This window comes from Saccopteryx bilineata, chromosome 6 (genome assembly GCF_036850765.1).
Source record: "Saccopteryx bilineata isolate mSacBil1 chromosome 6, mSacBil1_pri_phased_curated, whole genome shotgun sequence".
Lineage (NCBI taxonomy): Eukaryota > Metazoa > Chordata > Mammalia > Chiroptera > Emballonuridae > Saccopteryx > Saccopteryx bilineata.
This window is the reverse complement of record NC_089495.1, coordinates 183,200,477-183,488,834: the sequence shown is the minus strand read 5'-3', so window position 1 is coordinate 183,488,834 and position 288,358 is coordinate 183,200,477. Positions and strand designations below refer to the sequence as shown.

Below are 288,358 nucleotides of genomic sequence, written 5' to 3'. Positions count from 1 at the left end.
TGGTATACCAGAGAAATATGTGCCTTTTTTTTTTTTTTTGGTTTTTTTTTTATTTTTATTTTATTTAATTTTATTATTTATTTATTTATTTATTTATTTTACAGAGACAGAGAGAGAGAGTCAGAGTGAGGGATAGACAGGGACAGACAGACAGGAATGGAGAGATGAGAAGCATCAATCATTAGTTTTTCGTTGCGCATTGCGACACCTTAGTTGTTCATTGATTGCTTTCTCATATGTGCCTTGACCGTGGGCCTTCAGCAGACCGAGTAACCCCTTGCTCGAGCCAGCGACCTTGGATCCCAGCTGGCGAGCTTTTTGCTCAAGCCAGATGAGCCCACGCTCAAACTGGCAACCTCGGGGTCTCGAACCTGGGTCTTCCGCATCCCAGTCTGATGCTCTATCCACTGCGCCACCGCCTGGTCAGGCGAAATATGTGCCTTTTGGGGACTAAAAAACCAACAGGTTTTTTGGAGTTTAGATTTTTGGGGGACAGAGGTGTGGGGAATTGGCTATAAGCTGACAATCTGCCCAACCCCCACCTCACTTGCCTGACTAGGTTGCAAAAGGCTGTTAAGCTGTGGTGCTGGATTGTTTACACTACCCCCCATGTTCCCCAGAAAGACTAGAGGCAAGTTTCTTCTATCCTTTGTTTGGTGTAAAGTTGAGATGATATATTTGGTGGGGGTTTTCTGCACTTAACCCAATTAAGAGTAAAAAGAGAGGAATTCTTCAATGTATTGACAAGGAAATGAGAGCTTGCCTTTCAAATTTATGCCCAAACATTGAAGAAATCGCTAGGACACATCAGGCTCATGTTTCTCATAAACACAAGAATGAAAAAACTTAACACATTCACATTGGGACCTGCCGAATTTACTAAATTTTACTAAGAAAATATCTATATGCCCTGGCCGGTTGGCTCAGCGGTAGAGCGGCCTAGCGTGCGGAGGACCCGGGTTTGATTCCCGGCCAGGGCACAGAGGAGAAGCGCCCATTTGCTTCTCCACCCCTCCGCCGCGCTTTCCTCTCTGTCTCTCTCTTCCCCTCCCGCAGCCAAGGCTCCTTTGGAGCAGAGATGGCCCGGGCGCTGGGGATGGCTCTGTGGCCTCTGCCTCAGGCGCTAGAGTGGCTCTGGTAGCAATATGGCGACGCCCAGGATGGGCAGAGCATCGCCCCCTGGTGGGCAGAGCGTCGCCCCTGGTGGGCGTGCCGGGTGGATCCTGGTCGGGCGCATGCGGGAGTCTGTCTGACTGTCTCTCCCCGTTTCCAGCTTCAGAAAAAAAAATGAAAAAATGAAAAAAAAAAAAAAAAAAAAAAGAAAATATCTATATATAAAAAATATAACTTTTTTTCTTTTTTTAACCCCTCTTTTTTACAAATTCTAAAAAGCGTAACTCAAAAAATGTAACAGAAAAATGTTTTTTAATGTCAGAATAAATTTAACTTTGTCATATTTATTTTGTTTAATTACTATAAAAGCATGCTTGGACTTTATATTTTTTCTTTAATATTTGACTTAATTATTATAGCATATTTCTCAAAAATTTGTATACAGTGCGCCTACAATTATTTGTAGGATTTTAAATGCGCCCGGACTTCAAAAAGTTTGAGAACCACTGGTATAATAGATCTTGATTGGGATAATGGAGTGAGTTCAGGAAGAGTAAGGGTGAAATGAATGTAGGTATTGGCAAGCAAGAAGGGCAAGGAGATAAATGTTTACCTTCTATAAAAAGCTGTGAAAAGCCTGACCTGTGGTGGTGCAGTGGATAAAGCGTCGACCTGGAAATGCTGAGGTCGCCGGTTCGAAACCCTGGGCTTGCCTGGTCAAGGCACATATGGGAGTTGATGCTTCCAGCTCCTTCCCCCTTCTCTTTCTCTGTCTCTCTCCTCTCTAAAAATGAATAAATAAAATAAAATTTAAAAAAAATCTGTGAAAAGATACTGTTTATAAGTGAAAGATCAGGGAGTAGCAATGGTAGTGTGTTATTAGAAACAGAGGAATAGATACCAAAAATCATTAACTAAAAGAGAGAAAAGGATTTGCTTCTAGAAAAGAGAATTTGGCAGAGGAAGAAACCAGATAACTTCCTCACAAATTTGGTGACACTGTGTGACTCTGTAAAGTAATATGTATAACTTTGGTAGAAATGGAAAGTTAAATTATAAACAAAATAATTTTTTAAAATTTCAAACCATGGCTAAGAAAAAGGTCGTACTATGCTGGGAGATTCAGAACTTACTGGGAATACAAATTGGTACCACCACTCTGGCTGCATGCTTCAAGAGCTTACTTAAACAATTGTATCCATGCCTTGTGCATGGCCAATACCCCCGGTCACTTATTTCTTATTTAGTTGCTAGGATGTTCTTGCCACATAAATAAAATGCTATGCCATAATGGTGTTGCATAATATATTGTTATATGGGGCAAAGGGGAGGTTACTAGTTCAAATATTATGATTATATTTGGGTAAGTAAAAATATATATGTAAGCCCTGGCCGGTTGGCTCAGCGGTAGAGCGTCGGCCTAGCGTGCGGAGGACCCGGGTTTGATTCCCGGCCAGGGCACACAGGAGAAGCGCCCATTTGCTTCTCCACCCCTCCGCCGCACTTTCCTCTCTTTCTCTTCCCCTCCCACAGCCAAGGCTCCATTGGAGCAAAGATGGCCCCGGGCGCTGGGGATGGCTCTGTGGCCTCTACCTCAGGCGCTAGAGTGGCTCTGATCGCAACATGGCGACGCCCAGGATGGGCAGAGCATCGCCCCCTGGTGGGCAGAGCGTCCCCCCATGGTGGGCGTGCCGGTGGATCCCGGTCGGGCACATGCGGGAGTCTGTCTGACTGTCTCTCCCTGTTTCCAGCTTCAGAAAAAAAAAAAAAAAAAAAAAAAAAAAAAAATATATATATATATATATATATATATATATATGTATACATAAAAATAATCTGAAAGGGGTAGAATTATTAATATTTTTATTTTCTTTATGTTTATCTATATTTTCTATAAAAGTTATATTTTTATGGATATAATATGTATATAGAACATTATTGTTTCTGCAATAAAAATTTCAATTACTAAAAAATATTTTAAAAGTAATGACCATAAAAAATGAAGTGGGAGAAGTAACAGTTCTGAATGTCGCTGCATGAGGTCTGGCTGCCTCCTAGGCGGGTGTTGTCATCTATCGTTTCATTAGAATAAACCACCTTTCACTGGGGCTGGGCAGAGTTGGGTTTCTTTTCCTTATTCTCTAATACTCTGTCTCAACTTTGTATCATCTGGAGGTCCCAGCCAAAGAATAAAACCAAATGTTGGTTTATAGAATTCCAGAACCTCCACCTCCACCACCCAAAGCTTTAAGACTTGTGGGGATAAATTCAAATTTTCAACATCTAGAAACGTGAAGACCATCTTACAGTACTGGTACAGTAGGATTAAATACAGCTTCCTTGCCGTCTCAGACAGACCATTGCCAAGAAAGCAGAAGTTTGGGTTTGGGCTTGGGTGTTAGCCACAGAGATGACAATCCACTCTCATGCACTAGTCTTCACTTACCCCAAGGTATGATTTAAATAGGTCTGGGGACCTGACTGTATTTAACACAAATGAGAGTTTCTGACTTTTTCCTAACCTTTGAGCCTCTGGGTCCCTCCTGTCCCAGGGCTCTCTCCCTGTTTTCAGTCTCAAGGTAGAAAAATCAGAAGCAAAATATGATCAAGTATAAAGCAGAGTTTTCAGAATGATTTTTAAGATTGCTTTCAATTCAGCACTTCCAATCCTGTTCTGTTTCATTTAGTTTATTCAATAGAATAAAGGGCAAACACTACTAAGTGTGAGCTCTGACATGACCTCCAACCATTATTATTACATCCCAATTGTCAATTTCCCACTCAATGTTGCTTCCACTGTAAGCCATTAGCTGGGGTTTTTGTTTTGTTTTGTTTTGTTTTCAGATGTCACTCATTTAAGAATTTTCTGGCATTTTTCCACTGTTGGCCCAGTCAAGGAATTACAACTGACATGAGGCCAGTCTTAGCAGACTCATAGACACAGAGAACAGACTGATGGTTGCTCGGGGGAAGGTGGTTTGGGAGATGGGTGAAAAAGGTGAAGGCATTAGGAAGTACAAACTGGTAGTTACAAAACAGTCACGGGGATGTAAAGTATAGCACAGGGAATAGAGTCAATAATATTGTAATAACTATGTTAGTGCCAGGTGGGCACTGGAAATATCAGGGGGAGCACTTATTAAAGTATATGATGGTCTAACCCCTAAGCTGTACAACTGAAACTATACTGCTCACAAAAGTTAGGGGATATTTTTATCACTTCCTATTAAGCGATTAAATTTTTGGGAGCAGTATAATACAAAATAATAGTGAATATAAATTGTAATTGAAAAATAAAACTTACAGTTCTTTTTTTTAAATGCCATTCCTACTGAAAAACAGAACACCTTTTATCATTGTCCTCATCCCCAGAGAGAGAAGGAAATTCTGCAAATTCCCATAGACTTTCACTTGGTCAGTAAAACTGACTGCCTGACTTTGTCATCTTCCTAAAGTTAGCAAGACCAAGAGTTACAAGTTGGTATAGACCAATTAAAAAGAAGCAATTGAAATAGCACCAGCTACTCCTTGCTATTTTCTTTGGGTCTTTTCTTCTTTTTGAACCTGATTTTATAAACTTTAGAAGATAATGGATTGCATTATTAGTTTTTTTATAATCTTTATAATTCAGTTTTACCTTTCTATTTTTCAGAGTGATGGGAAATTAGCTAAAGTTGTTTATAAGACACACACTTTCAAAATATATTTTAATTACAATCTTCTAATTCAAAATAGCGGTGGTAAAAAAATTAGGAAAGTTTATTGGATGATATGAATAATTGAATTGCTTCAGTTTTAAGATTTTTTAATTATATGTGTTTTAATTCTTGGTAGTTTTCAGTGCAAAATAAAATCTAAACTTAGTAGTCTTCTATAGCATTGTTTGTGTATATTCCCTCTATTAAAAACATTTGCTTTAAATTTGAAGGGGAAATTTTCTATCATTTGTATTGGGATCCTTTTTTTTTTTTACAGGGACAGAGAGAGAGTCAGAGAGAGGGATAGATAGGGACAAACAGACAGGAACAGAGAGATGAGAAGTATCAATCATCAGTTTTTCGTTGCGACACCTTAGTTGTTCATTGATTGCTTTCTCATATGTGCCTTGACCGTGGGCCTTCAGCAGACTGAGTAACCCTTTCTGGAGCCAGCGACCTTGGGTCTAAGCTGGTGAGCTTTGCTCAAACCAGATGAGCCCGTGCTCAAGCTGGCGACCTTGGGGTCTCGAACCTGGGTCCTCCGCATCCCAGTCTGACTCTCTATCCACTGCACCACCGCCTGGTCAGGCAGGATCCATTATTCTTAGTAAAATTCTTACCTTATGTTAGCTGATCAAATTTTTTTTGTAAAAGTTTAAATTAGTAAAAGTTGACTTTTCTTTTTTTTTTTTTATTTTATTTATTCATTTTTAGAGAGGAGAGAGAGAAACAGAGAGAGAGAAAGGGGGAGGAGCTGGAAGCATCAACTCCCATATGTGCCTTCACCAGGCAAGCCCAGGGTTTCGAACCGACAACCTCAGCATTTCCAGGTCAACGCTTTATCCACTGCGCCACCACAGGTCAGGCCAAAAGTTGACTTTTCAATGTGGAGAGGTTTTGATTGTATGATGTATAATTTAAATAAATTTTTAATATCAATGAATTTAATTCAAAATAAGTTAACTTAAAAACAAGGACTTTATTAGTACATAGAAGAAGACATAGGTACTAAAATCATGGACCTGGGTTTTAAAGAACATTTTATGAACTTGACTCCAATGGCAAGAGAAGTGAAGGCAAAGATAAATGAATGGGACTACATCAGAATAAAAAGTTTTTGCTCAGCAAGAGAAACTGATATCAAAATAAACAGACAGCCAACTAAATGGGAAATGATATTTTCAAACAACAGCTCAGATAAAGGCCTAATATCCAAAATTTACAAAGAACTCATAAAACTCAACAACAAACAAACAAACAATCCAATAAAAAAAAATGGGAAGAGGACATGAACAGACACTTCTCCCAGGAAGAGATACAAATGGCCAACAGATATATGAAAAGATGCTCAGCTTCATTAGTTATTAGAGAAATGCAAATCAAAACTACAATGAGATACCACCTCACCCCTGTTAGATTAGCTATTATCAACAAGACAGGTAATAGCAAATGTTGGAGAGGCTGTGGAGAAAAAGGAACCCTCATTCACTGTTGGTGGGACTGTAAAGTAGTACAACCATTATGGAGGAAAGTATGGTGGTTCCTCAAAAAACTGCAAATAGAACTACCTTATGACCCAGCAATCCCTCTACTGGGTATATACTCCAAAACCTCAGAAACATTGATACGTAAAGACACATGTAGCCCCATGTTCATTGCAGCACTGTTCACAGTGGCCAAGACATGGAAACAACCAAAAAGCCCTTCAATAGAAGACTGGATAAAGAAGATGTGGCACATATACACTATGGAATAATACTCAGCCATAAGAAATGATGACATCAGATCATTTACAGCAAAATGGTGGGATCTTGATAACATTATACGGAGTGAAATAAGTAAATCAGAAAAAAAACAAGAACTACATGATTCCATACATTGGTGGAACATAAAAACGAGACTAAGAGACATGGACAAGAGTGTGGTGGTTACCAGGGGTGGGGGGAGGGAGGACATGGGAGGGAGAGAGGGAGAGAATTAGGGGGAGGAGGAGGGGCACAGAGAACTAGATAGAGGGTGGCGGAGGACAATCTGACTTTGGGCGAGGGGTATGCAACATAATTTAATGACAAAATAATCTAGATATGTTTTCTTTGAATATATGTACCCTGATTTATTAATGTCATCCCATTACCATTAATAAAAATTTATTTAAAAAAAAAAAAGAAACAAAACAAAACAAAAAAAAAAAACAAGGACTTTATTAATTTGACTAGTGTCACTAACATTGAAGCAACCCCAATAATTTTAGAAACTGCCCACAACAATTATTTTTTTTTTAGGAATATCCTTTCAAAAAAATAAGGGGCCTGACCAGGCGGTGGCACAGAGGATAGAGCGTTGGACTGGGATGCGGAAGACCCAGGTTCAAGACCCCAAGGTCGCCAGCTTGAGCGTGGGCTCATCTGGTTTGAGCAAAAGCTCACCAGCTTGGACCCAAGGTCGCTAGCTCGAGCAAGGGGTTACTCAGTCTGCTGAAGGCCCACGGTCAAGGCACATATAAGAAAGCAATCAATGAACAACTAAGGTGTCACAACAAAAAAAAAACCTGATGATTGATGCTTCTCATCTCTCTCTCTGTTCCCGTCTGTCTGTCCCTGTCTATCTCTATCTCTGACTTTCTCTGTCTCTGTAAAAAATAAATAAATAAATAAATAAATAAATAAATATAAGGGGAAGTCTTAAATAAACAAAGTACTATAACCAGAATTATTGTTGAAATATGCGTGCATAGTATCACAATATCGTGGAACTTTAATTTTGCAAAAGGGACTCAGCTATTGTTTGAATCAGCAAAGGAACCTAAAGATGCCAGTCCTGTTCTCAGTTTAATCTTAGCATAAAACCACGGTCGATAACAGTTCATCAGAAGGCTAAAACAATTAAAATCTTTATGTGCCTCTCAAGAAAATACCACAGGATGAGTACACAAAATTTCTGAAAACCAGGTAGGGAATAGAAGTTGGGAGAGTTAGAATTTGAATGCGTGACACATCAACAGTAAGTCACACTATGAAGAAAGGAATATTGTGCTCCGAGCAGCAGGCCTGGAAGCTGACCCTGGCTGATAATAATACTTACAGCAAAAAGAAAATTCCAGCCGAGGGGAAGGCAGAGGCGGCTGCCACCGTCCTGGTGAAGCACAGGGTCCAGTGCTGGTCTAGGAGTGACATGAACAGTGACTGAGGAGGTGCCTTGCTCACCCAACCCCTGAGAATATGACCCTGGAAATATATTAAGGAAGGATGTGCCCTGCAAAATGATTGTTTGAAAGGTTAATACCATTCTGCCATATTTTCACACTCTTATTTCAAAAAAATTTTTGAATTACACAATGCAATTTTTCAGAAACCCATCAAAAGCAAGGGCCATTCATAATGTCGTTGAAAAGAACCCCAGCGTGTTGATAGTATAAGCAATCGTGTTTTTGTTTTTTAAATAAAAAATTTTTATATCTATTTTTAGACTTTATTTATTCATTTTAGAGAGAGGGGGGAGAGAGAAGGGGGAGAGGAGCAGGAAGCAGCAACTCCCATATGTGCCTTGACCAAACAAGCCCGGGGTTTCGAACCAGCAACCTCAACATTCCAGGTGGACGTTTTATCCACTGCACCACCATAGGTCAGGCAACAATTGTGTTTTTATTAGCAGAGATGGGGTGGTGGGGGACACAGAAAAAGAAATATGATTCCTTTATAAATACTCCTGTATTTTTATTGTCCCCACTTAGGCAAGTAAAGAGCTGAAGGTTTTGAATGTGAGTTCAAAGTTGGAGCACTAAAGTCAGCTTTGGAAAACATCTGTGTTCCTTGGCTAGTAATGCAGAAAGCACCACTTGCCTGCCCAAGGATTTCAGGAATCCAGGAGGTGAGTGCACATGTATTTGTGGTGATCAAGTTCCTGTTTCAAGCCCCAGGGCTGTGGTAGCCAGGCCTCCTCCACCAGCCACTGCAGTTTCCACTGCTGACGTTCTGGAAGCCACAGGATGCCTGAGGGCCTACCAATCCTACCACCGCACAGAGCCCCAAGCTGTTTCACTACAATTCTGGAGACTTTTAAGTTCCATGTGGTAAAAATACTTGCCCCACCCCCCCACACACCCCCCTACAGAACCAAGACAGACAAGCACAAAGGACAAATTATGCCACTAAGCCACGCTTTTCTGATTGACTTTTCTCCCCCTCAGACAAACCTCCCTGGGGGCCCCTGGCAAGCAGTGGCCACCAGGGTATCAGGGCAGGAAGTAGCTCAGGCCAAGGCTGAGACACACACACACACACACACACACACACACGCCACCTTGCCTTCTCATACGTGCTCTTCCCCAGTAGGACAGCCACACAGAACTTAAAGCCACAGCCATGAGAACCCATACAACTTCCCAGAAGAGGCAAGCCTGGGGTTAGAGGGCCAGCTCCTCAGGCTACAGCTGAGAAGAAAATGCTATTCTCAGAGAAGAGTGACGTCAGCACAGAATATGTCTTAAAAACAAGACAAGGGTGTTTTGGGCAAAGACAAAGAGATTAGAGGCAAAAGGTCAGACTCCCTGTTCTGTTCCATTTCTCAGAACAGCCTCAGGACAACAGAACGACTTTCAAATCCCTCCACGCCCGTGATGGGTTCACCGGCCGCATTCTGACTGCGGAGTGCTTTGCACCTGAACAGCTTTGAGCAGGAGTGTTCAGGAAACCCAAAGGGTCTCTTCCAGGCCAGGCCCCTGCCACCTCCTTACCACACAAGGATTTCTTGCAACTCAAAGGCCATCTTGAAGACCATGCGAACACATCAACGACAACTCTTTCACAACCGCTGGCAGTCTTAGAAATAAGTTCTTCCCACCAATATCCTGGTCACAGATCAGGGGCCACACTCTGGTCCTACTGACCACCACCCCATGTGTCTCCTATCACAAGCATACTCTATCACAGATAGCCACAACATCATTTACTTCCGTAAGTACGTGCCACAGTCCCTTTCTCCCTTGATTACTATTTGAGTATTTTCTGGAGAAGGCTCAGATGACTCTCCCTTCACAGTGCCTGCTTTCACGTTACTCATTTCAGAGTTACAGCCCTCCTTCCTTCCCTCTACAAGTGTCAGGCACATACGAGGCAGAAATAAAACAAAAATACAGAGGGGGAAAGCAGTTCAATATGTTATCATGCTCCTAATTCTGTTTATGCGATGTTTGGAAATTTTTTTGGCAATGTGTTATTTTTACAAATTGATTCTTTTTTTTTAAAAGATTTTATTCATTTATGTATTTTTTACAGAGTCAGAGAGAGGGATAGATAGGAACAGACAGACTGAAACTGAGAGAGATGAGAAGTATCAATCATCAGTTTTTTGTTGCAACACCTTAGTTGTTCATTGATTGCTTTCTCATATGTGCCTTGACCGTGGACTTTCAGCAGACTGAGTAACCCCTTGCTCAAGCCAGCGACCTTGGGTCCAAGCTGGTGAGCTTTTTGCTCAAACCAGATGAGCCCACGCTCAAGCTGGCGGCCTCAGGGTCTCAAACCTGGGTCCTCTGCATCCCAGTCTGACGCTCTATCCACTGCACCACCGCCTGGTCAGGCTACCAATTGATTCTTTACGCAAATTTTAACTGTATCCTTTCCGAGCATGCAATAATGTCTTACCTAGTTCATGGGCTGTCAGTAGCCAAATACCCTCTTGTATATATACTGTTGAAGCCACACAGGCACTCAAAATAGCAACTCTTAATAAGAGAGGACAACTACAGAACTTACCGTCTTCTTTTGGGGTCCACCAAAAGTCAACACTGAGACTCAGGTGGCTCATTTGAGAGGTAATTTCAGGAAGCATAGTGAGGAAGTGGGAAACATGAGGCAGGAAAGGGAGAAAAGCCAGGAAAGCGGGATAATTACCACTGGGGGCTGCTGGGGCTACATCCAAGGGAGGACCTTCTGGGAGATGATGGGAACACAAGCCAGGTCATCCGAACACAAGACGGGGAAGCTAAAGCATTGGTCCCCCAGTTCACATCTTCCAGTAGTGGGGATTGCCCCAGTAGCCCTGCCTCCCCACATCGGGCGGTGCTCCTGTTGAAGGCAAGGCAAGCTGACATGGTGCAGAGGAAGATCTTAGGCAGAGAAGAGGGATGCAGACCATGAGGTGGGAGGGTGTGAGTATTCTGAAAACTTGTACAGGTGAACGCAGGTGAACGCAGGTGAGCCAAGGGGAGGTAGGATGAAGCATCAACAGCATCTGCCTATTGGAAAGGACACAAAACCACCTGAATAAACAGGTTCCTATTTTCCTGATTTGGGACCAATGTATTTTACACAATGTCTTAGTCAGTTCAGGTTGCTATAACAAAACACCGCAGGCTGGGTGGTTTAAACAACAGAAATTTATTTTTCACAGTCATGGAGGCTGGGGGAAGTCCCGGAACCAGGTGCTCGCCAATCTGATTCCTGTAAGAGTTGTCTTTCTGGTTCGCCTTCTTGCTGTGTCCTTACTTGCCTGGGGGAGTGACGTTCAATCTCACATCTCTTCTTATATGGTCACTAATTCCATTTCTCAAGTGTCCAAAGTACCCATTCCAAATACCATCATATTGGGGGTTGAGGCTTGAACATATGAATTTGAAGGGACACACACATTCAGTCCATAGCACATAAAGGTGTTGATCCACACATTTTTTTCATACACACTGTGCAATGCCATTCTAAATTTTTTTAAAAATCCTAGTCATGAGTTTTTTGGAATTCAACAATTATAAAATTAATATGGAAGGAGAAGTGAGTAATGCGGACCAAAAAAGGGGGGCCAAATATTAAACCTGACGAGCTCAGGGGAGGTCTGCATGTTAGGCTTTATAAGCTCAGAGGCTAAAAGTTACCATATAAGATGGTCTGCACATTCACGGTGGGTAGTCACGTCCTAGGCCTTGTAGCTTCCTTGACAAAGGTCAACCTTTCCCTTACATGAGCCTGTCTACTGTCTTCTCAGATCTAAGATAAGGGACCCTTGCAATGTCAGGTTAATCTTTTCCAGATGCTGCAAGGCACAATGCTGGCACCAAAGCACAGACCACAGACTCCATTGTTACCCTGTGCCCCGGATACCATCTGTACGTGCTATGAATGTTAATTAACCATCTTGTGCCCACCAATGTAAAAGAAAGATGTGTTTCTCCATTTTGCCTTTTCATCCAATCCCAGAGAGGTCCCCACTTTGCTTTCTCCAGCATTCTAATCCACCACTAATGGATTTTATGTAGCCTTCCTTACCTTTTCTTACCTTTATTCTAATGCAGCGATTTTCACTGGTACGCTGTAAGAATTTTTCAAATTCTTGCAATACCTGACCATTTAGCCATTTAGCCAGGGGCACTGACCTCTTTTCCCTTAGATTGCCAGATAAAAAATAAAAACAAAGGACAACAGTAATCTGGTGTGAATGAACCAAAATCATACATATTTTTTGGTCAGATTGGCAAAATAAAATTTTTGGTATGCCGCAGAATTTTAGCAATTAGTTTTAGCGTGTCATCAGATGAAAAGGGTTGAAAATTGCCGTTCTGATGTATAAAATAAGCTGCAAATCTGCAGTTCTCCAGAGCATTTTCTCAATCCTTTGAGAGTTTACTTCAGAGCAATTGTCATCAGTTCAGCTCAGATAAACTCATAAAGATTCTCTACAGGTTTGGATGCTTCTTCCATCGACAATAAGATCAGATTCTGAAGCAAAGAGAGGATAACGGATGATATTACTCCTGCCAGGCATTGAAGCATATGATGAAGCTATTACCTGCCTTGTGTATCAGTATTAACTGGGCTGTAGTAGAGCCTGAAAGGGAGAGCCCCACCCAGTAGCACCCCTCCCCGGGCTGTGTCAGTCTGCTCTGATACCCTTATGTGGCTCTACCCACCAAGGGGCGGGGGTGCTGAGGGTGGCAGCCCACTATTCACCAGTGCAGTATTATGATTTATAAAAAATATCTATTTGAAAAAAACATGTATTTGGTCATTCTGATGACTGAAATATACTGCTCACAAAAATCAGGGGATAGGCCCTGGCCGGTTGGCTCAGCGGTAGAGCGTTGGCCTGGCATGTGGGGGACCCGGGTTCGATTCCCGGCCAGGGCACATAGGAGAAGCGCCCATTTGCTTCTCCACCCCCCTCCTCCTTCTTCTCTGTCTCTCTCTTCCCCTCCCACAGCCAAGGCTCCATTGGAGCAAAAGATGGCCCGGGCGCTGGGGATGGCTCCTTGGCCTCTGCCCCAGGAGCTAGAGTGGCTCTGGTCGCGGCAGAGCGACGCCCAGGAGGGGCAGAGCATCACCCCTGGTGGGCAGAGCGTTGCCCCTGGTGGGCCTGCCAGGTGGATCCCGGTCGGGCGCATGCGGGAGTCTGTCTGACTGTCTCTCCCCGTTTCCAGCTTCAGAAAAATACAAAAAAAAAAAAAAAAAAAAAAAAAAAAAAAATATATATATATATATATATATATATATATATCAGGGGATATTTTATCACTTCATATTCATTTTGAAATATCCCCTAATTTGTGAGCAGGATATATTCCTCATATATATTTGGTCTTCATCCACGGCTCCTGGCTCACAGTTCCCAGACCTCTTGGGATTTCCTGTGCAACAGGGCAGTGGGGGCATCTTTCATTATAATATTTGGTCTCTTGACCTGAGTTCCTGAAATTATTTCAGAGCCATAAAGGTGAAGTGGGTGTTGTCACTGTTCATAACAAGCCCCTTCCCACCACAATTGGGTTTATATTAATGAGGTGACTTTTAGAAAGCACCTAAGGATGGGAGGAGGTTGCCAAGGAAACCAACTATGAATAGAGGGTTGGAACTTTCAGTTCCGCCCCCTGATTTCCAGGACGGGGACTGGAGGTTGGTTCGCAGAGCCCCTGGGTTGGTGAACACATGGAGGTCTGGGGAGAGTGGCACGCCTGGAGGGGACACAGAGGCTCCATACCCCTTCCTCACACCTGGCCCTACGCATCTCTTCCATCTGGCTGTTCCGGAGTTATATCCTTTTCCAATAAGCCATTGATCCAGTAAGTAACATGTTTCTGAGTTATGGGAGCCACTCTAACAAATTAATCAAACCTGGGGCAGGGGGAGCGGGGGAAGCAGTCGGTGAAATCTCTGATCTATGGCGGTTGGTCAGAAGCACAAGTAACAACCTGAACTTGCAACTGGCATTGTAGTTGGGGTAAGGGGGGGCAAGGTCTTGTGAGATTGAGCCCTTACCCTATGGGATCTGCTGTCAGAACTGAGTTGAATTATAAGACATACAGTTGGCATTGGAGCGTTGCTTAATGGTGGCGGAAATCACACATACCCATGTTGAAATTGGGTGTTAGGATCATTTTAGTAGATGACAAGAAAGATTACTAATGCTGCAGGAAGTGCCTGTTGACACAGAGGAAAGCTCCAGTTTCCAGAACAATAGAACAAGTCAGAAGCCAAGCCGGGGTGGGAGACAAATGAATGCTGACAAAATTAAACAGTTTGTTCCATAAACTCTGTGACACAGGAGAAAGCAAGGGAAGGGCCGCAGTGTAGCAAAGGTTCTACAGGACACAAAACATTTGAGGGGAGGGAGCCGGGATACCTTCACACATAACGACGGAGAAAAGGAAAAATGCTGGTGGAGCCAAGGGGAGAACAAGAACAAGAGTGAAACGAATGGCTGGGGAAGGTAACCACACTCAGGACATCGCTCAACTGATTTTCCTGGGCACCCACCAGCTGTAAGGCCCTGAGGCTCTCCTTCCGTGGTTTTACAACCTAAAGCCTGACAGATAAATAATGGGGTCAATCGAAACAGGGCTGGCTGGCCGGTTGGCTCAGCGGTAGAGCGTCGGCCTGGCGTGCGGGGGACCCGGGTTCGATTCCCGGCCAGGGCACATAGGAGAAGCGCCCATTTGCTTCTCCATCCCCCTCCTCCTTCCTCTCTGTCTCTCTTCCCCTCCCGCAGCCAAGGCTCCATTGGAGCAAAGATGGCCCGGGCGCTGGGGATGGCTCCTTGGCCTCTGCCCCAGGCGCTAGAGTGGCTCTGGTCGCAGCAGAGCGATGCCCCGGAGAGGCAGAGCATCGCCCCCTGGTGGGCAGAGCGTAGCCCCTGGTGGGCGTGCCGGGTGGATCCCGGTTGGGCGCATGCGGGAGTCTGTCTGACTGTATCTCCCCGTTTCCAGCTTCAGAAAAATACAAAAAAAAAACAACAAAAAAAAACCCACACAAACAAAAAAAACAGGGCTGGATGGCACAAGCCAGTTGCTGCCAGAGCCGGAGTAAGGTGGCTGAGTCTTGGTGGAACAGTACGGATTTCACAGAGGAAGACCCATCTGAGCTAGAACCCACAGAAGAAACCTAGGGCTGAGGAAACAGCTGGCGCAGAGCCCTACCATGACAGGTAATGAAAGCATGAGCATCCTGGCAGGGCAAGCCTAGGAACGTGGCCAGGACCCTTCCACACAACCTTAATCTCCTTAATCCCCGACCCGGTGTCTAGCCATCCAGGGAGCGTTCAAGAGTAGACAGACGAGAGCTACCCGGTACTGCGGTGGCAGCAGATTGGCTCCTCGTTAAAGTCATGAGCACACACCTTTAGAGGAAGTGCTCCTCACTCTAAGAGGAAAGCACACAAGCAGACTGGCTGTCTTCTTCTTCTGCCAGCAGTGGTTTCTGGTGCCGAACCTCAAACTGCTGCGGTCATCAGACTCCGGCCTGGGAGGGAGGGTCAAGAGAGGGGAGGGATAAGGTCTCATTGTTAGAGAGAGTTCAGAATGCCCTCCCTTTTGCCTACACTCTCCTCCAACTACTGCCCAGTACCCTGCTCCCTTCAGGGTAACAGAAGAGCTGTCCATACACCTTCCATTCCTTCCTTAATTTACTTTTGACCCCACCACCCCACTGAAGCTACTCCTATCAAGTGCCCATAACCTCCATGTCACCAAATCCAGTGAGCCCTTTCCTGTCTCTTTTCTGTCTCTGACCAGTTGACTCCTGTCTTCCTGAAATACTCTTCTCTCAACCCTCTCAGCTTCCCTCCTGCCTCACTGGCCGGCACTTCTCAGTCTCTCTTGCTGGCTGCTCTTCCTCCCATTCAAACTGGCTAAGCAGCATCTAGAAACCTGTTAGAACTGGAGATTCTCGAACCCCATCTCAGACCTGCTGAGTCAGACTCTCCGAGCAGGGCTGGGTGGGTGGGGTGGGGACAGCAATCTGTGTTTTAACCAGCCCTTCAGGTGACACACAGTAAAGACTGGGAACTGCTGATCTGAAACTGCTAGTGTTCCTTCTGATTTGTTCTGATTCCAATTCTTTTCTTTTTCCTTTTTTTTTTCTTCTTTTCCATGTGAGAGGAGGGGAGATAGAGACAGACCCCCACATGCACCCTGACCAGAATCCATCTGGCAAACCCCACCTGGGGCCAATGCTCTGCCCATCTAGGGCCATGCTTGCAACTGAGCTATTTTTAGCACCTGAGGCAGAGGCTCAGTGCCAGGCCAATGCACTTGAACAAATCAAGCCATGGCTACAGGAGAGGAAGAGAGAGAGAGAGAAGAGGGAGGGGAAGAAGTAAAGAAGCAGATATTCGCTTCTCCTGTGTGCCCTGACCAGGAATCAAACCCAGGATATCCACATGCTGGGCCGACGCTCTACCACTGAGCTAACTGGCCAGGATGTCTTTTTTCTGACTACACTTTCATCCAAACCCATGACTTTGAAAACCATCTATACTGCTCACAAAAATTAGGGGATATTTCAAAATGAATATGAAGCTATAAAATATCCCCTAATTTTTGTAAGCAGTATATATACCTACAACTTCTAAATGTACATCTTCAACACCAACCTTCCCCCCCCCCCGCCCCCGCCCAAGCCCTCCACATTGAGTTGCAGAATCCCCAGGTTCACCCATCAGGGGTACACAGACATCTCAAACTCAACATATCCAAAATGGAAGGAACTTCTTTAAAACTTGCTCCCTCTAAAACTTGGCCCTCTGCCATTTTTTACTATTTTAGAATCCACTTCCTGACCACCATCCCAGGTCAAGCCACAGTTTTCTCTTCCCTGGACCACTTGCAAAAGCCACCTACCAGGCCCCATACAACAACCAAAGTGGTCCTTTATGAAGGCAAGTCAGGTCATGTTACTCCCTTGCTTAAAGCTTCACGAGTTTCCCATCACATCTAATTAAACTCTAAACACCGTGACCTCATGACCTGGTCACAGTCTATGTGGTTTCCTATATTATATGGTCAATAAATTACTTGTTGAGTGAAATAATTCTCTTTTTGTGAATAAGATAAATTTAGAGTTTGACTGCTTTAGCTTCTTCATATTTGCTGAGGAGAATCAAAGTAATGTTGACAAAGAACTTTGAGGCAGAACACAGGAAACACAAAGGAAGTCTTCCAAAGAATGATTTAATCAGAAGCCCTCAAGGCCACCATATTGGCCCAGAGGACAAACCCTCAACCTTACTCCAGTAGTCCAAAAAATGCCCTTCTTCTTTTGCACTGGGAGATGATGATTGTGGTGACAGGAGAGGCCACTGTAAATGGAGTTGGGATGAGGAGTGATGTGGGGCTGTTTGAAACAGCTTCCTCCGAGGCTGTCCAGCCCGATGCTGTCCACAAGTTCAAGGAAAGCCCTGGGACTCAACAGGCCAGACTACTAACCCTATAATGGCAGGTTTGTTTGTCTTTTTTAATGGCCACAAATTCTCTAGTATTCTTCCCACTGAAAGATGTGATCTATGTCCCTTACCCTTGAATCAAAGTGGGCATATGACTATTTGGTCAATAGCACACAGTGGCAGTGAGGTTATATGATTTCTCAGAATAGGAAGGAAGTGGCCTCGTAGCTTCCATTTTGTCTGCTGAAACTCACAGCTGGGAGTCCTATGAAGCCGTGTAAGAAATCCATCCAACCCGAGACAGCCATGCAGGGAAGAAGCCAGGCCACACGGAGAAGCCATGTGGAAGCATGCTGATCCACACAGCTACTCCTCAAGTCCAGGTGTCAGTCATGCGAGTGACAGAGACTTCAAGTGATTCCAGCCCTCAGCTATCAAGTCACTCTCAGATTCCGGTTCCTCGAACATCCTGGGGCAGAGTCAAGTACCCGCTGCGCCTATCCGACTCCCTGGCCTACACAATTCACGGGCATAATAAAATATTGATTGTTTGGGAGTACTTGCTGCATAGCACTAATAGCCAGGATAGGACATAAGTCAATCCCCTTTAGTTCCTGTAAGGTCGGCCGAAGGACACCTGAGTTCAGGCAAGAAAACTTACTAGGGGGTCATATGCCAGGCTGACTCCTAAGGCGGAGGTTAGCAACCAGTTCTCTAACAGGTAGGGTTAAAAAGGGGATTTGAAGGTGGGGGCTGGTAGTCCTCCGGGGTGCGGGGGAGGGAGGATTAACCATAAGTAAGCTAGGGCAGTGGTCCCCAACCCCTGGGCGTCGGACCGGTACCGGTCCGTGGGCCATTTGGTACTGGTACGCAGAGAAAGAATAAATAACTTACATTATTTCCGTTTTATTTATATTTAAGTCTGAACGATGTTTTATTTATAAGAAATGATCATATTCCCTCTGTTACATCTGTCTTGACGCTTGTCTCAGTCACGTGATACATTTATCTGTCCCACCCTAAAGGCCGGTCCGTGAAAATATTTTCTGACATTAAACTGGTCCGTGGCCCAAAAAAGGTTGGGGACTACTGAGCTAGGGGACCTTCCACACCCAGGTGAGTCAATCCAGATGCCTGGGGAAGGTGATCTGAAATGTCCCATTTTTATATGTCCCTACATCTACTTAAGGGAGGAGGGGATCATGGCCCCCGCCTGCAACCCTATCACTTCCTTCATCCCTGCCTTTTTAAAATCCTCTGTCTTTTGAGCCTTTTCTTGGTGGAGGAAAGGACGGAGAGCATTTAGTCAGAAGACATAGGGGTCTTTTGAGAAAAAGCTGAGTTCAGTATATTCTAACCAAGCTTAATATAGCTCCTCCTGTGAAGAGGAATCCAGCCCCTTACCCAGCCTGATCTGGTCACCCACTCCAGCTCCAGACTCTATACTATCCCCATTTAATCTCCTAATAAGCCAACTGTAAGGAAAGAAGGCTCTAAAAGTACTGTCAACATAATCACTACATAAGCCTGATGGATAGAAAACAGGCTGGCATTGCTACCCAGTGGTCATTTCTAACTGTCCACAAGCCAGCTCTCTGTTACTGAATCATCTCCCTCCGGTGGCGGAGTGTTCCAGACCGCTCATTTGCCCTTCCCAGCAGATCTCTCAGGGTCAAACCCACACTAATATACTGTAAATATCACTCCACTCTGTACAATTCTCCTGGCTTCTCCCCACCCTCACCATTTGTCCCCACCCACCTTAGTGATGGCCTCAGGATACAAGTATTTAATCCAAATCTCATTTCCAACGGGTGTCTCAATATTTTTTTTTTCTTTAAAGAGGTAGTAGAAACGAGCCAGCTGGGCTGCATAGGCTCAGGAAACAAGGTCTTGTTTGGGTCTCTAGAAAATGTCACCAGATAAGGGACCTGGCCCTTAGTGGATCTGCCTATACCCAGCCAGTAGTAGTGTGTGGGTTCTTGACTTCATGCAGGAAAAATTTCATACCACCAGTCCAGGTGATTTGGAGAGTACACTTATTAAAGCTGGACACAGTGAAACAAGGAAGGGATTAGGATAGAAGAAACAACAGGAAAGCCTAGTTGAGGCTGCTGTGTGTGGCTCACTGGAAAGTCAGAGAAAAGAGGGTCTTGGCAACAAGTTCAGGGGTTAGTCCAGGATGAGCCGCCCATTGCTTCCCTGGTTGCAAGTCTGATGGGGACCCGTGGAGTCTAGGGGATGGACACCAATGGGGGAAGGAAACGAGGAAGGGAGTGGTGTGGGTGTGCTCCCAGGAGGGAGAGTGCTCTGTCTTGATATTCTTTTTCTTTTTCTTTTTTTTTTTCTTTTTTTTGTATTTTTCTGAAGCTAGAAACCGGGAGAGACAGTCAGACAGACTCCCGCATGCGTCCGACCAGGATCCACCCCCACCCCCCCACCCCACCCCGGCACGCCCACCAGGGGGCAAGCTCTGCCCACCAGGGGGCGATGCTCTGCCCCTCCGGGGCGGGGCGTAGCTCTGCTGCAACCAGAGTCACTCTAGCGCCTGGGGCAGAGGCCAAGGAGCCATCCCCAGCGCCCAGGCCATCTTTGCTCCAATGGAGCCTCGGCTGCAGGAGGGGAAGAGAGAGACAGAGAGGAAGGAGAGGGGGAGGAAGGAGAGGTGGAGAAGCAAATGGGCGCTTCTCCTATGTGCTCTGGCCAGGAATGAACCAGGGACTTCCACACGCCAGGCCAACGCTCTACCACTGAGCCAACCGGCCAGGGCCTTGATATTCTTAAATACCTTTTTTTACAAGCTTGTTGGAGCCTTTTTGCCCATAACAAGAGGACTAAATGTCCCATTTTTTTCTCAGAACAGTGCTGGTCTATTTACTTTGACCGAACTTAATTTTGATGCTCCTTTACTCTCAAATGCACCCCAGTTTGGATAATAATTTAAATGGTCCCCTTAACTTCACCACCTATCTTATCACTTCATTCCTGGCTAGCCTTTACATGAGACAAAGCCCTAATTTCTTAGCGGGAATAATGAGCAAGAATACACCATTCTGTAATGTCAGAGTGCACTTGTTAAATGGAGTACATTTTTCTCCTTAATGAATATCATAACCTAATTCATCTCTTTAGTTGTTGTTTTTTTCTAATTGATTTTAGGGGGGAGCGAGAGAGAAACATCAAAACATCGATTTGTTGTTCCACGTATCTACGCATTCATTGGCTGATTCCTGTATGCACCCTGAGGAGCTATCCACAACCTTGGCATATCTGAATAATGCTCTAACCAACTGAGCTACCTGGCCAGGGCTAAACCATCTCTTTTGCATATAATGAGCAGAAGTGAGCAAATGAAAGAACCAGTGATGGCAGAGTCCTTCCTGGGCCTCACATTTTAATGATTTATATGGAAATTTAGAAATATTGAGCTCAGTCCAGGGTAGCAAAATTTTTTTCTCTTCAGAAATTTCTGGTGACCAAAGTTCCATAAATTGCTTTCTCATTCCCTAAGGTTCCATTTTCTCGAGTATTCCATTATGTAACAAGGCTTTTGGCCAAATTTCACGGCGGAGACCATTTTTTATAGTCAATGAGAAACGTCAGGGAGTGATGACACCAGGAGGTATCAGCTGACATAAATGTTTAATCGAATCGCAACTCAGTTTTTTCCGGTGACTCAGATCCACCGCCGGGTTTGGAAGAGCTTCACCTTTTCAGTATAGCCGGCGGCCGGCCCCGAGCGCGCCAGGGTGTGCGCGAGGCCGCGCGGTGATTGGTGCGCGCGCCGACCTCCCCGCGAGTGCCGCGGTCTCCTCCCTCGCCCCTGGCACCGCCTCCTTGGCCCCGCGAGTCGCCGGCCCTCGCGCCAGTCGCTGACAGCCGCGGCGCTGTGAGCTCCTTCTACTGAAGCAGGTAAACAGCCTTGTCGCCCTTAGAAGTCCCAGCGGGGGACGCGGGCTGGGGTCTGAAAACTGGAGCGCGCGGGCACGCCCCGGAGTCCGAGAGCGAGGACCCGGCTCCCGGAGGCGGACCCTGACAGTGGGGAGTGGCAGGGGGCTTAACCGCGGGCGCGGGGCGCGGGGCGCGTGGGGCCTGCGGCGTGCTCGTTGTTTTTCGATGACGCAGCAGGGCTGTGCCTTTCTGGTTAGGACAGCTCGTTTTATTCGGAATGGGGAGCGGGAGTGGGGGGCGCGCGGGCCGAGTCTCCTCGGGAGGGATGTAGGTGGCTCCGAGGTGTCTGACCTCTCCCGCTCCACACGCGCGTCCGCGGCGGGAGCGGGATGGGCGAGTCTCGGGGCCAAAGGAGCTCCGGGTCCGGGGAAGTAGGGGCGATCACCCCGCGCTGCGCGGCGGGGGAGCTCGAGGAGGGCTGCAGCGGGCTCCGCCTGGCGCTGGGCTAGGAGAACCCGGGGCCGCGGGGCTAGGAGAACCTCTGCCCTCGGAGCTGGCGGGCAGAGGCCTGGGCCGGGACAGGGACGCCCTCGGTCGGGCTCCGCCTTTCCAGATGCCCGGGGGTGGGGGAAGGGCGGCTGCCCGCGGCCTTGCGTTCCGCGGGGGGAAGTCCGGGGACTCCTGGGGGCGCCCAGCCGCCTCTGAGCTCTTCCCTAGAGGCTGCCCTAACCACCATCTACGGGCCCAGGGCGGTCCCTGGGGAGGCTCTGGCAACCTCCAGACGACCAGCACCCGCCTTGGGCCTCGGCGGGGAGGGGTCTCCGGGCGGCACTGGTCCAGGCCCTCGGGGACAGAGGGTCCCCTGCGCGCCCCCGGTATGGCAGACCCGCAGCCTCGCTTTTCACTTTCTTTCCTGCTCCTTTGGAAAGAGAGAACTCGACCAGCTCGGGGGCTCCGAGGGAATGGATTGGGCCGGGCGGCGGCCCTCGGAGAACCACCTTCCTCCACCTGTGCGGGAGGCTCTTTCCCGTTTAGTTCATTAAACAATGGGGAGAAATTTGTAATTACTGCCCTTTTTTTTGTTTTGTTTTGTTTTGTTTTTCTGTTTACTCTTTTCGGTAGCTATAGCAAACAGATTTTTTAAATCGTAAGCCCACCAGCATCACAGCACCCTAACCATCCCAAAGCCACACTGCGTTCGGGTTTTTTATTCCTCATCTCCAGATACATACACAACAGAATGCAATTCCACTGCCCTGATCATAATTATCCTTGTACGCAGCGTCACGTGTGATCCGTAGTTCTCCACGTGCTGAACGTTTGAGCTGTATCCCTTTCCTTGAGAAAATTTTAGGATTAGAGATTTTTACAAATCAAGTTATCATAAAATGGTGGAAAAGAAAATTGAGTTACAATGCCAGACTTCTGGAAAACTTAACAATTCACTTAGATTTGAAGAAGAAAAAAGAATCCGTGAAAAGGAACACTCTTATCTACCTACGCAGACACAGAGGAGCCCTCACAGTGCAGACTGAGCTGGAAACAGAGCGAAAGCAGAGCTGCCATGTGATTTGTGTGTTATTTGTACCTGACACAAGTTTTTCATACTCGTGAAAGGAAAATGTCAAGATTATAATAGATAAATGGTGAAATGATGAATCATTTACAGGATAAAGTACAAATTAAACAAGTCTGGATTATCATTTTACATGTTAACAGTAGTAACAGCAACCCCTGAACTTTGCATATTCGGGTTATCTGGGAAGGTGGCAGGGCTTTGGGGTTAGAAAGATAGCTCTGCAGCTAACTTCATGACTTGGGACCAGTTACCTAATTCTGTAATCCTCCTATTGTCCATTCATAAAATAGAGGAAATGATACACTTACAGAATTTGTTAAAGATCAACCATCTGTGTAAAACTATACACCTGTGTGAAAGTCTGTATACCTTTATTCTTTTCCTAGTCACACCCCACTGGGGACATTATGAATCAGTACAGACATTTTTTTTTTAATGTATTGATTTGAGAGAGAGGAAGGAGAAAAGTGAAAGAGAAATATCGAGTTGTTTGTTCCACTTATTTATGGATTTACTCATTGTATCTTGTATGTGCCCTGACCGGGTATTGAACCCACAACCTTGACATGTCAGGACAACACCGCAACCAACAAAACTACCTGGTCAGAGACCTGGACAAACTTTGGAAAGCAATCAGGCTATGCATTAAGAAGTTAAAAGCTATGCCTGACCAGGCGGTGGCGCAGTGGATAGAGCGTCAGACTGGAACATGGAGGACCCAGGTTTGAGACCCTGAGCTCACCAGCTTGAGTGCGGGTTCATCTGGTTTGAGCAAGGCTCACTAGTTGAGTCCAAGGTCGCTGGCTCAAGCAAGGGGGTCACTCGGTCTGCTGTAGCTTCCCGGTCAAGGCACATATGAGAAATCAGTCAATGAACAACTAAGGTGCCGCAACAAAGAATTGATTTCTCATCTCTCTCCCTTCCTGTCTGCCTGTCCCTATCTGTCCCTCTCTCTGACTCTCTGTTTCTGCCACACACACACACACAAAAAGAAGTTAAAAGTTATGACCCAGAAATCCCATTCCTGGGAATTTACTTGCAAAGGAACAAACAAGAAAAAAAATGATAAAAAGCCCTATGCGGGCACATATTTGGGGCAGAATGACCTAAAATTAGAACCAACTGAGAAACCACCTAAATGTGTAACAGCAGAGCAGTAGATAAGAAATCATGGCATATTGCCTGACCAGGCCGTGGCACAGTGGATAGAGCGTCGGACTGGGATGCGGAGGACCCAGGTTCGAGACCTCAAGGTCGCCAGCTTGAGTGCGGGCTCATCTGGTTTGAGCAAAAGCTCACCAGCTTGAACCCAAGGTCGCTGGCTTGAGCAAGGGGTTACTCGGTCTGCTGAAGGCCTGCGCTCAAGGCACATATGAGAAAGCAATCAATGAACAACTAAGGTGTTGCAATGAAAAACTGATGATTGATGCTTCTCATCTCTCTCTGTTCCTGTCTGTCTGTCCCTGTCTATCCCTCTCTCTGACTCTCTCTGTCCCTGTAAAAAAAAAGAAAAGAAAAGAAGAAAAATCATGGCATATTAACTGAAAGAAGTGTATGTAATCATCGGAGGTCATGATTTAGATCCTGTAATACATGGGAAAAAACTGACAGGTCCAAGTGCATGTCACTACTTACTCATAATGTATCTACTTATAATAAATACATATGTGAAAAATCTGAAAGGAAAGGCAAAAACAAGGAAGTTTTAATAGAAATTATAGGTGATTATAATTATGTTAATGTACTGATTTTCTAAATAATATAATTTTTTAAATGAAATGGACTGTTTTCTAAGTGTGAGAGCAGGCTCAGTGTCATGTCTGCTGTTTTAGCTGACCTCTTTTCTTTTTTCAAATATTTTCCATTTTTTACTGGAATAGATTGATTAATGGCTTAGAAACATATATTAAACTTCTCTTTTAAGGAATCCTGTCTAAGATTTATTTATCAATTCTCATTTTTCCTTTTTGTTTTTAAGGGCTCCAGAATATATTTGAAAACAATTTCAGCCAAGCCAAAGCGTTGTCTTCCTGGGGGCACAAATCCAATTTAGCCGAGCCTCGACAGAAGTACGTACCCTGTGGAATCTTTTTGGTCTTGTGATGGTTGAAAGTCCCCAGTCATCTCAGATAAGGGTCTGGGCCTGGCTGGTGTTGGGGCAGTGGATAGAGCAAGACCTGAGATGCTGAGGACCCAGATTTGAAACCCTGAGGTCGCTGGCTTGTGCGCAGGCTCACCAGCTTGAGTACAGGGTTGCCGGCTTGAGCGCGGGATCAACGCCATGATCCCATGGTCACTAGCTTGAGCCCAAGGTCACGGGCTTGAGCAAGGAAGGGGTCACTGGCTCAGCTAGAGCCCCCCAGTCAAGGCACACACGAGAAGCAATCAGTGAACAACTAAAGTGACACAACTACGAGTTGATGCTTCTCATCTCTCTTCCTTCCTGTCTCTTTCTCTCGAGCAAAAAGAAAAAAGAAAAAGAGAGAGAGAGAAAGAGGAAGAAGAAGAAGAAGAAAAGGAAAAGAAGGATCTGAAAAGGCTGTGATCATAACCCCCGGCTCTGGAGGCCTGTATATAAGGATATATACCCCACCCCTATTGCATCAGACTTTCTTAAAAATCACCTTGATTTTGCTGAGAAAGAACCACAGTTTTCTGTAGAACCATGATGAATTATATAAGGAAACAACCATTTAAACAATGTTATAAAACAATAATGAACATTTCTGCACCAAATTAACACTGCAGGTGACTGTCAACCTCCTGACAAAAGGTGTTAGGAGGAGAGAGGTTCTCTAAGCTGTAGTTTTAACTTACCTATCCTCCCTCTTCAGATCTTATTTCCTCTTCCAAGGCAACTATATCGACTGTGAGCTGGCACGTATTAAACATTCAGAGCGTGCCTGTATCTAATGGGATGATGGCTACAGCATTATAGAATCATCCTTGAGTGAACAGTGTGTGCTGCAGTTCTTCCAGTTAAAATTTTTTCTGAATTTGTTCATCTTTTTTTCTCCCATGTTCTCCTTATTACCGCCACAGTATTGTGTGATCACATCAAGGGTGGTGTGCCCTTTTATAGAAAGCATTATAATGTCGTTAAGTGTTGGGCTTCTAATACCTAGCTCTGAAATCTGGCTAGGAGTACAATTCCCTGGGAAGTTTTTTTTTTTTTTTTTTTTTTACAGAGGCAGAGATAGACAGGGACAGACAGACAGGAACAGAGAGAGATGAGAAGCATCAATCATCAGTTTCTCGTTGCGCCTTGCGACTTCTTAGTTGTTCATTGATTGCTTTCTCACACATGCCTTGACCGCGGGCCTTCAGCAGACCGAGTAACCCCCTGCTGGAGCCAGCGACCTTGGGTCCAAGCTGGCGAGCTCTTTGCTCAAGCCAGATGAGCCCGCGCACGACCTCTGGGGTCTCGAACCTGGGTACTTCCGCATCCCAGTCCGACGCTCTATCCACTGCGCCACCGCCTGGTCAGGCCCCTGGGAAGTTTTATAGACTCCTGTATTTCATCACCAGATGCTCCCAGGCTGCCGGCCTGGGGGGATAGGCTCCAGCAATGCTGCCTTTTTTTATTATTATTATTAATTTTAGAGAGGAGAGAGAGAGACAGAGAGAGACAGGGGGGAGGAGCTGGAAGCATCAACTCCCATATGTGCCTTGACCAGGCAAGCCCAGGGTTTTGAACCGGCGACCTCAGCATTTCCAGGTTGACGCTTTATCCACTGCGCCACCACAGGTCAAGTGCAATGTTGCTTTTTTAAAAAGCTTCTTCAGATTATTATGAGGATGGATCAGGCTGGGGGGCCCTTTGCCCTGTTCAATCCAGAACCAGTCTCAGAGTAGTAGTGAAAACCCATCAGTTACCCGTGGTCAGCCTCAGTCTGAAAATACTGTATGGCAAATCCCAGAAATAGCAATTCATGAGTTTTAAAGTGAACACCATTCTGAGCACCTCACTTCATCTTACCACATAGGCATTTGTATCGTCTCACATCATGAAGAGTGAGTACGATACAGTAAGGTACTGTGAGAGAAGAGAGTCCACTTTCACATAAATTTTATTACAATATGTGTTAATAATTGTTCTATTATCAGTTGTTATTGTCTCTTACTGTGCCTAGTTTATAGATTAAACTTTACCATAGGTATGAATGTATATATAGGTTTCAGGCATCCACTCGGGGCGTTGAATGTAGCCCCATGGATAAGGAGGGACTGTGGTATGACAGAGGAGTTCTACTTAGCTGGAGAAATTTCCTCAGGGTGGTGGAGAGTGGCAGGGCTGTTTAGTGCCCCTTCCCAATTTAATTAAGTTTCAAGTTGGAACGTGTTATAAGTATCAGAAATTTAGTCCCTGGCATACAACCATCGGGCATGTTTCTACCAGCTCTGACTCAGTACCCGTGTACATGCAGGAATAGGATGATTGGGGACAGCTATGGATCTTTTTTGTACCTTCCGTAAGTTCCATTACTCTACCATTCTGCTCGTGTGACAGAAGAACGTGCTCTATTTACTGGAGCTTTACAATGCGTTCTGACACCTAGCAGGCCACGTGTGCCCTAGATTTTCTTCTGTTAATAGTTTCTGCAGTCTTCTGAATTTTGAGTCTCATTTCCTCATATTCTTTGAAATCCCCTTTGAATTCTGACTAAAATTATATTGACTATGGATTATTTCAAAATGAATTGCTGTCTTTCAGTATTGGTGTACCCAAGTCAAAGACATTGTATGTCCTTCTCTTTTTCTAGTCTTACATTATGTATCTCACTAAAATTTTATTGTGTACCTCATATAAGTACTGTTTATATTTGATTGACTCCTAGATATTTTTAATTTCTTATTGCCAGTATGAATGGAATAGTTTTTTCCATGCTAAATCTTCTAACTAATTCCAATTAATTTGGGGACTGTTTTGTTATATATTGATTACAAAAACTGCCACCCTAATGAGCTCACTTATATATTTTGAGATGTTTTTGGTTGATTTTCCAGGAAGAAAAATCAGACCTGGTTAGAACTTCCATATCTATAATAACAGTGATGGCTTGTCTTCTTGTCTCGTTCACTCTGTTAACGGACTGCCTTTCCTTTGTTAATTAAGATAGGATGTGGGCTATGTGTTTGTGGTAGTGATTCTTGATAATGGAAAGGGAACTACCTCTAGTTCTGTAGAAACAATTAAAACAGCTTCAACTTTTAAAAAAATCAGGAATGGATGTTGATTTTAATTGAAAACGTTTTAATATCTGCAGAGAATCTATTTTTTTTCCCTAACCTATTAATAGATTTCCTGATTTTGAGTCATCCTTGTATTTATTAAATAAGCCTTATTGATCACAGTGTAGTCTACTTTTACTAAAATGTTAAAATGAGTTCGGTGGTATTTTCTCTTGGATTTTGGCCCCTGTATTGCTGGAGGCTGGGTGAGTAAGAGAGAGCCCTGCCCTTGAGATACTGGGGTTTGAATCTTGACCTTTATCAAACCCTTGGCTATTATTAGCATTACTTCTCAGGTGAAGATGCCCAAATGCTTATATCTACTAATTTCCAGATCCTTTTAACAATTGTCTAAAGTGATACTTCCATTTGAGTATCTCATACATAGAGCACAATTAATGTGTCCATGCTGAAATTCTTGATTTTCTCTCCCAAACATGGCCATCCACTGGTTTCCCCTAATTTGGTAGATGGCATTGCCACCCTTGGCCTGGTTACGAAACCACAAATCTGTTTAACTCTCACTCCTCCTCCTACTCTCTCAGCAAGTTTAATTGGTTCTTTCTGGAAAATACGGCTCCTCTGTTCGCAGTCCTCGGGCACCAGCATCATCCCAGGCCACACCCCTGTCTTCCTTCAGTCGTTTCCTGACTGATCTCACCGTTTCCTTTCTTGTCCCCTAGATTGTCTTCTTTACACAACACGCAGGGTGATCTTTTTAAAGCAACCCTATCATGTTACTCTCTTAAGGCCCTTTGGTGGTTCCCACTGCATTCAGAGTGAAATGGAAGCTTTATGGCAGTAAGGCCCTGGGTAGGTTGGCCCTCACCCACCCAGTCTCATCGGGACACTGCCCTGTGTCTCACCAGCCTCCAGACACATCTCCTTTATGGTCCTTGATCCCACTAAGCTAAAAACCTTATGAACCATTCTGTCCTCAGCCCCTAGCACAATGATAGAATCTTAGAAAATACTTAAGACATATATTGAAAGAATAAGTAATCATATATAATTTTTGACATTTTTCCTGTGGTTATTGATCTCTTCAAGTTTTCTATTTCTTTCAAAATTGGCACATACTAGTTGTTCCTTAAATACTTGTTGAATGAGTTCATTGTAAAGCCAATATTTGTAATTTATATTTTAATAAAAAGGCAATCCATCTCACACAGATTTTTAATTCGTAAAACAAAGTTACGTATAGTAGGTTGTTACCCATTTAAAGCCTTCTATTCCTAAGGGAATCAACATGGAGCTGTTGTATTTTCTAGTGGTGTGCGTTTATGTATTACAGTTTTAAATAGTTGATTTTATTTAGAAATTCTGTATTTTTCTGGGTTTTATTAAATTCTACTTTCATCTCTATTATTATTTTGAAATTTTGTTTTTAATTCAATAATCTTTTTTTTTTTTACATTTTCTATTTTTTTTAAATTGTATTATTATTGAGAGGCAGGGAAGTAGACAGACTGACTCCTGCCTGTGCCCTGACCAGGATCCACCCGGCAAGCCCTCTACACGGTGATGCTCTGCCCATCTGGGGCCACTGCTCTGTTCCTTGGGCAACTAAGCTATTTTAGCACCTGAGGAAAGGCCATGAAGCCATCCTCAGCACCCAGGGCCAACTTGCTCAAACCATTTGAACCATGGCTGTGGGAGGCAAGGAGAGAGAGAGAGAGAGAGAAAGAGAGAGAGAGAAGGGGAGGGAAATGGGTGGAGAGGTAGATGGTCACTTCTCCTATGTGCTCTGACCAGGAATCAAACCCAGGACTTCCACATGCCAAGTGGACACTCTACCACTGAGCCAACTGGCCAGGGCCTATTTTTACTCTTTCTGTTTGACCACCCACACTCCTTTGATAGTCACATGGGTTTCTATATTCTCACATCCCTGCCCTCTCTTTCTTCTTTTTTTCTGTTAGCTAACCTGTTAAGTATAAGTGATGTATTATTTTTTGGCTCATTTTATATGAGTCTTAATTTTTTTTAATACCTCGTCATACCCTTTTAGGTTTCTGTCTTCTGTAAATTATCATTTTATATCTTTTGGCCACTTTTCTATAGGAATTACGTTTCTTACTGCTTTGTAGGAATTTGCAGGAACTCCTTGTTGGTTCTAGAAATGAATCCTCTGTTGGTTTTAAATACTACAAATATTTTTTTACCATTGTCTGCCCTTTCTGTTCATTTTGTCCATGGTGTTCTTCATCGCATTGAACAAGAATTCTTAATTTTTATGTAATAAAATTCTGCAATTACTGGCGCTGGCTGGTTGGCTCAGCGGTAGAGCGTCGGCCTGGCGTGCGGGGGACCCGGGTTTGATTCCCGGCCAGGGCACATAGGAGAAGCGCCCATTTGCTTCTCCACCCCCACCCCCTCCTTCCTCTCTGTCTCTCTCTTCCCCTCCTGCAGCCGAGGCTCCATTGGAGCGAGGATGGCCCGGGCGCTGGGGATGGCTCCTTGGCCTCTGCCCCAGGCGCTAGAGTGGCTCTGGTCGCGGCAGAGCGACGCCCCGAGGGGCAGAGCATCGCCCCCTGGTGGGCAGAGCGGTGCCCCTGGTGGGCGTGCTGGGTGGATCCCGGTCGGGTGCATGCGGGAGTCTGTCTGACTGTCTCCCCCCCGTTTCCAGCTTCAGAAAAGTACAAAAAAAAAATTCTGCAATTACTTACCTCACAGTTTGTGCTTTTGTTTAAAAAGTTCTTCCCCTACTCCTCCAGATTGCAAAGACATTCTCCTGTATTTTCTTCTTCTCTAACCTACTTTTACCTTTCACAAGTGAGTCTGTAATCTATTGTAGTCTACTTTTACATGCAGTGCTAGGGATCCAGTTCCCCAGAAGCGGTTACTAAACAAACCTTTCTTTCTTCATTGATTCGTGGTGTTCATTCCTTCTATATCAAGGCCCCACTATAGCATATATCCAGGGGCTTATCTCTGAACTTGCTGGTCTGCTCTTTGTCGTCTGTTGATCTGTTCTTAGACTGTAACCATATAGTCTTTATTACTATGGCTTGTAGTAGAATTTAATGTCTGATAGGGCACATTCCTTCCTCTTTTTTATTTATTTATTTATTTATTTATTTTAATCATATTTTGTTCTTCAGTAACTTCTCTCAGTCTCCTATTCTGTCTTTTTTTTTAATTTTTTTTTATTTTTATTTATTTATTTATTTATTCATTTTAGAGAGGAGAGAGAGAGGGAAAGAGAGAGACAGAGAGGAGAGAGAGACAGGGGGAGGAGCTGGAAGCATCAACTCCCATATGTGCCTTGACCAGGCAAGCCCAGGGTTTTTTGAACCGGTGACCTCAGCATTTCCAGGTCGACGCTTTATCCACTGCGCCACCACAGGTCAGGCCTCTTTTTTATTTTAAAATTGAGTTTGCTATTCATGGACATTTCTTTCTACTTGTGAATTTATTGAACTCAAAAAATCCGATTATAATTTTTATTGGCATTTTATTGAAATTTTAGGTTCATGTTGGAATAATTAACATCTTTATAATACTAAGTTATCTTGACCAAGACTATGGAAGACCCTTTCCATTCTTATAGATCATCGTCTATGTTCTTTATTAGAGTTTAAAATTTTTTCCCCCGGTCTTATTTTCTTCTAGTTAAACCAATATCTAGATTCTTTGCAGTTTGAGTTGTTCTTGTGAATGTCGTATTTCCTAAAAATGTTTTCTGGTCAGTTATTGCTGGTGTAGAGCAGTGGTGTTGATTTTTGTAGGTCGATCATCTATCCCATAACCTTGCTGAGCTCTAGTACTGGGTCTCATGTTACCTCTGTTGAGTCTGGAGGATTTTCTATGCACATGATTAAGTTACTGTATTTTTTGCTCCATAAGACGTACTTTTTTCCCCAAAAAAAGTGGAGGGGGAAATGCCCATGTGTCTTACGAAGTGAAAAATACAGTATTTTCTTAAATATTTTAGCACACCATTTGGTTCAGAATATTATTTTCTTATTTCCCTCCTTAAAACCTGTCTTATGGTCAGGTGCGTCTTATGGGGTGAAAAATACAGTAATAGCAAATAATGAAAGCTGGAGCTGTGTTTTTTTGCAGCTCTTACACTCGTTACTTCCTTGTCTTTGCATATGTCCTGAGATGATGGACATCCTTGTCTTATTCTGATCTTAAAGGGAACATATGCAAAAGTTATTCATTATATTTGCTGTTTTTGTTACACAACCTTTATCAAGTTAAGGGAGTTTCCTCCTATTCCTAGTCTTCTGAGAGTAAATTTTTTTGTGATAAATAAGTATTGACCTTTATCAAATACTTAATGTCTGGAATGTACCAGAGAACTGGGCCACAACCTGACCCTTTATCGAGAGGATCTTAGATGATCAGTGTCATAGCACAGCCACGAACTCAGAAACCCAGTTTCCGTTCCCAGCAATTTCACCACCCAACACCGTAATCAAGGATATGTCACTTGACCTTTCTGAATCTTGGTGGCCTCATTTGTAGAGTAAGAGGTTTGGATTAAATACAGTAAGATCTTCCTTATTGTCTCACAAACAGAAAGATTCTCCAAGCTCTCATGTAAGTTTTGAATCCCTCCTATCCTTAGAAATTATTCTCTATTTCAAAATATCATCATTTTTAATGCTTTTTATAATTAAATGTCACTTTTGTTCTCCACTGATTTTAAAATAGTCTAGTCTTAATATAGTCTATGACTGTATTGTTAGTATGAACATATTAATAATTTATAGAATAGTCTATTCTAGCAAGTTTCAAATTGAATTTGGTATTCAATTCTAAATTACTCATCAGCAACACATGCCATGACTCTGGTCCCCTGTTACCTGTCTCTCCAGTCCATGGTCCTTATTCAACTCTAGACTCACCAGGCTGCCTACTGGTATCTGTTGTCCCACATGTAGCTCGATCACAGCATTGCCAGAGTCACACTCCGCCTTAGTCTCCCTTCAGACCTGCTCCACCCCTGCATTCTGTCCACAGGCTGCCCAGTCGAGAAACCTCAACTCTTCCAGTCTCTCACCTTCCACACCAAACACCAAGCCCTCCAGAAGCTGCCTTCTGAATCAAGCCGTCTATTTACTCTCCATCCCCTGGCCAAGGCCATCGTCTGCCTCTACTTCAATCACCCTTCTAACTAGTTTCTGTACCTCCCTCCTGTAACACACACGCACAGCCCCCAGTCCAGTCTCCACAATGTTCTTTCTAAAAGAAAACCCCAAACTCTTCAGTAGCTCCCCACTGCCTCAGGGACAAGTCCAGACTACTTGACATGCCTTGTAATTAGACTAACGGTATAACCTAGCATCCAAACTGGGACTCTCTTGAGAGTGAGAGCAGCACTATTAATATTAGTGCAGGAACAGCTGGTGTAAACACTCCTAGCCAAGTCAGGATGCTGCTCACCTTGTTTATGAGGCCTTTTGTTTATGAGGCCTGGCCTCTGCCTGCCTCTCCAGTGCACGTTGAAGCTTCACATCCAGGAAACCCCCTGGGAGCCCCAGACGTGCCAGTCTTCTCTCTCACCACCTGTCTTCACTCGGAGTGCTCTGTGGCCTCATCCGCCTTCTGCGTCTGGCTCCCTGATGACCACGTTCCTCTCTGTGCCTCTTTTACTGAGTGGTGTTATCGCCTGCTCACCTGTCTAGTTGAGCTTATAGAGCTCCCCTTCCAGCCTCCTCTGCCTCCCCTGTCAACCATTTCAGGTAACATCTCCAGCCAGCCAGACTCCGCCACGATGCTTGGCATGTGAAGTAAATGTTGGTTTAACTGAGTAAAGATGGTAGCCAGTTGACCATTGCAGGAAAAGGTGTTTTGCAAAATTTATCCTGAACCTGAAGGGGTGGCAGGGTGTGACCTGAGTATGAAAAGCAGTCAAGCCACTGAGTGGAGAAGATACAGTGTGCCCCAGGCAGAAGCAGGAAGGCTTGGCGGAGACTGTTGAAAGACTCCCGTAGAAGAGATGGAGGAGGCTTCAGCTGGGATGGTAGTGTTGGAAAATGGGACAGATTTCAGGATTTGGGATTTGTTTTCAAGATGGACTGGTAAGATCTGCTGATAACGTCAACACATATGAGAAAGAAAATTCAAGACTAGCTCTAGGGTGTTGGCTGGGTTTGGCTTATTGGAGTGAATGAAATAGTTGTTGACACAAACCCCTCCCGATTAGGAGGTACTGACTGGTGGTGATAATGCCCTGGGTTACTTCCCTGCGGTGTCTGAGCAGCAGGACGAGCAGCATGAGGCCAGGAACTGGTCCCCATGAGTAAACATAGCAGATCAGGAGAAGAGGCCTGCAGAGGCTGTGGTACCAGGCGGTGTGGGTACAAGGGTGAGGCCAGTCGACATGTCCCAGGACCCTGCCCCTCTGACCCCTACTCGAAGGGCCTCCAAAAATTCTAAATTGGCATGATCAAAGCAGTTAAACTTGGCTCCTAACATTCAAATGTACTTTTAATTACTTATGACCACGAAGACATTTCTTTTTTATCCTTTTTTTATTATTACTCAGTGAGAGGAGGGGAGGCAGAGATAGACTCCCACATGTACCCCCATCAGGATCCACTGGCAAGCCCACTAGGGGGCGATGCTTTGCCCATCTGGAGTGTTGCTCTGTTGCTCAGCATCTGAGCTCTTCTTAGCATCTGAGGCAGAGGCCATTGAGCCTTCTTCAGCGCCCCAAGCCAACTTGCTCCAATTGAGCCATGGCTGCAGGAGAGGAGTGGGGGGGGGGCGGAGGTAGAGAAGGGGAGAAGCAGATGGGCACTTCTCCTGGGTACCCTGACCGAAAATCAAACCTGGGACATCCACACACTGGGCCGATGCTCTACCACTAAGCCAACTGGCCAGGGCTCACCAAGACATTTCCATGATAGTAAAAAAATAAACAGGATTTTAATTTATTTATTTGTTTCATCCTTCTTTGGAATATTATCCAATTTAGTCTTTAGTTCTAAAGGTTATGAAAAATAATTTTCTAGTACTTGGTATGTACCACTTTTATTTTTATTTTTTTATTTATTTTTATAGGGCCAGAGAGAGAGAGAGATAGGGACAGACAGACAGGAACGGAGAGAGATGAGAAGCATCAATCATCAGCCTTTCACCACAACACCCTAGTTGTTCATTGATTGCTTTCTCATATGCGCCCTGACCACGGGCGTTCAACAGACTGAGTAACCCCTTGCTCGAGCCAGCGACCTTGGGTCCAAGCTGGTGAGCTTTTGTTGTTGTTGTTGAGCCCGCGCTCAGGCTGGCAACCCCGGGGTCTTGAACCTGGGTCCTTCCACATCTGAGTCCGACGCTCTATCCACTGCGCCACCACCTAGTCAGGCGGAATGTACCACTTCTATATGAAGATAAACTGCTGGGGATAAGTTTGACGTCAGCATTAGAGCATATGCCATTTTTGGTTTTATGGAACATAAAGATATTTTAGAGCATGTGGTTTGACGTGGGGTACAATAGGAACTGTTTAATAATCATTCTGCTATGTGCTTTTGAGCTCTGCCCTTGGGCCCGAGCACATAGAATAAATGAGATCTTTAGTCTGGAAGGAGATGTCTTTTAATTGAATGAATAAACATTCTGCAAAGGGGCATAAATGATCATCCAGGATATTTAGGTTATTTGATTTTTTCCTAAGACCTTATATAAAAGACATGTTTTGTTTTGGTTTTTCTGCCAAAAATTAGAGGAAAATCAGACACTCATAGACCATGACATGCTGACCTAAAACTCATTCCGTCAGTGAATGACTGCACATCTTGTGAACACAGCACTCTGACCCCACTTTAAGCAGCTCCACCTGTCTGTCCATCTACAGAGAAAAAGATGAATTTACACGTGGATTTGCAAAATCCAGCATATCTCCTATTTCAAAAAAAAAAAGTATTCCTTTGAGGAAATTGTTGTAGGCATTTATCTATTCAGGGGATATTAATTCCTTCACTTAACAGATATCTATTGTGTTCCTGCCCTGTGCCAGGAACTGCCCTAGTCCCCAAGGAAATAGCAGCAAACAAGAGAATTCTTCCTACTTACATTCTCCCAGGGGAGAAGAGACAGAAACCAACTATTTACAAAGTTATCTCATTTCACAGCAGCCCCTGAGGGTCTTCCTAACTAGACATTAGTAGAGGCCACACCTGGGCCATGACTTCCATAAGGGCCACACCTGGGCCATGGAGTAGTCTACCCAGCAGCCGGGACTTGTCTCCACCCCCCAGGCCCCACAGTGACTACTCAGGTTTAAGGGCGTGAGATCCACATTGGTAGGGAAGAGGTTCCCCTTGGCATAGAAGCCCCTGGCCCCACCCTATGGGCACAGCTTCCAGGGTCCCCACAAGGAGTGTCAGGTGCCAGGATCACTGCTCTAAAGCCCAAGCTGGTGGCAAACCCATCAGGTGTTTATAGGTTTTCCCAGTCCAGTTGCAGTTTATAAATCAGAAGTTATTTTTACCATAAGCAATGTTGCTGGCATTCCATCTTTATCAAATTTCCAGGAAACAGATCCAGAAATTAGCTTAAGGTCAAATTTTCCTTAGAGAAGGAGCAAGCATTATGTTAACCCTTTACTTAAGAGTCACTTTTGTCATGAGTGCTAGAAAGGAGAGGCACAAAGTGAGAGCATTTATACCGCCGAGGTGCCGAGGCCACTGCTCTGCATTCATTAGTTGCGTAGCAAGCGTTAAATGGTTTCAACATAGACATGGTACTCTGACACCCTCTCCATTTTGCAGATAAGTCATCATGGTGAAAAGCCACATCGGCGGCTGGATCCTGGTTCTCTTTGTGGCCACATGGAGTGACATGGTCCTTTGCAAGAAGCGACCGAAGCCTGGAGGAGGAGGCAGCAGTGGGGGGAGCCGATACCCGGGGCAGGGAAGTCCTGGAGGCAACCGCTACCCACCCCAGGGCGGTGGCGGCTGGGGACAGCCCCATGGTGGCGGCTGGGGACAGCCCCATGGTGGCGGCTGGGGACAGCCCCACGGAGGTGGTGGTTGGGGTCAGCCCCATGGCGGTGGCTGGGGTCAGCCCCATGGTGGCGGAGGCTGGGGTCAACCCCATGGTGGCGGAGGCTGGGGTCAAGGTGGTGGCTCCCACAATCAATGGAGCAAGCCCAGTAAGCCGAAAAACAACATGAAGCACGTGGCAGGAGCTGCCGCCGCTGGGGCAGTGGTGGGGGGCCTGGGCGGCTACATGCTGGGGAGTGCCATGAGCAGGCCTGTCATACACTTTGGCAGTGACTATGAGGACCGTTACTATCGTGAAAACATAAACCGTTTCCCCAACCAAGTGTACTACAAGCCTGTGGATCAGTACAACAACCAGAACAGCTTTGTGCGCGACTGCGTCAACACCACGGTCAAGCAGCATACGATCACCACCACCACCAAGGGGGACAACTTCACCGAGACTGACGTCAAGATCATGGAGCGCGTGGTGGAGGAGATGTGCGTCACCCAGTACCAGTACCAGAGAGAAGCTGCTTACCAAAGAGGGGCGAGCATGGTCTTCTTCTCCTCCCCTCCTGTCATCCTCCTCCTCTCCTTCCTTATTTTCCTAATAGTAGGATGAGGGCGGCTTTCTGTTGCCACCATCTTCATCTTCATCTCTTACCAGGTTGGGGGAGGGGGTATCTACCTGCAGCCCTTTAATGGCAGTGTCTCGTTCTTGCTTCTCCCTTTGTCACCTGTAGGCTAATAATACCCTTGGCACTGATGGCACGGGGAAATGTAGAGCCGGCCTGGCATGCTATGTATTCAAGCCCCGTTTGATTGAGCCCTTCCTGGGCCACTGCAAGTACTGACCAGTAAGAGTGTAACAGCAAATAATCATTCCATGATCTAGGCTTATTTTTTGTCTAGTGCAACAGATTGAGGCTAAAATATCCTCCAAACAGTCTCTAAATTACCTTTGCCTACATACCTCCTGCTCCTTGCCCCACTAGAGCACAGCGCACTAATGTCTCATCTTAGTTAGCACTGGTTTTGTAGCAATTTGGACATGTTTTCTCATTTAAGAAAACCTGACTGCATTTGCCTGTTTCAACAGCATTTCTGCCAAATTTGGAAGGATACTCATTCAAAAAAACAAAACTAGAAATCCTGAGCTCTTGGGCACAGGTCAGCCTGCTAGAGAGTGTGTGTGCTGTGTCTGCAGAGAACTGTGACAGTGTTTTTGCATTTTGCAGTACAGGTTACACAGCAGCTATTGCATCCAGAATAAATGTTCATGCAACACTAGACCTCTGGGCAGAGGACATTTTCATAGGGAATGAACGTAACTAACACAATATGAAAGAATTTGGGGACTAAAAATATCCAATATTTGGGAGTGGTGCCCTTGGAGGGTACCTACGTGTGGCATTCCTTTCTTTAGGAACATAAACTGTAGATAATTAAGGCAATTAAAAGTGAAATTACCTTCTGGACACTAAGAAAAAACCTCCTTTGTTCATTAATTTAGATATTAGGTCAAGCCAGGAGATTTTAATACAGAGGAAGCTGCAGCTGTAAAAACATTGTTATCATAGATTAGGAGATAAAAATGATTGGTATATGAAGAATTTTGCATTTCCTCCTTGCTCTCTTATAATTGTTAAAAACCAGAATTAGGTTGTGTCCATCTCTGAATTGAAGAATAAGGCATCAATCCAAAAAAGAAATCTTAGGTTGGAGATGACAGAAATATAATCCAGATCCATTCAGAGTGGAAAAAGAACTTCCGTCTTTGTTATTTAAATTCAAATTATGCCCTGGATCCTTCAATATTGTCACCTAGCAGATCTATATTACTACTCCGCAATGTTATTGGCTTGTACTGTGTGGGTATTCTATGTAAAAAAATATATACATGTATATTGCATATGAGAAACTTAGAAATTTTAGTTAGAGCAGTTAACATCTGAAGTATCTAATGCATTACCTGTTTTTGTAAGGTACTAAATACTTAATATGTGGGAAACCCTTTTGTGTGGTCCTTAGGCTTACAATGTGCACTGAATAGTTTTGTATAAGGATCCAAAGTGGTCTTTGAAATATGCATGTACTTTATATTTTCTATATTTGTAACTTTGCATGTACTTTGTTTTGTTGTATAAAAAATTTATAAATGTTTACTATCTGACTACAATTAAACAAGAGCTGAGCTGAGCGCCTTCTGTGGAGTCTGTAGTTGTAGTCACGAGAGCGTGGCTTACCTGCTGGAGCCCCCAGCCTGGGAGCCACCAGCGTGCCCACCTAACTGTCCTGGCAGATGGCCCTCTTCTCCCTTCCTCCCTCTCTGAAAACTAGCATTAATAAACGCAAAGTCATTATCTTAAATTTTGTATTGGGCAAAGATCAATTTTCAGTTACTCCAACCCTTAGCACCCTTACTTAACCCAGTGACTTCAGAAGAACTTACAGGGCCCCATTTTCATTGCCTTCCTTGCTGACTATACCGTCTCTAATGGCTCGTTAGGGCTGCCACATGAAGTTCCACTGGCTGAGTGGCTTAAACAACAGAAGTTCATTTTCGCACAGTTCCAGAGCGTGGAAGTCCAAGATGAAGACGTTGGCAGGTTGGTTTCTTCGCAGCCTCTCTCCTGGGCTTGTAAATGGCCGTCTTCTCCCTTATATCTCCCCGCAGTCTTCCTAATCTTCACATGTGTTCTAACCTTTTTATGAGGACACCACTCATCATATTGGATGAAGGCCCACCCCATTTTAACTTGAACTCTTTAAAGGCCCTATCTCCAGATAGTCATTTTGGGGTATAGGGGACTAAGACTTCAACATATGAATTTTGTGGGGACACATATCAGTCCATGATACCATTTTCCTAGAAATGTTACAACAGTGTGCCAGTGTCACTCAACACAGTTCAAAGGCATTCCCAGGACTGCCAGTGCCTTGGGGGGCACTATATTCACACACTCTGCCAGGGTTCTAATAAAAATGCTGGATACATTATATCCTCAATGGACTGGACCACTGCCCACCACTCCACTTAGAATTGTCAAAGGTTCCTCCCTCAGTGCCCATTGTAAAGCAAACAAAGCCTTCCATTCCAGGCCCAGTGCCTGAAATCCTGCCCCCACGCCCCATGGCTGGCACAAAGTAGTTTCATGATAACCAAATTTGTTTAGTTTGGCTCATACTTCGGGAGATCTAAAACCCTAAGCCAGATAATGTGCCTCCTACACAAATAACCTGCAACACACAAATAACACACCTAGCTTTGAGTTACACTGAGTTAAAATCAAGCAGTGTCAGCTATAATTCTGTGGGTGTTATAGAAGCCTGGCAAGAGCCTATCCTATCATGCTGCCAAATTCCAAATGCTAGGCGTGCCCATTCCTTGTGCACAGTAGCTGCCCACACATGGAATGTGTCCACTCAGGTTTCTCTATGGCCCCGCTCACCAGCTCCAACATACAGGAGAGCCCCACTTGTCCAGGACCTCCCAGCTGTGTGCCAGGTGGCCTTGCCCATCATCGAGACCCGCACACCAGAGAGCCCATTGAGGAAGGAGGCTGTATTTTCTTTCTAGCCAACACCCTATTTCCCCATTCTTCTGCATGTCTCTGAATTTCCTTTTATTTTGTCCTGTGATGAATGAAGAAGAGAATGAACAAATTATTACATGCTCAGCCATGCCCAGATCCCACCACACCCTGTACCATCAGTCAGAGATCATTCTTAGCTTTGAGAATTTTAGGAGCAAGGTTTTTCACTGCCACCCATGTAAGAGGCCCATTGTGACTCTGCTACACATCTGATATCCACCAGCTTTAGCTGCTACCTTCCCCAGAAAATGCTTGGATATGTACTCAGTGAATAAAGCAGGATAGGCTCTTTGGCTCTGTTCATCCAACTTACGGAAAATGCCTACTGAAAACTGCCATCTTGACTTCTGACAAAATCACCTGAAGAGTAACTTGACAACAGAAACATTGTCTCATTTGTCATCTCCTAGTATGGGAGGGTAAAACCACAACATGACATGGAAGAGCAGGGGTGTCCTCCGGGGAGAAGTAGACCATACAATATTATTCAACCACAAAGAGCTGGATGAGATTCTGATCCATGCTATAACATGGATGAACTTTGGGAACGTGAGGCCAAGTGAAAAAAGTCAGACACAAAAAGGTAAATATTGTATGATTCACTTTAACGGAAATATCCAGATTAGGCAAATCCATACGGACAGAAAGTAGACTCATGATTGCCAGGGGCTAGAGAGAGGTGGGGAAATGAGAAGTGACTGCCGAGGGGGACAGGCTTTCTTTCTGGTGTGATAAAGATAGTCTGAAATTAGACAGTGGTAATCTGAAATTAGACAGTGGTAATCAATGAACAACTTTATGAATCTGCTGAACATCACTGGATTGTATTGCAATGGTGAATCTCATGGTATGTGAATCATATTCCCAATGAAGTTTCTATTTTTAAAGCATAGAATTACCCACCTAATAATAGAAGTGTTGAGAGAGTTGGGAAGAGTTAGGCATTGTTTGAGATGTAATTGGTTGTAAGAACATTTCTATCCACTTGTTTTTCTCACAGGTGTTCCAGGAAAATGTACAGAAACACTAATAACCTCGTGTCCACTGTGTTTATAAACACTTGGCCCAGTGGTCACCGGGTCAAAGCCTAAATTACTGAAAGCTGAGAAATGTAATGTGACACTCTTGGTCTTTAAAAATAGTGAGCAGCCCTGGCCGGTTGGCTCAGCGGTAGAGCGTCGGCCTGGCGTGTGGGGGACCCGGGTTCGATTCCCGGCCAGGGCACATAGGAGAGGCGCCCATCTGCTTCTCCACCCCCCCCCCTTCCTTCCTCTCTGTCTCTCTCTTACCCTCCCGCAGCCAAGGCTCCATTGGAGCAAAGATGGCCCGGGCGCTGGGGATGGCTCCTTGGCCTCTGCCCCAGGCGCTAGAGTGGCTCTGGTCGCGGCAGAGCGATGCCCCGGAGGGGCAGAGCATCGCCTCCTGGTGGGCAGAGCGTTGCCCCTGGTGGGCGTGCCGGGTGGATCCCGGTCGGGCGCATGCGGGAGTCTGACTGTCTCTCCCCGTTTCCAGCTTCAGAAAAATACAAAAATAAAATAAAAATAGTGAGCACAGCCTGACCTGTAGTGGCACAGTGGATAAAGCGTCAACCTGGAACGCTGAGGTTGCTGGTTTGAGGCCCTGGGTTTGACTGGTTAAGGCACATATGGGAGTTAATGCTTCCTGCTCCTCCCCCTTCATTCTCCCCCACCCCCATCTCTCTTCTCTCTAAAATGAATAAAATCTTTAAAAAAATTTTTTTTTTAAATGATGAGCACATCAGTACAGGGGTGGGCCAAAGTAGATTTACAGGTGTGAGTACATGAAACACACAGCTCATTCTTGTTTTATTATTTATTAATTATTGTATTATTGATTTGTATTACAACTATACTCCTACTTTGGCCCACCCCTGTATTAACCACAGACTCAGACTCATTGAGTTTGAAACCTGCTTGCCTGTCCTGCGAGATAATACACTAAGACCAGCAAGTATCAAGAGCTGATGGAATTGTTGCCAGGTGAATAGACCTGTCACCTATATGTGGCAGAAATTCAGACCTGTTTACTCAGCATTAAATACCAAAGGTTTCTCAAAATAAGACATGGATCTTTGATGAATGAATGAATGAATGAATGAATGAATGAATGAGAGTCCTGGGAAATTACTTCATGCACCAGTTTTTTGTGATGAATCTAATGATTATCTTTTTCTACTAGATTGCGAATTACTCATCATGCAGAACTTCAACCACTTCCATCCCTGGTGGAAACTTTACCCCTTGCCCCAAAGAAGGCATTTCTTCCAGTTTCTCACTCTGCCCAGTGGAAGGATGTAGTGCCAGCTCTTCCTTCCCCACCTCACAGCAAAGTTATGCAAACCAGTAAGGGCACACCCTTGCCTGCTATGAGCTAAGTCTGCGGCAAAACTGGGCAGTGTGAATACCATGCCTTAAAAAAATGGAGGCCTTCATTTGAGTGTTAGCTTCCGAACTGCCCATATTACATACTTGTCTTACTCACCTTGACCTGCTTGCCCTGTTCAGAGCCCTTGCTGGATCCTTTAAGGACCAGATGCCCCATCTGCATTACACACGTGATGTTTTTGCTTTCCCTCCATTGGTTCTCCTTCTACCTGGTTTTCCCTTAGGTGTTTATACCTGATCCTTCTTCCCTGTGTTTCATCTCACAGCTACATGGCACTCCGCTTGGGGTCAGGATATCAGAGAAGCTGGGATAGGGACATTGGTTCAAGTCCAGTTGGGAAATACAAGATGTTTCCATATGGCAGCTATAGTGAAGGCGCGAGAGAACCCGGTCAGCCCTTGAAATCAGAAATGTTCATGGTGGAGGTGGAGGTAGTTTGTCAACTGCTACTAGAAACCTATAAATGAATTGTCCCACCTGGGCTGATCAGCATCCAGGGCTAGCAAAGATATTGCGTTGTTCAGTAAGTGTTAGTCCTTCCTCCCAGGCCACAAAGCCAGACACACGGAAAACTCCCGGGGCAGAAACGGTTGTGAAAGGAAACTGAGCACATCAAAGGTGTGAGCTGTCTCCCTCTCTTCCTTCCTCGCAGCCCTCTCGGTAGCAATCCATTCCTCCACTGGCCACCTCTGCCCATCCTCACTTCTCTCCAAGGACTGGCCTCATAGTCTTTCTTCCAGGGAGTCATCTCTGCAGACTGCCACCGCAAAATTGCCACCACCGCCACCCTCTGACGAGCCTTGCCTGGTACACACCATCACCCACTCTGAGCCACGGAACTGTTGCTTGGATCACAAATATCAGCAGTTACGGCTCTCAGCCATTGTTTCCCATGTCTAACTTTAAAAGGTTCCTTCAAACACATCAAGAATCTTTACCTTGGCCCTGGCCGGTTGGCTCAGTGGTAGAGCGTCAGCCTGGCGTGCAGGAGTCCCGGGTTCGATTCCCGGCCAGGGCACACAGGAGAAGTGCCCATCTGTTTCTCCACCCCTCCCCCTCTCCTTCCTCTCTGTCTCTCTCTTCCCTTCTCGCAGCGGAGGCTCCATTGGAGCAAAGATGGTCTGGGCGCTGGGGATGGCTCTGTGGCCTCTGCCCCAGGCGCTAGAATGGCTCTGGATGCAACAGAGTGACGCCCCATAGGGGCAGAACATCGCCCCCTGGTGGGCATGCCGGGTGGATCCCAGTCGGGCGCATGCGGGAGTCTGACTGCCTCCCCGTTTCTAGCTTCGGAAAAATGAAAAAAAATAAAAAATAAAATAAAATAATTTTTAAAAAAAGAATCTTTACCTTATTGTCCCTAGAGGCATCCCTAAGACACTTCCATTCCTTTTCTCATGCTCTTTCCTCTACCTGGAATGTCTTCCTGACCTCTTCTTTATCTGGACAACTCCTATTTATACATCAAGACCCTGCTGAAATGCCTCTCTGTGCCACAGACCTTTGTGAGCCTATGGACCCTGTTCAGAATAATGTTTTGTTTTGTTGTTTCCTTTTTTTTTTTATCCCCAAAGCAGCATTTATTTACCCACTGAATTCCAAAACATTTAATTTAGAAGTCTGGTGTTTCAATAATTACCCATCTGGATTGACATGGGCTGATGCACACAGCACTCTCAGGATACACAAGGACAATAGCCAGAGTAACAAAAAAAAGACAAAAACACAAAAAAACCAAGCAAACTATATATATATATATATATATATATATATCCATGATTCTTAATTGCAACAAAAAACAAAAAAGTTGCAGGTATCAAAACGTTAGCTGCACTGCATTGAAAAGAAGGTTTGCATGCATCATAATTTAGAGAGACACATGACACTGCTGAAATCCCGTGTTAACAGTTTATTCTAAAGCTGATGGAAAGGAGCAAGTGTATCGGGAAGCTCTTTGCATCAGCTTCCCTTAACAGTTTTCCATTAGCAGAAGAAAGGTGGGAGGGGTGAATTCATTTCTGCATGCACAACATGTACTGCTTAACAAAACACTATCGGCTCATTTTAAATAGACCATTTAAATCCCACTGAAGCCTATTTTGGCTACCTCTCCTTTCTAAACTTACTATTGCTTTCACCTGGATTTCACAAAGATCAACAGCTGTAATAAAACGTCTCATTCAGAATGCACTCATCTGCACAATTCGAAAAGGGAGGTCCTGTGGGCTCAGAGCAACCATGAATCCAGCAGTGCCCATGAAGATTTAGCTGAAGCTGCTTTTCAGAGGTAGAGGGGCAAATCTGAGTAGCTGTGCTGCTCGTACAGATAGGTTTATCACTAGATATTCAGTGAGTGGCAAGAAGAATCAGTGATGATGGGGGTGTTCGGTGAAGAAAGAGCCAGGGGCCCTGGCCGGTTGGCTCAGCGGTAGAGCGTCGGCCTGGCATGTGGGGGACCCGGGTTCGATTCCCGGCCAGGGCACATAGGAAAGGCGCCCATTTGCTTCTCCATCCCCCCTCCTTCCTCTCTGTCTCTCTCTTCCCCTCCCGCAGCCAAGGCTCCATCGGAGCAAAGATGGCCCGGGCGCTGGGGATGGCTCCTTGGCCTCTGCCCCAGGCGCTGGAGTGGCTCTGGTCGCGGCAGAGCGATGCCCCGGAGGGGCAGAGCATCGCCTCCTGGTGGGCAGAGCGTCGCCCCTGGTGGGCGTGCCGGGTGGATCCCGGTCGGGCGCATGCGGGAGTCTGTCTGACTGTCTCTCCCTGTTTCCAGCTTCAGAAAAATACAAAAAAAAAAAAAAAAAAAAAAAAAGAAAGAGCCAGGGACTGGGAGGTTTCAGTTGCCTTCTCCTGTTTCTTCATCCTCCTGGTCGCTCACTCGGAGGGTGCGGCTGTCTCACAACTGCATGGTGAGCGAGGAGTCCTTATAGGAATCCTGTGTCCAGCTCAGCGATGGCATCGTCGAAGGCTTGTCTGGCTAAGAGGCTCGGGTGCTTTCTGGATCTGGTAACATGGAGAAGTTGAGGACCAGGCTGAGGGATCAGAATAATGTTTTTAAATACTTAAATAAAATGCAGAGGTTACATGGGAAACAAATGCTAAAATATAGTTATCAAAACAATTTTACACTCATTAAATATTTCAAAATTCAGTAAGATCTGGTGGACCTAGTAACTACTATAATTCAGAATGATAAGTGTAAGGAATGTCATCTGGAATTAGGATGACCAGCTTGTCCTGCTTTGCCCCATACATTCCCATTTTAACACTGAAAAACCCCATGTCCTGGGAGTCCCCTAGATCCTTGGCAAACCAGGACAGTTGACCACTGTAAAGTCAGTAGCCACGGCCACCATCACAGCTGCCTGGCCCGTGCAGATTTGCATTAGATTCAGACAGACGGTAATGAAACAACAGAGCCAAAAACTGGTGGACCATTAGCTTTAATCCTAGCTTGCACCCAGCAGGCAAGAAATACACAAAGTGGGAAAATACTTCCTTTCCATTCAGGGCTCCCAAAGCCACTGACTTATCCGAGTTTTCTTCCTAGGATCAAAGGTTTGTACCTCACCAGCCTTATTCACCTCTGTTCCCCATCTCCTTCTCTCTGCACAAACTGGCTTCTCCTTCAGCACTCCGCCATCTTGGCTGCTTCTCCTCTCCTCCACGTGGCCTTTCTCTGCTCTCCTTTATAGTATAGAAATCAAAACCTTTAATCCAATACACAAACAAGGAAGTCTCTGATACAAAGCCACTTATCTGAGGCATAGTGGGATTCCTCAGGAGAGTGCACCACCCCCCACCATGCAACAGTCAAGGGTGTGGGGAAAAGCTTAGTTTTAAAACTAAGCCTTAAGCTATAAGGATCCTGCCTGCTTACAACCTGTCCCCCACACCCAATGCAAACTATAAGCGAGCAAACATATATATCATATTTCCAAACTTATTTGACCAACAACCACCTACCTGTAATGTGTCCTGAAAACATCTGTGATTCTAGTGGGTCACGAGCACAGGTACAGCTAATGCTACTGTGTCTGCTGCTGCCGGCATTCTTCATGGAGGGGAGGCTTTATTTCAGGGAGAGGTTAGTAGAAATAAAGATACGATGGCTTTTTTCCTATTCAAGCTCATGTATCTCCCCGAGTCTATCCATGGATAGCCCCCTTCCAGGTTAAGAACCCCTGCAACGAAAAGCTAGGCCTATCTCCCCTAACCTTGATCACTTGTTCTTAGCTTTACTACATAAATTAGCAGACTATTGTCAATGTTTACCAGGTGCCTGGGGGGCAGGGGGCTCTCTCACACGGCTGAATCAAAGCTAGTTGAAAACTTTGGGAAACTGTTTAGCCTAACCTGAGGTGGCGCAGTGGATAAAGCGTCAACCTGGAAACACTGAGGTTGCCGGTTCAAAACCCTGGCTTGCCTGGTCAAGGCACACATGGGAGTTGATGCTTCCTGCTCCTCCCCCTTCTCTCTCTCTCTCTCCCACCCCCCCCTTTCCTCTCTAAAATGAATAAATAAAAAAATAAAAATAAATAAAAGTAAAAAAAAAAAAGAGAGAGCTTCTGTACATAAGAATTTTCAGCCCTGGCCAGTTGGCTCAGTGGTAGAGCGTCGGCCTGGCGTGCGGGGGACCCAGGTTCGATTCCTGGCCAGGGCACACAGGAGAAGCGCCCATTTGCTTCTCCACCCCCCCCTTCCTCTCTGTCTCTCTCTTCCCCTCCCGCAGCCGAGGCTCCATTGGAGCAAAGATGGCCCGGGCGCTGGGGATGGCTCCTTGGCCTCTGCTCCAGGCACTAGAGTGGCTCTGGTCGCCGCAGAGCGACACTCCAGAGGGGCAGAGCATCGGCCCCTGGTGGACAGAGCGTCGCCCCTGGTGGGCGTGCCGGGTGGATCCCAGTCGGGCACATGCGGGAGTCTGTCTGACTGTCTCTCCCCGTTTCCAGCTTCAGAAAAATACAAAAAAAAAAAAAAAGAAAGAAAGAAAAAAAAATATTAAAAAAAAAAAAAAAATTTTTTTGCCTGACCTGTGGTGGCGCAGTGGGATAAAGCGTCGACCTGGAACACTGAGGTTGCCGGTTCGAAACCCTGGGCTTGCCTGGTCAAGGCACATATGGGAGTTGATGCTTCCTGCTCCTCCCCCTTCTCTCTCTCTCCCCTCTCTCTAAAAATCAATTAAAAAATCAATAAAAAAAAAATTTTTTTTCACAGCAACTACATTCCTAATAGCCTCAAACTGGAAACAAACCAAATGTTCAGCAAGTAATGGATCGATAAGAAATGTGTGTTTGTACATGAATCAGAACTGAAAAATGACATCTCTAAGCAACAGTATTGATGAAGCGCACAAACATGATGGTGAACTATAGAAGCCAGCCTCAAAAGAGCACATATTGCACGATTCTATTTGTATGAAATACAAGAGCAGGTGAAACGGGCCTGAGCATTGCGAGTCAGGACAGCGGGTCTCCTTTGGGTGGGTGGGGAGCAGACGTGAAGGCTTGAATTACTATTACTTATTACTCAGTTTGTGAAAATGTATTGAATGATGCACTTACAGTGAGTGTACTTTTCTGCATGTTAGTTATATTTCAATAAAAACTTTTCTTTAAAATGTTGGTCCCCCTTTCCCATCTGCTATAAGATCTCATCCCTGAAGCCATCAGTATCAAGAAACAACCTGACCTGCATTTTCCAGTTTAATTTCTCTGGGACTTGATCACTTCTTTCTACGCTGACTGTGACCTGTCTTGATGATGCTCCAATCCTTCTCCTGGCTGAAGCCATCACAGACCTAGCCTCTAGCACCACCCCCTTCAGCCTTTACCAGTTACCATGGCAATGGTAAACCCTTCATTCGTGACTCTGGCAGTCCAGTAATTAACATGTTAACACAGGCCCATGTACTCAAAGTAGCTTTTAGTACATGAAAGCTTAGCTTAGCTTACTTCCCTTTATAATATTTGGGGGAAAGGATTTGTATTGATTGACTAAAGGCAATGTTTGATAAGCCCTGCAAGTGGTGAGGGGCATGGTACCTCCTGTCCAGATGTAAAAACTGATCCTTAATGTGTACGTCTGCCTCCCCCAAAGATGCCCATTAAATAGACCATTTCTTGTCTGAGTCAGAGGGTAGCTACGTGACAGAGAAGGCTAAGCTCTTCTCTAATGAATGAGAACTGAAGTCACTTGAGGTAGAGAATAGCAGGGTGGGGATTAGAACCTGGGTCTCTGGTTGGTGCTCACTCTCTCTACAGCATCCCCGGGCCTGCCCTGGAATGAAAGCCACTAAGGGTAACGACGATGTCACTGTCCTGACACAGTAGCTGCCTCTTCTCGCCTGTTCCAGGTAACCTCACCCTGGGGGAGGCCTTTCTCCTTTTGGACATTTTCCTGCATTTTAGGGAGAGAAGAAACCCACAGAGCAAATGATCAGGTTAATTAGGCTCATTTTAAAAAGTCAGAGCTGATGAGAAAAGTGATGGGAGGCTGAATGGAAAACTTCCACCTGGTGGCCCAGCCTGCCCCTCTGCCCTCCTCAGGGTCTTCAGGGAGGGGTGGCCACCCTTTCCCAGGCCACTGCTTCCTGGACCAACATAAATCACAACAGTCAGCCTGTTTCCCCTGCTCTAAATCTTCAATGGCATTCCATCCTCTCAGTTACAAACATCCCTAGTCCACAAACGCTCAGTGACAACCAAGACGAGTCACTGCCTTCAGCAGTGATAATCCATGAGATGTCTCACCTCCCAAACTTCACTCACCTCCCTCCCACTCTCCCCCTACCCCATCCCACCTCCTTGGCATCAATCAACCCCCACACCCCCGCTCCCAACACAAGCAGGGGCTGAGCAGGGAAGGACAGGGAACGGAAGGAAAATGATCCTGCAGTGAGGGCAGCATTCACTTCTTCGAGCAATGATCGCCCTGTGGGCTCACGTTACACCTCTAGACAGTTCATGCCACACAATTGCAGCCACCACCATGACAGGTTTTCCCTCACCATGCTGCCCTGATTTTATCTTTAACTAATTGTAAAACCGTTGCATTTATCCCTGTTAAATTTCCTCTGCAGAGTTTATACATCCAGACGCGCCGCCACTTGCCGTGCTGAGCCTGCCCTCTGGCACGCAGCCACCTTGGCAGCTTTGATCCAGTTGCAGCTCTGATGACGTTGTCCTCAGCCGGGTCACTGATAAAGAAGGGAGAAAGGGAACCTGGATGAGTCTGGAGTCTAGACACGGGGCTAGGTGGAGGGCAAACAGGTGCAAATGAAACACAGCTTTGCAATTTCTGTGAGCTCAACTGGACGTGTGAAAAAATAGGTGTGTCAAATGCTGTGGGACCCCAGGTAAAGACCTCTGATAGTGCCTGGGAAGAGAAGTGTGGGCATACTGCGGAGGACAGTGGCATTTAAGATTTGCATTAAGCAATAATCAAAATTCTCAGACTATGAAAGCCACAGCCATTAGAGAAGCGATCATACATCCACTGGAAGGCATTCATAGCAGTGCTATTTGTGCCAGAAATCACCCAAATGCCCACCAACAGGGGGACGGAGATGTCAGCTGTATGATAGTTTCACAGCGGAATGAACAATCTACAACTCCACACTATGTGGGGAAATCTCACAGAGGTGATTTGAGCAGGACAGATGTAGAAGATTGTGTTCTGTAAAACTTCATTTAGATGAAGTACAAAACCAGGCAGAACTAACCTATGGTGGAAGGAGTCAGGATGGTATAGGAGAGGGACAATGACCCAATGGGGACATACGGAGCTTTTTAGAGTGCTGTCATGTCCAGTTTCTTAATCTGGGTGCAGGTTACTTGGGTGTGTTCAGTTTGTAAAAATACGTAATGCTGCCTGACCTGTGGTGACACAGCGGATAAAGCGTCAACCTGGAACAATGAGGTCACCAGTTTGCAATCCTGGGCTTGCCTGCTCAAGACACATATGGGAGCTGATGCTTCCTGCTCCTCCCTACCTTCTCTCTCTATCTCTCTCTCTAAAAATGAATAAATAAAATCTAAAAAAATACTTATTGCTGTACACTTAGGATATGTGTAGCTTTCTGTGAGGAAAAAAAAAGTGAGTACAGCTGTTCAGACAGATACATAGCTTTCTAATAAGTATTATTTTCTAAAACACATTTCAATTATTTCTCTACCATTCGGCCAGGAGCTCTGTTAGCTGCCTTATCCATCTCTGTGTTCTGCCTTCCTTGGCACAACATGGTCCCAAGCACATAACAGACTCTTGATAAGTCTTCAAAAGCCACAGTATGGTGGGTGGTCTTCCTACACACTAACCCTGCTGGGTACAGTTTGGCATTGTATCTGAACAACCCTCTAGTTATTTATAAATGCTTTCCAAAGGTCCAAGCTTTGATCGGACTAGGAAATGGTAGTTTCCTACTCAAGCATTATAGAACTCAGCCTTTCCCTGTTTCTTTTTTGGTTAATCCACATAATATCATATTCTTTATACATTTATGTGAAATATATCACCCAGCCCTGTGGAATCAATCTCATGCTTCCTGTTTTCACAAACATGATCAACATGAAATTATATTCCTAACATAATTACTGATTCCATGAAGACACAATTCCCTGGGCTCTGGACCCTGGGCTCATCTAAAGAGACGAATGTTCTCACACTAATTCCTTGGCGGTTTGTTCATCGTTACAGTTCTGCACGCTCGGCATCTGCTTAACGGTTTTCTCACCTCGTTTGCAGCTTCCAGAACTCCTCCCTTCTTCAGAACATGCTCAGTCTTCCACACTCCTCTGTGCCTCTGAGAACAACCTTTTGTTCCCTGACAAGAAGAATCTGCAGCCTCATCAGCTCTAAACCAACCTCCCACCGCACTCCGGGCAAAGTCCTGCTCAGAAAGGAATGGAAGAAAGGGAAGGCAGAGGCCCTGGAGGTGATGGTGCCCGATGGGACAGGCAGGGTGAATGGTACGCATAATTCAGGACAGGGCAATGGGCCCGCAGGGACGGCACTGCCGGCCTGGCTGGGTGACCTTGGCCCTATCTGGGTCCCATGACCTCACAGTGGGAAGGAGCTGGACTAGAGGATTCTGAGTCCTTTCTAGATCTGAACATTGAACATCCCAGACTGTAATCATGACCCTAAGCATCTACACAATGAACAAAAGTGTACTGACACTTGTCTCTGGGTAGTGAAATATTAGGAGATCTTTTTTTTTCTTCTGCATTTTGCAAATAGTTTATGTTTGCACTACTGTGTTTGTGTGTGTGTTCACAAGACCAAAGTCTATGATTCTAGATACAATTGGTAAAGTTTTTTATTTTTTAAGAAGAAAATGAAATAAAATTTGAAAGTAAAGGCAGAAGAAAACGGAAGGTCCAACTGGAGGCCCCAAATCCAACCGGAGCATATAAACTCTGCTAGGGCAGCTTTAGGGGCGGGGTTTCCTACCTCCAGGGTGAAAGTCTTTGGAAGCTCTTCTAGCACCACCTGCTGGTCCACCCAGAAGCAATCGCTTAATTTGGTTTCCAAAAGAGCTTTGAAATGAATCTGATAAATATAGAGCCACATTTAGGAAGAAGATATTTTGTTCACAGGCAAATCTTACTTCATACACACAGAACAGGGACACCTGAAGAAGTCCGTTTTGTATAAGGAGTGGTCACCCAATAACTATGCACAGGTCCTTATACCAGCGGTGACTGGTTTTCTAACTCCCCTCTCTGTTACACTGGGCATCATATAGAGACAGAGGCACTCCCAGCCCCCACCATATTTAAACAGGTTTGGTTCATCTCCATCAGCCTCTGTTCCCTGGGTTGCACAAATCTCCAACTCAATTAGACCTTTGGACTAATTCAGTGGTTCAAGCTTTCCCACAGGACCCCAACACCCCAAAGTGCTGGCAAGTCCTCTGATCTGCCCTTCCATCCACCCTAGCCCTGCTTTTCCCGCTTCCCAGTGGAAGCAGGGCCTCGTGCTCCTTGTGGGTTCAGGCTGCCTGGCATGGCATCCAGCTGGACATTCGCCCTCTTCCTGACCTGACCCTTCCCGACAAAGGCTCCTTCGCTCTCTGAGGCCAATCTTAAGGTGCAGAACAGTTTGCATATCCAGTAAAGCCTGTTTTAAACCACCTTCTGCTGTCGAGATTGATCGGAAAGCACTCTCCTTCTAACACTTATCGTTTCCATTCTAAAGGGCACCTTTAAAAGTACCAGTGTTAAACACAGCCCCATCTGGCCCTGGCCAGGTATTTGGTTAGAGCAGGGGTAGTCAATCTTTTTATACCTACCGCCCGCTTTTGTATCTCTGTTAGTAGTAAAATTTTCTAACCGCCCACCGGTTCCACAGTAATGGTGATTTATAAAGTAGGGAAGTAACTTTACTTTATAAAATTTATAAAGCAGAGTTACAGCAAGTTAAAGTATATAATAATAATTACTTACCAAGTACTTTATGTCAGATTTTCTCTAAATTTGGCAGAATAAATCTTTATAAAACAACTTACTATAGTTAAATCTATCTTTTTATTTATATTTTCGTTGCTCCGCTACTGCCCAACATGAAAGCTGGAATGCTCACTAGTGGGCGGTAGGGACCAGGTTGACTACCACTGGGTTAGAGTGTCATCCAGATATGCCAAGTCATGGGTTCGATCCTTGGTCAGGGCATATATGAGAATCAATCAATGAATGCGTAAGTAAATGAAACAACAAATTAATCTCTCTCTCTTTCCCCTAATCCCTTTCTCTCTAGAATAAATAAATAATTTTTTAAAAAGTAGCCCCAATTAGGCTCTCTTTTTTAAAAAAAAAATACTTTATTTATTGATTTTACAGAGACAGGAAAGAGAGGGGAGCATGGAATGGGAAGTATCAACTCATAGTTGCTTCATGCTAGTTGTTCATTGCTTGCTTGTGTTATGTGCCTTGACCAGGGAAGCCCAGGGTCTCGAACCAGCAACCTTGGCATTCCAGGCCGAAGGTTTATCCACTGTGCCACCACAGGCCAGGCCCAACTAGGCTCTTTGGACAGATGCATCCACTCATCTGTCCAGTTGTGAAGTTGTCTTGTAATAAGAAATACGTTTGAGCTTTGTCCTTAGTTCCTGGCCCAGAGCTTCTAAAACCTTGTAACTTCCTGAGGGATACAGGTGATAGGGGCATCTTTTGTTATAATATTTGGTTTTTGCCCCCAGTTCCTGGCACAGTGGGGTTTGGAGAGCTTCCAGACTGGTGAACTTATCCACATTCCAGGAGGGTGGCACATCTCAAACTCTTTGGGGGCTCCAGCATTTGGAAAGCTTCTAAACCCTGCCCTCTCCACCTCTTTGTCTGGCTGTTTATTTGTATGCTTTATAAGAAACAGGCCACAGTAGGGACATACTTACATAAATACAATAAAAGGCAACTCTCAAGTTTTGCTGAAGTTTATCAGGATCTTCACGTGATGTTTATTAGTAGAAAACGAAGAGAAGCTCCATCCCTCCCAAGACAAAGGAGAGCTGGGGGACTCCTGATTGGTGCTGCCAGAGGGGAGGCTGCCGTATTTGGAGAGAAGCAGGCATGCCCCTCCCTCTGCGGCTCCTACATAGCTGGCAGGCCTGGCTGCCCAGGGGGTGTGCTGGAGGACAGTGCAGCCCCGGCTTCAGAGCACGATCCCAGGAGAGCCTGAGGTAGGTGGGGAGGCAGATGCTGTGCACGGACTCCATTTCTGCGGTTGGGGTGGCTCACTTCTGCAATCCATGCGGTGCTTACTTGACTCCCATCTCTTGGGATGGGACCCAAGTCAGGGGACACTTGTGGGAATGTGCAGTCATCCCAAGTGTTACCTGTCTATGTTTTGGTGCTATAATAAAATGCTATTTTAGGGTTGGTGGGTTGGAATATTCTCTCACTTTTAAGCCCTTGCTTAGAGAGAATAATTTCCTTCTCAAGGTCTCCATGCTTTTATTTAATTTGATGTGCCTATAATTGATATTATTATTCTTATTTAAGATTTCTCTTACCAAGGTGTAAGGACTGATAACATGGGGTGTAGTCCCTATTTAGGAGGTTAATGAATGTTTGCTTGAATGTCTTTGGAGAAAGCTGCTCTGAGCTCACTGCAATTAGGGGGCAGGAAGGGGTGGGGTGCTGAAAACCTGGGGGCACAGGCTGCTGCTGGGCACATTCATGTCTACCCCCGGGCAGTGACCAGGTGATGCCTGCCACCAAGAAAAGTTAGCAGAGGCCTCTTTGCAGGCATCCAGAGGAGACTAGAAATACACTTAGGTTGCATCTTGCCTGGTTTTCTACATAAGAACCAGTGTCTCGCTAGAGTTGAGTGTTTTGACAGAGGCGTGCCAATCACCTTTAGAAAGACTATAAGGGAATGATGAAGGGTGGGTTAGGGGCTGAGCAAGCTAACTTTTCGCCCTCCACCAGCCCTAGCGCTTATGGACTTACAGTAAATCTTACCTAGGAGACAGCTTCAGCATGCTTCGCTATAGTAACTTCCTGCATCCCTGGTCTGCACAGACAAAGGTCCAGGCGCTGGAAGGCCCCCAACAGTTGACCTTGGGAGGGGGATTTCCACAATAACTATTGTAGTTTCAGGAGCCGGATGTCACAAACTACCGGATTGGGGGGCTGGAAGGGAGGGATATTCCCTGCTGTCATTAGCCACTGTCCAGACACCAAAGGGTCCCCTCAGTGCTCCCCCCTGCCCCCTCCTCCTCCCCATCATCTCATTTCCTCTGAAACGCCTACCTACCGAGCCCTGCTCTTTGCTCAGCTTGGGGTCCACCGGCGCTGCCTTCACACCCAGTGAACCGACAGCACAAAATCTGAGCACCGTTCCGCCTGCAGCACAGAAGGGAAGTGGGACGTAGCGGGAACGGTGTTAGAGCCGCATTCGAATCGGCCACCTGCCATTGCGCAGCCTTGGGAACTTACCTAACTTCTCTGATTCCCAGTACGACTTTTCTAAAACAGGGATAATGTTATACTTGTCCCACGTGAGAAGTAAGTTAGGCTATGTCAGTGGCTAGTTGTGGGAGGCGGATGGGTTCACAGTGTCCCAAGAGGTGAAACATGAAAGGATTGTTCCCGGACATGGGGAGAGGCAAGGGGCCCTCCCTACCCTCCCATCTCCCCGCCCCCGCACTCTTCTCCTCTCTTTCCCTCTCTCTCCTTACCTTAAAGGCCTTCAGGACCATCAGCCAGTGACTTTCTTAGAATAGAGGGCAGAATGGGCCCCAAACTGTGCCAGCTCAGAGCAATAAAGAGGGAAAATTAAAGATACAGCCTATGCCTTTTGTAAGGTGTTCTGACTAGCAAAATTTTATAACAGTTTATTTTATGTGTTAACATTGGTTAACAAATTTTCTTTTTTAATACAGCTTATGCCCAGAGGCCTCCAACTCCAACTCTCCCACTGTATTCGCCTCCCCGGAACCCCTCGATCTGAAAGACAGGAGTACCAGAGAACACGTGTATGTATGTATTCAGTTATTACTCATGTAGTTTCCCATGCACATTCAAAGGCTGCATAATTACCAGTTGCAGCTTATCTATCTGAGAAACCAGGGTCACCACCCGGAATGGATATAGTTTCAGGCAAAAGCAAGTCACCTGGTATTTATTGACTTCACCCTGTGCAGCCCAAGCCTGGGAAAACAATTATGCTTTGAGGGGGAAAAAAATGTCATTGGGGCAAGGAGTCCATCCCTCTTTTTTCTTTTTTTTCTTTTCTTTTTTTCTGTATTTTTCTGAAGCAGGAAACGGGGAGAGACAGTCAGACTTCCGCATGCGCCCGACCGGGATCCACCCGGCACGCCCACCAGGGGGCGACGCTCTGCCCCTCCGGGGCATCGCTCTGTTGCAACCAGAGCCACTCTAGCACCTGGGGCAGAGGCAGAGGAGCCATCCCCAGCGCCCGGGCCATCTTTGCTCCAGTAGAGCCTCGGCTGCGGGAGGGGAGGAGAGAGACAGAGAGGAAGGAGAGGGGGAGGGGTGGAGAAGCAGATGGGCGCTTCTCCTGTGTGCCCTGGCCGGGAATCGAACCTGGGACTTCTGCACGCCAGGCCAACGCTCTACCACTGAGCAAACCCACCAGGGCCCCATCCTTGTTTAAAACTGACACACAGGGCCTGACCTGTGGTGGCACAGTGGATAAAGCGTCGACCTGGAAATGCTGAGGTCGCCGGTTCGAAACCCTGGGCTTGCCTGGTCAAGGCACATATGGGAGTTGATGCTTCCAGCTCCTCCCTCTCCTCTCTAAAATGAATAAAAAAATAAAAAAATAAAAACTGAGCCTAACCTGTGGTGGCGCAGTGGATAAAGTGTCGACCTGGAAATGCTGAGGTCGCCGGTTCAAAACCCTGGGATTGCCTGATCAAGGCACATATGGGAGTTGATGCTTCCTGTTCCTTCCCCCTTCTCTCTCTATCTCTCTCCTCTCTCTCTCTCTCCCTCTCTCTCTCCTTTCTAAAATGAATAAATAAAATTTAAAAAATAAAATTAAAAAAAAAAGTTAAAAAAAAAAATCTGACACACAGGAGGGGGCAGGGGAGCCGGGAACCCCATTGGAGGAGTGAACTGCCCCATCCTTTGCTGTTGCAGATTCTGCCACAATGAGGACGCGGCTGGGTGGATGCTGGCTGGCCATCGTCTGCATCCTGCTCTTGAGCCAGCTCACCGCAGTCAAGGCGAGAGGCATAAAGCACAGGTTCAAGTGGAACCGCAAGGCCCCGCTCAGCAAGCCCTCTCGGGTCACCGAGGCCCAGAGGGTGGAGGTCCCCCCGGGGGCCTTCATCAAGCAGGGCCGGAAGCTGGATATCGACTTCGGAGCGGAGGGCAACAGGTACTACGAGGCCAACTATTGGCAGTTCCCCGACGGCATCCACTACAACGGCTGCTTCGAGGCCAACGTGACCAAGGAGAAGTTTGTCACCAGCTGCATCAACGCCACCCAGGCTGCCAACCAGGAGGAGCTGTCCCAAGAGAAACAGGACAAGCTTCACCAGCGGATCCTGTGGCGGCTGATCCGGGAGCTCTGCTCTGTCAAACACTGCGATTTTTGGTTGGAAAAGGATGCAGGGCTTCGGGTCAGCGTGGACCAGTCCACGATGCTCTGCCTGCTGGTTTTCATTTGGTTCACTGTGAAGTAAGCTTACAAGCAGGCAGCAGCCGCGGGGATAAGCGGGCCAGCAAACCACAGAGTTAACCCAGTTCTCTCCCCAGCCGCCAACCCACGCGTGTTCTGAAGGTACCAAAGAGCAGTGATTCTTCAGCGCTTCCAGTAGCACCCCCAAGCATCCGCTAGGGCAGGGGTCCCCAAACTATGGCCCGCGGGCTGCATGCGGCCCCCTGAGGCCATTTATCTGGCCCCCGCCGCACTTCCAGAAGGGGCACCTCTTTCATTGGTGGTCAGTGAGAGGAGCATAGTTCCCATTGAAATACTGGTCAGTTTGTTGATTTAAATTTACTTGTTCTTTATTTTAAATATTGTATTTGTTCCCGTTTTGTTTTTTTTACTTTAAAATAAGATATGTGCAGTGTGCATAGGGATTTGTTCATAGTTTTTTTTATAGTCCAGCCCTCCAACTGTCTGAGGGACAGTGAACTGGCCCCCAGTATAAAAAGTTTGGGGATCCCTGCGCTAGGGTATCTGCTTGAATTTGATGGCTCCGTGTGTCAATCCCCTGCAGGCTTCCCCGAGGGTGCGGGTTCATCGCTGCATCCTCAGCTCCTGTGGAGTGCCTGGCACATCGTATTTCACAGTGAATGTTTGGTGAACAGATAAAGGAACGTACCAGGGACTGTGCCAGGCACTTCACAATGCTTCCCAACAACTCTCAGAGGTAGGTGTTATTCCCATTGTATAGATGAGGAAACTGAGGCTCTGAGAGACAGAAAGAAAATTCAACCCCGGCTTGTCTAACCCCAGATCAGATCGTCCGCTCTGTGCCATCCCAGGGGGCTGCCCTGTGATCCCAGATGTCTCCCAGGGCCAAATCCAAGCACATATCTCTGATGAAACTGTGGAAATTCCATTTTTAGAAATACAAATTAGACCCAAGCTGGTGTTCATGTAGTTTTTGATACCTTTGCTACATGAAGTTTCCATTCCATTCTTCTAATTAAGCTAAAATATAAAAGGGATTAAACTAAAGTAGAAATAAAGCTAGACAAAAGCCTGGAAATAATACTGTGAGGATATTCAGCTAAGCTGATTCCCAAAGCAGACTACATCCACAGCAGGGTGTCTCTATTGCAGGAAGATATTTTTCCCCTGAAAGATGGTTAATTGTGTGCTGTTCTCCTCTCTAAAACAGCCCATGCACTTAAGAAAATATTTTTAAATAGCACACTTACTTCCTAATGTTCTCCTGTTTGGGCATGTTTTTAGGCACATGCCCGTGAGCATCTTTAAACATACTTTCTTTACCCAGGGACCCAACACAGTCTCTCGCAGTATTTTGACCACCCCAATATGGGGACAGGCCATCATTTTTGTGAACTGCTTATCACTAGGAAAAAATAATTCCTCCTAGCCAAAAAGGTTAAAAAGAAACTGGGTCTTTAGGGAGACCTAATAAAGAATTCATCCATACCATACAGCCTAGGGAATCTAGTCAATAATATTGTAATAACTATGTACACTGCCAGGTGGGTACTTGAAATATCAGGGGGCCACTTTATAAAGTATGATTGTTTAACCATTCTGCTGTATACCTGAAACAAATATGGAATAATATTGAATGTAAACTGTAATTGAAAAATAAAATTAAAAAGAAAAATAATTTATCCATGCCATCAGCAAGAATAAGACATACTACTTCTTATCTGTTCATTATTAGTTAAAATATATATTAAAAAATACCATTTGTTAATTTTAGCTAAAAACATATATTACAAAATATGAATGCAGTTTAATTAAAACCAATCTAATGCTCTAAGATGCCCGCACAGGCCCACTGGGGTACTCCCAGAAACCCATGGGAGTTGTTGAATCATATTTGGAGATAATAGCTGCTGAATATTGTCAATTCTCCTATAAAGAGAGTCTGTAAAAGAAAAAGAAAAGGGTGTTGTCAGACAATTTATCTGAAGTATGTAAAAACAGGAATGTTGATAATGGGACCTCTTGTTCTGAGCCTCCGCTGCTATCAATGTTCTTCCCAAGGATACATTTGGAAGATTTTAACATAGAAAGCGGGAGGACTTGGGGGTGGGGCCGCCAGGGCAGCAGCCTGCCCCTGGGTCCACTGGGAGATGCCCACCCTGCCCCGAGACAGCACAGGCACCCCACCCAGAGGGCTTTTAGTTCTCATGCTGCCTGCCAGCACCTCACTCACGGCGCCCACGTCCAATGTCCTGCTGAATTCTTTCACAGAGCAAAATTAAAGTACAGACCACACGGAGGTTATTTCTTACGTGTCAGTTTTTCATCTTTATTTTCTAAATAATAATAATAGCAATACAGAGAGAAAGAACAGGTACTTACAAACTGATGTTGAAATTTCAGGGCCCACCTGACCTGTGGTGGCGCAGTGGATAAAGTACCTGGAACACTGAGGTCGCCAGTTTGAAACCCTGGGCTTGCCTGGTCAAGGCACATATGGGAGTTGATGCTTCTTGCTCCTCCCCTTTCTCTCTCTCTCTTTCTTTCTCTCTGTCTCTCTCCTTTCTAAAATGAATAAATAACATCTGAAAGAAAGGAGGAAAGAGAAAGAAAAAAGGAAGAGAAAGAAAGACAGAGAGAAAGAAAGAAAGAAAGAAAGAAAGAAAGAAAGAAAGAAAGAAAGAAAAAGGAAGGAAGGAAGGAAGGAAGGAAGGAAGGAAAGGAAAGGAAAGGAAAGGAAAGGAAAGGAAAGGAAAGGAAAGGAAAGGAAAGGAAAGGAAAGGAAAGGAAAGGAAAGGAAAGGAAAGGAAAGGAAAGGAAAGGAAAGGAAAGGAAAGGAAAGGAAAGGAAAGGAAAGGAAAGGAAAGGAAAGGAAAGGAAAGGAAAGGAAAGGAAAGGAAAGGAAAGGAAAGGAAAGGAAAGGAAAGGAAAGGAAGAAAAGAAAGAAAGAAAAAGAAAAGTCAGGTCCCTGCTCCTCTCTGGATTTTGATTAGGACACACACAGCCATAAGCAAAATTATAGATATTTCATTTCTGATAGGGAAGCACTTTGTCCAGAAGTAGTACAAGTTCCAGAATTGCTGTCATTTCTCATTTCTTTAATAGTTCCAGAAAACAGATTTAAGTGGGGTGTGAAGTAGATTTGTACATGGTGGTTCAGATGCAAACTTGTATGGAGCTTTTAATTGAAACTGTATGTGCTTGAACATCCTTGCTCGTATATACAAATTACAAGGTCAAGTCAAGGCTATGTGAATCTAGTTTTTTATTTTAGCAAAGGGTTGTTGAGTGCCTGCTACATACGAGACTGTGAGGGACTTCTGAATTATTCTTGATGGAGTCAATTTCAATATGAATCATTTCACCAACCATCGCTTTCATGTTCCTTCTGAGTGCTGACTTTTTTTTAAAAGGTCTATTGTGACATTAAAATTACGACAGAAATCCAAATAAAACATTGCCCACCATCCAAGAATCTGATTAAGTCATTGTTTGTGTATTTTCCTATAACCTCCTAGTCCTTGTCTATTTGCATAAACAAATGTACATATTTGCAATAATAATATAGGTGAGCATTTATATTCTAAGTTTTCCTCAACTTTACTGTATGCTTTTGTATTTTCCTATGATTTTTTTTTGTTCTTGCCTGCCCCTCTGCCTTCCCCACCCACACCTAGATGCAGCCTCCGTCTTCCACTGTGCTCAAATAGAGGAGGGAGAGTTCTTTTATTTGTGTACTCCTTTTAAAAATACTATAATCCTACATATCACATTGATTTATGAGCACTTTGCCTCTGTAACTTAACACGGCATCGTGAACCTGTCTCGAGTTCAACAGCTAGCTAGTTAGCTAACTTGCTTGTCCTTTTACATTGCTACATTATTTTCCATAGAACAGATGGAGCCTGGTTCATGTAATGATTTTCTTGTTGACGGATCTTCAGGTTGTTTCCAGTTTTTCACTGCTGCAAACAATAAACATCCTTGAACATACAACCTTGGAATCTGTTGCTTTTATTTCTATGGAATCGATTGACATGGGCAGAATTTATGGAACAAAACTGTGTGTAATTATAATTCTTCCTGACATGACTAGATTATGTCCAAATGGTGCAGTAATTGCCATTGCTGACTGCAGTGTGTGGCATTGGCTTGTAAGACTTTCTATGTCGTCTGAGTATGAGAACCTGCCTTTCCTACAAACTGCTTGAGCATCATTTCCCCTTTGCAGATGATACACCTAACACTTCCCAAGTCATATCCGACCACAGGACCATTTGAAAATCCTATAACTGTGAGCAATCCCCATTCTAAACCTGGTCCTTGGCCCAAAATATCTGGATGAGAAGTCTGGAAAGAGAGCAGTGTGTGTATACAGGCTCCCTACTCAGAGGATGGAACATTTGCATAACCTCACACTCCCCAATGACCAGGGGAAGCATAGGGGTCTGAAGATTAGATCTCCAGCAAGCCCGGCCTCTGACAATAGCTGTGGGTTTGCTCTCTGTCCCAAGACCATGCCTTCACATATGGCACAGAGCTCAGTTTTCTCCTAGCCTCACTGCTGGCAGAAGATCTGGTCTGAGTTGGGTACCATATTCCCTGGCAGATGAGAAGGGAGTCAAACTCCGATGCCATTGGGCATGACATGCACCTGCAAAATGGAAAAAAATCAGACCTTCTTTGAAAAATGGGAATAAGGCACTGTGTCTCTCAGGCATCTTTACACCCATCCCAGACCATTAGTAGCCCACTCCAGAAAAACAGACTCAGCTGTTTCCCTTGTCAAATGGGAGCTGTGAGGAAGAAATTTTACTCTACCCATATGAGTTCTTCTGGCTGGTCTATAATTAATCTACATGAGGCAGATTAAGCTAACAAGAGAACATAGCCAAATTTAATTACATTTGTATGTATGGGAACCCCACATACATGACAAAGTCAGAGATCCCACATACATGAGAGGTTCAAAGACAGAGAAAATAAGGTATATACTACATCCTGAGCTAAGGGTGAGATGAGGTGCCTTGGGGCTTCAGAAAGGAGGAAGGGCATTTAGAGGATGACAAGAAGACATTCAGTAATTAGATATTTGCCCTACCCTATAGATAGGTGATAAAAAGTTATTTCCAGGGTGCCGGGCAGATAAGATATATTTTGCTCACCCTGTTAAAGATGGCCGCTTCCCATGTGGGGCAGCTGATTGCCTTTCATGCTGGGGGAGGGGCTTTCGCACCAAAGGGTTTTAAAAGGAGGAGCTAAAAGGCTATTTGGAGAGAGTGATCACATTTTTGTAGAGAGGAAGAACCCATGGTGTAGCAGGGCAAGGAAGCCACGTGGAAGAGGCAACCAAAATGGCGGAATGAGGGAAGGAGATGCCAGTCTGTGGAGGAGAAGCAGATGGGGAACAGAGGTGAATAAGATGGGGGAGGTGGAACCCTTAGATTCTAGGAAAACTCAGATGAGTCAGTAGCTTTGTGAGCACTGAAAGAGTGGGTTTTGGAGCCCAGTGTGTTTGTTTTTACTCACTTGCCAAGTGCGAGTCTAGAATAAAGGAAAATGGACCACCAGCTTTTAGCTCAGTTGTTTCTTTACCATTGATCCAAATCAAATCTGAACCTGCATTGGCCAGACAACTATGACGGCAGCCGTGAATACTGGCTTTACACAGGGATAATTCTTACCATGGGTATAAAGTCAGTGACTGGGGCCACCATCACAGCAGCCTGGCCCATGCAGGTTCGCATTGGATTCGGACAGTCGGTAAAGAAACAACGGAGTCAAAAACTGAAGAGCCATCTTCTTTAATTCTAGCTTGCACCCGGCGGGCAAGTAAAAACACACACTGGGCTCCAAAACCCACTCACATTCAGTGCTCACAAAGCCACTGACTTATCCGAGTTTCCTAGAATCAAAGGTTTCTAGCTCACCAGACTTATTCACCTCTGTTCCCCATCTCCTTCCTTCTCCCTGCACAAACTCTGCACAAACTGGCTTCTCACTCAACGCTCCGCCATCTTGGCTGCTTCTCCTGGCCTCCTCCACGTGGCCTCCTTCTGCTCTCTGCTCTGCTCTCTCCTCTAATGATAATCTCGGGAACCAAGAGAGCAAGCTCCCGTTCTGCCCCCATTTTATAGTGTAGAAATCCAGACCTTTAATCTAATATACAAAATAGGGAAGTTTCTAATACAAAGTCACTTATCTGAGGCATGATAGGATTGTACCGCCCCACATCAGAAAGGGTGGGAAAGGCTTAATCCTAAAACCAAGCCCCAGGCTACAAGGATTCTGCCTGCCCACAGCCCACAGAGACACACATTAATATCACCTGGGCAACGGCCTCCACGTGGGCAGCGCCATCTTGAACAAAGTGAGCATAATATATTTTATCTGCCCAACAATGGGCAAGACTCTAGATTTAAAGCCTTTGAGGCAGAGGTAACGGCTTCTCATGAGCCTGCAGGGTCTCAGTGGCCTTCAGCTCAAAATAATCCACATGCCAAAGTGGCACATTTTGGGGAGGCCTGTTCTGAACCACTTCAGAACCTTCAGCTGGGCCCATTGGAGGCCTCATACTGAAATAGGTCCCACACACTGACCACACCACTCTTAAAGGAGCTTTCCTGATGGCTGTGCCCAGCCCAGAGCTTCTCCTCCAATATGCATTACAGCATCCCCAAAGGGCTTCCCTCCACGATGGTCTGAATTTATCTGCGTCCACTCACATGCCCAGACTATCCTTGGAATTCCCAGATCTTACTCTAATGCAGATATTTTTGTGAGAAAGCATTGCCTTCTTAAACAATATGATTGTTTTAACTCCTACAAGCTTGGCCATTAATTGTGAAAAGAAATTGGCAGAGAGCCAGAGGGGAACTCCAGGGAGCTGGAAACAGAGGTCAGGGCCAGAGGACCTAACACAGCTGGTCTACCTGGATGGAGGGAGGTGGGCAATGGGGAGGAGTGTAGTACTCCAGTCCGCTGGGAACTACAGTGTTGCGTGGAAGAAACCTACTCAAGACACAAACTTATGTCAAGAGGAAAAGAGGGAGAGGCCTACAAGGGAGGCAAAGAAGACCTCCTGAATCTCCTTCTCCCTCAGCTTTTATTGATCAGAAGCAGAACAGAGGTAACAGGATTACAAAGGAGAAAGGCCAGGTGATAAGGGGAAAGAATGATTAATGGCCATTTTGCTGACATGGAGAAAGGGCTAATTTGATCACTACACTCTTTCTTTTGCTAATTAACAAGCACAAAGGAAAGGGCAATCTAGAACCTCTAGGCTAATTTTCTAAAGCCCGTTCACATGCATTCCTTTGTGTCTGCACAAAGGTCACCCACTCACACAGCTTCTTGGTGTTTGCATCCAAGAGACATTCACTCAGGACTTTTAACTAAAGTTCCCCAATCCACGTCATAGAGGGTTCAAGGTTAAATGGGTGATTCCCTACAGAGAAGTTGTGGGGAGGGGGTGTAAGAGAAGCTCAATCTCAGATATGAGGCTCATCAGAGGTTATGTCAGTAACCAGCAAGGTGGGTGTTATGCCCCCAGGGTTCTGGGCTCAAAAAACAATACCAAGGGAGAGATTTTCAAGGACTGTGCAGAGGGAAAATCCCAGAGTAGGGTCCCGGCTAGGCAAGATCCATATCAGTTGTGTTGTACTTAAATTTCCAAACCCATAATTAAAGTTTTCATATTTTTTTACACTGACTGTTTTGACAAAGGGCTACTTAGCAATAGTGAATCCCAAGGTTCTCCTCACCACCCCCACGCTGCAAAACTCCAGGGAAAGGCCCCCTAGTTTCATGTCTCCAGGTTAAACAAAACTGGAAGCTCCATCTCCACACATGCCTACAGATGACCCTTCCAGTCTATCTGAATCACCGCCCAGTCACCGCCCAGATACGCCTGCTCCCCCTTAGGGCCCACCAAGGCCAGACTGATTAAAATCCCAGAAGAAGAACAGCCTGAGCCGTAACTATGATTACTCCTTGACAACAGACAGAATGGAGATTCCAGCTTGCTCTGTTCTTTCTTATCTCCTTACCCTTAAAGGCATACTCTGCCCTCATACCCTCCCTCTTAGAATCCTCACATCTAAAAAAAAAAAAAAAAAAAAAAAAAAAAAAAAAAGAATCCTCACATCTAGAAAGCTCTCTTAATCTTATTTAAAATCTCGTAATCAAGACTAACTCCTCCTATGCAGCCACTGCTGGATATGTCTGTCCATGACATCTTCAGCTTACTCAGCTCTCCCTATTCCTCTTAATACTCATCTCCTTCACACCACTCTTTTTTTTTTTTTTTTTTTACAGAGACAGAGAGAGAGTCAGAGAGAGAGATAGACAGGGACAGACAGACAGGAACAGAGAGAGATGAGGAGCATCAATCATCAGTTTTTTGTTGCGACACCTTAGTTGTTCATTGATAGCTTTCTCATATGTGCCTTGACCATGGGCCTTCAGCAGACCAAGTAACCCCTTGCTCAAGCCAGCGACCTTGGGTCCAAGCTGGTGAGCTTTGCTCAAACCAGATGAACTCGTGCTCAAGCTGGCGACCTCGGGGTCTCGAACCTGGGTCCTCTGCATCCCAGTCTGGCACTCTATCCACTGCGCCACTGCCTGGTCAGGCCAAACCACTCTTATGTACAAGATTTATGTTGGTCAAATAAGTTTGTAAATATGATGTATATGTTCGCTCACTTATAGTTTGCATTGGGTGTGGGGGACAGGCTGTAAGCAGGCAGGGTCATTATAGCCTAAGGCTTAGTTTTAAGACTAAGCTTTCCCCCACACCCTTGACTGATTGCATGATGTGGGGTGGTACATTCTCATGAGGAATCTCATTATGCCTCAAATAAGTGACTTTGTATCAGAGACTTCCTTGTTTGTATATTGGGTTAAGATTTTGATTTCTACACTAGAAAATGGGGCAGAAGAGCCCATGCTAGAGGAGAGCAGAGAAAGGCCACATGGAGGAGAGAAGAAGCAGCCAAGATGGCAGAGTACTGAAGGAGAAGCCAGTTTGTGCAGAGTTTGTGCAGAGAGAAGGAGATGAGGAACAGACGTGAATAAGGCTGGTGAGATAGAAACCTTTGATTCTAGGAAACTCAAATAAGTCAGTGGCTTTGGGAGCTCTGAAGGGAAAGGGAAGTGTTTTCCCACTGTGTGTATTTCTTGCCCGCCGGGTGCAAGCTAGGATTAAAGCTAATGGCCCACCAGTTCTTGGCTCCATTGTTTCATTATCATCTGTCTGAATCAAATTTAAAGCTTAGTTTATTTATTTATTCATTTTTATTCATTTTAGAGAGGAGAGGGAGAGACAGAGAGAGAGACAGGAGAGACAGAGAGAAAGGGGGAGGAGCTGGAAGCATCAACTTCCATATGTGCCTTGACCAGGCAAACCCAGGGTTTCGAACCGGCAACCTCAGCATTTCTAGGTCAATGCTTTATCCACTGCGCCACCACAGGTCAGGCTGTCTGAATCAAATTTGAACCTGCATGGGCCAGATGGCTGTTATGGTGGCCACGGCTACTGGCTTTACAATTCAGAAAGGGGCTACCTTCTTTGAGAGAGCCAGCACTCTCATAGGAGGTTATCCCACCTCAGCTGCTAACTGAGCAAACAAGCTATATCAGACCTATTATTCCCAGCTTGAAAAATTAAAACCCCGAACCCCTCCGGCTCAAGGACCAGTCAGTCACTTTAAATACCCCTCTCCTTTCACCTGCTCTCCTATGCTTCAAGGCTCAAAGTGACGTCCCAGTTGGTCACCTCCCTGTGCTAACCTCTGCAACACTACAATAACTATTCAATTTACCAAAGACCATCAGAACCATGGAGTTAACTATCAAGTTTCTCCAGAAGCAAATGGATTATTTTCTAACCCTGTTCAATTCACAGGACCCCCCACTCTTACAGCTTCGCAACATAAATGCTCCTATCCCACCACACGACTCAATCCCTGGCTCACTACCCCTTCCACACGGTTGCAATGCTCAGAGCAGGCCTCTGACCATGTCTCCCCCCTTGTTGGGCTGCACTTTCCTCCACCCTGACCATCTGGAGTTCAGAGATGAACGGACAAAACCGACCCCTTGTCCATCTATTCTCTATTCACCTCTCAGCCTGTCTCACCCAATCAGGGGCTTTCTTTTTTTTTTTTTTTTTTCCTTTTTTTTTTTTTTTTTTTTACAGGGACAGAGAGAGAGAGAGTCAAAGAGAGGGATAGATAGGGACAGACAGACAGGAATGGAGAGAGATGAGAAGCATCAATCGTCAGTTTTTCGTGGTGACACCTTAGTTGTTCATTGATTGCTTTCTCATATGTGCCTTGACCACGGGCCTTCAGCAGACCGAGTAACCTCTTGCTCGAGCCAGCAACCTTGGGTCCAAGCTGGTGAGCTTTTTGCTTAAGCCAGATGAGCACACACTCAAGCTGGTGACCTCGAGGTCTCGAACCTGGGTCCTCCGCATCCCAGTCCAACGCTCTATCCACTGCGCCACTGCCTGGTCAAGCATCAGGGGCTTTCTATATGTGTGGGATCGACACCTATATGTGCCTCACAACTAATTGGACAGGAACCAATTAGTCTATCTCACCCTGAATATCAACATAATTCGAGTCTTGAGATCAGTGGCTCCGCACAAACTGGGTGTCTTGGCTACTACCATTTATTAGTCCACTCACTCTATTTGTCATTTTAGCTTTTGGGCCTTGTCTCCTATACCTATTCTCTAGCTTCTTACAGAACCACATGCAAGCCTTCACCAACCAGAAAATTGGAGAAATCTACCTAGCTCTACACACCAACCCTGAAATCTACACTCACCGGGCAGAAAAATCTGAGCCCCTATGACTACGCCCCTAAACAGCAGGAAGAAGTTACAGAGGAGAGACCACCACCCCTATAACCCTACCATGCCTTCTGCCTTCTCAGCATGAGGTCTGTCTCCTGCGCCTTTTCTCCAATCTCCTCCAGGACCGCCTGAAGGCCTTCACTAGCTGGACTGCCGGTGAACTCCTGTTACTCTAAGCCACCTACCAGAAGGTCCCTACTTCACCACCGCAGCCTAAGGCCAGCCACCCCTTCTCCAGACTCGCCACCCTTTACCAGCAGGAAGTAGCTACAGAAAAATGATCATCGCCCCTCAACCATATAACAAAAGGCTGAAATGATAGGGTTGCAGGTGGGGGCCATGACCCCCTCCTCCCTTAAGTGGATGTTCCAGGTCACTACCCCCTGGGCATCCAGGTGACTAACCTGGGTTTGGGATGATCCCCTAGTTTACTTACAGTTAATCTTACATAAATTGCTGAAAGCAACATTTTTCCTTAATGACTACCAGCCCCCACCCCCAATTCCCCTATTTAACCCTACCTGTTAGAGAACAGCTGCTGCTCTCTCTTACGAGACAGCCTGACAGGTCTTCTCTCAATAAATCCTGTTACACTGGTCTTTCGGACTCTGACTGATTCTATCAGCAATCAAGAGCAAAATAAAGGAGCTTATGGTATCTGTGGTATTGTGATTTTTAAGAAATATATATTTGGTCATTCAGATAAAATATAGTTTTCATCTGTGTTTGGTCTTCATCCATGGTTTCTGGCTCACAGCTCTCAAAACTGTTATAATTTCCTGAAGGATAAGAACAATGGGAGAGTCTTTTGTTATCATATTTGGTCTCCTGTCCCCAGTTCCTGAAATCATTTCAGAGCCATAAAATTGAAATGGATGTTTTGTCATTCATGACAAGTCCCTTTTCAGCACTATAGGGTTTATTTTAATGAGGTGACTTTTGAAATCACCTAAGGATGGCAACTGTTTCCCAGGGGAATCAACCTAGAATAGAGGGCTGGAACTTTCTGTTCCACCCCCTGATTTCCAGGAAGAGTGTTAATCAAATAAATTTGTAAATATGATGTATATCTTTGCTCACTTATAGTTTGCATTGGATGTGGGAGACAGGCTGTGGGGCAGATAAAATGTATTATGCTCACTTTGTTAAAGATAACACGAGGAGGCCTTCGCCCAGGTGATATTAATGTGTGTTGGGGTGGGCTAAAGGCAGGCAGAATCCTTGTAGCCTGGGGCTTGGTTTTGGGATTAAGCCTTTCCTACCCTTTTTGATGTGGGGTGGTACAATCCAATCATGCCTCAGAAACTGACTTTGTATTAGAGACTTCCCTATTTTGTATATTGGATTAAGGGTTTGGATTTCTACACTATAAAATGGGGACGAAGTGGGAGCTTGCACTCTTGATTCCTGAGGTTAGCATGAGAAAGCAGAGAGAGTAAAGCCAGCAGCAGAGAAAGGCCATGTGGCCAGGAAAAGCAGCCAAGATGGCGGAGTGCTGAGTGAGATGCCAGTTTGTACAGAGTTTGTATCTGGGATAAGGAAGGAGATGGGGAACTGAGGAGAATAAGGCTGGTGAGCTAGAAACCTTTGACTCTAGGAAACTCAGATAAGTCAGTGGCTTTGTGAGCACTGAATGTGATTGGGTTTTGGAGCCTGGTGTGTGTTTTTACTTGCCCGCCGGGTGCAAGCTAGGATTAAAGACTATGGCCCACCAGTTTGTGGCTCCGTTGTTTCTTTACCGACTGTCCGAATCCAATGCGAACCTGCATGGGCTGGGCTGCTCTGATGGTGGCCCTGGCCGTGCCTCCTGGCTTTACACAGGCTGTAAGCTGGCAATGTCCTTATAGCCTAAGGCAGTGGTTCTCAAAGTGTGCGCCAGGGCACACTGGTGTGCCCTAGAAGATTTCCAGGTGCGCCCTATGGTAGTCCAGAGAAATATGTGCCTGTTGGGGACCAAAAAACTAACAGTGTTTTTGGAGTTTAGATTTTGGGGGGACAGAGGTGTGGGGAATTGTCTGTAAGCTGACAGTCTGCCCAAGCCCCCACCTCACTTGCCTGATTAGGTTGCAAAAGGCTGTTAAGCTGTGGTGCTGGATTGTTTACACTACCCCCCATGTTCCCGGGAAAGACTGGAGGCAAGTTTCTTCTATCCTTTGTTTGGTGTAAAGTTAAGATGATATTTATAGTGGGGGTTTGGGATTGATTGTGAGGTCGGTTGGCAACGGGGGAAAGTCACATGGAGAAACAAGTCCAGGGACTTTGGCTGGAACCACCCACACCCATGTCCCCCAAAAGAAATGGCCACACCCATGTCCGCCAAAAGAAACAGCCCAGGAGCATTTTGAAAAAGAACAACTGTGTGTCAGCCAATGAAATTTTGCCACCCACCACCACCCTACCAATGCTATAAATTACCCCCCCCCCCCCCCCCCGGCAGGAGAAGCTGCGCGACTTCCCTGGCCCCTGTCTTGCGGACCAGTGAACCTCGCCCAGGATATACTAAGTTCTAAATAAAGCTTTTGCTTGTCCACACTTGGTGGCTACACCCTTCTTTTTTCCTTGGTGGAAAATACCTTACATTGATGATTAAACATAAGGATTTGTCTCTTGAAGCCTTTTGGATTTCTATAAAAGAAGAATATGTGCAATATCTAAAAAATCTTTGAACATCTTACTACAATTTTCAACATCCTATTTATGTGAATTAGGACAGGGGTCCCCAAACTTTTTACACAGGGGGCCAGTTTACTGTCCCTCAGACCATTGGAAGGCTGGACTATAAAAAAAACTATGAACAAATCCCTATGCACACTGCACATATCTTATTTTAAAGTAAAAAAACAAAACGGGAACAAATACAGTAAAGATCAAGTAAATTTAAATCAACAAACTGACCAGTATTTCAATGGGAACTATGCTTCTCTCACTGACCACCAATGAAAGAGGTGCCCCTTCCGGAAGTGGAAGTGCGGTGGGGCCGGATAAATGGCCTCAGGGGGCCGCATTCCGCCAGCCCGTGGTCCATACTTTGGGGGGGGCCCTGAATTAGGATTTTCTACTCTCAACACAATTAAGAGTAAAAAGAGAGGAATTCTTCAATGTATTGATGAGGAAATGAGAGTTTGCCTTTCAAATATATGCCCAAACATTGAAGAAATCGCTAGGATACATCAGGCTCATGTTTCTCATAAACACAACAATGAAAAAACTTAACACATTTGCACCAGGACCTGCCGAATTTACTAAATCTTACTAGGAATGTATCTATATATACATAAAGATAACTTTTTTGTCTTTTTTTATTTTTTAACCCCTCTTTTTTATGAATTCTAAAAAGCATAACTCAAAAAATGTAACATAAAAATGTTTTTAATGTCAGAATAAATTTAATTTTGTTGTATTTATTTCATTTAATTACTATAAAAGCATACTTGGACTTTATATTTTTTCTTTAATATTTGACTTAATTATTATAACATATCTCTCAGAAATTTGTATATAGTGTGCCTACAATTATTTGTAGGATTTTAAATGCGCCTTGACTTCAAAAAGTTTGAGAACCACTGACCTAAAGCTTAGTCTTAATTTTAAGACTAAGCCTTTCCCACCCTTTTAATACTAAGATCTTCTCAAAACTAAACTTTTCCCCACACCCTTGCATGATGTGGGGTGGTGCATTCTTTTTTTTTTTTTTTTTGTATTTTTTCTGAAGCTGGAAACGGGGAGAGACAGTCAGACAGACTCCCGCATGCGCCCGACCAGGATCCACCCGGCACACCCACCAGGGGCGATGCTCTGCCACGACCAGAGCCACTCTAGCGCCTGGGGCAGAGGCCAAGGAGCCATCCCCAGCGCCCGGGCCATCTTTGCTCCAATGGAGCCTTGGCTGCAGGAGGGGAAGAGAGAGACAGAGAGGAAGGGGGGGGGGGGGAGTGGAGAAGCAAATGGGCGCTTCTCCTATGTGCCCTGGCTGGGAATCGAACCCGGGTCCCCCGCGCGCCAGGCTGATGCTCTACCGCTGAGCCACCCGGCCAGGGCGGGTGGTGCATTCTTATAAGGAATCCCATTTATGCCTCAGATAAGTGGCTTTGTATCAGACTTCCTTACTTGTATATTGACTTAAAGGCTTTAATTTCTACACTATAAAATAAGGCAAACCAGGGGCGCTCTCTCTCTCGGTTCCTGCCATTAGTATTGCAGAGGAGAGGCAGCAAAGATGGCGGAGTGCTGAAGGAGAAGCCAGTTTGTGCAGAGAGAAGGAAATGGGGAACAGAGGTGAATAAGGCTGGTGGGCCTTTGATTCTAGGAAACTTGGGTGAGTGAATGACTTTGGGACCCCTGAATGGAAAGGGAGGTGTTTTCCCACTGTGTGTATTTTCTCACTTGCCGGGTGCAAGCTAGGATTAAAGGTAATGGCCCACCAGTTCTTGGCTCCGTTGTTTCATTACCATCTGTCCAAATCAAATGGGAACCTGCACAGGCCAGGCGGCTGTGATAGTGGCTGTGACTACTTTATAGAGAAGAAAGGTGTCATTGGGACAATGAACTACTCAGAGACCAGATGAAATGCTCCGAGGGGTCAAGGGGAGAAGGCAACAGCCCTGGTCTGCAGACCGAAGGACTAAAGTCCTGTCCCCGGCCTTACTTAGATATTTACTAGCCAGTACAAATAACTCAAGGAAGCAGACAGAAGTTTTTAAGGGATGAAGTAAAGTGCAAGGAACTGCTGAGCCCATCTCTGTCCTAAGAGCCTAAACATTTTCTGTTACTGAATCTTATCCTGCTGTTTTTCTGTTCCCAGTACAGGGTCAGAAAGGCCCTGGACTCTGGTCAGCTCAGGGCTTTACCCCTAGGGCGCCTCTCTCTCTCTGATTTGTTATTCTAACTCTAGGTCATAGCGTATTCCTACAGAGGGGGATAGGAGGTTTCATCAATCATCATTGACCAATGATTCAATCCACCATGCCTGTGCAACGTAGTCATCATAAAAACCCGAAAGGATGAAGTTTGGGAGTTTCTGGTCGGTGAACAGGTGAATATTCGGGGAGAGTGGTGCCCTCAGAGAGCATGGAAGCTTTGTGTCTTTTCCCCACACCCTGCCGTAGGCATCTCTCCCATCTGGCTATTCCTGAGTTATAACCTTTTCTTATAAACCTAGTTAGTAAAATGTTTCTCTGAGTTTTGTGAGCTACTCTAGTAGTTGTGCCCAAAGGAGGGGTTGTTGGAAGCTCATACAGCCCACCTTGGATTTGGGGCTGGCGTCTAAGCGAGGTAGGGTGGAAGTCTTTTATTATTATTATTATTATTATTATTATTATTACTATTAAATGAGAGGCAGGGAGACAGAGACAGACTCCTGCATGCTCTCTGACCAGGACCCACCCAACAGGCTTCTTACCAGGGCATGTTCTGCCTATCTGGGCCTCTGCTCTGTTGCTCAGCAACGGAGCTATTTTTTTAGCTCCTGAGGCAAGGCCACAGAGCCATTCTTAGCACCTAGGCCAACTTTGCTTGAACCATTCTAAACCATGGCTGCAAGAGAGGGAGAGAGAGAGAGAGGGCAGGGAAGGATAGAGAAACAGATGGTCACTTCTCCTGTATTCCCTGACCAGGAATCAAACCTGGGACTTCCACATACAAGGGTTGATGCTCTACCACTGAGCCAACTGGCCAGGGCCAAGTGGAAGTCTTGTAAGACTGAGTCCTTAATATGTGGGATGTGATGCTATCTCCAGGTAACTAATGTCAGAATTGAATTGAATTACAGGGCAACCAGCTGGTGTTAGAGAATTACTTGGATCTGTGGGAAAAGTCCCACACACATTAAAATCGGGTCCTTTTAGCATCTCTTAAATGCCATTTATTCTTCCCTGTGCTTAAGACAAATGCCATCACCACTTCTGCTCCCCTGGGGGAAAAATACAGGGGAGCAGTGTTGGGCAGATAAAATGTATTATGCTCACTTTGTTAAAGAGGCCGTTGCCCAGGTGATATTAATGTGTGTTGAGAATCCTTGTAGCTTGGGGCTTGGTTTTGGGATTAAGCCTTTCCCATCCTTTTTGATGTGGGGTGGTACAATCCAATCATGCCTCGGAGGGTGACTTTGTATTAGAGACTTCCCTATTTTGTATATTGGATTAGGGTTGTGAAGCTACACTATAAAATGGGGGCAGAAAGGGAGCTTGCGGCTCTTGGTTCCTGAGGTTAGCATGAGAGAGCAGAGAGAGTAGAGCCAGCAGTGGAAGGAGGCCACGTGGAGGAGGCCAGGAGAAGCAGCCAAGATGGCGGAGTGCTGAGTGAGATGCCAGTTTGTGCAGTTTGATGCTGGATAAGGAAGGAGATGGGGAACTGAGGAGAATAAGGCTGGTGAGCTAGAAACCTTTGATTCTAGGAAACTCGGATAATTCAGTGGCTTTGTGAGCACTGAATGTGAGTGGGTTTCGGAGCCCAATGTGTGTTTTTACTTGCCCACTGGGTGCAAGCTAGGATTAAAGACTATGGCCCACCAGTTTGTGGCTCTGTTGTTTCTTTACCGACTGTCCGAATCCAATGCGAACCTTCATGGGCCAGGCAGCTGCTCTGATGGTGGCCCTGGCCTTAGATACTGGCTTTACAAGCAGGAAGCAAAGGTTGGTGGGTTTCCTCAGCTTTTGGCCCACATGGCATAGCCAAAATATAGAGGGTCTCCAGCCCGTCCATGCCATAGCTAAGAAATAGAGGGCCTCCCACCCACCCAAAGCTAGAGGGCTCCTCTCAGTTCATCGTCACAGGAGCAGAGTCTAAAGAGTACAGGAGGAACGGCGGTGCCCACATGGAGAAGATAAGAAAGGAGCAGTATCAGTGAAGAAAATAAAAAGATTCAAGGAGCTGCCAATGGTTCAGTCCAGCAGGGACCTGAGGGTATATGGAGGAGAGAGCTGCCGGCTGGCTGGAGAGCGAAATGGGCAAGTCCGGCGACGATTGCTCCCTCTGCTGGCCATCCGGTGGGGCAGCACTGCTCAAGCTTTAATGGCGCCTAAATTCCCGGGGGGTCTCGGGGAAGGGCAGATTCGGCTTGAGCAGGTTTGGGGCAGCCTGAGGTTCCGCAGTTCTAACAAGGCGCTGCCACCACTGCTGGTCCACGGACCACACTTTGAGGAGTGAGGGTGTAGGTAAGAGGGAAGCACCAAAGAGTGGGAATTCTGGGTCTCGTCAAAGAACTTATATCTCCCTCAGTGGGATAGCAACATTATATAAGTGGCTTTAAATCATCTACGAGGAATGTCTCTGCCTCCCCACTCCTACAAAAGCCCAAGGGCTACAGAGTTTACCTGCACCATAAAAAAGGCAAAAAACAAAATTGTTGAAAGGAGATATGGCAGGTTTGTGAGAACATCCTTCAGCTGTATCAGAAAAACAACCGGATTCTACAAGGAAAGCAGAATAAATGGATCCCTATGGTTTGTTTTGCATCGACTGTTCTTTGTTTCTGAGGGTCCTCCAAATCAACTCAAAATCCTTTAAGGGCATTGCACCAGGCACAGAAAGTCGTGGCACCACCACAGAGTCCAGGTGTTCCTTTTTAACCAGACCTGCCTTGATCTCCCAGCTCACCGTTCATAATCCCCCACACGTGCCTTAAAGTTTCACCTTATTGCCAAAGCCTCTCAAGCCTTTTCCCACTCCCTGCAGAATTCCTATTCACACCTAAGGACCAGCCAAGACATGCCCTCCAGGAGAACTGTCTTAAGATTCTGGGTGAGCCCTGGCCAGTTGGCTCAGTGGTAGAGCGTCGGCCTGGCATGCAGAAGTCCCGGGTTCGATTCCCGGCCAGGGCACACAGGAGAAGCGCCCATCTGCTTCTCCACCCCCACCCCCTCCTTCCTCTCTGTCTCTCTCTTCCCCTCCCGCAGCCAAGGCTCCATTGGAGCAAAGATGGCCCGGGCGCTGGGGATGGCTCCTTGGCCTCTGCCCCAGGCGCTGGAGTGGCTCTGGTCGCGGCAGAGCGATGCCCCAGAGAGGCAGAGCGTCACCCCCTGGTGGGCGTGCCGGGTAGATCCTGGTCGGGTGCATGCGGGAGTCTGTCTGACTCTCCCCGTCTCTAGCTTCAGAAAAATACAAAAAAAAAAAAAAAAAAGATTCTGGGTGAAATAACCAGCCTCCTTGTCACTTTGTGACATAACTACCCACTGACATGTGTATCTCCCATAGTGTACTGTGAGTACCTTCAAACCCAACGATATGTCTTGATTACCTTGTGTTCCTCTGTGCAGCACTTGCTCCTACAGACTAGCTACAGGGGCTTGAGTCATTCCTCATATTCCATATTCAGCTGGATTCTTCTCTTCCCATTTGTTTCTGATCAATTAGAAAATCCTAATTCACTTCCCAGACTGTGTGGAAAGGCAGCAAGCTGTCAGTCGGTTCTGCATATTTGAATCCAATGTGGAGCTTTCACTCAGTGTTACCAGATTTGAGTCAGCAAGATTTTTTTCTTGCCTTTCACACACAAAAGTAGGAACATTGATTATTATAATAGTATACTTAAGATGGGAGAGAAAGACAAATAGCTTACTGCTTTTTCAGCTTTACTGAGCTTCCATATAAAATTGTGAGATATTTAAAGTGTACGTAGAGGTAAGTGGTTATACATGTACGTTGTCAAAGGAGTCCACACATAGTTAATTAACACATCAATCACCTCACATATTTATCTTTTTTTTTTCAATTTTGGTAAGTACATTTAAGTCCTACTTTCTTAGCAAAATTCAAGTATACAATAGTGTTGTCAACTATTGTCACCATGCTTTACACAAGCTCCTCAGACCTTATTCATCTTACAGCTGAAAGTTTGTGCCCTTTTAACAGCCTCTCCGACAATTTCCCCCACCCCCAGCCCCGGAAACAAGTGGGTTTCTACCCTCTCTGATGCCCTGAGATCTAGGAAGTACTTCTTCATATTCTATTGGAGTGCTTGGACAACGTCTCTTAAATATGATTTTAAGTGTACTATAGAGTTCTTTCTCTGATGAATGAAAAGAATTATCTAAAGTTGGGAAAGAGTCAAATCCTCCAGGTTTAACCATTTATTTGTACCACAGTGCGCGTTTCTTAGGAAATGCTATTATTGAATCCACAGGATTTAAAATCATGTTATTTTGGCCCTAAAGTCATAACTGCATGCTGTTCTGGCTCATGAATGAGTTGCCGAGTTCATGTAAGCAAGCCACTGTGAAGCAGGTATGTTTTTATCGCCTTATCAGTACCATGAAGAAATTTTTCATCTCATTCTTCATTTCAAAAACATATGTGAGCACTTTATTGAGTGGTTAGTATGTGCCAGGCCCTGTTTCAAGAAGGTACGTGCAGTTGCTTTAACTCTCACAACCCCATCAGGCCGGCACTGTAATTATCTCAGTTTTACAGAAGGGGAGGCTAAGATTTAGGGATTAGGCTTGATCGCTGGTAAGCAGGGGACCCCGGCAGTCAGTATGGCTTCAAAGGCCACACTTTAACCTCCACATCTTATTGTCTCCTTTTAATAATTTTTAGCCGCTGGAGTCTTCAGCTGTACATCACGGCCTTCGCGTTGGGGCAGGAAGGAGGGGGCGTGCCTCCTCCTGGCTCTGTATCGTCAATCACTCACCCAAAGCAAGACCACGTGGGGATGGCAGTCCGGGGCCCAGGCATCCCGCCAAAGCTTCGGGAATCCTAGGGCGGACAATCACGTTTTCTGCTAATGGGTCACATAAACAGTTCTGCTCCCTGCTGGGCCGCCTGATTTTCTCTCTGTTTCTATTTACCACATCGTTCAGACAAGAGAGCCTCCAGGGCCCCTCCTTCTCTCATGTCGGAATTTCTGGTTCTCATGAGACCTGGGCCCAGCCTGGCTGGGGTGGACTGAGCTGTTTTCACTGAGAAGGGCTTGCTGCAGCTCCGAAGGAAGTCCTTGCCTTCTTGGGGCGTCCTCCCCAGACGCCACGTGAGCAGGAGGGTTGCAGGCGGGGTTCAGGAGCAGCGCATCCAGCTCTGCACCCCCTCCGGCTCCCGCTCCGACCTCTGCAGGAGCCTGAGCGAACCCAAAATCCCACCGGACTTCGGTTTCCACCCCAGACAGAGACCATCGGAAAGGAGCGCCGGGTGCACCAGAGACGCAGGCATGATCACAGCTGCTCTGTGCGGCATGTTCACAGCTGCTCTGTGCGTAATAGCTGCAAACTGAGACCAGCTCGGGCCAAGAGAGGAGGGAGCTCTGAGGTGGCCTCCGGGCTGGATGACAGCATGTGGCCAGGGACCTCAGAAAGGTCTATAGACACCTGTGAGAGAAAAGCAAGAGTTGTCTTCCCTTGAGCTCTGCCCTCTCTTAGGAAATGAGGAGCCAGGGACTCGTGGAAGCTGAGAAAGTCAAGTTCACGGACTTTCCTTTTCAGCGCGCCGTTCCTCTCCTTACCTGCCATGATGTAAGGGGACCTTGCCCCCATCCCCCACCCACCCACCCAAGACACTTCCAACAGGCAACGTTCCGTGAGGACAAATCCAAACAGCCTCAGTCAGGTGAGAACGGAGATGGTCCAGAGGAAGGAAAAGGCTCTCCTGAGCGCAGCAACAGCTCCATTGTTCTCTGTGAGTCTCAGAGGTGTTGCTGAAGGAAGCTTTGGCTCCCGGTTTTGTCACCTCTTCCTGCTGGTGGGAAGAATGGGAGCTGGCAGGAAGGGAAACCTACTGCACAAAGGACCAGAGGGAAATCAGGGCGCCTGGAGAGAAGTTACAGCTGGCCCAGGAGCTCGTCTCCTAAGGGGCTGGGGCGGGAGCCACCTGGCCAAGAATAAGCCACCACAGGGGCTATGTCTGAAGCCCGAGAGAGCCCTGGGCTGCCACCAAACCAGGCTTGAAACCAGAATTTGACTTTCCAGATCTCAAAAGGAAGTTAAAACAGAGTTTTAAAAACTGGACCATATGTATTTAAAACAAAACTCGTGTTAAAAAGCAAAACAACAGCCTGACCAGGCAGTGGCACAGTGGATAAAGCATCAGACTGGGATGCAAAGGACCCAGGTTCGAGACCCCGAGGTCGCCAGCTTGAGCTCGGGCTCATCTGGTTTGAGCAAAGCTCACCAGCTTGAGCCCAAGGTCACTGGCTCGAGCAAAGGGTCCCTCGGTCTGCTGAAGGCCCCACAGTCAAGGCACATAAGAGAAATCAATCCATGAACAACTAAAGTGTCGCAACAAAAAACTAATGATTGATGCTTATCATCTCTCTCCATTCCTGTCTGTCTGTCCCGGTTTATCCCTCTCTCTGACTCTCTCTCTGTCTCTGTAAAAAAACAACCCCCCCCCCAACAAAACAAAAAAAGCAAAACAACAACAAGAAAGAAATCCACGTGTGTTAACATTATTAGCCAAGATAGAGGTTTCTCCAGTGAATTAGCCACCATCCAGAGATGGGAGCAAAGATGAGTCTACAAGTTGGGGCTGGGCTGGGCGTACAAGGCTCCTGAGAGTTTAATGACCTGACACTAGATGTGAGGTGCTTAGGCGCCTTGAGTCTCCAAGTACCTACGCCATGGTGCCCCAATGTAGAGGGGGCATTGCTCAGATCTGAATGAGGGGGTATTTATTGAAAGCCGTAAAAAGGCAAACTACAGCACTGTTTTCCAGGGGTCCTCCCCTCGGGCGTGGCCAAGACAGAGACTGTGCTGAACTTCAGATCTTTCTGTTCCTTTTACCAGCTGTGTGCGCCCTTGAGCAAGTCATTGATCCTTGTGGTGTCTCTGTTTCCTTGTCTATGAAGTGTACATAATGACCTCACTCATGTGGTTGGGGTGAGAATGCCGAGTGTTTAGGGCAATGCCTAGAACATATAAAGTTCTCCAGAAATATTAGTGACTACTTCTGCATTCTCATTCAAATGCCACATAATACCCATCACCTACCCTCCCTTCTCTCCTCTAGATTCCCAAGAACGTTCTGGGAAGGAGAATTGGTAGTTGATGATAGTTTTCATCATACCCCAAACCAGGAGTCTTGGTTCTGCCATATTCACTCTAAAAATGCATTTTTAATCCACTCACTACTCAGCACTGCCATGGCCAACACCTGGTCCTGGCTCTGTCATTGCCCCTGGATGTCTAAAACAGGCTCTTGGCTGGTATTCCTGCCTCTGTTCACATGGGTACTAGGATTTCTGCCTCTGTTCACACAGGAACTAGGCAGATCAATTAAAAACATAAAACATCTCTCCCTCATTCTATCTCTCTCTCTCTCTCTCTCTTACACACACACACACTTTTTTTTTTTTTTTTTTTTACAGAGACAGAGAGAGAGTCAGAGAGAGGGATAGATAGGGACAGACAGACGGGAACGGAGAGAGATGAGAAGCATCAATCATTAGTTTTTCATTGCGACACCTTAGTTGTTCATTGATTGCTTTCTCATATGTGCCTTGACCGCGGGCCTTCAGCAGACTGAGCAACCCACTGCTTGAGCCAGCGACCTTGAGTCCAAGCTGGTGAGCTTTGCTCAAACCAGATGAGCCCGTGCTCAAGCTGGAGACCTCAGGGTCTCGAACCTGGTCCTTCCACATCCCAGTCCGATGCTCTACCCACTGCGCCACCGCCTGGTCAGGCTTACAAATGTTTTAAAGGCATGTAGTCCCTATAGCAGCCCAGTGAGATGGGTCTTAATGTTTCCCCATTAAACTGTTGAAGAAATGGAGATGGGCAGAGAGTAATCCAGGGCTCACAACAGGGGGACCAGGGTTCGATCCTAAGCAGTCTGGCTCAGAAATCATGAAAGCACGCCAGGCGTGTGTCCAAAGCGTCAGGGACAAAGACCTGAGCCCAGGGGAAGTTTCACGGGCAGATTGTCCAAGGTAAGAGGCTCTCGTGCGACCCCAAGGTACCTTTTCCCCTTTACCTTATGCAACGTGATACGGAGCTGACACGCAAGCCACCAACGTCAAAATATCACCATTTTTTAAGGTTTTAAAAATGCATTTATTGGAGAAGTAATCAGTGAACAACTAAAGTGAAGCAACTATGAGTTGATATTTCTTACTGTCTCTCCTCCCCTCTCTCTCCACTCTCACTCTCTCCCTTCCTGTCTCTCTCTCTCAAAATCAAATAAAAAAATTTTAAAAAATGCATTTATTTCCATTAAAATAGAAGTTGAAGTCTTTTCCTACCCGCTTTGCCAACCCGCCACTGTTCAGAAGCGGCGGGAGAGTGGGAGTAGCACAGCCTCTGGACCACCAGGGGGCGCCCTAAAATCACCGACTCTGATGGGCAAGAGAAACCTCAACTCCTGGAATCAGGTCTTCAGCAGAGCTTGCTTTTCACATTCCCATCAACCACCACTTTGAAAGATAGTCTGGTCCTGGTTGGCCCCAAATCTTTCTCAGGGCTAGGCCTAAGATGTGGAGCAGGGCTGTGACATTCAGCTAATACGCAGCTGGGACTGTGACCCTGAAATTCTCGCAGAGTCTCAGAGCTACAGGGAGATGACACCTCGTCCTCTGCTGCCACACCTACCACCTCCTGGAGATGGATTTTTCATTTTATTTATTTATTTATTCATTTTAGAGAGGAGAGGGAGAGACATTGGGAGAGAGAGAGAGGAGAGACAAGAGAGAGAGAAGGGGGGGAGGAGCTGGAAGCATCAACTCCCAAATGTGCCTTGACCAGGCAAGCCCAGGGTTTTGAACCGGCGACCTCAGCATTTCCAGGTCGACACTTTATCCACTGCGCCACCACAGGTCAGGCCCTGGAGATGGGTTTTTAAAGACCCTCTTCATGGTTTCAGGGGGAAACATCTGTGAGGATGTCCTATCTAAACAGAAATCTCTTTTGACAGTTGCCCTTCACGCACACCAGCTCTAGCTCACACACTCATGCGTCACCCGAATGCGTCACATTCATGAGGTTCACATGAATGCCATTGTTTTGGACTAAGTTTGAGCGCCCTGACCATGACGTGCCTGCACATCTGAGAACGCCACAGGTGGCGTTCTCAGATGTGCAGGTGGGGATGGGGAAGCAGGAAGGCAGAGCCCAGGGAGGGAGGGGCCAGAGCTCTGACAAGTTCATTCCCACAGAGGCGGAGGTACTGAGCGTTACTCACCGCAGGGGACCTGTATCTTGAATTCCCTTCCACCAGGGGAAGGGCAGTGCCTAACCCGCAGACCCCTTGGGTGAGTTTGCAGCACCAGACATCAGAGGGTTACACGCTCCTCATTCACTTATTCATTCATTGCAACCAAGAAGGCTGTCTTGGACGTGAGGGCGAAAGCACGGGGGCTTCCATTGAAGAAGGGAAGACAGAAAGCAAACAAACAAGTCAACGAGACTGTGTTGGATGGAGCTGAGGCGAAGTCGACGAAACAAAGCAATGTGCTAACAAGGCACTGAGAAATGGGTGATCCTGGACTGGGGTGTTGCTACACAGATGTGTGCATTTGTCAAAACTCTCCAAGCTGTACGCTCAACAGGGGTGCATTTTGAAGTATGTAGATTTTATCTCAATAATGAACTTTTTCAAGTAATGGAGAGTGACTGGGGCAGGAGGACATTACTAGGGTGATAGGATGGCCTCTTTGCAGAAGGGACATTTGGGCAGATTTGAAAAATTAAGCATGAGGTAGTCATGGCAGAACAGCTGGTGTCTCTTCCTACAGCATCTTTTTTTTTTACAGACAGAGTCAGAAAGAGGGATAGATAGGGGCAGACAGACAGGAATGAAGAAAGATGAGGAGTATCAATCATCAGTTTTTTGTTGCAACACCGTAGTTGTTCATTGATTGCTTTCTCATATGTGCCTTGACCATGGGCCTTCAGCAGACCGAGTAATCCCTTGCTCGAGCCAGTGACCTTGGGCTCAAGCTGGCGACCTCGGGGTCTCGAACCTGCGTCCTCCGCATCCCAGTCCGACGCCCTATCCACTGCACCACCACCTGGTCAGACCCTATAGTATCTTGGCAGGAAGAGAAACTCTGTTCAAAGGGTCCAAGCTGAGAATGAGCAGGAAATGAGCAGGAGCTAGAAGTCAGGAAGGGCCAGGCTCACATGGAGGGTCCCAAGACCGGGGGCGTTCAGCTAGTGGGCACCAGTGTATGACCCTAAAATGAGCCCCAGGAACACAGCCAAAAGGTGAGTCAGAATGAAAGGGACAGGCCGAATGCCATCAGCAGGGAGGGCTCGGCACAGCCCCGACTTGGGCTCTGTAAACTCCCCTCCTATGAGTCCACAGACCATCCTGCGGACACAGCCTAAGGAAGCCTAGCCTTCCAGGGAACTGATGCTGGGTGGTGCAAAAGTTAAGCCCTGAGCCTGCAGGGCTAAGTGTTTCTGTAATATGGGCAGGTGGCTGAAAACTCAGCAGTGTGTCCCCAAAATGCCTTCACTCATTACTTCTGCCTGGCAGGTACCTTTGGGTTGACAGCTGTGTGCACTGAGAAGAATGAAGGAAACTAACTCAAAGGTGTCCCCAAATACCCAATGGCCTGGACTCCTTAGAGAAGAAAAAGCCAAGTGAAACATCTGAAACAGGGCCATCTGCCATCACCTGAGAGTAGACACTCACCCAAGGCGGGGCCAGTTGGAGCAATCGCTTGGGTGGGGAGCAAAAAAATTGAGGGGCAATTTCAGCACGCCTTTATTTTTTCTTCTTTTCCAAGTGAGAGGTGGGGAGATGGAGAGATAGACTCCCACATACGCCTAACAGGATCCACCAGGCAACCCCAGTTGGGGGGGGGGCGGTGCTCTGCCCATTGGGGGCCATGCTGGCAACCAAGCTATTTCTAGCACCTGAGTCAGAGGCACCACAGAGCCATCCTCACAGCTTGGGCCAATGCACTGGAACCAATGGAGCCAAGGCTGCAGGAGAGGAAGAGAGGCCCTGGCGGGTTGGTTCAGTGGTAGAGCATCGGCCTAGCATGTGAAAGTCCTAGGTTCGATTCCCAGCCAGGGCACACAGGAGAAACGCCCTCTGCTTCTCCACCCTTCCCTCTCTCTTTTCTCTCTATCTCTCTCTTCCACTCCAGCAGCCAAGGCTCCATGAGAGCAAAGTTGGCCCCGGGTGCTGAGGAGGGCTCCATGGCCTCCACCTCAGGGGCTAGAATGGCTCCGGTTACAATGGAGCAACACCCCAGATGGGCCAAACATCGCCCCCTGGTGGGCATGCCAGGAGGATCCTGGTCAGGCCCATGCGGGAGTCTCTTTGCGGCTCCCCACTTCTCACTTCAGAAAAATACAAAAAAAAAAAGAGAGAGAGAGAGTTAGAAGAGAGAGGGGGAGGAGTGAAGAAACAGATGGCCACTTCCCCTGTGTCCCCTGACTGGGAATCAAACCTGGGACATCCGTTCTACCACTGAGCAAACTGGCCAGGGTCTCAGCACGCCTTTAAAGCTCACGCAGAGGGAGCTCCGTCCTCTGAATCAACTGAGGCTCCTCCCCTGGGACACACAGTTCTTCCCAGACACGCCCTCCTTTCGTTCTGAGATCTTAATTGCTTCCTTTGTTGAATAAATGAGGAGGAAAGAACCAAAGCTTCCACAGTTCACTAACTGTGCTTTCAGAATGATCCATAAACACATGGTGACCTTGAGATGAGGGGCTTAGAAGGGAATGATCACTAAGAAGTGGGAGCCGGGGGCTAGAAGCCGGGGGTCAGCCCTGCCTTGGCTAAGAAAGGAAAATATAGTACCTTATGCTGCTCAGCTGTATAAAGCATTTTCCTTGATTTCTGCATAGGACTCTAGCTTAAGCTGTGGTATCACTATCATTTTGTTTCTGTTTTTTAAATTGTCTCTGAATGAGCTCCCGTGATGAATATTCTAAATAAATACATTTGAGTTTTTCTTTTTAAGGTGGACGAGGTAGGATAGAGGAATAATAGGTGTCCTGTGTGCCCAGGTTGGGTGAAGCACACATCCAGAATCTTCCATGCAAGGCCTTGGTTAGCCACGCAGGCACGGCACCTGGTACCCAACTCGTAATCAAGAGACCTTCAGAATGTAAGACACTGGAAGAAGGACAATCTAACAGCATATTCTGACTACCTCAGGTTTCCAGAATTTACAGTAGGTAATTTTTTCTCCTTTTGAAAGCTTTTGTTTGTCCAATCCATGATAGCTTTGAGAATACAATGAGAAAGTGAGTTTGGTGTCCAGGGTGACAGCCTAAACGCAGGAGTCCCCCAGCTTCTCACAAGGGGACTCTGTTCTTCAGGCTGCGGCACGCCCAAGATATCAGGGGACTGGTTTCCTCAAAGGCCGTGGCATGGGGTGTGATCCTCACATTCTGTGTGTGTGTGTGTGTGTGTGTGTGTGTGCGCACTTTCTTGGAGAAAACTGATCTCAGCAGTGAGATGGGAGTCTGGCTGCTTTAATCCCTTGACTTTCCGCTGGACCTTTTTGTGCTTTTGCATATATATGTGCTTTTGGAACTTTAATATTTTTAGATAGACTAAGCAGGAAATTTTAATCCAAAAGCCAATGCAGAAACACAGAGAAGCCCTGGCTGAATAGCTCCACTGGTCAGAGCATCTTCCTGAAGTGCAGAGGTTGCCGCTTCGATGCCCGGTCAGGGCACATAGAGGAACAGATTGATGTTCCTGTCTTTCTCTTCCTCTCTCCCTTTGTCTCTTTAAAATCAATAAAATAAATTTTTTTTAAAAAAAAAAAAGAAAGAAAGAAATAGAGAAAAGAAAGCCAGGAAGAGACAAAGAAAACATAATCCGCTCCACTCCGAGGTAACTTTTCCAAAGGCTGCAATCACATTGAACGTGCTATTTTATTCGTTTTAATAACAATACTTTCTAAGTCTCTAAATAAACTTTAAATTATACTTCTAATGGCTGATTAATATTCATGATTATAATTTTTATTTTACCTTCCACAAAAAAGAAGAAAGAAAGATGAAAAAGTCATACTTGGCTTTTTTGTTTTAATTAAGGCACACCTACTCGGCTTTTTATTAGGATTACTTACATCAGTTTGGGGAGAGCTGCTGTTTTTGTTATCCATGGATGAGGTATATCTTTTCATTTTTAAATTTTATTTTTGAATCTAATTTTATTGCTAGTACCTAGAAATAAGATAAATGTGTATATATTTACATTGTTTTAGAAACCGTGCAAAATTTATTTAGTATTGCTAATAATTTCTCTTTAGATTCTTATGGCCATTTTAAATTCAACTTTTACATGTTGGTTTCTCTTAATGGGCCATGGATGTTATAAATTTGCTCTTTTTGCTTAGTTAGCTCAAAACCTTTTGCCCAAACTACTTCAACTGATTTTTTTTTTTTTTTTTTCTGAAGCTGGAAACGGGGAGAGACAGTCAGACAGACTCCCGCATGCGCCCGACCGGGATCCACCCGGCACGCCCACCAGGGGCGAAGCTCTGCCCACCAGGAGCTACGCTCTGCCCCTCCGGGGCGTCGCTCTGCTGCGCGACCAGAGCCACTCCAGCGCCTGGGGCAGAGGCCAAGGAGCCATCCCCAGCGCCCAGGCCATCTTTGCTCCAATGGAGCCTCGGCTGCAGGAGGGGAAGAGAGAGACAGAGAGGAAGGAGAGGGGGAGGGGTGGAGAAGCAAATGGGCGCTTCTCCTGTGTGCCCTGGCCGTGAATCGAACCCGGGACCCCCGCACGCCAGGCCAACGCTCTACCTCTGAGCCAACCGGCCAGGGCCTCAACTGATTTTTTTTTGTGACAGCTCATCTTATTGCCAAAATTTGGTTAAGAAACTTGAACAGTGTAAGTGAACAACACATTACATTTTTGTAAATATGTCCCTTACCTCTAGAATCTCTCCTTGGGATCGCTTTGGGTCCCAGGCTTTTTATAGTTCCACACATTCAATATTCACTGTGTGTGGGAGTTCTCATCAGCGGTTTGTTACTGAAATTATACCCCAGACATATCCTGAGACACAATGACTTTCTACTGGCAAAACCCACCCACGCTGTCCTGTTCTGTCTGCCCCAAGCTGGGCACCAGCCACCCTCCCAGGAGCCTGCTTTCTCTCTGCGGAGGATATTGTAAAAGACCCAAACCTGGGTGCTATTGACCCTTAGATGGTTCTGCAAGTGTGGGCACGGTGACATGAATTAATGTTAACGTACCCAATTTTAAAACTCCACTAAGAAAAATGGTTTTCGAATATAAGAATGTTTCAATCAGCATTATCGAAACATTGATATATGAAATATCCATATTACATTTTGCCTTCCATTGAAACATGTACTTAACTATCCTAAAATTTAACTTAACTTTTTAAACTTTATAAAGTTTAGACTTTATAAACTTTTATTCTTTATTAAACTATTTTTTTTCCAACTATGGCTTCATCTTAAAACCCTCACATGTGAAAATTGATAAGCTGCTGTTTGGCCATTGTGTGGAAGACCACGTTCATCTTCCACCCTCGGACATTTTGAGAGCAGTAGGGGGCGCTACTGATAATTACAATAGAACAACAGACAGAACTGGAACTGCAGCTAAACTAGGATTTGCAGCCCCTACCAATGGGCCTACAGTTTTACAGCTTTTAAAGTTAACTTACATACTTATAAAGTGTATATTTACATAGTTAACTTACATATTTACATAACATATAATTAACTTAAATCATGAGTAATAATTTTATATTGCATGGTTGTTTTCTTTCTTTTTTTTAAATTTTTATTTATTTATTCATTTTTAGAGATGAGAGAGAGAGACAGAGGAGCTGGAAGCATCAACTCCCATATGTGCCTTGAGCAGGCAAGCCCAGAGTTTCAAACTGGCAACCTCAGCATTTCCAGGTTGACGCTTTATCCACTGTGCCACCACAGGTCAGGTGGTTATTTTTGTTAAATATTTCTTTTATTTTTTATTTTATTTTATTTTATTTTCAGAGACAGAGAGTCAGAGAGAGGGACAGATAGGGACAGACAGGCAGGAACAGAGAGAGATGAGAAGCATCAATTATCAGTTTTTCATTGCGACACCTTAGTTGTTCATTGATTGCTTTCTCATATGTGCCTTGACCGTGGGCCTTCAGCAGATTGAGTAACCCCTTGCTCGAGCCAGTGACCTTGGGTCGAAGCTGGTGAGCTTTGCTCAAACCAGATGAGCCCGCACTCAAACTGGCGACCTCAGGGTCTCAAACCTGGGTCTTCTGCATCCCAGTCCAACGCTCTAGCCACTGTGCCACCGCCTGGTCAAGCATATTGCATGGTTTAAAAAAAATGAACAGCCTGACCTGCTGGCACAGTGGATAAAGCGTTGACCTGGAATGTTGAGATCGCAGGTTCGAAACCCTGGGCTTGCCTGGTCAAGGCATATATGGGAGTTGATGCTTTCTGCTCCTCCCTCCTCCCCTTCCCCCCCCCCCAAGAATAAATAAGTAAAATCTTAAAGAAAAATAAAGACTGGCTTTAAAAAAATAAAAATAAAAAATAAAAAAAGAAGAACAATGTCCATTTTATCCAAATTCAATTTTCAGTAAAGGTCTGCCTGCATCTAAGCATCTCAGCCACACTTATTCAAATGTATTCAAAACTCCACAGTCAAGTCTTATGCTCGCAGCAAACTCCACTCAGTAACAACTTCATTACCTAAAATAGACAACACCAAGTTATTTCATGAAATCTGTCTCCATAAAGCAAGCCAAGAACTGCCGGCTCCTGTGGCAGAAGGCTACTCACATTTGTTGGATAGTTTTAGGCACTCTAACTTCTATATGACTTACTGCCTGATTTGAAGTCTGAGACCCCAAGTGGACCATTTATTATATTTTGTCTAGATCACCTACATAGACATCTACATCTACAAGCTGTACAATACAAAAATCCCCCTACCTTGGCAATGCCAACAGTCTGCCCATCTATTTCACCCAGTTTCATTAATTCAGCAACTAAAAAGCAACCGCTTAGAGTGAAAACTCTAAATATAGAAAATCAAAAAACACTTAAAGGGAATAGTGATTTATTTATACTTTTCTCTTTTTAAAAAAAGAGCATTGTTTGAGGGCATTGTTAAAAATCTGTCTTGCCCTGGCTGGTTGGCTCAGTGGTAGAGCATCGGCCTGGCGTGCAGAAGTCCCGGGTTCGATTCCCAACCAGGGCACACAGGAGAGGCACCTATCTGCTTCTCCACCCTCCCCCTCTCCTTCCTCTCTGTCTCTCTCTTCCCCTCCCGCAGCAAGGCTCCTTTGGAGCAAAGATGGCCCGGGCGCTGGGGATGGCTCCTTGGCCTCTGCCCCAGGCGCTAGAGTGGCTCTGGTTGCAACAGAGCGACGCCCCAGAGGGGCAGAGCATCGCCCCCTGGTGGGCAGAGCATCGCCCCATGGTGGGCAGAGCGTCGCCCCCTGGTGGGCGTGCCGGGTGGATCCCGGTTGGGCGCATGCGGGAATCTGTCTGTCTCTCCCCATTTCCAGCTTCAGAAAAATACAAAACAAACAAACAAACAAACAAAAAAATCTTGTCTTGGTTGTTACCTTTTTCTAGATCAAATTATGTTGGTCATTGCTTATGGTCATGGCCAGTTTCCTAAGAAGATAATTGTCAATCACATATTCAAATGTTACGGACCAACCATATAACTCCTCTGTGTTAGTCAGAGTTTTCCAGAAAAAGAACCCATAGGGTGTGTCTACATAGAGATTTAGTTTAAGGAACTGGCTCGCACACACAGTAGGCAGGCAGGCTGCGGACCTAGGGAAGAGGTGATCTTGCAGCTCAAGTCCAAAGGCAGCTGTAGGCATAATGCCCCCTTCCTTCCTCAGAGGATCGGTCTTCTCCTCTTAGGGCCTTCAACAATGAATCTGCTTTACTCCAAGTCTACTGATTTAAATGTTAATCTCATCTTTAAAAGTACCTTCACAGCAACATCTAGACTAGTATTTGACCAAATACCTGGGGACCATGGCCTAGCCAAATTGACAGGTAAAATTAACTCTAGGGCAGAACTTGGACCCTAATCTGAGGTTTCACACTTGGTGACCGCCTCCAATAGAGGCAAGTCCCAGTCCCCACACCTCCACAGGGTGGCTTGGCCATTTTATAGATAAGAAAACCAAGTCCTAGATTAAGGTTCAGTGAGTTAGGTCCAACAAGTCAGGACAAACAAACCCAGCTTTGCTGAATGGTAGTTCCGATACCTTTTTTTTAAATTTTATTCGTTTTAGAGAGAGGGGAGAGAGAGAGAGAGAGAGAGAGAGAAGAGGGGAGGAGCAGGAAGCTTCAACTCCCATATGTGCCTTAGACCAGACAAGTGCAGGGTTTTGAACCAGCGACCTCAGCATTCCAGGTCGATGCTTTATCCACTGCGCCACCACAGGTCAGGAAGTAGTTTCTATCTCTTTCCACCTAACTCTTATCTCTGCCAGGGTCTGGACTCAAGACTCACACAGGAACAGTCTCATTTCACTTATTGGAATGTTCCGGCCAAATCTGAGCCCTTCAAACCATGGACTCTAGGCCTAGGAAATCCACTTACCCCCTGGGCACACTTTCCATTCTGATCCCCTAGCCTTCCGTAACAAACACCCCCTCACCCAGCGGACACACACACAGACCCTTCACGCGGGACTTCTCCTTGAAAAGTGCTTTATTCAACAAGATCTAAGTCAGGTGCATTAAAACATATCAAAATGTTACAGAAATCCACAGCTCCCCACGAAGCCTTTGTCAAATTATGTTAAGATACCTAAATGCATCAACTTATAAGTTCAGAACCAAACATTAAACCAGGTCGTGTACCATTGCTAAAAGTCAAGTTAAGATTAAGAAAAGAATACTTCACAAAGCTAAAACAAGTGGGGAAACCCCATAAGAAACACTAGCAAAAACACACCAGAAACCACTGGCCTGGGGAACAAGTCTCCCATCCGCAGGGAAGACTCAAAAGTCAGTGGAGGCTTCCCCCTCGCAGCTTGTCCATGGTTTGTGCTCAGTGAAAACACAGGGGGCGCTATTACCTCCCGTAACAGGGTAAATGCTTCCAATTACATCTGAAAGGGGTGTCACATTTGTTTTTATTTCTACCTCAGTAGATCATTTCTCTTCTCACCTGATTCAAGCAAGATGTTGTGTAAAACAATTTAAGTAGATTCTCAAAAATTCATGCTGCTGCATTGGAAATGCTTCTATCTCAGCCCCCACACCGTGTTTTGGTCACTATGAGACTGAAATTCCCTTGTTCAGATAGAAATTCCTCTCTTGGAGATGCATCTGTGACACCATGTTCTCGGTGTTACTGGGCTTTGAAGTAACTTTTAAAAAGAGAGAGGGCTTCTCTTTTCTTAAAAGGGCCTCTTGCCTTCTGTGGCCCATTCCACCCTCGACACTGAAATAACCATCTGACTCTGCAGGGAAGGATTCCTGCCAAGACGTTTTTGCATCAGAGAACAGTTATTTTATCTTTTTGTTATTACATGCCAAAGTCTTATCTACCCTGATGAGAAAATGTCTTTATCTGGCGACCTCTTGGAGAAAGTATGGTTTTCTTTCCAATAGGGAGCAGGATGTAAATATTTCTCACAGGAGTCTCAGACTAAAATCTTAACCTCAAGGTCTCGGCATTTTTCTCGTGGATGAGTGGCTAATCTGAGATCCTCACACCTCAACCTCAGCTCCCATTTAGTCTGTCCATGCTAGAGACCAATGTGCGCGATCCTCACCTGCACACAGCCACGCCCATCCTTTGTGCTTTTCTTAGTCCCTCCCCCAGGTAACCCCGCCCCCACCATTGAACTCATCATACCTTCCCACCAAGGTGATCACAGAGAATGTGACCTTGTGCTTAATTTCACCATCAGCTGGGGGAACTGGGACCCCCTTCCCAGCCAGACTCAGGTTTTTCTTCATTGGCTCACCTTGTAACATAAGCCCCCAGCAAAAGAAAGCAGTTGTGGCTACAACTGCTTTTCATAAGTTGAAAAAAAAATCCCAACCCTATAATTTGGCCTTTGTTCTTCACACAGTTTCAGGTTCATTGCACGCAATTACATAAGCCCACACAAATCAGCCTAGAAGTTCAAAGTTGCAGGGCCATGTGATACCCATGAGAAAATCCGGCTCCACACCGCGGAGAAGGGGTGTTTCAGCTGCTGCTGCTGCTTCAAAGAACCTTTCCAAAATTCCCGATCCGGTTATGAGGACGTGAGAAATGATCTCTGAATAGGGTGGGTCAAGATGGGAATGTATGGCCTGCATTAAATGGAATGTATTGTGTAAAATACGGTTTCCTCTCATTTCCACCCCAACCTCCCATTTTTAAAGAGCCGAGTCTACCTTGGCACTTTCTTAGAAAGTGATCTGGCAAACCTTATATTTTACAACATTTCCACATTTAACACATCTATCGTAGTGCTAGTGCAAATTAAAGGGAACTTTTATAAACCAGAAAAAGTTGTCCAATAAAAGTGAGCGGTAGTATTTGCTTGGTGGAAATTCTTCTCCCGGGCCCTCCAAGGCTTTGAGCATTCAATGCGAAAATAACTGGAAGAAAAGTTTTCCAAGTCATTTTCTCATATGCAAAACTCAGGAAGTATGTTTGCATTTACAAAACTGCTCTTTCCCATTGGTAACAAAGGAAGCCTGCCCTCCACTCTTTCCCCCCCAACTCTGTGCATTTTTCAAAGCCCACCAAGGTGTCCGATTGAGACGAAGGCCTCCGGATTTCCTCCGAACCCCACTGGGCTGTTGATGCTGTCCCTACAGAGGAGGCAGGCTTGCTAAGAGACCCCTGGCAAAGGGCCAGGTGGCAGCATGCCATCTTTTTGAAAGTCAACAATAAGACCACAGCTGTGAGCCATCTAAAAGCAGCCAGGAGGGCCACAGGGGTGGGAAGGGAGCAGGAGGGTGCCTGGGGCAGGGAGGGTTCTGCTGCAAATGACCCGCCTTCCCTGCAGATCAGATCGCTGGTTCTCCTCTCCTCGACTGGCCAACTCTCCAAACCATCCTTGGAAAGGAGGTGGAAAAGAGATGGGAGGTCCCTAGCCCAACAGGGCTCCCAGACGCCTGCTGTCAGGAGCTCCTGGCCTTGCCTGGTCTCCACAGCCAGGCACCCTGCTCCAAGCACCTGTCTGTCCCTCTTCCAACAGTAACCGTCGCACAGTGTCCAGGTGCCTGGCAATCTTCCCGATGAGGCCCACCGGGGACAGACTGTTCCTCCCCCCACCACCCCCGGGGTCTGCTCTAAAGATCACTGAGGTGGCTGCTCAGAGTAGGTGAACCAGCAGCTCCTCTCTCTCTGGGCCTGCACAGGGCGGCCCAGAGCTTCCCCTACCCCCACACTCAGCAGCAAGACAAGTCGTCGTTCAGCCTTGACTTCCAACACACAGACGTGCAGCTTCACCTGCAGGAAGACTGTTTGATGATGGGAAAATGGGCCGGGCTCACAGGTGCCTAGCATGTCACCAAGGAGCCTCTCCATTTCCCTAAGGAGGCATACTCTCTGGCTACCACCCCAGAACAGACCCAGGCCTAGGTGTCACTAGCCAGTCAGTGCCATGTGCAAACCATCAAGGCCTGTCCCATGAGATCCTTCCTTCAATTCAAGGAGACACCCAAGAGTTGGGGTCAGCAGCTTGGGGTGCTGAGAGAAACATCAGGCTCCCTCTGGTCTCCTAGAGGTGGCCACGTGGGTGAAGACAGAGGCAGCATCCACTCTGCAGAAATCCACGTAGATCATCACATACATCTTTGTTATTTAAAACTGAAGCTTCCAGTGTAAAACCTTGTGGGCTTGTTGCATCTACCCCGCTGATGGTTTATCTTTGTCTTCCCATCAGACCTGCCCTGGTGCACGGGGCTGTTATTTTGTTCATTTCGAAGGCTCTCACATTCACAAATCCATCTAGGCATACAGGGGAATCTCTACTAACATCAGTACCCCAGACGTGAGCTTGCGGAGCCCTCTTCCCTTTCTAAACACAGGGAGATATGTGTGGCTGCTCCCAGGCACTTGAGGAAAGAAATTTTTTCTTCAGCCTAAAACCCCTCAGATTGGTGACTCCCCCAATTTTCCTGCCCATGAGCAGCACATCAGCCAGCATGGCTCCTGTGCTGGTTGCTTGGAATTTAATTGCATGTGACTGTATCAGGCAGGAATGTGGACATATATATGAGCACGCACACGTGCTGACATGTGTGTACACACGCACACACACATTTTGGGTCTTCCTTATAACAAAGGTCAAAAGTCTTGGTGAATGAAAGAAAGGAGAGGAGCGGGGGTCTAAGGATGGGAGCTGTCTGCTGGCTTCCCCATTCAGGCAGCAAGTGGTGGCTTGTCGGGAGCTGGAGAGGTTTACAAGTGCTTCTGTGGAAAGAAGGCACCCAGCTTCCTGTGGGTCTACTCATGGCAACGGCGGCCGTAGCGGCATCTGGATCCCCTCCCTCTAGTGGCTCAGATTGTTTCTGGGGTCTCAGCAATCTCCTCCAGCCTCTGCCGAATCATTAGCCGGAGCACGGTGTACCTGGGGACAGAAACAGCGGTGGTAGAGAGCAGAAAGCAACACACACCTCTCCTCGCAATTCTATTTCCCAATCCAGGTCACCGTGTGGGCAACTGTCCTGCCCCTTTGCTTCTGTCCCTGGCCCACTCTCTAGCCACTTTGTTCTTGTGTTCATTTCCACATTCGGATGAGGGGGACTGGAGAGGCTAACTATGGTCAGAAAGTTTGGCGAAGAAAAATGAGAGGGTGAAAGAACAACAGGAACAATGACAAGGGTCCCGCTAACTGAGTCCTGACTATGCTCAAGGCACTTGTAGTCCTTTACATCAGTGGTCCCCCACCTTTTTTGGGCCATGGACCGGTTTAATGTCAGAAAATATTTTCACGGACCGGCCTTTAGGGTGGGACGGATAAATGTATCACATGACCGAGACAAGCGTCAAGAGTGAGTCTTAGACGAATGTAACAAAGGGAATCTGGTCATTTTTTAAAAACAAAACATCGTTCAGACTTAAATATAAATAAAACGGAAATAATGTAAGTTATTTATTCTTTCTCTGAGGATTGGTACCAAATGGCCTATGGACCAGTACCGGTCTGCAGCCAGGGGGTTGGGGACCACTTCTTTACATGCACATCAGCATCTAACCCTCCCCATGGCTGGACCATGTGAAATTACCATTATTTGACCATTAAGGGGGGGGGGGGGCTAAAAAAAAAGACAACTTCATGTGGTCCAACCTACTCTCAGTTTCTGCGTTTTGCAGAAGAGGTCACAGCAACTACCAGGCATGGAGGTCCACAGCTCGTTGGTGAGTGCAGTATCCCCTCCCGTCCCTGAATCATGACGATGCAAACACTGGGGTGGGCACCCTTGTGCAGGGCTAAAGGGGACATTCCTTATGGTCAGGGCTTTGCATTGCACAGCAAAAGCTATTTTTAACGTTTGGCACATAGTGAGTGTTCAATAAATATTAACCGCTATCATACTCTAGTTATTATCATTGATACAGCAAATATTACATTGGTTTTATTCAGTAGTGGCAAAAATCAATCAATTGTCCTACCACATCCATAAAGCACAGTCTACTTTATAACTACGCATACCAAAAAGAAAAAAAAAGAAAAGAAAATCATAAAATCCTCTCCAGAGAGATGTTTACTGAACTTGTCACCTTAAATACCATCTTTTTTTTTTTTTTTTTTTTTTTTGTATTTTTCTGAAGCTGGAAATGGGGAGAGACAGTCAGACAGACTCCCGCATGCGCCCGACCGGGATCCACCCGGCAAGCCCACCAGGGGCGATGCTCTGCCCACCAGGGGGCGATGCTCTGCCCCTCCGGGGGGTCGCTCTGCCGCGACCAGAGCCACTCCAGCGCCTGGGGCAGAGGCCAAGGAGCCATCCCCAGCGCCCGGGCCATTTTTGCTCCAATGGAGCCTTGGCTGCGGGAGGGGAAGAGAGAGACAGAGAGGAAGGAGGGGGTGGGGGGTGGAGAAGCAAATGGGTGCTTCTCCTATGTGCCCTGGCCGGGAATCGAACCCGGGTCCCCCACACGCCAGGCAGACGCTCTACCGCTGAGCCAACCGGCCAGGGCCTTAAATACCATCTTCACAAGAGAAATGTTTAAAAGAAAGGAAGGGTGGGTCCTGGGCAGTTGGCTCAGTGGTAGAGCATCGGCCCGGCGTGTGGAAGTCCCAGGTTCGATTCCCAGCCAGGGCACACAGGAGAAGCGCCCATCTGCTTCTCCACCCTTCCCCCTCTCCTTCCTCTCTCTCTCTCTCTTCCCCTCCTACAGTCAAGGCTCCATTGGAGCAAAGTGGGCCCAGGCACTGAGGATGGCTCCATGGCCTCCACCTCAGGCGCTAGAATGGCTCTGATTGCAGCAGAGCAATGCCCCAAATGAGCAGAGCATTGCCCCCTGGTGGGCATGCCAGGTGGATCCCGGTTGGGCGCATGTGGGAGTCTGTCTGTCTGCCTCCCCCCACCCCACTTCTCACTTCGGAAAAATACCAAAAAAAAAAAAAAAAAGGAAGGAAGGGTATGAGGCAAGGACTTTAGAGGTAAGTTGCTCAGACTTGTCACTGCTAAGACAAACTTCCTGAAGTCTCCAGCATGTTTTTGTCTCACATCAAAATGAGAAGGTAAAATGACAAGCAGAGAGACCAAGACACAGAAGTTTCGAGTTCCTGTTTGAGATCCAGATTCGTCAACGAGAAGGTCCCGGAAAAAGGTTCCTAAGGCCCAGGCCCCTGCAGCAGCCGGGTACCGCTCAAGGCGCCTGCGCAGACAGCCCTCAGCCTGAGGCCCCAGAGAATCCCGCCCAGCCTCCGGGGGCCATGCTCACTTGCGCATCAGCTTCTTCACTTCCCGATCCTCCTCCTCTTGGAGCTTCTGAATGAAGCTTTTAAGGACAGGCATCTCGAACTTTATATACTGGGCCACCTGGGGAGGAAGACATAAGTCTGGGGTGCATGCACCCTCCGTGCTTTACTTACTGCCTTTGGGCGTCCTCCTTCCGTAAGGCACAGAGCCCCGGGAAATCTATTTCGCATTAACTCAGGATCTCCTTACAGGCAGGAGCCAAGCCTCATTCTTCTCTAGGCTGGTACAGGGTCTGCAGCGAAGGTCCCTTCATTTATGACACATTTCTCATAACCTTTCATTTTTCATCTCATACATCCAGTCAGTCCATGCCGAGGTGATGTTAAACATGGAACAGAACTTTCCCCGATTCCATGATGCAGAGAAAGACCCGGACCCATGATTTTTGGTACACCTCTCTGCTCTCCCCTAAGAGAATTTAAGGAACCTCGACTCAGAGGGATGACTATGTCTCATCTCAAATGGGCATCCACATGTGAACTTGATCTTAAGACATTGTCGGGGTGGGGTGGCTCCCAGGTGAGCTGAAGTTAAACAACAGTTCTTTCCTCCCCCACCAGAATCACCACCCTACTCTGTCCACCCTTCTACACAGGAAAAGTGTGTCTTCCTACACAGGAAGAGTGTCTCCACCTCTTCATGTTGGGCTGGGCTATGAGACTTGCTTTGGCCAATGGAATGTGTATGGACATGACATAGCAAATCGGAGTCGAGGCTTTACATGAACTTGCATGGTTTGGCGTGGTCTCTTGCAAGCTGGCCATCTGCCATGAGAGGCTTACCCCAGGCAGCCCCTGCTCCTCGAGCTGCTGCTACCAACATACAGAATCCTCAGCAAAAAGTAAATGCTTGCTGTCGTCAGTGGCTAAGATTTGGGAATGTTTCTTACTGTAGCAAAAGCTGACTAATACACGAGATAAGGTAAAATCATGGCTAACTTCTGGAAGTTGCTAAGAGAGGGTCTGCAGTAACTTCTCGGCCCTATTACATTACCCCAGAAAGGTTCAAGATATTTACTTCTTCTGTGGAAATCACTTTGTGCCTGAATATTCCTCCAACAACTCCCATAGGGCACACCCTCAACCTAGTCTCTGCGTTCTTTCTCCTGGCCCCATTGCACTAATGCTTTGACGAAACCTTGTATTGAAGAAGGGCAAGATAATGGGGCATGGTCCTTGACTAAAGTCAGGCTATACTCAGTTGCTGGTAACCCAAACAAACCACCACCCTCCTGAGGACAGTCCATCAACTAAAAGAGGACTCACATCATAGGTGACTTCCTCCACCTGGTCCTTCTCCATGAGGAACACCTTAGAGACCTGCTCACACGGGCCCTGGAGGATTCGGGCAATCAGCGGGTAATCCGTGTTCTTCAGCTTCTGTTTCTCTGGAAGCACACAGCCAGGGCAGCCCTGAGTTTGGCCTGAGGCCTTTGTCACCGTAAGTAGGGGTCAACTCAGGGGTCCAAATGGACCACACACCTTAGGAGATGCAGCCATACAGGTCACAAGACTGATTTGGAGGTGAAAAATTCTACAGGTGTGTTCAAATCAACTGTTCCCTCTCCACTCTCCCCACCAGTACTCCCATGCCTCAAACCCTTTGGAAGGTGCTATAATTGTAATGGAAGAATGGGTTTTATCTGTCTCTCGAGAAAATCCAGTTCCATTTTTAAGAGGCAGTTAGGTTCTGGGGTTTGTTTATTGACCACGCATGGCATTCCACCAGCCTTGAAGGCAAACAGCATTTGAAAGTTTCCAAATGATAAACAACAAGCAAATGAGGCATAGTGTTTTATTTGAACTTGCTATTTTGAGTTAATTAAAAGTCTCTTAAAGCACACTGTGTGCTTCAGACTTACCACCACTGGTGTGGACCACGTACAAAGCAAACTCCTCCGCCGAATTCTCAATCTGAATCAGAAGCAAAAGACGCTTGCTGAAAGCGTGTATTACACACTGAACTCTGAACCATTCCTGCATTTTCACTGCAAAGCTAAATGGACTTGAGACTCTTTTTGCAGTGGTCGGCAAACCACGGCTCGCAAACCATGGCTCGCAAACCACGGCTCACAAACCACGGCTCAATCAGATTGAGGATGTTTTTAGCAAAGGCCAGCCTAGGAGTACCCTAATTAAGTTAATAACAATGTACCTACCTATATAGTTTAAGTTTGAAAAATCTGGCTCTCAAAAGAAATCTCAATCGTTGTACTGTTGATATTTGGCTCTGTTGACTAATGAGTTTGCCGACCACTGCAGAGGGTAGGGTTACTTATCTGCAGCTTTCAGAAGTGATAAGGTAACGTTATTAATAGTAACAGATAAGTGCTAACATTTATTGGACTGAGCAAAGTATTCCTACATGCCTCACGTTTAAACTCAGCTAATACAACAACCCGTAACAGGGTTTTTGTTTTTTGGTTTTTTTTACAGAGACAGAGAGAGAGTCAGAGAGAGGGATAGATAGGGACAGACAGACAGGAACAGAGAGAGATGAGAAGCATCAATCATTAGTTTTTCGTTGTGACACCTTAGTTGTTCATTGATTGCTTTCTCATATGTGCCTTGACCGTGGGCCTTCAGCAGACCGAGTATCCCCTTGCTCAAGGCAGCGACCTTGGGTCCAAGCTGGTGAGCTTCTGCTCAAGCCAGATGAGCCTGCACTCAAGCTGGCAACCTTGGGGTCTCGAACCTGGGTCCTCCGCATCCCAGTCTGATGCTCTATCTACTGAGCCACCGCCTGGTCAAGCTAACAGGGTCTTGTTATCCTCATTTTACTAATGTGGAAGCAGAGCACAGGGAGCTTAAGAAACTTGCCCAACTCGCCTGACCTGTGGTGGCGCAGTGGATAAAGCGTCGACCTGGAAATGCTGAGGTCGCCGGTTCGAAACCCTGGGCTTGCCTGGTCAAGGCACATATGGGAGTTGATGCTTCCAGCTCCTTCCCCCCTTCTCTCTCTCTGTCTCTCCTCTCTCTCCCTCTCTGTCTCTCCCTCTCCTCTCTAAAAATGAATAAATAAAAAATTAAAAAAATAAAAATAAAAATAAGAAACTTGCCCAACTCATCAAACCAGCAGGTAGGTGATGGATGGGGATTTGAACCCCGAGCCTGTGCCCTTGGGCCACTAGGGGACACTAGCTTCCATCAAAATAAGAATACCTGGTCTCCAAAAGATTCACAGTAAGGAGAACATGTCGAGTAACAGGACTTTAAAAACACTCGTGCACTATAGTTTCCCCAACTGTGTTCCCGAAGTCAGTCTGTGCACAGGACCCCAAACTCATCGTCAGGTCCGGGGCTCATCCAGTGGCCCACATAGCTCCCAGGTCTGGTGCTTCTCAGGCTGTGTGTCACATGAATCCCTGCCAGCTGTGTCTGAATTGGTGGTGGGGTCAGAGGGCCAGCTTTTCTAACAAGCTCCAAGGTGGTGCGGACGCCTGGGGTCTAACGAACCCAAACTTCTGCCCAGTGCCCCCCTCACCACATTCTCCATGGCCCTGACCTCTACACCTCTGGGGTCCCTGAGGCACATGTGTGGCCCATCTGAGGCCACCAGCAGAGGGGACTTGCCTTAAATTTGTTAAGAAGCAGCTTCAGGACCTGCGGTGTGGTCATGGTGCTGTTGATGCGGACGTTGGTGATGGAGCCATAGGCTGGAGTGAACACTGAAGTCTGTCAAAAGAGGGGTCCAGCTCAGGGTTAGAATGGGGACAAGGATGAGGTCTGAAGCCCAGGAGTCCCACCTTGCCACCTGGGGTAAAGGGCACTGGGATAAGCACATTGGACCTGTGCTCCCTGACAGCCCCCGGGGCAAGCACAGGGCTCTAATGTCAACAAAGAGGCCTCAGCTTTGCCTAACTCAGGAGCCAAGGGATCTGAGATCTCCAAGTTGGGAGGGAGAGAGGCCCTCCCAATAAAACGTGCACAAAGTCCCCTTGCACTGTGACTTCAACACAAGGAGGGTGCTGACCACTCACCCACCACGCCCCTGCTTCTGGGGCCACATTGAACTAGGCAGCAGGTGGGTAGGAGGGTCAGCTCATTGGAGCGGGGAGGGCGGGGTCCTGAGGCCCCCTGACCTGAGTCCCACAGCTCCGCCCTGGAGGCTGCCCTCAGCTCAGGGAAAAGGCAGACGGCAGAGCAGCCGGGAGGCACCTGCTGCAGGAAGAGGCTAACACAGGGATTTGCTGGTATCTGACAAGGGGTGCCTGTGGGGTCATCTCACCCAGCACCTGGTCTGGGATCCCTGTTCCTCACAGAGCCAGCAGAGCCAGCCCACCCACAACTCAGAGACTGAACGGCAAACACTTGGCTTCCCCGGTGTCTGTGGCCCTGAGGCGGGAGCTGCCTAGGAGAGGGCTCTGCCCCCCGGCAGGCTGTCCCCCACCCTTGCCAGCCTGTCCCCTCTACCTTGTGGTTGTAGTAATGGCCATTGATGGAGAAGCGGTGGCGTCTGATTCGCCGCTGGTCGCTGGGTGTCCTCACATTGCCGCGGCGACGCACCCCAACATCACTGCGTGTGCGCATCAGCTGCGGGGTGTCTTCCTGCAGGGGCTTCAGGGCCCTGGAGTCTGAGCAGGAAGAGAAAAACGAGCTCTGTCTGGACCTAACACGTGGCAGCGTACACATGGTACCCTCTTGGTGGCCAACGCTATAGCACCCACCACCTCCCCCCAAATATATTTTATAAAATCAGTATTTCCTGCTGAGGGAAAAACAGTTGCATAATCTACTGAGAACAGTGATGAGGTTCAGATCCTAATCAGAGCCAGATTCAAATCCCAACTCTGCCATTGCTATATGTCGCTAACCTCTCTCACCTCAGTTTCCGCATCTATAAGATGGGGATAATAATAGCACCCACCTCATGGGATTGTTGTGAAGGGTTAAACGAATTAATTCATGTAAAGCATTCAGAACAGTGCCTGGCACTGGACAAGCATGATATAAGGACTTGCAAGATATTGCAAAATGACTATCAAAATAATAACAATCGCATAGCCGCAGACCCAGCAATTTCACTGGAAAGAATCCTACAGATGCTCACAAATGGGTGAAATGACACATCAGAAAGGCCACTGACTGCAACCTTTTTGTCATCACAAAGACTGGAAATGATTTAAGTGTCTATCAATAGGAAATGATTACAGAAATGGTCATTGTTTCATATGCTGGGATTATGTGGAACTATGAAGAATGCAGATGTTTCTTATGGATTTGTATGGAACAAGTCTCAAAACAAACTGATAAAGAAAAACAGGGATATGCAAATGATACTACTTATATAAAAAGGGAAAGAAAAGAAGCAACATCCAACTATAAAGGTTTGTGGGTGTGTATTTGCTTATATTTGCAAAGACTATCTTGGGAGGAATGCTTTTAGATTGCTTCCATGGAGGGAATGGCAATAATTAGCAGATGAAATAAAACATTTTAATATTTTTGAATCTTGATCCATGTGGATTTTACTTATTTGAAAAAAAGATAAGTTTACATCTATCACATCAGTCTTCGCACAGTTGGCCCCAAACCAGAGGCTCCTCCCACCACACATATACCTGTGGGGCTTGATGCCTGGTCACTCTCGGCTGGAGTGTCCACCTCTGTGACCTGAATGCTGGGCATGGTGAGGGGCTTCAGGATGGTGCTGGGGGCAGAAAACAGACAAAGGAGAGGCTGATTCAGTCCCTGTGGGGAGATGCCCCCACTTCCACCCCAGCCCACTCCTGCACAGGGAGCACGTTGCTTGGATGGGCCGTGCTGAGCATCCCAGGAGGCTGCCCCAGCTCCGGGCTGAGCACTGGGTGCAGAGGGGGAGGTCTGGAAGAAGGCACTTGTTCCCGGCAGCTGCAGCAACATAAGCACCACATTCATCAAGCCCGGGATGGAGAGCAGCAAAAAATAAACCCGTGCGCTGCCTGTGCTGAGTTTCTAAGCACATGCGGGTTCTATAGTTTATTTGAAAATTCCCAACAATGGCCATTTACTTCTCGGGACAAGATTCCAGTTCTGATCCACTTCTGTCGGAGGGATAACTCAGAAATTGCTTCTGGCATCTAAAAGGAATGGAGAGTAATAGGTTGGCTGCCACAAGGGTCAGGGCAGCTTTGGAAGGGGCACTGATGACAGTGTTCTCGGGGTTGCAGGGAGTGAGCAATGCATGGGAGCCACACTGCAGAAAGGGCCACAAGCGGACAGTCTGAGCTGACACCTGGTGCTGCGTGACAACTGGCAAATAACTCCTCAAAGCCAAAAAGGACAATGGGAGCAGCTCAAAGAAACATACCCCAAATCAACAGAGGACTCAACCAGAAAGGAGAACCATATCTAATAATCAGGACCATCCCATGTTGAGAAGAGCGTGGGCTCCCTGGGACCCAATAGACAGATAGGAGTCCTGTTCAGGGGATGATAGTTTTAAGGGAAGATAATTACAATTGGAACTCTAAAGGAACTCCCTATTGTAGTCTAACTTTTGGACTTCTGACCCCAGAATGGAACTGGGCCTCTTGAGAATGATGAACACCGGCCCCCACTCCTCCTTCGTCCAAAGCCCTCTTTCTGCTGAAGCAGACACTGGTCTCCGCATCCTCCTTAAATTATCACAGTGGTCCAGGGATTTGCCATATTATAGCAGGCATCTGGGATTTGCATTATTTACATTCCTGAAAACTCTCTCACAGTATTTGCAGGTTTCAAGAACCAACACCAGCTTGAAGGGAAAAGAAACAAGTGTGAGAGTGAAGGATGCTTTAGCAAATCGCAGCCAAAGGGCACGTGGTCTAATGGAATGTCAAAAACCATCTCACTTAGGGAACGGAATGTTATGCGGTCTGGGGGTCGGGCGGGGCTGTGGAAAGGGTTTGGCTCACTGGAGATCACAGACAGTAAAAGTGCTGAACGCACAGCAAAGTGTAAAACCAGCCAAGTCAGACGAAACCAGAGCCAGGAGCAGACAGCCCAGCATCTGATGGATGTGCAGAGACCTTCCTCCTTACGTTCCCTTGGAAAACAGCCAGATCAGCTCCAGGGCTTGGCCACAATGTAGGTTCCTCTCTACTTCAGGGAAAGACAGCTTAGGCTGGGGAGTGTAACAAAATGTTCAGTGTGGCCAACACAGAGGGCTTGGTTCTCATTTTAAATAGAAAAAAAACATCCCTGTGGTTTTGGCCGAGAGCTTGGCACGCTCCAGCTGTGCTCTGGCCAGAAGGCAGTCAGCGTCAGCAAGTTTTGAGATGGAATAGGCTAGTCACTTGACCCTAAAAACTGAAGTCCCAGAAAGACATAAGGAGTGTGTGCCTCACTAGATGCACCAGCTACTCCTCTGGGGCTGCGGGGGGGACAGGCTGTCCTCACAGATCTGCCAGTGGGGACTCAGAAGAGGGGACCTCCCAAACTACCGGCCAGCACTCCTTCAGCCGCCTCGCTTGGCTGGCTCGGACCGGGTCTGACGCTCCTTTTCCTCTTGTAGGAAAGCTCTGGTCAGAGGTTCAAACTCTAAGTGTCTGCAGAGCAAGGGCTCTCGCTGAGGTGGTCCCAGGTGGGGAGAATGCTGGGGCAACAGGTGTCCTGTCAGAAATCTTCATTCAGGCTGGGCCAGGCTGGCCGCTACCAACACCTCTCAGAGACTCGGGGATTGTCCGTGAGGGGGGGACACACTGCTCACCCAGGCTCTGGTGCTTCTCCCCTCCTCACTCTGACTCTCACTCAGTAATGGTGGCCACAGGTGTGGATGTCTAATCACACCGTCTGCCCCTTCCTTCTCGTGCCAGAGCAGAGCAGGTGGGCAGGGAGGAGGTAGCAACAGGCGCTGCGGTCAAGGCTGGCTGGAGGAAGCTGGCGTCTACCTGCTCAAGAACACACAGAACCCGACTCCGCTAGTACCGTCTCTCTGCACTCACCCCTGAGCCCCCAGGTTGCAGCCAGAGTGCCAGGAGGACGAGGAGGGAGGGGGGCGGATGCGCTCGTTGTCGTCCTGCATCTGCAGCCGGATGGGCCGGCGCAGCCCCCAGGAGATGTTCAGCAGCCCCTCCACGATGAACTCATCTTCTTCCTGCCCACAGAGCAACAGGGCGGTGAGTCCAGGAGAAAAGCCCTGCAGGAGCCGGCACCGCACCAGGGACAGGTGACAGCATCCCGGGTGGGTCCCGGGGGCCACGCGTGAGTTATATTCACACCCCAGCTCCCAGACACCCTCCTCTGTAAACTACCCTGAGGCCATGGTGGTGACCTCGCAGGTCAGCACACAAGTAAGTGGCCTGGAAATTCAAGTGTACATGTGCAAATAATAAAAACAGGTGTTTCTTTTTATATGCATGTCTTTAAAGAAAAAAAGAATACATCTCTTAAAGTAAGTGAGACTTGCCTTGCTAACAGAATTAGCTATTTCCCCTTCCTCTATTAGGCAAAATGATATATTTAGTTACAACATATGCTTAGCAATCTGACCTGCTGGTTAAAGGAGATTTAAAGTAAGATTTCCCCACGTTTATTCTACAGAATACACAGAATACCTAGCAGAATACAGAATCCCCCAAAAGATCAATTGCTACCTTAAAAAAGGTGTCAAGTGACCATGCGTTGGGAGATGCTGTGTTAATCAGATTTCTTAGCAGAACTCCCCAGAGCCTATAATAAGCTAATGTGCTCCACTATGACTATCCAAGAAATGAATAAATCTCTCAAGAATTCCAAGTTTATACTCCAGGGCGGTTCACTAGTAAGAAATTACATGTGAAACCTTTCTAAGGGCATTCGCATGATCCAAAAAAATGCATCTCATTCATGACCACAAAACTCTTTAGTCATCAAGCATTTTGAGAGTTTATTCTATAGGACACACCCCCAAAAAGCTGTTTACGGACTAAAATCTAGTGAACAGCCCAGCAAATAATTAGTAGAAGCTTTGAGGTCAATGCCTAAAAGGGTCAGGCCTTCTTTTCCAAGTCTCAGAAAAATCTTTTCTGGGCAGGGCCTGAGCCATGGACATGTCTTCAGGACAAGCCCCTTGGATGAAAATGATACCTGTCCAGGGGACAACTAACCTGAGCCCCAGGACCATCCTTAAAGAGGGAGGGGAAATAAAAGAACGCAGGAGAGGAGCTTCAGGACATTTGTAGATCTTGGGGAGAAAGGCTTTATTTAAGTACAAGCTACCTATATAGCCTTCTAGATGGTCAAGGCTGGCAGCATTGCTTTGCATTGCGTTCTTATAGAATAGAATTTAACCCAAAGTAGGGCTTTGCCTAAATGGACTTGTTTGAAGGAATAGAAAAGACCACTGCATCCACATACGATCCCCAACCAGCCTGCCTTAGTAGCTGAAATTCTACCATCTGATATCTTTTCCTATAGATTAAAACACCATGGCTTGATAACTTGAAAATGTGTTTAGAAGGATTTTGCACATACTTTCTTAACAGTCAAGAATACTTGAGTATAAATTACTCTGCCAGGCTCCCATATAACTCACCATCTATCTGATAACAGGCTTTACGGAAATGGATACAGGATGAGTAAGCTTAGATGCAGGATGGGGGCCGGACAAAGACAGATGGGTAACAAACAGCATTCGGAGAAGGCACCCCGGGAATGCTGCTGCAGTTGTGCAGAAAGGCGAGGGGCACCACCCAGAGCTTAGGGGATTTACCCATGTTGCTGCAACCCAAGACGTGAACCAGATGTGTAAACATAAGAAGACCAGGAAGGTTATTAAACTGCCCAAAAGAAGCCTGCTTGAGAGCCATCTGTAAGGCCATTTCATAAACGCTTCCCTTTGCAGGACTCCCCCGTGAGGCTGGTGCTAGCCCAGCCGCATAGCCGAGGAATGTCTCCGGAACAGAACCAGGAGTCTCCTTCCAAAGAGCTCCTGCTAATATCTAAACTAAAAGCCACTCCCTGGGGCGGAAGGGACAGGGACCCAGGACACATGGAACAAAGACGAAGCTGGCCCAGCAGAGAAGCCTCTCAGGCCTTCCCTGGGACTCCTCACCTCACGGTGTCGGAGCTGCAAATTCTGGCCTTCATAGTACAAGTTGTAGGTCTTCAGATGCAGGAGAAGTTCATTTCTTACAGGGAAAAATACAAGAGGCAATACATTCTTAGCTGAAGTCGCTTATAATGGAGTTGTTCTCTCTTTTTCTCACTTCTAACCTGGCCTTCAGTCACCCCAGTTTGGGTGCTTGTCTCCGTGCACGCGCACGCGCGCGCACACACACACACACACACACACACACACACACACACACACACAGACGGTCCTACCACCACCCCATCACCATCTTCCCCCAGGATCAAGATCAAGACTGAACACCACCTAGAACAGACTCAACATAAAGAGCCACTCTAGAAAGCTAAGGCAGGCCTTGTCGGTTGATAATGGCTGCAGCTCTGATGACACTTCTCCAACCTGAGCTAAACAAGCAGTCCTTAGTAAGTCCCAGGTTCGCAGAGGCCGGCACACCTCAGAGCTCACAGACGGGGTTTCTCCTGCCTCTCAGCCCTCCTCCCTCGTGCATGCTGGGAGTTAGGAGACGATAATTACTACAGGCTTTCTTCATGAGACTCACAAACTTCTAGGCCTTTGAGAAAGTTAAAAGTGACAGGATTAGCCTGACCTGTGGTGGCGCAGTGGATAAAGCGTCAACATGGAAATGCTGAGGTCGCCGGTTCGAAACCCTGGGCTTGCCTGGTCAAGGCACATATGGGAGTTGATGCTTCCACCTCCTCCCCCCCTTCTCTCTCTCTGTCTCTCCTCTCTCTCTCTCTCTCTCTCTGTCTCTCTCTCTCCTCTCTAAAATGAATAAATAAATTTAAAAAATAAAAAAATCACTGTTTAAAAAAAAAAAAAAGTGACAGGATTGGCCCCACAGACTTCATGGACATGACCTTGTCATGTGTTTAAAAACTTACAGACTCCCATCAACAGTAGAATGGGTGAATAAAGGGATATTCACCCAATGGGATACTATATGGTACTGAAAATATGAATTGGCCCTGGCCAGTTGGCTCAGTGGTAGAGCATTGGCCTGGCGTGCAGGAGTCCCGGGTTCGATTCCCGGCCAGGGCACACAGGAGAAGTGCCCATCTGCTTCTCCACCCCTCCCCCTCTCCTTCCTCTCTGTCTCTCTCTTCCCCTCCCGCAGCCAAGGCCCCGTTGGAGCAAAGTTGGCCCAGGTGCTGAGGATGGCTCCATGGCCTCGGCCTCAGCCACTAGAATGGCTCCAGTTGCAGCAGCACAACTCCCCAGATGGGCAGAGCATTGCCCCCTGGTGGGCATACTGGGTGGATCCTGGTCGGGCGCATGTGGGGGTCTGTCTGTCTGCCACCCCCTTGCTTCTCACTTTGGGAAAAAGAAAATATGAATAAACTACATACAACAGAGATGAACCTCACAGATATTATATTGAGTAAAAAAGATATAAGAGAGCACCTATTGTATGAATCCATTCACATAAAGTTCAAAATGGATGTCAGAATTCAGGATAGTGGTTCATCTTGGGGAGTAGTAACTAGAAGTGGGCATGAGGGGGGTTCTAGGCCCTGGGAATAGTCTATACTAGGTGCTTTTGTCTACTTATTCTATTCTAGGTACTTTTCACTTATTAAGTTTTATTTTATTTTGGGGGGGTAACTTACAAGTCCCCTCTGAAGTCTGTATCTGGCCTTCTTAGCTGCTAACCACTGGTTTCCAGGCATTCCCCGGGACACAGCTCTGCTGAATGTGGGAGACAGAGGGCTTCATGCCCTTCATGACCTGGGTGAGTCCTCGTCAAACCTGAGAATAGTCTGATCAACTTTGTCTAGAAATGTGTGGTAGCGCTTGAGGGCTGGGAGGGCAGAGGCTGAAGGAGGCTGTTACGTGCTTTTCCTAGCCTCAGACATGGGCCCGTGGGGTTCCAGTCCTCACAATCCAGCATTCAGTGGGGAAATTTGGGGCCCTGCCAGAGAAATTCTAAGGCGCTCCTGACAAGCTAAACCCAAATAAACTGGAGTAATTCTATGCAAGCTTAAATGAATTAGTGAAAAATGCAACTCCAAATAACCTGACACAAATACAGTTTGGTACTTTTGAACACACAGATCTGAAACTAGGATGTAAAATTACTGGCCAGCAGAAGTCCCCTGAGAAAGTCCTTCAATGAGTCAATAAGAATGGTCTGGTCCACATCTCACACAATTGTGTATCTGTAGGTGGCCAGAGAGTCTAAAAGAATTAAAACAATTTGGACTACAAAAAATTAAACGTTTTTTATTTTAATAAAATAAAAATAAAGATGCAAAGAGCATCTGCTTTGTGTAAACCCCTGTGCTAGGTATAAAAATAAATCCTGAAACTTATCATTCAGAAGAGTCCATTTGGACTCAGCCCTGTCACATTAGCAAAAAGCAGAGTTTAACCCGGCCAGGGCACACAGGAGAAGCGCCCATTTGCTTCTCTACCCCTCCGCCGCACTTTCCTCTCTGTCTCTCTCTTCCCCTCCCGCAGCCGAGGCTCCATTGGAGCAAAGATGGCCCGGGCGCTGGGGATGGCTCCTTGGCCTCTGCCCCAGGCGCTAGAGTGGCTCTGGTCGCAATATGGCGACGCCCAGGATGGGCAGAGCATCGCCCCCTGGTAGGCAGAGCATCGCCCCTGGTGGGCGTACCGGGTGGATCCCGGTCGGGCGCATGCGGGAGTCTGTCTGACTGTCTCTCCCTGTTTCCAGCTTCAGAAAAATGAAAGAAAAAAAAAAAAAAAAAAAAAAGCAGAGTTTAAGAGATGTTAATGCCTAGAAAGCAATGACACGGTCCTCTCCTGCTCAGAGAGAACCTGTGCCTATTTTAGCCAGAACCCCAGCAGCACAGGGACACAGCTCAGCTGGGACTCCCCCAGAAGACACCACAGACAGGACAATGAGCAGCCACTGTTAACAACACCTCCTGGAAGCCCTCCAGGACACCATCTCTTTTGAGCTTTCAAAGGTGCCATATCTTAAAGGCCCCCTTTACTTCAGTCACGATGGCTAGGCTCTGGGGACATGTGATCCACCACAGCAACCTGGTTGATGCTCTGACTAGTCCACACTCCACTGCTCGTTCAGCACTTTCTCACACACAAGAGCCCCTGCTCTCTCATATACAGAGGAGGTGTCCCTGACAGTGGCTTCTATTCACACCACACTGGCCCCTGTGGACACCACACTACAGCAAAAAGTCTTACTTGGAAATGTATTTATCTTTTCCACACGGGACTAGGGAAGTTTGGTGACTGTAGTCCATTCTTCCTTTCTCTGTTCATCAGCAGGAGAGAGCTGTATTTGAAAAGAGAAGACAGAGATTAGAATCAGGTAGTGTCTTTAGGAATCAGCAAAACTTGGGCCAGGGGACACCAGGGGCCCAGGGCCACATGGCTCTCTGTCCCCTTTTCAGATCGACAGCTTGGGCAGCCCAGAGCTAGTGAGATGTCACATGCTGGCTGCTGCCTCTGCTTGCCACAGCCTCTGATAAAAAAAAAACCCCAAACCGTGGATACCCCCAGAATGAGTGTCCATAGAATGCTGACTGACTCCCAACTTGCCAAGAACAACCCGTGTATCTTCCTTGAAGAGACCTTCACACAGAATGGAGATTCATCTGACAGGAAAGACTCAGATTAGACTAAAGTATACTGAACATTGGCAAGCCACCTAAAACTGCCCAAATAAGGCTGGGCACAATAAACCACACATAGACATCTACTATCACCAATAAAATATGGTACTGCGAAGGCAATTTAATTCCTGGGGAAATGACAATACATTATGAAAACACAGGCTACAAAACTATGAGTCCTATTGTGTTTAAAATATATGTAAGCATTAAATATGCACATATATACATTTATTTGAATAAACATATATTCAGATATTTAATTATAAACATACACACATACTCATAGTCAGGCCTCAACATTATCAATAGGTTCTATGGCTTTAAGCAAAGTGATGTATAAATATAATGAAATAATTTTACTATAAGCTAACTGATATAAATAAGAGTGAAGTACCTAAAGCATTTCATCGACACTATAAAGAAATGTCATCAAATGAAATGACATTATTTGAGGATATATATGTGTGTGTATATTCAAGATTTCTCAACCTCAGCACTACTGACACTGGGACTAGATCATGCTTTGTTGTCCTATGCATGGAGGGTGCTTAGCAGCATCCCTAAGCTCCACCCACTAGAGGCCAGCATCTGTACCATTCAAGTCATGACAATTAAACCTGTCTCCAGACATTGCCAAGTGTCCTCTGGGGGCTAAACTGCCCAGTTGAGATTCCCTGGCATATGTATATATGTATATAAATGAATGAACAGCTGGCTGTCTCTGGATCATGGCATTAACAAAACTTATCAAACATTTTATCATGAGAATTTTCAAATATAAAGTTAAAGAAATACAACAGTGAGTAGCCATGTATCTATGGCTATTCTACCCTCAACACTTACTACCTTTATTTTATCATACTCTGTCTCTCTATGCATGTCTTTATCCATCAATAACCCATCTCATTCTTGATGCACTTTATGTTTTTTAAAGATTTTATTTATTCATTATAGAGAGGGGAGAGAGAGAGAGAAGGCGGTAGGAGCAGGTAGTATCAACTCCCATATGTGCCTTGACCAGGCAAGCCCAGGGTTTTGAAACGGCAATCTCAGCGTTTCCAGGCTGATGCTTTATCCACTGCACCACCACAGGTCAGGCCTCTTGATGCACTTTAAAGTAAATTACACCAAACAAGACTTAGCAATTTAAGAAGACTGAAGTCCTATCAAGTATCTTTTCTGACCACAGTGGTACGAAACTAGAAATCAATAGCAGGAGAAAAACTGAAAAATTCAAAAATATGTGGAAATTATACAACACACTCCTGAACAACCAATGGGTCAAAGAAGAAATCAAAAAGGAAATAAAAAAGCCTGACCAGGCAGTGGCGCAGTGGAGATAGCATCCACCTTGGACGCAGAGAACCCAGGTTTCAAACCTCAAGGTCTCCAGCTTGAGTGCAGGGTCACTGGCTTGAGCATGGTATCATAGACATGACCCCATGGTCGTTGGCTTGAGCCCAGAGGTTGCTGGCTTTAAGGCCAAGGTCGTGGCTTGAGCAAGGAGTCACTGGCTCAGCTGGAGCCCCTCAGTTAAGGCACATATGAGAAAGCAATCAATGGACAACTAAGGTTCCACAATGAAGAATTGATGCTTCTCATCTCTCTCCCTTCCTATCTGTCTGTCCCTATCTGTCCCTCTCTCTGTCTCTCTCTCACAAAAAAAGGAAATAAAAAAATCATAAAACAACAAAAAACATTGAAACACAATATACTAAAAGTTATGAGATACATATAAAGCAGTTTGAAGAGGGAAGTTTATAGTAATAAATACCTACATTAATAAAAAACAAACATCCTAAAGAAACAACCTAATTTTACACATCAAAGAACTAGAAAAAGAAGAGCAAACTAAGCCCAAAATTAGCAAAAAGAAATAACAAAGAACACAGCATAAATAAATGAAATAGAGACCAGAATAACAATAGAAAGGTCAATGAAACTAAGAGCTGTTTTTCTGAAAAGATAAACATAATTGGCAAACTTTTAACTAGACTAAAGAAAGAGAAGACTCAAATAAATAAAACCATAAATATAAGAAGGGACATTACAATTATCACAGAAATTCAAAGGTTCATAAGAGAATACCATGAATAGTTGTATACCAACAAATTGGATAAACTGGAAAAAACAGATAAATTCCTAAAATCTGTAGGTAACGACGACTTCAAACAGGCAAAGCAATCTTGACAAAGAAGAACATAGCTGGAGGCATCAAACTTCCTGATGTCAAATTATACTACAAAGTTCTAGTAACCAAAACAGTATGATAATGGCACATAGATCAATGGAACAGAATGAAGAGCTCAGAAATAAACCCATGCATCTCAACTAATATTTGACAAAGCAGTCAAGAATACTCAATGGGGAAACAATCGTCTCCTCAATAAATAGTGAGAAAACTGGATACTCACATGTAAAAGAATGAAATTGAACCCTTATCTTATACCACTTAAAAGAATTAACTTGAAATAGATCAGATTTAAATGTAAAACCTGAAATTGTAAATATTTTAGAAGAAAACATAGAAAAGCTTCGACATCGGTTTTGGCAACAATTTTTAGATATGATACCAAAAGCATAAGCAACTAAAGTAGAAATAAATGAGACTACATCAAACTAAAAAGCTTCTGCACAGCAAAAGAAACAATCAGCAAAATGAAAAAGCAGCCTATAGAATAGGAAAAAAATATCTGCAAACCATGTATCTGGTAAGCAATTAATATCTAAAACATATAAGGGACTCATATAACTCGGTTGCAAAAAATCCCCAAATAACCCAATTTAGAAATGGGCAAAGGATCCAACTAGACATTTCTCCAGAGAGTATTACACATGGCCAATAGACATATGAAAAGATGTTCATCATTAATCATCAGGAAAATGCAAATTAAAACCACACTGAGCCTGACCTGTGGTGGCGCAGTGGATAAAGTGTCGACCTGGAAATGCTGAGGTCGCCGGTTTGAAACCCTGGGCTTGCCTGATCAAGGCACTTATGGGAGTTGATGCTTCCTGCTCCTCCCCCCCTCTCTCTCTGTCTCTCTCCTCTCTCTCTCTCTCCTTTCTAAAATGAATAAATAAAATAAAATAAAATAATTTAAAAAAACCACACTGAGATATCCCCTCACACCTGTCAGAATAGCTACCATCAAAAAAATCAACAAGCAACAAGTAAGTGTAGGCAAGGATGTAGAGGAAAGGAAATCCTTATGCACGGTTGGTGGGACTGTAAACTGGTACAACTACTATAGAAAACAGTATGGAGGTTCATCAAAAAATTAAAAACAGAGCCACCATATGACCCAGCAATTCCACTTCTGGGTAGTTATTCCCCCCACCACCACCAAAAAAACTAATTTGGAAAGATATACACACTTCTATGTTCATTGCAAGATATGGAAGCAACCTAGATGTCTGCCAATAGATGAGATGGATAAAGAAGATATGTTATATGTACAATGGAATATTACTCATTAATAAAACAGAATGGATCTTGCCATTTGCAACAACATGGATGGACCTAGAGGGTATTATGCTACGTGTAACAAGTCAGACAGGGAAAGACAAGCACCGTATGATGTCACTTATAAATGGAATCTAAGAAAAATTTTAAAAGGGATTAATAAATCAAAGCAGAAACAGACACACAGATCTAGAGAACAGGCCAGTGGTTACATCAAAGGGGAAGAGAATGTCGGGATGTGGGAAAAAAACCCAAACCCAGAAGGCATAATAAAAAAATAATTTATGGCCCTGGCCGGTTGGCTCAGTGGTAGAGCATCGGCCTGGCGTGCGGGGGGACCCGGGTTCGATTCCCGGCCAGGGCACATAGGAGAGGCGCCCATTTGCTTCTCCAACCCCCCCTCCTTCCTCTCTGTCTCTCTCTTCCCCTCCCGCAGCCAAGGCTCCATTGGAGCAAGGATGGCCTGGGCACTGGGGATGGCTCCTTGGCCTCTGCCCCAGGTGCTAGAGTGGCTCTGGTCGCAGCGGAGCGACACCCTGGAGGGGCGGAGCATTGCCCCCTGGTGGGCAGAGCGTCGTCCCTGGTGGGTGTGCCGGGTGGATCCCGGTCGGGTGCATGCGGGAGTCTGGCTGTCTCTCCCCGTTTCCAGCTTCAGAAAAAAATAATAATAAAAAATAAAAATAATTTATATCAATCTGTAAAAATTTTTTAATTTCTGTTTAGAAAATAAAATTATCCTACCCAAAGTCAAAACACAAATGACAAATTGGGGTAAAATATTTATAATACATATGACAAAAGGCTAATGTCCTTAATATGTAGAGGGCTTTCATAAATCAGTAAGAAAAAAGATTCTTTACTCAGTAAAAATTGGTCAAAGGACATGAATAGATAATTCAAAGAAAAATAAATACAAGTAGTTAACCTATGAAAACTTTCTCATCACTATATTTTTGCTTACCAATTGATATGAAACCAACAGCAAGTTATAACCTACCAGATAAATTAGAATGTAGGTTTTCATTAAAATTATTCAACTAGCCCTTCTTAAGTAAGTCATGGCTGCACTGGAATGTGGTCATGTCCTGGGGCATACAGACCTGTAAAGCAAGTTGCAGAAGGTCTACTCTGCTTAAGATAACAGAAGAATGTCCACGGTGAAGCATGAAATGAACAGCTTTGGTCTTTTCTTTCTGTTCTTTGGAACAGAAAGAATGTCACTGACTCACAATCCCAAGATACCTTACCTTTCCTTCTGTTAGAGACCACCTGGCAATAGTCACAAACCAGACAAGACACCCCCAGGAGCGGAATAAATCATTGCTGGAGCTAGAATAAGAGCTGACCAATCAACACCGCCCAGGACCCTGAACACCTTGCTCACGATTACTCATGACTTTTGTTCTGTAAAACCTCCTGTCTGTAGAGCATGAAGAAGCTTGGATTTTCCCATTCTCCACTGTGTAGTTTAACACTGCCTTCTTTCACTGAACCCCAGGCTCAGCCAATTGGCTATCTGTAGCACCCAGTGGACAGACTCTTTTCTCAGTTACAGATAGAAATTAAGTAAGTAATCAGATGGCTCAAATGTGGGAATTCCCCAAGACTTTTGGTCACTCTCAACCTGTTGAATGATCTTACCAAGGCCATCACTGGAAATCCGACCTATGGGCCAATCTTTGTCTCCAGCCTGACTTCTCTCCCCACCATTTTTTCCTACTTTTACAATTTCTTGGGTTAAAGGTGTTAGGAAAGGACTTACATCACCTGCCACGTGGTTGAACTGAAATTATAGGTAACTGATTCTAGAACCCAACAAAACCCCTCTTTTTCAGCCTTACGGACAACACCCGCAGCTCTGTTCGCAAACTTTCCCGCCATCACCGCAAAGCAAAGCACTGCTACCTCCAGCCAGCTGGGGGTGAAAAACAGAAAAAGAAAAGCCAGCTAAACATACAGGCAATCACAGCAGCAGAGCTGACAAAGGGCGGAAGTTTAGAGTTCAGTCCCATACTCCTTAAACGGTATTGTTTCCAACATAAGGAAGAGTCAGAGGAAGGTGGGTGATGGGGCTGGAATGCGGAGGACACTTCCCGCGAGGGTGCTGCTAACATCTGCAGCCCTGGCAAGAGGGGTTCGCTCCGCTGGCTGGTGGCAAAGCTTCTGTCTTCTCTATTGTTATTAAGAATTTACAGCCCCTACCTGGACTCCAAAATGCCTCATAAGGATCGTTTACAAGAGCCAAGTCGGGACATGAGCCTCCCAGGCCCTAGTCATGTTGGAGACACGGTGGGGCCACCAACCAGTCTCTGGCACTGACTTCATGCCCTGGCAGAATGCGTCAGGTTCTCCTCAGCTTTATTAAATGCCTGGACCATGCCATCCAGCCTGTCAGTGGAACCTACTATGTCCCGTGTGCAACCCATCCATGCTCCCTGCCAGCTTCAAAGACAACTTGGAGGTACAACCCTCCCTAAGATCCAAGAGAATGTCTGACAAAGGGAAGATGCCTAAGCCACTGAGTGTGATGACATCCCAGCCAGAGAGAACTTTCTGGGCCTGCATTTCACACTCCGTAAGTGTGCCCATGCTCCACCTCAGAGCCAAGCAAACTCACGGGGTCTCTAGACCCTGATCCAAAACGTGGCTCTCCCTACTAACGTCTCTGCTGTCCCTGGGCAATGTAGGGTGCGACGAGCTCACGCTCAGCCTGTCCTTCGTCCCAGCACTTATCACTATACAGAAACCATCCGTCTGGCTTTTCCTTTCCCTCCTGGACCTGCAGCTTCCTCTGCCTGGACTCCCAGCTCCAGACGGAGCCTCTCTCCTGCAAATATTCTCTTTACCATTATGGCCTGCAGGGAGGGAGCGGGTTCAATAGCCAGCTCAAGGAAAAGCTAACCTGGGGTCTTAGGTCAGGGGATTCCTAGAAGCACAGCCAGAAATGAGGATTCTTGTGCACGTGACTCACTGAGGAAGTGTTTCCAGGAGAACCCCATGAAGGGAGTGAGGGAAGCAGGACCGGAAGTGACGTGGGCTCCGCTGGAGTCCAGCTACAGCCTGATCCCATGGGAGCTGCAGGGTATGAATAACGCCACAGGTTTGTCCCACCTTGAGACAAGCAGGCCAGGCTTCTATCCTGTGCCAGTGAGTCGCTGACGACAGGCCACCCCCCAGAGGAAGGGCTGAGCTCCAACAAATTTCCCTGAAAGAGCAATTATCAGGACTAGGAAACAGCTAAGATGCCCTCGGCAGTCAACACCCATGACACGCAATAGTTTAAAGGGATCCTGGTGGGTACCAGCATCGTCCACTACACCTGCTACTTTGCTGGGCTACCTTCTCCCACCCATCCTCAGGCTGAGAGGAGACAGCTGCCCAGCAGGGTCACCAGGTGCACGGAGGGGCTGAGCTGTAGGAATGGGGACAGACTTGGCCCAAGGTCAAAACCCTTAAGTTACTGCAGGAAAGATAGCTTCCTCTTCCTTTTCACGGACCCTCCCACTCACGGGTGTTTCCAGCCTCCCACTTCAGGCCTCCCAAATAATGAAATTTACCAGCTCAGCTTCCTGTGAGGAGGGCAAACACCAAATCCTCAAGAAGCTCCAGCAAGTGGGAAGAGCCACCCAAAGCTCTCTCCAAAGACAATAGCATCTCCTCTGTTCCTAGCTCTTGGTTCCTGCAAGTTCCAGGGCCCTCACTCCCTTCCTGTCGGGCAGCCTGGAGAACCCAGGGCGGTTGATCAGGTGTCAGAGCATCCCCGGGGCGTGGGCTAATCGCCATCCAGTTCTAGCCTAGAGATGGTGTCTCTCAGCTTACTGATCAATTGGAAAGTCCCCAGAGAGAAGGGCAAAAGCAGAGCAGAAAGGTGGGCAGACTCCGGCAAGAAAGTCCAGGATGAGATTGGTGGTGTATTTGGTTTTGATTTCCTAAACTGTGTTCCCGGTTGTATAGCAGGAGCCAGGCCCTACCCACTCCCACCTCCACTCCCATGCATGATGGAGGCGGGGGGGGGGGGGGGGTCAACAGTTAATTTAGTGTCTAAGAAAAAGACACTAAAAAAGAGGCTACAGAGGCCCTGGCCGGTTGGCTCAGTGGTAGAGCTTCGGCCTGGCGTGCGGAAGTCCTGGGTTCGATTCCTGGCCAGGGCACACAGGAGAGGCGCCCATCTGCTTCTCCACCCCTCCCCCTCTCCTTCCTCTCTGTCTCTCTCTTCCCCTCCCGCAGCCAAGGCTCCATTGGAGCAAAAGATGGCCCGGGCGCTGGGGATGGCTCCTTGGCCTCTGCCCCAGGCGCTAGAGTGGCTCTAGTCACGACAGAGCGACGCCCCAGAGGGGCAGAGCGTTGCCCCCTGGTGGGCGTGCCGGGTGGATCCTGGTTGGGCGTATGCGGGAGTCTGTCTGACTGCCTCCCCGTTTCCAGCTTCAGAAAAATACAAAAAAAAAAAAAAAAAAAAGGCTACAGAAAGAAAGGCTTTCTGCAGAAAACATTCAGGGACACCCTGCAGAGCCACCCCTGACCAGGAGAGGGCTGTGTACTTGGTGGGGCCTCAGCTAAAAGCAAGCAGCTAGCTGACCTTGAGACAGCACGCCACATCTCAGAGGCTCTAATTCTGTACACTTGCTCTGTGAGGGTTAGGGGGGAGGAGGTGGCGGGGTGGTGAGGTAGGTTAATTTTAAATTCCTGACGTCTGTCCAGGGCAGTAACTTCGACAAATTACACCAGACCCTCTGGGCAGGGCCCAGGCATGAGCATTTGAAAAGCCTCCCCTGGGCAGGCCAATGTATGACCAGGGCTGAGAACCAGCATGAAATCTGATGGGAACAGAGACTGAGGACACGAACAAATGCCTCTCAAAGCAGCTCTTCAAGAATGGAAAAAACAGAATTTCCTAAATGCAAACTGAGTTTGGCCTTTAGTGCCTCCTTCCCCATAACTAACATTGCAAAGGGGTCAGGGGTCAATGTAGAACATCCCAGAAAGCCAATCCAAGGGGCCTGTCACACAAAGCAAGGCCCCACACCACAGAAGCCAGGAAGCCAGGAAGCCAGTCCCAGGCCCCAGATGCAAAGGAAATGCTCACTGCAGGCCCGAAACTTCCCCTTTTAGGGCCTGTCCCCATCTCTTCTCTGAACCCTGCCCTGCCTTCTAGAGACAATCTGGATCTCCGGGGTTGGAGAAGAAAATTATCTGACATAGTGCTTCATACTACAGTGTTAAAGACTGCCCCACAGGTCTCCTGAAGGACTCTGCTTTGCCACCAAGCAGCTCTGACCGAGGAGACAGTGCTGAGCCCTGGTATGAGGGCAGGAAGAAGTGTAGATGGCAAACAGGAAACCCCAGCCCTATTGCGCCACAAGAGGAATGAGACTTGAGCTGTAGCCCAGGGCCCTGCCAAGATCTAGAGATTACAAAAGATTCCACCTCCTGATTCCCGAACTCAAGCCTGTCCTTGGACACGGGCAAATTTAGAGCTGCCTTGGAAGGAAGCAGGACACATGCTGCCTCACGCCCGCATGCTTTACTCAATGAAAGGCCCACTGACTGGCCAGGCCATGTCCACTCTGGGACCTGCTCACCCCACTGATTCCGGATCCCCCCCTTTCTGAAATGGACCTCCATCCCCTTTCCCATGCCAGGTGTCAGGCCCCCTGTGACCCACCCACACGGCCCTCTCAATCACTCTGCTCAGGAAAGGGTCTGAGAATCAAACACCACCAGAGGGAAGGTTCAAGTCAGATGTGCTGGGTATACGTACTGCACAGTCTCAGCTTTACTGTGACTGTCAATTAAAGGCTATGCCCCTCCCTATCCCAAAGAATGTTAAGCATCATAGAAGAGGGAAGGGAAAAGTTAGCTCACCCTGCCTGAAAAGAGATGGCACTTCACCTGGAGGCAGGTAGAAAAGAGTTTTGCCCAAGAGAACTAGCAGAAGACTAACAGCAGGAGGCCCTGGACACCTGTTTCCCCCCAAAAATCAGAAGCAAAACAATCACAGTGTTATTGTGCTCATCATAAGACAACAAATGTGAATAAGATACCACTGTGGAAGAGAGACACCCCAACATCCCCATTCTGCAGATGAAATAATTAAGGCACGAGGAACCTAAGTAACTTGGCCAAAACACGCAGCCAGAAAGGGGCAGAGCTGGGGTTCAAATCCAGAACTGTCCAGTTCCAAAGCGGATCCTTATTTACATCAGTTTCTCCTGAAGTGAAGGGGAAAACTTTCAGCTAAAAAGCCCCTGACCCAGCGTCTTCTGGAGGAGTGGTTCTCACAGCAGAGATCAGAATCCCGTGGGGGCTCTTTAAATACAGATTCTGGTGCCCCCTTCCTCCTGGTTCTGTTTCTGTACTTCTGGACTGAGATCTGAGGATGAACATTTCTAACAAGCTTCTGAGTGACGCTGGTGCTGCTGGTAACGACACTCTAGAACAGTGGTCCCCAAACCCCAGGCCACGGACTGGTACCGGTCCATGGGCCATTTAGTACCGGTCCGCAGAGAAAGAATAAATAACTTACATTATTTCTGTTTTATTTATATTTAAGTCTGAACGATGTTTTATTTTTTAAAAATAACCAGATTCCCTCTCTGTTACATCCGTCTAAGACTCACTCTTGACGCTTGTCTCGGTCACGTGATATATTTATCCGTCTCACGCTAAAGGCCGGTCCGTGAAAATATTTTCTGACAGTAAACCAGTCCGTGGCCCAAAAAAGGTTGGGGATCACTGCTCTAGTAGCATCATCTTAGAGATGAAGAAACAGAAGGTCCCAGAGGGTAGGCGACTTAGCCCAGATCACAGAGCTGACATGAACCCACGTCATGAACTCCTTCCATGGTGCCCCAGCCAAGCGCTGGACACGAGGGCTCCATGCAGGACAGGCAGGTGTAGCCACAGCAGGCCCGGGAGTCCTGGGTCAGGGAGGCGAGTGAGTGACTGGTCTAATGGACAAGCTGTAGGAAGAGCAGATCTTCCAAGGGCTGGGGATGGAGACCCTATTCAGGCCAGGGCACTTACAATGTCACAGAGCCACAGACCCCAGACACGCCTCACCTTCTGTCTAAAGAATGAGCTACCCCTCACACTCAGGGAACCCACAAACTGCCTGTTCCCCTGTCCCAGAAAAAGTCTGGGGGCCTGACTGAGGACAGATACCAGGTCTTGCTGAGAGGAAACCTTATTCCCTTCCAAAGACGCGCCCCACCCCCACCCCGGCCCACAGGTGGCCAAGCTGGGATACCCCCTAGAGTTTGGTCTGCAAAGTCCCTGCTCTTTCCTGGGCCGGTTCCTGCTCAGGCCCACCATCCCTGCAGCCCTTCAGCACACAGGTCTGAATTCTCAGCGGGACTGGGGAAGACCTGAGCCAAAGGTCCCAGGATCCCTGCTGGGTAAGCCCCGCCTCCTCTTCCCACACCAGCGGGACAGGACAGGTAGCCAGGCGAGCGACCTGGAAAGTCACCCCTGAGACCAGTCCAAGCAATTGCCTCCCAGGCCCAGATGAGCAACTACTTGTTTATAGGGAAGTCCCAACAGCATCCACAAGCTTCCGACCTTCTGGACGGATGCTTAGAAGAAAATCCAAAGGCCTTTGGCCTCATATCAGAGAATCTCGGGGTGTTGGATTGAGACAAAAAAAAAAAAGGCATAAAGAAAATAAAAACTCTAGACAGAAAATGTGCGAGAGAGAGAGAGACAGAGAGAAAGAGAGAGAGAGTGTGTGTGTGTATACAATTTAGACCAGGGGTCTCAAACTCGCGGCCCGCCGAACAATCTTGTGCGGCCCGCAGACTAATCCACGAAGTTCAAAATATTTTGGATAAAATTAAGTAAGCCTAGGGGCCTGCTTGTATTTTTCATTTCTCTAGCATCCTAGCTAGATATTAGCTTAGTTAACAGCAGTTGTGATGCGAACTCCAGTTTCTGGTCGTTTTGTGACACTGAGTAAACTGCATGTACGATTGTGCTTGTTGTACTGATTTTTTTTTGTTTTCAACTGCAGTGAGAAAAGTGTTGTGTAACAGTTGCCTTTTGTAGACCTAGTGCGGCCCACCGAACGGCTGTGATCTTGCTCTGCGGCCCACACGCTGAGTTCAGTTTGAGACCCCTGATTCAGACTGTGGCTCAGAGATGCCTAACGACCTAGAAAGCTAACTCTCCAATATCTACAGACTCCCAGGGAAGGGCGCAGTCAACACCTGACTTTAGGAAAGCAGCACCTATGTCACCTTCAACCAAAGAAACGCTGTCACCACAAACCCCTCATGGACTGAGAGCCAACAAAGCGTGAGGTTCTGCGTGACTGAGAGGAGAGAATGAATGGAAAGTAGGCTCTAATACGGCAAACACGACTAAGCATTCCTTCGCCAGCATTTCTCACAGCTGAGGGCTATTTTATAGGGTACTTTCATGTCCTAACTGGGGAAAGGCAAATTAAGCTTTCCTCCAGCCCAGTAATTACAGGATTTAACTGGAGCCCCATCTGATGGGAGGGCCCAAGGCCTGTGTCACCCCATGTGCTCCGAACCCCAACAGGCTGTCTGTGGGTTAGGGTTGCGGGGACGTGCTGACTTAGCCGGGCAGGTGAGGAGGGCCCCCCTCCACCTCCCCGGTTCCTACAAGCACAGGTTTCTCTCTGGCCGCACTTCCTGTTTACTGAGCGGTTGCTCTAAGACTCATCTCTGACCTCACATCCCCTTCCTCAGGGAACCCCAGCAGTTCTTCCTTTTTTGGTGCTACAGGCTGACACTCGGACTTTGTGTGCAGAGACCTGGGGGTTTCCCCACCTTGCTACCGGGGCCAGGATTGGAAACCCAAGAGCCAGGATCCCCGGTCTCTTCCACCCCCAGAGTGGAGGTTCCTTGCCCTCGAGAAGCAGTACCGACGAGAGAGTGAAGGAAGGGTCCTCATGGACTGAGCCCCCCAGCTGGGGCAGCCACTGCGGGGCAGCTTACATCCACCCGCCTTTACCTCTGTTAACACCCTACGACTGCACAGGGAAATTCACCCTCACATAGCAGATCCCCTAACCCCCCTATTGCCAGGACAGAGGGCGCGTCCGGGGGTTCCCAGGAAGCTGAGGGGAAGTTTTCCACAAAACCACATTCACACCATCTCCTGCTGGCCCTGCACCCAGCTGACTAACCCTAACAGAAAACCAGCACCATGAAAAACAGAACTTCTCCTCAAAATGGCCTTCAGTGGCCATCTCTGTCAACTTCTGACATTTCCCCAACTTTCTGGGAGGAAAAGAGCAGCCTGCCCCTGGGCAGACAGAAAATAGGCAGAGCCACATAAGGAAAGTTTTGGAAATCCCAGTGGGTATGTGTGTCCCTCCCAGGCCTACATTCTCTCATTAACTCAGTAGAGGGCTGGGTAGGCCCTTCAGGGAGCTCACTTAATGAGGAACTTAAAGCATTTCCACAGAACTAGGCGTTCCAGAGCAAAGTCACTTGACCCGTTCCCATGTCGCCTGAATAGAACCACACAACCTGGTTTCCCGGTTCTGGGTCCAGAAGCTTCCTTCCCAACCTCCTCTCACTTCAGACTCACCTCCCCTGCCTCCCCCCACCCCACCCCCACCCCATTGCACCATGAGTCCGATTTCCCTGTCAGTGCATGCAGAAGAGAGCAATCCTTGTCTCAAATGTCTATACGATCAACTGTGAGACCCTATATGGGCACTTTAGGAAGAGAGCTCCCATTATCTAATGCTACCACCCATCTCCCCGGAGTTCTTGGGGCCTCATAGACCCCCCAGGTGAAGTCCTCCCCACACTGCAGGCAGGCGGATGCTGCCTGTGCATAAAACCTATAGAGCCCCCTTGGCCCCTTCCACCATGTAAGGATATAACGAGAACCCTGCAGTCTGGAAGAGGGACTTCACCTGACCCTGCAGACCTCCTTCATCTTGGACTTCCAGACTCCACAACTGTGAGAGATAAATTTATGTTGTGTATAAGTCACTCAATCTGTGGTATTTTGTTACAGCACCCCCAAAGGACTAAGGCAGCCACTGAACTGTCACTTTAAAATGATTAAGAGTTAATCTTATTTTATGCATATTTTACCATAATTAAAAATAAAAATATTTTTTAAAATATATATATATATATTTTTTGTATTTTTCTGAAGCTGGAAACGGGGAGAGACAGACAGACTCCCGCATGCGCCCGACCGGGATCCACCCAGCACGCCCACCAGGGGCGACGCTCTGCCCACCAGGGGGCGATGCTCTGCCCCTCCGGGGTGTCGCTCTGCCGCGACCAGAGCCACTCTAGCGTCTGGGGCAGAGGCCAAGGAGCCATCCCCAGCGCCCGGGCCATCTTTGCTCCAATGGAGCCTTGGCTGCAGGAGGGGAAGAGAGAGACAGAGAGGAAGGAGGGGGGGGATGGAGAAGCAAATGGGCGCTTCTCCTATGTGCCCTGGTCGGGAATCGAACCCGGGTCCCCCACACGCCAGGCCAACACTCTACGGCTGAGCCAACCGGCCAGGGCCTTTAAAAAATATTTTATATAGAAATTTAAAATCAAAATCTCTTAAGTCCACCACTCAAAGATAATCGCTAGTAACATTTTGCCATATATCCTTCCAGAAACAAATATAAATGGATGATACAATATATTTTATAACAACAGCATAAGGTTTGGTAACCTGCTCTTTAGAAATATATATTTTCCCTGTTAATAGATATACATCTTTGTCCTCTATTTTTTGTAGCCATGTGGTATTCTGAAGTATATAGATATACCATAATTAACAAGTTTACTACTACTGAACACTTAGTATCCATTATTTTTGGTAAAGTGGTTATTATAAATAATGCTGCAAAGGACATCCCTGTGCACATATTTCTCTGCACTCATCCAATTGTATCCTTAGGATAACAATTCCTACAGGTAGAATTGCTGAGTTAAGGATTCCCTTGGGAAGATTGTCAACAAAAACACTGCAACAGGGATGTCAAATTCTGTCATATTAAAGTCTATTTTTCCACGTGGACTTTTCTTGGATTCTACTTGGATGTCTATGACATTGCACAGTGGTTCAGGAAAGTAGGGACTGTCCTTTCCATGAGAAATCATCCCCTCCCTCCGCATCCCCTAGGCTTCCTCTGGGGACACACCATGCGTGTGTCATGAAGTGAATCTGGTACACAAGGAAGGTGGAATTTTACTGTTAATGCCAGCTGAATTCCCTGTGCCAGCAGGAAACCTCTAGGATGGTCCAGCACGGGGTGCCCCCCGATAGGCCACATAGGTGTGGACACATGAAGGGTTTTCTTTCATTAAAGGTTTTGTTCTCGTGTGGACAGAGGGAGAATGCAACGAACTCTTCCTTAAGAGACCAAGGGCTTGAAGGGACTTGTGGGATCATCTAACCCCTTGCCCTGGAGATAGGAAAACTGAGGCCCAGAAAAACTCATAGATAGCATAAACATTTCAGTAATCTTTAAATGAACCCAGAAGGGTCCCTCACACACAGTGAGTCAGCCAGTGCAGGGCTGAGGTGAACACACCCCAAATTTTGGTGCCTAGTACAATCCTTATCCTCCTCACCCAGTGTACAAAACTGAAAATCAAGATCTGAGGTTACATGTCACACAGACACGACCAGATGTCTCCTATTGGCTCTCAAGGGCTGACAGAGCACATCTCGTCCCAACTCGGTGCTGAGTGATGCCATGTTAGTAGCTTGAAATCCTCCACGGTGAATATATTTACACTGCAGAAACCAGCAAACACCCCAAAACTGGGCTTTTTTTCCTCCCTGAAGAGCCACTTGTTAAACCATTTATCAACAGGTCACAGTTCAGATGTGAAAACCATGAGCAAGTGACCTCAGTTTCCTCACATAACTTAAGGTCAGCATTATCATTTTCCATGGCCCATCGTAATTTTCCCTCCCAAATCCATCACAGCCCCTTCTAGATCAGTCAACGAGCCAGCAAGTGTTTGCCTGAATGCGTCCATCACAGCCCCTTCTAGATCAGTCAACGAGCCAGCAAGTGCTTGCCTGAATGCGTCCATCACAGTCCCTTCTAGATCAGTCAATGAGCCAGCAAGTGTTTGCCTGAATGCGTCCATCACAGCCCCTTCTAGATCAGTCAACGAGCCAGCAAATGTTTGCCTGAATGCGTCCATCACAGCCCCTTCTAGATCAGTCAACGAGCCAGCAAGTGCTTGCCTGAATGCGTCCATCACAGCCCCTTCTAGATCAGTCAACGAGCCAGCAAGTGTTTGCCTGAATGCGTCCATCACAGCCCCTTCTAGATCAGTCAACGAGCCAGCAAGTGTTTGCCTGAATGCGTCCATCACAGCCCCTTCTAGATCAGTCAACGAGCCAGCAAGTGCTTGCCTGAATGCGTCCATCACAGTCCCTTCTAGATCAGTCAACGAGCCAGCAAGTGTTTGCCTGAATGCGTCCATCACAGCCCCTTCTAGATCAGTCAACGAGCCAGCAAATGTTTGCCTGCATGTTGCTGCCTGTCAGTCCCTGGCTGAGCACGTATCTCAGTATCCCTGTGACATAGTTATCATTTCCATCTTACAGTTGGGGAAAATGAAACTCAAGAGACTGCAAATGACTTTTTAATCATGGACTACAGCCTCTCTTAGGGTGGTGTCTCCCAGAAGTTGTCTCTAAAATAAGGGTTCAAGAGCCAGTGTAAGGCAGTGGGAAAGTGACCGGGGAAGGGAAGACAGCCAGTGACCTCTGAGACAGCACAGAGCATGCCCCGAAGTCCCCCCAGCAAAGACGAGAGATCATCTTTTCCCACCAGTCAGTGGTTGGGGCCAAAAAGAACATGGAAAGGATGCTGACATCGCTCAACACCATGCAGCTACCATAATGGTAGAATACAATTCAAACTCCAAATTCAATACTGTTTTCATTACTCTGGAAGATATCAGCTATTAATCAAATGAATGCTTAACTGAGTACCAATTGTGGGTAAAGCGCCATGCTGGTAAAGTAAACCTACTCTGTCAAATCACTTTGGGTTGACATGTCCAGGCAAAGAACAAGGTTATCTATTGTTATCAATAGAAGTAACAGAAAAGGCCTTTCTAAGTTACTTGACTCATCTCATAGGAATTAGCCAAATGCCCTTCCCCACCCCCTTCTCCTGAGAGCCGCTGCCCTCCCCAGTTCAGCCACAGTTGCCTTGGGCGGGAGTTCTGCAGCCCCAAGCTGTCATTAACAGCTGCATCCATCTGTGATTACAGGCTCCAGCCTGCCATCCCAGTGATGACCAAATATGACCCCCGAACACCCAGCCAGCCGAGTCTAAAGACTGTCCCTGTTTCTTGTGCCTTGCTTCCTCTGTGCCTCCTGCCCCATTCCCTCGCCTCCCCTCGGCATGGGAACCCATCAGCAGGCCAAGTAAATGAGTCTGTGGGAACTTACCCCACCTTAAGGATTTATTTTACATTCTCCTGGAGAGGCAGGGAGATGTGCAAGCAAGAGACTGTGTCATTGAGGTAAATCACTGGGCCATATTGAGAAAGGTGATGAGAGGGTACCCCATCCTGGTTTTATAAAACCAGATGTAGCAGCTCTCAGCAGCTATGGCTTAAAGGCAAAGACTGGGTGTCTTGTTCTATTCCAAGTGCATGATGGAGACCTGCCCAGTTTTTCACTCTGGGGGAGAGGAGAAGGAGACGTGGGTGGGCCCCGGAACTGCTCCTGGATCACCAGGTTCACATCCCATCCTCTGCACTGGATTCTCTAGCAGCCTGGTCCAGATGTGACATCCCACCTTCCCGTGAGCACACTTCCTGCTAAAGTATCCTAGAGAGATCCGGAAGCAATCATCAGGCCAAGGTCCTCCTGTGCTTTGGTGACAGGACCCCTTTCTGGCAAGCTCCGCAGTCCAGGCGTTGGCACTCCTACAGAAGTGCCAGGATGTATGGTCCTGGGCATCTCTCTAGCCCACTCCCTCGGCCATGCCTAAGCAGTTCACACGCAGAAGGCAGACACAAAGCTTGGTTCCGGGGTGCCAGGAAATAAACCAAGAAATCAAAGCAAAACCAGCAGGTGATGAAAAGTCCCAGGTAGCCCAGAGCATCAGTGAGGAGGACTGAGGGATCGAAAACAAGGTGTAGCAGGGTCACCTACTACACCCAACTACTAAAGTAACAAAAACTGGAGAGAAGGCCTGAATCCCCAAACAGAAGCTGTGCAGAAATGCGAGAGGTGGTCTCTGGAGCCCCAACGGCAGAAGGAGACCACCCTCAGGAAGGTGGGGATGCTGTCAGCTGGAGGGGCAGCAGGTGCAGGCACTGCATAGGCCCTGGCCCACTCAGCCAGGGGTAGGAAGCACACCTCCACCTTCCCTAGGGGGAGAGCGTGACTGGGGACCCTAGATCCCTGGCCTCCCCTCCACCAGGCTCCCCAAAGGTGCTCTTCATCATTCTAACCAATTTCTCCAGCATAAAAATGAGGGCAGAGGAGCATGGGATATGACTAGGCTGCACCCCAAAGATTATCTGGTCTCCCCAATACTCCACCTCTGCTCCCCCATCTTCTGAAGGAGGAGAGGGCCTCACTTCCAGTCTCCTGGGCACAGGGAATCCCAAACTGTACCAGCCCAGGCCCCCTGGGGCCCCACAGGCTGCTTGCCAAGCTTCCGTCTCCCAGGCTAAGAACTATCCTCTTTCCAAAACTACCCCACCTCTCTGAGCTCAGCCATCGTTTGAGGCCCTCTTCTATCCTCACCCCCCCCCCCCAGGCCCTCTGCCTGCCCCAGCTCCCCGGGCACCAGCTGACCTGTCTGGAGGAGAAAGCGCAGCTGGTGCCCAGACTCATGGCCCCACTCCAGGGTCTCTGATCCCAAACCCACACCTCCTAGGCCAACTCCACACTTAGTCCCTAGAACACTGCATTTGGACACAAGCTAAAAAGAATGACCTCTCCTCAAACAATTCAATATATCTTAGTCATGAGAAGTGTCTTTCATTTTTCAGACCGCCTGCAGAAAAAGTTTCCAATAAGTAAATGTGGGTTGGGTAAGTAAAATAATTCCAACCCCAGATTCCTCATCCAGATGCTCTGGAAAGAAGGCCCCTGGCTCTGGCTCACAGGCAGCTGTTTAAAACAATCATTGTTTCTAATTCTTTCCTCCCATTGTATCAAGATCAACTGTGGCAGGACCCGAGTCCCGCTCTAGGATACATTGTTACTTGTCAGCTCAATGGTTCAAACATTCATTCATTCCACGTAAGGTACTCACTATAAACCTGGCCGTTCTAGACACAGCCTCTGTCCTCGGGGAAAACACGTTCTAGGGACCCAGGTTGCGATCACATGGAAATAAAGTACATGGCAGCGTGGAGAAGCTCGTGTTCATTCCCTCCCGTCACGGAGGTGTACAGGTGCTGCGAACAACCCAGGACCCACAGGACGCCTCATAAAAAGATGGAACCCTCGGTCTCCCCGTCAGGCCACTGCCCTCTCTGCTGTCCCCAGGGCTTTCTCGGCTTAGAAGCTGAATGCAAAGCAGCCGCTCAAAATGCAGAAGCGGCCCGGTCCGCCCAACGCACCTGCCTCTCTCGGGCGCAGAGGAAAAGCCGAGGTCCCCTACGACCTCAGGCGCCAGCTCCGGAGGCGGTGGGCGGGAAGACCACAAAGGGGAAGTGCCCCGACTACCGCGGGCCCCAGAGCACTCTGCGCCCTTGTGAAGGCAGAGGGCGCCCAAGCTAGGGGGGGGGGGGGGGGGGGCTGGAACCCGCCTCTGAGGGATCTGTCCATTGGACCGGGAAGAAGAGGATCGAACTGGAGTGCTGGCGCTGACCAGGGCTGTCGCGGCCTGCCATCCCTGCACCTGCCGCCCTCCCTCACTTCGCCGGGGAGTCCCTGGGACCCCGACACAGGTTGGGGATGCCTTCCTGCCGCCGCCCTCGGCGTGGAGAAAAGGAAAGACCCCCAGGGCTGGGGCAAGAAGACGAGCTTGGAGTCACAACTTTCCCCCGCCGGAAGGCGGGTGGGCTAGGGTTCCAGCCTACCCAGCCCCTGGGGAGGGGGGCGGTATGCATACCCCGGAACGCCCGCGGCTGGGGGAGGAGGGAGGAGATCAGGGGCAGGCGAGGACTGAGGGGCTGGCCTGGACCCGGCAGGGGACTCTGCGGGAAAACTTTCGGTAGAGTCGAGAGAGGACCCCCGGTACCCCGCACCTGCGTCCTGCATCCTGCGTCTGGAGCCTTGCCCCATGCCCCACGCCCCACGCCCCGCGCCCCGCGCCCCGCGCCCAGAGCCTTGCCTGCGTTCCAAGCCGGTTGCATGTCGTGCGCGCCGCAGAGACCGTGGAGTTGTAAAGTGGGGTGCTGCGACCGGAGGGCTGCTCCTGCCCGCGCGTGGGTCAGCGGTCGGCGGGTCCAGATCAAATCTGGCTGGGCAGAGCTGGCCGCGGCCGCGCGATTGGGGGTCGGACGCCCCGCCCTCTTCGCTCCCCCTCCGCCCCTCCTCGCCCTCTTGCCCGCCCCAAAGCCTTTATCTTCCCCTATCCGGTCTGATCGTCCTCCCTCCCCCTCTTTCTTGAGCTCTCCATCTCTCCCCACACCCCTCTTCCCTCGCCTTTCTTCCTCCCCTCCTCTCCCGCCCTCCCCCTCTCCCCTCCCCCATGGGGGGTGGAGCCTCTCCCCTCCCTCCCAGACAATGCTGTGGCTGCTGTCCTCTCCTTCCCCGCCTTTGAGCCAGGGGTGTCAGAGGCTGTCAGCGCCTCTTCCGGGCTGGGAGGGGGTGCTGAGTGCGCGGAGGGGTTAAGAGTGAGAGGGTGGGGAGGATGAACTGGATCCCCTCGCGACATTCGCTCTGCTCTCTCCAAGAGGGTTGGAGTCAAGCCCCCCCCCCAGCTCACCCCACGTTGTGACAGCCACTCCCAGGGAACAGTCACGCTGCCCCGGGGAACCTGCCTCGAGCGCCCCGGATTTCCCAGGCAGAGGGTGGAGGATCTTCTTTCTTTTCCCCTAACGCCCAGGCTTATTCCAAAAACTGTTTGAGCTGAGCCAGAGCTAAGCCAGGCCCCTTGGACTTCGCAGGCTGGCAAACGTGACAGTAATGTGAAGGAGGCCAAGTGTCTTTGTCCACCTCTCACCGGCTCTTATCCATCCCTGGACCTCCAGGGGGTCTCAGTGCACAAGAAGCCCACGACCACCCCAGCTGCGGGGGCCCCTTATCTGTTCCCTCCTTGTTTTCAGAATTCTGCCCCCCACATACATACCCCAATTCTGAAGAGGCAGTCAGTCCCCACGCCAAAAGGGAAGGGGCCCTAAAGAAAATGGGAGCCAAATCCCCAGGATACAGCAGGGTCAGCTCATCCCTCCTGGAAGCCAAACATTCTTCACTAAATTCATTGTTTGGATCTTGAAATGTGTCTCCCATAGAAACAATGTTATAAATGGTGTTCTGCTGCCCAGGCCGGCCACAAAAGTCTTTTGAACCCAAAGCAACTGTAGGGTGGTGCTAAACACTGTGTCAGCTACCCAGGGACAAGGAGGCCACTGACCAGCTTTCTCTATAGGAAAAAAGTATCTTCAGTTCTTTCCCCTTGAGCTGTAAACACAAAGCTCTCCCATGAATTCCCACTCTGAGCCACTACTGTGAATTAGTTAAGCTTCTTTGCAGGTAACCTGAGCACCCGCAGGGAAATATATTCTGAGGACGGGAGGGTTTCCCTACAGCCTCAGGGTCTAAACTGCAGGGAGAGCTCAGTAAGAGGCAAATCCAGGGTCTCCAGGCTTCCAGTAACGCTAGAAGTCTGTTAGGGGCCAACTCTTCCTTTTCAACACTGGACAAAGGGTGGCAATTGCTTGCATCAGTGGGGCTTGGAGCCCCCCTGTTGAAGAAAGCAACCAGGTGAAACTAGGATTCCTGGCTCTCTATTCCAGTCTCCCAAGAGAGCAGCTCATTGGCCCAGCTTAGGACAGGTGACCACCCTATTCCCAATCAACAGGGTCCAGGGGTAGGTTTACCTTGTCCAAACTACACTGCCAGGAACCCTAACCAAATGCCTTGCTTAAAACAAAATCCACTGGTCCTGGTCAGTGGCTCAATGGATAGAGCGCTGGCCCCTCGTATGTATGTCCAGGATTTGATCCCCAATCAGGGCACACAGGAGAAGCAACCATCTGCTTCTCCACCTCCTCCTTCCCTTTCTCTTCCCCTTCTCTCCCCCTTCCCGCAGCCAGTGGCTCAGTTAGTTTGAGCGTAGCCTCAGCTATCTTAGGATAGCTCCCTCTGAGTGCTACAACCTCAGGTGCTAGCTCCACACTGGAGCATTGGGCCTGGTGGATCCCAGTCAGGCGCATGTGGCAGTCTACCTCACTATCTCCCCTCCTCTCATTTAAAAGAAAGAAAAAAGAAAAAAAGAAAATCCACTTAGGTCAATTAGCTCAGTTAGAACATCATCCAGAAACACCAAGGTTGGGGAGATCATACAGGAAGTGACAGATGAATGCACAGCTAAGTGTAAAAACAAATGAACACTTCTCTCTCTTTCTCCCTTCCTTTCTCTGTCTCTTTAAAATCAATTTAAAAAAATCTACTCCTTTCCACTTGTACCCTCTATTGTAGTGAATAAATTGATTGATTGATTGATTGATTGATGAATGGATTAGTTCAGGGGTAGTCAACCTTTTTATACCTACCGCCCACTTTTGTATCTCTGTTAGTAGTAAAATTTTCTAACTGCCCACCAGTTCCACAGTCATGGTGATTTATAAAGTAGGGAAGTAGGCCCTGGCCGGTTGGCTCAGCGGTAGAGTGTCGGCCTGGCGTGCGGGGGACCCGGGTTCGATTCCCGGCCAGGGCACATAAGAGAAGCGCCCATTTGCTTCTCCACCCCCCCCTTCCTCTCTGTCTCTCTCTTCCCCTCCCGCAGCCAAGGCTCCATTGGAGCAAAGATGGCCCGGGTGCTGGGGATGGCTCCTTGGCCTCTGCCCCGGGCGCTGGAGTGGCTCTGGTCTCTGCAGAGCAACCCCCCGGAGGGGCAGAGCATCGCCCCCAGTGGGCAGAGCGTATCCCCTGGTGGGCGTGCGGGTGGATCCCGGTCGGGCGCATGCGGGAGTCTGTCTGACTGTCTCTCCCCGTTTCCAGCTTCAGAGGGATACCAAAAAATAAAAATAAAAAATAATAATAATAAAGTAGGGAAGTAACTTTATAAAATTTATAAAGCAGAGTTACAGCAAGTTAAAGTATATAATAATAATTACTTACCAAGTACTTTATGTCGGATTTTCACTGTTTGGCAGAATAAATCTTTATAAAACAACTTACTATAGTTAAATCTATCTTTTTATTTATACTTTGGTGCTCCGCTACTGCCCATCATGAAAGCTGGAACGCCCACTAGTGGGCGGTAGGGACCAGGTTGACTACCACTGGATTAGTTCAAGATACCAGAAAATCTTTTTTTTCTTTATCAATCTCCTCATACAGGAACCACAGGAGAGAAAAGAATAGAGAGACCCTTATCCTTCAAAGCAGTATGGGGACAATACATCTGTAACGAGGATAATATTTTGCAAACTGATACATTAAAACCCCTCCCCCCTTAAAACCTGCTTCTTTCAGCCTTCCACCCTGTAAAGCCAGTAGCCAAGGCCACCATCACAGCAGCCTGGCCCATGCAGGTTCGCGCTGGATTCGGACAGTCGGTAAAGAAACAACGGAGCCAAAAACTGATGAGCCATCTTCTTTAATCCTAGCTTGCACCCGGCAGGCAAGTAAAAACACACATTGGGCTCCAAAACCCACTCACATTCAATGCTCACAAAGCTACTGACTTATCCGAGTTTCCTAGAATCAAAGGTTTCTAGTTCACCAGACTTACTCACCTCTGTTCCCCATCTCCTTCCTTCTCCCTGCACAAACTCTGCACAAACTGCACAAACTGGCTTCTCACTCAACACTTCGCCATCTTGGCTGCTTCTCCTGGCCTCCTCCACATAGCCTTTCTCTGCTCTGCTCTCTAATACTAATCTCAGAAACCAAGAGAGCAAGCTCCTGTTCTACCCCCATTTTATAGTGTAGAAATCAAAACCTTTAATCCAATATATAATATAGGGAAGTCTCTAATACAAAGTCACTTATCAGAGACATGATGGGATTGTACCACCCCACATCAAAAAGGATGGGAAAGGCTTAATCCCCAAACCAAGCCCCAGGCTACAAGGATTCTGCCTGCCCACAGCCTGCCCCCAACACACATTAATATCACCTGGGTGATGGCCTCCACGTGGGCAGCGGCACCATCTTTAACAAAGTGAGCATAATATATTTTATCTGCCCAACACACCCTCAGGGACTGGACCAGGAGACACATGCCTCAGGGAAGCAGCAGATGAGCATTGCCTAGATCCAGTCCTCCATTAGAAATGCCATGCACACCACAGGTGCACTTGAAAACTTTCTAGCCGCATTAAAAGTGGTATAAAGGAACAACTGAAATGAATTTGAATATATTGCATTTAAAGCAAAAGAGCCCGAATATGACCATTTCAAAGTGAAAACAATATAAAGAAATTGTTCATGAGGTATGTCATATTCTATTTTTCTACCAAAGCTAAGATCAGGTGTGGATTTACACACATCTCAATTTGGATGTTAAATTTTCATCAAAAATACTTGATCTGGGCCCTGGCTGGTTGGCTCAGTGGTAGAGCATCGGCCTGGCATACAGGAGTCCCGGGTTTGATTCCCGGCCAGGGCACACAGGAGAGGCGTCCACCTGCTTCTCCACCCCTTCCCCTCTCCTTCCTCTCTGTCTCTCTCTTCCCTTCCCGCAGCCAAGGCTCCATTGGAGCAAAGTTGGCCCAGGCGCTGAGGATGGCTCTGTGGCCTCTGCCTCAGGCGCTAGAATGGCTCTGGTTGCAACAGAGCGGCGCCCCAGAGGGGCAGAGCATAGCCCCCTGGTGGGCATTCTGAGTGGATCCCGGTCGGTGCATGCGGGAGTCTGTCTGACTGCCTCCCCATTTCCAACTTCAGAAAAATACAAAGAAAAAAAAAACAAACTTGATCTGTATTTAGGTTTCACAAAATTTCTACTTGAAAAAGTAAATTCATCTGCCCAAGTTGTTCCAAATAACTTACCTAAAAGATCCCCAATAATTGAATTGAGTATTAGTATTATTTTTTTATTTAAGCTTTAATTAAGATTACATAGATCTGGTTACACTGGTCACATTTCAAGTGCTCAATAGCCACATGTGGCTAGTGGCGGCCATATTGGGACAGCACAGGTCTAGGGAGCAAGCTGACTTCCTTTACCTCTTCAATAGAACCTTGGCAGGAGTGTCAAGCACGCAGACAGAAAATGATTTCCTAAACTCTTTTTTGGCCCCTATATCATCTCAGGAGGCAGCTTTTGCCAGTAGATCTGAGTTCTGCTTTCTGCTGAGAAGAACCAGGACATGCAGAGAAGTGGGTGCCCAAAGTCAGCTCTTCTATTCTCAGTGGATTCTGGGAGAAGGAAGGAAGCAGGGGACACAGACAGCTGGAAACGCCACATCTCCCGGTTTGTGACCTTCAGCTAGAGTGAGGCATACACTGAGGGGTGGAGGGAGTTCTGGGGACAGAAGAGAGAAGCCTGCCGCACTGGCTACTCTGCCCAGTTCTCAGGCACCAGCCAAAGGGAGGGGCAGCCTCACTAAGGTCAACTTAGTGATCACCATGGCTACCCAGACAGAGTGCCTGGGTTTAGCTTTCTGGGGTCCCTTCGGAATCCATGCATGGTGAAGACATGATGCGGAAGTTCCCAGCTGCTGCCAAGGACCAGGGACCTCGGGAGGAAACCAGACTTGAAGCAGGCCTTCCATAGGGCCCGTCTTGGTTTCGGTTCCCTCAAAAGCAGAACTTGAAACAAGGACATGGCTGCGGGTTGAATTGATCCCAGAAAGTTAGAGACTGAGACAGGCGAGGAGAAAAAGCTAATAAAGGATGTGCAACGGGGGCCCCATCCCTCTGGGGACCCTCTGAGGAACTGTGTACAATGAGCCTCAGAACTGTCCTCTCTGAAGGTCGGGACTGGGGCATTTATCCGCTGACTGTCACCCTCACCTGCTGAAATTACTCCCGGGAATGCTTGCTTCTCCTTCTTCTTGGCTGTGTGGGCATCTTTGGCCTCAAAGCAACATCTGAGGAAGGAAAGCAGGAACCACTGTCATTGGCACTTGAGGTGGGACTAGTCGTTGTGCGCGGAGCTGCCCGCCATGGCCACGCTGGGATGAGGAGTGGGCTGAGGGGATGTGACTCAGAGCATGCAGATCATTGGCTCTGAGGTCCAGCATGGGGAAGGCATGTTGACCCTGGCGGCCAGGTGAAGGGCTGGCAGGAGGACGTGGTGACTCAGAGGGACTCAGAGGGAATGCTGGTGAAGCCTGAGTTAAGGTCAAAGAGCACTAGCTCTGAAGGAGCGGGGAGCACCCAGCCTATGGGGTACATAAGCTGCAGGTAGGAGCAGTAAACACCAGGCAGAACATCAAGAAGAAGGGGGCCGTCACCCCTCAGCATCTGCTTTCGCAGGATGGTCCAGAGCAGGCCCTCTGTCGGGGGTCCGTGGGGACCCAGAGGCACCATCTTTGCATGCCAACACAAGAGAACAAAGACAGAATCTCCCCCGAAGAGTCACGTTAAAGCGAGCTGGGGAAGGAAGGAAGGAAGAACCCTTAGCGAGTTTTACCTAAGCACACCAGAAGGTCTGTTTATATTATTGAATCAAACTCCTTTTTTTTTTCTCCTCTGCTATATAGGAGATGAGAATCTAAAAGGAAGATCTAGTGAGTTATAGAGAAATAAGGAAGCTTAAATGAGATCTGTCAGCTGATTTCTCAACAGAAACTTGGCAGGCTGGAAGGAATTGGCCAGAAATACAGTATTCAAAGTAACGCAAAGCAAGAACCTACAACCAAGATTACCCAGAAAAGCTATCATTTGGAATTGAAGGGCACATAAAGAGCCTCCCAGAAAAGAAGAAGCCAGAGGAGTTCATCACCACCAACCAGCATTACATGAAATGTTAACGGGTCTTCTTTAAGAAGAAGAAGGAAGAAAAAATAAAAAATATATATATGAATAATAAAATGGTAATAAATACATATCTATCAATAATTGCATCTAAAAAACAAACCACATGAATGAGCAGAACAGAAACAGACTCATAGACACAGAGAACATTTTAATGGTGGCCAGATGGAAGGCGGGGGTCTGGGTGACAAGGATGAAGGGATTAAGAAGTACAAATTAGTTGTCACAGAATAGTCATGGGGATGTAAAGCACAGCACAGGAAATATAGTCAGTAATACTCTAATAAACTATGTATGGTGTCAGATGGGTAGGAGATTCATTGAGATGATCACTAAGTTATATAATGTTTAATCACTGGGGTGTATACCTGAAACAAACATAACATTGTATGTCAACTGTAATTGAAAAATAGAAATAATTTAAATAAAAAAATTAGGCCCTGGCCAGTTGGTTCAGTGGTAGAGCATTAGCCTGGCATGTAGATGTCCTCTTGGGTTCAATTCCCAGTCAGGGGACACAGGAGAAGTGACCATCTGCTTCTACACCTTCCTCCTCTCCTTTCTTTCTTTCTATGTCTCTCTTCGCCTCCCGCAGATCTATGATTGCATTGGGGCAAGTTGGCGCTGGGAGCTGAAGAGGCTCCATGGCCTCGTCCCACGCATTAAATCAGCTCAGTTGCCCAGCAATGGAGCAACGCCCCAGATGGGCAGAGCATTGCCCCATAGGGGGTTTGCCAAGTGGATCCCAGTCGGGTGGATCCCAGTATAAATGGCACTGAAGTAGGCTCAGTGACATGACCCTCAGGCCCCAAACAAGAGACCTATTTTATTAGACTTTTTCTTCTCCGGTTAAGGCTGATAAAAAGAGAAAAAAGGGAGAGCAAAGGATCCAAAGTACATGGCTTTGACTGTACATTTCCAGTCAATATCTCTCTTCACAGAAAGTATTTGGTAGGGAGCCTTAAGGCTAAACTTCCTGGGCAGTTATCCATCTAAACAAAGTGCATATAAACAGAATTTTGTAACCAAAGTGCTTCAAATTAAATGGGAGATTTCATTTAATTTTTTCTAGGAATTCATTCAAGTTTCCTTAACCTCGAGGTTATATTCCATCAAAGCTTCCCTTCCATTCCTGGTTGTACTGAAATAATAATTACTTGGTGTGAAAATGTTACTCTCTCATAACACCAATTGAGTACACATTCAAAATTATATTGATCATCATTTACTAGGCAGCAGTGGTATGCCAGGTGTCATGCTAGGCATGGGGGAAGACAAGAAAAATAAGAATCACAGAGCCAAAAACAGTATCAGGCAATCTCTCCTCAAACAACATCATTTGGTGGCTCAGAAATGGAAACTTAGAAAAATCAACTCATTATACCATTTGGTGACAAGAAACAGAAGCCATTTCAGCCACCCTAAGTAGAGAACTTGATTTTAAAGAACCGAGTTTTTTGCACAGCTCATGGGAAAGGAGCAAGCCAGATCCAAGATGGGCTAGAGCAGGGGCAGTCAACCTTTTTATACCTGCCGCCCACTTTTGTATCTCTGTTAGTAGTAAAATTTTCTAACCGCCCACCAGTTCCACAGTAATGGCGATTTATAAAGTAGGGATGTAACTTTTCTTTATAAAATTTAGAAAGCAGAGTTACAGCAAGTTAAAGCAGATAATAATAATTACTTACCAAGTACTTTATGTCGGATTTTCGCTGTTTGGCAGAATAAATCTTTATAAAACAACTTACTATAGTTAAATCTATCTTTTTATTTATACTTTGGTTGCTCCGCTACCGCCCACCATGAAAGCTGGAACGCCCCCTAGTGGGCAGTAGAGACCAGGTTGACTACCACTGGACTAGAGTATAACCTACAATTCTCTCTCTCTTTCTCTCATACTCCCTCCTTCTCTTCTTCCCTGCTTCTTGTATTGCCTTCTCTCTTCATATCTGCTTCAACTCTGCCCAGAGGGCAGCCTTGATCCCAAAGTCTAGAGATCCCGCAGCCACCACCAACTCACTCATTCTTTGGGTGGCCAACAGCAGGATGGGGCCTGGATGCGAGTTGGGTCAGTGCCTCAGAAAGGGGAGGGGTGGACAGAGGGGAAAAGTGTGTGGGGTCTCTACCAAGTGGTCGCATGGTCTGATCTCCTACTTGTCGGTCCTTACATCACTGGCAGCCCAGGCTCATGGCCAGGTGTGGGACCCTAGCCCCCAGACCTTCTTGAGACATCCCGAACGGCGGTTTCTCTACATGTGCCGTGTGTTTGCATACGTTTGTGTATGCCCAGGCATTTCCCTTCCCCTGAGATGCCCGTACCACCCCCCCTCTGCTGGACCGTGTTTCCCATGGCAGTGCAGGGATGGCATGGGAGGAATTTGCTTCCCTTCGGGTGTGCCCTCTGCCTTTCAGCTTCCCAATTTACATGTGCAATCTAAGGCAGTGGTCTCCAACCATTTGTGGGCCATGGACCGGTTTAATGTCAGAAAATATTTTCACGGGCCGGCCTTTAGGGTGGGACGGATAAATGTATCACATGACTGAGACAAGCGTCAAGAGTGAGTCTTAGACAAATGTAACAGAGGGAATTTGGTATTTTTAAAAAATAAAACATCAGCCTGACCAGGTGGTGGTGCAGTGGATAGAGTGTCAGACTGCGATGCAGAGGACCCGGGTTCGAGACCCCGAGGTTGCCAGCTTGAGTGCAGGCTCATCTGGTTTGAAGGAAAAAGCCCACCAGCTTGAACCCAGGGTCGCTGGCTCCAGCAAGGAGTTACTCGGTCTGCTGAAGACCCGCGGTCAAGGCACATACGAGAAAGCAATCAATGAACAACTAAGGTGTCGCAACGCGCAATGAAAAACTAATGATTGATGCTTCTCATCTCTCTCCGTTCCTGTCTGTCCCTGTCTATCCCTCTCTCTGTCTCTGTAAAAAATAAATAAATAAATAAAAATTTTAAAAAATAAAAATAAAAAAAATAAAACATCGTTCAGACTTATATATAAATAAAACAGAAATAATGTAAGTTATTTATTCTTTCTCTGTGGACCGGTACCAAATGGCCCATGGACCGGTACCGGTCTGTGGCCCGGGGGATGGGGACCACTGATCTAAGGAACATCCACACAAACATGGCATATGGCCTGACCAGTGGTGGCGCAGTGGATAAAGCGTCGACCTGGAAATGCTGAGGTCGCCGGTTCGAAACCCTGGGCTTGCCTGGTCAAGGCACATATGGGAGTTGATGCTTCCAGCTCCTCCCCCTTCTCTCTCTCTGTCTCTCCTCTCTCTCTCCCTCTCTCCCTCTCCTCTCTAAAAAAAAAAAAAAAAAAAAAAAAAGAAAAAAAAAAAAATTAAAAAAAAAAAAAAAAAAAAAAAACCAAACATGGCATATGGAGCCTCACCTAACTTCCCTGGTCCAGCTAGAACTCTACCCAAAGCCTTTTCCATATTCTACAGCTGCTCTCAATGCCTGCCCAGCTTTCCAACCTTGGCTCAAGAGTCCTCTCTACTGGGGAGCCCTCCCTGAACAGCCTCTCCCCACCCTCCCCACCACTTCCTCAGTGCTCTCCAGCGCTGTTGCAAAATACATCTCCCGGAGCACTTACTCCGATTAACCAGCCCAAAGGCCAGGACGGTGTCTTATTTATTAGTTCAAATTTTTCTACGTCTGCCACAGTGTGAGTACTCAACGCATTGGGATGAAAGAAGGAAATCAGAAAATGAATCCTATCCGATTATTCGCCAGGTTACAGGCATGAACTCGGTTTTCATACAACCCTAGGAAGAACTACTGTTTTTATCTTAACTTTACAGATGAGGAAACAAAGCGGCACAGAGTGGCTAACTTGCCCAAGATCACAGCCAGCAGGGGCCAGAGCTGGGATATGAACCCAGGAAGTCCATCTCAAGTCCCTCTCTCAGCCCTTGTGTCTTCTGCCTCCTCAATAGCTGGGTCCAGGAAAGGGATGACGCTTTGTGCTCCTCATCCAGACTGCTAGCTTCAATTAAAACTCGAATCCAAATGGGGAACTAGAGGTCGGCATATATCCTGGGGTAAGGAGAGAGGATCCATGCTTCCTTGCAGTCTCTGCGCAGCTGGGCACCGGAAGCAGTGGCAGCATCACCTTGGAATCTTTGGAGTGATAGGCAATGCCCACCCACTCTGGGCAAAGCTGGAGGTCAGCAGAAGTTGGCCTATGTCCTGCCTTCTCTCCCCTGTTTCCCTTCCTACCCCATACTCCCATTTCCTCTTTCACTATGACATAGAAGTCTCTGTCACTCACTGATTCGTTCAACGTGCATTTAATAAACACGAACCAAGCCAGAGTGTTCTAGGCACTCAGGACAAGGTATATAAGGAGAGCCCTCAGGAAGGAAGCGACACCTGGGTTGAGTCTTGAAGACTGAGCTGAAGTGCTGTAAATGGAGAGGGACATTCCAGGCAGAGCTACCGCAAGTTCAAAGCCACGAAAAGCCTGGCCAAGTCAGAGAACAGTGTGTGGTCCAGTGTAGCTGAAACAGAAGGTGGGAGGTGAGAGGTATTTTATGTTCCACTTTTGCAGCCAAAATACAAAATTCAAGACCAGTAGAGGTCCCTGGTTCCTGCGGTGTTTCAGGCACACAGCTGTCCTGCCCCTCCTTACGTGTGTGGAGGTTGTCCAAACTGCAGGGCCAGAGCAAGAGCCAACACAGTCCCTCTCATGAAGATGCAGCTCGGCTGAGAGGAGCCAGATGGGGGAAGTTTCTTGGAGGACAGACATGATTCCTGGGCCAAGAAACTTCTGGAAGGAGCCAAGGAGGGGAGGGCAGGACAGCCAAGCCAATGGAACCAGGCCATCGGTCCCCTCCTGCTTCCCCAGACACTGACCCTCTGCCCAGAGCTGACCTAATCTCTGCAGTCGCAAAGCCGATGTTCAGGACTGTCACCAGTGTCACCACTTTGAGACCTTGACCTCCCCTCCTCCTGGCCTGGCCCATCCCGCCCTCCCTGTACACAGAGATGAAAGTTCAGCGTGTTCTTTCCCACACTCTACCTAATCGCTTTGCTATGGAGACCTCCCAGACCCAGCACGCCTTCCTGCTGTGCCCCTGATTGAGAACAGGCCGGGGCTGTCCAGGCCTTCCAAAAACCTTAACCTCTTCCTCCCCAGACTGAGGACATCTTGAAGTAGCTAAGTGACTGGACAGAGAACGTAACTTCCAACATGCAGCCAACTGGCCCCTGTTCTGGTGCACACAGCGCTCAGCCAAGCAGGGAGGAGGGCATGGGAAGATGGGCACAAGATGAGGCAGGGGCGTCAGGCCACGCCTTGCACTGCAGGCCATCGGGTTGCATTCAAATAGCAGTGGGATGCCCTTGTAACGGATTTATTATAGTGATTGGACCTTACACCCTTGTGGGAGAAGCTGGTGTGGTCCTACCTGGAAGAAGACTGTGGAAGATAAGAAAAAAGTCGCACAAAGCAGGGGAAACAATGAGGAGATCTACAAAATGCTGTTGCCTCTTTGTTCAGAGGTAGACCTGGGTTAGCCAGTGCAGGCTGAAAAAATAAGCTAGATGCAAAGTGGGGGACAGCCAGGATGAATGGGAACCCATGAAGACACGTAGAAACCCACAAACCACAACCTCCATCTGTCTTTCAGAGTTTGTGGGTCATCTTCAGAGGCTGGCGCGCTAACCTCAGAGCTTCACGTGCAGGGGACCCAGCACGAGGAGCAGGAGCTGGCGGCCTGACTGGCTCGATGCCACCTATGAGGCCATCGGGCAGATCAGGGACCAGGACGGGAGCTGCTGCAGTGGCACCCGGACCCTGCACCCATCTTCCAAAGTAACACCTGCTGCTGCTGCTTGGTGTCCCTTTCCAAATCTTGCACAGGTTTCTCTTGTGGCCAGCCCTGACATGGACCTGTCCAGTGAAGGACATTCCGGGACATGTGCCTGCAGCTTAGCTTGGCTGACACGGTACGAGCTCCCACAGAGTCCCACACAGTGACCTGCGTGTAGCATAAATTGAGAGCTTTCTCTCATGTGGGTTTTGTTTAATACACCAAATGCTCTCAGATACACTTGGCATGGTTTCTGAATGCTGGCTGTTGTTTTTTTAATTGTATTTGTAGAAGTGATGGCATAGGATTTCTTTGTTCTCAATTTTTATTGCATTCCTTCTTTACTTGATAAGTGCATCTGTCATTTATTAGTTTGCGATCTGCACACTTAAACCCTTTAATGGCTGTATCATTTAAAGTGCTTTGCTTGGCCCTGGCTGGTTGGCCCAGTGGTAGAGCGTCAGCCTGGCGTGCAGGGGTCCCGGGTTCGATTCCCGGCCAGGGCACACAGGAGAAGTGCCCATCTGCTTCTCCACCCCTCCCCCTCCTTCCTCTCTGTCTCTCTCTTCCCCTCCCGCAGCCAAGGCTCCATTGGAGCAAAGATGGCCCGGGCGCTGGGGATGGCTCCTTGGCCTCTGCCCCAGGCGCTAGGGTGGCTCTGTCACAATAGAGCGACGCCCCAGAGGGGCAGAGCATTGCCCTCTGGTGGGTAGAGCGTTGCCCCCTGGTGGGCGTGCCGGGTGGATCCCGGTCGGGGGCATGCGGGAGTCTGTCTGACTGTCTCTCCCTGTTTCCAGCTTCAGAAAAATACAAAAAATAAATAAATAAATAAATAAATAAATAAAAAATAAAAATAAAGTGCTTTGCTTGATCTTTTAAAAATTGCACTGGAAAAAAAAATTGCACTGGGATGCCATTAAAGGCTTTTAAATGTTTTTCATATTTTTATTAATCAGTGTAAACCCCAACAGAATACACCGCATGATTTCATGCATTTGCAGAGGAATATTTCCCGGTTAGGTGAAAAACTATGCAGATGGCTTTGAGAAGACCTTCACATCAAGCAGCTTTACAGTGAAACATTTCATTTAGAAGCCAGGACCTTCTTTTTTCAGATTGCTGTAATCTACATTTACTCTGTAGAACTTGTATTGATCATTGGGACTCCGTTTATTTCAGGATTCTGTGTTATTCCGTTGGGACAGAGGCAAGGCACAAGATACACAGCGCTGCTCTGGAACCTCGAGCTCTGATAAATACAAAGAGGAGGAGCAAGCTTGGGGCTCCTTGCCGACAGAGTATCTATCTGGCAGAGCACGGCTGCAGCAGAGAGTGCGGGTCTAGGAACAGAGGAGAACAAACTGCAAGGCCCAGGACCAGGCAGCGTCTGTACCAAGGGTGAGTGGACGTCCGACGTCACCCCGGACCTCCTTTGCAATTGAAGGCTTTTAAACTGGGAATAAATGCGATCTGATTTATGCATTAAAAAAATATTGCAGCCTGACCTGTGGTGGCACAGTGGATAAAGTGTCGACCTGGGAATGCTGAGGTCGCTGGTTCAAAACCCTGGGCTTGCCTGGTCAAGGCACATATGGGAGTTGATGCTTTCTGCTCCTCCCCCTTCTCTCTCTCTCTCTCTCTCTCTCTCTGTCTCTCTTTCTAAAAAAAAAAAACTAAATAAAGTTAAAAATAAAAAAAAATTTTAAAAAAATATTGCAGTGGCTACTGTTTAGAAAGAATGGATTAGCAAGGGGCATGATTCAAACATGTAAACCAGCGAAGAGGTTATTGTGGAAGTTAAGGACATTGTGATCAAAATCATAATCACTTGGGCTACAGATGTGTATCAGTCAGTTATTGGTTGGAAGACTGGGGTTCTAAGAAAAGAAGCAGTCCTGTCTGTCCCCCTCCCTGCCCACACACGTGACAGGAGACTGCTGTGGAGGGGGGGGGCGGTGCGGGGATGGTCACTGCAGACTTCTGAGCACAGCTATGGGGCAGATGCCTAAATCCTCCCAAATGAGAGTTGTTCTCCCCCCATGTTCCCACATACCCCAGCCCCAGATGGAATGTTCTGGAAAATTTCATCCACCAAGTTACATCATTGATTAGGCAGAAACTTTCTATAGAAGAAAAAAGGTGACAAATACATATGTGGTAGTTTTAGCACTTCCTTATTTTTACTGAGATCTATATGGTGACAACTACTATTTTAATGTCAAGTATAATTTGAGGAAGTACAATGCTTTATATTAGTATATGTTATTTTAATGTCAAATATAATATGAGGAAGTACAACGCTTTATATTAGTATCAGAAGAATAGGGACGTTCCTATTTCTTAAACTGCGATATTACCGAATAGTTATAATACAATTTTCATCTTCTTTGAAAAACATTTATAGAAGTAATTTGTATTTAGATAGAAAATACAGAAAAAAAAAGATAGAAAAAAGGAATAAATGTACCCTGTAAACCACACTCCCCAAAGATAATAAATAATCAGAGGCTTTGAAGTATATTTTCATTACTTTTTCTAAGCACCTATTCACATAATTATGAAGGTATTTGTAATACAACTGAAATGTTACAAGAATATCTCTGATGAGTTTTTTTTGTTTTTTTTGTTTTTGTTTTTTTATTTTTCTGAAGCTGGAAACGGGGAGAGACAGTCAGACAGACTCCCGCATGCGCCCGACCAGGATCCACCCGGCACGCCCACCAGGGGCGATGCTCTGCCCACCAGGGGGCGATGCTCTGCCCCTCCGGGGCGTCGCTCTGCCGCGACCAGAGCCACTCTAGCGCCTGGGGCAGAGGCCAAGGAGCCATCCCCAGCGCCCAGGCCATCTTTGCTCCAATGGAGCCTCTGCTGCGGGAGGGGAAGAGAGAGACAGAGAGGAAGGAGAGGGGGAGGGGTGGAGAAGCAAATGGGCGCTTCTCCTATGTGCCCTGGCTGGGAATCGAACCCGGGTCCCCCGCACACCAGGCCGACGCTCTACCGCTGAGCCAACCGGCCAGGGCCTCTGATGAGTTATTGCTGAATAAATAAGTCTGGTATGCCCTAGCTGAACAGCTCAGCTGGAGCATCATCCCGATATACAAAGGTTACGGGTTCGGTCCCCAGTCAGGGCACATACAGGAACAGAATGATGTTTCTGTCTCTCTTCCTCCCTCCTTTCCCCTCTCTCTCTCCAATTAATAACTAAATTTAAAAAACAAAAAGAACAAGTCTGCTAAATGGATGTAGATAGAAACGAGCTGAAGAAAGTCTAAGGAGAAGCCAACTCACCAGAACTAAAGGACTTTACTCTCAGCTCATGAGCCTTGGGGGGGAAAGTACTCAACGAAATTCACAGTAAATCTTATTACTGAAAAAACACAGACCTCTTTCTTTAGTACAAAGCAGTCAGAAAAAAAAAAGCACCAAATATGTGAAAAGATTTAATAGTCCAAAAGAAGGGCTTACTGTATTCTGAAGAATTGGAAGTAATACTCCCCAATGAAACAAATGTATGAAATGAGAGAAAACTTTTAAACATAAAAGTCCCCAAGATATATTTACAGTGGGGCTTGAGAGGTGTTGCATCTTTGAAAAGATCTCACTGTGGGAGATGATTTGAAACACAATTACAAAGCCAAACTTAAAGACGCAATGCCCTGGAATAAACTGCTGAATCTGGGAACGGAACCTCGAGGGCTGTGAGCGCCACAAAAGGAGAGACCACGTGCTGCCTGGTGGAAGGTCACGTGGCCCCTTATAAAGTAGTGCTTCCTCTTTCCAGATCCAGGCAGAGGAAGAGCATCTCCTGCAGGAAGCTGCAGGGCAAATAAATCTGCTCAACACACTGCAAGGGGGAGAGAAAGAGAAAGATTGGGCAATCGATAACAGTGGCAAAATGTGGCCATTATGTGGATACTATTTCAAACATTTATGAGACAACTGGAAATTTGGAGACTGACTAGATAGTTGATCCTTTTAAATAAATATTGTCAAAATTTGAAGATACAATAACTGGTTTTTTTTTGTTTTTTTTTTCATTTTAGAGAGGAGAGGAGAGACAGAGAGAGAGAGAGGAGAGACAGAGAGAGACGAGGGGAGGAGCTGGAAGCATCAACTCCCATATGTGCCTTGACCAGGCAAGCCCAGGGTTTCGAACCAGCAACCTCAGCATTTCCAGGTCAACGCTTTATCCACTGCGCCACCACAGGTCAGGCATAACTGTTTTTTTTTAAAGCTATATTTTAGTGGTATTTGTAATTTTAGTGGTATTTGTAATACAAATACCACTAAATACTTATAATAAATTTATTTTTAAGTGAGAGGAGGGGAGATAGTGAAACATACTCTTGCATGTGCCCCGAAGGGGATCCAACCGGCAATCCCTGTCTGGGACTGATGCTCAAATCAACCAATCTATCCTTAGCGCACGGGGCCAACACTTGAACCAATCGAGCCACTGGCTGTGAGAGAGGGAAAGGGGGAGAGGGATGGGGAGAGAAGCAGATGGTTGCTTTTCCTGTGTGCCCTGACTGGGGATTAGACTCAGGACATCCGCATATTGGGATGATGCTCTGTACACTGAGCCAAACAGCCAGGGTATGAAATATTTCTATATGAAACAAGATTTGATCAAAAACAATGGGAGAGAAAGAGTTGAGAGAAGAAACAAGATCGGCCAGGAGTCGATATCTGTTAGGTTGGTAATGGGCACACGGGATGTTAGTACATTATTCTACTTTTGTGTGTTTGAAAATGATCAAAATAAATTCTTTTTTTTTTTTTTTGTATTTTTCTGAAGTGAGAAGTGGGCAGGGGGGAGGCAGTCAGACAGACTCCAGCATGTGCCTGACCGGGATCTACCTGGCATGCCCACTAGGGGGCGATGCTCTGCCCATCTGGGGCGTTGCTCCACTGCAACTGGAGCCATTCTAGCACTTGAGGTGGAGGCCATGGAGCCATCCTCAGCACCTGGGCTAACTTTGCTCTAATGGAGCCTTGGCTGCGGGAGGGGAAGAGAGAGATAGAGAGGAAGGAGAGGGGGAAGGGTGGAGAAGCAGATGGGCGCTTCTCCTGTGTGTCCTGGCCAGGAATCAAACTGGGGACTTCCACACGCCAGGCCAATGCTCTACCACTGAGCCAACCGGCTGGGGCCAAAATAAATTCTTTAAAAATTGCACTAGAAGATATGAGTGAGAGGATGGGTATTCTACAAAACCTAGTTAGTGACTTAAGATTATTGCTCAGGAAATTGTCCCAGATCATAGAGGGAGCGGGAAAAGATAGTATGAGTGAAACTATATGAAACTTAGCAGAGAGACCGAGGAGATGCAGTGTGAATGGAAAATCAGAATTCCAGGAGGTGTGGCCAGAACTGATGGAGAACAAGCAAGAACCTTCATTAAAGAACATTTCCATTATTGGTTTCTTTTTAACCAATGAGTGATTTAGCCACATTTTATACATCTAAATATGCAGAGATTTAAAAAATGTTTTATTGCCAAGTTCCAATTTGTATATAGTCAGGGAACGTGTTCCATTTGATACCTATTTTTGAAAACTTTTTGAGGTTTGCTCTAAGGCCTAAAACAAGAACACCTTAGAAACATTGCACCTTGGCTGAATAGCTCAGCTGGTTAGAGCATCATCCCATTCTGCAAAGAATGTGGGTTCAATCCCTGGTCAGGGCACATATAGGAACATGTTTGTCTCTCTTTCTCTTCCTTCCTCTAAAATCAATGAATAAAAATTAAAAAAAAAAAGAAAAAGAAACATTCCAAGTGCTTGTGAAGAATGTGCATCCTCTAAGTGTTGGATGCAGAATTCTAAACACATCCTTCGGTCACTTCTACACCTTGCTCAGTCTTTGCCTGCCTGCCATCGAAAGGGAAGTGTAGGAATCTCCTGGCAGGTGAAATCATCAACTTCTTCCAACAGCTCTACCATTTGCACTGCATGAATTCTGAAGCTGTTTGATGGGGTGCATGGGTTTAAAAATGGACTCTGCTTTGTAAACTGAACCTTTCTATCATATCATGAACCTCTTGATCCTTAAGAGTGCATTTTTGTCTTCGGATATATTTTGTGTTAGGATAACATAATAGATAGCATTTACCCCGTGTGATCCCTCCCCCCCATCATTTCACTTTCAATTTACCCAGCCTTATGTAAAGCAGGGCTTCTAAACACATCTGTGGTGAAGGAGCAGTAGCGCTTTGCTTTTCCTGATCCATTATAGGCTCTAAGGCTTTTGTAAAATATATTGTAAAATAATACATTAATGAAAGTCTGGAAGTTTATTTCACTAAAACTAAAGCACAAACCAGATATTTTAGTATTAGACTCAACACACATAAATTAACTATCAAATTGCTTAGAAAAATTTTGTAAACTTTTATAAAGTTTCTATCTACACCACCACCAACTTCTGAACACATCCAACCACAGCCACACTTTGGAACACCAGTGTTGTAAACAGCACACATCAGGGTTTTGTCCTGCCCTCGAGTCCAACAATCCATCTTTTAACTGGCAAGTAGGTCCAGTTCTAGTTATTGGCACACTTGGGCTGGTTTCTCTCATCTCTTTAAGTCCCCTCTCTTTCCCCATCACCAAGGTGATAGGACCTTGAACTGTACTTTGAGATCATAATAGATTTTTTCCTTTCCTTTGGTCCTCCCTTTCTTATGACCAAATGCTAGACGGTCTCCCCCATAATTCGTATGTTGAAACTTAATCCTCCCCCCTCCCCCCCAAAAAAGAAACCTAATCCCTAATGTGATGGAATCTGGAGGTGGAGATTTTGGGAGGTGATTTCTGTCATGAGGTCAGAGCCCTGATCAATGGGTTTAGTCCTCATAAAAGAGACTCCAAAAAGATGGATCCTTGACCCTTCCACCATGTAAAGACACCTTGAGAAAATGGCCGTCTATGAACTGGGAAGCAGGTGCTCAGTGACACGGAGTCTGCTGGTGCCTTGACTTCCAGCCTCCAGAACTGTGAGCTATGTGTTCTTCCGAAGCCTATGGCTTTCTGTGACGGCAGGCAGAACGGACCAGGACACCAGCTTTACCGAGAAGCATCTTGCTCGCCTATCCCTCAGTTACCTCCTACAATACTTCCTAGGTATTTCTCCTATTTAAGTACTTCACCCAAAGTATGTAAATAGGCACCTATGAGTGGCTGGACATAAGTCCAAGTTCTCTTTCTTTGGTCCTAACTGCACAAAGAGGACTGCCACTAAGAAATCTGACGTCCACCTGACCAGGCAGTGGTGCAGTCGATACAGGATTGGACTGGGATGCGGAGGACCCAGGTTTGAGACCCCGTGGTCACCAGCTTGAGCGCGGGCTCATCTGGTTTGAGCAAAGCTCACCAGCTTGGACCCAAGATCGCTGGCTTGAGGAAGGGGATACTCAGTCTGCTGAAGGTCCATGGTCAGGGCACATATGAGAAACAATCAATGAACAACTAAGGTGTCGCAACGAAAAACTGATGATTTATGCTTCTCATCTCTCTTTGTTCCTGTCTGTCCCTATCTATCCCTCTCTCTGACTCTCACTCTCTGTAAAAAAAAAAAAAAGAAAGAAAGAAATCTGACGTCCAATGGTCCCAGCTCTTCAAGCTTTGCTTCTGCTCTCTCTGGAAGCTTTCAGAATGATCTTTATCTTTTTTAATTTTTTCTTTTATTATTAAATTTTTTTCCATTGATTTGAGAGGAAGAGAGGGAGAGAGAAGCATCAAGTTGTTTCACTTAGTTGTTCCATTTAGTTGTGTACTCATTTGATTGCTTCTCGTATGTGCCTTGACCAGGGGTCAAACCCACAACTTTGGTGAGCCAGGATGATGCTCTATCCACTGAGCCACCTGGCCAGGAGTGTCTTTGTTAATCTTAAATTTTACTATACCCAGCAGTGAAGGTGAACTACACACTCTTAGTATGAAGCAACATGAATCTCACAACAGTGAGCAAAATGTGATGAGATATATATATATACTGTATTATGCATTTTCCATTAATGTTCAGAAACATGCAAAACTAAAACTAAACAGTACATTGTTTCGGGATATGTACTTATAGAAAAGCTGTGAAGAAAACCCAGGAAAGGATAAACCCCAAACCCAGGCAGTGGTTCTGTCTTGGTGAGCGATGGGGTTGCAACAGGAGAGGTGCCCACAAGATGGGGGAAAGGGTGTCGAAGTACTGCTGATGCGCTGTCGGCCCAGCTAGGGATGGAACATGGGTCCTCTTTTCATTAAAAAAAAATACACAAAGATTTTCATGAGCATAAACATAATGCAAACATTTCATCTTGGTTTTTTAAAATTTTTATTTATTTATTCATTTTAGAGAGGAAAGAGTGAGAGAGAGAGAGAGAAAGGGGGGAGAGGAGCAGGAAGCATCAACTCCCATATATGCCTTGACCAGGCAAGCCCAGGGTTTTGAACTGGTGACCTCAGCATTCCAGGTTAACACTTTATCCACTGCGCCACCACAGGTCAGGCAAACATTTCATCTTGTGATTGGTTATCTAGCAATGGCTCATACAGGACACTGGGAATATGGGAGTAGCTGCGGTTACTAATGGCCCACACTGCCAGGAATGAATCAGAGATGGAGATGGGAACGCAGGAGGCCTAAGTTTTCTCTGAATTAAGAAGTACACCGGAAGTACCTCTACACTCATCTTCGCAGCCCACCGGGAGCCACGCCTGTGTCGGCACCGGCTGTTCTTAGGCTTGGCTCTTAGCCTGTCTAAACACTCAGCGACCGAGGTTACCCTCAGACTTTGATTCCACTGTGGACAGCCTTTCTGTTCCTAAAAGATCCCCAATCTCCAGATGTTGCTGCTTTCATAAGAGACTCATAACTTCACTCCAAAGTCCAGCATCAGAGCATCCCTGTCTCAGTACCCACTTAGGCATCTTCCCAAGGGGCCCCCCACAGTTCTCCAGTACCCAACAATGGTAACATTTGTGAACTTGATGGGCTGAGTTTTTTATTAGTCAATTTCCCTCTGCTAGGTGATGACTTTTAATTAACAAGTTTCTTAAAGACCAGCCAAAGAAGGAAGCACATAAACAGAACTGCGTCCAGGAGAGCTTTTATTTGTACGGAACAATTTTAAAAATACAGAATAAAATAGCTTTATCTCTACTATTATTCACAACATCTGGTCCAAATATTACATATTTTTAAAATACTTAAACGTTTAATGAAGCCATGTTAGAAAAAACAATATGAAAATTCTTTTTAAAAACTCCGTAAAAGAATTACACATCTCAAAAAACAACCCCTCCCCAAATACCCTTGGTATGCAAAATAAAAAAACAAACAAAATCCCCAAAAGGTACACAGCCAAAGTCAGTCACAAAAACTCAAGGAAAATATAGGCATCCCCACTGTTTTAAGAACAGTCAGAAATGTATTAATGTGTCAAACAAAGGTTGTTACAAATGAACAAAGAAGGATATTAATTTGAACTGTCAGTAAGATGGCCACGCTGGTAAGGGTGTCCTAAATGCCAGGAAACACACACAGCAATTCTAAGGACGCTGGGAGTTACTTATGTAGGGTGAGGACGAGGCACAGTCAAGAAGGACGTAGGACAGGAATGTGTGAGGCTGCTGAAAAGGGATCCCCAGCGCTAATGTGCTTTCTGGGTTTGTGGGTGGAAACTGAAGGCCGGCAAAAAGAAATGGGCGGTCTTCTTGCACTGCTCTGTCGTGACTGCGGGTGGGGTTGAGGGGGGGAGACGTCCTGTTCTCCGCGTCCAAGTTCTAAGGGGACAGAGCTCAACACATGCAGCACAGGAAAATCCAGGCTCCTCTCCAAAGCCAACGGCAACTCCCTGGAGAACGGGGCCCTGCGATGCTCGGGCACGCTCACGTAACCACGGTGTCCAGGTGTGCACTCCGGGCCTCCGGTGATGGCCACACCGGGCCTGCTGTCTGCAGCCGGGTGCACGCCCCAAGCACAGTGGCCTGCAGGATGCTGCCTCTCCTCGCGCCAGACAGGTTCCAGAATGCGGTTTCCGCCATAGCTCCTTAGTCACCTTCTATCCGGCCTGGCCACTCTTGTGGCATCAACATGAAGGAAGATTATATAGTTGCCAACTTCAAGTCTAAGCTGCTAGTACCAATATTTCAGCAGGGACATGAATTAAAGTAATAACAACTTAGCTCACGGTCATAAAATATACGCATGGGTAAATAAAGTATACACACATACTAGAGATTCATCAATGGAGAAAGTCTATCATCACATGACATTGTCATGAAAATTATATCATTCCCTCCCTGGAAAACTGACTATTATCCTGGGTAGAAATGTTCTTTTACTAGATGGAAATACTGCAATATTCATGCATAAATCAAGTTGTCATCATGAAAGTCAGTATTCTATAGTATAAAGCAAATCCTGCGTGAATTTGTTACCATGAAAACGGGAAACCGTCAGGACCCATGAGGCTTCGTTCTAGCTGACCTGGTTAAGCCACTTCTCTTGCTTTGATCAATCACAAGAAACTCACTACAAATTAACATCTAACACCCACTTAAGAAAGTTTCGGTACCAACGAATCTATGTAAGTTTAATTCCCTAATGAGAATGAGAATGAAAACTGCTTACAAAGACTGGAGCTGCTCCCATTGTTCTAAACCCGTGTTAGATATTTTATCAAAACCAGTAGTGGTGGGGCCTCCGTTATCCTCCCCCCACCTGGATATGGTAGCGTGTACCGTCCTTACAAATACTTTCTATTCGCCTTCCCCGTCAGGATGGCTCACGTAAATGTGAAGATGGTGGGTAGGTGGTCGCTGTGGAAATGAAGACGGAATGACCTGCCCAAGGATATCTACATAGAAAATATTTTAAGACACTCTATTGGCCAAACAAAGCATGGTGGGTGAGTGGCCCCAGTGGCGCAGGCCAACAGTGTAAGCGGGAAGTTCACAGGGACAACAGACATGGCCACCATGTCCCCCCAAACCTCCCCTGCAGTTGGGGGGCTTAAACTCAAGGAGCAGATGAATACGTGTTCTTTAAATTAGACTCATCCTGTCACATATGTGCTAGCAGAAGGACCACTTCCTAAAATGGTTGGCGTGCGCTGCTCGTGCAAGATTTACTCATTATCCCGAAGCTCCAATCACTCAAGCAAAGGTGAGTTTCACAGGCTATGCAGAAAGGACCAGACTCAGTGGGGCCTCTAGTCAAGCTGCCCTCCTTCCTGCCCACCTCGTGTCCCCAGCGCACACCGCCTCCCTCGGACAGAGACTCTAAGTTACCCACTAGGTGGAAGATGCCTCGTCATGTAGAGTTGAAGAGAACTTGTTTCTGAATGGCTCACGTTTCAGACGCTTTTATTTTGGGTATCTATCGGGTCCTTCTGCTTGCCTACGGAGCTAGAATACTGCAAATCTTTCGGATGTGTGACAGTTTTCCCCATTTTTTCAAAGCTGAGAAATTGTAGACGCTGAGCAAGAGCACAGACAGAAGGAGCTAAGAGCAGCGTTGTGTCAGAGGGCTGTCCGCCTCGCGGGCTCACCAAGCGAAAGGGATGGAGACTGGTAACCAGTGTGCTTCCAGAGGAAACCAGCCATCACATACACTTCAAAAGAAAAGTAACATACAAAATTAAAATGTAGTTTACGATCTAAACTCTTCACTTAGTCTGCAGTAAGGTCCTGACAAAACAATGAAGCGGCTCTGTAGTGTTCTCGCCAGAACAAGCCCGGAAGTCCCCACCTTTCCAGGAGTCAAGGAGGCTGTGGGGACATCGTAACGCCAAAGCCACCCCGTTTGGCGAGGCAGGGGCAGCCTCTGGGGCAGGAAGTGCATCCTGTGGACACGAGGCTGGGAGAGCCAGACCCACGTCCACTGGTGGAGACAGCGGCGCCCACTGCCGTCCAAGGTGCAACCAGGCCAGCGAACACTTAGGAAGCACGACCCCAGGGAGCGGACTCGCTGTTTTAGGTCTCAGACCTTTCCTTTGACTGGAAAATTTCAAATCAAATTCAACAGAAGTCTTTTTTTCCTCCAGAAAGATTTTAGTGTTATTTAATAGAGGTGACCTCCTGGCTGCCTCTCTCCCCACCACCTTCTGCAATAACTTCAACAAGAACAGCAGCAACGGGCCGGGGGAACCTACCCTGCCCCTCTGCAAAACCGAAACCCACTGGACATGCAACCTGGCAACCCCCAGTCTCCTCAAGCCTTAACTGCACCAACACTGCGGTGACAGGTTTACCAGCATGCCGGACCATTCGACGCGGCAGCAGTTCAATACCCTCCCCGGCTTCCTTCTTGCACAAAACAAATTCATGTGTAACGTCACCCACGGTTTCTGGGCTCTGGTCCAGTAGTCAGCTTTGATAAATAGATTAGGCATTACAGTATTTACACTTTCATGGTATCAAGCAATACAAAACACAACCACAATAATGGTTACTGGCCTTCAAAAGCCATGACAACAAGCTTCCCTGATGGTATCCGCAGCTTTACAAATGCTGGGTCTTTCTTTAATGTGAGGGAGTGGGCGGGGCACAGGTAATAAGGATGCAGGTACGAGGGTCACATGGGAAAACACTGATTTCAAAAATCTGCTATAGTCAATAACATTAAATAGGAATAAAATCTCGTATTTATAGACACATGTGACAATAGCTGACACCCACATGACAGCAGAGCTAAGACGGCCATCAACATCTGGTTGGTGCCGTGTGGCACTCTCTACCTGTCGCACCACCAGGAGTGAGACGTGCCAGAGAAGAGTGTCTCGGCCGCTCGTGAAAAAGAGGCCAGTGTGACATGCGCTGGCCTGGCCTGGGCCAGGGTGGCACTGAGATAGAGGAGTTGAGAATCAGACACTGACTTCAAGGGACTTCCCTTCCCCTCCGACCCCTCCCAGTCAACGTTCCGTTCTGACACTCTGTGTACAGACCCTGCCTGTGCACAGACCGGGCACAGGGTAACCATGACACAGTTTCAACCAGGTCAACAGCCTCCTCCGACAGGAGTACCAGGGAACACAGACTCCCATTTGACCAGTTGTGACAATGCGAGGATACTGGTGTCCCTTGACCACAAGAGGTCTCTGCGGTTCAGGCTGAGGTCAAATTAAAAAAAAAAAACAAAAACAGAACAGAACAAACAAACAAGCAAAACCCGAGGAGGTCCAGGGGCTTCCAGGACAGAAAGCCTCCAGACCCTGCAGGCGGCTTGTAAGAAAGCTAGCATGGGGTGATGGGAGGGGGACCGAAAACAGGGACTCCTGTGGATCTCTACCATCTACTCCCACGGGAGGACAGAACTTCAAGTTCAGGGACCACAGCCAGCAGTGGGCGCTCTCAAGGGCAAGGGGTCAGGGCTTAAATAAGGAGACAGGCGAGACATCATATTAGACACAATCACCACCCACAACAACAAAAAAAAAGCTATTTGCAATCTGTCTTAGCTCTGGGGTGCAGAATGTAAATGCAGATATACAAATATATATGTTACTGCTTGTTACTCAGCAAGGAACTACAGATTCATGCCTCACTGCGGCCAGGCCACAGGGCAAGCTACGGCTATACCGTGGCCTGCGAGTCCTCGTCTGAACTCCGGCTGTTCGCGCTCTTCCGGAGGCCTTTCCACGTGTAGCCCACGAAGGTCGGGCTGATGGGTAAGTAGCTGAAGCATCTGTATTTTTTAATAATGTTCATGCCAAATGGCAAATCATAGGATTCCATGCCATCCAGTGACTTGCTCCCTTTGCCCACGCCCTTCTTCCACTTCCGGATTCCCCTTTCCTCCGGAGTACCTATGGACACACAGCAAAGCCAAACAGTGGGATGTTTAGTTTAACAGCTCTACCAGGACTTGAGAGTCCAACATGCTGTCCCACCAAGATCGAGCCTACTGCCGTGACAGCAGGCACATTTGATGGCACTCAGCTATCCAGGTGCCTGAAACAGAAATCTAAGACTTGCTAACCCGCCCTTGTTCCTCTTGTTCCACATGCAAACGACCTCCCAATGCCCTGGTCTCCTCCCTGTCCCTGCACGGGACGCATATTCTCAGCTGTTACTGTCGAGGTCTGGCCCAGGCCATGTCACTGCTTTCTGGGATCATTATATTAGTCTCTCGACTGGCTGTCCCATCTTCTGTCAACCATCTCCTCCCCCAAATCTCTTCTCAAACGCTGTGCAAATAACAACCACCAAAAACGCTCTCTCTGAATGCAATCTGATCTTGCAACATGGGGCCCAAAGTACATATTATACCATATCTCAGTGGTCCCCAACCTTTTTTGGGCCACAGACCAGTTTAATATCAGAAAATATTTTCATAGACCGGCCTTTAGGGTGGGACAGATAAATGTATCATGTGACCGAGACAAGCGTCAAGAGTGAGTCTTAGATGGATGTAACAGAGGGAATCTGGTCATTTTTAAAAAATAAAACATCATTCAGACTTAAATATAAATAAAATGAAGATAATGTAAGTTATTTATTCTTTCTCTGTGGACCGGTACCAAATGGCCCACGGACCAGTACTGGTCCGCAGCCCGAGGGTTGGGGACCACTGCCATATCTAATGCCTTCATCAATTGTTTGTGGCAACCTCCCAATCCAGACACATCAAGTTTCATACTGCTTTCCTCTATTCCAGTGTGTGTGTGTGCGTGTATGCGACTGTGTTGCCCTCATCACGCAGTCCCCACTTGTGCACCTGTGAGGATGAATGTTCACTGGTGTAACCCTCAGGGCCACTCTGTTCCCTGACAGATGAGTCAGGGAGAAGCCTCTCACCGCAACAACGCCTGCACTTTCTTCACAAGCCTTCGTGGTGCGAGAGGAGCACCAGCACCTGCCCTGAGCTACAACAGGACACCGAACACGGCACTGCCGTGCCCGAGCTGGTGATGAGCTCGTGTCTGAGCTGGTGATGAGCTCGTGTCCATGGTGCCGTATTTAGGATCCTCAGTATTTCCTCACATCTAAGCTACGCACCTCCGCCCCATTGGTGTTTCAGTGACAAAGCTGACCTCAACTTCCCTCTCTGACTCCTATGCCTCTCCCTCAATCAGTGCTGTCTTAGGAGAGAAAGAGGGTGTTAGTCATCGACTCCCATAAATCTAACACCTTCTACCTATTTGTGTGTGTGATTCCTTCTGCCAGGTGTGCTCATCCCGTCTCCCCAGCAACCTCTTGACTGAGGCTATTTGGAGAGGAAAATCTCAATAAAACCTTCAAGCTCAAGAATAAGCACCACATGCCTGACCAGGCAGAGGCACAGTGGATAGAATGTCAACTTGGGACACTGAGGACCCAGGTTCAAAACCCAGAGACTGCTGTTTGAGCGTGGGCTCACCAGCTCAAGCACGGGGTCGTCAGCTTGAGCGTGGAATCAGAGACATGACCCCATGGTTGCTGGCTTGAGTCTAGAGGTCACTGGCTTGGCTGGAACCCCCCAGTCAAGGCACGTATGAGAAGCAATCGATAAATAACTAAAGCACCATAACAAAGAGTCAGTGCTTATCATCTCTCTCTTCCTGTCTGTCCCCCCCCCCCCCCCCCCACTGCCTTGCTTAAAAAAAGAGACTAAGCATAGCCCTTCTTTGCTGGCAGCTGAACCTACTGGAGTGTCTGTGGCCTTTTACAGCGGTACACAGCAGCCTCCTGCAGGAAGCTGGGAAGGCCACCAGGCAAAGCCCACATCACCTCCTAGTCCATTACCCAACACTTGGCATCACCCAGCTGAGAAACAAGGGTTACGGGTGTTGGAGAAGTGCTGCCTCCCTACCTCGGTCACTCTCTGATCCTGGCAGCAGCCTGTGCCCACTGTACTCACTGGCATCGGGGCGTAGGCGGCTGGCGCCTGCCTTAGCAAGAACTCACTTAAAGGGTGAGCTCTGCAAGGAGGACAAGTGCCAGAGGCTGTTACCAGCTGGCTCTGAGAGGGTGTGGGCAAGTCACTGAAACCAGACTGCAGGTTGCTCGCACAGCCGTGCCGGGAGGACAGGCCAGCTAGATGTACCCACAGCACCCCACTGCCTCTTCCCACAGGTGAGGAATGTATCCACGCTCTCTGAAAACTAACTCAGCAAGAGGAAAATGGCCCAGTAAGTTTATTAGGAAAAACCTGATTCATAAAAGAAAGCTGGAAATCTCATCTTTACTCTAGAAACATAGTTTTCACCAGTGATGGCTTTGAACTGACTCACCCATCCTGCTTCCTGTATTTATTTGGCAGAAAAGTAATCCACAGAAGTAATAAACACGCTTCATGTGTACCACATACCTGGGATGGTGTTATCCAAAATAAAAGCCACACAGCCTCCTACAAACATAGCGGTTGTGAGAAGAACGTTCAACACTTGATCAATTCCTGTTATCCCTAGAAACAGAACATAGCGACAGGTCACTGCCGGCCAGGACAGGCCTGCCCTTGCCTTGGAAAGGAGCCCCGGGGTGGGCTCTAACCGTCAGTCAGAGCAGTGCACGTGTAGTAACAACTTAAACTACTGTTCATACCTTCATCCAATAGTCAAAGGGCATATGATACCTCTAATAGAGTGCAGTCACCCTATAACGAAATATGAAGCCCTTGAGGGGCTTCATATTGTTTGCAGATATATATATATATATATATATATATATATATATATATAAACAATATAAGAAATGGCTGTGTAAGGCTGAAAAATTACCAAGTGACAATAAGATGACAAAAATAATTCTGGTGTTTGCAACCAGAGGTTTTCAGAATCCTGAGTTACTATTTTGTGTTTAGCTTTTAATTAGGAACAACTGGATTTATAAACATGCTCACACGAATGTGAAATGTAAAATGTTAAAAGCAGCAGGAATCTTCTTGCTGTTGGAGGCTCACACACTGTCTCTATGTGAAGCCTTTGAACCAACAATTCTACTCCTAGGTGTACACCCAGAAGAACTGAAAACGATTACTCCCACCAGTACAGTCAATCCTCATTATTGGCAAGTTCTGTATCTGTGAAACTGCCTGCCCACTAGAATTGATTTGTAAACCCAACAAGAATACTCATGGTGCTTTCACAGTCCTTCATGGACACGCATGGGGCAGTAAAAAAATCTGCATCACCCAACAACAATTTGCACCTTAACATGCACACACCAGCTCATGTGGGAAGTGCAAAGGGCTTCCAGAAAAACTGCAGCAAAGTGAAACTGCAATGAAACACACAGATGAACATTCACCAAGACAATTCCTGACGTGCCAAAACCCTCTCTAAACTGGTGGCTCTGGTTCCAGCTCCCCGAGTCCCACGGCCCCTTTCCCCTACCTGTGACAAGAGGGTTCTGTCTGAGGTAACTTGGAAGGACGAGTCCAAAGAAGATGGAAAATCCAAGCACAAAGAGGTTTCGGGAAGAATTTAAATCGATGAACTGCAGGTTTGAGAGTCCAACGGCTGTGATCATTCCTGGAGAGAAAACATCAGACAGCGAGTTGTAGCAGCTCACGGGGAGGAGCACATGGCAAGGGTGACAGACGATCCACAGCTGACTCCCTCCAATGTCCTGTCTCTGCCCCATCACACACAGGTCCGTCCAGAGCCCAGTCCAATGACGGACAGAGATCAGGGGTGCGGAGCTTCAGAATGTGACCGCCTGGGCTGCTGGGCTTGTTCAGGGCCATAAGCATCTCTGGACCAAGCAGAAAACTAAGGACAGTGGTTTCCCCTTGAAACCTCCATGCCAACATTTCTATTAAATTGGGAAACCCACTCAAATATCTGGTCCCTGATCACAACTAAATGGCACAGAGACCACACAGTGTTCCATCGTAAAAATGGCCTGTTGTATACACAGCCCATGCAGAGGGTAAGACAGGTGGAGTTAAATCACCAATTAAATATCAGCTAAAGAGATCACATTTCATCTTATTTTGCCTAGACCAAATAGTATATACCTTTGGTTGTACCTTCAGCATAAATTCAACTCAGAAAGTGAGGTAGGTTTTTACGTTTTGAAGGTCCATCCTTTTGTATTTTAAAATAGAAATTTGTTCTCTCCAGTCTTACTAAAGGGACTGTGCAAAAAACCCCCCATAAAAAACCCTAATCCCTATGAAATTTTAGCCAATGAGAAGACAGGAAAGGAGCCCGAGAGGGGAACCCGCCAGGAAGAAAAGGGGGCTTTACCAAAGAGAGTGCAGAAGAGGGCTCCGAGCACGGGGTCCGGGAGGGAGGCGAAGAGGGCGCTGAACTTCCCGATCATGCCCAAGGCCAGCATGAGGGCGGCCCCATACTGGATCACCCGGCGACTGCCCACCTGCGGGACACGCCAGAGGCAGAGATGGGTGTTCGGGTCAACATGACTTCCCTGGGCCCGTTGGGGCAAATGGGACAAAACCCTCACTCAAAATCTAGATTACTTAAAAAATTTTTAGTTAATCTCATTTCATAATGATCTCAATGCACAATTATTATACAGCACCCAGAGTAAAAAGACTTCCCCCACCTATCCTCATCCCTCTCGGTTCCCCTTCTCCTCCCCCTCCACTATGGGGAGGGGGCACGCCTTGGCCTCTGCTTCTCTGAGCCGTGGGTGCTGTCACCTCAGCGTGGACCTGCTCCTGCACGCAGGTCCAGGGTTTCTCATGCCCGCAGTCACTGGCTGGGATGACCTTCACCTTCTAGGTCTCAAAAGCAAAATGCAAAAGCTACCTTATGCCTCGGCTTCTCTTCTGGGTCCCTGGCATCACCCTTCACTCACCAAGTTAACCCACCCCAGAGCACTTCCACCTCCCAGGGAGTACATTCCTCTCCGGAATGTGAGTCAGACGAAACCCCCCAATGTTTCTGGAACCTCCTCTCCTCATGGTGTCTTTCCCGTTAGAGGCGGCACAGCCTACAGGACACAGTGCAGAACTCACGAGCCCCACTGTCTGGCTGGCACCTCCACACCGCCTCTACCCATGTGGCCCGGCAGGCTACATACTTAACCTCTCTGGGTGGCAGGAGCCTCTTCTCCATACCACTAAACCTTGTGGATTCGCTAGGATTACATGAGACAATGTGTAAAATAGTTTGGACAGGACCTGGCAAGCATCAGGTTATTTGATAGCCTGCCACCTGGGCCTGCTGCCTCTGGCCTTTCGTCTGCCTGTCTGTCCTGTGGTAAAGGGACTTTTCTAACCCACTGATCTGGGAGGTCAGTGCCCTGCACAGGTCCTCCAGTGCTCATGAGATAAAACACACTGCCCTCCCAATGCAGCCGAGCCTGCCCGCCCCTTGCGTGCCAGGCAGGCCCAGGCCCAGCTATCCAGAACACCTTCGCTACACCCCCCTTCCAGCTGGTTTCCAGACACACCCCACAAAACACCATTCAAATACAACCTCCCTGGAGTGGTCCTCCCCTCCCCCACCTCACTCTGGGCTTCTGCAGCATCGCTTATCATCATTTCAAACATAGTCTCATCGTTATCTGTTAAACCTGATCTCTGCCTTCCAGAAGTTTCCATCTAGCCCACTGCACCCAGGTCGTGGGAGGTGGAGCTGGCAGTGGGTCCAAGGTCCCATATTCTGGCTCTTATTCTGTGCTGCCTCTCCCAGGAAAACACCCTGAGACATAAAAAAAGGTTCCAGAATGTCTGAGGGAGTGTCCACAGGGCTTTAAGTATGACCTACAGTGAGGAGAAGATGGCTACTCACACTCAAGTTAATTAAAGTGAAATGAAATTTAAGACCCAGTCCCCTCAGTGGCGCTTATCAGATTTCCAGTGCTCCGCAGGCACCTGTGGCCGGTGGCCCACAGGGACTGCACAAGTGACGACCACAGCCACCACCACACAACGTTCTGCTGCACGGTGCCATTCTAGAATGTCCAACAGCTTCTCCAGAGACCGAAGGGTCAGCTGATTAAGAATCAGAGTCAAACCTCACTGTGCAGACTGCTATCCAGCTAGGATTGGTCCCTGCCGAGACCCGAGCCCAGGCTCCACTCATTCATTCTGCGGCTCCTCCCACAGGGCACCAGGAAAACCATAGCAAGGTCAGGAGACTGGTGGATCCAGTGAAAATGACCTATGCTTGGCTGGATCACAGGATAAGGCAGCCTTTCATTCATACGTGGCTCATTGTTTAGCAAACCTTTTTTAAGGACCTACTTTGTGACTAGCACTTGTTAGCCTGAGGGTGAGGGACAAATACAAAGACAAATAAGTCACAAGCTTATGATGAAACTCTTGTACTGTCCAGATTGTTACTCTGTGTGGGAGCCCAGTGGGAAGAAAAACTGAAGAGTTGGGACAGGGGTCCCTGGTGAGTCTGTAAGTTCACTGGAGGGAGATCATCTGGGCAGAGGGAACCACCTGGCCTCCCAACGGGGTCAGCCAGCCCTGTGAGGTGCGTAGGGGGAGGGCCAGGCTGGCCCCAGGGACGCCTGAAACCATAAATCCTATATGAAAACCATTCATGGAAGGCTGATCTGCCTTAGCTACTGTCAAAAAACAAACAAAAAACAAGTGGCAATGCTGCCATTCTTGTGTTCAACGAATATTAATTGAGAGCCTATTACATACTTATGTTCTAAACACAGCGCTAAAACCCCTGCCTGCCGGCGCTGACACGGAGCCCTCATGGCTCCTTCCCGCTGCCCGCCTCCTCCCTGCACCTCGGCTCTGTCTCCAGGGCCATCATTTCTGACTTTCCAAAGGCTTTCAAAAGTGTGGAATGCGGCAAAGGAGATAAGACCTTCCTCTGGACACTGAAGAGGTACTATAGCCGGGGACATGGTGTTGACTCTGTTGCTAGACATGAACAGAGCTAAATAGTGAGGAACAGAATGAAGAAATAAAAGTCACTACACAGGTGTTGAAATAAAGAAAAACACTATCACTCCAATTGAGCTGCTAAATCACTAAACCCAAGTTGGGTGAGGTATGAGGAAACGATTCTATTCTTTATACTTTCTGAACTTTCCGGTCCTGCATCAACGCCTGGATATACACCAGACCTCGAGATAACCCTCTGATTACCCCGGAAGGACTCATGTATCCAGACCTACGACCTCCATTATCCTGACCATCGGGTGTGACCACATCTCCTGGCATCTTTCTGACCTCCTGACAGCTGATAACCATCCTAGACCAATCCTAGGGCTAAGAATGCAGGACAGATAATTCTTAAGAATGGATGTTTTTACTGTAAGAACTCGAAGATTACCCTTTCTTCTTCAGAACGCTTCTGGGTTTTTCCTTAGCTGTGTCCCTAATTTGTAAACTCTGAGAGACTCAAAGACTCCGGACTCTCTGAGTGGGGGGAGACAGTCAGACAGACTCCCACATGCGCCCGACCGGGATCCACCCGGCACGCCCACCAGGGGCGAGGGTCTGCCCACCAGGGGGCGATGCTCTGCCCCTCCGGGGCGTCACTCTGCCACGACCAGAGCCACACTAGCGCCTGGGGCAGAGGCCAAGGAGCCATCCCCAGCGCCCAGGCCATCTTTGCTCCAGTGGAGCCTTGGCTGCGGGAGGGGAAGAGAGAGACAGAGAGGAAGGAGGGGGTGGGGGGTGGAGAAGCAAATGGGCGCTTCTCCTATGTGCCCTGGCCGGAAATCGAACCCGGGTCCCCCGCACGCCAGACCGACGCTCTACCACTGAGCCAACCAGCCAGGGCCCTCTTTTTGAGTTCATCTGACAATACCATATGAAGACAGTATCTATAGCTTATGGTGTACCTACCATGTGCGGGACTCGGCTAAGTGTTTCAAGTCAAGTTATTAATGCCAATGCCTCGCATGCCACCCTGTTGACAAGGGCATGGAGGCTCAGAGAGATTATGTCACATTGGGAGAAAGTGACGGAGCTAGGGCTGGAATCCAAAGCAGCACCCCCCATCACCCCCTTTCTGTGGGACAGACACTGGCACACACTCAGCAGAGGAGTCCTGCACATGCAATCTGACCCCTCCGAACGTCAGAACACAACGGGGTAAGCAGCCTCAACTCCTGATCAAGCAGGTTAGAATTTCCGTGGACACGGAATGTCACAGTTGGATAAAGAATAGCAAATATTAGAGTTGCCAGGAAATGGAGGCAGACTCTTTGGAAGAGCCATGAATCACCCTCTTTCTATATGCCCTAGAATTCTGATACAATGCCCAGATCAGAGCCATTAAATAGAACTTTCTACGCTGACAGAAATGTCCTGCATCAGCTCTGTCCTATGGCAGCCATTAGCCACAAGTGACCACTGAGCCCCCTGAAATGTGACCGAGGAACTGAATTTTTCATTTTAACTAATTTAACCCTAAATAGCCACACGTGGCTATTGGACTTCGCCACCCCAGGCAGCTCTATCGATGGCTGGATTACACCATCTACACAAGGCAATGAAAACTGATTCCAGGGCTGCTGCTGCCCTTGAATGAATGCAGCCTTCGCCCGGGAACCTTGATCTAAAGCGATTCAAAGGCAACTCAATTTAACTCATTGAAAAGAGCTGGCAGGTTGCCTTTCAGAATAAGCTGGCACCATTCAAACTGTAATGAAGAGAATTACTCCCCAGACCAGCTCACTCCCGCGTTGGAAGGGAACCTCAGTGAGCAGCACCTCTTACTCCTACCGTGCCCCTGCCCCTGGCATGTTTCAAAGGGGTGCAGAAAGGGAGCTAGCTGGCTTATGAAACTGTCTTCCCCCTAAGAGTCCCTCCATCCACACTATTTTATGTTGATGTCATTTCATATTAGTTACAGTTCTACAGGTTCACGCAGCACACTGGCTAAAGAGAGCGTGGCTTCTGTCCCATTCTGCGTCCACGGGGAACACTATATGTGGGAAGTATCCAGTTCTCACCACGGGCAGCAACAGGACCAGGCTGGCGCTGGAGGGGGTCCCTGTCAGGCAGCCCTCACAGGCAGCCTGCGCCGGGAGCAACAGGCAGCAGGTGGAGCCAGCTGCACACCTGAGGCCGAGCTCTGTGATGGCCCTGCCAACTTGAAGTAAAACCAATGACCGTATTAGGCACGCACTGCGCATGCCCTGCTCCCTCTCACCTGGATTTCCAGTCAAGATTAACTCAAGTTAGTATCTGGTTTCTTTTTATCTGGCTATAGAATCTCACAGAGAACTGGGGGAGGATTTCTAATTTCACAGAGGTAAAACAGCTCCAGAAGGCTCTTAGGGTAAGCTTTACCCCTAAGATGTCAGGACACAGAGAGGGAGTCAAGGGAAACCTGTGACCCACGCAGGCTGTCCAGAGTGGCGAACCAGTTCTAACAGTCTCTCCGTACAATGGCCAGGGGCTGAGCTGCATTGCTCAAACCCTGGCAAACAGCACACTTTGGCCCTAGAGCACTGATTTTCAACCAGTGTGTTGCAAGAGGCACAGTGGTAAGAATTTTTAAAACATGCAATACCTGGCCCTGGCCAGGTGGCAGAGTGGATAAAGCGTTGACTTGGTGCACCAGAGGTCAAGGGTTCTATCCCTAGTCAGGGCATGTAGGAGAAGCAATCAATGAGAACATAACTAAATGGAACTAAGTAAAACAACGAATTGCTGTTTCTCTCTCTGACTCCCTCCCCCCTCCCCCTCCCCCCCTCTCAGAAATCAATAAAAAATTAAAAAAATATATATTAAAACAAGCAATACCTATTTAGCCAGGGGAACTGTCCTCTTTTCCCTTAATTGTCAAATTAAAAAATGACAACAGCCAACACAATAGCTGTCCAGTATGAATGAACCAAAATTATACCTATATATTTTGTCAGATCGGCAAAAAAAGATATTCTTGGGTGTGTCGCAGAATTTTAATAATTAGTTTAAGTCAGGGGTCGGGAACCTTTTTGGCTGAGAGAAACATGAACGCCACATATTTTAAAATGTAATTCTGTGAGAGCCATACAACGACCTGTGTACGTTAAGCATTATCCAATAAAAATTTGGTGTTGTCCCAGAGGACAGCTGTGATTGGCTCCAGCCACCCGCAACCATGAACATGAGCGGTAGGGAATGAATGGACTGTAATACATGAGTTTTAAATTTTAATGTTATTATTATTTTTATTAAAGATTTGTCTGCGAGCCAGATGCAGCCATCAAAAGAGCCACACCTGGCTTGTGAGCCATAGGTTCCCGACCCCTGGTTTAAGTGGTTCATAAAATGGAAAAGGTCGGAAATCGCTGCCCTAGACAATTACAATATTAAGTTTATTTGCTAGTAACATCTGAAAGGCCCAGGAGCAGGTGGCTTCTTATACAAGCTGGACCGTGGGGGAGGGCAAGCCCAGGGTCACGTCTGTGTCTGTAGTTGGGTAGGGAGAAGAGATAACTGGATAGGACTCCAGATGTTGGCCCTGTTCAACCTGAGTGACTCGAATGGCTTGTCTAAATTACTCCCTCCATAACCGATGTCATCTATAAGAGAAGGGTTCTGCTGTTTTGATTTGAAAACCATCTTAATTCTTTACTGGAAGATCAACTCTTTTCTGTAATGAGCGGTATCATCTCTCATCTAGAACTACTCCTAACTGGTCTCCCGTTTCCACCTCCTGCCCCACCTGCCATGGTCTATTCTCTTTAGAGGAGCCAAAGTGGTCTTTAAAAAAAAAAAAAAAAAAAAAAAAGACAGATCAAATAGTCTCTTCCCGGGCCATCCCCTGCCACTGGGTCGCTGGCAGCCTACAGGGCCTGTTACCTAGAAGACTTCACCTGCTCTTAGCTGCGCCAGCTCCCCACTGGCCTCCCTGCTGAGCCACATGCTGGCCCGCTGCCCCGACAGGGTTTGCACTGGCTGTCCCCTGGCCCAAGTGCCCACTCCGCAGGTCTCCGCACAGCTCCCTCCCATCCTCGCCTCCTTCAGGCCTTGGCTCCAGGCCATCTTCTCAGTGAGGCTTAGTCCCACCACCATGGAACACTCACCCTCACCCTCACGCCATCCCCCACCCCGCCCCGTTTCTGTCATACCGAGGACACTTATAGCTAATCATCTGTTTTCTCTGCCAGAATGTAAACTCTACGACGATGGGGATACTTTCCTTTTATTCACTGATGTATCCCAAGTTCCTGAAACAGGCTGGCACAGGGTCGGTGCTTAACAAAAACTGTATAGAAGGCACGAAAGAGTGATAGATAGCACCTGAGTACCTGCCTACGCAGGCCAGCCTGGGAGGAGAGACCAACACCATCGTTCCAAAACCCACCACCAACAAAAAAGGAGATGGGGGGGGGAGGCGATGACCCCAGAATGGGAGGCCTTCCCTGTGCAACTCAGGTGGTCAGACCAGCCAATAAAATGGACCAACACTTAGCGGCCCAACCATTTAATTAGAAAAATATTTGTACCTTAGTAATTCCCAAAACTCCAATGTTGGGACTGGATGAAGTAGAGCCATTGCCAGTACCAAATATGCCATCGAGAACACAGGAGAGACCCTCCACGAAAATCCCCCTAAAATGTAAAGGGATGGGGCAAAAAGAAACATTCATTCAATGGGGGGACACTCGGACATAAGCCCTCCATGGCTGTGACCCCAAGGCCTGGCCCACGGAGCTGCAGCCTCCGCGCCCCGGGAGGGGTCAGCGAGGCAGCGTCTCTGGCCCCGCTCCAGACCTCCACGCTCACTCAACTTTGAGAAGCACCTCTGTGAACCATACATTAGACACAGGTGTTTGAACTGTACTCCAAATGAAAGGGTTTTAGCCAGAAAACAGAGCCATTGGTTGGGATCTAAGACCAACACGAGCTGTCCATTGATTTGATCCCTTTGCTATTCATATCTGGTTTCATCAGGGAGAACATGCTTTGTAATTCTGTAAACACTGACACTTTTTAAAAGAATCAATATACCAAGTCATTTAATCATGTGTAATAGCTCAACTGGAGAAAGACATAAAACCAGGACTGTAAGCCCTAACAGAACCAATGCAAGAAACGCCAAGACACCAGCCCACTGGACCTCTTCGCATGTGATCCCTTTCGGAGGGGCAGTGGCTGAGCGTAAAGGGGTGGTGGGGGTGACTTGGGCAATTTTATCTTCTCTGCAGCCTCCACAGGGTCCAAATCACTCCTGGTATCCAGAACCTAAAGACCAGGTGTGCTGAGAACCTACACCCCACAGTTCACAACCCGCCAGACTCTGCAGACTTCATTTATTTCTACCCTATCTGTGTAAACTCTAATTGTGACTAGACGACACAGCATCTACCCTCTAGGACACGTGGGGAAACAAGAATAAAGGGGAAATACATCCATGACCCCAAACCAAGCAAAGAACAACATTAGTGTCTGCGATGTGTTCTGGTAGGTTTAAGGTCTAGTGAGGCCTCAGAGAGAAAGTCTCATGTGATTGTTACCGTGAGGAAGAAAGGGTGAGAATTCCAGTCAGTGTTACAAATGAGGAAAACGACTTGTCCAAAGACAGACAGAGCCCTGATGCTTGTCTGCCTCCATGCTGAAATTCTTAGTTTCTTCTCCAAGATTACCCAAGCCAAACAGTAAAGGAATGAGGTGCTGGGCCCAATGAGAAACTTGTTTCCTCAGGAACGTACCTGTTTATTGCATGGATGGGAGGCGGTGGGGCACAGGACAGCCTTGCGCAGGCGTAGTAGTCCCCGATAGACTCGATAATACTGGCGACAACAGCGCTGAGCATGCCAATGACACCAGCAGCAGAGATGGTGGGCAGTCCCCACTGAACTACGGGAGGAAGACAAATGTGAACTCCTCACTTTCTAGAGGGGCAGGCTCAAGTTATCAGACACTGAGTCATTCAGAATTCCCAAGGAGTCGACAAGGTCCCCTCAGATTTTGAAGCTCACGGAAACTTTTATTTTAACACCTACATTACCGATGGCTGGGTGCCTGGGAATAGTTTCTGAGTCAGATGAAGATGGCCATAGCCAGGACTGGTCTGCTCTCTCCACCCTTATTTAAAATAAACTGTTTGGCAGAAAGAGGCTTCAAAGCCACAGGTCTTAAATACAATTTAAATAGCCTGCTGTGTTGAAATAGAAATTTGTAGGACAATTTTTTTAACCCTGCTGTGCAAAGTCTGTTAAAAACTAGTGGTGCCCTTGCTGGGGGGGGGGGGGGGGGAGAGATTGGCATCAAATGAAAAAGCAGTGAAAAGTGACCAGCTAAGTTTAATCTCCACAGTAAAGCATGGCACAAGGTATAGATAACCATTCTCTACAGTTATATCAGCATTTTTATATTGTTTATTTAGTCTATCATGTCATGGAAAATTAAATAGTTTCCTTTAAGAAAGCAAAGAGAAGTCCTTGGGTAGCTTCATTTTGAATACCTAGACTGAGTTATTTCTGCATTAGATGTACTTGTAAAGAAAAAAACCTCTTTCGGACTTTCGAATCCGTAGATCTCATTTAATAAAAATAGCACGAGGAACTTCCACTGCAGGAATGAACAGACTTCTTTGATAAAGTACCCAGACCTTCTTCCCTTGAACCGTTAGTGAGAACAGTCCCAGAGAAAAGCACAGCGGGAAAGAACACATGAGCGGATGTAACAGGCTCCTGCGCAGGGCCGGCGAGGCCGTTCGGGGAACAGACACTGAGCGATCCGGGCACAGTGAACAGTTAGACATCAAATGAAGGCAACCCAAACTGGGTCCCAACGAGTGTAAGTCAGGAAGTCAGGAAGAGGAGAGTCCCCGTCCAGGGAGGGTCTGGAGAGAGGCAGAGGAGTGGAGAATGCATTCTGGGTAGGCAGCGGCTTGAGCATCAGCAGTTGAGCAGAACCAGGTGTGCAGGAATGGGTGCATCTGACATGGGGCAGGTAGGTCTAGGGAGGGCTCCACATAGCACCTAGAGGCGCTTGACCTCTGCCTCCCAGGTAACCAGGAGCAACCTCGGGTTTGGCAAGAAAAAGAAAAATAAGATGTGCAGAATATGCCTGGAGTGTGTGTGAGGGCAGGACTGCTCCACCCTGGGCCTACTTTACTCAGTGGGAGCAGACAGAGGGCGTAGAGGCCCACGGTCAGAGGGCCAAGACGCGTGTCCATGGGCAACAGCTCAGCATGCTCTATGTCCACCAGCAGCGGGCCTGGTCAACATCTCATCTCCGAGAATTTGGAACAGATTTTTCTCATGCAGAGGATTTATCAAGCAACCTTCTAAATTTTCTAATAATCTTTTCTATGGTTACTTGTTGCTGATGTCATTTTGTGGTTTCATTCTAGTGTCTTATTTTAGGGGCGGGATTCTTATTTTATTTTGCCATTTACTCTTTTTCAGAAATTGCCTTTTACTTCCTTAGTCTCTTTACTCTTATTATTTTCTAATATTTTCTGCCTTGCACCTGACGTCCTTAATTTTGATGTATAAAATCTTTACTCCATCTACTCCAACATTTTAAATTTGTAACACCCTAATTTTTGGACCCCTTTTCCTTCAGACTATGCACATGTTTGAGACCCTGCTGGCTTCCTGCCATCTGCATTTGCTGCCACTTCCTCTCTCTGCTGAACTAGAACCTTTAACTTAGGTTAACTCACAGCCAGGTTTCCCAACATTAGCACTGTAGGCATTCTGGGCCCCAAATCTGTATTTTAACAACCAATCCAAGAAATTCTTAGTATGCTAAAGACAGAGAACACAAAGGCAGAGACGTATTTGAAAACCGAACTCCAAATTAAGCCGAATCATCAGAGAGTCCTTAAGACTGCATCCTTCTGGGGTAGCTTTTCCTATCGGTGCTCATCTCGGGGGGCCGCCTGCAGGGGCAGGGCCACCCCGTGTGTGCCGTGGGGGCCTCCTCCCAGCTGCCCTCCCAGGCCTCCTCCTGCCTGCCTCCACAGTTGACTTTAACCTCATTTTATCTCAGATTACATGTATGTTTATAAACTATGCATTTTTTTTAAAAAAAAGGAGAGGTATACATAAATACATACTTAGACCATATGATCTGATGAGGATGTTATTGTAGAAAGACTACACTTTTTAAAGTGTTTGTAAATGTGTCGAGAACAGAAGGGACAACTGTTGATGTCACATCATCATTTAACATTTTCCGAACAGCTGTCTCTGACCCAATCTTAATATTCCTGGCTGTTTCTGCCTTCTCTCCTTGTTGTTATAAAATGTGGAAATGTGACAGCTAAATGGGAATAAATTAGCACAACCTAAACTCAGGCTCCAATTCTCATTAAAACCCCAAATGCCAGCACAGCATCTTCACAACGGAACCACCAAGCACTGATAACCACTGGGTTCACATGAGTCACTTTTGGAAACGTGTCTAGAAGGTGGGACACATGAATCCAAATGATCCCTGGGCTGGGACTGCCCTGCCCCGCCTTGCCAAGGGTTACCCACACTTAAGATCCATCTTCCACCCATTTGTGAATATTAGTTTACCTCTGACAGTTGTGACCAATTTAAAAAAAGATTATGATTATAGCTCCCCATTATAAGATTACACAAATTCCAGCTTGCTTGAGCCGTTTGCTTGCTAATCTTCAGACCCCTCCCACTCGAGTCTGCTCACGCGGGAGGCTTGGGTCCTGTGTAGCTCCAGCAGCTGCCCTTCGTCCTAGCCACCACACCTCAAACCTGGCAAGAGACCTCCTGTCCAGGATTTCACCCTAGTGGAACCCAAAGAACCAACTAATTACTCTGAGGAGGGAGCTGGTCAGTCTCTGTGTGTTCATTATGGCCCTCCAGGGACAGGGCCTCCCTTCATTTGGGGTCAAATCCTCTAATGACCAGAATGGTAAGACCTTTGGAGACAAAGGCTTTTCTTGCTGCAGAGCCTTGTGCCAACTTCCAGCTCCTCTAAGCTGCCCTTGTGAGCCCCTGACCCCCTCTGGCCATCAGTATACTTACATGGGTACGGGACCTTAAACCACGGGGCTACCAGAAGCACACCCTGCCGGGCGTCCGTCCGTGCGTAAAAGCCATACTTGGTGCTGTCGGGAGGGAAGACGTCCGTCACTGTGAAGATGAAGCAGAGCAGCCAGGACACGAGGATGGCCAGGATGATCTGACGTGGTCAGAGAAAAGGCTGTCAGGCCACACAGGTGGTGGCTGCTGGCAGAACACAAGCCTTCCTACTGCTGAGTATCACACCCCGGCACCCATCACAGTCGGTACTTCACCCAAAAACACCCGTAACAGAGCTGCTGGAAGCCTATTTCTTAGAGCTGTTGCATGCTGGGAAAGGTACTTGAACCCTAAGTCTGGCTCGTAACATAAGGGTAAGGGACAATGTGCCCGCAGAGGCGGCTTAGCGTCAGATCGCCCTCAGGTCCAGGAACAGGGTCTCAGAGTCAGAAGCTTCTACCGCTGTTAAGCTGGAAGTCCACGACAATTTGGGTGGTCATTAGTACCTCAAGTACCCCAACATCACCACACAGACGTGGTCCCCACCCCCCAGCTAAACCTGATTAAAAACCTTCCTTTCACATAAACATTTTACATAATGAACCAAGGGCAATATTGTCAAGAGAAAAAAAAGTGTTAACTACTTACAGGGAACATTTTGAAAAGCTGTAACTTGTATGCAGTCCATCCTTTCTTGGATTTGTAAATTGGGAGAGGAAATTTAACATTTCTGGCATATTGAGAAAACAGTAATACTAGGAAGATTGTCCTGAGGAGAGAAAGAAAACAAACTAGTGTAACAGCTGTCTGTGTTTCAAAATATTACTTCCAAGTTTCAGTGGCAAAGAGATCGTACATGTTCAACTCCTTTCTCTAAAATGAGAAGAGTTCTCAGCTATTATTTGGGAAACCATAGCTTTTGTAAATGTCATTTTTGAAAAGACATTAGAATTTTTTTTTCTTAGCCATTTTTTGGATGTAGAAATCAAAGCTACCATGTAAATGCTTTGGCTAAATCTCCCTTTAATTGAATAAGAAAACCCAAAGAACGCACACGCTGATGGGAGGGAAAGACAGGCTGACAGATACCACACAGAGCAAAGGGCAATCACACCTAGAAATTCACTAAAGACTAAGCAACTATGCACAAGCATGCACACACACATACATGTGCCAACAGTGAAGATGGACCATAAAGACTCACAGGAATAGGCTTCAGGTGGCAATAAAACATGCAACTTTTTTCCCACTTTTCTGTATTTTCTGCTTTACTTATAAAGAGCATAAATTACGTTTAAAGCGCAGAACACTTCAATATTTACGAGAGCTACCCAGCAGCATCCCCTGAGAGGTCTGTGTGTGTCAGACATTAAGCGAAGGTCCGGCCACCCATCAGCTCAGCCTTCTGCAGCGGCTTCTACGATCAGCCACTTCAGAAAGACAAGGCCAATAGTCCGAGATCATGTAGCTAGAGTTTGCAAGGTGGGTGGCCCAGGAGTCTAGCTCTACAGCCTGGACTTCGAACGACTTTACAACACAGGTCATAATGGCTAGGACGCCTGGGCCGGCTCAGAAGTCTCTACCCTGAACCCCACACTCCTGACCCAGCTGCGCTAAGGGCTATAGGAGGCAGTGATGCCAGGTGGCTTCCCTGCAGCAGGACCTGACCCATCCTCATCAGTGCAGTGCCCGGAGTGTGGCAGGCGAGGGATGGCTTCCGGCACTGAAACAATAAAGGCACGCGATGACGTGCTTCATCATCCGTCGGGACTCCCTCTTTCACTGACAACCCCAGGTAGAGTTGGCAGAATAGCAGGGGCTCTGTCCAAGCTAAGCTTTTTGTTCCCGAACACAGCTGCAATCGCTGAGATGGAATTATCGGCTCCACGGACAGCCCATCCGCATCCCTAATGAAGTGCAGCTGCAGGCTGGAGCCCAGGCCTGGGCCACTCCGCTGTCCCCGCCCACTCGGGTGCTCCGTGGCCTGGGAAGGGGGTCTCTGCCTCACCACAGTCTCCAGGCCAGGACCAGCTCAAGGCTGAAAACATGCATAGTGTCCCAGTTATTCCAATTTCCCTGGGGTCGTGAAATTTAACCACCACCACAAAAAAATAAAATAAAATAAAAGGGTACAGCAATGAGAGATACTAACTAAAACAGGTTTATTTTAAACTGAGACCAACATGAAACTCATGTTTTAAATACTACTACCGATTTATTTCAAAGTGAACACTCAGACCCAAAAAGCCCCGAGTCTGCTCTCATTGTTACCTCTGTATCAGGTTACTCCCCACCCGACAATTACACCTGCCCGGTAGAGTTCACTTTTCAAAACACCTTTAAAAGAAGAGGAGGGGCCCTGGCCGGTTGGCTCAGCGGTAGTGTCGGCCTGGCGTGCGGGGGACCCGGGTTCGATTCCCGGCCAGGGCACATAGGAGAAGCGCCCATTTGCTTCTCTACCCCCTCCCCTCCTTCCTCTCTGTCTCTTTCTTCCTCTCCCGCAGCCAAGGCTCCATTGGAGCAAAGATGGCCCGGGCGCTGGGGATGGCTCCTTGGCCTCAGCCCCAGACGCTAGAGTGGCTCTGGTCAAGGCAGAGCGACGCCCTGGAGGGGCAGAGCACCGCCCCCTGGTGGGCGTGCCGGGTGCATCCCGGTCGGGCGCATGCGGGAGTCTGACTGTCTCTCCCCGTTTCTAGCTTCAGAAAAATACAAAAAAAAAAAAAAAAAAAGAAGAGGAGGGACACAAACAGGACTCAGGGAAGGACACCTAATCTCAGGCCCCCCCCTGGCAGCACAAATGAAGTGAGTGGATTGGGCAGGCGAGCGTTCCGCTTTCCTTCCGTTTTGAAATCTGCCCGCTTCTCATTCACGTTCACCCCCGAATATACCCATGGGGGGCGGGTGGGCAGGCCGGCCCACGGTGGAGGCAGGAGGTATGTGGGGGGGGGGTGCCCCTGTCACACACCTTAGCTGAGCAGAGAAGAGACAGGGATCTGAGCCCTGCCCCTCAGGCCAGGTTCTGTTCACCACAGCTAGCTCTTGCTACCTCACATTTATTACATACTGCTTGCCTGGTGACCTTTCTTTTACCTTACAGATATTATTCAAGAAATGCACACTGCCATGGAGAAAAATTATAACAAGCAGAGAAGCAAAAAGAAAAGACAAAATCCTTAAGATCACTTATCTTCCCATGGTGACAACCATGTAGCATTCTGGCCTATTAATTCCTAACGGTTTCCATTCTTGCGTTATTTGCGGGTCATCCTGGGGTTTAAGAGGAAGACAGTGCTGATGTTGTCCTTGCCCTCCGAGCACAAACGGGTCATCACCTGACCCAGAGTTCCTGCCCTGGACAGAGGGAGATCTGCACCAGCACCTCAGTGGCTGCTCAGCATTTCATCTCCCGGAGTCCCCAAACTCCGGCCCACAGGCTGCATGCGGCCCCCTGAGGCCATTTATCCGCCCACCCCACCCCCGCACTTCCGGAAGGGGCACCTCTTTCATTGGTGTCAGTGAGAGGAGCACTGTATGTGGCGGCCCTCCAACGGTCTGAGGGACAGTGAACTGGCCCCCTGTATAAAAAATTTGGGGACCCGTTAGACGAACCACATCTTGTCTAACAATTCCCATATGGTGCGGCACTAGGAACAACGGAAACTGGAACGATCACCTGTCCCTGGCACTCACTTGAGTATCTGCTGACAAGTTCCTAGGGCTAGAATGGATCTTCCAACAGTCAATAATGTATTTAAAAGCTTTTGATACAAACTGCCAAATACACGTACAGGCTGGGGTAATTTAAAGAACCACCCCGGGGCTGAGAACGTGGCATTGCTATACTATCTATCTAACACAGGATCTTCTCATACTTTTAAATCTCTCCCAATTTCATCCATTTAAAAAACCCTATCAGCATTTATTCTATCATTCATTCTTCACCTATGAATTACTTAGTTCGGCATAGTTTGCAACAGCAAATACTGTAAACAACATTCATGAGTATTAACTGGGGAATGGTTTAATAAATCATAAGACTATTTAATACTATGTAACATTGTGCAGTTTTACAAATGAAATAGATCTAAACACACTGTCTTGAAAAGGTGAGTCCAACAAAAAATGTTGGGATGAAAATCATATTATAAAATACTATAATGGTAAAGCTGTATATGTGTATTTTATGTATAAACAAAAACATAATAGGATAAATAATAAATATTTACTAGTTAATCATGAGCAGATTTCTTTTGAGAATGGGCATTACTTTACCTTAGATTTCCCTATTTAATTACTGTTAAACTTTAAATGGCTAGAATTGAAATGCCTTGGGAGTAACAGATAAAACAAGACTCCTGTTGAGTGTTTGCTGCCGGTAGGGGAGGGCTTCTTTCACTACTCTCTCCATTCGTGAATAAGTTTGAAATTATCCCTAAGGAAAATAAACAAAGGCCTGCCTGGTGGCAAACCCAGGCAGCTCCAAGGCCCAAGGCCAGCCCCAGCATGAACGGCTTCCCTCCCTCTGGGTGAGCTGAGCTGGCTCTTCTGCTGCCGGCCCTGCCCAAGCAGCTCCCAGCCAAGCTGGCCTTCCTGCCTCCTGAGCCCACCTCTCTGGTGCTGTTGCCCAAGCAGCACGGCCCGGCCTCAGGTGTGTGCAGCCTGCCCCTGAGCAAGCACACCGATACAGCAAGCTGGATGCCGTTGAGGTCGTCTTTGCACACGACCCATGTCAACCAGCTGGGCTAAACGTTTGCTCTATTCTTGCAAGGTAACACAGTGGACCTGGGCCAGATGTGCAGCTTGTACACTGGCCTGGGCTCGCACATCATCTGGGTTCACTGAAACATCTTCTCCTATGGCTACTCGGGCTACGATGTCAGGTCCACAGGTTCTCCGAGTACCTCTACTCGACATCCAGTGCCCACCTGGCAGGTGCTCTGTACCCTATACTGCGTGAGTCCTGAGAACATTATCCTATAAGGGGTAGAGCACTAGAACCTTCATGGGAGATTTGGCCTTGAGGTAGGAGTCTGCAGCTGTAACCCTCTACTTGGCTCTGATGGCTGGCTTGCATGTGGATTTTCCCGGTATCAGGAAAAAGTACTACTTAGATAAGTTTTCCAGCATTGACAAGACTTCTAAAGTCACCTCTGCTGTGTTGGTCATTCAAGGGACAGAGGATGAGACCACCGATTTCTCCCAGGCCAGGCCGTGTATGAGCACTGTTCCTGAGACTTGCAGCCCCTCTGGGTTGAAGGAGCTGGGTATAATGACAGAGCTTTAGGCAAAATACCTAGAAAGACTAAAACAGTTCCTGTCTCATGACCTTCCTAATTCCTGAAGACACTTGACTTTATCTCATTGACTGAACACAAGGGTCTTCTGTTTTACTATGCTCACAAGGAAGTCTAGGCCTGTACGGTGCAGTCATCAAAGAGCTGGGGAAACAGCCTTGTAGCCAGAGGATTTCTACTAATTCGTACAATCTTTTACACTGAACTGCTGTGGTTTCCAGCTTGTGCCCTTGCAGGGATTAGGAACTAGGGCTGAAGGTGGGGACCAGTTCTCATGCTGTACAAAGGATGCTCCCAGCTGTGTCTCTCCCTCCCCCATCACTGAGGACTCATTCATGCAGGACTCCCCTGCCCTCCCCCATGTCCCCTGCATTCCTGAGGTCACTCTATTGGTGAAGCTGTGCTAGAGTAACTGGAAACCTGGTGACAAAAATTCCTTTAACTTTCGTTAACATGCCAACCTGTCCCCCAAACAGGTCGTTTGAAGGGTAATTTACTGAACTATCCTGAACAGCTTCACCAACTAGAACCACAGAAATATAACTGGAATGTTCTTAAAAATAAACTGGGTTTTTTTAAAAAGTGTAAATTGATTACTAGTCAACAGTTTTCCTATTCTGATTGTCTGGGGGGTCTAATAAGAGCCTCGAGGGCTTCCGTCCTGGCACCTCCTCCTTTGAGGCTTTTTTTTTTTTTTTTTCCTGAAGCTGGAAACGGGGAGAGACAGTCAGACAGACTCCTGCATGCGCCCGACCGGGATCCACCCGGCACGCCCACCAGGGGCGACACTCTGCCCCTCCGGGGCGTCGCTCTGCCACAACCAGAGCCACTCTAGCGCTTGGGGCGGAAGCCAAGGAGCCATCCCCAGCGCCCGGGCCATCTTTGCTCCAATGGAGCCTTGGCTGCGGGAGGGGAAGAGAGAGACAGAGAGGAAGGGGGAGGGGTGGAGAAGCAAATGGGCGCTTCTCCTATGTGCCCTGGCCGGGAATCAAACCCGGGTCCCCCGCACGCCAGGCCGACGCTCTACCGCTGAGCCAACCGGCCAGGGCCCTTTGAGGCATTTTAGAAAGTCCTGTACGTACCTGCAATCACAGTGCACAGAGATCCCTGCTGTATTCTTTGTCAGCATACAGCAATGACCTGCAAATTCCTCGTTTGTAATACAAATGACTGGATGTATTTTGTTAGCATATTTTTATTCTATGTTTTACTATTTAAAAAATTTATCCCATTTTCAAGACAAAAGAAATTTACAAGTTTATACTTTAAAGAATTTATATAGTCAAAATTTCACTAGACCAATCTTTTTAATTTAGGAGGTATTTGGGTTTTGACCCTGAAGTTGCATCTTATAAGCATCAGACATGTAATGTGCTTAAAACTGCTACACTGATCATATCAGTTAGGGGTTTGGGCTTGGAGGGAGTTTTTTGGGGGGTTAATTTTATTTTTTTAAATCTAAAAGCCTTAAAGATTCTGTCAGCCTCAGATCATCGTACAAAGGGATTTCTGTCAACTGCCAGTCTGTGTACTGCTGCTTGGCCGCGGCTCATTGGTGGGTCACAGAATAAAGCACACATGGATGGGGGGGGGGGGAGTAAACAAAAACTTTTTTCAAGAAAAACACAGTTCCCATGCATGCTGTTAGAAATGTCACCACATATAACCTCCCCTAAGATTGTGTCTCTAAATGCCACTTCTATTGGAGTGACTTGAGATCCACTACCACTGCCCTCGCTAACGGCATCCCTGTGAATATGCACTCTGACAACAGGAGGGAGGGCAATCCTTTTAAAAACACTATTGGCCCTGGCCGGTAGGCTCATCAGTTGAGCGTCAGCTCAGCGTGTGGAAGTCCGGGTTCGATTCCCGGCCAGGGCACACAGGAGAAGTGCTCATCTGCTTCTCCACTCTTCCCCTTCCCCTTTCTCTCTATCTCTTCCCCTCCCGCAGCCAAGGCTCCATTGGAGCAAAGTTGGCCGAGTCCTGAGGATGGCTCCATGGCCTCTGGTGCCTCAGGCGCTAGAATGGCTCTGGCCACAACAGAGCATCACCCCCTGGTGGGCATGCCAGGTGGATCCTGGTCAGGCACATGTGGGGGTCTGACTGCCTCCCCACTTCTAACTTCGAGAAACAAAAAACAAAAAATCACTCACTATTTATTTTACTGTTAAATGGCTGTTCATATATATAGCCTTCATTATGCCACTGGGACTCTCTTTAATTAATGAAATACTATGAATTGGAGACATTAGCCGTTTTTATAGAATTTGTTGTAAATCCTTCCAAGATTCATTTATAATTCAGTGTCAGTGGTTGTTTGATATGAGTTTTAAATGCGTAAGAAGTAAAATCTATCGATCTTTTCTCTTTTTTAATATCTGCTTTAGGATCTTCTTTGTCTTATGATTAATATGCAGGTTTTCACCTAGTACTTTTATAGTTTTATTTTCTACATTTAAGTCTAATTCAACTAAAATATAATTTGATACAAACTAGGAATATAATTTTTTCCCAAATAATTATCTAATTTTTCTTCCACAACTCTTTCATTTCCCAGTGATTTCAAATATGATGGCATCATATACTAAATATGAATTATTTTCTTGGTTCTGTTTCTGCCGCCCCAGTTCTGCTCTACCAAAGTCATTCCTGTCCCAGGACCATGTTATTAAGCTCTGGGATGTATTGTAATTTCCTCCCGACCTTTCTGGCATTGATCCCTGTTACTTTATTTTCTTGTCTTCTGCTTTGCTTAGTCCATTCAGGACAACTCTAAATGATACCAGTAGTAATAAGCATGCTTATCTTGGTTTCTGATTACAATAGGCAGGCCTGGTTTAAGTCTTTCACCATTAAAGAATGGGGCATTTTAATTAAAATCTTATCTGTGAAAGATTAGTCTAACAGTTTGCAGTAGGGATAATATATAGTTGAATATGAATTTTTTTTTTTTTTTTTTTTTTTTTTTTAACAGGGACAGAGAGAGTCAGATAGAGGGATAGACAGACAGGAACGGAAAGAGATGAGAAGCATCAATCATCAGTTTTTTGTTGTGACACCGTAGTTGTTCATTGATTGCTTTCTCATATGTGCCTTGACCGTGGGGCTACAGCAGACTGAGTAACCCCCTGCTTGAGCCAGTGACCTAGGGTCCATGCTAGTGAGCTTTTTGCTCAAGCCAGATGAGCCTGCGCTCAAGCTGGCGACCTCAGGGTCTCGAACCTGGGTCCTTCCGCATCCCAGTCCAACGCTCTATCCACTGCGCCACCGCCTGGTCAGGGTGAATTTTTTGTGTAACCACAGTTTTTGTTAATAAAATTCACATGGACCAATAATGGATTTTATTAATAAAATTTCTAATATTTAATCATCCTTGTGTTCCTGACATAATATAAAATTCATTGTTCTTTTATTCTTTTCCCAAACCATGTTCCAAGGGGCATTCTTCCCAGATGTTTGCAGATGTGACACTTAAGAAAATAAATCAAGTGTGCGCAGAGCTGGACACGAAGGCCCTTTTCGGAAGAGTATTCTGCACACTTGGGTTTTAAGAGATTTCAAGAAGCCTTACAGTAGAGAAAGATGCTGAGCTTTGCATGCTACTACGCGACTGTACCTGAACTCGGCTCTGAGTTTTCCATACCTCGGGAAGGAAAAAGTTGGTCAGACTCTCCCTAGTGCATTAGCTCTGTCAGTATTCGCATTAAGACAAAATTGACTGAGGCATCTCCCTTCTTAAGCTCCAGAACAGTTTAATCAGTGCAAGAATTCTCTTCCTTGAAGATGTACTATGTTCACTGTCTAACCACTGGAATCTAGAACTTCTTTTCGGGATAAAAATCCTTAAATGATACTCCTGGCTTTTCCCAGGTCACAGGTATACTCACTCTGACTCCCTACTCCAGTCTTCCCCTCACTTCCTGCCTGCTCTGGGACAGATGGTGAGCCAGGTGCTTGGCGTTGCCGTGGTGATCAGCAGCGAGCTGAGGCCCTGCCCTCACAGATTGGACACCCCAGGTAAAAAGATGAGCTCTTGGCCCTGGCCGTTTGGCTCAGTGGTAGAACGTTGGCCAGGTGTATGGATGTCCCATGTTCGATTCCTAGTCAGGGCACACAGGAGAATTGTCTATCTGCTTATCCCCTCTCCCCCCTCTCTCTTCCTCTCCTGCAGCCATGGTTCAATTGGAGTGAGTTGGCCCTGGGCACTAAGGATGGTTCCATGGCCTCTACCTCAGGTGCTAAGATGAGCTCGGATGGTGAGCATTGGCAATGAAAAAAAACAACAGCAGAAAGAAAAGGGTCAACAGAAGGATTCAGGATAAAGCTGAGGAAAATTCCTATGAATACAGAAAAAAAGATGAAGAGATGAGAAGCAGGAGAGGGAAGCTGAGGAAGAGTTTGGGAAAGTCAACATTCTAGAAGTACCAGAAATAGATGAACAGGAATGGAGGGAGGAAGGCACCTGTGAAATAACTCAGGATCACTTCCCACCTCTGGACACCCAAGAATCCAGTGCTAAAAAGCTTCGAGTGCCCAGTATGAGGTATGAAACAAACCAGCAAGGCACGGGGTGAGGTTTCAGACAGCAGGACAAGACCTAGCGGCTTCCAGAACTCTAGCCTGTGTCTTACTGAAATTTTAAAAGGAGGTGGCAGTAGAGCAAGGGTCCCCATACTACGGCCCGCGGGCCACATGTGGCCCCCTGAGGCCATTTATCCGGCTCCCGCTGCACTTCCGGAAGGGGCACCTCTTTCATTGGTGGTCAGTGAGAGAGCACAGGATGCATCCTGTGTGCTGTATGTGGTGCGCAGCGATGCGGGATGCACGTGTCAGGGCTCCGGAAGCGCGTCGTATCACTTGTTACGGCTAGCGGCTAGCATTGACAAATATGGAACCAGACACTGACCATCTCATTAGCCAAAAGCAGGCCCATAGTTTCCATTGAAATACTGGTCAGTTTGTTGATTTAAATTTACCTGTTCTTTATTTTAAATATTGTATTTGTTCCTGTTTTGTTTTTTTACTTTAAAATAAGATATGTGCAGTGTGCTTAGGGATTTGTTCATAGTTTTTTTTATAGTCCGGCCCTCCAACGGTCTGAGGGACAGTGAACTGGCCCCCTGTGTAAAAAGTTTGGGGACCCTTGCAGTAGAGGAAGCTTTGAAGAGACAGTGGCCAAACATTTTACAGGACTGAGAACAGATAAAGAAGGAGCAGAAGAGAAACTGGAGACCAGTCAGAAGCAATGGCTGAGGGTGGTTCTAACTACCCAGAGGATAGACCCAGGACCTGCTCTGAAGGAGGGACCAAAAGCCGGGCCGTCCACGGGGAGCAAGGGGAAGGAAAGAATCAGGGACAGCTGCAGAGTTCCCAGCTTAAGCAATCAGGTACACAGCTGCGCCATTGGCAGAAAGGAGGTGGGCAAGGGGGTGGAGCTGGTTTAGGGGGCAAACGGGGAATCAAAAGTTTGGAGCTTTCTTCCTGTAAAGTTTGAGATGTCTTGTGCAACAGCAAATGGAGAAGGCAAGTCAGGGGTTAGGTTGTTAAGTCTGGGGTTCAGACGTCTGGGCTACAGGTTGGTGTGGAAGTCACCAGCATTACAGATGTTTGCTGATGCCAGGGCCTCGATGATCTAGGGGGCAAGCACGTGGAAGAAGGAAGTCCACGACCAAGCTCTGAGGTACCCCAACAGTCACACATTACAATGCGAAGGACTCAATTTTGCTTATTTATGCTTTTCTGGAAAACCACCCATTTTGTTATTTTTTTTTAATTTGGGGGCAGGGAGCGAAGATTGAACCCATCCTCTCTGGCCTGGCGGTCCTACCCCTTTATTTGTGAGTGTATCCTTCTCACCTGCTTAGCCTGCCAGGAGTCTGTCTCCGTGCCAGTCTCCAAAAGAGCACCTTCAGATTTATCACTTCTATCTGTTTCATATTGTTTGTATGCTTACTCATTCTTTTCCCCTTCCTTCACAGGGCTCCTTTTTTATCCTGTTTTTCTAGTTTCTGGAAGTAGCTCCTCATGTCCTTTCATTGCCTCTAAGGTTATGAGTTTTCTCTAAAACAACCCTCGACTATTCTGTGAAGTGTGATCAGTGCAGTTAACATCATCATTTTTTAAATTATTGCAATTCTGAAGTTTCACTAAATATTTTATATATAACTCTGACTACAAATTACTTATAACTGCCTTTTTGTGTGTGTGTGATGACAGAGGCAGAGAGAGAGAGAGGGACAGACAGACAGGAAGGGAGAGAGATGAGAAGCATCAATGCTTCGTTGCGGCTCCTTAGTTGTTCATTGATTGCTTTCTCATATGTGCCTCGAGTGGGGGGTTACAGCAGACCGAGTGATCCCTTGCTCAAGCCAGTGACCTTGGCTCAAGCTGACGAGCCTTGCTCAAACCAGATGAGCCCGCGCTCAAGCTGGTGACCTCAGTGTCTTGAACCTGGGTCCTCGGTGTCCCAGTCCGACGCTCTATTCACTGCACCCCGCCTGGTCAGGCGTAACTGCCTTTTTTTTGAGCTTCTAAGCCATTTGGGGGTTTTCTTTGCCTTTTTGTTTTTGATTCCTAAATTAACTGTATGACGGGAAACATAATTTCTCCTTTCATGGAACTCACGGCATCTCATTGAATGAACATTCTAATATGCCTTCTCCACACAAAACCTGGTGTGAAATGTACTGACCAGCCTTCAATGAAATGAGAAAATTAAGAACAATCCTGGATATTTTCACATACCTTATTCCAGTCTTGGAGCCATTTTTCTTTTTATTATTATTATTTGTTTTGACAGAGATAGTGAGTCAGAGAGAGGGACAGACAGGGACAGACAAGAAGGGAGAAAGATGAGAAGCATCAATTCTTCATTGCAGCACCTTAGTTGTTAATTGATTGCTTTATCATATGTGCCTTGACTGGGGGGGGAGCTACAGCAGAATGAGTGACCCATTGCTCAAGCCAGTGATCTTTGGGCTCAAGCCAGCGATCACGGGTCATGTCTACGATCCCATGCTCAAGTCAGCACCCCAGCACTCAAGCTGGTAAGCCGCACTCAAGCCGGACAAGCTGCGCTCAAGCTGGCGACCTCGGGGTTTCGAACTGGGTCTACTGCATCCCAGTCTGATGTTCTATCCACTGTGCCACCGTCTGGTCAGGCCCATTTTCCTATTACATGATCAACCGCTACAAATGCTCTATGGAGGGATGACGTCAGAGTAATGGCGACGTGAGAGATACTCTTGGTCCCTCCCCTTGCAATTTCAACAAACTCGAAAGCAATAATGCAGCAGAAGAACTCCAGCTGGGCTGGCAGGCACGCCTGAAAGATCCATGCGTGGAGTCAGCTAAAGGTGGGGAGGGCTGAGAAAGGGGGCGGAAGATAAGAGACACTGCGGTTAGCTCCAGAGAGAAGAGAAACCCAGACTGTCTGGGTCTTCTTCTGCCGGGAGGAGTGGAAAGGTTGTGAGGCAGCCGGAAAGATACTAAACAAAGTAATGGCAGAAAGAGGGGTCAGGGCCAGGGGTCCTGCGGTCTGCTGGCAGCCCACACTTGGCACAGAGACAGAGAAAAACAAAGTGCAGCCCCCAAGCCTCCCAGATCCCTCCATCCTCCCTCGCACGGAGAATGGCAGAGACATACCCCACAGCTGGTTCTACAGCCCAGTCTTTCCCGTGAAGAGCAGCGGTGTTCTGTGTCTAGTTCCCTGGTCTGTTGAGACCTGGGGAAAGGTGCCCAGAGGCCTGAGATCACCATTGCTAAAGCTGTGAAGCCCTCACAATACATATGCTCTCTAGACCCACAAGAGAAAGTGGGTGCTATTTGTGCTATACAGAATTCAGAGGTTTTAATTAATAATCACTCTTAAGCCATAATCAGAGTCTTAGAGGTCTTTACTGACATTAAAGGGGTACGTGACACTTTCAATGGGCTTGAAGTTCTGTGCCAGAGGACTGGCAATGACTAGCAAGATTCTGGCCTCCCCACAGGTGCGCCGAGCTCTGCGTGGCCTGGGGAGCCACATCGCCTTCAATGCCAACAGACTCCTGCAGCAGTTGTCCCCTGCCAGTCTGAATGCGTTTTTGTGTCTCATCTAAAGGACTCAGTTTCTAGGTACTTCCATTCATGCACAGGGGACTTGGTATGGTCTCCGAAGTCCAGAGCTAGTGGCACCACCATCCTACCCCCCCCCCGCCCCAAGGTCTGAAACCTTATAACCCTTCCTCTATGCATCGCTGCCAAATCTGCCTTTGGCATATCCCGTCTGCAAGTCACTTCCCAACCTCCGGCTCTGAAAAACCCGTCAATAATTTCCTGGCATGAGGTGAATACACTGTGAGACTATTCTGATGTAAAACAAACAAACAACCTATCTTACAAAGTCAGGATGTTCCAAGAGGCTGTCCCTTGGTGGTTAGAAGAAGGGAGACTTTACAGTCCAAGACCGAGCAGTCACAGAACACTTACAGCATGGCGATGCCCCAGTGCTTCCCTGCTCTCTCTCCTGCTGCTTGGAAACCGGAAAGGCCAATGAGGGCCACCGTGGGCGTGATGGTCAGGGGCCCAATGTATTTCAGCAGAGCGCCGGGCAGGCCTAGGAAGCCAATGACCACTTCTATCAGTGAGGACATGATGATGGCCCCTTGGATCTGGAATAAGAGAGGGTACAGACACGACAGTAAGCTGCTTATACATCTCATACTCCAATGTAACCTACAACTGCAACCGAGAGTTCTGCAAGGCACCAGGTTATAACACAACAAGCATGACATGGCTGGAAAATTCCTGGGTGTGGCGGGGGGCCTAGCAAACCTAAGTAGGACCAGACTAATGGAGGAATATAGAAATGGGCGGCTGACGCAAAGCCAGCCTGCCTTTTCCGCTGATAAATGAGACAGAAGTCGTTTCTAATTCTTATTTAAGACGTGCAGCATTCAAAACCCAGCTGAAAAGGAACACTGCAACATTAAGTTTCTTGACTTTAAAAAGTGAGCCCCTGCAGATCATTTAAAAGACAGCGGTATTGACAAAAATGCTAAAGAAATGTTTCCCCTGCACAGAATGGCTGGGCTGATTCTAAGCTAATGGTGAACGATCACGTAGGTTTTAAGGGGTCTGATTAGCTGTCAGCCATTCCTCATGTCTAAGGATTCCCACGACCCGTTCTGTTCAAGTGCACTGTACAGACAATTATCTTTAATTCCTTCCACAAACAGAAGCAAACACTGAGCCTGGGATGAATAGTTCTGCTGCCTGTTGACAAGCCTCTGTGGCTCCTTCCGAGGGAGCCACGCCCCCCCCCCCCCCCCCGCTTACCCTGGGGGGTACAAGTGGGCAGGTCTGCGGGTTCACCACAGGAGAGGAGGAGGGACACAAAAGATGAGAAGCAATATTGTCTGGCTGTACAAAGCATTTCTGCATGCTTTATTTCACAGTGATATCATCTAGAGTTAATGACATGTTTAACGACAGAAATAAACATGTCAGTAGCTGAAAAGAAAAGGAGGGCTTAGTGCGGGCAACTGCTAACGTCTCGGGCGCAACCAGCACTGAGGCCGGGAGGGATCGCAAAGCAGCCGGAGCAGACAATGCCCATCGTTACCTCGCGGATCCGGGGGTACCAGATGTGCTCCGTGTGCAACAGCTCGGTCGTTCCGTTGGCAACTGAAACATCTTGAAAACAAAAGCAGAGACAGAATTTTTCTTGGAGTAACACTGATGTTTCACAGGACACATTCATTTCACTCTTTTTTAAGAAGAATTCCTCCCTGTTGTAAGTCTATTTGTATATAAACACCCATCCCTAAAATTCAACAGTACAGCTTACCATACTGAAAGGTGGACTCCCCAACCCTAATTTAACCAAATTGATTCACTGGCTGAGAGCTTGTCAAAAGCTGAGTGGACTGGCGATGCGCATGCCTAGCGCCAGCCTCACGCAGACTAGCCCTTGAAGCAGCTCACTGACATGCCCAATAGCAGGGTGGCCTAACTGAGGTTTTTAAAAACCTAGCTAAAACAGAGGGCCTTCTCCAGTTCCCAAATCAAATCAGTGGTCACAAAGTAACTCCTAGGAGCAAGGAAGGAAAGGAAAGCTGGGAAACTTTGCTCCTGGAACCTAAAAATGGAACAGTATTTTGAGAGTACTGCAGGTCTGGTTTTCTCAAACCCCCTATTTTATCTGTTCCTGACCTGATCGGGTTACTTAAGGATCTTTGCAATCAGTAAGTGGGGAGAGGGGATGAAAGTCATTTGCAGAAAACCAAAGCAGTCAGATCCTTAAAAAGCAAAGATGTCTCAGAGAAGGAATACTGACGCAGCAGAGAGTGATTACTCGTGGTTCGTAAACTCCACTGAAAGAAAGAGGCAGAAAAAATAGCACAAATATTTTTCTCTTTGTTCCCATACTTATCAACTGCATTAGCATAGAGAGAAATGAGGTTCCTCTGGTCCTCACTTGCTCCGGGGTTAGGGGCGAGCAGGTGGAGAGAGAGAGAGACAGAAACACGGTCCACAGACTGGAGCGTTCTAAGCGGCTTGTTGGCGTGTGTGTTCTATGCCTGATTCCAGAAAAGGAGTGAACGCTGCCCAGGGCAGTGCGTCCAGGCTTCCCTTTTATCACCTGCTTGTTAAAGGACCCCAATGACATATGTGGAAATAACTGCAATTACCTGTGGTGTTACATTTCCATTTATCTAAAGACAGGATGGCTCGAGCAGGGGCCAGAAATGCAAAAGCACTGGCCTGAAACAGGGGTAACCTAAAAGAAACGAGACCAAAACCATGATCACGGCATCAGGAACTACCGAGGTAGTTCACTATTTGACAGCTTAACAGTCTTTTCCATAGACAAACAGCCCATGAGTAAATGCAGGCACACCTGGAAGGAAGAACCCCGCTCTGCCAAGATCTCCTGGGCCACTCGGCCAGGGCCTCTGGCTTCTCCGTCCGCCCCTCCTGCTGCCCTTCCCCCACACAGCCTCGGGATGGGCACTGGGGGAGCCCTGTCGTCAGCATCAGCACCCCAACAGGGCCCCTGCCATCACCTTTCCCCTGGGGGGGGATGTTGCACATTTGGGCATCTCCCTTCCCGCTGAGCTGGAGAGCTCCTCATCGAACATCGGGGGATGTCTTCTGCTCACCACCCTCCTTCTCCTCCTCCCTTTCAAATACTTATCAGTTTTCATAGGAAAACACTGTACCTTCCTCTGTCATTCCATTTTATAAATCATAGACTGCCCTAGATCACAGAGGATAGGCATTAAAGATCATGGTAGTGATCTAGATCTATTGAGAAAAAGGAAAGCCGTAAGTTACAAATCAACAGTGGATATAATATTCTGCCTAATCATAAAAAGACTCAAGTGTTCTAAACCTTATTTTAAATGACCCAGAAAACTTGCTGACTCTCTGTAAAATCTCCTGCCCACATCCTCCAACCAAATGCAGATACTCAGATACCATCATTCAATTATATTTTAGATAGATATGCACATTAACTTCATGAAGACTTGGGCTACTCAATTCGAATTTTCAGAAATGTACAGAAAAGACAAAGGAAGGTCAGCATGTCATTAGAAACGGATGCCATCCTGAATGGTCCAAACGGCATCTGCTTTGCTGCTGTTTCAGATTTGCATCCTAAATTCAGATTTGTTTCCAGCAGTGCATCCTAAGACAATGTAACATGGATTGCACTCAGAAAGCTCATCCTTGGGGAATGCTGCAATCGACGCTGCCTGGGTGACACACTGGATGTGGGACAGTGAAGACTGGCTCTGGGCACCACTCCTGGATACATAAACTATACTCGACTGCAGTCTGCCCTTGACCTTTCCAGGCAAACACTTTATGGCTTCTCCCTCAAACAGACTAAGAGCACTGATGCAAAGCAGTTCACCCACAGTGAAACACCAGGATCCTGGGTTCCTTTGAAAGTGGGTGATAATAGAAAATTCCCACTGTGCCGCCTTGAGGCGACGTGGGGGAGGCTGCACACGCCAGCAACGTGCTCACCACGCCGACGCACACACTACCTGCCTCCAGCAGTTCTGTCGGAAAGCCAAGCGGCGGCTTTACAGGAAGCAGCCGTCAGTACCCCAGCAGCTAAGCGAGGGCTCCTTACGGGGCAGCATGACTCAGCGGCTTGACTATTATTCTCAGGGAAAGCTGCAACAAGAGCGCGGTGTTCTCATCTGATAATGTGGCTTTTGCAGGCACCTCCCCACCGCAATGCTGGTGGGTCCTAAGGCTCCCCAGGTAAGACAAGACTGCCTGCTCTTTGATTTTGTACTAACGACTGGAAAGTACACAAATCCTACTGTGCTTGTCTTTACACCGGCGGTTTCCAAACTACCTGTTTTTATGAATGAAGTGTTACGGCTCACCTATTTACAAGCTGCTGGCAGCTGGTTTCAAGCTGCGATGGGAGAGTCGGAAAGGCACAACAGAGACCACAAAGCCTAAAAGTATGTCCTGCTTGTCTCTACAGAAAACGTTGCCCAACTTTGTCTACAGAAAAGTAGATCTTAAATATGTGCAGAGGTGGTGGATTTTTGCAGATGAAAGTTTTTAAAGTTAATAGTCTCATTAAATGTTAGTAAGAAAAATTCTTAGCACCTAGGCACCTCTGTCATGATACACTCCCAAGGTGAGCTCTAGCCCCAGGGCAGCAAAAGAGCTTAACCAGCCCCCGATGAGTCCCTACTTTGTTCAAAACCCCGATGGAGCCTGACCAGGCAGTGGCGCAGTGGATAGAGCGTCTGACTGGGATGCGGAAGGACCCAGGTTCGAGACCCCGGGGTTGCCAGCTTGAGCGCGGGCTCATCCGGCCTGGGGGGGGGGGGGGGAGCTCACTAGCATGGACCCAAGGTCACTGGCTCGAGTGGGGGGTTACTCAGTCTGCTGAAGGCCCACGGTCATGGCACATATGAGAAAGCAATCAATGAACAACTATGATGTTGCAATGAAAAACTGATGATTGATGCTTCTCATCTCTCTCCGTTCCTGTCTGTCTATATCTATCCCTCTATCTGACTCTCTCTCTGTCCCTGTAAAAAAATTAAAAAAAAAAAAAAAACCCGATGGAGGAGGCACACTAGTTTCTTCCTCAGCACCCAGGTGACCCAAACACGTTGTCTGGCCTCGCCTTTCGGCGGGGCCCCTTCACACACCTGTGCTCCCGGCAAACTGGCCCAGGTCCCAGTATCTGAGCCTTTGCTCATCCCTCCTCTGTCACCAACTCATCTCTAATGTTCAATTTGGATTCATCTTTCAAGGCGCAGGCAAACACCACCCACCTCCTTTGGGAAATATTCCAGGATCTCCCTCTTGGGATGTGTGATGTGTTCTTAGCCAGGGCCCTCTGGCCATGATTGCAGCAAGTCACCTCCCCCAGGTCACCAGGAAGCTGTTTCCTGATTCCCTGGGGGGGGGGGGGGGGGGTCACTGGTTAAAAATGGAGATTTCTTAAAAAATAAAAAAAAGATTTCTGATCTTACCGTTTGCAACAACATGGATGGCCCTAGAGGGCATTGTGCTAAGTGGAAAAAGTCAGACGAAGACAAATACCATGTGATTTCACTTATATGTGGAGTCTAAAACAACACAGAAACAAGCTCATGAAGAACAAACTGACAGATCGGAGGGAGCCTGGGGGGCTGGGTGAAAAAGGTGAGGGATGATTAAGAACAAACTGGTTGTCACAGAACAGTCACAGGGATATAAAGTACAGCACAGAGAATATAGACAACAATAATATAACTATGTACGGTGCCAGGTGGGTACTAGATTTATTGGGGGATACACTTTGTAAGTTATATAAATGGCTAATCACTATGCTGTATACCTAAAACTAATGTAATATTAAATGTCAACTGTCATTTAAAAATTTTACATGGATATTTCTGCATTTCACTCAGTTCTGATTAATAGAGGAGTCACAGGTGGGGTCCTCAAATCTAGATTTTGAACAATGACTTCTAGGTGAGGCTGAGGCACCAAGAGAGGGACAAACCCTGTTCCAAATGAAGGGGTTTATCCTTCTGGTCACTTATGAACCATTTCTTGGGTATCTGCTTAACACAGGCATAATTATAAGCAGGTACATCGATGGGAAAACCTACCCTTGGGCCCTTGAGGAGTTTCTGTTGTGTGAAGGAGATACTAATTGTGGCCACGCATTAAGGGCAATGATGCAGGCAATGCATGATGCCGTGGGAGTCCGTAGGAGAATCGCTTGGGCACAAGGACGGGAAGCACGCTACTGCATACACAAGGGGATCTGAGCAGTCTAGGCAGCGAGAAGCGCAGGTCCAGAACAAGAGCCTCACACAGACTCGGAACCCCGGAGAGTGGCAGAGACCTCACTGTGGGTAGGAGCGCAGGGATCGGTGTGGTGGTCAGAGGACTGGATGGCAAACACCTGCTTTCTTCCTACAGGCAAGAGGAAAACTACCGAAGGACCCGCTCTAAAAGGTGCACTCTGGGAGAATTGAAAACGCTGACTTTAACCCCAAAACTGTTCTCAGAAGGCATTACAACAGGCTGTGGCCTGATCCACTGCGGTCTTGGCTTCGCAGACCCGCACGTTCTGTGGGGTGGGCTCAGGTGACCTGCCAGCCCACGGCAGTCTCCCTCCGCCCACCCCCTTCACAGCACTGAAGTGACCCGTGCTGACCAGCTCCCTATGTGCTGACCTACGCAGCTTCCTGAGGGGTGGAACCGCCCTGACAGCAGGAACTGGGACCAGTTCACCCATCCCTGTATCCCCAGCACCAACTTCCGCTTAGTAAATAACAAGTTGGAGGTGCTATTTACAAATACTGTTGGAAAGGAATTTTACTAGACTAAAAAAAAGAGGCTAAGTCTTCCTGCATGTTGACTTTTACTGCAAATGTGGGAGAGGACTTTTAGATAAAAAGCACTGGGCAGAAAGTAGAGAGCAAAATATGCATTAATTTTCAAGAGAAAAGCAGGTAAACTACCCCAGGCCTCGGGAAAACTCAAGTTTAAAACAACCTCCAAGAAACATAAGATGTTTTGCTTTGAGGAGCTACAGTTTCATTTTTGAACCTGTCATCAGCAGTGTGTGTCCTGAGTGCCTTTAAAGAAAAGCAAAACACAATGTGTCAAAAAAAAACTCTTCTCCTGATTGATAGGTAACATTTTCCTACTGCACTGCACACCAAGCTGTCAGCCGAACTGTTAGAGTAGCTTGCCCACATGGTGCACTTCACCTAAATACTTTGGCAGGCATCCCTTAGAGGAAGTGTATTCTCCTATGTTACCTCCTCCCTCTTTTCACTGCCAAGAAATGTGAAACTAATTTCATAATGTAATCTAATATCCAGACTGTAGATTTCTCTAATTGTTTATAAAAGTGCTTATACCTGCCCCAGCCCCCCCAATCTGATCAGAGTCCCTATGCCGTGTTTGGTATCAAGTATCACATGTGCAGCCAGGCTCCACAATTCTGGCAAGGGGACTCTCCACAGCCTCATGCCAGGAGGCCTGCCAAGTTAGGCGGTCCCTATTACAGGTGGACCATTTGGTTAGGGTAGTAACTGCTGGAACTCTCCATTTGAAAAGTCCCTTTTCCCTTCTGCAATTAATAATCTGTTGAGCAATTCTGAGTCAGTGGCCTTATTATATACCCGCTATCTAATTAACATTCTTATAATAGTGAGCTTAAAGATTATGAGTTTCCAATTTTATCACTTCATTCATATTTATTAATGTCCTTTTGTAAAAAGCAGCTTTCCTTTTTGTCCAACTTTATCTCCCCCCCTTTTTTTCGAACATCACTACAGATAAATGGTTTCCATTTTTATATTCAGTTCTATAATTCACTTCCATGACTGTTCTCAATAATTAAACTGCCCCAAACTAGCCCGAAGCAGCCTGTTCAAGCAGGTTCCCACTCTTTTTGACATAACTCCCCTCACACCCCACACTCTCTGAGCAGTTCCTTGCTTTGGGCGTTAGATGTTCTAGGTTCAACTTGTACTTTTCTCAGCCCTGGTGTTAAGCACGTCTCCTAGGAGCCCAGGTTAATTTTGGTGGAAAATGCTATTTAGAAACCAAGATCTGAGCACTACTGACCCACTGTTTGTTACTGGGTATCATTAAAGCAAACATAGATACCATTTTTTTTAAATCATGGGGTCATAATGATACCTCCAGTTCAGTACGATTGAAAGAGTAACTTCTTTTCATACACAGATCTCTCCCCCTACACGGAGCATCCTAATTTCCAACTCCAGTATACTTATTCATTTTTTCCATCCTGTAATAGCATGGAACACAGTTCCAGAATTATACCAACATCAGTACTAATAAGACTACTGAGTATCACTTTTTTTTTTTGATCCCTAGAGAATATCCTATTCAGGATGTGCAAATTAATTCTTTTTTCCTCTGTAGTTAGCAATTTGACATTTAGTTAGGTTCAGTTGTTTTGGTTCATATTTAATTTCAGGGTCTGCTTTTCTTCATTCTTTTAGACTTCATATTTTTAATATGTGGAACATTTATACAGTTCAAAAATGAAACCGTATCAAGAGTTCTATCAGGAAAGTCTCATTCCCATCCCTAGCCCCTCTAACTCATTCCCACTCCAGTTAACCATTTTCTTCTGTTCCTTCCTTACCCTTGTTATTTCTTCTTTCTAACCTAATAGATATACACACACCTACTTTTTTGCAACTTGCTTTTTCAATATATGCTGAAACTCAGTCTATACCAGTTCAGAGAGATTTTTCTCCTTCTTTCCTAGGCCTGCACAAGACTCCCTGTGTGACGCATCAGAACAGCCAGCCTCCGGTAGACGGGCATTTAGGCTGTTAAATATTTTGCCATTACAATTACACAGCAATAAATAACTTTTTGTATATAAGTGTGCATTTGTGGACATGTATTTTTAGGGTGAACTTCTAGAAGGGGGGTTATTGGATCAAATGGTAAATGTATATGCAGTCTAGATGTTGTAATACCCCTCATATGGTATCTCAGGGTAGTTTTTACTTGTTCCTCTCATCCGTCACCCTGAGGACGATCCTCTGGTAGGGTGCATAATAAATTGTCCATGTCTTTTTGCTTTTTTTTTTCCCCTATGGGACTCTTGGTATTTTTTACCACTGATTTTAAAAAGGTCTTTCTATAGTAGATATATTAGACCTGACCTGTGATATGATGCAAATACTTTCTGTTTGTCATTTTTTGTTTATAGTGTCTGTTTACAACAGCTTTGCCATCCTTTTTATTGTTCCTGGACTTTGAGTCCTGGTTTTAAAGTTTAAAACCCCACTTCTGAATTAAAAAGGAAATTCACTCTTATTGCATTCTAGTACTTCCATAATTTTCATGACTCTTGCACTTGGATCTCTAATTCATTTTGAGTTCATTCAAAGAGAACTCAGCTAAAAGCAAGAGTAACCATTCATTAGCTTCAAGTTCATGTTATTCTGATTTCACAGACAAATACTCAAAATCATCGTGTTCAGTCCGACTGCTGAGGAGCCTGGGTGGGGAGGAAGCCGCTGCGGCACCTGTCCTTCCGGAGCCTGTCCCCCCCCCCCCCCCCCAGCCACGGCACACAGCAGCAGCAGGCTCTGTCCAGACAGCACACAGAAGCTCCAGAGGGCTGGCTGGGCATGACTGTGACAACCTCTTTATCAAACATGATAGTATTAACTATTTCAGGCAAAGGGCTGGTTGCCTAAGTAACACTTTTATTACGTATAGATCTGATCAGTCATGAAGAAGCATGGGAGAGTCCCTGGGTGTGTGGCAATGTTCTATTGGCTGCGGTGATATGACTGTACCAGCAAAAACTTGTATAAGTTCACGAAAGGAGGGTACCTTTTACTGCATGTCAACTACCTCTCAAAAGATATGATTTAAATTATGTCTATATATAAAGTAAGTGTCTTTCTGGGAAATAGAAGGAGGATGACAACACATTTCTTAAATACTAGGGTTGTGTCAGACAGTTAACAAAAAACACAAAACTTAAAAAAGGAAAGAGCTTCCCCTGGTGTCTGGTAAGAAGCTCTGTCCCCTAGGCCTGTGCAGCGCTAGCAGCTCTAACCCGGCCTGGCTTTTCACCCCGACAGCCTGAGGAGGAAGCTAGGAGGGGCGGCAGCGGGCCATTCAGAGCATGTAGGGATGTGCAGGCCACGTGGACTGTGACAAAGGACAAGAAAAAGAATAAAAACAGACTGTGGAGAGCTGAGTCGTCACCCCCATACATCCTCAGAGGACTGCTCAGCTCCCCGTCGCCAGGGGCATCCGGAACGTGACAGAGAGACAGTGTGTTAACAGCAGGGCGAAGGACACCTAAGGAAGCTAGAGCCGAAGGCGCAGAGCTGATGGCAGACGTGCTGCTCCGCCAGGTGTCTACCCCAGCCCACTGCAACCCCTCTGCCCCTCCTGCACCTACCTGCCTCCTTCCCTCCTTTTCGGAAGGCCACTAAAATAATGAGCACCCACAGGCGAGTGTGGACAGGTGCCTGGGACGAAGCAGAGGGAGGCTTTGAGAGACCAGGTGGCTCACCCACAGTCACCTGAAAATGGTGGAACGAGAGCGATGCCACCTCGAAGGTCAGAGCCCCGCCCCACGCAGCGGTCAGGGGAGAGCGGCAAGGCTCCGTCCTCCCAGGGCACTGCCTCCAGCCTCTCACCAGCCCCTCTGTCTTTAATACGCAGGATGGGGCAAAAACAGGTGGCAGTTGTTTGTATGCAAAAATACAATAATTAATAAATAATAATACAAGAATAAACTGTCACGCGCTCACAACTATAAACCTTTTGCTCCAACCTGTACTATCTAAAATTTTGAGTAAAATGGACAATAATTTTTTTAATTTGGTGGGAAAAACCCACAACTTGCTACTGTGTGCCTGCTTGACATGACAAAACGTGAAATCCTCTATATGGCAATTTTTGCAAAATTTTCACCCTGAATCAACCATGCCTCTAGCCCCATCTCCCAGTTTAGAACAAATAAGGGGGTTGTAGAACAAATGAAATACCACCACGAGGGCACAATCAAATTCAGACCACAGAACGCTTGACACACACAACTGGCCTGGACTCTTTAAACGGGAGTGATATGGAGAGAAAAGGTGGGGACTGTGTATTATTGAGACCAGAGAGATGCAACCAACAACTGCACCACATGGACCTGATTGGATCCTGGGGTTCAGGGAGCTGGAGGGACTAGCCATAAAAGATATTTTAGGGACAAGTTGGGAAACTAAATATGGACTGCATATGAGATGCTATGGTAGAATGTCTGCTGTAAATGATCACAGAGGAGACCCTCACTCCTAAGATGTATATATTCAGGGGTGAATCAGCATGCTGTTTCTAACTTTACTTTCAAGGGGTTCAAAAAATGCACATATACTCCACACAAATGACACATACAGAAAGAGAATGTGGGGGCAACCCCCATCACCCCACCTCAATCTGAGTACTGTACCCCTTGATTCTTCGAAGTCTTATCAACAGTGAACAGTTCAAAGCCATGGACTTGAGACCCTGCAGTGTCCTGGAGCCTCGCCACGCTCAGTGAGCACAGAGGACGTTCAGGACCCAGAATCCAAGGAGACAGGAGACATGGAGGTGGTCTCCTTGGGGCTGACAACAGCACCTGCTACTGTGACACTTTTGGCCAAAACCCTACCCTTTCTCAGGGAAGGAAGGTTTTGTGTGTCTACAATGAGCCTGTGATGACCAGGACAGGCTCCTCCGGGAGGGGCCACCCCCCTTCAGTCTTCTCTTTTGCTGGAGAGCTCAGAGTGATGCCTCCAAGAGGCGCCTGAGCAAAAGGCCGGAGGGGACCCCAAACACAGAGCCTGCCACATCTCAGGCAAGTCAGGGACGGCCAGTGGCAGGCAAGGGGCAGGGTGCCAGAGGACCCTCGGCCACCCCCAGCTCTGCACGGACAACTGCCGTCCACGGAGGGGTGGGGGCAGGTGCTGGGAAACTGGTCTCGGTTTGGAAAGGCAAAGGCAGCCAGGTGGCACGCGGCTGAGTCACGCCCACAGCCAGGGCACCGAGACTGCTGCATGCTGGCTAACACCCTTGCCCGGGTCTCTCCGATTGTCAAGGCTTTGTACTGAGTCCTGGAGCCAGTCCAAGGGGTGGCTGAGACTGACATCACAAGTCAAACAGAACAGGAATGCTGAACTCTCACTCAAGGAAACTCAATAAAGACAGAGTTGAAAGCAAAGTGTGGGAGATCAAGGTCACAGGGGAGGAGGAGGGAGGAACAGGCGGGAGCAGGAGGAGGTGACAGAAGCAGGTATGGCACCGACCGCTCACCCCCTGCCGGCAGAGGCTCTGGGAAGCACTAAAGCCAGGCAAGTCACAACTGGGGCTCCAACCCACAACCTCCATTTCACAACAGGCACGATCCACACACGAAATGAACCACTCTCATGCCAGGGCAGATGTGCAGCGAAGGAAAGAGGGTCTACAGCCCGTGCGGCACCAGACACATCTGCGTGTCCTCAGCCCAGCTCGTGGGAAACACGGCTCCGGAGGAGCGACTGTAACGTGGTGACAGCTGACAGCGGCGGTCTGAGCCCACACTCAGATTTGCAGAGGCATACGCCTGTGTCCCCTTCACCATCTCCCTATCAATTGCGAGTATTGTTGTAGAATGAAACAGGTGACCGGGAACAGCGTGCCCCGCTTCATCAGGGTGGCCGTGTGCAATGAGGAGGAGGGACGGCCTGACCACTGCCCACAGGTCGGAATGCCAACACCATCTTCCTCTGAGCTTGACCTGCAGTTGTCTTGGCTTCCTCGAAATCAAGGGCCCTCTGCACAAGCACAGACCACGGCTCGTCTCTAGGTCCCAGGTACCGGCTCCATCCCGTGCAGTGGGGTATTCGCAATCGAAGGCCACAAGTCCACAGAGCAGCACACAGAAGTCACACACAATCCTACAAACTACCTGGAGTTGGGAGAGTCTAAAAATTCAGCTTAGAGATCATTAAAACTGAACATGAAAACGTTTTCTTCTATTGCTTTAAGCCTAAGTGCTGAACGCCCCCACCACCCCCAAACCCATAAATCAAACAAATGCACAGGCCGTCTGCAATCCTAAGGCCGTGACACTGGGAACAAACCCCACTCCTGGCTCTGTCAGCGCTTCCCTCCCACACTGTCCCACCCTAACAATCCCTCTTGCCCAACGGCTTTATCTGTTTACTTGATCCTGTTGTGGCCAGGAAGCACACACCAAGTCTGTTAACATGATCATTCACAGCCTTGATGAGGGTCTATGTTAGCATTTAGCAAAACTAAAGGGCTTTTCATATTATTCACGCACAAAAAGTTTCCAAACATTTTAGGAAGCTTATAATAATCCACAAAAACACATGAGGGCTATTAAAATAATGGCAAAATGTCATCCATTAAATACCTTAGGAAAGAAACAGCTGAGGATGTCATCTGACCAAGGCCCCTCTCACTTCTCCTGTTTGCCTGCCCCCTCCCCCGTGTGTAAGGGAGAAGAAGCCACCATTCACCACATTTTGAAAGCTACTGCTTCACATTGGGAACTGTAGGTCCTGACTGCCCATGGGATTGCGGTTTATTATTAAAATAGCCAACAGCCCGGTGTATCCAGCGCTGGCAATGCATCCGACCCTGGCTGACCTTGGCATGAGACCACGGCACAACTGCACACAGTGCCCCTGTTAGCACAATAAAGACAGCTCCATCCCCTCTGCATGTCAACCAACAGTTCTCAAGTATAGGCACTGCCCACATTTACAAGTTCCCTGGTGGTCAGCTATTTAGAACCAGTGCCCTATGGACAAGGTGAGGCTCCCAAGTCAGCCAACAAAAGAGTTTTAGCCCATTCTGGACCTGACATACAGAACCTTAAATGCTGTATCGAAATGAACGAACGGTGCTGCCAGCCAACTGAACTCCCTGATGCTAAGAAAATGAGTCCCAGGACAGACCTCCTTCCTCCAGCAGGTCAATGGCACCCTTGGCTCTCCCCTCAGGGGTCCCCTAAGCAGACGCTCCTTTCTGAGGAAACAGCTCTGCGCAGCATGGGGGCTGCAGGCAGTCCTGCAGGAGCTGGGGTTTTGGGAATTCCATGAGCTGGCCAGCTCCACAGCCTTCAGTCACACGGCTTCCTTCCATCAGCACATCTACAAGGGAGCGCCGTTTCCCTTCCCAGAGTATCGCCTGTGCCGCCACCCAGAGGCCCTAACACTCCTCAGGGCTCTCCCCACATTCTCCTGCCTGCCCCCTCCCCAGTAAGAACGGCCCTCTCGAGGTCCCTGAGGGTCCTGCCTCCTCAGAACACAGCTATGACACCCAAGTGGCCCCTGCATGGTCTCCTTTTCGTTCCCCAGCAGGCAAGGCAAAGCCCGTCCACAGATTATATGTCATCATGCAAGAGACAGAGCTAGGACTCGGCAAATGACTCTGCTGCCCTTCACTTGAGGACAATCCTGTCCCTGCAGGCTCCACCCATGAGCAGAGCCCTGGGGTGGAGGAACAGGCCGCAGTGGGAAGAGGGCAGAAGAGGGGACAGGAGGAAAGAAAGCAAGCCTGCAGGAGGCGGCAGGAAAGAGCGGCTCCCTGCCCTCCTCTGCAGCAACTCGGGGGCCCGTGTAAGCTGGGGCGGGACGCGGAGGCGAACAAGTCAGAGCGCTGGCGTCAAGGAGGGGAGCACAACCCAGTGGGGAAAGACACAGGAACAAAAAAGGACACCGTGGAATAAGAGCCACATTAGAAGAACGTACACGAAATGCATGTGTGGGAACTCTGAGAGAACAAAGGAGGCTTCGAGGAAACGGGATGCTGCACAGAGGGGGCGGGACCAGCCAGACCAGAAGGATGAGCAGGTGCACGGGGGTGCTGGGGAGCACGAGCACGAGCACGGGCATGGGAGGGTGGAACAGCGGGGTGGCTCGGGGAGGAGCTGCCTTAGGGTGAGCGCAGGGAAGGGGACAGCGGGGTTCAGAGGCACAGCTGGAAGGGCGGGGGGGGCAGAGAGCAAGGCAGGAGCTTAAAAAGTGGGCACACGCCGGTTTTACACAGGGAGCGGGGCTGCAGAATTGGCAGCTCCAAGGAAGATGCTAATGTTGGCAAGACAGCACAGGGGATGGGTGCAGAGTGGGGCAAGGAGTAGCCCTGGAGGCAAGGAAACCAGCTGGGACCTAGCAGAACAGTCCAAGTCAGGACTAACGGGATGTGGGCAGGAGCGGGGAGACAGCTTGCCCTGTGGCTGGTGGGCTGGAAGGAGCCGAGCGTGAGTCAGACTTCCAGCCTGCACAGCTGGTGGGAGATGGTGCCATCCACCAAGAGAAGAAACATGGCGGGGGCTGGGTGGGACAAGGCTCACTAGAACGATCCCCACCCCTGGCCCCAGCCCCGTCAGTCCTTCTCAGGAGTCCTAGATAAATGGCATTGTCCGATGCCCTCCTTACAGGGGCTTCAGCATCCCAGGTTAGCACCCCAATCTCACCTGCATCCAAACGTCGTCTGCAGCAGAGTTGTGATTCCCACACAGAAGAAAATGGTCCCGATGAGCTGGCTGGTGGCCCACTGGTCGTACCCCACACACATGGCATCAGCCAGCAGAAAGGGCACCGCGATCGTACCGCTGAAGCAAGTCAGGTAGTGCTGTGGGCGACAGGAAGGCAGAGCGAAGGGTAAACCCTTCCTCGTTTTTCTCTGAGTTCAACATAACTCGCCCTCCACTGTTTTTAAAAAACAGCTCACATAAAGCAACAAAACAAAACTGGTTTTCCAAGTGCTCACTTGTATCATAAGCCAAATCGAATTTCTTCTTCAGCATTTCTCCTTCCCATCACATCTCCTGGCATTATTATTACTCACACGAAGCCAGGCCAGCATAAAGGAAGTACTCAGTACAAACACTGGTGATATTTCACTTATACAATTCTTAAATTCTTACTGGGATTATACTTTGTTTTTTTTTTTTTTTTGTATTTTTCTAAAGTTGGAAACAGAGAGGCAGTCAGACAGACTCCTGCATGCACCCGACTGGGATCCACCCGGCATACCCACCAGGGGGCGATGCTCTGCCCAGCTGGAGCATCGCTCTGCCGCAATCAGAGCCATTCTAGCGCCTGAGGCAGAGGCCATAGAGCCATCCTCAGCGCCCGGCCAACTTTGCTCCAATAGAGCCTTGGCTGCGGGAGGAGAAGAGACAGGAAGGAGAGGGGGAGGGGTGGAGAAGCAGATGGATGCCTCTCCTGTGTGCCCTGGCCAGGAATCAAACCCGGGACTCCTGCACGCCAGGCCGATGCTCTACCACTGAGCCAACCGGCCAGGGCTACTCTTTTTTTTTTTAATTTTTAATTTATTCATTTTAGATAGGAGAGAGAGTGAGAGAGAGAGACAGAGAGAGAGAAGGGGGGAGGAGCAGGAAGCATCAACTCCCATTTGTGACTTGACCAGACAAGTGCAGGGTTTCAAACCAGCGACCTCAGCGTTCCAGGTCGACGCTTTATCCACTGCGCCACCACAGGTCAGGCTCTTTTTTTTTTTAAATGCTTCTCAGCATCAATCGCTAAAATCATAGATCTTTCTCTTCTGATCTGTTAACATGAATTATTTTATGCTGAAACATTACCGAAACAAATTCTAGTTAGTCTTGCTATAGCTTTTTTCTGTGATTTGATTTGCCAATATTCTGTAGAATTTTACATCTGTATTTTTGAGATAATTAGTTGACTTTTAAAAACTTTCTCTCAGGTCTGGGGATTAAAGTTACACAGGCTTCATTGCATAGGATGTTTCCCATCTCTCTCTCTCTCTCTCTCTCTCTCTCTCTTTTTGTGTGACAGAGACAGAGAGTCAGAGAGAGGGACAGACAGGAAGGGAGAGAGATGAGAAACATCAATTCTTTTTTCCTTCTTTCATTCCCCTGCTATCCTACTCGTCCTGTTCTTTTCTTCCTTTCCCTATTATGAAACTGTTGATAATTTCCATTCATCATTCTTTTTTTGGGGGGGGTACTTTTCTGAAGTTGGAGACAGGGAGGCAGTCAGACAGACACCTCCATGCGCCCGAACGGGATCCACCCAGCACGCCCACCAGGGGTGACACTCCGCCCATCTGGGGCACGGCTCTGCTGCAACCAGAGCCATTCCAGCCCCTGAGGCAGAGGCTATAGAGCCATCCCCAGCGCCTGGGCCAACTTTGCTCCAATGGAGCCTTGGCTGCGAGAGGGGAAGAGAGAGACAGAGAGGAAGGAGAGGGGGAGGGGTGGAGAAGCAGATGGGCGCCTCTCCTGTGTGCCCTGGCCGGGAATTGAACCCGGGACTCCTGTATGCCAGGCCGACGCTCTACCACTGAGCCAACCGGCCAGGGCCCCATCCATCATTCTTAAAAGAGTAATTTATAATAAAGATATCAATAACTAAAAATCAAAACTGAATTTTAAAAAACATCCAAGCATGTACAGACGGTTACATCCTCAAGGACCCATCTTACCTGCAGCCCCAGGAATATGCACAGGTACCAGGGAGGCACGTCTTCTATGGTGTAGATCATGTCCGACCTCTGGGGGTCGAGGCTGCCGGTGCTATCCAACGTCTCGGCCAGAGAGCTCTGTGAGCAAGAGGGACAGAGGAGTTGTTTCATAAAAACAACGACTCAAGTTAGCTCAGTTCAGTGCAGGCCCACTACTGAAAAGCAGCTTTAGTAAGTGTCTGCCACTCTCCTGTAAAATTCAGACTTGGCTACCTCTGACCCAAAGCTCCAGGGCACGGCTCAGTGAGACATGCAGTCTCCAGAGCCTGGGGTTTGGGTCCCTGGCCATCGACTCATCCCCCAGAGTGTCCAGCTTGCTCAGAGACTGTCCCCAAGCCTGGGGACTGTCCGTATGGAGACGATGCTCCCAGGTGGAGACCACAAAGTAATACCTTGGCAGGGGCAGTCCTTGGGTGGTGCCAGGAATGAAGAAGTATAGTGTTTCCCCATGTATAAGGTGCACCCTTTCTTAAAAAATTTGGTGTCTAAAAACTGGGTGCGTCTTATACAGTGGTTATAAAATTTTTTTACTTGCATTTCCCGTTTTCTCGCAGGAATGAATTTTATGATGAATAAAACTTGAGTTCAATAACTTTATGTAATTTTTTTTTCTTTCAAATTTTGGGCCCCCAAATTAAGGTGTGTCTTAGACACGGGAGCGTCTTATACATGGGGAAATACGGTAATATAAAACACTAACCACTTTCAGAGCACACTAATCTGCTGCTCCTACCCCGCCCCATCCCCACAAGGAAAAAGATCTCTGTGCCTAAAAGTCAAGTCCTGCGGCTGCTCAGACACAACGGTGAGTAAAAGAGCACAAGTCAAAAGTAGACAGATGTATGACTCACATTTTACTTAAAAAAAAAAAAAAAGATTAAAAATTATTTATAGCTTAGAGGGCAATTTTCTTTTGTTTTTCCTTCCACTACAATTAAAGATTTTTTTTTTTTTAATGTTAAGTGTTACATGCTTTTTGAGCCAAAATCTTCACAAACACTCTAGGTCAGGGGTCCCCAAACTACGGCCCACGGGCCACATGTGGCCCCCCCCCCCCCCGAGGCCATTTATCCGGCCCCCGCCACACTTCCAGAAGGAGCACTTCTTTCATTGGTGGTCAGTGAGAGGAGCATAGTTCCCATTGAAATACTGGTCAGTTTGTTGATTTAAATTTACTTGTTCTTTATTTTAAATATTGTATTTGTTCCCATTTTGTTTTTTTACTTTAAAATAAGATATGTGCAGTGTGCATAGGGATTTGTTCATAGTTTTTTTTATAGTCCGGCCCTCCAACGGTCTGAGGGACAGTGAACTGGCCCCCTGTGTAAAAAGTTTGGGGACCCCTGCTCTAGGTTATCATCTCGACATTCCTGGTCAGTATCAGCAGCACTTCTGAAGTGATCCAGTATCTGAGCCCAACAGAAGACTCAAGGCAACCTCGAGTCTCCCAGCACAGCCTCAGAACTGCTCCGACTGCTAAAACCCTCTGAACAGTCCCTTGGAATTGGAGATGGGCATTTAAAGAAAATCTCAAATAACCTGACAAACAGAAGAAACAAAATGAAAACATGTTCCACAAAAAATATAAAGACGATGGCATTCTGACCCTTGGCCATATCTAGACCAACCTGTGCCCCCTTATCAGGCGGGTCTGGGCCACAAGAAGCTGCCCAGTCCCTGTGTTTATTACTCAGTTTTCCAGGCACAGGGCAATGGGGCTTTAGGGATCAAATACCCTTAAACAAAAGGAGTGACGCAACTCAGGCTTACCTGCTGAAGCCAAAAGGTAAATGTCTGGTGTGAGCTGATATTTGATCTAATCCAGATGTGAGTTGAATATGACCTTTCTGAGAGAACTTTTTCTTCCATTCGTAGGATGCATAATGAGAGATGTGTATTGTTGAATAGGTTTAAGTGGATTATATGTGTCTTTCAAAATGTATTGGTAGAGGAAGTACACACATCTAAGGAATTTGATACATGGCGATATAGTAAAGAATTAACTCAAGAGGTCTGGGATGTCCAAATCCTGCACATGTCAGAGAAAGGTTTGGTTCCCACCTGGCACCTGGAGGTAACCTCTGAGCTCTTGGAACATCTTGAGTTTTAAGAGTGTGTTTGTTTACCTGAAGCACGGGACAGTCCCAAGCAGGCCATGTAATGATGCAATCTATAGTGGGCACCTTGGGCTACATGGTCTCAGTCTGACCTCTGAAGGGGCTGGATGCATGCAGCGGTCGGCTATACCTGCACGATCCCCAATAAAACCCTGCACACCAGGGCTCCAGGGAGCTTCCCTGGCTGGCAACACTCCTTGAGTGCTGCCACACGTTGTTTTAGGGAAATTAGGCAATGTCCACACAACTCCCCTGGAAAAGGAGAACTGAAAGCTTACATTGGTGTCTCCCGGACCCTTCCCTAACAATCCTTTCTCTGAAATAAACTATAACCAAGAGTGTAAGTTTTCCTAAATTGAGTCCTAGAAAATCACTGAACCTGATCTGGGAACCCCCAACTCAGGTCTTGGGAAACCCTAAATTCAACTGACCATTTTGCTGACATGATGCAACTATGGATATTGGGCTTGTTATACAAAGGACAATTCAATACCATCCCATTATCTAGTTTCCAAGTAGGGAGTGTTACTGCTCTCAAAGTAACAAAGAGAAATATCTAAAGTATAGTAACACTACAATCAGATTAGTACAAACTGTTACAACAATATTGTAAGCAATATTATTCAAAAGGAAGAGAGGGAGGGAGGGAAGAAGGGAAGGAGGGAGGGAGGGAGGGAGGGAGGGAGGGAGGGAGGGAAGGAAGGAAGGAAGGAGGGAAGAAAGGAAGAAAAAGAGAAAAAGAAAAGAAAGAAAGAAGGAAAGAATACAATGGCCCTGGCCAGTTAGCTCAGCTCGTTAGAAGAGTATCATCCTGCTATGTCAAGGTGTGGGTTTGGTCCCTCGGTCAGGTCACATATAAGAACCAACAAAGGCACAAATAAGTGGAGCAACAAATCAACGTTTCTCTTCTCTCTCTCTCTAAAAATCAATTTTTTAAAAAATTTAATACAGATGAAGAAAAAACAATATAAGAAGAAAAAACGTATTAGAGAGAAGGAATGGCTAGAGAAAGCAGGCAAAGGAGATCCAAAATGCATAACTGGAGCCCTCTAATAAGAAAAACAAAACAGAACGGAACAAAAAATAGATATAATTCAAGACAGTTTTCCTAAAGTAACAGGAGCTTTGACGCTAAATATTAAAAGTGCCAGATAAAACTGACCCAGAATGGTCAACATCAAAACATATCTAAATAAAGTTATTGAATATCAAAGATAAAGATTCCATAAGACAGGCAAAAAAGATCAAGATACTGATAAGAGGAAGAAGAAAAAAAGAACGGCTTGATTTCTTCACTGCCACATTCAATATGAGAAAACGGGAAGGCAGCAATCACAGCCTTTGAGCCTAAATGTCATAGTTAGTTTTGGATAAAAATTTATTCCCATGAGCCAGCCCTTCTCTTGGAAACTGCTACAGAGTTACTTCTCTGACTCGGTGAATATATGAATCACACAGGAAGTATATGAAAGTGCAGAATCTTATTCAGCAGGTCTAGACTGGGGTAGAGAGCCTGCATTTCTGATAAGCTGGAACATTCACAAAAATTCAAACATAAGAAACACCTCAATACATCCCAAAAAACAATACAGGCAACGTTTTCTGCTAACAATATAAGAAAACCAGAAATTAATAAACCATCAAAAACTCCCCTCCATCTACAAGTTTTTTAAATGTGCCCTTAAAAGCCAGAAGGAAAAGAAGAAATACAATCCAAAGTAGCAGACTATTTAGAAAATAGGAATAAAAAATAAATTACAAGCCCTGGTCGAATAGCTCAGGTGGTTAGAGCGTTGTCCTGACACGCCAAGGTCGCGGGTTCACTCCCCAGTCAGGGCACGTACAAGAATCAACCAATGAATGCATAAATCAGTGAAATAACAAATCATTGTTTCTCTTTCCCTTCCTCTCTCTCTAAAATCAACATATAGCAATTTAAAAATAAGTAAATAAATAAACATAAATAAATTACATATGAAAATTTATTAGATATAGTTAAAGAAGTCCTCACTGGAAAATTCATAGCCTTAAAACAAAAAGACAAAACAGACAAAGCATATGTCTCAAAAAAATAAAAGGAAAACTAAAGGAATAAAGAAAAAGAGAAACAGATACATTAGGAAACAGGAAAGCAGTTACTTAGGAAACAAAAGTAAATCTAAAATTTATTTCTTTTAAATTAAAAAAATAAATTAAAAACTAGCTAATCCAGGGAAAGAGAAATGGGACAATGTGGGAGGAAAAGGATAAACATACACAAAGTGGAAATAATCACAGAAATTAAGGAATTTAAAAGACTATTAAAAACCTATTCTGCTTATCTCTACATAGTAAATTAGCTTGAAAATTAGAATGAAAGAATCAATGTTTCAGAAAAAATACTTCTCAAAAAATGAAGACTAGAACTACCTACCATATGACCCAGCAATTTCTCTACTGGGTATCTACCCCCAAAACTCAAAAACACTGGTACATAAAAACACATGAAGCCCCATGTTCATTGCAGCATTATTTATAGTGGCCAAGACATGGAAACAACCAAAGTGTCCTTCAATAGAGGATTAGATAAAGAAGATGAGATACATCTATACAATGGAATGCTACTCAGCCATAAGAAATGATGACATACTGCCATTTAAAACAACATGGATGAACCTTGAGAGCATTACACTGAGTGCAATAAGTAAATCAGGAAAACCTAAGCACTGTATGATTTCACCCATAGATAGGATATAAAACTGAGACTCATGGACATAGATAAAAGTGAAGTGGCTGCCAAGGGGCGAAGGATGTGGGGGAGGGGGGGGAAGGGTGTAAAGAGGAACAAATAAAAGGTGACGGAAAATGATTTGACTTTGGGTGATGGGTATACAACATAATCAACAGTTGAAATGCTATAGAAATTTTTACCTGAAACCTATGTACTCTTATTGATCGGTTACCCTGTTAAATTTAATTTTCTAAATAAAATTTAAAGAAAGAAAGAGGGAAGAAAGAAGGGAGGGAGGGAGGGGAGGAAAGGGAAGGAACTTCACCACAACTGACTTCAGAATACCCTACGCCCCAGGAGGCTCTCGGTGGAGCAGCCCTCACCTTTGCCCACCCCATCCCCCCAGGTGCCTTTGCTAAATTGTCTCTCTCCCCTGAGCTCCAAGGGCCCTTCTTTTGTTATAACTTGTTTCCTGAGCCCATTTCTTCTACAATTCACTTCTACTTCTGTGACCCAAACTCTTGAACCACTTCCCTCTGGCATGTTGGCTGAGGCTTCCAGATAGATAGATCAATAGATAGATGATAGATAGATAGATAGATAGATAGATAGATAGATAGATAGATAGATAGATAGATAGATAGACAGATAGACAAGGGACTCTATATGGGACCTGGTTTAATTGCCATTAAGACAATTAAAGATTAGTAACTTCTGTTCCTCATCACTTCTATTTCTATTATAAAGAGGGCAGAGACAAAACCCCGGATGAAGGACACACGTCCTGTCTGGAACCGGAGACATCAGCAGTGGGGAGGAGGGGGTGCGCTACACAGTACCTTTTCTGCGATGCCGTTTTCTGTTGTGTAGATCGCCATGAGCTCGGTGTCTTCATTGTCCTGTTCGCCGCTGGACGTGGCCCCTCCATTTATCACCACCTGAAGAGACACACTCTATTCAGAGGCTGTTCCACAGCACAGCTGCCTGCTGTATGGAAGCACTTCCTCCCAAGATCCTTTATAATTCTCTTAAGAGACAAAATCTGGACTTTTTTTTTTTTTTGGTATTTTTCTGAAGTTGGAAACAGGGAGGCAGTCAGACAGACTCCCGCATATGCCTGACCTGACCGGGATCCACCTAGCCTGCCCACCAGGGGGCGATGCTCTGCCCATCTGGGGCGTCGCTCTGTTGCAACCAGAGCCACTCTAGCGCCTAAGGCAGAGGCCACAGAGCCATCCCCAGCGCCCGGGCCATCTTTGCTCCAATGGAGCCTCGGCTGCGGGAGGGGAAGAGAGAGACAGAGAGGAAGGAGAGGGGGAGGGGTGGAGAAGCAGATGGGCGCTTCTCCTGTGTGCCCTGGCCGAGAATCGAACCCGGGACTCCTGCACACCAGGCCGACGCTCTACCACTGAGCCAACCGGCCAGGGCCATTTTTATCTATCAAATGAGCCAAGTTTTGGGTGTTCTTAAATGAAACTTCCAGGAAATGTGTGCTGCTTCAGTGGCCATGTGTGTGGTTATCTATTTATATGCTTTTAGAGCGAAGGAGAGAGAGCATCGATTCATTGGTTGATATTTTTAAATTGATTTTTAGAAAAAATGAAGGAAGGGAGAGGGAGAGAGAAAGAGAGAGAGAAAGAAAGATCTAGTTGTTCCACTTCCCACTTACTTACGCATTCATTGGCTGTCCTGCAGGTGCCCTGACCAGAGATGAGACCTGCAACCTCGGTGTGTTAGGATGACGCTCGTAACCAGCTGAGCTGCCTGCCCAGGGCCCACCCCCAACTGTTCTCTAGCATTTGGGCCTTTTGTAATCGATATATATTCATATGTTATTTTGTATAGTGCTTTTTAAATGGATGATAAAAAAGATGTACACTAAAATATTAACAGTGGTTGTCTCTCATCACTGAGGCCATTTTTGTCTTCTTTTTCACTTTATATATGTTGGTAATTCTCTGTAATGAGGAAAATTTATTTTTACAACAGGAAGAAATTAAAAAAAGACTACGATCCAAGCCTAGATCGAGGCAGTTCAGAGAGATTTAATTCACTTATTTTTGTAGTTGAAAAAATTAGGCCAGAGAAAACTTGACCTGCTCATTCAAGGCCGCATACAGACGACAATCGCAGTCGGAAGCTAGTTTTAAAAAATACCAAAGATCACGCTGAACTGGTACATAATTCTTACAGAGCAAATTTTCTTATATCGTTTCAACTAAAGAATTGTTTTGAAAACTGTCTCTAAGACATGCTATAGCTCTTTACACACGCCAACCAGGTCCGTGGCCGTGTTTGTTCGCCTGTAAAACTAGCTGCCAGCAGGATACACGTGCCCAGCCAAGTTCAAGTCCACAACTTGAAACTCTTACGATCAGAACCACGCTCCAAGTCATATCACAGCAGCACTCAGCCCACGGAGAAGCCAAGAGGTACACACGCTCAGGATGAATTGTCTTAAAACAACAAAGTTGAGTTACTAAATCATCAGAGAAGCCCGGATCGGATTTAATGTCCTACCCCAGCTGAAACTAACCTTCACCCACATTCCTTCTCTCCAGTTGCCGCAGGGTCTCCTATTGGGGGTGATGAAAATGTTTTGGAACTAGACAGAGGTAATAGTTGCACAACATTGTGAATGTGTTTAATGTCACTGAATTGTTCACTTTTAAACTGTCTTATTTTGTTTTAATTTCACCTCAAAAAAAAGTTTTTTAATCTGTGCATGTGGCACCGAAGAGGAGACTCTGGCAACTCCCTCTCCTCCTCTGATTTGTTCCGTTCGCAATTTAATAAGTAAGTAACGGTGAAATGCAGGTGCGCCCAGGCTAGGAAAGGCCTCACATATTCATTCAACAAACCCTGTTCGAGCCCCTGTGCCCAGGCAGTGAGGATGCGGTCCTGCCACACAGCCTCCCACCCCAGTACCACCCTGGACACAGGATGCGGCCAGGTGCCACGGAGTAAGACACCAATTTTAACTACTACTTTTCCTCTGGCTTATTAAATTAGCTGCTCTGGTGGTCTACTTTTTAAAAAACATAAAATTTAATTTTAAAAAATCTAATGCTAAAATCAATTCTTCAGGAAAGGCATTGAGCTTTTCATTTTTTAAGAGAAAATGATAAAAAAAAAATGCTCCTGACACTATCAAAGCTTCACATTTTTGAACCTCTAAATATTATCTCAACTGGGAAATAAAACGTCTTGGAAAGCTTTCTAAACCTAATAAAAACAGATTTTCTTTTGTGTTATTAATAGCATCACAGATAACAGAGGGGAATCTTGGCATCTTTCTTCTCAGGAAATTGACCAAGTTTTTATTAAAAATATTCGTAGATTATTTAAAAATCCTTTGGGAACAACATGTCCTTGCTCTCCCCAAAATTATTTGAAACCGAACTTGTGGCTCTGAATGTTCCCCACTAAGCTAATAATATTGCTCAGTCACTCAGTCAGCTGTGAAAGCAGGTTTTCTCTGCCTCAATTTGTGCAGTTCATTTTGTCTCCAATATGCAGGGCTATATTGCCTTTGGATACATGAGTGTGTCTATTGCTCAATAAACATAATGCCTTTATTGCTTTGTCTTCTACTAAGCTAAGACAATAATGCTTAAAGTCTGTGTTTCTGAACAGTAACCCTAAGACAGCCAAATGTACAGGAAATAGGAAGTGACAGGAGCCATAGTGAAGGAGGGTCATGCTAAGGGTCAATATCAGAGCAATGGCAATTTAAAGTGACAGTGAAGTAAGCCTGTGTTTCACAGAAATTAAAGTGAATCAGCGGCCGCCAACACCTGTAAACTGAAGGGCCCAAGTACCTGGGAAACCCCGTGCCTCTGATCAGAGGGTTCAGAACTCACTTATCATCTATTTGGAATCGGGTATAATTTACCCACCACTGTCACGTGTCTGGTAGCTAAGTGAACCATTTTATACTAAAACAATAAAAGTAGTAATAAAGTTCCTCAAATTGACTATTCTTACCCTGTGTGTACACACACACACACACACACATTTCCTCCATAACTACAATTTAAATGTTTTAAATAAACTAAAGATATCAAGATTGATGTTTCCCCGACTTTAACCCAAGACCTTTTAGTGGACATAAAAATCTCCTACCTGCCTTCAATATTACTTGACATTTCAAACTTAACTACCATGAAAAATAAATCAAAGTGAGTGTAATACAGCATACCCTAAACCTACAGAACTTGTCCATCTTAGATGATAGATACCCCCAAAACATATAGCCGATAGATCTAACCTAACACTAGCAACCCTCAAGTTGGTGGAAGCAGCAACCTTGTTTTCTTCACCTCTTCAAATATGGCAGCCCCTATGGCACCCCCAGCAGCCACATGCAGGCGAAACCTCGGGAGCAGCCAACACTGCATCCAAAAGCTCAGCTGGTCCTGCAAAGCACAGCCTCCTGCAGAGGGCTCCTGGGATGGCGGCCGCTGGAGCACCTTCCGGGCTCCAGGCACGTCCCACACATTCTGCAGCACAATCTGACCTTTGAAAAGAGCCAGAAGACGCCTCACCTCTCCCCATTCCTGGCCCCATCCTGAAGGGCAGGGTGGGTCCACGTGCCTGTCACAGGCACACACTGAAAGCCCATTTGTGCTCCTGCTCCCACACCCCCCATGATGATGGTGATGGTGAGAGCTAGCGTTTGCTGGGCACAGATTCACATCAGGCACTGAGCTGGCCACTTCCCCTTAATAGCTGTCCCTATGAAACCTTGGATACAAACTCATTCGAACACAGATGCCAAGGGTACCCAGCTACTTCCAGCACTCCATCCAAAAGAGAGCCAGCATCATCGATTCTTTCCAGGTGGTAAATTTCTGGTTGGGATACAAACCAACAAGAAACAAAATCAACATTTCAACAGGAAAATAAGAAGCTATAAATGGCTACTGAACATCTGAAAAGAGGCTCAACCTCACTCAGCTGAGGATGCAAATTAAAATGACAACAGAAAACTTTTTCCATCTACTAAATTGGCCAAGACCCCAGTCCAACCCACGTTCCACTGGCGAGCCTGTAGGAAAACAGGCTCTCACACAGTGCTGATGGCAATGAAATGACCTCAACAGAGGGCACTCCCTGGTGCCCCTCAACTTGGCAAGGCACATCCCTCTGCCCCAACAGCCCCATTTCTGGAAATTTATCCTTGTCTTACCTCTGAATGAAATCACCTATATGCAAGGTTCTTCATTGCAGTGCTAATGTTAACAGCAAAATATTGGAAACAATTTAGGTATCTATCAAGTGGGAATATTCAAATCAATTATGATACAGCCACACCATAGATGCTCTGTAGTGATATGTAGAGTACTCTATATTCTGACAGGGACATAGAGAACATCATCCACAATACAGGGTGGGGCAAAAACAGGGTTACATGGTTTGTATGAAGAATAATATAATTAATAAATAATACAAGAATAAACTGTTCACATACATCTGGAAACCTACTTTACCCCCCACTCTGTAAAGTAAGTGAAGAAAGCAAGAGCAGAGCTCCAGCCGTAGACAGATTCACACACATGTATGTAAAAAAGGAGACAGGAACATTTTTGCTTACAGATTCAAAAGCCATTTCTGAAAAGTGGTGTATGGGGAGGACTGGTGTATATAAGGCCGGGCAAGGAGCTTTTCACTCTACACCAGGGGTCCCCAAACTTTTTACACAGGGGGCCAGTTCACTGTCCCTGAGACCGTTGGAAGGCCGGACTATAAAAAAAACTATGAACAAATCCCTATGCACACTGCACATATCTTATTTTAAAGTAAAAAATCAAACGGGAACAAATACAATATTTAAAATAAAGAACAAGTAAATTTAAATCAACAAACTGACCAGTATTTCAATGGGAACTATGCTCCTCTCACTGACCACCAATGAAAGAGGTGCCCCTTCCAGAAGTGTGGTGGGGGCCAGATAAATGGCCTCAGGGGGCCGCATGCGGCCCGTGGGCCGTAGTTTGGGGACCCCTGCTCTACACCCTTTGCACTCTTAAGTTTTGAGTCGTATGAATCTATTACCTAGTGTTTAAAATAAATGAATAAAAGAGCCCTGGACAAGTAGCTCATCTGCTCAGTTGGTTAGAGCATCGTCCTGACATGCCAAGGTTGCAGGTTCAATCCCCGGTCGGGACACATACAGGAATCAACCAATGAGTGCATAAATAAGTAGAACAACAAATCAATGTTTCCCCCCCCTCTCATATCAATAAATAAAAATTAAAAATACCTGGGATGGAGAAGTACACAATGTAATATACAGATGATGTATTGTAGAGTTGTGCGCCTAAAACCTGTATAATTTTACTAACCAATGTCACCCCATTAAATTTAATAACGTTTTCTTAATTTAAAAATAAATAAAAATGCAAAGCTAGAACTCCCTGCAAGGAACAATTAACAGAAGGATGGTCCATCCTCTAAGTTAAACACCAGTCTGCTGCAAGGCACGAGGCAAATACACCCGAACTTTCTGGGAAAGAAGGGCAGGATGTCTTAAGTTACAGAACAGCCGGCAGAAGTACCAGCCCGTTTCAGCAAACATGTGTAATGAGAGACGTATGCTTTCCGCCTCACGGCTGTGTACCATGCAGGACCCCTTCCTGGCCCTCACACCACCGCACCAAGCGTCAGACAGCACCTCTTCCCTCCGGATCCCTTTCTTGCCTGGTGTCTATGAATAGGGCCGTAAGGACGTACCTTCAAGGAGATGGATGGAACAAAAAGAGATTCTCTCCCATCTCAGTGTGACTTCCGATGCTTTGGTCAAAAAGTTTTGTCAAAGCACTTTCACATTTTAGCTAAACTAACCACTGGTTTATCCTTCTCTTATTTATATGTGCCAGGTACCATGTCCATAAATTTACATATATTTCTTCATCCGATCCCTATAACAAGCCTGAGACAGATGCTTTATTTAGTCCCTCTTTACAGATGTGGAAAACCAACAGCCCGAGAGCTGAAGTAATTCCCTTGGAGTCTGAGTCACATTTCCACTGAGCTCTCTCTCACTCCAGGCCTCAAGCTCTTTCCTCCAGGATCCTGACTGAGGTTTTAAAAAATAGATGACCACTCCCCACGTGGTCCCCACCCTCCTTGGCCCAAACACGTGTGAGACCCAGGAAGGAGCCTATCGAGGGTGTCAGACAGGGCTGTTTCTCAGAGCCCGTGACATCTGTACAGCAGTCATGGCATTTGCTCCTTTTCCGACCCCCCGCCGGCCCTCCTGCATCCCTGCTCTCTGCTCCAAGGGGCCTGGTGGGGCCGCAGGAGGGGAAGTGGAACAAACACCGATTAATTGCCTCGTGTGTCTACGCGATCCAGTGTTGATATATATGATCTCATTTACTTCTGAAACACCCTTCAGTTCCAAGCATGAGTCAGCGCACAGGTTCTCACAGGTATGGTGCGGTTGCAAATGGAGACACACTTAAGGCCCCAAAGCCAAGCCCACAACTTGAAGCCGCTCTCCACAAATGGAGCCAGATGAGCTCTCCCTCTTCCCTGGGGTTATGGGTGATGACAGGCACCGCTCGTCAAAGCTGGCAGTGCTACAGGCTTTCACTCAAACCGAGATGATCCAGGGATTTTCTCTGCAAGTGTCACTTCTACTAGCTCTGTGCCACTTCCGATTATCAGTTCAGCTCAGCAAAGATGAAGGGGGTGGGGTAGGGAAGACAGACACTCACAAGAGAGAATATAAATGGCCAAGGAATAGGGGGATAAGTGTGTTCTGCCTCATTAAAATACAAACCGAAAGCAATTGGAAACTAATCTTTCACTTAACTACTTAAATGCTTTTTAAACTCCAACATCTAATGCTGGCCGTGGAGGGTCCTCTCCAACAGCTGCGGGGAGTATAAACCACTGAAATAAGGTGACACGCACTAGGTTATCATCTGTTGTATCGATGAATGAGAAATAACCCGATGAATGTTCCGGTGAAACATTGTGGACGAAAAAGGGGTTCTACAGAAAGTAACCTAACAGGGTCCCTGATGGGCTCTTAAATTCTTAAGGAGGCAGGTCATGGTGGGTAGTCACATCCCAGGCATATAACTTCTTCAGTACGATACAAAGCCTAGGTGAACACACCTTGACAATATCTGCCTCTTTTCAGAGTCCAAGCTTGCCCACCCTCATGAGCTTGTTGGCTGTCCTATAATCTGATGCTCACTTGCTTTCTCCCAACTTCATGTAATCTTAATGCCAAATGCATACAAGAAGCTGCAAACTGTCACTTCTTGGAAGCATGTGAGATCTTGCTTCCTAGCAGCTGTCATCAGTTTGGCTCAAATAAATGCTGATAACAATTATCTGCAGGTTTGAACCTCTATGTCAACAAAGTAGAAAAATTAGATTGCAAACACAAAGTAGAAAATTTTGCTGTTGAGTCAATGACAAGATAGGCTGTCGCCGGCACTGACCTGCCAGGATACAATATGAAGTTAAAGGGCTTTCATACAGCAGACTGTGTGTGCCAGGAATTTTTTAAACAACACTAAATATTTGTTTCGTCTCTGCCAAGAAATACACCAAAATATAAGAATGTTGTTTATCTGGCTGACAGGATTTTAAACAATTTGTACTTTTTCCTTACTACAGCATTCTATGTTTTCTCAATTTTCTGCAGTGAAAATATTTTTTATAAATGAAGTTATACAAATAATAAAACAGTGACAGGGACGAAATATATGCAAACTATTTAAAAGATACTAGTGAAAGAACACATCAATTTTCTTGCTATTTCCATTTCATCCGGGCAAGACGTGTAGCACTGAAGCCTGGGGAGGAACACGGGTACCTTAAAACACTTAAAATTAAAGGAGCGGGAGAAACTGCCGGGTAATTACTACCAGGCAGCCGCCTCCAGGCAGCCGCCCATAGCCCGTCTTCCCCCAAGACTACTTTATCAAATCCCAACAGGAAATTAGCTTTTTCTCCAACAGATGATGTTTTGATTGTCTTAAATATCGTCCCTCTAATTATTAAAGGTCAGGAACCTGCCTCCCTAGCTTCAGTGAACACAGGTTACAAGTGAATGGAGAATTTAGAGGTAGGGGTTCAGCTGGCTGCTACACCTGGAAGAAGAGGAAGTCTTGAACTAGTCTAGGAATGCAAAAGACACAAGCCGAAATGACAATCGGGGGCTGGAAGGGAGTAAGGCTGGAAGGCAGGGAGACCATATGGAGCCCGTCATCATGATCCAGACAAAATATGACCCAAAGGAGGCAGTGGCGATGGGGAAGGTGCTGAGGGGGGGCTCACGGGGGAAGGCAGAAAGCTTGGGCAACCTCTGCTATTGTGACCCTGTCACTCCTGGTACAGTGTGGAGTACAAAGCAAGCATTGAATATGAGCAGAACGAATAAGATGTCCTTAAAGGCCCTTTGCAGGACCAGGAGTCTGTGAGTCTTGCCTCGCGCAAAGGTTAAGAAGATAATCAGCTGAAATGTGGACCAATGCTGTAAACCTGCTCTCGCAAGTGACGGCAGCAGCTCTGTCTTTTTATGATCATTCATACCAAGCTGTATGTGTCCTAACTATCAGAAGGGCATTTGGTATTACTATCAGCTTGCACATTTCATTGAAAACTACCAAAAGTCTTCATATTAAAAGTTACAATATAAGCAACTATGTGTAACCTCAAAACCAGTGCAAAGCCTGACCTGTGGCGGCGCAGTGGATAAAGCGTCCACCTGGAAACGCTGAGGTCGCTGGTTCAAAACCCTGGGCTTGCCTGGTCAAGGCACATATGGGAGTTGATGCTTCCAGCTCCTCCCCCTTTCTCTCTCTCTCTCCCCTCTCTATAATGAATAAATAATAAAGCTCTCATCTCACAGAATCTTAATAAAAAAAAACAGTGCAAAAAATTAATTTTTAAGGTAAAAAACTCTGAAAGGAGAGGAGAGGAGAAGAGGGGAACCTCTCACCATGCACAAAAATCTTCATTTGCATCCCATCTTTCCACGTTTTTATTTCAACACATGTATCGGCACATTTCTTTTCTTAAAAAAATTTCAACTTGCCCTGGCTGGCTGGCTCAGTGGTAGAGCATCAGCCTGGCGTGTGGAAGTGCGGGGTTTGATTCCCGGCCAGGGCACACAGGAGAAGTGCCCATCTACTTCTCCACCCTTCCCCTTCTCCTTCCTCTCTGTCTCTCTCTTCCCCTCCAGCAGCCAAGGCTCCATTGGAGCCAAGTTGGCCCGGGTGCTGAGGATGGCTCCATGTCCTCTGCCTCAAGCACTAGAACAGCTCCAGTTGCAGATGGGCAGAGAGCATCATGCCCTGGGGCATGCCGGGTGGATCATGGTCAGGCGCATTCGGGAATCTCTCTCTGCCTTCCCGTTTCTCACTTCAGAAAAATACACATATATATATTCAACTTAAATGTTTTATTTATTTATTTTCTTTTTAATTTCTTTACTTGAATTTATTGAGGTGACACTGGTTAACAGAATTATACAGGTTTCAGGTGCACGATTCTACAACACGTCTGTATACTGTATTGTGTGTTCACCCCCACCCCATCTACTCAGACATTCTAAAAGAAAGTCTGTTCATCCTGGCTGTTCCACTCTATCAAGAGCACCCCCTGCCCTAAATCATGGCCACCGTGCAGGAGACTCAAGCTCTCATCTCACAGAAAGAGGGGGATTAAACCAGTGCTCTGTGCAGGCTCCAAGAAACATCCTCACCCTCAGACCCTTCTCAGAATCACACCCTGCTGCTCTCCAAAATCTAATTATTCTTACAGAGAGCGAGAGAGAACACTTTACAATTATTTTCCAAACCATCCAACTGAGACTTTTAAGATCTAACAACTAACTCCTAACTCTCTACTCAGCAATGTACAGGAAGGAACTCCATGGCACCTGGTATTAAATTAGTTATAAGAACAAGAACATGTTCTAGAGTACCTTGCTCCGTTTTTAAAACACCCAAAAACATACTGTGCCTTCTGTTTTTTCACTGCTGAGAATGAGCACATTCCAATCACCCTCCCTGAATCAGAGCCTAGGCGAATCAAGGTTACCATTACATGGTTTCTGCACCACCATCACCCCCATGTCTGCCAAGGTAGCTTCTCTGGGGAGAGGAGGGGACTACAGAAGGTGGAAGGGAGGCAACCCAACTGTGTCTGCCATAACCACTCAATTCAAATATATTCTTTATGTTTTAAATGTTGTATTGCCATTTTCCAAATTTCCTAATATGATCAGGTATTTGCTTTTCTAATCAGAGAAGGGTGGATTTTTTTTTCTCCCAGAAGAACTAAGAAACATGTTTTCAACTATTTCACATGCTTAAGTTTGGTTGTAATTACAGTGACCATGTAACTTATCACCCAAACGGGACCCAGTAAACATGAAGGGGAACTGTACAAACAAGCATGCAGGAACGACAGGCCTAACGGGGACTGCCCCGGCAAACTCGACGTCACCACGCCTGCTCATCCCTGCCTTACACACCCCTGCCTTACTGGCGAAGAGAACTATTCTCCGTGCTAGAAGATGCCAATGCAAACAGTGTTCAGAGCTATTGCAGCCGGTTTCTCAGCAATAGAGCCGGAAACCTGCTTCCCAGCTGGGAGGAGACAGCAGGGAAAAAGACTCCTTAGGGGAAAGGAATCAGCACCCTCCTGTCAATGGACACGAGGTATCACAAGCAAGCAGAATCTTTAGTTCTGTATCCTGTCAGGTCGTTACTTCCCCACACTAACTTAAACCAAACCAGAAAAGCATCCTGGGTCTTTTCTGTGTGTGTGCATTGGTTATTTCACCAACACCCAAGCACCCAATCCCAAGCCCTTCTGGACTTCTGTTGTACCTCGCCACCCACACCCCACCCAATACCAGATCCGGTCATCTACCCCCTCACCACCTCTCAAAGCTACCTGTTCTTCGTCGCTTGTCTTTCCTCCTTCATATCCCCAAAGACCCCAGTTGCTTGGCCCCAGCATACCTGCCAGACCTTTGTCCCAAATGCCTTTTCACCGCCGGAGCCTCGACCCTTCGCACCAGCTCCAGTCCCCTCCCTACCCACGGGGTCCATGCAGCACCGCTAGAACCCTGCCTGCACAGACCTCAACTGCTGGCCTCTGGCGGTCACCTGACAAAGACCCAGCGCTGGCTAAATCCACCCATCCACGCCCATTCCTCATCCAGCTTGCTCTCACGCCTTGTCACTGGCTGCCTGGACTGAGGTCCCTAGGTTCCCCATCTATCTCAGCAAGCACTCCCTACCTGTCCCCTTTGCTGGCCCACCCCAGCCCCCACACTTCACCTGTATGGGAGACAAGTCGATACCCAGGCATGAAACACTCCTGCTCATCAGAGATGATCTAATTTAAACCTGAACAACTAATTTGCCCCTTCCTCTAGAAAACCTGTGTCAACTGTAAACCTTTGATATGACAGAAAATCCCGTTTCAAAATTCACTTGGCATAAAGGAAGGAAATAGTAATGTCAGTTCTACTGAATTGTGAAATCAGTACCACACTTCTCTGAGAATTAAGAGGGTAAAAATAAAAATGTGGATGCCAGTCAGGTCAACCAGGGGACTAAAGACGCCACGTTGGCATCTTTCCTACTGAATAAAGCCCAACTGAGGGCAAGCCCAGGGCCACGTTTTAAGGAATCCTTGAATGGTATTCTTGCCATTAACCTCATTTCCAACATTAACAGAAAAACACTGTGAGGCGAGTTCTGGCTAAAGAGTGGGTTTCCTTTTCTTTTTCTAAATGTTTATTTTATTGATTTTAGAGAAAGAGGTGGAGGGGAGAGAGAAAGAGAGATAGAAAGAAAGAGAGGGAGGGACAGCGATCTGTTCCTGAATGTACCCTGAGGGAGGTAGGGGGGTAGAAAGAGAGGGAGGGAGCGAGGGAGGGGCAGCGCTCTGTTCCTGTGTGTGCCCTGACGGGGGAGTGAACCAGCAACCTCTGCACTTTGGGATGATGCTCTAACCAATTAAGCTCTCCGGCCAGGCGATTTTCTTTTTTAAACCAACACGTTAGGTAACTTTATAAACAACAAGTCATAATCCTTCATGTGGAAAAACATTAGCATTGAATACAATGAATGCATGTCAGCGGCCTAATCTGACTGCTATCACCGCTGCAGGTAAAACGACCTCTATCTTGGATGCTGCTGCCACAATGCAAAGCCCGGCCCTTTGGGTCCAAACAATAAGTCATTCATTCAGTTTCTCTCCTGGTAACACAAGTCTGAAGTCGGGTTCCAGGCTGTTTCAAAAGAACACATCTTTGGAAATAAACTTAAGCCTTCAACATCCTCCCATGTAGAGGAAGCACTGGGCCAGCTCTACAACATTCACAGCAAGGTGTCCCTCCTTCCTGGAGCCCGTCCCATCGGGTGACTCCAGGCAGAGAGCAGGGCCAGCACCGGAGTCTGTCCACGGGGCTCCTACTCACTGACTGAGTGAAAGGCATGTGGTTTTCAAGTGCCTTAGCCTTCCCTGAGAACAGGAGGATTAGAGCTAATCCGAGGGGATTCGGGTCAGAAACCACTTCAGAGTGATTCAAGAGGAAGGGGTGACGGGGAGGGCTGTTACCGGAAGGGTGAAGAAAGCGGGGTGCTTCGCTTCGTCTTCGTATTTGCCTTCGGTTGAACTCCCAGCCTCCATGGATTTGGACGTAGTGTTCTTACCAATACCCATCATTAAGAGGAAACGGGTAGTGTGGTCATAAGACTGGCGTGGCCGGAAGGGAAGGCTGGCTCGGGCAGGGAGCCCCGGATCAGAGGTGGCTTTCCCAGCGCCTGCAGCACCGATTCTCAGGCAGAGGTGAGCCCCGCAAGCACCATCTCTTAGCACCTAGAAACACAGAAAGCAGTCAAATCACCTCAAGCACACAGACAACACGGGTCGTACGGTCACTGCATTTTCTGCAGGAAAAATTAGAATACAAGTTATACCCAGACATCCAGAAACATCTTAATTATGCTTTCCAAGTCCCCTCCCATCTGCATTTACAGTCACTCACTGATTCTGAATGTCCCTGGAGAGGAGGACTATATCTCACCAAAAATAGCGGAATCCTAGGAATTAAAAAATAGGCATTTCTTGGCCTGACCTGTGGTGGTGCAGTGGATAAAAGCGTCGACCTGGAAATGCTGAGGTCGCCGGTTCGAAACCCTGGGCTTGCCTGGTCAAGGCACATATGGGAGTTGATGCTTCCAGCTCCTCCTCCCCTTCTATCTCTCCCCTCTCTCTCCCTCTGTCTCTCCCTTTCTTCTCTAAAATGAATAAATAAATAAATAAATAATTTAAAAAAAAAAAAATAGGCATTTCTTTAATGTGCATTATGGTCTGTATCCTATAGCCTAGCACTATCAAAGAACTTTCTGCAGTGATGGAAATGTTCTCCATCCGCCCTGTCCAGACTGACACTCGACACAAGGCTATTCAGCATTTAAATGTGGCTAGTAAGAGGAAAACTAAATTTTTAACTGTATCTAATTTTAATTTCAATTTAGCCACTTGTGGCTAATGGCGACTATAACAACACAGCACAGCTACAGCCAATTTACTACGACTGGCTGGGTATTAAAATTTTAAACTCCCTATAGGCACCTGATTAAAGGCATGGGAAGGCACTCAGTATAAAAAAGAGGAGGTAACGCCAGTGTAGGGCTGAGCAGCCACAAAGAACTCCAAGAAGAGCTTTAAATGGGCTCAAATGCCACAATAACACAGAAATAGATGGAGTAATGACATAAACAGAAAGAAGAAATCCAACTGCCTCCCCCCAGAAAGGAGGGGAGGTAAAACAGTGAGAGGTTAGGGGATAGGAGGGAAAAGATCAACAGGACCAGATCTAGGATGGACCCAACAAGCTCAGAGAACCTCAGAGAATCTGATACTATTTAACAAGGAAAAGTGCACTGCTCCAAGCTAAGAAAAAAATCTAAGCCAAGGTCAGAAGTAGGAAACTACTGAAAGAATTCTATGTAGCCAAGTTTTGGTGAAGATGACAATTAAAACTCTCTACTTCAAACAACAGAAGTATGACTTGAACAATAAAAGAGGTCCGCCCAATGATTAACAAGCACTGGGAGAATTTGGCTTCAAAAATAAAAGGCACAAAGGATCCCTACGAGGGTTGGCACATGTGCAATAAGACGTGCCCAGGTATGCCTAAATTTTTATGGAAAAAGAAATAGCACACGCAGGTAGGGGTGAGAAAGGACAGAGAACATTCACTGGCACTCTGAGTAGAATGATGTCAGATCTTAGCACCAATTAATTTCCCACTGAGAATGAACAGACCAAGCCAAGAGGTCCGGCCAATGTGAGGACACACTTACAAGAAGTTTAGAAATCCAAGCAGGAAACGTCCTGTTCAAAGAATTCTGTTAAGGACAGTTTTTATTCAACAAATACTTGGGATGAGGGAGGGAAATTTGAAATATAAACAAATAAGAGAAATAACTATACAAAATTCAAAAATTCACTTGTTAGAGGGTAAAAAAGAAAAAAAAGAACAGTTTCCAGAGCATTAAACTCTGATTGAATGCAACAGAGGAGCTGGGTACACACATTATTTCCTGTGGGGGCTTGTTTGGTTTAAATGTTCATGTACCTTTTGCATTTTTGTTTATATCATATCTTCTGATTAAAGTAGTGGCTCTCAACCAGAAGTGATTTCTCCCTCTAGGGGACATTTAGCAATGTCTGGAGCCATTTGCAGTCATCACACCTGGGGAAGAATGATTTGCATCTAACAGGCTGTGGCCAGGGCTACTGCTAAACATCCTACAGATCTCACAATAAAGAATTATCTGGCCCGATACACCAACAGTGCCAAGACTGAGAAAGCCTGGTTTCAGGCCCTGAAACCATATTTCCCTCCTGGCCATTCCTATAATTACTGCTACCTGGAAGGTGCTGTCACTTGGCCTCTCCACCTTCAGAACTCCAGGAAGGATTTCAAGTTAGACACAATTATAGATATATTGTTTCTTTGAAACCTTCAGTGCTCAAGATCCAGCCACCTTGTCTGACCAGGCAGTGGTGTAGTGGAAAAAGCATCGGACTGGGACACAGAGGACCCAGGTTTGAAGCCCCGAGGTCACTGGTTTGAGCACAGGCTCATCAGCTTGAGCGCAGGGTCACTGGCTTGAGCGTGGGATCATTGACATGACCCCATGGTCCCTGGTTTGAGCCCAAATGTACTGGCTTGAGAAAGGGGGTCACTTGGTCTGCTGGAGCCCCCTGGTTAAAGCACATATGAGAAAGCAATCAATAAACAACTAAGGTGCCACAATGAATTGATGCTTCTCATCTTTCTCCTTTCTGTCTGTCTGTCCCTGTCTTGTCCCTCTCTCTCTGTCTCTCTTTCTAAAAAAAGATCAGCCACCTCAAGGTCCTAACATCATGATCTCAGTTTCAACACAACTGTTAAGTCCTCGTTTCGCTGCTTTTGGTGCTGCCCGCTGTTGAAGCAGTAGCAGCCGGAGACGCACGCATGCGCTCTGGTTAGGTGTGGCTGTCAGCATACAGGCATCTGGGCTAGTTTGGCTGTATATACACAAGAGGAATGGGCACGAGTTACTCTGAAGGGGCTGAATTAAACCTTGCCCTGAAAGCATCTGTGCTACTGAGGTTAAAAATGGAGCTCTGTTGTTTGAGAGTTCCCAAGAACTTGTAAATAGGGTAATTTTACATTGCTAGTTGTTTCCCTACAAATGGGAATAAACTGATGTATATTAAATGGGGGGAGAAAAGGTTTTTCACAAGAAGTAATACACTGAAAAATGCAGTCTTTAATTTGTATTTGCTAGCTAGAAAGAGGGTAAAAGAAGTAAGCTGGCTGAAATTTGCATAATATTTCGTTGTGTCAAAACATGGAATTGAAATAAGGAAATTCTTGCCCAGAATCCTAAGTCACCACTGTTCAGCTGTAATCACTGCCATTCACATCACTGAGAAGTCTTTTCTCCCTGTTTTTATTAGATTTTTGTTTTGTTACCCCCAAATACAGTACTTAGATATCAAATATTCCTTGTGAATGAAAACATAAAAGTTTTATTTCTTTGGGGGTTGAGGGGAGGTTAAAATAAATGTATTCAATGTACCTAACATTGAAATGGAGAAAAGATTTAATGTAAAAAAATATATATTTTGTATTGACACTGAAATGGAGAAGAGATTTAATGTTTTAAAAAGCCATGTTAAGTAAATCAGAAAAAGCTAAGAACTATATCATTTCACACGTAGGTGGGATGTAAAAATGAGATTCATGGATCATGGACATAGATAAACACGAAGTGGTTACATGAGGGGGCCGGTGAGGGAAATAAAGAAAGACATATATAAAGTGATGGAAAATGATCTGATTTTGGGTGATGGGCACACAACACAATCAACAGTTCAAATACTATTGAAATGTTTACCTGAAATCTATGTACTCTCATTGATCAATGTCACCCCATTAAATTTAATTTTCTAAATTAAAAAAAAAAAGACCATATTAACTGAGTAACACCCCAATGGAGAGAAATATTATATTAAATATAAACCCATTATATTGTACATATTAAAAAAAATAAAACAGAAGGTATTTCCCTCCTCCCTGAAATGGCATCCCAAACGTGCCATGTGGGTCCTCAGCACAAGGTCACATGTCCCCCAATGGAAACACGTGCTGGTTTGAGAGGCAGGGACATGCACATCCCGAAACAGAGGAAAGCCCATAAAGGAGCAAGTCTATGGGACTTTACTATAGTTTAGTGACTTGCCAAGTGGATCATTATGTTTTTTCCTTATCTCTCTTGCTGCTTGTAGGGGATATGAAGACCCACTTTACTATACAGTTTCCAGTACATAAAAGTAGGGACTTTCTGTATTCAAAGGGAAAGTTATGAACACTGCTTAGAAAACCCTAAGGGCTCTAACTATACCCTTAAAGAAATGGTGTAGGTTTACTTAGAATTAATTCTTTCTCTACATTTTTAAAGTGTTTTACAACAATTCAAACAAAACCAACTTGGATCTAACCACTGCCGCCCATAACCACCCCCAGACCTGGGGGGCGGGGCGGGTACAGCATGGCAGGAACATACCCACAAAGCACTGCCTACAGCAGTGCCCAGAGACCTTTACCTGGCCGGGAAAGGGCTTCTGTTTTCCCAAAGATACGCCAGGCAAAGAAGCTGGTGAAATACCAGAGATTTTCACAAGACCACATGCCATCCAGTCACTCAGAGAGGCTGACAAACTCTTTGCTCCCCACCCCGCCAGTCCACACTGATCCATGCTAACGCTAGGGGAAACAAGTAACTTTTTAATGGAGAATACGCTTACTCCTCCAGGTTAATTTTACCCTCGTGTTAATTTTACCCTCCAGCAAGACGGAGGGTCGCTCTTGCTGGGTATGACGAATGGAGGGAGGAAGAGGAAGAAGGGAGAAGACAGTGAACACTGAACAGAGAAACATATCCTTGGAAGTCCCAAAACGACAGAGCCTTCAGCAGCCCAGTACTTGGGAGGGAAGAAGACAGCCTCAAGGGCGGAAACCTCCACCAACCAGAGGTCTTCATCCGGGCAGGCTGAACTTGAGTGTGGGAAAATACCAAGGCTCAGAGGCAAGCACAGCAGAAGATAAGGATGGGGGTGGCATTTAGGGTATGTGTTAGAATTCATGTAGCCTGACCTGTGGAGGCGCAGTGGATAAAGCATCGATCTGGTAACAATGAGGTCACTGGTTCGAAACCCTGGACTTGCCTGGTCAAGGCACATATGGGAGTTGATGCTTCCTGCTCCTCCCCCCTTCTCTCTCTCCCAGGAAATCTGAGACAGGGGCAAGCCACTCACAGTCGCCAGCACCCCTCTTCTTACTGCTTGTGAATGAACAATAAGCAAGGCCACTGCTATCTCAGCCTTAACCTTAGCAAAGGGGAAAGGAGAGGCTGAGGATGGAAAGTCAGGTTTGCCAACAATGACTATGATAACATCACAATGAGAGGAGAAACACTTTTCCAGCTAAGCTCCGCTGTGTGCCAGGCCCATCTCTTCCCTCTCGCTATGTAAACAGAGTTATTTCTCCCTAATAAGCACAGTATTACTTGATTTGCCCACTAACTCTACCAAAGTGGAAACTGAGTTTCAGAGAAGTAAAGTCACTTGCCAAAGGACACAAAGCTACAAGCGGTGAAAGATTCGAACTGTCATCAGTACTTCTGTCCTAACGACGTTTATACAAACAATACATAAAACTATGCTCAATTTACAGCCAACCTTCCTAGACGAATGCAGCTCAACACTGTCGGCCTGGTGTGCTGTGCGGTCCCTGCCCTCGTGATTTCTGATGGAGCTCTGAGGGACAAGGACTGCTACAGCCCGCCCTCCACAGACCAGGAGCTCCCAAATCCAGGCCGTCTGGTCACTCCACAGCACACGCCATCACCTCATCAGCAGTACAACAGCCTCCTGTCGTTTCCTTGTTCCATCTTGACGGATCTGCCACTTGTCCCTCCTCCACCAGCACAGCCATGCTGCAGAAACGGGCAAGCCCTCCGATGGTGTCCTGATTCACACGAGAACAGACACCCAATCCCCAGCGAGGCTGCAGGATCGCTGTGTGAAGCCTGGCCCCCACTCTGCTGCCATTTGTCTCTGACGGTCCTGAAGGCACTGGGTCCTCCTCTCGTCCTCAGGCTCATGCACTCACAGTCCCTCCAAACTAAGCACCCCTTCTCTGGGGTAACTCCTATCAGCGCTTCCTCTGATCACACCTCGTTGAGCTGTCTCTCCCTCACTCTCCCTTCCTCTCTCTACAAACCAATCAATTAAAAAAGGTTAAAAATGGGCAAAACTTACAACTTCTAATCTCCAATCCCCTCCAAGTACAAATGACAAGATAAATGTTTGCACCCTGTTGTAAGTCAAAATATATTGAAATGAGGTAGCTTTATTTAAAACCTACATCAGTTATTTCTAATACGTACATGATTTTTAAGGTGGTAGAGAAGTAGACAAACACACTTCTAATGAAAAATAAATTTGCTAATGAGAGGGCAATTTGGTTATATGTATCAAGAGTTATAAATATTCATATTCACTCCTGACCAGGCGGTAGTGCAGTGGATATAGAGCGTCAGACTGGGACGCGGAGACCTAGGTTCAAAACCCTGAGGTCACCAGCTTAAGCACGGGCTCACCAGCTTGAGAGTAGGGTTGCTGGCTTGAGCGTGGGATCACAGACATGATCCCACGGTCGCTGGCTTGAAGTCCAAGGTCGCTGGCTTCAGCAAGGAGTCACTTGTTCTGCTGTAGTGCCTCTCCCCATCAAGGCACATATGAGAAAACAATCAATGAACAACTGATGTGCTACAAGGAAGAATTGATTCTTCTCATCTCTCTCCCTTCCTGACCCTATCTCTCCCTCTCTCTGTCAAATAAATAAATAAATATTCATATTCACTCCTAATATCTGTCCTGGGAAATGCTACTTCTAGGTAGTCTAGGACAAATAGATTACATGTGTTAACATTATTAAGAAGACTAAAAATCAAGAAAAACCTAATATCTATGGGCCGGCATTGGAACCCAGAACCTACATTTTTAACAAAAGCACAATTGTTCTGATGCTAGTGGTCCTCAGATCACCCACACCTTTGGATGGGCACAGCTGTCGTTTCCACTTGCACAAACCTATCGAGACAGGTGAGAGTATGACTAAGAAGGAAGACTTTGGGATGAAGAGACTCAAAATCTCTATTGGTCCTTTCCAAGACACAAACGAGAGCTCACAGAGGTGGCTAGGTTCAATGATAAAGCACATTTTAAAAGCTAATTTATGGCTCTCTGCTTAAATCCCTTCATTAGGGGATTATAGTTGAACTGTGGTTGCTCCATTAAATTCTGTTCAATGCTAACATTTGACCTAAATGCTTTCAACCCAAGCCAGAATGGGATTGTTGGAACAAATATCCTCAGTTTGTATATGACCAACTCCCTCTAAGTGTACTTACTTATTAAACGGTTGTCCAATACAGACGATCCTGTTTTAGGGAGTTGACACTTCTGACACTGATCCTAGCTCTCATTATTCTATTTAAGCAGCAATGAATGAACTTGTAGGGCAGGGTTATTGTTTGATCTTGTGATCATGGTTATGCTCATAGGGTGTAACTAAAAAAAAAAAACAATCATCCTACAGCCTTTCCTAAAACACTCAACTGTAGGTCACTACCCATTAGTGGGCCATGAAATAGACTTAGTGGATCTTAACCAGACTTTTTAAAATTATTAAATTTAACAGAATAAAAAACTTCAGAGGACATCTCACAAGGGTAGCCCAATTTCAAGGTAAAATGCTTTGTACTGTGGGTTGGTCAAATAAAAACCCTAAGTCACTGATATAACCTAAAGTCGTGCCCAGGTGACACAAAAGGCATATTCTAAGTGCCTAATTTAAATCAGGTTATTTGCTAAGCTTAAATTAATATACCCTTAAAAATAATTTTCCCAAGTGGTAGAAGGTGATTGACACATAAAATATTATACTTCATCAGTTGGTGGTACAGTGGTTTGAGCATTGTCCCAGAGCACTGAGGTTGCTGGTTCAATTCCAGGGTCATCAGCTCAAGCCAGGGGTCATCGAGCTCCAGGGTCATCAGCTCAAGCCAGGGGTCATCGAGCCCAAGCCCAAGACTGAGCCCAAGGCCAATGTCAGTAGTTCAATCAGTGGCACAGCTAAGTAGAACCACGAGTTTATGCTTCTCTTTCTTCGTTCCCCCTCCCAAATTAAACTATTCCCCTCTCCTCAAGGATGAAGCAAATATCCAGAATCATGGCTTCAGAGTGGCTTTAAAATCTACTGAACCCCAAACTAAACCACCTCAATGCTACACCAAGAAAACTCTGTGTACCCATGAATCCTATGTAATTTTTTAACCAACGTCACCCCAATAAATTCAAGTAAAAAAATAAAAAATAAAACCTCCATTATAATCCATTGTAATCACTGTCTTGGCTTGGGGAATTCTTCTCTTAATAGGAAGAAAATTTAAAACTAAGCCAGATTTTTTTTTTTAAAGCCAGCTAAAACCTGGATTTCTGGAGGGGGGAGCAGAAACCACCCACTGAGAACAGTCCTTTAGAGGTAACACCCCCAAGGCACACCTGACTGGGCAGCACGATGGGCCTATTTAAAAAGGAATTAAGGGCTGAGCTGCTCCTGAAACTAAATGCCAAGACCTTACGTGTTTCTTGGAAGCATATCATATCCTAAGAAAACGTGCCTTCCCATCATCAGTACCTAGCAATTCCTAACTCAAAGCACTCAACAGCTGAATGAATTCATCACTAAGAGTCCTCCCGAAGGATGGAGTCCCCTGGGTACAATTTATCTTTATATTACCAGCTCTTAGCACAGAATAGATACTCAGTAAATGTTAATAAGATACACATTTACCTTAAATAGATGGCACTCAATGAGCAGCACTACATAGAAAACGTGCACATGATACAAGGAGAATCAGTGGTTCCCGTGCCTAAGACTCATTTGCCCCGTAGCAACAACCCTGGCCCCGTAGCAACAACCCTGCTTTGAAGATGGCAGAAAATGGTCCCTGGGTGAATAGTGCTGGATTTCTTAAGAATCACCTAAAAAAGGAACCAGGGACCTCAGTCATGGGCCAGAGAGGACACAAAGTTGCTGGAGAGGTGGCAAATATTCCTGAACCACACATAGGGTGAGGAGGAGGATTCCCAATTGAAAGCAAATAAGAATTAATGCTTCTCATCTCTCTCCCTTCCTGTCTGTCTGTCCCTATCTGTCCCTCTCTCTGTCTCACACACACACACAAAAAGTTAAGGGGAAAAAAATGTGCCCTGCCTGTAGAAGACCCCTTCAGTACCTCCTCGGGTCTTGGTCCTAAAAGCCCTTGGTACAGAATAAGCTCTAGTCCCAAATTAAACTCTAAATCCTAAAAAAAGCACTTAAATCCAGCCCAATGTGGTTGTTTGCTGACGTTAGTTTACACACAGGCTGACTCATGAAAAGCAATGGTCAATCTATATAGATGAAGATGTACTGACTTATCAACTACTCGGTTATAAGAAAGATAGTCAAGTGCACAGTGAAAGATCAAAGCAGCTGACATCTTGTTGGTTTGGGCTTTAAAGTACAAACTCATCAGTGATCTTCGTTTTTTCTGACCTAATGCTGTAGGTAGGAGCTGCTGTGGCTGCCATCACCCAGTAGAAATCTCTTCCGCAAACTTTCTTTAAATAGAATTGTGATAAGACCTTAAGACTCATCATCCTCACACCCCATCTCTTTTGCCCCAGGTACTGTCCATTAGGACTACAATGACTTGCATTCCCCAAGTCTTAGCTCAAGAAGCTTCCTCCTCCAAGAAGCATTCCTGGGTTAGCTACCCTTTTTCCATGTTTCCCTGAACGTGGCTTCTTTGTCCAGTATCGCAACCAGGCAGGGATATAGCGTCCATCACAGAAGAGGCATTCAAATATTTGGAAAATACCTGAACATTTTTCTGTGGGCCTGATAGTCATATACTGGGAACAAAATCTAATCCCTGCCTCCAGATTTACTCAAGGAAATCCGGTGGTTGGGACAAGAGAGGGGAGAAGTACTGAAGCAAAAGGTATAGCCTGCGGGCCAGACTTAAAATAGAAATGTATATTTGAGAAAACTCAAGCAGAATCAAGTTGGGTTTCACTGTATTTATTTCTACGGTGTGTGATTTAACATGATCACTTTTGGTGCAAATGATTCTTTTTCATTTAAAGCCTATTCTTAATGTATTGATCTGTCAATTACAGGGGCCACTGAAAAGCTAATTTTATAAGGAATTTTAATGACAATATAAAAACACACAGAATCGACTGCCTATTATATCCAAGCTACAAACACGCTTTCACATAACCCTTATCAAAATTCTGGGAAGGGTGGTTATTATCTCCCCGGTTAGAAAACTGAGGCACAGAAAGGCTGATTTACCCCTGGACAAAAGCCAAGGACAAGCAGCGAACACGGCAATCATTTTAAGCACACGGAAGCTGCTCCTGTTCCCTAACAGACCAGCAGAACAAGGCTCGGAAGAGCAGCCAGACAAGGACTGGGTCATGTCTGAAGGTCATTCTGGGAGAAGCCAAGGAAAGCCCCCACTTACTGTCAAGGAATGGAAAGAAGGAAGCTTTCTACTCCCCGTATCTCCAAATGATCCTTGTCATTTCATGTTCCCCCACCCCCACTTCCCGGTACAAGGGCAGCCTGGGGTGTTAAGGTAACTTCCAGGGGGTGGCTCTGCCCTTCTAACCCTGTCCCCTCCCCCACCTCCCGTCCTGGCCCCCGCCGTACTGTGCATCCTCCCTTTCCAGCACAGCTGATGGCTCCTTGGTCTCCTTCAGCTACTATTGTTGCTGCTGCCCGTGTGCTGGGAGAAGCATTTCAAATAATCGGTCACTCCACGCCTCTAGTTCAATGCACTTATCAGCCCTCTCTCTGAATTACTCTTCAGACTACCATTCCTCTTTGGCATGTTCTCATCCTTTCCTCTGCCCCAAGTGCCAAAGCCAAACTTCCTTCTGTCACCTGCAGAAAGAAGTCTGGCCCCACCTCTCCCTTCTTTTCTAACTACCCATTACACCTGCTCAGTTTCTCTGGACTTTGGCACATGTATTATACTTAGTTCTTCATCTGTCTATTGTCTTCCTATCTCTAGAAGAATTTCCATTTGCAAATCTCTTCTGCAATCTCCTTTCTGTCCCCACCCCAACCCCAGTGCCCCCTAGTCCAGTCCACCGGGAGTTCCCTCTCCTCCTCCAGACTCTCCCCAGATAAGGAAAAGGGCGCGCTGAAATTTCACCTGCCCTGCCAGATTACCTGATGGCTGGAGAGTGGGTGGCGGAACCGCGCTGCAGTTACCTGGGGCTGAGACACTGTCGTTATTCTGTCATTATTCTCCAGGTTAACACCACATACACAGTGATCCAAACAACCTATTCCCTAACCTTCAATGAATAGCCCACAGCTGTGAGTGTGTTACACATATTTTTTCTGCAAAGAAGCATGTGCCCCAGTCAAGACACATACAAGAATCAACCAAAGAAGGCATAAATAAGTGGAACAAGTCAATGTTTCCATCTCCCTAAAAAATAATAAATTTTAAAAAGTTTTAATGTTAAAAACAAAAATAACGGAATAAAATGTTGTGCAGCGTTGGCAATACATGAGCCCCTGTCCTTACTCTAAAAAAATTTGAAAATTTAAAAAGCAGCATAGTCACTCCAGCCGAATAGCTCAACTGGTTAGAGCACCTATCGGCCTGAAGCACAGAGGTTGCCGGTTTGATCCCCAGTCAGGGCACATACAGGAACAAACCGACGCTCCTGTTTCTCTCTCGCTCTCCCTTCCTCTCTGGCTAAAATCAATAAATAAAATTTTAAAAAGTAAATAAAAGGAAGCATGTTCCTTTCAATTAATAACAATAATAATAATGAACATATCCATTCAATATCGAGACGGCAATCAGAGCCCTGTGCCCCAGATGGACTGCTTTTTATTTGGTGTCTGAACGTGACATTTTAATAACCCCCAAACCTTAAAAGGATTTAAAAAAAATGAAAAGGTGCATTCAGCTAGAAGAGACTCCAGGCTCTCCATCAAATCTGTTGAATCTATGCTCCTTTTTGCTGATGGACTTCCTTTCTCTCCAACCCTTAAAGTTCTGCATGAAACGAAACGTACAAGAGCACACAGAGCCCTGAGTCCCAGGAGGGAACCTCACTCAGAGAACACGGCGAAGGGGGACCTGAAAAACACCACACCTGACGTTTTTAATCGTTGTAGATCAGGTGTCTATCATCATTCTTTCTCCCATGTTTAACGAAGGGCACTGCCTTCCAAGAGTTGCATAAATGTTAATGCTCAGTTATTAATATTTAAGTAATGTCTGACAGCACTGTGGAAGACTGGAGATTTTCTAGTAACCCAGCTGGGCTAACTTGAGCCACAGGCTCCTTCTCCACCTGGCAGACATACACACATGTATTTGCAGAAAACCACACACATGGTCACAGGAGAGCATATACTGTCACAGACACACACAGATCCACAAACACAAAGACACGAATTCCCCAAAGCAGAGCTTATGTACCAAGAGACGGTCTTACCTGCAGAGCAAAAACTTACCCTATCCACAAAAATATTCTTTAATCAGCACCCACGCACTAATTCTGTGCTTGCCTCTGTGCGAAGCCGGGATCATTCCATTGTTCAGCCTGACACTTCAGGTGCCAAAGGAATTTCGGCTTTTATAACCCACGGTTTGCCAAAATTGTATAACCACACCGAGTCAGAAATGCGATTTGCGTTACACAACAGCCACCGCCTGGTTACAAATGGTTACTGCATGCCTCGGCGGGGTTTACCCTGTCTCCTCTCTTCGGGCCGGCCAGATAGATAATCTATTGTAGAAACCAAGCAGTTGCTGGGATTACATTTCTAAGACCCACACAAATAAGGGAAATTAAAACCCATCTTTCCAAATCCTTCCGTTCTGGTGAACAAATCCATCCACACTGCTTTTAGTTTCAGTGAAAAGGGGGATTAATTTTACTTCCTGGTAACTTTTCACTTCCCCAATTGGGGGCCCAAAGACAAGGGTTTTCAAAGCTCAAAGACTTCCAGAGATTAAACACAGATCTCAAGGTGTAAGCTCTTCATTACATGATATGCAAAGCCAACAGCTCGCTTTAACACTGGGTGCTAACTCGTGGGGCCCAGTGGACATGACATCTGGTGTGCAGGAGGCAGCGACAGCGACCCGGGGAACAGTGAAAGTACCCACGGAGACACAAAAAGAGGCAAACACACACTGACAATCTAGTTATCAGTGAGAGGGAAGAAGCCACACCTGGAGTCAGACTTTGTCCTTTCCAGTCCCGACTCCAGGCCAGAGGCTGCCATAACCTGGGGCGGGGCACCTCTGCCCTCGAGGCGTGCTGTGAGGACAATCCTGCCCCCTGTCCCCTACACCAGATTGCTCACCTCAAATCCAAACAGGAACCCCAAGGCTCCGATAACAGCCAGCCAGAAGGGGCACCTACCAGCAGCAAAGCACCTCTTGGGAGATGGGGTCTCTGGGATAAGGGTAGAAGAGGAACCCCTATTAGAATTTAAAACAGACTAAAACAAACTAAACTTGTTAAACTCATCTCAGCTGTGTCAGAAAATAAATGCCCAAAGACAGACTTTTCACAAAGTGAAATAAAGATAAAGCAACATGAATGCTGCCTAACTATTGGTTTCTGAATGCCAGAAAAAATGAATTCCTACCACAAAGTATTAGACAGGGAAAAGATGGGTCATTTTAAGTAACTAACGTATACAATCTATAATCAAAATACGATGTCAATTTTTATGTTCTAAATGTTATTTCACTGAAATAAGGCCCATAATGGTTAGCAATATATAAAGAAATGACCAACACTTCATAAACATACCTGTTTCCGAAAAGTCAAGGGGCAAGAGGGGTATGAGCACAGGCTCAATCTCCACTTTAATTTAATTTAATTTTATTTTATTTAGATTAGAGCAGTGTGTTTCAATCGCCACTCTGCCAGAAAGTTTGTGGGGGTCCGCAAAAGGGTTAACCACCCTGATGATGTATGAAGATTATACACCTAATATTTATAATTCACATGCTCAGAGTGATTTCTGCCTTAGTGGTCCCTGAAATAATTCTATTTTCACCAGTCCCCAAGTGTAAAAAGATCGAAAACCATTGGATTAGAGAATCTGACCAATACAATGAATGAGGCTCACATAACAGGTATCAAACTTTGCACCCCACAGAAAATAGAGCTCTATCTTCAATGGTTAAACAGTATTTGTAAAAACTGACCATTGTACCAGATGAAAATTTCAGCCTCGGGAAAAAAAAAAAAGAACATTTATATAATATTTCTCATTGCCTGACTGTAATGCCAAAAAGAAAAAACAATTATCAACCAAGAAAGCCTAACAACTTCACAATTTTCAACCTTTCTCCCAAATAACTGTCTGGTTAAAGGTGAAATTGAAACTATAAAAATACCCTTACAATTAATTAAGCAATAAAGAATAATCAACAAAATACCCTAAAGAAAGTAAAAAGAAATTAAAGAGAGGAATTAGCTAGGAAATAAGTGATCAATTCAGTAAATACACCAAAGGGGGCTTTTTTTTTTCCTTTTATGTAGGAGAAATATACTACTACTCAACCTCTGCTGTAAGGTTGGCAGCCCTGAGAACTCCTTTTTTCATGTAGCATGTAACGGACGTATCCCTGCTCCCAAAGCAAAAAGGAGCAGACGTATTTCCACACGCAAACAGGGGGCTCTTGAACAAACCTCCAGGCCATGCGGGATAGAGACCTTCCACTCAAACTGCAGGGCCCAGGCGGCTTCCCAGGCAAACAACTCCAAGCCTCAAGAAAAGGTATTTCCTGTGCTATTCTTTTTTTTTCTTTTTTTTAGTGAGAGGAGGGGAGACAGAGAGAGACTCCTGCATGCACCCGAACCGGGATCCACCCAACAAGCGCACTAAGCGGCAACGCTCTGCCCATCTAGGGCCGTTGCTCCATTACTCAGCAACAGAGCCATATTTTTAGCACTTGAGCCAGAGGCCACAGAGGCATCCTTAGCACCCTAGGCCAACTCACTTGAACCAATCGAGCCATGGCTGCAGGAGGGGATGAGAGAGAGAGAAAGAGAACAGGGAGGGGTGGAGAAGCAGATGGCCACCTCTCCTGCGTGCCCTGACCGGGAATCGAACCTGGGACATCCATACACTGGGCCAACACTCTACCACTGAGCCAACCAGCCAAGGCCTCTAAAAAGGCATGTAATAAAACTGAGCATCAATTTCTGAATAGAACCCCTAGTATGCACCAATACAGAAAAATGTCCTCAAGCCCTGGCTGGTTGGCTCAGTGGTAGAACACTGGCCCAGCGTGTGGAAGTCCCAGGTTCAATCCCAGACAGGGCACAAAGGAGAAGCACCCATCTGCTTCTCCACCCTTCCCCCTCTCCTTTTTCTCTATCCTCCCCACCCCCCTGCAGCCAAGGCTCCACTGGAGCAAAGTTTGCCTGGGCTCTGAGGATGGCTCCATGGCCTCAGCCTCAGGCACTAGAATGGCTCCAGTTGCAATGAAGCAACGTCCCAGATGGGCAGAGCATCACCCCCTAGTGGGCATGCCGGGTGGATTTTGGTCAGGCACATGCGGGAGTCTGTCTCTCTGCCTCCCCACTTCTCACTTCAGAAAAATACAAAGAGAGAGAAAGAGAGAAATGTCCTCACTCAAAAAGAATTCCTATTTCATGCCACTAGCCAAGGAGATACTTATACACTGAAAAACCCAGAGGGGGCCCGTTTAAGCCAGAAAGAGAAGGGAGGGTGAAGGCCTCCATTACAAAAGACTGTTCTGGAAATTCTAAGTAATACAATAAAAAAAATTTTTTTAAGTTCAAATAATGAAAAAGGGAAGACAAACAAATTATTGACAAGTAAAAGGGTCTATCTACCCAGAAAATGAGTTTTAAAAATAGCTAGAATAAGATAATTCAGAAAAGTAGCCAGTTACAAAATGAACACTGAAAAAAATTCCATACAGTAGCATTAACTCATATGGTGCCCCCCGCCTTAGAGACCCACATACATCAATGTGCAAGTGTGCTCAGAAAGCAGACAGGTTGTCTAAGCAGTTTACAGTAGTTTTCTCTGGGAAACAGGATTATAACAGTTTTTTCCTTGTAATCCTCTGATTTTCCAAGTTTTAATTATGTCCCTCTTATTGTATAAGGGAGCAAAATAGCAGTAACTCCATTTTTAGTACCTCTATAAGATTTGCAAATTTAGGACAAAAATAAGGCAAATCACCTAAGAGACTAAACTTGGCCAAATACAAGGAAATAAATTGGATTCTTCAGAAATAATTACGCATTTGAAAATATTCAATTTGATTAATGTAATCTTTGCTCTGTTTTCCCTTTAAAGACAAAAATCTAAACTATGTTTAAAACAGAAACCTTACATATTTAGTGAGTATTTCTGTCATCTTTCCAAATAAATGTTATATAATGACATTTCAGTTTCATAACAGTGGAGGCATTGAGTAAATCCACAAGGAGATTTAGGACTATTAGATGAACAAAAACTGCTCTGTAATAAACCAACCTGGGTGGAATAAAATTCTATAAATGCTAAAAGCAAATGTATCGAATTAGCAGCACCCTCTAGTGTTGCATGTTTAAATGGCACTTAGTAACTTATAAAACATAACACTGATTTTAAAAACGCAGTGGATAAAGCGTTAACCTGGAAATACTGAGGTTGCCGGTTCAAAACCCTGGGCTTGCCTGGTCAAGGTACATATGGGAGTTGATGCTTCCTGCTCCCCCCCCCATAATGAATAAATAAAATCTTAAAAAAAAAAACTATTACGAAAAATTTCAAACAGACAGAAAAGTAGCATTAGAATACATTTTCATTTCATATCCAACTTATTTCTGACATTATGCACTGTTTTGAATCACATGGCAACTTTCCTATTTTATTAGTGGAACTATCTGAGACCACCATCAGGTAGCTACAAGAGTCCTCTCTCAATAACCCCTAGTTAGATGTGGCCATGTAACTAAGTTTCGGCCCACACGGTGTGAGTAGAAATAAGCATGCCTTCTCTTTTTTCTCTTCCCATGGAAATAGAGAAACATGAAAAAAAGAAAATCTGGTAAAACAACACATCTAAAATAACTCCAGTGACTAAATTTTCAAAAGGACATGGATCGGTACGTATTTTAAAGCTAGCTGAATGTTGTCTTCCTTCAAATGGAAGGATCATAATAAAGGGTAAACACCTGGGTAAGATGAAAAAAATTCACTGTCCACCTGGACGATCAAAGACTCATTAAATTGCCTTCTCTGGCAGACACTGCAAGGACGGCCACTCATTCTTAATCTCAAAGCACAACGTGGGATGTGTGCCAACAGTGCCAGAATTCAGCAGTGGAAGAACAAACAAGCTTATCCAACTTCAAAAGTAAATCCATCGGGAAGACAGCATCCTTCAAACTTAAGATACACGTTCCAGGGTGTCCCGGTCAGCACCGTGCAGAAGAATACGAAGGACAGTAGAAAAACAGCACTGCACCGGGGATCCAGAAGCCCATGCTGTATAGACCATGCACGGAGGTGCAGGTGCAGCAGAGTCACTGCCCCGTGGGCCTCAAGGCTCTTGCACTGTAAAATAATGGTGTTGGCCTATGCCTGTGGTTTTTGTACCGTTTTTAGTAATGGAACAAGCATCCTCAAATTAAATCTTATGGAGCCTGACCTCTGGTGGTGCAGTGGATAAAGCGTTGACCTGGAACGCTGAGGTCGCCGGTTCGAAACCCTGGACTTGCCCAGTCAAGGCACATATGGGAGTTGATGCTTCCTGCTCCTCCCCCCTTCTCTCTCTCTCTCTCTTTCTTCCCCCTTCTCTCTCTCTCTCTTTCTTCCCCCTTCTCTAAAATGAATAAATAAAATCTTTAAAAAAAAATTAAATCTTATGGAAAGCCTAGAGAGCAGGGAATAATTACTGAAATAAGTGAATAATGCCATTAAAATATGGACCCAATCCTCTTTTGCTGTAAAGTTTTAATACATGTTTTGCAGAAATAAAACAAAAAGATCCAACCAGGGCCCTGGCCAGGTAGCTCCATTAGTTAGAGCCTCATCCAGATATGCCAAGGTTGCCGGCTCGATCCTCGGTCAGGGCACATACAAGAACCAACCAGTGGATGCAGAAGTAGGTGGAACAGCAAATCGATGTTTCTCTCCCCCCACACCTTTTGTCTCTCAAAATTAATGAACGTTTTTTAAAAATCCAGCCAGTAAATCAAAGATTCCATAGCCTAATGAACTTTGATGACAGCAGGAAAAATACATTTAACCACTTTTCTAGTAGCAGCCTGCAAACGCTATGCTGCAACCAACCACCTCCTTATCATTATGTGGCCATCCTCACACGTTTAAGACCAAGGAAAGTAAATATCAATTACTTTAAATCATTTTACAATAGAATTAATTTTTTATTGTAATTCTTTGGGTTAAAAATAAGTGACATACCCTATTTTTTAGGGTGACTAAAAAATAAAAAACAAAAACTGCTAAGGCTCTACCAAGTGTGACAAGGACACAGGGCACCTGGAACCATCACACACCTTGGTAGGTATGTAAAATGGCATGGCCACTTCAGAAAAACAGGTGGCCATTTCTTATAAAGTTAAAAATATACATTTACCATAAGACCAAGCAATATTACTATAGAATATCTACCCAGAGAAATGAAAATTACATTCAAACAAAAATCTGTACAATGATATATATACAGTGGTCTTATTAGCAATAGCCAAACCTGGAAACGACACTCACCTCTAAGGAGCAAATGCATAAACACACTGTGGCATCTCTCTTAAAACCAGGTATCATTTCATACCCATTAGATAAGGCCAGAATGAAAGAGCTCAGTAATACAAAGTGTTGGCAAGGCTGGGAATAAACAGGAATTTTTCCACTCTGCTGTCAGAAATGTCAATAGGCTCAAATACTTGGGAAAACACAACTTGGTAACGCCTAGCAAGTCAAAGATGTGTGTGTGCTCTGGCCCAGCACTGCCATTTCTCAGGCTATTCCATCCCATTTTTAACAGTGTAGAATGTGTAAGTTCTGGTATGTTTAAACAATGGAATAAAACAGCAGTTAAAACAAATGAACTCTAGTCAATTGGGGTGAAGGTGACTTAAAAATATATGTATATTTCTACAGGAGCAAGGAGGCTATGGAACACACACCACCTGAGACCTTTTGTTTAAGGTTTAACTAATGCAGTCAATACTGTATGTGAGTTTATGGATATATAAACATGTAATAATACAAAAGAAAAAATAGGTAGACCAAAATGTTACCTCTGGGAGAGAGAAAGGGAAATGAGATTAGCAAAGAGGATATCTAACGTATTTTAAACAATGTGTTTAGATTTATTAGACCTTTTTATCTGGCATATTCCTTCATTTTCTTTATATTTTATTTTTCACAAGTAAAAACAAACTTTAAGATGATCCGTAGAAGGCTACACAAAACACACGCCACCCAAACACTGCTACAGTGGTTGCCTCCAGTGAGGGGTCGACCACGAGACAGAGGGAGGGGACTTAACTCTTCATATCTGTCCTCGTGCCCCCTCCGGCTTTTGTCCCATGCACCTCCATTATCAACTTTAACTACCAAAATAATCTACCCAAACTATTTCTACTTAAAGCAAGACCACTGATGGGAGGGTCCAGCCCTGACTGTACCGTGAATGAGCAATGACTTCTTGGGAGGTGATTTAACCTGCCCGTCTCCCAGGGTTGTACCAGCTCTGGCACACAAAACCTATCTCCACAAACCAGAGATGAGAAGCCCCAACTGTGCCACAGGGAGCAATCAGCAGTTTCCCTGTAGCCCTGCCAGGAAAAGGGTTAGAGTCTATTACAAAGTGCCGCGTGACCATCGAGTGATTGCCTCAGAGTCTCTGTGGAGTCAGGTGGGTAAGATGCGTAGATAGTCGCTATTTCCCAATAGTTCATGAGGTAAGAGAGCAGAGGATGAGGAAGCAGTTATCTGATTACTTTTTTCTTAATAAACCAAGAAGTGGAAGTCATGGTGGAGAGGAAGGAGGCTGAGCATGAGACTGGAAACAAAAGGAATACAAAGATTGACATAGCCTGAGCAGGCAGTGGTGCAGTGGACAGACATTGGACTGGGAAGCAGAGGACCCAGGTTTGAAACCCTGAGGTCACCGGCTTGAGCGCAGGCTCATCCGGCTTGAGTGCGGGGTTGCTGGCTTGAGCATGGGATCATAGACATGACCCCACGGTCACTGGCTTGAGCCTAAAGGTCGCTGGCTTGAGCAAGGAGTCACTCACTCTGCTGTAGCCCCCTGGTCAAGGCACATATGAGAAAGCAATCAATGAACAACTGCCTGACCAGGCGGCGGCACAGTGGATAAAGCATTGGACTGGGATGCCGAGGACCCAGGTTCGAGACCCTGAGGTGGCCAGCTTGAGCGCGGGCTCATCTGGTTTGAGCAAAAAAAGCTCACCACCAGCCTGACCAGGCGGTGGCACAGTGGATAGAGCGTCGGACTGGGATGCAGAGGACCCAGGTTCAAGACCCCGAGGTCGCCAGCTTGAGCACCAGCTCATCTGGTTTGAACAAGCTTGGATCCGAGGTCACTGGCTTGAGCAAGGGGTTACTCGGTCTGCTGAAGGCCCGTGGTCAAGGCATATATGAGAAAGCAATCAATGAACAACTAAGGTGTCGCAACGAAAAAACTGATGATTGATGCTTCTCATCTCTCTCTGTTCCTGTCTATCTATCCCTCTCTCTGACTCTCTCTCTGTCTCTGTAAATAAATAAATAAATAAATAGCTCACCCCAAGGTCGCTGGCTTGAGCAAGGGGTTACTTGGTCTGCTGTAGCCCCATGGTCAAGGCACATAAGAGAAAGCAATCAATGAACAACTAAGGTGTCGCAATGAAAAACTGATGATTGATGCTTCTCATCTCGCTCCATTCCTGTCTGTCCCTATCTCTATGTCTCTCTCTCTCTCTCTCTCTCTGTCTCTCTCTCTCACACACACACACACACTGGCATAAGGGGGGAGAGGGGGCAAGGATCTAGCTGAGCCCAGAACTTACTTGTAAATGGGTAATAGAGAAAGTCACTGTGATGTCTGATTTCTCCCCAGCAGAGTGCAACTGGAGGAAAAGAAACAGAAAGTTTAAATAGTAGGACTGTGCTACTGAGGAAGTTGAACAAGTTCCAGGGCTGGTTCAGAGTGAGGACATCAAAACACTGGTAAGATGCTAGCCACATGACCTCCTGTGGAGTTCATAGCATTTAAAAAGGGCGAGGGAGGCAGAGAAAGCCAGAGAACACCAGTGCCCAAGGCACGAGGACCTCCATAGAAATAGGAAGGACAGGAGGTACACAGAAGAGAGGAGACTATCCAAGCACAAGATCCCACCTGTCACCTGGGAGATGATAAGGCCCAAGAGTGCTGATATGAACTGGAAGTAGAACTCCCTGGAAAGATCATGTGAAGGATTGGGGGGTCTGGAGGCTGGAAGAGCCAACAACTTAAGAAATGATGTGTGTGTCACTTTGATCTTTAAGCATTAAGTCACTGGCGAAGGACAATACTGAAATAAATACGCAGGCAAGACAAGCTAGCGGACAACATGGCACTCAAACCAGCGCTAAAAACCAGCCCATGCTAATACAGCCCAGCCGCTCCCCGAGACAGCAGCGGAGACTGCAGGCCCCTTTATCTGAGGCCTCTCTGCTGACCCCAGAGTAACTAAGGAGACCAAACATAGGTGTGGTCTGCAGGTAGGCAGCTCAATGGTCTGCAAACCAAATGTGTTTGGGATTCCTGATTTTTCTGTACTTTCTCATATCCTTTTATTCTCCTCAACAATTCCAAAGGCTATTTTTATCTAACAATACTACTATACTAATTCACATTTTTCCTTGTCATCCATTCTTTATTTTAAAAGAAATGAAAAGCCTGACCTGTGATGACACAGTGGATAAAGCATTGACCTGGAACACTGAGGTCGCCAGCCTGAAACCCTGGGCTTGCCTGGGCAAGGCACATATGGGAGTTAATGCTTCCTGATCCTCCCTCCTTCCCTCACACCCTCTCTCTCTTTTCTCACTCTCCTCCCTCTAAAATGCATAAAAATATATATTTTTTAATTTTTAAAGAAATGAAAAATATTTGTTGGACCCTAAAAGTTAACATGTCTATAATTACAAGCTACAAAATATATTTGTGATTCTTGGGTAAAAAAGAAAACTACTTTTTAAAAAATGAAATATATATTTACTTATATATAAATATAAGTACATATTTTAAATGGTAAGGATTTTTTTTTTCTTCTTAAGCCAGGCAATAAATGAATTAATATCTAGAAATACTGCCTATCCATCAATTTACTTGTTGAAGGAGTTCAGAAACATCTCTAGGCAATGGGAGACCTCTCAATTACAGGGAAAAAAATGAGAAAGGGGAAGCATCATTCGACTGCTAATAATATGTACATAATGTAAGATAATATGGAAGTATTTTACATTACAAAATACCCCCAAATCCAAAAGCTTACAAGCTGAGAACATATTACTCAGCAGCAGATAAAGTAATGTGGCCTTGAGTTGTGCCACCAGCCCCATGTGACTACTGAGCACTTGAAATGAGGTCAGTCCAGTTGACACGTGTTGTGAGTAAAAAGCAAAAGCACACACCAGACTTTAAAGAATTATTATGGAGGAAAACACTTAAATATGTCATTAATAATTCTATATTGATTACTTGGCAGTAATAAGGTTTTTTATATATAAGTTATAAAATATATTACAAAAATGGATCTTACCTGCTTCTTTTGACCTCATTAATATAGCTACTAGAAAATTACACATCAGACTCCCACTCTAATAGTACTGGACAATGCTGGCCCAGAAATAGTGGCTATCAGGAAAAGAGAAAAGTAAATGCTATTTCAGAGTATACAACCACAGTAATCATGATTGGACTCCATCCCAACACCGCGTTCTTATACTATACTTTGACCTCACCGGCACACATACAACACAGGCATGGCCATGTATCTCAGTCCAAACATCAAAGCAAACCCTACATTACTGTCCTACACAAGCGGCTGAGCAGTCCGCACTCCGACAACGACAACGCAGGGCAGCAGGGGCCCCAACCAGGCTTCTCACATCCCAGCCCTGGGAGGAGGGAGGGAGCCAGAGGGGAGAAAGGCCAAAGTAAAAATCCACATGCTAACTAACAACAGGCACAAATGGAAAGGTCATAAAGGGAGCTGGGGGCTCTTCTCTGGAAGCCCACAACAGCCCCGAGAGATCTAAATGAAACACAGGATCCGTCCATGGGTGAATACTGCTCAAACCCAGAGGGCCTGTATAACTACCAACCTGCAGGCTCTGGCTCTGTAGACAAACCAAAAACATCCCTGTGTGTAAAAAAAGAAAACCTACCATAGAAGGAACAGGACAGACCGAGTGAAGAGATTTTCCCCATACCAAACAGAGTCAGGAAACAGGACAATTTATAAACACCTGATCGGAACCCAACGCTAACTAACACATTGATTTTATTTTATTTTTAAAAACACATCCCACCGGCCTGGCCTGTGGTGGCGCAGTGGATAAAGCGTCGACCTGGAAATGCTGAGGTCGCCGGTTCGAAACCCTGGGCTTGCCTGGTCAGGGCACATATGGGAGTTGATGCTTCCAGCTCCTTACCACTGTCTCTCTCTCCTCTCTCTTCTCTCTCTCTCTCTCTCTCTCTCTCTCTCTCCTCTCTAAAATGAATAAATTAAAAAAAAAGATTTGTTTAAAAACAAACAAAAAAAAACACATCCCACCGAAAAGACTAGGGTTGTTCTGATATGCTTGGAATCGCTTTCCTGGTGACCATTATACAGCCCTTCCTTCCTTACCATCTTATATAAGCTCTGTAATCATCAGTATTTACACAGAGTTTTGAAACTACCCAAGTTTTCCCGTAAATGTTTAATCCTCTTGTTGCTACCGATCCAACTAAACACAAGACAGCGCTTTTATAACACATTCAGTAAGAAGAAAGAGGGACACTGACGTCAACAGCACACAGCCCATAACCCAAAAATACCAGCATTACCAGACAAGCCTCGGAAATCAGCTGCTAACAGAACAGAAACTTCTCCTCACGCCTCAAAAGGTTTTGATCCAGTTTATATACGAGTCCCTCGGCATCTGTGGATCAACTTCTAAAATGAGCCTGAATCAGAACGAGGCACCCCGGTCCGCAGGCTCCCGACACTGGGTAGAGCTGGTACTCTCAGCTATATGAGCACCCAGGCAGTGGACTATTAATCATCTGTATGCTCTTGATAACAAAGATGAAAACTACTAATTAGCAGGTCCCATGAACAACTAAGGTGCTAGAAAACAAAGGATTGATGTTTATCTCTCTCCCTTCCTGTCTCTCTGTCTCTCTCTCACTTAAGAAAAAAAAGGTACTAATGAGCAGGTCTCCCCTTTTCTGTTTAGTAGGATCTTAATAAGTTGGGACTAGTACTGATAGCGTCAAAGAAAAATGGAATAAATCAACCATTGAGCCAGTCTCCTGCACTGCCACAATAGTGAGAACAACGCAGTGAAAATGGCGTACACATGAAACAATTCACCATCTAACTGGACAGACGGGGGACAACTAGTGAATGACAGAAACACGATAATTATTCAACTGTGCGTGAGAGCTCAGAGAACAAGGAACTCAATAGGGCTTGAAAGGGTCCGAAATGACTTTGGAGAAGTGAAACCTCAGCCTCAAAGGATGGAGAGCCCTGCGTGGGAGGCCGCCGTGGAGTCGAGAGGTAGGCAGGAGTGTACGAGTCCTCAGGAAGTGAAAGCAGCCTGCCCACAGCACACCATGGAAGGAAAGACATCTCGGCGGTCAAAAGACTCTCCACAGCCCAATGTAAATAAATGTAAGACGATTTTAGGAAACCCGAGTTTCTGGGCAGGTAATGAGCGCAGAAAGAACCCACCGCTGGGTCATCTTAAAATGGAAGGTCAGGCAGCTACTGTGTTCATCCAAGTACAAGGATCTTGGCAATTGGGATGATGGAACCGACAACGAGAGAAAGAGATGGACAGAGGGAGCAATGTGAAAGAAAAACAACCAATCAAAGACTTCGTGTCAAAGAGGACCTCTCGGAAAAGAACAAGAATGCCCCCTCCAGAAATAAGTAAGGAAATGGACTTGGCAAGACAAGTACTGACCAAGGTCCGGACACGCTGAACAGAGCTGGTCACAGTATGTACGTTTGACCAGTGACCACCAAAGACTACCACGGATGTGAGAGAGAAGCTCTACGAAACAACAGAGCAGAGGAAAATTTTAAATAAATATAAGGATGAGGAACAAATATATGGAGATGGAAAATGATTTGACTTTGGGTGATGAGCACACAACAAAATCAACAGCCATGCCTGACCTGTGGTGGCGCAGTGTATAAAGTGTCGACCTGGAAATGCTGAGGTCGCTGGTTTGAAACCCTGGGCTTGCCTGGTCAAGGCACATATGGGAGTTGATGCTTCCAGCTCCTCCCCCCTGTCTCTCTCTCCTCTCTCTCTCTCCTCTCTAAACTGAATAAATAAAAAATAAAAACAAAATAAAATGTTGGAAAAAAAAATCAACAGCCAAAATGCTATAGAAATGTTTATCTGAAACCTATGTGCTCTTATTGATCAATGCCACTCCATTAAATTTAATTTTCTAAATAAAAAAAAATTTTTTTTTAAAGAAATATAAAGGTAATCAGGGAAACTGAGAGTTGGAAGACCATTTATATTATGGGTATCCCCAAACAGAACTGTCTTCCCCTCAGTTCCCTCATAATGAATATTACTTTTAAGAATGTAACATAAACAATTTGATGATGATGGCTTAAGGGAAAAAACGGCTGTACATAGCAAACAAAACTAAAAAGTATGCAAAAATGTTCACATTACGTGGTGACAGCAAGGATATTCCTTCTCCTAATTTTTGGAATTTCCCAAGCTCTACTCATTTATTTTTTAAAATAGCTAGAATGGACTTCATTAGAAAAATAACAATACCCTGATCAGGAGGTGGTACAGTGGATAGAGCGTCGGACTGGGATGCAGAGGACCCAGGTTGGAGACCTCGAGGTCGCCAGCTTGAGCATGGGCTCATCTGGTTTGAGCAAGGCTCACCAGCTTGAGCCCAAGGTCGCTGGCTCTAGCAAGGGGTTACTCGGTCTGCTGTAGCCCCCCCAGTCAAGGCACGTATGAGAAATCAATCAATGAACAACTAAGGAACCGCAACGAAGAATTGATGTTTCTCATCTCTCTCCCTTCCTGTCTGTCTGTCCCTATCTATCCCTCTCTCTAAAAACAAAAAAAAATAACAGTAAACATTAAAGGAATGATCCCCTCTAAGCATCTGTGAAAGCTCTTACAGTGGTATACCTGAATAGTGAATTTCATCGTATGTAAATTAAATAGAAATACCATTGACAATATTTGACACCCACTATACTGAATAAGTTCTTTTGACAATACAAAGGGAGAAAATGTTTACCAGTTGGAGTGCAAGTTCTTGCAGCTTCTCTGCTGAACAGTTTACCAATATCCATGAAAATCTAAAAACGGAAAAGCCTTATGCACTATGCCCAACAATGTCCCTGCCAGGAATTTACTATGGACAAAATATGGACAAGAAATGTCACTGTAGTATTGTTTAAAATAGAAAAAAAATTAAAATAACCAAAATGCCCATCAAGCTTTGGGATGCAGGAAGAGGGTAGGAGGAAAGAAGAAACAAAAAGGAACACTCCTTGGTAATGAATACTTCGTCTCACCACTTACATTGAAACACTAACGAATGCTTCGTCTCACTACTTACATTGCAGAATGCTTGAAAAAGAGTAAGGGAGCGAGTCTTAAATGTCTTGACTCGCAGCGTTCAGACCCGTGACCCTGACTAGGAGAACCAACAACAGTAGGTCCTCCCTCATGTGTTTGCTGATCAAGTCAAAAGCATGTAAAACAAAAATATTTACCTCCTACCTTATAATTAATGTAAGTAGCAAGACTGAGCCTGTTTATTTTCTAGTTTAATCTACGTGGAATGTGGCTTAAATAAGTCCATTACCTTATCATTGTTAGCATTAACCTAACAATTATTCCCAGGATTGCATTTAGACCACTGCTGACATGCAAAAGGGCAAGGTCAGGCACAAATGAGTTTCAACACTACCAGGCTACAAGCTGAAGGCACAACTCGACCGTGACACGCAGGCCGAGAAGGCTTGTATTTCAGACGCACCTATAAGCCAGGACGTGGACCGGTCCATACGCTTTCCGTTACATGCCGCTGAGCTCCACTTCCTTGCACTGTCGAGGTCCAAGCTCAAAACCGCACGGGGAATGCTGGTTAGCACCGGTTGGCACAGTCAAAACCTAGCCAGGGAAAAACAGAAGATAAATAAAGAGTAACAGTAAACCTAGCAAGAGGCACGCTGCACGAATGGCGCCCACTTCCCACTTTTGGAACTTGCTGTTCCTTCTTCACTTCTAAGGAACGTCTCCGAGGCCCAGCCCTGGGCAGGAGCACAGACTACACCTCTGGTCCCTTACAACTCAGCTCCCCATTTAGACAAGATATTTGGAAGATGTATTTTAGAACACCCAGGAGGAGTAATTTTGCATTCAGTTGGGCTTTCTTCCTTGACAATTTTTAAATCCCATATTCTCAAAATAATAAAATTAAATAACTTTTTAATGACTTCTTTCATTATATGTGATAGGCATTGTGTTACACTTCGTCCATGCATAATTTCACCTTCACCACAACCCCGGGAAACCACTGGGCCCACACTTCACAGGTGAGAAACCCAAGCGGGGGAGGCCTCCTGCACAAGGTCCCAGAGCTCATCGGTGACAGGACAGTGAAGGGTCAGAGCTCGTCAGGACTCAGGACAACAACAGCACAGCCCTCGCCTCTAATTATAACTCTGCACTGAAGGCACTGCATTTGCAGGGAAAGCAAAGATTTAATTCAAAAGTCATCCTCTTTTAAAGTCTTTTAAAAATGTGTTAATCAAACGGGGGAGGGGGGTGCTTCCAAAAGAGCTGGGTCACATTCTATTTAAGTGGGATTATCACTAGAGTCACGAGTTCATTTTACTGTTGTTTTTTTTTTTATTTTTTTTTTTAAGAAATTTTATTATTTATTCATTTTAGAGAGGAGAGAGAGGGAGTCAGAGAGGGAGGGAGGGAGGGAGGAAGAGAGAGAGAGAGAGAGAGAGAGAGAGAGAGAGAGAGAGACAGGGGGGAGGAGCTGGAAGCATCAACTCCCATATGTGCCTTGACCAGGCAAGCCCAGGGTTTCGAACCGGCGACCTCAGCATTTCTAGGTCCACGCTTTATCCACTGCGCCACCACAGGTCAGGCTTTTACTGTTTTTTTACTCACTTTTTTTTTTTTTTATTTATTTATTCATTTTTAGAGATGAGAGAGAGACAGAGAGGGAGAGAGGGAAGAGAGAGACAGAGAGAGAGAGAGAAGGGGGGAGGAGCTGGAAGCATCAACTCCCATATGTGCCTTGACCAGGCAAGCCCAGGGTTTCGAACCGGCGACCTCAGCATTTCCAGGTCGATGCTTTATCCACTGCGCCACCACAGGTCAGGCTTTTACTGTTTTTTAAATGAACTTGTTTTCCACACACTGGCACCTATGCATGCACTTCACAATTAAAAAACAAAACAAAACGAGCAGGCACACCCACCGCCTGCCTCGGGCAGAGTGTCTGAGCAGCCAGTGAGGCACCGGTCAGGAGCCTGCTTCCCACCCTAAAGGAAACCACAGGCCGCACCGACACGTGTCTCATTAGAAAATACTTAAGCTGTGAATCTTTCAGCCCCACTGTTGGTTCTGGACGAGTTAGCATCATCATTCAGCCCCATGGAAATGCCATCAGACTGGTAGCAGCAGTCCAGCCTTCAGTGCAACTCCTGTGATCCTGTGTTATTTTTAATTTCAGAAACTAAACACTGATCTTGTGCTGTTAGGGACAAAATAATATGACTGCTCATTTTGCAAGATTAGAATATGAATGGAGAAATTCTGTTTTTATTTTTCTAGAACATCCTTACATGCGAGGCAAAAAGAAAAAAAGAAAGGTGATTTATTTCCCTAAATAAAATCTTCGTAACCATCAATCTATTTTAAGCTAGGTTTATTAAAAATTTACAGTCAGAAGGGAGGCACTAAGGTGACAGGAATAATGGAAAGAACATGAGGAAAAAAGGAACGAAAGCTTTGAAAGAACATCTTGTTTTCCATTAAATAAACGCTAATCATAAATACTGTTCTTTCAAAACACAGATTACACAATATGTATAATATAGTATGTATACTATAATACCAGTTCTATTAAACATGTAATTATATCGTATGTATTTGTGGACACAAAAGAGTTAGAAAGGATAAACATCATACTGCATGAAGTCTAGGGGGTGTAAGAGGTGATGTGACTTCTAAAATGTGTTTTACTCAATTCTGGTAAGTTAGAATTACTTTCCAAACCATGTGCACTTCCTTTGTAAATCCTTTAAAGAGCTTATAAAATGTTAATTTTTTAAAAAAAGGTTCCATGAGGGCAAAGCTGCAAATTCACCAAATGTCACTTTGGCTACAAATCATAGAAAGTTCTGAAAGGATAAGTGAAAGTCAGAGACCCCATGAAGATGTGTTTTGGGGAAGCATTTTTTTAATTACGGGGGTGACACTGAGTCACATAAATATACAGGTTTCAGGTGGCCAACGCCACAGTAACTTTCTGTACACCGTACTGCGTGCTCACGCCCCGCCCAAGTCAAGTCTTCATCCATGGAAAATAATTTTTAAAGCTGATGGTTACGGTAAGTATTTGGGAGGGCTGTTCTAACTCCACTAAACAACTCCTGCAGACCAAAACACAGAATTGTGCCAGAAGTTCTGATATTAGAAAAATGCAAAGAATTAAACAGAATGGGTCACTGAACAAAAACAAGCCTGAGTTATCAGGGAGCACCCTTGAACTTGCATCACAGTACCACTGGAACACCTCTCCCCTGCATACATTCCGACACACTCAGAAAACATGAAAACCTGCCCTTTGCACACAAGGCCACGGGGCTGAGATCAAAGCCCAGGCCCCAAGAGCAAGTAAGAGGAAACTTCATTTGGAGTACAATGACGCACCACCTGACATTCCCCCAGAAAGGCCAGTCTGAACTTATAAGAAACTGTTCACAGCGCTTCTGTTGTTTATGAGGTTTTCAAAAGTACTGTATGCAGTGATTCCCAAATCTTAATTTCATAGAAAAAAAAAAATTCACTAAAAAAATTTAGGAGAATAGAGAATTGTCATCTTTGTATTTTACCATTTCCTTTAAAAGGGATGTTAACACTTAAGAAGCAGGAAGAATGTAACCCCAGAGCTAATATCCTGAGGCAGAAACTTCGGGCAGCCAAATTATTGCATCAATCTGGGAGATGCCAGAGTTGACAAAACACCTACTCCTGATTTTAAAAACAAAAACCTTTTCAATGAAAAGTAAAAGCTACTTGCTGAATATCACAAAGAACATCTGAAAACCAGGGCAAATATATACAAATGCTTGTGCTCATCACACCTTTACATTCAGTTGTTCTTTTTAAGGACTTGCAAAGGAAGCACATGGATGTACTTGAAAATGCTGTTGGAATGGGCAATTTTTTAAGGAAAATTGTTTTTGTTTTTTTTTGAAAACCTGAACAAATAACCACATACGAATAGAGAAAATGATAAAAGCAAAGAACTATGCTCAAAAATAGTGCCAGGATCAGACAAATTCACAGGCAAGTTATTCCTAAACTTTCTGATAAGAAGTGGGAAATGAGAAACCTTCCCTATTCCTCCTGGTAAAATTGACAAATTAATAAAGAAAACCCAAGAGAAGAACACTATATTAACCTCACCTGTCATTCCTAAATTCTTCAACTTCTGCAAATTTGACATGCAAATAATAACATCTGGTTTCAATCTTGATTTCTTTGATCCACCTGTCTATATAGTTCTCTTAAACTGTAAGTGCCTTTTGTTCATTTTTTCAATAGATTTGTTTTTTTTCTTATTCATTTGTAAGAGTTCCTTGTAAATTAAGGACATTAATTCTGTTTTGTTGTAAACATTTCCTCCAGAAAAAGTGAATGACTGCTTTCACCGTTCTGTTTATATCACTTGAAATAAAGGATACCTTTAAAAACTCTCTGATGTCAAATCTAATTATCTTTTTGCAACTTCCTCAATTACTTTTGTGCTTTGAAAGTCCCTCCCCATTCCAAGATTAGAGAAATAGTCACCATCATTTTCAGCTAGATGTTTTTGGTCAAAAAAATGTTTATGGGTCATTCCTTTAAAAATGCATAGCCAATAAAATCATAGCTCTAGGAAAATAAATATGATTATATTTCACTTTAGTTATAGAACAAGTAATTGTCCAAATTTGAGGACTGGCCAAATTATAAAAGTAAAATAATTTATGATAAAATACTACAAAGCCATTCTATAATACAGTATCTGATGACATGGAGAAAGTCATAATCTGTTAAATAGGGAAAAGACAGAACATCTCCATTTTTTTTGTAAAAACTACCCTTATTTGGCAAGTCAGGCATGCTAAATAAAAAGGTTATCTCCCTGGATGTCAGATTACAGATGATCTCTTATTTCTTTGTTTTTCTCTTTTACGTATTACCAATGAACGTGTATTGTATTTGTGAATAGAAAAAAAAGTTTAAAATTCATAAATATACATTACATAACACAAGTCACTAAAAAGAACTTTGCCCACATGCTTAACTTGCCACTGCCTTTCTAAAGATTTTATTTATTGATTTTACAGAGGAGGGGGAATGAGAAGTATCAACTCATAGTTGCTTCATTTTAGTTGTTCATTGCTTGCTTGTTGCTCGTCTTTGTATGTGCCTTGACACGGGAAGCCCAGGGTTTTGAACTGGTGACCTCAGCGTTCCAAGTCGACGCTTTATCCCACTGCACCACTACAGGTCAGTTCAAGTGTCTTTAAAGAAAAAAAGTTGAAAATGCCTTTCCTTTACTTAATATATTTAATCCTATATTACAACTGGGATATTAAACATGTAATTCAAGAAAATTGGGGGCTTCACCAATCTTCCTAAGGACCTGAGGATCTAAGGAATATTACCTGATTTATATTCCTGGCAAAATAACCAAGTTAAACATGCAACCCAAAGAACTTAGCAGCGGTAGTAAGTCAAATGCTGCTAACAGAAACGATTCCATTTTTCCCTTAATAAACTGTGCCTTAGCATGGGAACAAGCACGGTGGAGTACAACTAAGCTGAGAAGCCTATTTTACGTACGCTCACTTCCTAAACTTCCTAAAACCTTTTCAAAATGTCTAGGGGTGATCCTACTTAGAAAGCAGTCAGATTAAAGTGACTGAATGTCAGAACTTTGAATCCAGAACCAGAGAAGACTTGGAGATGGCCATGCCAGAGCTCCAGGCAGGCTGCGTCCCCCAGACTGGGCCTCAGTGTCAGACCCAGCATCCCGCCTGAGGATGGGGCTCAACAAAGGTGGGTGAAAAAAAGAACGCAAAGGGTTTAGAAATCTGGAAGCCCCGTTCCTCAAGGACAGCTGGGGGCACTGAGACGCCACCCAGCTGGAGGTAGCCGGAGAATCAGAATCCAGACCCATCTCATTTCTTTCTGCTGCTGGTGCTGACAAATCTATTCTTAGATTCCTCAACTGGGGGCTAAATTGCAGGCACATGTGATGGGCTTGGGCGGGGAGTGGTGTCTGGTCCCGGTTGAGCAAGCAGCTCATTTGCCACGCAGGATGTGTGCTCAGTGGCCTCATTCACCGATGCTGGGGGAAGGGGGGGGGGGGGTGCTGTGGTTTCACTTCCCTTGTGCTTGGGTTGCTGTGTCCGTTAGGTGATCACCGGCCCTTCCACATGTAAAAACTGCTCTCAGCATCAGATACTAGAGCAGAGGATGCAGAGACAGCTGAAAGAGGACAGCTTCTGTCTGGAACAAGACTCAGATACAGGATTCCAACAGGGGGAGTTCGTTGCAGGGATCTTGAATGCAGGAAGGAGACATCTGCCTTCAGTTTGTCCACCTTTGCTTCCAACAGCTGGAACTTGGCATCAATAAGCTTGAGTGGATTATTCATTGTAGTTTGTAGGGCATCAATCTTTCCTGCTAGTTACTCCAGGGACATCTTAGATCCACTTAGACAATCTTCATAAATCCATTTGTCTTGTTGCTTGACTCACTGTCATGAAGTTCACTGCTTCTTTTCCATTTTGTTCTTGCCACTCATAGGATCAATTTCTCTCTAGAAGCTTCTGTTCTCAGGACAACTAAGGATGATGCTTGCTTGGTTTGTTGGTCCCTGTTATCACTTCTAGCAGTAGTGCTGGGGGCCTCCAGTACACTGAGTTGTTGGTGGGTCTACATGCTGTGGGTCTGCAGGTCGGGGAGACTCATTCGGGGATTGTTTGGGCTGCTCTTCATTGATTCGACGTTTTGCATTGTGCCTGCTGATTCCCCATGTCATTTCTTATTAGAAACTGTGGAGAGAAAAATACTGCCAGGAAATGCACAGAGGGTATTATTGCTACTCCCTGTGGTGTGCTACATGAATTAAGTTCCCCGTCCACAAACTCAAAGGCTAATGAGTGCTTAAGTCTAGTTAAGACAAGTGTTTCAAAGGGAAGCCCTTCTTTCTTTTTTGCAAAAAGCCGAAAGGATATAATTAGAAAGAATCACTAAATCTCACAATTTGATTCAAATATTTTTTAATTTTACTAAAGCCGAAGTAAGAAATTAAGGCCCAAGAGCTCTATCAAACCAAAAGAGACACCATATGTGCCCCAAAGGAAAAAGCACTAAATATCAAAGGTATCCAAGCCGAAAACTTGAATGGAAAGCTTGTAAATGACAGCTCGCTCGCTCCCTTTCTGACTGGTTAGAATAAGAGCACCCAACTTCCAGGCCAACCCGCCTAAAGTTCCTGTGTATCGGGTCATGATATGAAAAATCTTCAAGTTTAAATGTTACTTTATTTTTTCTAATTCAAAGGCAGCATTAGATTATTCCAAGATATTTTAGTGGGCAAACAGATTTTTTTTTTCCTTTTTTTACAGAGACAGAGAGAGAGTCAGCGGGAAGGACAGATAGGGACAGACAGGAACGGAGAGAGATGAGAAGCATCAATCATCAGTTCTTCGTTGCGACCCCTTAGTTGTTCATTGATTGCTTTCTCATATGTGCCTTGACTGGGGGGCTACAGCAGATCGAGTAACCCCTTGCTCGAGCCAGCGACCTAGGGCCCAAGCTGGTGAGTTTTTTCTCAAACCAGATGAGCCCATTCTCAAGCTGGCAACCTCGAGGTCTTGAACCTGGGTCCTCCACATCCCAGTCCAATGCTCTATCCACTGTGCCACCGCCTGGTCTGGCAGGCACACAGATTTGAAATCTAAAAAAAGTTTTCAAACAATCAAGTTCTGGCATGACTAGGCAGTGGCACAGTGTATCGAGCATCAGTCTGGGATGCTGAGGACCCAGATTCAAAACCCTGAGGTCGCTGGGTTGAGTGTGGGATCATAGACATGATCCCATGGTCACTGGTTGCTGGCTTGAGCCCAAAGGTTGCAGGCTCGAGCAAGGGGTCACTGGCTCAGCTGGAACCCCAGGGTCAAAGCACATATGAGAAAGCAATCAATGAACAAATAAACCAAGGTGCTGGAACTATGAGTTGATGCTTCTTATCTTTCTCTGTTCCTGTCTGTCCCTGTCTGTCTGTCTCTCTCTCTCTAAAAAAAAAACAAAACAAAACATCCTGACCAGGAGGTGGTGCAGTGGATAGCACGTCAGACTGGGACACCGAGGACCCAGGTTCAAAACCCCGAGGTCGCCAGCTTGAGCCAGGCTCATCCGGCTTGAGTGCGGGCTCATCAGCTTGAGCATGAAATTGCTGGCTTGACCTGGGATCGCTGGCTTGACGTCATTGTGGCTGGCTTGAGCCCAAGGTCGCTTACTTGAACAAGGGGTCACTTGCTCTGCTGTAGCCCCAAGTCAAGGCACATACAAGAAAGCAATCAATAAACAAACAGAGGCCACAATGAAGAATCGATGCTTCTCATCTTTCCCATCCTGTCTCTGTCCCCACCCATTCCTCTCCCTGTCTCTGTCACCAAAAAAAAAAAAAAAAAAAAAAAAAAAAAATCCAGAAATAAACCTTAACATTTATGCATTTATGTCAGGTGATTATGATCAAGTGTGTTTTCAACAAGGGTAAATGAATAATCTTTTCAAAAAACTGATGCTGATACCAATGGAAACTCACAGTACAGGAATGAAGTTGGACCCCTACCTCACACCACATACAAAAATTAACTCAAAATGGATCGAAGACCTCAATCTAAGAGATAAAACTATAAAACCCTAGAAGAAAACATAAGAGTAAATCTTTGTGACCTTGGCTTAGGCCAGTGGTTCTCAAACTTTTTAAAGTTGGGGCACATTTAAAATCCTACAAATAACTGTAGGCGCACTACATACAAATTTCTGAGAAATATGTTATAATAATTAAGTTAAATATTAAAGAAAAAATATAAAGTCCAAGCATGCTTTTTGGTAATTAAACAAAATAAATACAACAAAATTAAATTTTGACATAAAAAAACATTTTTATGTTACTTTTTTTTTTTTTTTGCATTTTTCTGAAGCTGGAAACGGGGAGGCAGTCAGACAGACTCCCGCATGCGCCCGACCGGGATCCACCCGGCACGCCCACCAGGGGGTGATGCTCTGCCCATCCAGGGCGTCACTCTGTCACGACCAGAGCCACTCTAGCGCCTGGGGCAGAGGCCAAGGAGCTATCCCCAGCGCCCGGGCCATCTTTTGCTCCAATGGAGCCTCAGCTGCGGGAGGGGAAGAGAGAGACAGAGAGGAAGGAGAGAGGGAGGGGTGGAGAAGCAGATGGGCGCCTCTCCTGTGTGCCCTGGCTGGGAATCGAACCCGGGACTTCCGCACACCAGGCCGACGCTCTACCACTGAGCCAACCGTCCAGGGCTTATGTTACATTTTTTTGAGTTATGCTTTTTAGAATTTGTAAAAAAGGAGTTAAAAAAATAAAAAAAAAACGACAAAAAAGTTATCTTTTTATATATGTAGATACATTCTTAGTAAGATTTAGTAAATTCGGCAGGTCCCGGCACAAATGTGTTAAGTTTTTTCATTCTTGTGTTTATGAGAAACATGAGCCTGATGTGTCCTAGCGATTTCTTCAATGTTTGGGCATGTATTTGAAAGGCAAACTCTCATTTCCTTGTCAATACATTAAAGAATTCCTCTCTTTTTACTCTTAATTGTGTTGAGTGCAGAAAACCCCCACCATACATATCATCTTAACTTGACACCAAACAAAGGATAGAAGAAACTTGCCTCCAGTCTTTCCGGGAAACATGGGGGATAGTGTAAAGTACAATCCAGCACCACAACTTAACAGCCTTTAGCAACCAAATCAGGCAAGTAAGGTGGGGAGTTGGGCAGACTGTCAGCTTACAGCCAATTCCCCACACCTGTTCCTCAAAAAATCTAAACTCCAAAAATTTTGTTGGTTTTTTGGTCCCCAACAAGCACATATTTCTCTGGAATGCCACAGGACACACCTGGAAATCTTCTAGGGTACACAAGTGCACCCTGGTGCACACTTTGAGAACCACTGGCTTAGACAATGATTTCTTAGCTATAATATCAAAAGCACGAGCAACAAAAAAACATATATAAATAGAACTACATCAAAATTTAAAACTTTTCTGCTTCAAAGGACATCAGAAAGTGAAAAGACAATCCATAAAATAGGACAATTTACTTGTAAATTATATATCAGATAAGAGACTGGTATATAAAATATTAAGAAATCGCCTGACCTGTGGTGGCGCAGTGGATAAAGCGTCGACCTGGAAATGCTGAGGTTGCCGGTTCGAAACCCTGGGCTTGCCTGGTCAAGGCACATATGGGAGTTGATGCTTCCTGCTCCTCCCCCTTCTCTCTCTCTCTCTCCCTCTCTCTCTCCTTTCTAAAATGAATAAATAAAATAAAAATAAATAAAATATTAAGAAATCCTACAACTCAACAATAAAAACATAATAACTCAATTAAAAATGGGCAAAGGCTTTTTATAGACAATTCTCCAGAAACATACATGTTCGTCAACTAAGTTTGTAAAATATGATTTTCAAGTGTGCTTGATTATAGCTTGCATGGGGCTGGGCAGTGCCAGGTATATGTGGTCTGTGAAATTGCAAATTACCTTCCTGCTTGGGAAGGGCCATTGTCTTGCTAATGTTTGCTGGAGGAGAGGTTTTTCAGCCAGAAAGTTTTGAAAAGAGAGTGAAGAGGCAGAGGAAAGCCATGTTTGTAGAGTGAGAGAGCTGAGAGAATGGAGTGCTGAAGAAGAAGCCGTGTCGGCAGGGAAAGAGAAGGTGTGCAGACGGGAAACCAGACCTGAGGAGCTTTGGGAGCTCTGCTGAGACTGGTGGGACCTTTGATTCTAGGAAGAACCGGACGATGCGTCAGTGGCTTTGGGAGCCCTGAGTGACAGGGAAGTGTTGCCCCTGCCTGTTTGCTCATTGGCCAGTGCGAGACTTTAATAAAGGAATGGCCCACCATTTTTTGGCTCCACTGTTTCTTTACAGTCTGTCTGAATCCAATGAGAACCAATATGTGCATGGCTGCAACGGCAGGCCCTACATCGTATACACGGCCAACAACACATGAAAAGATGTTCCACCTGATTAGAATCAGGAGAATGCAAATGAAAACTACACTGTGTGGTTGGCTCAGTGGATAGAGCATTGGCCCAGTGTATGAATGGCCCAGGTTCAATTCCCAGTCAGGGCACACAAGAGAAGTAACTATCTGCCTCTTCCCTTCTCACTCTCCCTTTTCTCTCCCTCTCTCCTCCTCCTCTCACTTAAACACACACACACACACACACATACTCTCTCTCTCTCTCTCTCTCTCTCTCTGATCCCACTTCACATCCACTAGGATAGTGATACTCAAAAAGACAGACCTGTTGCTGAGGATGTAGAGAAATTGGAACCATCATATATTACTGATGCACCACTTTGGAAAAGTTCAGCAGTTCCTCAAAATGGTAAACATAGAATTCCCATATAATCCAGTAATGCTCCTCCTTGATATTTACCCAAGAGAACTGAAAATAGGACTACTCTAAAACCTTCACAGCAGCTAAAACGGAAAAACAACCCAAGTGTCTGTCCATCAACTGATTAGTGGTTGAACAAAATGTAGCATTGTTATGTACTACCACATGGTTAAGTCATAAACACGTTATGCTAGGTAAAAAGCCAATCAAAAGGGACAACATATACTGATTGCATTTATATGAAACTTCCAGAGAATGTAAATCCACAGAAATAGTATAGGGTCATGGTTGCCCAGAATGAGGAGTGACTGCGGATAGGTAGGTATGGAGTTTCTTTTGGGGGGGATAAAAATGTTCTGAAATTAGTGTGATAATTACACAAGTCAGTGAATATACTAAAAACTGAAGCGTATCATTTAAAAGGGAAGATTTAATGATATGTGATTTATATCTTAATAAAGCTTTCTTCTTTCTAATGTTGTTTTGTGCCATAAGCCCCCTCCACTGTCATTCCCACAGAACGTCATGTGGCTCCTTTACCACTGGATTGATGAATAAATACCCTTTCCATCTCAAATGCTTTACCTCAGAGCCATGTATTCATGACCAGACCACAAAATCAATTTAAGGCATTACAATTAATTTTTTTTTCATGAAACAGGAATAGAAAATACCAGAATACACAGCTTATTAGGTTATGCGTAAATTTTGTAAATACTTACACTGATGTATATATTAATGAAAAATAAGTCAATCAAAACAAACCCTGCAAAATAGAGTGTGTCCGTAAAGTCATGGTACACTTTTGACCGGTCACAGGAAAGCAACAAAAGACGATAGAAATGTGAAATCTGCACCAAATAAAAGGAAAACCCTCCCAGTTTCTGTAGGATGATGTGGCAGCATGTGCACATGCACAGATGATGACGTAACACCATGTATACAGCAGAGCAGCCCACGGCCATGCCAGTCGAGATGTGGACGGTACAGAGGAAAGTTCAGTGTGTTCTGTGGCTTGCTAAATTCGAATCCGTGACCAAAGTGCAATGTGAATATCGGCGCGTTTACATGGAAGCGCCACCCCATAGGAATAACATTACTCGGTGGGATAAGCAGTTGAAGGAAACCGGCAGTTTGGTGGAGAAACCCCATTCTGGTAGGCCATCAGTCAGTGATGAGTCTGTAGAGGCTATACGGGATAGCTACCTAAGGAGCCCTAAAAAATCTGTGCGTGAGCCCACATCGAACTGCACTGAATAGGTATGAAACTGGGAGAGTTTTCCTTTTATTTGGTGCAGATTTCACATTTCTATCGTCTTTTGTTGCTTTCCTATGATGGTCAAAAGTGCACCATGACTTTATGGACACACTGTATATTTTAGGAGTTGACCAACACCTATTCAAGAAACAAAACAATAAATATAAGATCTCAGAGTTGAAAACAGAAATTGAATTGAATTCAGCCCCTTTGGAGCATCATCCTAAGTACTGAACTAAACACAAGAAAAAGCAAGTTGGACCCCATGTCCGTTTTTATTGATCAAACGAAATAATAATATTCCCCACCCCACACACCTCCCAGGGCATCTGAGAGGTAAAGAGGAGCTTCCTGCTCCCACCACATTCAAAGGCCCCTCCTGGTAGCATCTACAGCAGATCCAACTGGGAACCCAAGAGCCCAGGATGCAAACACCACACTCCGCTGCAGTCAGTCAAAACAGGGGAAATGCAAGCTGCAGGCTGGGCAGCCTGGAAATGCAGGACCCAAGCTCACGCTGGGTGTCAAGAAGCAGGTGTGAAAAAGTAGAACTTGAACAGAAAGGGCAAAATCAATCTTGCTGGCCTATTCAGTTTCTTTTCACAGGGCTGAAAGGATAAAGGGAGAGAAGAAAGAATCCACAAAAATTCTGAGGGAGAAAACATTTTCAAAAACTGCAGGTCAGAATCCCTGGCATAAAAGACAAGTGTGGCTGCACCTGCACAGCACGACAGTGTGGCTAGAGAACAGAAGCCCTCTGGGTGAACTGGAAGGAAAGCTCCGACTCACAGAGTTCCTCCAGCAAGAAATTTGAGGTCATCCTAAAATCAGCAGGAAAACCGAACTTATTTGGAAAATTACCACAATAACAAGGACAGATGCTACCAAGAATTTCTCTAGTATACAAAATGCCTGGGTCAAATGTCAAGGTGACAAAGTCTGTTCACTCAAAAACACCATGTATAATACTGTAATTTAGTGAAAAAGATATTGAAAATACGGCACGCCTTTAATATCACTGAAGATTATATACAGCCCGACAAGGCAGTGGCGCAGTGGATACAGCATAGGACTGAGATGTGGAGAACCCAGGCTCGAGACCCCGAGGTCGCCAGCTTGAGCGCAGGCTCATCTGGTTTGAGAAAAAGCTCACCAGCTTGGACCCAAGGTCACTGGCTTGAGCAAGGGGTTACTCGGTCTGCTGAAGGCCCAAGGTCAAGGCACGTATGAGAAAGCAATCAATGAACAACTAAGGTGTCGCAACAAAAAACTAATGATTGATGCTTCTCATCTTTCTCTGTTCCTGTCTGTCTGTCCCTATCTATCCCTCTCTCTGTCTCTGTAAAAAAAAAAGAAAAGATTATATACAATATTGTATTCCAATAAAAACAGAATAAGAGAGCCACTGTCACATTTAAAACTGTTCTGTAAGTACTCTACAATTTAACAAGAAAAAGAAATATATGACCACAAGAAAAAAACAAAATGATCATTTGCAGTTACTACGATTGTTAAGAAATTCAAGAGAAACAAATAAAAAGCAAAAATAACAGAGTTCAGTTAGGTGGCACAGCAGACAGCTGATTTTCCTCAAGGACACACAAAAGGACCCCATTTCCCATCCCCCTCATATCTAGGATGGGACAAAAAGACTGGGAAAAATACAACTACTTCTCAGGTTAGCCCTTAGAAACATCTTCTGTGCACAAAATGCCACAGCAAACTTCAGTTGTGTTAAAGATGGAAGGAGCCTAGTTCTCCAACTCACCACTGAGGGGAGGAACCACCTAGAAAAAATGTGAGCAAGAAATATATATATTTTTGGCCCCGGCCTGTTGACTCAGTGGTAGAGCATCAGCCTGGCGTGCGGCGGTCCCGGGTTCAATTCCCGGCCAGGGCACACAGGAGAAGCGCCCATCTGCTTCTCCACCCCTCCCCTTCTCCTTCCTCTCTGTCTCTCTTTCCCCTCCCGCAGCCAAGGCTCCATTGGAGCAAAGATGGCCCGGGCGCCGGGGATGGCTTTGTGGCCTCTGCCTCAGGCGCTAGACTGGCTCTGGTCGCAACAGAGCGACCCCCTGGATGGGCAGAGCATCCCCTCCTGGTGGGCGTGCTGGGTGGATCCCAGTTGGGCGCATGCGGGAGTCTGTCTGACTGCCTCCCGTTTCCAGCTTCAGAAAAATGCAAAAAAAAAAAAGAAAGAAATATTTTTAATTTTGTTTGGACACAGATTTTGCTAGCATAACTACCCTGAATAATACAGGTGGTCAGTTATAAGATTGACAGACTGCCAGCATATCCTTTTTTTATTTATTGATGAGAGAGAGAGAGAGAGAGAGAGAGAGAGAGAGAATGGACTTGCCGTTCTAACCATTCATGCATTCATTGATTGATTCTTGTTTGTGTCCTAACTGGAGATCGAACCTGCAAGCCTGGCGTATGGGGAGGACCTGCTAACCAACTGACCTACCCAACCAGGGCTAAATAATCTCATTTTAATCAGCAAATACTTTTAAATAAAGAGCAATAAACATGTAACTTGCAGACCGTCTATTAGGGGGAAACTAGAAAAATAAGAGACATAAAAGACCTGCATAAATCAAAAGATTTGTTTGTGACCGAACAATTCAATGTGATAAACACAAGTCTCCCCAAAGTAACTTAAAACATTTCATGAAATTACCCATTAGAAGTTATTTTGAAACTTTAAACTGCAAAATACTGGGGGGGGGGGGGGGATTGAACACAGGCACTATCAGATAAGATAGTAAAGCCTACAACAAAGTGACTAGAATGATGAAAATAGCAAGGTCATGGCAAAGGAATAGACAGAAAAATGGAATAAAACAACAGTGAGACCCAATACAGATCTAAAGATTTGCCACATGAGTAAGGTGCTATTTTAAGTTCATAAGAAAAGGATGACTCAATGAATAAATGGTGTTGGAATAAATGTAGAGGATAAAATAACCCTTACTTCATACACAAATAGATTGACTATAGCCAAATAATATATTTTTTAATCAAGATAATATAGGTTAATTTATAAAATCTTGGGGTAGAGAAGGAAGGGGAACGAAAGACTAACAGATACAGTTTTAAAGCCTGGCACAGACCACATTACAATATTTGTAATTTATTACCAAAAAATGAAAACCTTAATAGCATATTTCTCAAACACAGTGAAAGAAGGATCAAATACGACATATAAAAGAGCACTCACTTTAACGCAAAGATTAAGGAGAAAAAAATGTTTCATATTAAACCCAGCACTGATGTTTCTGGAATAGAATTTTAAATTCACATTATTTTTAGATGAAACAGAAAACTTGAAGTGGCAAGCCAGTTACACTCCCTAATACTTCAAACTGTGCATCTATTCCCCCATACCATATTTTTGTGGAATAATTTGTGAAATAATGTCTGAACATATAAAGAACTCTTGATAGCCTGGCCTGTGATGGCGCAGTGGGTAGAGCGTTGACCTGGAACGCTGAGGTGGCCGGTTCAGAACCCTGGGCTTGCCCGGTCAAGGCACATATGACAGCAATCAATGAACAGCTAAAGCGGAACAACTGCCTGACCAGGAGGTGGCGCAATGGATAGAGCGTCGGACTGGGATGCCGAGGACCCAGGTTTGAGACCCCGAGGTCGCCAGTTTGAGCACGGGCTCATCTGGTTTGAGCAAGAGCCCACGAGCTTGAACCCAAGGTCACTGGCTCCAGCAAGGGGTTACTCGGTCTGCTGGAGGCCCACGGTCAAGGCACATATGAGAAAGCAATCAATGAACAACTAAGGTGTTGCAACACGCAATGAAAAACTAATGATTGATGCTTCTCATCTCTCTCCGTTCCTGTCTGTCTGTCCCTGTCTATCCCTTTCTCTGACTCACTCTCTGTCTCTGTAAAAAATAAATAAAATAAAATAAAAAGACCAACTTTAAAGCGGAGCAACTATGAGCTGATATTTCTTGTTCCCCCTACCCTATCCTTCTCTCTGTAGAATCAATAAATAAAAATCTTAAAAATAAAACAGGTGCTAGGGGCTCTCTCACCAGCAGCTTCATCACCTGGGAACTGGTTAGAAATGCAAATGACCAGGCTCCACCCCAGACCTTCTGAATAGGAAACTCCTTTGAACCTAGCATGTTAGACAAGGAAGATAGTGTACCCCGTGCCAGGTGATTTGCCTTTAGAGAGAGCAAAGGATTGGAGCCAGCACTGCAGAAGGGACAAGAAAGCCAAACCACATTTGAGGCTGAAATCCCAAGTGCAGTGGAATGCAGGAGAAACCGAGCTTCCAGCAGGGCTTTCCATCAGAAACAGGGAGGCCAGCCAAAGTCATGATGCCGAGCCCTGTAAAGTGAAGGTCCAGGGTGAAAAAGTTAAAGCGGGTTAAATTAGAGCCAGTGATCTGTGTGTTCGCTTGAACAAGGGAAAGCCACCTCAAAGAAAGACAATGTGGAAGAGGTGAATGTGTTGGGGAGGAAGGCTGGGGCAGGTCCCTACTGGAACAAACATGGGAAACAAGAGTAGGAATGAAGGACTCAAGCTAGGGTGCAGAGAGGCAAACCCTGGAGCCAGGAATGAACAACAGATGGGATAAGGGAAAGGCAGGAGAAAGAAGGGTCCTGCTCGCCTTCAGCCCTCAGCCTCCTCCCAATCTGCCCTCCAAGCTGTCCTGGAGAGTTTCCTACAAACCACATCTTAACAGGTTTCACACTGCTCAAGAAATCTCTCCTTGGCCTCCCAGACAAAATTCAAGCGCCATAATATAGTGTCAGAGGATCTTAACGCTCTGGATACCCGTTCAATCACTACATCCTCAGCCTCCCTCCAAGGGTCCTGATACAGTCAACCTGCTCACATACCTCTCCACCTCTGCTCATCCTGTTCCTTCCATCTGAATGCCATTCCCACCTTCCTCAGCATGACCCTACTTTCAACCCCAAACCCTTGAGAAGCATTGGGACCAGAAAGACATGGACAGCATGATTCAAGTGTAACTTGAAACTTGACAATCAGACCAGCCTGGGGTCAAATTCTGACTCTGCCAGCTGGGGCTCTATGACCTTAGGCAAGGGACTGCCCTCCCACCAAACTTGACCTTTCTCAGCTATAAAATGGGAATAGTAGGAATGACTCTATAGAACTGCTGTGATTAAACGGCTACAGTGAACACCGGAAGTGCCGGCGGAGCACCTGGCACCCACCTAGTGCCAACAGGAACTTAAAAACCCAGACAAGACCTGGTAACAGCATTCTATCATTGAGGACTCCATGGATTGCTGGAACATTAAGAGCAGAATTCAAGAGCCAGGAGTTAACTTAGAAAAGTTGATGTAGCTCTTTTCCTTCATTGATAAAATGCAGACCAGAACCACCTTGCCTGCCAACTATTAGGACAAACGATGATGACTTCAAGTGCCCAGCACAGTGATGCCCACTGGTGCCATCATTACTGCATTGGTCCTATCATATAGGGTTGTCTAGTCTTTCTATAGCCCTCCCTAGTGCTGGGAGAGGTTCCTAGGGAGGAAAAGTATGTCTTTTTAAATTGCTCTCACATTCAACTCAGGAGATACAGAGATTCAACTCTATATGATTCACATATATTGAAAAAGAGAGGTGGCCGTCCAGTTGGACAAGCCTCCACCAGGCACTCATTGAGACGACACAGGACAGCTGAAACAAGAAAGCCTGAGGGGTCAGCTGCTCTGGGAGACACCTATGGAAAGAGCCCATGAACAAAGAGGCTATCCTGACCACTGACCAGGGAAGGCCATGGTTTGGAGCAGCCAGGCAAGCAGACGTCCCTCCCCACTGAAGGAGGAAAGTGAAAAACTCTTTAAGACTGCAGAGAGAAAACAATGAATAAGGGAAAGTTCAAGTCAAAAGGATGGCAAATAGGAAGACGTTATGACCTATAATGTCAAATTGCTGAAGCTAATGTACAATCTAATTCTAAAGTTCATAGCAGTGAGAACATTTGATTTAAGTCCTAAGTAGGATCCTCTATGAAATTATACACTGTTCACTACTGCATTCACTACATTTGAATACTTAGATTTTTTTTTTTTTTTGATAGAGACAGAGTGTGAGTCAGAGATAGGGACAGACAGACAGGAAGGGAGAGATGAGAAACATCAATTCTTTGTTGCAGCCTCTTAGTTGTTCATTGATTGCTTTCTCATATGTGCCTTGATGGGGGGCAAGGGGGCTACAGCAGAGTGAGTGACCCCTTGCTCAAGCTAGCGATCTCGGGTTTCAAATCTGGGTCCTCCATGTCCCAGAATGACACCTGGTCAGGCTAGATATTTCTTTATAGAGTATATATGCAAATCATGTCTATTTCACTTCTTGGAATTTAGGAACTTGTCAAGGGTCATTTTTGATAGATTGTTTTTTGTGCTATCTTTAGATTCCAGGCCTACATAACATGTAACACCACTAAAGAGTACAAGAAATAGTTAATGCATAAGTAGATGACAGCCTTAGAGGCCACACTTAGACCTAAGGTCAGGGACTTGCCTGAGGTCAGAGACAAAAATGAACATAAAGGACAATGAGACACTTACATTGCCATGCAAAAGGCTCTCCCCAACATACCCGCCCTCTGCTTCACCTTCACCATTGCATTTGGGTATGTCAAGTTGGTGTGACAACCTAACATGCCCTAAAACTGCTCCACGGGCATCTGAATCAATGGCTACTTTTATCCTAAGTGCTCAGGTCAGAAACCTTGGCATTGCCCTCAACTCTCTCTCTCTCACCCTCCACGTCTGGTCCATCAGCAATCTCCTCAGACCCACCTCAGCAGCCAATCACTTCTCACTACCTCCCCATCCCAGGCCCCCTGGTCTGACTCACCACTGTCAGCACTAGCAGGTGGTCCTGCTACCTACCCGACCTTCCCTGCTTTCAGGCTGTTCTCACACAGCAATGATCAGCATGTCCCTGTTAAAAGCTAGGTCAGTCCACATCACTCCTCTACTCAAAACCCTCCAATGGCTCTCACCACTCACCCCCAAAGTAAAATCTACAGCCCTGGCCAGATAGTTTAGTTGGTTAGAGCATCATCCAGATGCACAGAGGTTGCCAGTTCAATCCTCAGTCAGGGCTCATACAGAAACAGACTGATGTTTCTGTCTGTCTCTCTCTCTCAAATCTATCAATAAGAAGAAAATTTTAAACTTAAAAAAAAAAAACGTAAAATCTACAGGACTTTACCACATAACCTTAATATGATCCAATTCCCGCTGTCTCTCTGACCTCAAAAATAAATGTTCTCTTCTGCCCTAGCTTGGTAAGCAGTTGGTTATGTCATCTGGATATACCAGGTTTATGGGTTTGATCCCCTCTGATCCCCACTCAGGGCACACACAAGAATCAAGCAATGAATGCATAAATTCGTGAAATGACAAATCATGTTTCTTTCCCTCTCTCTCTCTCTACTCTTTCCCCCTTTCTAAAATTAGTAAATATTTTTAAAAAATTAAAAGTAGGGCCTGACCTGTGGTGGCGCAGTGGGATAAAGTGTCGACCTGGAAGTGCTGAGGTGCCGGTTCGAAACCCTGGGCTTGCCTGGTCAAGGCACATATGGGAGTTGATGCTTCCTGCTCCTCCCCCCCCTTCTCTCTCTCTGTCTCTCATCTCTCTCTCTCTCTGTCTTTCCCTCTCCTCTCTAAAATGAATAAATAAATAAATAAATAAATAAATAAATAAAAGTAGGGCCCTGGCCAGTTGGCTCAGTGGTAGAGCGTCAGCCCAGCATGTGGAAGTCCCAGGTTCGATTCCCTGCCAGGGCACACAGGAGAAGTGCTCATCTGCTTCTCCACCCTTCCCCCTCTCCTATCTCTCTTTCTCTCTTTCTTCCCTTCCCACAGCCAAGGCTCCATGGGAGCAAAGTTGGCCCGGGCGCTGAGGACAGCTCCATGGCCTCCGCCTCAGGTGCTAGAATGGCTACGATTGCAACAGAGCAACGCCCCAGATGGGTAGAGCATCACCCCCTAGGGCTTGCCACATGGATCCTGGTTGGGCACATGCGGGAGTCTGTCTGCCTCCCCCCACTTCTCACTTTGGAAAAATACAAAAAAAAAAAGTTAAAAGTAGGCCCTGGCCAGTTGGCTCAGTGGTAGAGCATCAGGCTGGCATGTGGATCTCCTGGGTTTGATTCCCAGTCAAGGCACAGGAGAAGCGACCACCTGCTTCTCCACCCCTCCCTCTCTTGCTTCTCTCCCTTTCTCCTCTTGCTGCAGATATGGCTCAACTGGAGTGAGTTGGCCCTGGGCGCTGAGGATGGCTCCATGGCCTCCACCTCAGGTGCTAAAAAGAGCTCAGTTGCTAAGCAATGGAGCAAAGCCCCAGATAGGCAGAGCATCGCCCTCTAGAGGGCTTACCAGGTGGATCCTCATTGGGGTGCTTAACAGGAGTCTGTCTCTGCCTCCCCTCCTCTCACTGAATTAAAAAAAAAACATTTAAAGTAAATAAATAAATGCTTTTTTCCTCCTGCCTCAGGGCCTTTGCATTTGCTATTTCCTCACCCAGAATGAATGATCTTCCTCCAGCTATGACTCACTTCCTCCACATCTTCATTCAAGGATGACTCAGGCATTCCCAGTCTACCCTTCCTAAAAGTTCAGCTCCCAACCAAACATTTTATGCCCCCAATCCTGCCAGATTCTACTTTAAAGCTCAAAGTCTTATTGTCTACCTCCCACCAGTGCATGAGCTCCATGTGGGTAGGGAATCTCCATGCAGCATCCAGAGCATCAACAACATTGCCAGTCACACAGTAGCCTCTCAATAAATACATTAAATGTGTGAAAGGCCTATGAAAAGTATTAAACTGCAAGCAGACCTCAATTATTGGAGAGCCAACAATCTAGAACCTGTGACAAAATAACAGGCTAGAAAGAGCACAGCCAGGGAGAAAAATGAAGGGAGTGCCATATAGCACACAAAGGGCTTGTTTAAAACCCGGGGCAGTAATGCACAGCTTAACCTGGAGCAGGAATGCTCCCTAGCAAGAGAATAAAAGGAAAGCCAGCCATGCAGCCCTCTGAGGAGAGCGAGTAACTAGAAGAACAGCAGGGAGTGAAAATGAATTAATGAGGTTATCCTGGCTTTGGGATTAGTGTGTTGGGAGTTTTATAGGCCAGGCCTGGAAACAGGTCATGGAAGAACTGTAAAATGTTTAAATTTAAAAAGCCTGAGTATTAAATAAAAATACGCTTTTAAAAAGCTTTCCTTTACAAGTACAAAGCCCTATATAACTGCAAATTATAGCTGCTGACTTTTATTCCCTTAACCAAAATGAGGAAATTCCTAGTGGTACCAGAAATTAGTCCATAAATGGATCCCAGGTTTGTCTTTAGAGACACTGAAGAAGACGACAGCCAACTCAGGATTTCCAAAATCCAACAAACTAGACTTCAGGTTAGGCTCCTTGAGGGCAACTGATTGGGTTTTATCAGCAGTGAATTGATCGCCCTAGCAAGATAGCTCATCGTCCAGATCAAGGGTCCCCAAACTTTTTACACAGGGGGCCAGTTCACTGTCCCTCAGACCGCTGGAAGGCCGGACTATAAAAAAAAACTATGAACAAATCCCTGTGCACACAGCACATATCTTATTTTAAAGTGAAAAAACAAAACGGGAACAAATACAGTATTTAAAATAAAGAACAAGTAAATTTAAATCAACAAACTGACCAGTATCTCAATGGGAACTATGCTCCTCTCACTGACCACCAATGAAAGAGGTGCCCCTTCCGGAAGGAAGTGCGGTGGGGGCCAGATAAATGGCCTCAGGGGGCCGCATGTGGCCCGCGGGCCCTAGTTTGGGGACCCCTGGTCCAGATGAACAGAGGTTGCTGGTTCAATCCCCAGTCAGGGCACATACAGACATAGATTGATGTTTCTGTCTCTCTCCCTTTCTCTCTAAAATCAATCAATAATTTTTTTTTTAATGATTAAAAAAAATGAATTCCTGGAGCTAAATTCTTGTATGGACTGAGAGGCTACATGAGCTTACTCCTGGACCATCTAACTAATTCATTTCTGCAATTCCAAGTCACTAGCCTTTGCTACACAAACTGGAGTGTAGCCTAAAACCTGGCAAAACCCTCTCCAGTATTCCAGCCAGGCACTTTCATGAGCATTTTTGAAACATCGTAACAGACATTAAACCTCACCTAAATTGCCTGTGTCACAGTCAGAAAACATAACTGCCATTGAACTAGCAGAAAAATTTTTAAAAAACTATCAACATGAAAAGCTCTTGAAATACCTAGTTTCTTTAAAAAAAAAAAAAAAAAAATCACTCCCCACTCTAAGCAAAGAAACCAAAAGAAAAATGCGCTGGTATTCAAAGAAAGAATGAATACCTTTTGGCAAAGGAAATAGTCTGGAAAGCAGATAGCTCATGCTTAAGCTGTCAGGTGAAACAGGTAGCGGGCTGGACACACTTGCTTGCCTCCTTTTAACCAGCAGGTGTGCCACAAAGGCTTACACTGTGCATGCCCACTGCTGGCCTTTTTAAAAGGTCGGTGCCCCAAAGCTACTAAATTTTGGATATGTGGAAAAGAGACTAGTAGTGATAGGTTCACAAGTGACCCTGATAGAGTCTACAATAGTCCAGTACAGAATTTTTGAGCTGAAAGGCCCTTTATAAATCTCACCAAAATCAAACACCTTCAAGGAGCCAAGTGGGTCAAGTTAAGTGAGAACGTGAAGGGCGGATATAGACTACTGGAAATGGTGACGCCCCCCACCCCACCCCGACCCCGTCCCGCCTAACAGCATTCAAACGCAAAAACATAATAAAATGCTCCAGACACCCCAGGTTCTAGCCTGCGGCTTTTTTAAAGTGGAAGATACTGGCAGAAGGAGGTCACATGGCCAACTAATGTGACAGCTCGAATCAGACAGTCTCGGGACTCCCGGTCCCACGTCCTCACACATCCCAGCCTTCTCTGCACATGGATGACCCAAATGTCAGAAGGGACAGCATCTTCCCCCTCCCTTCTCCCAGCACTGCCAGAATAAAAGTAGCACCTACTGCTAACGCCCCAGAACCCAGAAACCCCTTGAGTGACTTTCTTCCACCTACAGTTGCCCTCATTTACCCCGTGCCCTGCTAATCAAGAATTTCCCATCAGTCATGTTTAAAACCCCCAGCTTGCAGGCCCAGTTCCTGTCAGCTACCCACCAAGGGGACATATAAAGTCAAAGGAAGGAGAAAATTCTGCACCCTTAAAGTAGTCACATTTCGGAAATGTCAGTTTTTTCCTTGCAGCACGGTGACAAGGAGAACCCGCGACCCCCGGGAGACAGGCAGAGGGACAGGGCCTGGGTCGGAGCAGCTGCTTATAAAATTACTTGGCGCAGCCTTTGTAGGAGAGAAGAAAGCAAAAATGGAAAAGGCGGCACCCCCAGCCCCGCCACTCGCCGCCCCTCTTGATGACCCTGAATTCCGGGGGGCGCCAGGGTGCGCGCACGCACCTCCTGCGGGGAGCGAGGGGAAAGCGACCCCAGGGCGCGCGGGCAGAAGGCCGGGGCAGAGGCAGCGGCGGCCAGCCCAGTCCCGGGGGGACCCCACTTGACTCCCCGTGGCGCGGCCTGAGGGCCCGAGCGCGCTGCGGCTCCCGCGGCGGATAGCCGTGAGCGTCCCGGCACCCGAGCGGGCCCGGAGGAGGCTGGAGGTCGCCGCGCATCCACGGGCCCCACAGCGACTGGCCGGGGTGGGGGCGGCAGGCCGCGCCGCGGGGCCGGTGACAGCGCGCGGGGGCTGTGCCGGGCCGGCCTCGTGGACACAGTGGGTCCCTCACGGCGCGGCGCGGCCCGACCCGGCAAGCGCAACCGGGCAGGCTGGGCTAGGGGCGCGGCGGCCCGGCTCTCACCTGGCTGCAGCTCGCTGGGCTCCGGTCCTGCCGCCGCGCTTCCGCGCCGCAGTGCCCGCCGCCGCCGCTCCAGCCTCTGCCTCTGGTCCCCGCGACAGCCGCCTGCAAAATGGCGCCGCGGAGGGGCGGGCCGGGGGCGGGGAGCCGCGAGGCCGCCCGCCCCCGCGCCGGCCTGGGGCCCACCTCCCTCCCCGCCCCCGACCCCGGCCCTCTGGCCTTCCCCCCCAAGGGAGAGGCTGGCTGTCCCCTCACCCTGGAACGCGCCGCCAGGCATCCCGGGCCCCTCACCCCCTACTGTCCTCCGCCGGCTTCTCTGCGCGCCCCTCCGCGTTCCTTTTATTTCTCTCCCCTGCGTGGAAGTTGCCCCCCTTCTCGTCCCTTCCCGTCACACCTGCTCCTGGGGACCCACCTGGAATGCAGAGCGCTTGCCCGGAGTCTCCCCCTCCTGGTGTCCCCTTTTTACCCTGCCTGACATGGAGCTCTGTTAGCGCTCGGTAAAGATAATCAAGCAGTTTGCGGGGCACTGGGCTTAGTGGGTTGGATGTTTTAGGGCGATTTCACCTTTTCTCCAGTTAGGCCGTCAGGTTTTCTCATTACATTATGCAGACACGGTCATTATAGACGGAGAGGGTCTCAGATTCGAATGCCCTGGAGACCGTGCTTAATTAAGTGCGGGTTCTGATTCAATGGGTCAGGGGTGCGGCCGGAGATGCTCCGTTTTGAAAATACCCCAGGTGATGCCGCTGGGCAGAGCCGCTGAGTGTAAAGGCTGCAGGGAAATCAGGGACCATGGCTCTTTAGCGCATCGCAGCCTCATCTAGAACGTTTCATTAAGACGCAGACTGCTGGGCCCCACCCCCCAGGGCTGCTGAGGCCGGAGGTCTAGAGCGAGGCTCCAAATTTTGCGTTTCTGACAAGTTTCCAGGTAATGAAGATGCTGCGGCTCCCTCGGGATCACAGTTAGCAAGCTACTGTTGAACACCATCTGAATACATAGCGCCCCCTACCCCCAAAAAAACCCACTAATATGTACTCTCACAGCACCTTCCATCTTTTTTTTTTCTTTTTTTTTTTTAAGATTTTATTTATTCGTTTTAGAGAACAGGGGAGAGAGAGGAGGGGGAAGAGCAGGAAGCATCAACTCCCCTATGTGCCTTGACTGGGCAAGCCCAGGGTTTCGAACCAGCAACCTCAGCGTTCCAGGTGGACGCTTTATCCACTGTGCCACCACAGGTCAGGCGCACCTTCCATCTTGAAACCACTGTTTGATGGTTATTGCAACCCAATGACAACTGACTGGTTCCCAAGCAACCCTTGAGAGAACTAAAGAATTGTGGACGATGTCTGACCTCATATGGGGAGGAGGAAATTTTGTCATCGGAGTTTTTCCAGTGTGGGGCCACACGTGTGTGTGTGTGTGTGTGTGTGTGTGTGTCCAGCGAATTTTATATAATAGGGAGATGTGGTTTGTGCCTTTGAGACTCAATAATGTGTCATCCCATTTACCTCTCTAATAACGTGTATTATTAAGCCTGACCAGTGATGGCGCAGTGGTAGTGTGTTGACCTGGAACACCGAGGACCCACGTTAGAACCCTCCCCCCCAACCAGGTCGGGGTTTGAACGCGCTATCATAGACCTGGTCCCCTGGTGGCTGGCTGGAAGCACAAGGGCTTGAGCAAGAAATCACTAGTTGCCTGGCTGGCTGGAAGCACTGCCCCCACCCACCCCATACACACACCCCCAAGGCACCTATGAGATGCAATCAATGCAATCAATATATATAAAATAACGTGTATTATTAATATGTGATAGTCAGCTAGTCAAGTTCAGTGCACACTGGGAGGCCAGGTGTTTTGATCCTCATTGAAAATGAAAAGTGTAAGAGGTGAAGATTCTATAACTGGCACCTAGAGAAAAATTCACACTGCTCACCATCCTGCTACAGCAGAGAGAGTATTTTCCAGCCAACCTTTTTTGTTGTTGGGTTTTGTTTTGTTTTGTTTTTTGGAGTACTGTGTGTCCTGAATGCTGACATCTTCCGGGACAGAAGTTAGGAGCTAACTGTTGCATCTTTTGGTCTCCCTCTTCCCCCTGCCCCCCATACGTATTAGAGACTTTCTGTATCCTTAAAAAATTCCATTGTCCCAGCTACCAACCTTTGGCCTTCATGCCTCTTTTCCTTCCCCATCCTCTCCATTACTCTCTGCTTTCTCGGACGTCAACAGTGACCTTCTAACTGCCAAATCCAATTGCCTGTTTAAGGTCTTTTTCTTCTCTAATGGTTCTGTAACATTCCATTAACTTTTCCCTCCTTTTTTTTAAAAAAGAAATTTATTGGTTGATTTTAGTGAGAGAAAGGAAGAGAGAGAAACATCAATTTGTTGTTCCACTTATTTATGCATTTATTGGTTGATTCTTTTATGTGCCCTGACCCACAACCTTGGTGTATGGGGATGACACTCTAACCAACTGAGCTACCCAGCCAAGGCCTTTGCCCTCCCTCTTGAAACTCTTTTCTGGTGATATCACTGAGTCTTGCTTACTGTCCTACACTTCCCCCATTTTCTTCTCAGTGATGTGTGAACTGCCCATGCTCACCTCTAAAAATATTAATTTTCTTTATCTCCTTAGTTCCCATCTTTCCACCTGCTCTCTCCTTCTCAAACCCCCTCTGAAGGTCAGCCATCTATCTACTCATGGTTCTCAAATTTCTCTCTGAACTTCTAGACACATTTCCAAGTGTCCCCCAGACAAACTCTCTGCCTACTATCCAAGAATCTCAATACATCTCCACTACTCATTATTCTCCTCCCACAAACTTGTTTCTTATCTGGGTTCTCTCATTCTGCCACAGGAAACTTTGACTGCTGGTCCTCAACCCCCGTGTCAGTCTGTTACCTTTGACCAACTGGAGCAGGAAAGTGTGTCTGAAGTCTTTTCTCCACATTCACTACCCCAGACTCTTATTCACTCTTCCTTGGGTTGTTGAAAAACTTCTCTCAGGCCTCTGACCTCAAGAATTATCTCCCAAAGCCATTATCATTATCTTCCTGAAACAAGGAACTGACCACCTCACATCCCTTTTGCAAAGCCTTCAGGGCATCCTTATCTACACAATAACCTGGTAAAAAGAAACAGAACATGGGCTGCTTCTTTTTTTCTGGACAAACTATTACTTTTTCTTGCTGGTGGACTGGAGTTGGTGTCAGGGAATGACCCTGGTTTCAACCTTGCCTGCAAGGTTGTAAGGCTTAAATGAGATCATTTATATAAAGTGCCCATTTGGTGCTTGAATATTTAAGTGTTCAATCAATGTCTTCATTTTATATAATTATTTTATCATTATCATCATCATCAGTTCAAAAAATACATGAAGACTTTCCTATTCGTTTCCTTTTCCTTTTATATCCTATTCACTTTCCTTTCCTATTATAGCTGATACAAACAGGTATCCCCCACCCCCAACTTCTCTGAACTAAATCAGCAGAATGTATTAAGGTCATTTTGTGACCTGGATAGTTTGATTGAAATTTCTGTCATTTCCAGGCTGTGTTATTTTTAAGAGGCAACTGTAGCTTGGGGCTCTTCCATCTTCATACAGTGCTTTTCTTTCTTTATTTCCAGTGTCTCTCTGGAGGCTAGAACTGAGGTCAGCAAATTTTTTTTTGTAAAGGCTCAGATAGTGAATATTTTAGGCTTTGTGGGCCAAGAGGCAAAATCGAGGACATTAAGTTGGTACTTATATAATTAGAGAAAACACATTTCCACAAATTTTTATTGATGAAATTCAAAATATACTAATAATTGAGTACATCCTTTTTTAAATTCAGGACCACTAATTTAAAAAAACGGAATTGGGAGGGGGATAAGATTTTGCTTAACTGGAGTTCAAAGTTAGTGTCTCCTATCACCAAGGTGATTGCAAATGTTCACCTGTAAAAACCATCCTCAGCTGGTACTAAAACAGGCTGTGGGCCAGTCTGCTGACCCCGGGTCTAAATCATAACACACCTCCCTTTAGGATGTCTCTTCAGGGAAATCTAAGACCAATATATATATATATACATATTTTTTAAATTTCTTTTTTGGGCCAATATAATTTTTAATAGACCTTTAATGACAGAAGAAAGCGAAATGATGTTCATCTCAATGTCATTCTGAGAAAGTGCTTGGAGCAGAGAGAAAGAGCTTCATCCATATGCCCTCTTTTGGTGTTGGGGGAAATGCTACTTTCTAAATAGAATGATATAATGCCTGGTCATTTGTGACTAGCTTCTTTCACTTAGCATTATGTTTTCAACATTCAACTATGCTGTAGCATGTATTAGTATTACATTCCTTTTTTTATTGTAGTGAAATATACATAACAAAAAATTCACCAATTCTTAAATTTTATTTATTGATTGATTTGAGAGAGAGAGAGAGAGAGAAACATCAATTTGTTGTTCCACTTATTTATGCATTCATTGGCTGACTCTTGTATGTGCCCTGACTGGGGATCGAACCCACAACTTCGGTGTACTAGGAGAATGATCCAACCAACTGAGCTACCCCCGGCCAGGGCCCATTTTAACCATTTCTTTTTCCATTTTGACCATTTCTAAGTGTACAATTCAGTGACATCTCCAATCCTCTCCCCCCCCCCCCAAATAACTTCAACTTCTCTATATATCCATTACCCCTACTTGCTTCCCATGTCTGGAGGCCATTTGTGAGAGGTGCGTTCCCTCCGCACCACCCGCCTTTCCCACACAGTCCCTCTGGACTGGAGATCCCTTTGAGATCTCCCTCCCTGCGCTCTCCTCCTTCTCGGCCTCTCAGTGCTGACAGCGCCTTTCTGAAAACTGTACCCCCTTCCCGCCCCAGTTCTTGCACCTCTCCTCTCTTCTCAGCTCCGCTTCAGTCTCTGTCTCTTCCTGTTCCTCTTTTCTTTACGCTTTGGCCATCTGGCTTCTGTCCCTGTTATCTCTGAAACCACCAAGGTAAATTAGCTTTGTGCACAATCCATGAGATCTTTTCTGTAGCATCTTACGGGAACTTTCTGGAGGCATTTGGCACAGTTGACACTGCATTTTCTCGGGAAAGATTCTCCTTCCTTGGCTTTGTGACTGCGTTTCCTACTGGTTCTACTTTTCTGATCTTATTTTTTCTGTCTCCTTCTCACACTCCTCTTCCTTCTGCCCCCTCCAAACACAGGTGTTGGGGGCAGAGGGAGTGTGGATGTGCCATTTTCCTTAAAAGCCCTTCAGGGGCTTTGCTATTCCTGCTGCCTGGTCCTCTCAAACCCTGGACTATTCTTACTCATTCTTTTTTATTTTATTTTTTCACTTTTTTTCAGCTTAAGTAATAAAAGTTTATTGAGAATTCCTGGGATGGTGGTTATCACCTCCCAACCTTGAGGGAGGAGCCAACACTATAGGAAATCACTGAGAAATCACACACTGTCCCAACAGCCCCAGCCAACACAGGGTGAAGAAAAGCCATCCCCCTAAAAATGGGTCAGTCTTCATTCATCTGATAAGGGCTGGGAGGACAGATGCAGAGGGGACCATCACATGATATGGGGGCGGGGTGGGGGTGTGCTGGACCCAAAGCTGGTTCCTCAAATACCAGGGCAGGAACAGATCCACGTCTCTGGGGGCCAAGTTCTTGGTCATCAGGCTCATTTCTTAGTCTTGATGAGGCTGTCACTTCCCCGGGTGAAACTTTCATCCCGTAGGTTCAGCACAAGGTTGTCAGCAGTGAGATAGATGCGATTCTGCGATGTGGCTATTGTCTTGGAGATGTTCTGGGCCGCCCGAATTTTTCGCAGCTTGATCTAGCCAGGGTTCTTGCTCAGTGCTTCTCCAAGCATCTTGGCGGCCTCGGCCTCCCCCTCGGCCTGCACGATCTTCTGCCGCTGTTCCTGCTTAGCTTTTTCCACCCAGAACTGGGCCCACTGGGCCTCCTGCTGTGCCACTTGTTTGGCTTCTACAGCCGCTGTGTACTCTCGGCTAAAGCTAAGTTCAGTGATGGCTACGTCATCCAGGATGAGGCCGAAGTCCTTGGCCCTCTCTGTCAGCTCCCTTCAGATCAACAGGGACACCTGGGCCTGCTGGGTGATAAGCTGTGAGGCGTTGAACTTGGCCACCACACTCTTGAGAACCTCTTTGGCAATGGCCGGCAACACTCGCTCCTCATAGTCTAGCCCTAGGCGCTGGTACATGCTGGGAAGCTCCGGGGCATTGGGTCGAGACAGCACTCGCAGGGAGATGTTCACCATCTGTAGGTCTTTGGAGCCTGTAGGGAAGGAAATTTTTCGAGGTCTGGCCCGAATGTCATAGATGATGGCATACTGGAACCAGGGGATCCTGAAGTGAAGACGGTCGGTGAGAATGGTGTCCTGCTGCACGCCACTGATCGGATTAAAGAAGATGGCTCTGTGCCTGCCTTCCACGGTGAACACGGACTCGCGGACCCCATAAGCCACCGTGCCGGCCCCCAGCAGCAGCTTCAACGTCGTGCCGGTGCCCCGGGCCCGGAGGGCAGCTGTCCCGCCAAGTCCTTCAAGTTCTGGGCCATGTCCGATCCTGGGGGCACCAAAGGTCAGGAGGGGGTGCCGGCCTGCCTCCACCCCACTCCAGTTTAGAAATAGCACCCTTCACACAAGGGTCCTTGGGTCAGGACTATTCTTACTCCTTCTTTAAGTCTTCCCTTGGCCTCTCCTGGAAACCTCGCCTGTTCCCCTGGGTTGGTGTGAGTGCATCCCGAGAACTTTCTAGCATTATGAAATTATATTGAAATTATATGTTTCTTGGCCCTGGCCGGTTGGCTCAGTGGTAGAGCATCGGCCTGGCATGTGGAAGTCCCGGGTTCGATTCCAGGCCAGGGCACACAGGAGAAGCGCCCATTTGCTTCTCCACCCCTCTCCCCTCCTTCCTCTCTGTCTCTCTCTTCTCCTCCCGCAGCGAGGCTCCATTGGAGCAAGGATGGCCCTGGCACTGGGGATGGCTCCTTGGCCTCTGCCCCAGGCGACACAGCGACGCCCTGGAGGGGCAGAGCATCGCCCTCTGGTGGGCAGAGCGTTGCCCCCTGGTGGGCGTGCCGGGTGGATCCCGGTCGGGCGCATGCGGGAGTCTGTCTGACTGTCTCTCCCCGTTTCCAGCTTCAGAAAGAAAGAAAAAAAAAAGAAGAAATTATGTTTCTTTCTATCTCTTTTTGTTGTTGTTTTTGTGTTTTGTTTTGTTTTTACAGAGACACAGAGAGAGTTAGAGAGAGGGATAGACAGGGACAGACAGACAGGAACGGAGATATGAGAAGCATCAATCATTAGTTTCTCACTGCGCATTGCGACACCTTAGTTGTTCATTGATTGCTTTCTCATATGTGCCTTGACTTCAGCAGACTGAGTAACCCCTTGCTCGAGCCACTGACCTTGGGTCCAAGCTGGTGAGCTTTTGCTCAAACCAGATGAACCCCCGCTCAAGCTGGTGACCTCGAACCTGGGTCCCCGGCATCCAAGTCCAATGCTCTATCCACTATGCCACCACCTAGTCAGGCTCTTTTTTTTTTAAAGAGAGGAGAAAGAAAGAGGAAGGTGAGGAGGGAGTGGGAAGCATCAACTCGTACTAGTTGCTTCTCGTATGTGCCTTGACCGGGCAAGCTCGGGATTTCAAACTGGCGACCTCAGCATTCGAGGTCAATGCTTTATCCACTGCACCACCACCAGTCAAGCTAAAATTATATATTTCTTTGTCTCACTAATTGTTAGCTCCTCCACGGCAGAGATCTTAATTGATGTGCTCTTCACATATTACCTGCCACATAGTAGATCAGGGGTCCCCAATCTATGGCCCGCGGGCCGCATGCGGCCCCCTGAGGCCATTTATCCGGCCCCCGCTGCACTTTTGGAAGGGACACCTCTTTCATTGGTGGAAAGTGAGAGTACTGTATGTGGCAGTGCCGCAAAATGTGGCGTCGCTCACGTACAGTACTATTTCCGGTGACGTGGGAGGCATGCGTCATGGCTCTGGAAGCGCATCGCATCACTTGTTATAGCTAGCAGTGACAAATATGGAACCGGACATTGACCATCTCATTAGCCAAAAGCAGGCCCATAGTTCCCATTGAAATACTGGTCAGTTTGTTGATTGAAATTTACTTGTTCTTTATTTTAAATATTGTATTTGTTCCCGTTTTGTTTTTTTACTTTAAAATAAGATATGTGCAGTGTGCATAGAGATTTGTTCATAGTTTTTTTTATAGTCTGGCCCTCCAACGGTCTGAGGGACAGTGAACTGGCCCCCTGTGTAAAAAGTTTGGGGACCCCTGTAGTAGATGCTCAGTAAAAATTCAATGACTTCAGCTGCTGTACTCAACCAACATGGCTTGTCCATGATGAAAGGTGAGATGAGAAGGAAAAAAAAGACTCAGAATTAACCCCCAAGTTCCTGGAAAATTAGAAGCAAAGGGGGAAGTATAGATTAGAGGCAAAACACAAAAGGCTTCAAATGTTAGGGTAAAGAAATAGGGCTTTATTCAATAAAGCAGTCATTTGAACCTAGAACCTTATGGACACACTTAGTTTTTGGAGGAAAAGAAAATATATATATATACACACACACCTCCACAAAACTACATTAGTAACTCTAAAAAGTAGAGAAGAGATGGAACTAACCCTGACTGTGGTAGAGATATGACTGAGGAGAGGCCCATGGGGTCTTCTGAAGATCTGATTATATTCTATGCCTGATCTGGGTGCCAGGTATGTGGTATATTCACTTCATGAGATTTCATCAGTCTGTACTCTTATGATATGTGCATGTTTTAAAGAACTTTTATTAAGTAAATGCAACAACTAGACTTAGAAAAAAATCCAGTTTATATTCAATAAATTGGTTGCTCCTCAATTTATTGGGGATGACATGGTCTATCCACCTCCAGAAGTGGGATAAAGCCCCTGTCTGGAATGGACCCTGGGACAGAAGATCAGGCCCAGGGAGGTGACCTGGTCCAAGTTATTTTCTCCAGGAATGTGAACTTTAGAAAACAGAGGTGCGTGCATATACCGCAGGATGTGAAGGTTTAGTTTCAACTATTTCTTTGGTCCTAGAACAAATGTACCCTACAACTCATGCAGCCTTGGAGGAAAGGCATAGGGTACCCTGCCCCATCTCTGCCTTGCTGGGTGACCTTGGAGAAATCATTTAACCAACCTGCAGCTAGGTCTCCTAATATGCAAACTGAAGATAATTCTGTCTGCCCCATCTACCCCTTAGGTGGGTGTGAAGATTAAAGGATACAAGTACTGTGAACATGCTTTCCATAAACGTTTATATAATGCTTTACAAATACAAGGCATTAGTATAAGAGGCCCAAACCCATTGTAGGACTGAGCCCGCAATTTGTTGCAAGCCATACTATCACGTACCTATTTCCCCCTAGACTATGTTTGTGCTCTGTCTGTATTACATTTCGTTCTCTTTATTTTTGATAAGATCTCCAGTTATGTAAGGTCACTTGGAATTCAGGTCTTTGGGCCCAGACTGTTGGCTGCAGCACTCACTCATCTGATGTTAGCATAGCCGCTCTTCACTGGTCACATGCTATCTGGCAGGCACAGGTTTAGACATCAATGACAAAATGATGGATAAGAGACTCACCTCACCTGCCCCCACTGAGCTTGCATATTGGTAGGTACGGAGGACCAGAATCGAAATCATATATACCCGGTATCCGACTGGGCTCCAGGTGCTCAGTAGACCTGTGTTCCAAGACATGAAATGGCATCCATCAAATAAATAACAAATAATTATGTTTGTGTGCCTGACCTGTGGTGGCAGCGGATAAAGCATTGACCTGGAATGCTAAGGTCACTGGTCAAAACCCTGAGTTTGCCAGGTCAAGGAACATACAAGAAGCAACTACTACTATGGGTTGATGCTTCCCGTTTCTCCCCCCACCCCACCCTCCTCTCTAAAAAATTAATAAATATATATATATTTAATTATGAGAAAAATAAAAGAGAGAGCTGTGAAAAGATCATTCCAGAGAGAGGCGAGAGCAAGTACAAAGTTCCTGAGGCAGGAAAGAACATGTCACATTTAAGAGAATGAAAAAATAATTGGGTAGCTCAGTTGCTTAGAGCATCATCACCATATGCCAAAATTGTGTTTGATCCCCTGTCAGGGCTCATACAAGACTTAACCAATGAACACATAAATAAGAATAAATCAATGCTTTCTCTCTCTCTCTCTCTCTCTCTCACCACATTCCTCTCTTCCAAAACAAACAAACAACAGTTGGTGTCAGTGGAAAGTGGGAAAATAGGATGAGATGAGATTGAAGAAAAGGTCATGAGTCCTGGTGGGGTAGCTCAGTTGGTTAGAACATCATCCACTTGCCCTGGCCGGTTGGCTCAGCGGTAGAGCATCGGCCTAGCGTGCGGAGGACCCGGGTTCGATTCCCGGCCAGGGCACACAGGAGAAGCGCCCATTTGCTTCTCCACCCCTCCGCCGTGCTTTTCTCTCTGTCTTTCTCTTCCCCTCCCGCAGCCAAGGCTCCATTGGAGCAAAGATGGCCCGGGCGCTGGGGAGGGCTCTGTGGCCTCTGCCTCAGGTGCTGGAGTGGCTCTGGTCGCAACATGACGACGCCCAGGATGGGCAGAGCATTGCCCCCTGGTGGGCAGAGCGTCGCCCCTGGTGGGCGAGCCGGGTGGATCCCGGTCGGGCGCATGCGGGAGTCTGTCTGACTGTCTCTCCCTGTTTCTAGCTTCAGAAAAATGAAAAAAAAAAAAAAAAAGAACATCATCCACTATACCAAGGTTGTGGGTTTGATCCCCAGTCAGGGCACATATAAGAATCAACCAATGAATGCACAAATAAGTAGGACAACAAATTGATATCCCTGCCCCAAATCAATAAATTAAAAAATTAAAAGATGAATGCCTTTAAAATAAATATATAGGCCCTGGCCAGTTGGCTCAGCGGTAGAGCGTCGGCCTAGCGTGCGGGGGACCCGGGTTCGATTCCCGGCCAGGGCACATAGGAGAAGCGCCCATTTGCTTCTCCACCCCCACCCCCCTCCTTCCTCTCTGTCTCTCTCTTCCCCTCCCGCAGCCAAGGCTCCATTGGAGCAAAGATGGCCCGGGCGCTGGGGATGGCTCCTTGGCCTCTGCCCCAGGCGCTAGAGTGGCTCTGGTCGCAGAGCGACGCCCCGGAGGGGCAGAGCATCGCCCCCTGGTGGGCATGCTGGGTGGATCCCGGTCGGGCGCATGCGGGAGTCTGTTTGACTGTCTCTCCCCATTTCCAGCTTCAGAAAAATACAAAAAAATAAATAAATAAATAAATAAATAAATATATATATTTTTAAATATTATGAGAGGACCTGGTAGAAAGCAGTTCCTCTACGTATGGCAGGACATTAAAGGTTTAGAACAGGGGAGTAACACAGTTTTGTTCTGTTTTCAGATCATTCCACTGCCCTGTGGAGAATAGATTGGAGGGGCTAAGGGTAAAGCAAATAGCACAGAAAAGAGTTCCTTAATTCAAGTGGAAAACAGTGGGTTGGCCTGGGGTTAAGAGCTGTGGAGATTGACATAAGGGGCAGAGTCAAAACATCCTGTGAAGATGAACTTGACAAGGCTTGCTAATGGGCTACACACGCAGATAAAGGAAAAAGAGGAATCAGAGATGGCCTTGGGACTTGGAGTCTGGGCAGCCAGGTAGGTGAGAGGTCACTCACAGACAGGGGATGGATGGAGGAGCAGTTCAGCTGGGGCACAGTCTAGGAGACTTCAACCTGTGACATCCCCAGGGGAGACAATTGGATTACTGGGACCAGAGTCATTTGTAGAGGCTCAGGGAGGAGGACTGGGCTGGAGTTTCGTACATGGGAATCGTCAGCACTGTGATATTTGAAGCTAGTGGATTCATGGCATCATCTAGAGAGAGAGTATAGGTCAAGAAGAGAAATGAGTCCCCGAGGGACCCCTCCAGCACAGGAGACTCATCTAAGCAACGGGCAAAGAGGACATAGAACATCATCTCCGTAGTTGATGGGGACCCTTTACCAGTAACACACCCCTTCTACATTTGTACTCAGCCTGGCTAGAGGAACTAGAGAGGAAAAGCATGGTGTGAAAATGGGTTCATGCACAAAACTGGCCTAGGGAAAACCAGAGATCCTGATCTGAGGGGGTTGGACTCTTTTTACAAACTAAGGCATAGTAAAGTTACAATAAACTGCACAGAGTAAGGTGCTGGTTGATACATTTTTTACATATGGATGCACCTGTGTATTACCCAGCTCGAAATACAGAATATTTCTAGACCCCCCCCCATTAAGTTCCTTTATGCCCTCCCCCCATTATTACCCACCTCTCCATGGAAACCACTGTTCTATCACCATCGGTGGGTTTTACCCATCTTTAAACTCCATACAAACAGAATTATACAGCATGTGCTTCTTTGAGTCGGCTGCCTTCTCCCAGCATTATATTGGATACTCAGATACTCATCTGTGTCATGGCAACGAGTAGCAGTTCATTCTTTTTCACTGTTGCACAGTGTTCCATTGCGCAGAGATCAGCATTTATTACAATACTCAACAAACATCCTTGTGCATGTCTTTTGTAAAAGGATTGCATTTGGTTTTCATGTGGTTCCAAGGATTGCCTCAGATAAGTATCAGAAGAATATCATTAAAACCCAAGGAGCTGGAGCCTGACCGGGCGGTGGTACAGTGGATAGAGCGTTGGACTGGGAGATGGAAGATCCAGATTCGAGACCCTGAGGTCGCCAATTTGAGCGCGGGCTCATCTGGTTTGAGCTAAGCTCACCAGCTTGGACCCAAGGTCGCTGGCTTGAGCAAGGGGTTACTCAGTCTGCTGTAGCCCCCTGGTCAAGGCACATATGAGAAAGCAATCCATAAACAACTAAGGTGCCGCATGGAAGAATTGATGCTTCTCATCTCTCTCCCTTCCAGTCTGTCTGTTCCTCTCTCTGTCTCTGTCACATAAAACAAACAAACAAACAAAAACAAAAACCCAACACCTCAAGGAGCTGGAAAGTACACACAAATAGGAGTCTTCCCACCTGGGGTTGCCCTATATATTTGGGACATACTTATGCTAAAAATTAGTTATTATTTATCTGAAATTCACATTTAACTAGGCCTCTGTATTTTTATTTACTAAATCTGGCAACCCTGTCAGACCTGCGCTCATTTTCACAAATGACGGATTCCTAATACATTTAAATATTTTTTTTATTTATTGATTTTAGAGAGAGAGGAAGGGGGAGAGAGAAAGAAACAGGAACATTGATCTGCTCCTGTACGTGCTCTGGCCAGGGCAATCGAACCGGCAACCTCTGTGCTTTGAGGCGACATTCCACCTAACAGAGCAATCCAGCCAGGGAGTGTTTTTGTTTTCGTTTTTTAAAAGATTTTATTTATTGATTTTAGCTAGAGGAGAGAGGAGGAGAGGGAAGCATCAGCTCACAGTAATTACTTGCTCTATGTCCCTTGACTGGGCAAGCCCGGGGTTTTGAACCAGCAATCTCAGCATTCCGGGTCATCGCTTTATCCATGCGCCACCACAGGTCAGGCTAAAATGTCTTTTTTAATGGACATGAATTAACTGAACCTCCATCCACCCAGGTGAAGGAGGTCTCCTGTGGAAAACAGCCTCCTGAGACATTTAGCATGGTGTCCTTCAATCTTTACAGAAGTGGGATCTATATTTATTTGCTTGTTCTAATTTTCTTTTAATAACAAGCGTATTCTAGAATCTAGATCCAGCACACAGAGGTGTGGAATTCCACATCAGAAGATGTTGACGGCTGCCTGAGAGTCTGATTTAGAACTGGCTTGTTTATTCTCCCTGTGTTTACAGGCATGGGCTTTGGGAAGGCCTCAGCACTGCTTTGCAGACACGTGCTCGGACAAGTGTTGAACAAGTGGACAATCTCTTAGGACAGCC

At 46.3% G+C, this 288,358-nt stretch overlaps 4 protein-coding genes, 1 non-coding gene and 2 pseudogenes across 11 annotated transcripts; 3 read left to right on the top strand and 4 right to left on the bottom strand.

Moving 5' to 3' along the window:
• Window positions 1-21,222: 21,222 nt before the first annotated feature.
• On the top strand, window positions 21,223-39,303 carry PRNP (prion protein (Kanno blood group)). The gene is made up of 3 exons (XM_066235106.1): window positions 21,223-21,365; window positions 24,902-24,992; window positions 36,888-39,303. The coding sequence occupies exon 3, from the start codon at window positions 36,898-36,900 to the stop codon at window positions 37,723-37,725; it is 828 nt and encodes a 275-aa protein (XP_066091203.1). The 5' UTR covers window positions 21,223-21,365; window positions 24,902-24,992; window positions 36,888-36,897; the 3' UTR covers window positions 37,726-39,303.
• A 17,181-nt stretch (window positions 39,304-56,484) lies between these two features.
• On the top strand, window positions 56,485-58,250 carry PRND (prion like protein doppel). The gene is made up of 2 exons (XM_066236349.1): window positions 56,485-56,577; window positions 57,703-58,250. The coding sequence occupies exon 2, from the start codon at window positions 57,714-57,716 to the stop codon at window positions 58,248-58,250; it is 537 nt and encodes a 178-aa protein (XP_066092446.1). The 5' UTR covers window positions 56,485-56,577; window positions 57,703-57,713.
• A 33,366-nt stretch (window positions 58,251-91,616) lies between these two features.
• Window positions 91,617-141,860, bottom strand: RASSF2 (Ras association domain family member 2). 5 transcript variants are annotated; one of them, XM_066234790.1, is made up of 12 exons: window positions 141,839-141,860; window positions 111,071-111,161; window positions 107,864-107,939; window positions 105,774-105,925; window positions 103,860-103,928; window positions 103,431-103,519; window positions 102,283-102,443; window positions 101,443-101,544; window positions 99,732-99,783; window positions 99,136-99,257; window positions 97,833-97,930; window positions 91,617-95,508 (listed from the first exon to the last, which is right to left on the bottom strand). In XM_066234790.1, exons 2-12 carry the CDS (start codon window positions 111,127-111,129, stop codon window positions 95,439-95,441), a joined length of 1,050 nt encoding a protein of 349 aa, XP_066090887.1. In that variant the 5' UTR covers window positions 111,130-111,161; window positions 141,839-141,860; the 3' UTR covers window positions 91,617-95,438. The 5 variants fall into 5 exon arrangements, with proteins under 5 accessions (XP_066090887.1, XP_066090888.1, XP_066090885.1 ...); XM_066234791.1 differs by lacking the exon at window positions 141,839-141,860 and adding an exon at window positions 131,826-131,847; XM_066234788.1 differs by lacking the exon at window positions 141,839-141,860 and adding an exon at window positions 131,229-131,463.
• An 11,044-nt stretch (window positions 141,861-152,904) lies between these two features.
• On the bottom strand, window positions 152,905-274,510 carry SLC23A2 (solute carrier family 23 member 2). 3 transcript variants are annotated; one of them, XM_066237915.1, is made up of 18 exons: window positions 274,397-274,492; window positions 259,997-260,141; window positions 250,312-250,445; window positions 222,899-223,159; window positions 210,130-210,228; window positions 204,425-204,541; window positions 202,428-202,585; window positions 189,595-189,683; window positions 188,526-188,596; window positions 187,391-187,572; window positions 174,273-174,393; window positions 173,628-173,784; window positions 170,334-170,481; window positions 169,128-169,233; window positions 161,987-162,116; window positions 161,129-161,266; window positions 160,105-160,200; window positions 152,905-157,621 (listed from the first exon to the last, which is right to left on the bottom strand). In XM_066237915.1, the coding sequence occupies exons 4-18, from the start codon at window positions 223,004-223,006 to the stop codon at window positions 157,389-157,391; spliced, it is 1,953 nt and encodes a 650-aa protein (XP_066094012.1). In that variant the 5' UTR covers window positions 223,007-223,159; window positions 250,312-250,445; window positions 259,997-260,141; window positions 274,397-274,492; the 3' UTR covers window positions 152,905-157,388. The 3 variants fall into 3 exon arrangements, with proteins under 3 accessions (XP_066094012.1, XP_066094011.1, XP_066094013.1); XM_066237914.1 differs by lacking the exon at window positions 259,997-260,141 and having other exon boundaries at window positions 274,397-274,510; XM_066237916.1 differs by lacking the exons at window positions 250,312-250,445; window positions 259,997-260,141; window positions 274,397-274,492 and adding an exon at window positions 235,509-235,639.
• LOC136308396 (alpha/beta hydrolase domain-containing protein 17C pseudogene) lies at window positions 176,515-178,965 on the top strand (annotated as a pseudogene).
• On the bottom strand, window positions 237,552-237,688 carry LOC136309870 (small nucleolar RNA U109). The gene has a single exon (XR_010726498.1). It is a non-coding gene; the product is annotated as a small nucleolar RNA U109 (small nucleolar RNA).
• Window positions 274,511-279,737: 5,227 nt separating the features above from the next.
• On the bottom strand, window positions 279,738-280,959 carry LOC136307970 (prohibitin-2 pseudogene; annotated as a pseudogene).
• Between the last annotated feature and the right edge of the window lie 7,399 nt (window positions 280,960-288,358).

Excerpts from the sequence above, each read along its gene's own strand:
- RASSF2 (XM_066234790.1), bottom strand. The coding sequence starts at position 111,129 with ATGGACTACAGTCACCAAACTTCCCTAGTCCCGTGTGGAAAAGATAAA. Across the intron at positions 101,545-102,282 it reads GCCATTACTACAACCACAAG|ACTTCAGTGTTCACTCCAGC; the intron begins GTAGAGGGGACA and ends CTCTTTTGACAG. Across the intron at positions 99,784-101,442 it reads TGCTTCTTAACAAATTTAAG|ATTGAGAATTCGGCGGAGGA; the intron begins GCAAGTCCCCTC and ends CTTCTGATTCAG.
- PRNP (XM_066235106.1), top strand. The coding sequence starts at position 36,898 with ATGGTGAAAAGCCACATCGGCGGCTGGATCCTGGTTCTCTTTGTGGCC.
- SLC23A2 (XM_066237914.1), bottom strand. The coding sequence starts at position 223,006 with ATGATGGGTATTGGTAAGAACACTACGTCCAAATCCATGGAGGCTGGG. Across the intron at positions 187,573-188,525 it reads GGTACCCCCGGATCCGCGAG|ATCCAAGGGGCCATCATCAT; the intron begins GTAACGATGGGC and ends CTCTTATTCCAG. Across the intron at positions 157,622-160,104 it reads TTTGGATAACACCATCCCAG|GTACTCCGGAGGAAAGGGGA; the intron begins GTATGTGGTACA and ends GTGTGTCCATAG.
- PRND (XM_066236349.1), top strand. The coding sequence starts at position 57,714 with ATGAGGACGCGGCTGGGTGGATGCTGGCTGGCCATCGTCTGCATCCTG.